The following is a 266,158-nucleotide window of genomic DNA, read 5'->3' as shown; positions in this document are numbered from 1 at the left end:
TGCGTCCGGTCAACCATTTCAGCGAAGCGGTGGTGGTCACCGTCGGACTGCAGCTCATCCAGCTCATCGAAGTGGTAAGCAAGACGCCCCAAAATTTCAGACAATTTTAAGCTGCCGGTTGTGAAAGTAGCAAATCTGATCATTTGCTTTTATGTCTGTTCAGGATGAAGTCAACCAGATTGTGACCAGCAACGTTCGTCTCAGACAAGTAAGCAAGCACATTCTTCTAAACATGGTTGACTTTTGACCAGAATCGCTTTATGGTATCAATTGTTTCATCATTTAACTTGCAAAAATATTTGACAAGGAACTTTAAATTAAGAATTCATTCATATAGCCATGAAAAAAAGAATCCTGTCCTGTCCTATTTGTTACTCGCAAACCTTTTGACCAACATTTTTTTCACTTTGACGCCTAGCAATGGACGGATGTCAACCTGAAATGGAACCCTGATGACTACGGTGGCATCAGGAAGATCCGAATCCCTTCCATGGACATTTGGAAGCCCGACTTGGTGCTTTACAACAAGTAAACACACTTTTTAAATAGAGTCAACCCTGACCTAGTCACTGTTTGCTATTCACATTTTTTTCTTCTATGAAATCTATTTCCTAGCGCCGATGGCGATTTCGCCATCATCCACGAGACCAAAGTGCTGCTGGAGCACACCGGCGACATCACGTGGAACCCGCCCGCCATCTTCAAGAGCTACTGCGAGATCATCGTCCTCCATTTCCCCTTTGACCTGCAGAACTGCAGCATGAAGCTCGGCACGTGGACGTACGACGGTCTGCTTGTCGTCATCAACCCGGTCAGTTGGAAACTTTCCAGGGGGGATTAATTAACCAGTGTTGCTAATAATAAAGCAAAAATGTCAAAAATCGAAGGTTGGCTCGATACAGAACTTAAGTATAGTTGGGTAAAATAGAAAACAGAGTTCAACACAACTCCTTAGTTAGCCATTCTTCGCTGAGGATAAGGAAAATATGCCCAGTAGTTCTGTCATCTACATATAAGTTAAAATATCCATTGTTAGAGGGTCACAATTATACTGCTACATACAATAGATGCTATTATTAGCACAGCTAAGGTGTTTACAAATATTTGTTAGCATTAGCGTTACTCGATAGGGACGTAATGATACACAAAAATAATGATACAATATTATCATGATATGAAGGTCAGAATATGATAATCATCACAATATTGTGCGTGGGTTGGAGATACAAAAAAAGGTAACAATATTGTGTAAAAAAAAAAAAAAAAAAAAAAAAAGCTCATACTTAAAAACAACACACAACATTGTGCTATTGTGCATTACAGAAATTCATATAAACAAGCTAATAGCTCTTCCACATATTGCCTCGCTTCACAAGTATATTACGTTGCACTTCATCTGACCAGTAGTGTGGATTTTAAACATAGAAGGGCCAAAACATGCCTTGTGAAAATTAAACTGCACTTTAAAAAATAATAATAATAATAATAATAAAACAGCTGAAAATGTTGAAAATGAGCCTAGAACTTGAATAAAATGTATTTTGACTTATTTGTAGGACAGCGATCGTCCAGATCTGAGTAACTTCATGGAGTCCGGCGAGTGGGTTCTGAAGGACTACCGGAGCTGGAAGCATTGGGTCTACTACACGTGCTGTCCCGACACGCCCTACCTGGACATCACCTACCACTTCCTGATGCTGCGACTGCCGCTCTACTACATTGTCAACGTCATCATCCCCTGCATGCTCTTCTCATTCCTCACCGGACTCGTCTTCTATCTGCCCACCGACTCTGGTACGTGTAAATGTGACAATATTTGGGGAAAATCAGGGTTTTGATCAAACAGGTCTTGCTTTGGAACCAATTTATTTCATTTACTAGGCTTTCAGCATGTCCGTGGCCATTTTTGGTCACATCAATATTTTGTTGTTGTTTTGAACTACTAATCAGTTCTTGTCAACTAAATACCCATTCATTGTACATTTTCACCCTTCGAATTCCAATTAGTTTGGACAACAACACAAAAAAAGTAAAAAAAAAAAAAAAAAAAAATTCAGAACCACTTTGTTTCTTGCATGCTAATACTACAGTCTTTCTCCAGGAAATACAGTTATGAGGATATACCGGTACGTCTCTTTTTAACCACCAGTAACAAAATAAGAACAATTAACATGATATAAATGCCTTAACTTGTTTTAACTCTGTTGCTAACCAAAACTGCAGCATCTCATAACGAATTTTAACAGTTTCTGTGGTCACTCCGCAATGTTGTGTACGTCCATGGTTGCATTCTAAACACTTATGATGCAACTTATTAGTTTGGCAATTTTTTCAATTTTTACAAAATTGAAATTTAAACCCTCTATCCCATTATTTATGATTTTTCCTCCAAATTGTTATTCAGTTCCGTTTGGGTATAATTCCACTTTTGGCCACTAGATGGTAGCACACTATTTTGTTCTACATTTAAAAGATGAAGAGTGAAAACAGGAAGTGCAGTATTTTGCCTCACCCCGTTTTTTGCTGAATATAATTGAATGAATTAAATCCTCTTTAATCCTGATTTTTACACCTACAAAGTTCATTTAATAATGTTCATCTTTGGACATGATTATTGATCCATACTGTGATATAAGATTATTTTGGACAAAAAGTGGTCAGTACGGTGTAAGACTGCACAATATTTTTCTTATCCATTACTATTGCTCTCTGTGTATTTATATGTGTTATTTTAAATGTGTGTCAAATAAATTGGTGCTGTAAATGCAAGAGAAATATGCCAAGAGAGTATTTAAATAGGCTATTTCTAGATCGTGGATTTCACTTATTGTGGGGAAAATATGCAATGTAACCCCATTGACGAGGGATTATGTAAAATTGCTGACTATTATTTCAAAATGTTTTGAGAAGGCTCACCCCATCCGTAGTGAAGTAAAAGAATGTGGGCGGGGTTCTCTCCAGGCGAGAAGATGACGCTGTCCATCTCTGTCCTGCTGTCTCTCACCGTCTTCCTGCTGGTCATCGTGGAGCTGATCCCGTCCACGTCCAGCGCGGTGCCGCTCATCGGGAAGTACATGCTGTTCACCATGGTGTTCGTCATCGCCTCCATCATCATCACCGTCATCGTCATCAACACGCACCACCGCTCGCCCAGCACGCACACCATGCCCGCCTGGATACGCAAGGTGCGGGCGATGATGCGGTCATGTGATGTGGCCGGATTTCCTCAAACATTTGTGTGAATAGGATTGGAAACGAGGGTAATAAGACAGTGTTGAGTTTCAAATGACCAAGGATAGGGTTTCAAAGTTCAGTTATGGCTTAAAATTGGGGTTTGAAATAAGGTTTCAAGCCTTAATTAGAGTACCAAATTACAGTTAGAAAAAACTACAGTTAGCGTTTGAAGCCAAAGTTGCGGTCCTTCAAATCGAGGTTAGGGTTTCAAATCAGTGTTTAGAGGCAGATTGGAGTTACAAATTACAGTTTGAAATTAGGCTTAGGGTTTCAAGACAAGGTTAGGGCTGGAAATTTGTGTTTGGAGGCAGGGTTACAGTTCCAAATTATGGTTTCATACTAGGGTTAGGGTTTCAAATCCGGTTACCAAATAAGGGTTGTTGTTTTTAGCTAGGATTCCACTTCCGAAGTTTCAAATTAGTTAGGGCTTCAAATTCAGCTTTCGTGTCAGACTTTAGGTTTTGCAAGCATGGGTCCAGACTGGGTTTCAAGCCCGAGTTAGGGTGTCAAATGTGAGTATCAAGGTTAGGTTAGGGTTTCAAAGTAGGGTTTGAAGCCAAGGACAATGTTTCAACATAGGGTTTGAAGCAAACGTACCAGGTTAGGGTTTCAAAATTAGGGTTTGAAGCCAGAATTGTGGTTTCAAGCAAGTCTCAAGAATTTCATACCCGGGTTCGGTTTTTAATTCGGGTTTGTCAGGGTCAGGATTTTAAAATTTGGTTTCAAACCAGAGTTGTAGTCTCAAAATAGACGGTAGGTTTACAAAGGGGGGGTTCAAGTTAGGGTTCAAAATTAAGAGATAGAAGTCAGGGTTATGTTTTGAAGTTAAGAGTTCAATCTGGCAAAGTGCTGTTTGAACAAGTTCTGCTTTTCTTGCAGGTATTTATCGAAACAATCCCCAATATGATGTTCTTCTCCACAATGAAGCGTCCAAGCCAGGAGATTCGGCAGAAGCGACTGTTTCCCACCGACATGGACATCTCCGACATCTCGGGTAAGAACACGGTTGTGTAATGGACTCTCTTCAAACGCTTGTGGTGGAAAAAGAGCTGACACAAAAAATTGTGCGGATCAGGTAACCCCATGCCCACCAGCGTCCCCTACCAGTCGCCTCTCATCAAGAACCCCGACGTCCGCAGCGCCATCGAAGGTGTGAAATACATCGCCGAGACCATGAAGTCGGACGAGGAATCCAACAACGTAAGAACGGAAGGCCTGACACTTTGCGGTACTGTAGGCGCAGCACCATCTGCTGGCTGTGGAGGGTCACTCCCCCCCATGTGGCGACTGAAGTGGATGGTTACACAATAGATTTTTGCACAACCATCCAAAGTTTAAATGGAAAAGTTTTGCGCTTGTTGGAGGTCATAAAAAAAAAATAAAAAATAAAAAATATGTACTTGCTAATAAATAACTAAATTAATAAATAATTAAATCACTTAATTTGGACAATATTTACTGTCATTGCAGGCTGCCGAGGAGTGGAAGTTTGTGGCCATGGTACTGGATCACATCCTCCTGTGCATCTTCATGGCCGTGTGCATCATCGGCACGCTCGGCGTATTCGCCGGCCGACTCATCGAGCTCAACACGTTGTGAACGAGAGCACTCGTAGGACACGTCTTCCTCTCCATGTCTCACATCAAAGTGGACATTTTGAGTTGATTTGGAGGTTGTAAGTTTGAGATGCCAATGTAGGGGTGTCTATACTTTTTACACCGCACACAAAAATCAAAAGATAACACTTGGGTTGTTTTTCGTCTTTTTATCAAACATGGTAAATAAAAGTGGTGCTGCGTGGGCCAAAGAAAAAAATACCACGGTCCGCAAAATGGCCGCCGGTTTAGTTTGGACACCCCAGAGCTAAAGGCTAACGGCTAACGTCGCGTCTTGCGATCTACGCTGGTCATACTTGAAACTGTTCTTGTTCGGGATTTTTCTTTTTTTTTTAAATGATTGTTGACATTTTTATTTTATTCCTGTCATGTCAAAGTTCATTTCAGGAGTTCATTTGTTTTGTGACTGTGACTTTGTATTTCACGAGGAAGTCACATTTACATTCAGAGCGAGGCCATGGGAGATTTTTTCCTGTCTCGAAGTTTTATTGCTTTGTTTTGATCATTGACATTCATGAAGGACATAAAGTTGTGAATATTTTCGTCATGTGCTATAGATGTTTAGGAATATTCAAAATGATAATTCATTTTTTGTATGACCTGTGTAACAATAACATAATAAGTGTCATACTGTAACAATAAAGTATATATATATGGAGTGTCAATAAGGAAATTGTGGCTGCGTTGTTGCTGAATGTTTTTTCAGCAACATGATTGATTGTGCAGCCACAATTGATTTAACTCAGTTTGTCCGTGACGTTCATATTGAGCTCACACTTTTTTTGTTTTTTTTATATATATAAAATTCCAGTTGTGCGTACATGATTAAGTTCGAAATAAACTTATAAATATTGTACCGTTTTGTTTTTTTAATTTCCAATGGTTCAAATAATTACATGGGCCCTCATGCTTTAGCTGAAAAACTTTTATTTTCGCAGCCACAGTGTCTTGAAAACCAGCATGGGAGTGACATAAATGTACCTTTCAAGTCTAGAAGAGCAACAAACAAGTTTGAAGTCATTTAAATATGAACAATTTTTAAATTCATAACCACTGCAGTAATTACGCATAAAGTTGTTCAAGTGAACTTGTCAAAAAAAAAAAAAAAAAATAATCCTAAAATTTCATAAGTTGTTTTAAAGCAGTGATTCACCAACCACTGTGCCACAGTACATTTATGTGCACTGGAAATAATCTTTTTCACTTGGATGCAAACATGGCGATAGAATCGCAGGCAGGAGTGTAAACAAGAAAACAAAAAGGAAGAAAATATTGTACAAGTTAAAGGACAAGTCAGTTCATTACACTGCTACATGGAAGCCAGACAACCTAAAATTAACAGTACCTCATTGTCCGCCATTATCAAAACCAACATTTTAAGGCCAACTTAATACTCGGAAAGTCAGTGCAAATGCGGTCAAGAAGACATTTGGCAAATATGTGGCAAGTGGCAGATAATGTGACAGTTTAAAGTGAACTCTTGTGAGGACCAGGTGAGAGTAGATTATTAGAAAATTCTATTCTGTATGTTTTAATTGGGTGATTGGAAATTCTGCCTGGTAACAAACAACCCAAAAATGTAGAAATTGAACACTGCCTATAGCAACAAGGGGCCTTGCAAACATCACCAGGACCAAAACGACATAGACGAAATTAAAACTATTTGTTGCCTGTGTGGTTTAGCACATTTTGTGTTTGCGTTTAAGAGGAAGCGAATAGAAGCAAGACATTTTTCCATTTGTTTAATGAAGGGGTTGCTGCCCCTCCACTTTGTAGTTCAGGTAAAACTACAACTAGTTGGTTGTCAAATGCTAACATGCTAAAGTGGTGCTAAAGGAAGTTTCCAAATTAAAATACATTTCATTATTTTTCATGTTATTTCATATCATGGTTTCATCAATTAACTTAATTAGATAAAATGTAAATGTAAAATTGTTTATTTGACTGTTTTATTATGTGTATTACATAAAATTATTTCATGAGAAAAAGGACAACATTTTCTTTGTTGGGGGTGGGGCAAATGCAAAAATAATGCAACAAATATAATCACTGCTATATTAACATAGCCATACTTTCGCATATTCCTGTTTTTTGTTTGCCTTCAAAAGGAAGCTCACTCATGAATGACTTAATATAATAAATACAGACACATAAATAATCGTCCATGTGCCGATTAGCATTTAGCATCTACTGTCTGTGGCGGCGAGTGCAAACACCTTTTTTTCCTGCAGCAGCTATGACAGATGAGGTGCATGATTGGGGCTGTCTTCGGCTTGCTCTTCCCTGTCCTCTTCTTCCTTTTCCTCTTCCTGCTCCTGGATCAGCTCTTCACACGCCTCCTCTTGCTCACTCTCCTCCTTGGCGCGGCTCTTGGCTGCCGCAATTTCTGCCTGAGCGCCGTCGCCGTCGCCGTCGCCTCGCTCGTCTGGGGAAAACGCCACAGAGATGTCAGCGAGCTGACAGCAAGTGTGAGGTGATGATAGCGCATCATGCCAAATTTGGAAAAGGTCATCGTTGACAGGATTAAAAATGAAAATGATTTGCTGTTAGATTGCTTGAAAAGTAAAGTGTTGGATTAAAGGCAGATTAATACGTCATTAGACACATTAGGAATACCGTATTTCTATAAATAGTTGCCCATGATCAATACACTTACATTTTTTTGGATGGGTTAAAAATAGAGCTGTCTATTTGAGGTAGTGGTGTAATATTTAAGGTGGCTAATTGGGCCAGTGCGTCTTTCTATTAAATGGATGGCTACTATTTGAGGAAATACAGTATTTCAATCAAAGAGAATCGTAAAACACTGACTTTCTATAATTATAGATTTGACACCCTTTCAGAAAATTCTGATTCCAGGAAGAGGTTTTTCCAACTGCTAATTTCGACTAATTGTGCCCAGTCACTGGTAAAGTCTTGTTTTAATAGAAAAAACAAGTTCAAAATAGTCATCTCATGAGATCCAATATAAAAATTCTATCAAAGATCCTATTTGTAACTAAAGATAATGCTCACTCTTGGAGTTGAGTAGCTACATAAGCCCAAAATTGCCAAGTATGTGTAATCAAATGTAATCTTGTAATGGATATTGTTAGATGGTAGAGGTGTACCTAATAAAGGGGATTTTTGTATAAATGTCAAAAGAAAGCTCCTCCTGAGAATATAATCTTCTCTGAATAGGAACCAAACTATCAGACACACTTTGTGCACAAAGTACAGACATCTGTCCTATGAACTGATCCAGTTGTGTAATTAGAATGTATTTTAGGACTCAACATAATTGGTGCACTCAGTGAGCTGTGTTATTAGTGCCACCATCTTGTTGTTCCATCACAGATCAAATCAGTTGAAGTAATGTGGATGGATGGATGGATGGATGGATGGATGGATGGATAAGAAGGAAGGAAGGAAGAAAGGAAGAAGTGGGGACTGGGGAGGTGGGACCTGGACTCTGCCGAACGCGATTCTGAGGGTTCTGCCGGACGGGGAAACTGTGGATCAAACTCCACGGCGCCGGCGCCTTGGCTAGAGGCAAGATCACAGTGTTAAAAACGCAGCGCTCGGCGACGAAGGTCATATGCGCTTGTTATTAAAGCATGCACGATAAGAAGCAAATGGAGGTTAGAAGATGGAGGGAGGGGAACACAATGCAGCAGCAACTTACAAAAATCCTACTTTTTAATGATACATTTTCATACCTTCAACTGGAGCAAACCACTCCACTGATAATTTATTTATTTATTTATTTATTTTTAATTATTATTGTTTCTGCATGCGTGAGATAGTATTTACCTCCAGACGGGGGCGCGCTCTCCTCCGTGTCAGTGCCAGAACGCGGTGTTGTTCTCGGGGACGGCGACTCACTGCGCAGCTTCCTCTCGTAACTGAACTCCGGAAGCTTGGGAGCCTGCGGACGCGTCTTCCGGGCGGGATTCAGGAAGTAGCAATACGCGCAGCGGAACGCTGACGAGAAAAACAGCAAAAGGGGAAGGTGTCAAGTCAAAGTTACACTTTCCATTTGGACTTGGTTGTTCATACCCAGGTATTGAAACTCTTCTTTTAGGGCCATGCCATTGTGGGAGAAGCACTGCTGACAGATTAAGGCGTATCTGAGGGAGCGGAGAAGAAGAAGAGTTGATTTACGTCAGCTGACGACGACTAAACAGCACCACCATGTGGACAGCATGCAGGTCCGCTGGTGTAGAGAAACTTCTTTCATTCATACCTGTTCTGCGGCCCGTCTCCCACCAGGTACTCAACCACTCGGTCCAAAGCCCCCCTCTCTCTGGGCAGAACGGGTCTCGCCAATGGAGGACCAGGAGGATGCAGGCCTGGGCATCAATATTGACATCATCACACACTTTATATCTCCTTTCTTGGTTTGGACAGTTACTTCATCTTACCTACACCTGGTATAGGGGAGGTGGGGGTCCTGGCTACTCCCCCCTGGTGGATAGCGGCATACAAGACGGCTCTCTCGGGTGGTCCGCCTGGAGCTGAGAGAAGGACAAGTTCTAGAGGGAGAGCAACACCGGATGAAGGCACTACCACGCCTACGTGAAGTGTCAGTGGACTCCCAGTTGCCTGTGACATCACCACTAACAATCTTTCTTTCCACTAGTTAGAATTGAGAGGAAGCACGTTTAAATGAATTTAGTCAATGTTGAAATAAGGCTGAAACCTAGCAACATATGGAAAAGTGTCCGCAACACTTTCCGAACGCAATGTACGTTATACGCCGCTCGACACAAACAATTATCTAAATATAAAAATGCAAGAGCTGCTTGCTGTTCACTCACCCACAGGTGTGGCCCCGGGGACCGGCGAGGGTCGACCTCCAGGTGGGGGAGTCATCATCGCGGCAGCAGGAGTACCCGGGGGTCTAACGGCCACGCCGCGTTGGCGAATGTCTGGAAAGATATAGGGTGATGTATTTGCATGAAAAACTTAGTATTATTTTTTTAACGAGTTTAATTCTTTTACATTACATTTTTGAAGCTTTTTTTTTTGTGTGTTTGACTATGATTTTCTAAATTTCCTTGAAGGAATTTCGAGATTTCCACTGTGATTAAGTTATTGCTATTAAACCATAACATGTAAAATGTGATGCTTCATATGTGTGCAACACACGAGGTCGATACCTTGTCCAGGCCTGGGTGCCATCTGAGGTCGGACTGGGGTTGACTCCAGCTCCTACAGAGTAAAAATCAGAAGATAAATTCACTAACACATTGAAAAGGTAAAGAAAATAGAAACTAAGAAAAAAAAAAAACAAAAAAAAAAACACCCACGGCTTTCTTCTTGGCATCTGGATCAAAGCGTTCCAAGATGAGTTTGGCATTTTTGTACGTCTCGGTTTCCATCACTTCTTCTAACTGCAAACACAAAGCAAGAAAACTTCAATTCCAAACAGTGAAACAATTGAGCAAAATTTTTGCAAGGAAATCTTGACGGAAGATACTTAAAAAAAATCATCCAGATAAAGATAGAAAGGACAATCAAATTGCAAATTGAACTGCTGGCAAAACTTACTAGCTTTTTCTTGGTAACTTTTAATTCTTCCAGAATGTCACCTAAAAAACAATAAGAGGACAAAAATATGTCTTAAAGGAGTCATGTCATTGAAAATTGACTTTTTTTAATGGTTCCCTTACTGTTCCTCTCAGTACGTTTCGAGAAAATTAAAATCAGCAACTTCCGGATGAACCACACCCTAGAAGAGAGACGGATGCTCATTACAGAGGACACACCGGGCGACACGTCATGACGTTTGTCTTTGCGTTTACTCACAGCACCGGATAAACGAAGAAAGGCAGGGCCATCGCTAATCTGTGAAGCCATTGATCAGGTAGGTAGAGGCAGTAGACCACCAGGCATGTCAGCAGGTAGAAGACTGACGAGTAGATGAGCAGCCGGCCCACCCACAACTGCACAAGCAGACGCAGCAATTTGGTCAAAGAAACAAACACATCCATAATTATGACTGGAAGAGTGTAGCAAACCTTTTGGAGTCGCTGGTTTTTGGCTCGAAACTCCTCCAACTCCTTAATCTCCTACACGGAGGAAGAGATGGGGTGGTTAATGTTCATTTTAAGAAACCTACAGAATAGTATAGTTCTCAAAGTTTGGTACACAGGCTCTCTTTTTCATCTAAGAAAATCAGGGTGCGGTCTGGCGATCCGTCAGGCTTCCCATTTCAGCGCCCTCTGTTGGCAATTGCTTTTTATGTCGCTTGGACTGATTCTAACGTTAAGTGAGTTTCGTTAATCCAGACTTGTGACGTGCAAAGAAAATAATTTAAATTCAATTCCATTCAAGGTACAACTTTTATGTGCAATACATTTAAATAGAATCATTATGTATAAAATGCATTTTAATATACATCATTATGGTAGAACTTACTTCGAGAGCCAAGTGTATTTTAGGTGATATTTGGAGTAAGAAACAAAGCCAATGGTGTGTTTGAATCAACACGAATGGCTTTAAGACTAAACAACTCAATATTTAATTGTTTGTCTCGACAGGTATTCATGGTGAGAACTTGAGATGAAAAGCAATAATGAGCAATCACCTTGTCCAGAGTCTCCAGCTGCTCCACTGTGGTTGGTTTGGTCTGCAGGAAATAACACAGAAACAGAAGAAAGCATCAAAAAAGCTCACAATTTTTTTCAATGTTTTCTTTCTCACAGTAGTTCCATGGCCACTCTCCCACACCTTTTGACATTTCTACTATGTCTAAATATAGAAGTCCTTCCAGAGATTCACATCTAAAAATATTGTTGCTGCATGACAACATGGAACAGAATTAGCTTTTTGTATCACTATTTAAGGCTTTTAAGGGGGAACACAGAAGAACGCCGGAAAAGAAGTTGTGCAATTCTAATGTCAGACACAATTTTCTGGGAAATATGACCCTTAAGTCTTTCTGTCAATTTTGTATGATGCCATTAATAAGAGCAACATAAAAGTCAATTAATTAGTCAGTGTCTCACTGATCAGTGATCATGTAACTAAGTTTGAATTCCCATTGAATTTTTTTTGTTTTTCTACAATAGAAATGTAAATTACAGCCATCTCCTTCCAATGAATTTACCTCATACAGAATATTTTCATCATGCACTACATGCATTCAAACTACAGTAGTCGAGACACAGGCCAAGATTCACTAAAAAAAAACGTACCTTCCATCTTGAGATCACGGCCCCCATGGCGCCGCTTCACTGATTCTTTTGGCTCACTGTAGAACAGCAAGAGCAGTGTTTAAGTAACTAGTTCATGTAGAACAGCAGAAGCAGTGTTTAAGTAACTCGTTCAGAGTAATTTCAGCATGTAATCCTCCTAAAACCAGGAGATGCATACTGCTTATGTATTTAACCACCACTAAATGCCTACGACGTCATAGAGGGAAAAGGCTGAGCACAATGGTCTCTTTTGATGAAATACTAGTACAAAACTACGTACATATGCATTACGTGCTAATTACATCAAAGTACACGCGTCTTGATCAGTGATCAATAGCAGATAGCGGTTTTCTTAACGACTCACTCAGTACTCATTGTATGCCAAAACCCTTCAGGCTAGTTAAATCAGACTAGTGCCCATTTAGCACTATCCTAACCCAACATTGTCTGGTTACACAACAGGATGATGTTATGCATAATAAAACAACCATGAAAACATAAAATAGTAACTAGTTGGCTTAAAAAAATGCATCAAACTGTCGCGAACGAACCAAACTGCAGCGGACCTACGTTCAAAACTCTGTTTTGCTAATTTAGCTGCTTAGCTTGTTCCACAATAGTTGTCGATAAGGCGCAACAAGGGCGGAATTTAAAATATATCTTGCATTTAATCAACTTACTTACATTCGGTGAAGTTTCGAGTCTTCAATTATGCAGTCATTCCATTAAAGACACTGTTAAAAAGCAAATAGTATACTTTTTACGTTTCGGTTTTTCGTCAGAGCGAATTGACAGAAGCGGGGTCGGCTGCGCGGTGTGATGACAAAACAGGAAGTGGCGGCGAGAGGTAGACTACAAAGACTCATTTGATTTGTAGTTTTTCTTCCTAAACACGCTTTCAATGCTCAGTCACCGAAATTTTCGTCGATATTATTTCGTTATCTATTTATTTTAATGATAAACCCTGTTTCTAAACATGACATAAAGGTTAGATTTCGGGTTTACGTGACAGACCGAAGCGATGCGGAGTGATGACGACATCAACAATTGGGGGTGTATTGAGTCTCTACCCAAGATCCTTTACGTTGTAGTTTTTCTTCTCAAACACGTTTTTCAACTCCCAGCAGCCGTCGTTGTCGTCAAATGAGAAGCATTCGATGCTTATTTTGCCAATAAATTAAACATAACGTGGTGATTCAAGTACTTTTGTCCATGCTTAGGCAACGCCAAGTTGTAACTGATCACGTATCTCTTATCTATCTATCTATCTATCTATCTATCTATCTATCTATCTATCTATCTACTTATTGACTCATCTGTGTTCAAAATCAATTAATTGGTGGGGAGTGCGACTGCACATACTTTATTTTGGCTACAGTATTTCCAAAGATAAAAACGCCCACCGCTAGCTGGTGCTATTTGACTGTTCCTCCTCGCGCGAGCACATGGGCCAAATGAAAAGGAATAAGCTGCATTCGAGATTCGTCATAATTTAACCGACTGCGCGCCATTTCATACTGTATGTCCATAAGCGTATTTCACACACTAATGGAGGCGTTATAACACACGTTTCATTGTCTTTGGATATTAAAATTCATAGCAGAACCACCTTCTTCCATAAAACCCTAATGGCACGTCCTCCCGGTTGGTTTTTGTGTTAAAGTGACACCGGTTGGCCAGTAAATCGTCCACAAAAGACACTAATTGACGCTATACGCACACGCACTATGGCCCATACGTGCACTGCATGGCGTACATAGTGCGAAAATATGATTAGGAATGAATGAATCAGAATGCATGCGGCCTTCAGCATTTTTAATGGCGGCGTGCATGCCGCCTCACGGTGAAGAGTTATGGATGTCATAAAACAGAAAAGCCTCAAACACTCACGCGCGTTTGTGTTGCATCAAATTCACCTAACATAACCCAAACTTTTTTTTTTTTTTTTTTTTTTCTGACAACCAATTCTAAGACCCAAACACAGACACACACTTGCTTCACTGAGCTTTAATAAAGCAGCAGACCTCAGCCAAGGCTATTTAGTTCTGATGCAAATCAGCATATATTTCCAGCTAACTATTACGCATGTTAAAATATGCGCGCGGATCCTCATTATTTCAGCAAAGACATTAAGGTGCACGCCTCCGTAGCCCCTCTTTATAGCCCTCGTAGTCGGTGAATTAAGAGCAGCCCGCCGTGAAGACATATTTTACATATTTTACACCCTGCAACATGCACGACCACTTTCAACCTCATTTGCATAAACAAGACTGCCTGATGAAAGGCAAAAATATGCAGAAATATGTTTGGAATACTAAATGCGCAGAGCAATCCAGATCTGAAAACAAATCAATACCGCTCCAAAAAAAAAAAAAAAAAAAAAAAAAAAAAAAAAAGAGAGAGAGAAAGAAAAGAAAAATAACAAAAGGGGGGAAAAAAGGATTCCATGTTTCACATATCACCTTCAATGGCATTTTTGTCAAAAAAATAAATAAATAAATAATAATAATATATAAATACATATTTAATCGCATTGTCTGATTAACTATATGTTGTATTTTAACAATAAAAATATGTGAAATTAATTAGGATAAAACGTGGGGGAAAAGGTCTCTTACAGACACTCTCCTATAACATTTTTCGGTAAGAGTATAAATAACTATAAAGATAGATATAATATTAGAGTATAAAATAAAGCAAAATTTAAAAAAAATCACAAACAGCCATGTGTTCTTATAGTTTTCCCGAAAATTTACAATAATATCAATACCTATATTCATGTTTGTGAAGAAATAGCATAATTTCATTGTGTCGGGTTGATCATTTTAAAAATATAAATGTGACAAACGTAGTTTCATATTCCTGTAAGACCTCCAGAATATTTTTTTCCACTTTTAATATGTAATTATACCATCTTATACACGTATCATTATTATTTTTATTATTTTTATTATTATTATTATTATTATTATTATTATTATTATTATTATTATTATTATTATTATTAAGGTTTTGGGAAATTACACAAACCATTTGTACATGCAGCTAAATGTGCAAAAATTAATCCCAACAAATTTGCCTTTTCAATACGGAGAGACATCATATAGTTGTGAACATATACCTTATTGATTAGAATGATTTTATCACATTAACAAAAATATAAGAAAAATAGGTTATCAGAAATACTACATTAAATTTGAATTAATGCTGAATGGCAGCGTTTTTATTGGAAGATTGTAAACGTTCAGTCGTTGTTTTAAATGTAAGAAAAACATCATTCCAATTGAAAATTCTCTCCAAAAAGTACTTCATTTTAGGTTGCATAAAATGTGGTAACTGACATAATTTCCCCCTCTTTTAGGAAAAAAAAAAAAAATCAACTGATGATAGTTCACACATGTTGACTTGTGTGCAAACAATGTTAGAATTAAATCCATTTTTTTCCAGTGTTTTTTTTTTTCAATGTGTGCTATGCTCGCACATGCTGCGTCGAAAAATAAGCATGGTTTTTATATAGGCAAGAATTTGTGTGCATGTTTGTGCGTTCGACGTGTGCAACTGTCCATTGAGGAGACGTTTTACAGTCCACCATTTGCTTGCTTGCATGCATGCGTGCATCCCTTGTAAAGAGTCTGCTGCACAGTTTGTGGCACTTTGGTTCAAAGTCACTTTAGTGCGGAGGGCGACGGCGGGGGTGGGGGGGGGGGTTTGGGGGGCGACGCCGTTTATTGGACTTGGCGGTCTGACTGTGTCAAAATAAAAATAAAAGAAGACAACAGACGCAGCTGTAAGGAGGACAGATGTCCTTACACACGCATACACAAACAAACACACAAACGCAGGCAGGTTGCTGTTGATGGAACTCCAAAGTGCAAGGTGAGTGCAAAATAAGAATAAACAAAACATTATAAATGGAAAAAGAAAAACAAATGTGCACATATGAAAAAATGTGCATTTATTTTCTCGTGAGGCAGCGCTGGAAAAAATAATAGGGATAAAAAAAAAACACTGGATTATTTGATATTTTGATAATTTTTAAGCGAACAAATGCTGTAAGAGACAATATCTAAATTTCATATCAGCGTTTTAAAGAAGAAAACTAAATTCTTTATTTCATTCAAACGAGATTTTTGCAATAGTGTTTTAATATTTTACACAGCTGTGCAACGATGCCCGTTATTTTAGATGAGAAAAATCTCTAATAATAATAATAATAATAATAGTAATAATAATATAAGCATGATTATTGCGATTTAACAAGCAATTTTGATGATGAAAATAATCTCAAAACTGTAGCCAGGGAATCAACAATAAAATAATAAGATTTAGACAACATGCTCATTATTTTGACATTATTTTGAACATGGAAGTTGTGCTGAACGACGACAACTATTGTTCGTTTTTTTACTTTCTATAATAATCTTTTGGAATATTTATTTCTCATAATCAATCAATCCAATCAATCAGATGCATATCACAGAGGCTACTGGAAAAAAAAAAACATTATTAAGAAATGTTGCATTATAGGCTACTTTATGTGCATTATAACGGAAGAATTTTTAGGCGGCTTTAGTTTTAAATTGTGCTGATATTTTTCGTTTCGTTTGGTCGTCACAGTTGCAGCGAATAAATTTTTGTTTTTGTATTACTTATTTTTGCCTCGTTTCTATTTAAATTTTTCTAAATTAAACCGAATTCAAGTCTTTTTTTTTTTTTTTGTCTTGCGTTGCAACATATTCGTACCAAGGCCTTACACATGTTGATTTTTCATATTTGCGGTGCAGGTCACGTGGACGATGAGCGTTTTAACAGTAGAACCCAGATAAGCTTTTGCATCGATTTGGGCCACGTCGCGCTGCAGGGAAGCGAGCAAGAATGCACGCAAAACTATCAACATTAAAAGTATTCTCAGATTTTCTCCATAAAAAAACAGATGAGAGGAATTGTCGGTATTGTTGTGCATGTGCACATTTCCCAGGCATAGGAACAACATCCCATACGAGAAAATCTAAAAAGACAAAAATACATAATGCTCCCTTTTGATTGACACTGTCAAATAAATGTCATTTTGTGTTTGTAGCTGAACTGCATCACATGGAAACATTGAGAACTGTTCCCAAAGTATTTTCTTAGCCTAAAAACAAAAGATAAAGACTTTTTTTTTTTTTTTTTTTTTTTTTTTTTTTTAGTTAAACACATTTTTACAGTGTATGCATAGCCCAAAGCAAACAGCTTAGTGAGGCTTTCCTAAGCGTGTGTGAGCACGCCAGAGGGTTGTTAAAGTTTAACAACAGTGTTACATGCCCAGGTAATGGGCCATTTTAGTACTGTCGCATGTGTAATGACATCAAAAACAGGTGAAGTTGTGAAACTAGTTGACCCTAGCCATGATGTCATACACTTGTGACATTACCCCCTCTCCCTGCACACAAATTTGACGTCATTTGATTGATATAGCAAGCTTGACCTTTCGGAAGGAAGTCATAAATGTGCACAAATAAACCAATATGTGAATTTGTTTAGCTAATGGTTTGATATTATTGTGCTGTTACTGATTTTTGTCTCATTTTAACATTTAAAACACAAACAAACAAAACAATAAACTTTGTGAGTATATTCACAGACGCGTGGCATGTATCTTTCAAGTGTAAAAGGAAGCTTACCACTGTTTAATAGTAAAGCGTAACAACAATAAAACAGTCAGTCGTCACTTAAAAGTCCTTGTAAAGTGAAAATAAAAAAATCTTGTAAATTTGGCACACCACAGAGAAGAGCGTTGTTTCCAACCCTGAAAAATGTGAATAATTAAAAAAAAAAAACATGTAAGTATATAAAAGGACTTAGAATCGTTAAAAGTCAAGCTGTTGTCCCCACTCCCAAATGCTGTGGGCGTGTCCACTGAAATTGTTAAAACACGTCCTGCTACAAAAAAAGAGGGGATGCCACTTCATTTAGCGTCACTCATTTCGTGACACATGCATGCCACAAAAAAAAAATATATATATCTGTCTATGCCACGAAGAAAAGTGTTAGCCATTAGAACGTGAATTGGAATTGCAGGTCTCATTTTTATGACATTCTGCTTGTATCACAGGTACAAAAAAAAAAATAATCCACTACAGGAACAACAATCTTAATTTTGATAACAAGTGAAGACGAGTATGGTAAACGCTGTGTTCATTTGTCTTCTCGACAAAGCCCTTCATTCTATTTGCAGAAAAAGCCAAATAAAAAGCAAAACACAGCTGATTTTTTTGAACTGAGCTCTATAGGCAACCATCCAAAACTGATTAAAAGAGTCAGTTAAAAAGAAAAAAAAAAAATCAGACATGTCTATTTTTCCAGGACTCCTGAAAAAAAATGTCAAGGACTCATGTCTGAAATTAAACAGTCGGCCATTTTGGCTTGACGCACCCATTTGGGGCAAATTCTCAAGGACCCATGACTGAAATTTGAACAGGAAGTCGGTTGTCACTTCTCCCTACCTAAGCCGCATCCATAACTAGAGAATTGTGCGCATTACTCTGTGTGGGTGCCATAAAATCTGTTTAAAAAAAAACAAAAAAAAAGGATATTTAGTAACAGCTTGCGGGTTTCCAATTAGGGCGACATGCTTTCCAGCCAAGATGGCGTGTGACGTGAAAAATCCTCCTCAGACTCATGCAACTAATACTTGCTATAAATCATCGAGAAAAGACAAAGACGTACCTTTTCCCGCTGTCAAATGACCAGGTCAACTAAGCCCGGGATTTATTGCTGGATTTGTGCCTCAGCTGCTTTATTAAACGACTGACCCTCCTTGTATGTAAGGCAGCACCGCTGTTAGCAATTTAACGAGAGACCACATGCCGCTAGCTGTTGTTAGCCACATGCTAATCAGTCAGCTGAGACAACATTACGCTAGTGTGAATGTAATCAATGCTACGATAACAGTTTTTCGTTTTTACCTTTCCTGTTGCACTTTTATGTTTTTGTTTTATGCCGTGTGGTCTTTTTATGTACTTAGGACCACAATGGAATAGGCCCTCGGGCTTCATTGTGTTTTTATCTTCTGTGATACTTGACAGTATTTTGGGCTAATGCACTCTTTTAAGTCGTATCACCACATAAACTAAACCAATTATTTGTTTTGTGTTATTATTCAACCACCCATGAGGTAAACATAATATTGGGAACATCTCCCATAAGATGCAGCACAATAAAATCAACCGCTATTAGCAATAGCTAAAACAAAATGGCATTTGCTGAAAAACAGACAGGCAGCAGATGAGATGGTAAACTTGTCAAGATGATACAAAGAAAAGCCTGGATTGCTATTGGCAGTGGTGGAAGTTTAAAAGCTCATCTGCTGCTAAGGACTAGCTGCTCAAAGTGAACCCCCGCTACGTCGCGTTTTATGGGATTGTTTTTCAAAGTCCTTTCATTGTTTGGTACCGTATCTCTCGCTATATCGGCATTCGCGTTTTAATGCTCCACTGCGGATTTTTTAATCGTACTTATTTGCTATACCAAAACATTGCAAAGTACAACCAGCTTAAGATACACAACTGCATGGCTATGATACACTAAACACCGCTAGCAAATTTAGCATAGCCGACCACCGCTAGTTAGAACAAATCATAATCCCTCCACAGGTGGTTACGAAAAACTGATGATAGACAGTCGCTGTTGCACTTTTCTATCACTTTATTGAACAAACAGGAACAAAACACAGTAAACACAAGCACATACTGTGACGAGCTAGCTATGGTCACTCAACAGCAGTGGCTAACGGTTTAGCCATTTAGCAGCCAGCTAACTCTAGTCTATGACAGACCGGCTTTTTAAAGGCTCACACGCATTCAACGTCACAGATAAGACCACAGCGCAGCCACCCCAGTGTGAATCTGACACCAAATGAAAATATCAAGCGAACTTTTACCAGTCCTTTTGTCTTTAATGTTGACAACAGTAAATTATTTACATTTACTTTATTTGCTAAGGGGGGGATTAAAAAAATATACCCATCCATCATGATCCATCCATTTTCTTAAAACCTCTTACTCCTCACAAGGGTCACGGGAGTGCTGGAGCCTATCCCAGCTGGCTTCAGGCAGTGCAGGGTAAACCCTGAACTGGTTGCCAGCCAATCGCAAGGCACACAGAGACGAACACATGTTTAAATCAAGATTAAATTGAGCATTATTATCATTTACAAAGGCCAAATTTTGAAATCCAAACATCTTTTCCTATATGCAATTGCATATAAATCAACCCAGAGCCAACCGCGCGCAGACGTTTTGGCTGCAGTCGTGATAAGGAAATCTTCCCTTTCGCCCATAAAAAGCATGAGCAGAAGCAGAACCGGGACGTCTCTCAGATTTACTGGACCTTTTTGCCAAGCAAGCGCCGATTGGACGCTTTCTTTTAGGGCCCAAGCTGCTGTTAGACTCATTGGGTGACATTCAAAAGTAGATCTGCTTTGGACATCAGCAATGCTGTCCGTCACAGATTTAGGAAGTTCTGTTCATTCCACAGAACCTGAAGGGCTCAAGGGTGGGTCGCCCCAGATGTCATCAGCATCATTAATTCTAACTCGATGTAGTTATCAAGTACATCATCATAAAGGTGTGATTTTAGCAAATAAAAGGGATGTTTGTTTTTGTATGACGGTATGATATGATTGGTCCCGATTCAGTGAGACCCACTGTGACTTTTATGGAGCAACAGGATCCCGAGGAATGTTTTGCCTTCTTTTTTACACCAAATCAAAATAAAGTTCACATGCATGGAGACACAGTCCACGCAGCCCGGTCATGATCCTAACAGCAAAAACACTCGGTGCCTTTGTTTAATTGTACCCTGCAGACCAAAAAATGTGGGCAGGCTCAAGGTCAAAGTCTTATTATGATTTTTCCAAACGTCTCCCCAATCGCCTGCAGTTTGCCATGTGCAGCTGCACTTTTATATCCTATACTTTTATGTGACGAGAACCTTTTCAACTGGAAATAAAAAAATGTATTTACCAAGCTATAATCATCCCCCGTCCGATTCGGGCTCGATCGGCGCGGGTTTGTGGGGACACAGCGCGGCGGCTGCGGCGGTTCGGTCCGCCGGCTCGGGGTACCGGGGCCTCTGCTTTCAGGAGCCCCGCACGCACGAGCATCCTCCCCCGGAAAGGTGGGCTCTGCATCAAGCGGGGCGTCCTCGCATAACACCGCCGCATTTTTACCACACCTTCCAGGAGACCTGCACAGCGGCGGACCCAAGTCAGGGTTGTTTTCTGTTCGGGGGGACCCAGGAAAAGAATCTCCTCCCTCGGCAAGGAGGAATCGAGGAGAGCCGGTCGACGGTGTTGGATGTCGGGGGAGGCGGAGCTGCGGAGTCGAGCCCGGACGGAAACGAGGTCAGGCCGGGGTGCGAATCACCCCAGGCTGGGAGGAAGGTCGAGGTGGATCCACTTGACTGCGAAGCTGGGTTCGGTCAAGGCCCGAGTGAGTGGACGTTAAATAGAGACTTAAAAAAAAATGCATTTGCCATAAATATAGCTCTCATTGAGGAATCCACCACTTTTGCTTTTCATAAAAAATAATGACATAACTCGTAAATGAGGTTTAAGGGCCACCAGCGCAATTAATAAAGCCTTTAATTAATGTCTAAGTTTATAGTTTGTGATGTTTGGTTTATGCTATTATGGGTTACTTTGGAAGTGTAAAGCAGAAAAAAAGAGAGTTCAGAACAGGATTTTAGCATTTCAAACAAAGGCCATCTTTTAAATAATAGACATAAAGAAGCGTAACACGATTCGAGTAAATTACAAGGTCAACATTAAAGTTGAAATAATACAAATGATTGTAAAAAGCATTAACGACCAAATTCATGATTGTATATTTTAAGATTATTTATGAATGCTGTACAATATTATTTTAGTAAGCTACAATGTCAATATTAAATAAATAAATAAATAAATAAAAAAAGATTATAAGTCTATACTAAAACAATTCAACACAAAAAAATGAGTACTCTGTTTCATAAAATGCGTTAATAAAGAATCTCGTATTATAAATAAGTAATGCAAATTAAATATATATAAATGATTCTGTACGAAAACAATTGATGAAAACGTGCTTGCAACGGTCAAATATTCCAGTTTATGACACAAAAAGTATTAAATACCAAAAAAGGGTTTCTTTTTATATATCGGCTATATAATAAATTATAAATATTTTTTTCATAAGGGCTGAACTACATTTTTAGTCATAAACAATTCAAGAATTAATATTAAATAAAAATATTAAGTGAAGTGTTACCGAGTAGGGCCTAAATTGTATACTCTAGAAATAAATGTTTTTTTTCCCCCCCATGCATGTACAGTATTGCATGCAGTTTGGTTTCAAATTAAGGGCGTATCCTTATTATGAATGCAAAAAAAGTGACCATTTTGCGTTTTCTTTCTAACTTCATCAGCCGTTTCCCGCTTTTAGACGCGACTTTAAGACTCTTCTCTTGTCTATGTGTCATGAATGTGTGACTGTGTCACGTCAGCTGCAGCGAGAAGAAGTAAGAAGCGCTGTCCTTACTCCAAGCAGCAGATCAGAGAGCTGGAGAAGGAATTCCTCTTCAACGTCTACGTCAACAAACAGCGACGTGCTCAGCTCTCTCGTCTCCTGCACCTCACTGACCGGTACGTGTCCATGTGTGTGTGTGTGTGTGTCACTTTGTGCCATGCATGTGTAAAAATAACAACACGTGTGTGTGTGACGTACGCGCTCACATGTCTCATCTCATGCAGCGTTGAAGCTTCTTCCATGACAACTCAAGTTTCCATGCATGGGGGTGTCACGTTTATTTATATGCGAAGCAGTTACATAGCAACAGTGGCTTCAACTATTTGACCACTTTTTTTTTTTTTTTTTTTTGATAAGCATTTTGTTATGTCTAAGCTTAAACTGACTGAGCCATTAAGTTAAGGATCAAAGTAGTCTTGTAAGAACATTCTTGCACTTGTAATGATAATATTACATGATTGTACAATGTTTTTTGTTTTGTTTTGAATCCAACACGTTTGGATCGTTAAACATGCCCTGAGTCGATTTGACCCAGGAACATTATTGTTGTTCCTGAAAGCAACGGAAAAGGAGGGTTAGGTGTTGTCAAAAGATCCATTCGGTTTTTCATTTTCAAGCTATTTTTAGCTCCATTGAATGAATATGATTACCCTTTATAACCCCCATGTACAACAGCAACAAAAAATGTATTTCACTTCACATTTAGTGCGATTTCTATTAATAATATGTAATTTTAATGTTAAGATCTCAATTTGGACTGTTGCTTTGGTGTTAAATTTGTTGTCATATTTGTCCACCAGATGGCACTACGTTTTCCCATTCAAAGCATGCGACACCATTTCTTGTGCAAAAAGCGCCTTGCTACTAGGGATGTAACGATATCCAAACATCACGATACAATAATTAGCTTTCAGTATATTGTGGGGGCGGGGGTGGGGGGTGTCAATATTTAAAAAAAGGTCCCAATATTGTAAAAAAAAAAGGAAAAAAAAAGGAGCTCATACTAAAAAAATGCTGTGTTTTTGTACATAACAGCAATGCATATAAACCACCTAAATTCTCTAAAAACAATATTGAGGCGCTTACTTGTTAATGCACGCACACATTGAGTTCCTCCACACATTGATCGCTTCACAAACAAATTAGGTTCCCCTTCATCTGACATTTAGCACAGATTTTAAACATAGAAGGCCAAAACATCCCTAATGAAAATGAAGTTGCACTAATAAACTAGCCACCAGAGGGTGCTAGAACTGCACAAATTGAAATCATCATGACTTTTTTTTAACAGATGTGTTCCTTTTAAATATTGTGAACTTGACGACGACGATATTGTGGCAGTTTTAATATCATGATATCACGATGTTGCCCTTATCGTTACATCCCTACCTATAAACATCATGTGTCACCTGTGATGATGGATAATAGCATAACATTTTCACTCCGTTTTGGCTGAGTTGAATAAATATTAATATTTTCACAAAATGTTTTGTTACTGTACTGTTTTTGTTAAAACATCTGGCGCTTAAAAGATTATAACACCGCTCCTATGCTATCTGTTAGCCCATCTATGACATTTTACATTGTGTGTTCGCATTAAGTTGCAGACGTTCAAAAGGCAAAATTGTGTGGTTAATTTTAGTTATAAATGATATTATGTGTCATTTGGGTTGAGTTGAGTCTGCTGCCACAAAGTAGCATTTATCATCTCTGAAAGTTGTGCTAGCATGTTTAAGCAGAAAAAAAAAAAAAAAAAGGAAAGAAAACTCTGGCTTATACCTCATATAACTTGTAATATAGGTCCCTTGTAAGTCAACGCACCACTGTACTGTATTTCAATATGGAATAAAGTGAATTTTGAATATAAAAGAGATCCATAATGGTCCACCAGATGGCGCTACTTTTGTCCATTCAAAGCATGCAGCAAATTGGAACAGCAATATAACTATGGATAATAGCTTGAGACATCCTACTTCCTAAATTATATGCTAATGGCTTTCTTTGGTAGCTATCTTTTTTTTTTTTTTTTAATTGTTGGGATTGTCATCTGTTAAATTAGCAAAAACCAAACAAACAAACAAAGCTATACAAAAATAACAAAAACGGACCCATTAAAAATTCCATTTTAAACCAACATTTATATTAATAAAATAATGCAATCTTCCACTTAAAGATTTGTTTTTCCTATATTCAATTTAATGTGTTTAGTAATAGTCCACCAGGTGTCGCTATACTATTCCCCATTCAAAGCATGCAGCATGTCATGTTGGATAACGTTGTGTATAAAGTCTAATTTCATAATGAAGGGTTAAAAATGGGGGAAAAGTGGCCGTTTTTGAAGAATCTCTTAAGGGTTAAAATATTGACACATGAATATTTCACGTACTAACGTTAATAGCATATCCGTATTATTCACACTGCGATGTTTACGATGATACCAGGTGACATCATGGCTCTAAATCCGACCACATGCTGTCATTTGCTTGGCCAGCGAAGAAGCTGACACCCAATATCCACATTAAATCAGATGTCTTGTTTTGAGCCTTCATATTTATTTTTATTTATGATCTTTTTATAAATCATCAGAGTGTGTCTTGATGTTGTTTTTGTGCAGGCAGGTGAAGATCTGGTTCCAGAATAGAAGGATGAAGGAGAAGAAGCTGGGCAGAATGCAGTTCTACTGCAGTGGACTTCAACCTCTCATGGATGTGTGAATTAGGGGCCATTAGATGGAGATTATTGCATTGAATTTACATGACGATTATTCATAATCTTAGAGCCTTCCGTTAAAGCAGAATTTCCTCAAGTGTGGTACGCAAAAGAATCCCTCAATTCAATAAATAAAAATATTAAAAAAAAAAAAAAAAACAGCATGAAATGTAATTGGACAATATCAATGGATGGCTAGAAAATTAAGGGAGATACAAATAAAGACCTTATAAAATGAAAATAAATGAGTAAATTTGACTGACTAACGAGAAGAGCGTTACATGATAAAAAATAAAAAAAAAATCAGCAAGTATATAAAAGGAGGCTTCAAAATCATGAACAAAAAAAATAAATCTCTCTCAGCTCTCAAACGCTGTGCGCATGCCCACCGAATGTGCTGAAGCCACATTCCACTCAGCTGTCGATCAAATACCATTTCTAAAAATGGGAAAAAACTGACACTAATTTATCTAGCATCTTTCTTCTGCTTCTTCTTATATAGTTCACAGCTCCTGAATTTACCAAAAAAAAAGGGAAAAATATGCCTCTGCACCAGCTTGACAGAATATACCTCACCAGACAACAGGACAGCAACCATCAAACGATCAACATTATTTTTCTTTGACTTTTTTTTACAGAGAAGTTGATGGATATATTCAAGAATTTTCATTCTTTTATTGTTTTTACGTGTTATTAACACTTCCTGTTACACTTCTACGAGTGGTAGTAAAATGTTACTTGAAACAACAAGGGGCAGTTAATAAAAAAATTTATGACCAAAAAAGTTAAACACATGTTTCTGTTCTTTTATCCCTATTTTGTAACTTTGAAGCACTTTATGCAACTTTTCTTCACATAAAAGTGACTTTTGATAATAACAGCACAATATGTTTTACTTGTAAGGTGGATGGAGCATCTCATCTTTTTGAACATTCTGAATAAAGGCATGAAACACGAGTGCAATGTATGCAAACATTGGCCCCGATTAGCTTCACCACTACAGTACATATAGGCACACGTCAAAGTTATACACATTACCTCTCATAATAGACAAAATAAATTCCAATCAAAAGACTTCCTCCCTCTGAAAGTCTCAGTCAAATTTGTAAGCTTGCTGTCAGGGTGAACAATTTTGGCTAATGATAGCATTTTATGAGCACATGGTGACATGATTCAGCTAGCAGTGTCCTGTTTCTCAAATGTGTTTTGGATTTCTGAAAGGTCAGCCGATATTTTACTATGACAGAGTGGACATGTTAAGCTTGACGAGATCCAACTGTGCGCATAATATGATGAACATCACAAAATAAGCGTAAATGTTTACTCTGCAGAGGTGTTGTTGTTGTTTTTGAAGTCATTCACTGCCAGCCCAGGTAAAATAACGGACCAATGACATACAGCCACCAATGGCAGTGAATAAGCTGATGACAGGGTGGACAATTTCGGCTAATGATAGCATTTTATGAGCACATGGTGGACTGTCACTTAGCGACATGATTCAGTGAGCAAGCCGAAGGTGTACTGTTTCACAAATATGTTTTGAATTTCTGAAGCATCAGTGGATATTTTATGCTATGACAGAGTGGACATGTTAAGCGTGACGACATCCAACTGCGCACATAATAGGATGAACATCACAAAATAAGTGTAAGTAATTATGCAGTTTTTTTTTTCATAATTCACTGCCAACCCAGGAAAAATATTGAAGCAATGACTTCTACAGCCACCAATGGCAGTGAATAAGTTGATGACAGGGTGGACAGTTTTGGCTAATGATAGTATTTTATGAGCATATGGTGGACCTTAACGTTGTGATTCAGTGAGCAAGCCAAAGGTGTACTGTTTCACAAATATGTTTTGAATTTTCGAAAGGTCAATCGGTATTTGACTATGACATAGTGGACATTTTAAGCTTGACAGCATCCAGCTGTAAAATGACAAAATAAGAGTAAATATTTGTTATGCCGAATGTTTTTTTTTTTTTTTTTTTTCAATCAGCCAAGGTAAAATAACGAACCTTTGACTTCTATAGCTGCGAATGAGTTGATGACAGGGTGGACAGCAATTTCAACCACATGTGCGAAACAAGTAAATAGGATTCTGAAAAGACATTATCAAAATGACTCATTTTATTAAACAAGTTGTTGTGAACAATAAAACCGTATTTTTTAACTTAATATAATTTAATCACTTTATTACACACATATGTGAGACATACCAGCATCAAAACATGGCGCTGATTCCTAAAAATGGAAAAAATGCAAACAAAAAGAGATTCTACTCTTTCCTTTGGTGGGTTTGGGGCGCTTATATTGTGACATGACAAAAATATTCTGTGGGTCCATAAAGAACAGTCAAAATGATGGAGAACAGCTGGCAATATGGGGAACTCTGCTTTGAAAACGGCTGTTAGTGAATGAGGTCATAAATAAATGACATGAGATGGTTTACTGTTCGGTGCATATCGTGGTCCAAAAAGTCAACATGCCCACCAGAATACTAAAGTCCAAATGCACTGCTGTTTTTTTTTCTATGTTTCAAACATCTTAATGCTTCACCAATAAAGTTTTCGACATAACAAATACTCGAGTTTATTTGTTTCAAATACAACTACAAGTGCTATCAAATCGGCTTTAGTTGCCAGGTTACGACACTTACATTTGCGTATCATCCATGTGTGAAGGGTACTACAGGACACAAACTCATCCCTCTGCATGTGTGTGCGTGTGTGCGTCTCAGACGAGTCCAAGTCTGAAACTTGAACCGCGCACATCAACAACCTCCCAGCCCCGCAATTTCCTCCAACTCGGCCGGCCACTTTTATTGGGGGCAATACACTCTCTTCACATTCACTCCACAGCCCGTCTGCCTATGTGCGTGCGTTTTGTGTTCGCTTGTGTGTGTGTGTGGGGATGTGACGTGAACACGCACCCGGACAGACACAGACAGGCACATGAAAGGGAAGATTGTGTTTTAAATGAGCGGCCATAAAGTGCAGCAGCAGCAGCCTGTTCAGCTGTGTGGGCCAACGCTGATGCACTTCCACTTTATTGTGCATTAAAACCTCATTGTCATTTCATCAACCTTTAAAAGTCAAATGGAAAAAATGGAGTGCGCTTTGCCACCTGAAGTGTATGAAAATACTTATTTTGTTTTATTTATTTATTTTTTTAAGAATTTCGTCGGTATCCTTGATATCCATCTTAAGGCCCTTTGTCCTCACTTGCAAGTTGCAAGACAATGAAGCACACTCGTAGAATGACTAACTAGTAAAAAATGTTCACAACCTCTGGAAAGCCACTTGAGCATTTTTTTTTAATGATATCCAGCTTCAGGTCCATGTACTAGTACGCTCTTTTCCGCACTAGTAGAACAAGTCTGACATTTCTGCACAGCGTTACAACAACTTTGGCATCTTAGTAAAATAAATGCAAGGGCTGGACTGGCACAAAAATAATCGGCCCAGCTGGCCTGGCCCGGACCGGCCCAACTTTTGTCTAACATGTACTTCTGCCACTGATATTTATTGATGATGTTTCACTTTGCTAGCTATATTCGAAATGGATTAACAAACTGGTCCCTCTAAATTGTGGGCCAGTCACCTGACGTAAAATTGAGGAAAGTAATAATTAAAAAGCACTGCATCGGCCCCGAAAAAGACCGGCCCACCAGCCATCTGCCCTGTAGGCCAGATGGCCAGTCCAGACCTGCTAATAAGGTAAACACAGTTAGAATTATACTAGTTTACATCTAATGTGCTGAACTTAATTGTCAAGATCAAAGAACATGTCAAAATTAATCGATTAATCGTCAATTAATCGATTATCAAATTAATCGACAACTATTTTAATAATCAAGTAATCGCTTGGAGCCATTTTTTTTTAAATGGTCCAAATCCTCTAATTTCAGCATACCAACAGTCATTGTTGACTGATTTCTGCTGTCCTTCATGAAAGACGACTGATTATCTTCTTTGTTTAACTTTGTTTAATCAAAATATGACATTTGCAGATATCTGTTTTTACTTTAGAAAACAATGACCAAACAGGTAACATAGTACAACATCAATCCCCCATTTTTTTTTAATCACTATACAAATACGAAGTATGAAATAAACACCAATCGCTGGTTAATAAACAGTAATCAAGGGTAAACAATGTTTTTTGTAATACACTTTAATGTAAAATTAAAATCAATCCGATTAGTCGATTAATCAACTAAAAAACGATGTCTTTGGTGTCTTGGAGAAAAGTAAACAGTAGGAAGGGCATAGCTCAAGTGGTAGTGTGGCAGTCACCCAAGCTGAAGGTCGTGAGTTCGTTCCTCAACCCTTGAGTGGCTTTTGTTTTGTTTTTTTCCAATGTTTTTATTTTACTCTTTTCCTAGTGTAAATAAATCTTAGCCTACTCTAAAACTGAGTCTATTTGGTCCCTCTCTAAGTAGCGTCAAATTTACTCCACAGAATTTATTATGTGTAGTTTTGCCATGAAATTATTTGAGCATTTATTCAATCGTTTAGATGAAATAGCTACAGAAGAAAGAAGCAAAGATGAGCTGAGATCCTACAAATGGACTGAATTGTCTTGCTCGTGGGGTCAAAGAGTTTACTATGGAATAAATTCTCAAAGGGCTCGCCACAGAAATGGAGTCCTCTCACTTTCCATGAGATAACGCTGCCATTTACATATGCGATAGCAGCATATGTGATGAAAACACGTCATAATGGAATCCGATGGATTTCTCGGTGTCATTTTGACGACCAGAGTCAACGAGGACTGAGGATACAATTAACATCTCGCTGGAAATGCAATTATGCAAATCAGGTGGGTGGCATCTATGAGCTATTTTATGTGTGAAATGTGCACTGTGGTGATATGACCGATTTCATGATATGTGAGCTTTTATGTAAAAATGTCAACGAGAGCATCGGAATGAAAGAATTACTGGAAGGAGATGAATACAATCAATATAAATGAACAGCCAGCATACTACTACGACCGTACTACGAGTAATACAGAAAATATTTGATATTTCATTTTTTTTTAACTGCAACTGTCACTCATAAAACCTTATTCCTTAAGTCTCATTGTAACAATATTGAGTACTGTACTTAAGTTAACCACAGCTAGCATTAGCACAACTGCAAAACTGAACAATGTTGAATGACAAATTGAGTGGGCGGAGAGTCTCTCACATTTGCAACCACTTTCTTTCTTTATTGCTTTTCATTATTACCGGTTAGGGGACTTCATTCTTGAGAACAGCATTGCTGCTCACAATTGACTTTTGCAAATGGAAAAAGGGGGGAAATATGTAAAAAATAGTGGACATTAAAAGGATTTTTCTTTTTTTCAACAAAGTGCCTTGTGACTGTTAAGGCTCTTTGAAAGCGCTATATAAATAAAGATGGCTTGACTTGACTTGACTTGACTTAAGTGAGTGATTCTTTCACATACCACTAGAAGGAGCCCACCAACCTTTCAGGTATGCATGTTAATTAAACATACGGCCCGTGGGCCAGAATCGGCCCATCAGCGGGTCCAATCTGACCCATGAGCAAAAAAGACTTTCAGTTGAAGTTTTCAGCGGCTTTTCACGAAAATTAACCATTGTTGCTAATTTTTCCCACAAGAGGGCACACTGACAACTACTTAAATGGCATTCTGAAATTTGGCTGTGACTCAAAATTTGATGCAAAAAAAAATTCATTCATTTTTGTTAGGAAATGACGATAATAAATGAGAATATTTTCAGAATGTATACTTGTAATTATTTGCACCAAAAAAAAAATTTGAAAAATTCTGAAATTTGGCTGTTGCTCAAAATTTGGTGCAAAAAAAATTGCATTCATTTTGGTTAGGAAATGACAATAATAAATGAGAATATTTTCAGAATGTATTCTTGTAATTATTTGCACCAAAAAAAAACAAATTGTGAAAAATTCTGAAATTTGGCTGTTCCTCAAAATTTGATGCAAAAAAAATTTGCATTAATTTTTGTTAATGACAATAATAAATGAGAATATTTTCAGAATGTATACTTGTAATTATTTGCACCAAAAAAAAAACAAATTGTGAAAAATTCTGAAATTTGGCTGTTCCTCAAAATTTGATGCAAAAAAAATTTGCATTCATTTTTGTTAAGAAATGACAATAATAAATGAGAATATTTTCAGAATGTATACTTGTAATTATTTGCACCAAAAAAAAAAAAACGGGAAATATTTGGACCTGTCATTATTCAAAGCTGATGCTATTAGGCCCACCTGAGGTCGAATTTGGGTCACCCCTTCACCAGTGCTAGGCTACTAGTACCACAATTTGAGAATCAACACAATTTTTAACACTTCTTCTGTGGTTATGTGGGTGTGAGCTTCGGGCTCTATAAGAGACAGCGACCCCTGGAGGCCTGCACCATGCAACTAACTATATGAGCTAAAAGCTAAATGACATTTTAGGAGCTGATTCATGCCTTTCTCTCTTTAATCCCAGACCTGCTGCCGGGGGTTTATTCTAGGCCGATAAAGCAGCGAGGACATTTTAGGAGGTGAAATATGGCCGCTCTCAAGTATTGGCTGCATGCAAGCTGCTCACTGTTTTTTTTTTTTTTTTTTCCCTCCCAAGTCTGCAGATGGAAAACTTCATGTGGTAGCCTGATTGGTGAAAAGTAGCTGCAGTAGTACTCAATTCCAGGGAGGATGGCTCACATTGAAATGTTTGTTTAAAGTGCCAATACACAATAAATACGCTTATTGAATGAATCCATGGAGGGAAATGTTACCCGAGGACAAATGAAGGCCTCATTCAACGAGTTGAGGAGCGTTTTTAATTCATCCAGCCAATAGGTGGCGCTGTTACAGAAATAGAAATTATTCATAATATATAATGTGTTAAAATATTTACTTTTTATCTTTTATAATAGCAATAATTCTATTATTTTGAGTTGAATGTGCAAAAAAATTAGGAGCATGTAAGTTATGACTTTAATAATTATTAGAATTGATATCTGTAAACCTTTTGTAGAAATTCAAAGTGCATGACTTATACAACAATATGCAATCATTTTGTTTAACTATGGAACGTGAATATTTATTGTAAATTAAAACAAGTGATACAATCTTGCATTTATTGGGTCAAAAATAAACTAATTTTTGTCAAAAAATTGGACCAATATGCTTCTTGGGTCAATCTGGCCCAAATTTTCTCACATAATTTTTTACACAAAACAACCCAAAAATTGGGGTCAATTTAACTCAGGTAGCGTTTTTTTTTGTTTTGTTTTTGTTTTAAACCAAAATTGGGTTATTTGTGATCCAGCATTTTTAAGAGTGTAGTTTGCATGTTCATTTATAGAAATGTATTTGTAAATGGCGAAAATTCACGATTTTGTGTCACTGAGGTAAAGTGCAATTTATTTATTTTTTTTGGAATAAACCCCTTTAAAATGTTATGGTATGAGTACTTGGTGAATATACTGAATTTATTGCTTTTTATATATTCTATTTTTTAGGAGAAAATAATTTGCTTTGCAAAGAAAATATTTTTTTTTCTTGTAAATATGCGCATTAAATAGTGCATAAATGGATTAAGTTGCGTTTGCGGATCTGAATAATGTCAAAGTGTGGTCACTCATGATAGTGGTGCTCGCTCATTCATATTTCTCTTCATAAAAAGTGAGAATGGAAATAGAAGCAACACACACACACACACCCACACGCACGCACGCAGATCCTCGTTACCCTGCTTGTAAACGTCTCTGCCATTTCATTCAGCCTGTAAAAGTAGTTTTTGCGTGCGCGCGTGTGTTTGCGTGTGCGTGCTGCACGCATGCACGTCCATCTGGCATAGCACAGGCCTCCTATCACATTTGCGAGCACAAAAGAATGATTTGATTTATTTGCTCTGCTGGGTAAATACAGTGCGACCATGTGATCCGCGCCATAACCAATAGGCGGCTGAGGAGAAGGTAAGGGCAGGAAAAAAATTACTACCATTTTAGGGGAGGATGGAAGCCACTATACTGACCCATCTAAGGTTTTACAGTCGCCTTTAAGTGTCTTTTTTATTGAAATAATAAAATAAACATGTCGCTAACAAATTATTATTCCATGATGGGGCTGCAGACTGAGGAGCCGTACGGTGCACATTTCCTCCCGGCAGGCTTGCAGGCGTCGACGGCCGGCGGCTGCGCGAAGCCAACCCGCGGCGCGGAGGAGGAGGAGGGGACCCCCGGCTCCCACATTCCGGATTTTGCCCACTTCCCCAACAAGCAAAGCGGCTTGAATGGCTTCTCCCCGTGGACGAACCCCCCCTCGGCGTCGTCGCCCTCGTCCCCGCCGCTGCAGGCCGCCCCGGGCGCGTCCATCACGGGGCTGTTCCACCCGCACCACCTCCTCGGCCACCACCACCACCACCACCACCAACAGCCGCCGCCGCCGCACCTCCAGCCCCAGCAGCCGCCTTACTACGCCGAGCACCTCGCCCCGGCCGCGGAGGGCCGCTTCGTCCGCTGCTGGGAGGGCCCCGGCCCCACCGCCGAGGGCAGCTTCGCCGCCTGCCTGCCCCAACCGCAGGGCTGCCCGTCCAACCCGAGCCCGAGGTTCGAGGCGGTGAAGCCCGACAACTCGCCGCCTCGCTCGCGCGGCAGCCCGGGGGACTCCAGCTTCGCCAGCCCGGGAGAGGTGGTGCTCGAGCGGCTGGGGACGGCCGAGGAGCTCCGCCGGAAGCAGGAGCCCAAGAAGGAGGACGAGGACGAGGACGAGGACGACACGAGGAAAGGCCGAGCGGTGCAGCCTGACCCAGGTAAAGACGCACGTCCGGAACCATATGCTCGAGTGAGTGGGCCCCAAAAGTGTGCATATGCGTGTGTGTGTGCAGGAATGCGGCCATATGTAAGGAAGTGTGTGAGAGAGACTTTTATTGGCCTATAAACGTCCTCCGGGCCTCAACGACGATGTATAAAACTTTATTGTCCATTAAAATAATTAGAGCGACTTTTGCTGTTATTTAGCACGTTTGGCACAGGTGTGTTTAGACGCTGCTGCGGATGCACTCGACGGACAATACATTAGGGACACCTGCACGAGCACAGCAGCATGCACAATTGGGCTTGAAACAAGTTGGAGTTTTTATTGAGTCAAACTGCTGTGCGATCTGTTACTTATCTTGTGGTTACCTTATTTAACCACATGAGAGTGACAGAAAATTAGAAACAGCCCCTATAACTGCACTTGTACTCTATACTGTGACTGTCAATAAATATACGATTAATTCAACACATATCTGAGCAGTACGACCTTTAAAACGCGTGATTTGTGTGTACCCAATGAAGTGTCTATAGGTGCAGGAAATGTGTGGTAAACCGAATAATTAAATACAACTTCCGCCGTGAACGGTGCGTTAACGATAAATTATATACTAAAAATATTTTTGAGGGATAAAAAGAATGTTTGCTAAAACATACACCTAACCCCCCCAAAAAAAGTCTCACAAACAATAAACACAATGTGAATTAATAACAAAAATAATAATAATAAAGTAGTCATCAATACTCATATAAGTTAATTCAATGACTTAAAAATAATACAAATAGCAACAATTTTAATTGTAAGTGAAGAAAAGTAGTTGTGTGCATGTGTAATAAATGGAAATTTGAGTTGGTCAGTGAAGATGCTAGTGCCAACAAATACAATAAAAGCAAATCTGAACGAAAGAAATATGAACAATGCTGCTTAATGTGTGTGGGGGGGGGTGAAGAGCAGAAAGTCAAGCTAGTAAGTGAGAATTTTCTAGAATCGAGGTCATATGAGTATGGAAAAAAAAAAATGTTGCAGGAATTCCATTTAAAAAAAAAACCATGGACATTGGTTGAACACACTCAAATCACGTCTTACTAACATAAATACGAGTTAGTTTTGTGTAATATTCATGTTAGTAAAACTAGATATTAATGCTGGCAACCAATGTGCATACATAAACTATTTTTTTTACAATGTAAACAATAAAGTTACAATAAAAAGATTAATTGAGGGCATGTGCGTGTGTGTGCGTGATCGTGCCAGCAATTCTGTGGGTGAGGATTTTCCATCCAAGAAAATTAATTTAAAAAAAATTGAATTAATACAATTTCGTTGTCATTTAGCTGTTAAGAGTTGGCATCACCGTCACATTTCCAATGCAGATAATGTAAATTGTGTGCATGCGAAAAGAGTTTAGTTGTTCAGTAAAAACAAATAAATTATATATATTATATAAATACATAAATAGATAAATTAGCTGTTATATGCTGTTTATTGTAGAGTATTCCAGTGCATGCAATGTTGTTTGAAAAAAGTAAAAAAAAAAAAGTCAAGTTAGAATTCTCCAGGCCAGCTAAATTTCAAAAGATGATTCAAAACAAACAAACAAAAAAAACGTGAATTTAAAATGTGTTTATATTATGATGGCCTTTAGCTGTGCAAAAAGTGTGAAAATGTGGAAAAAAAAGTTATCCTATAGTGCTCAATAAATAAGTATATAGATAAAAACTCTATACTTAAGTAGTTTCCATAAGCCATGCTGCTCGTATTAAGTATTCCTGTGCATACAAGATTGTGAAAAAAAAGTCAAGTCATTGAGAATTTTCTCGATCATCCCAATGTTGAATCATGAATGGAATTGAATGTCAACAAAAACAAACTGAGTCGATCATGACACAATGCTGTTCAAAAAGATTGAAAAGTCAGACAGGTCAGGGTGAATTTTTCAGGTCATCTTGATGCTGAAAGGGGAAAAAAAAAAAAAAAAAAAATCAAGAGGCTTTAAAAATAGCTGCAAGCTGCTTGATGGCAGAGTGTGAAACACGAGCCTCATATATACTTGTTGCTCTGATGTGCTCCTGGAGGTGCAACACCAGCCGTAATTTTTAACCCCAGCTTCTCCGAGAAGGGAGGCACATAAAACACACAGCTCAGGATAACTCCATTTTTTTTTTTCCTTCTTAACAACCAAGGCCCGCCGAGTGCTGCCAGAATCCGACGAGTTGGGATTTATAAGTGCACTTCTTACAAAACCTGACAAGATGTTTTGGATTGTGGAAGCAGGGAGGGTGAACGGGAATATAAAATGAAATAGATAAAAACATAATCGTGGCCTGATCTCCAGTGAGCCCAAAAGCCAGCGGCTCATAAAACGTCCTCCCGGGGATTGTTTTTGGGCAGAACGTCATTTTAGGAGCGTGAATGAATAGGGTGTGATGGGGAGGGTGGAACATGGTGGACGTCTCAACATTCTTTGGGCGCGTGTCATCAAACCTCCAGGCGCAAGATGGAAAGATTTGTATTAATATTATACCCCAAACACATTCAATTTTTCACATATGCTTGTTACTGTATCGCTTATGTCTATTTACTAACAAACACTTTTACACTGTTGCCCTCCTCAGACTCCTTCTGCTCTGCACACATTGGCCACTAGAGGACAGTCTAATATTTACATACATACTGCATATAAATTCAAATGGTCACAACGGCTCTGTAAGTGGCAGTAATACTATATTAGTTGATTTTCACATGATAAAGAATATATGCCTATATTGTCTGGGGTATAAAATGACATTGATGCTAGCTTTGTTAGCATTACATTTGACATTGCTTGTTAGCATTGAGAAAGTGTACTTTTGTAAATCAGTGATGTGGTTTGGTGAAACAAGCGACATGATTTAACATTACATAAAGCTTTGATAAATGGTTAGTTTTAAAGTAATTTCAATAAATAGTGTGAAGCTTGTAAGTTGGGTCAATCATAAGTGAAGGTGTATTTGCAATTAGCTTTGCGAAATATGCCCAAGTTGCTCTGAAAATGTGGTGAAAAATGTGTGCACATTGGTCTTTTTTTTTTTCTGAATGTATCACAGTTGTAGTAATATAAAATAGATGAAATTTAAGGTTGTTGTGTAATATATTTGGATAATGAATAATTTGGAATTTGCCTTTGTAGCATGTCGGCCATTTTTGTGGAATAAATCATGGCAGACTTTTCCATTCTCATGACAATTTTTGTGTAAAAATTGGTGCGCGCCGACCATTTTTTTTTTTTTTATGGAATGTGTGCTGGCAGGCTATGATCTATTTGTAAACTGTTCATTATATGCCTGAAGTACTCCAAAATATGATAAAATATAAGTATAAACATTACAAACTAAGCTAGTAAACCTCTACATGAACGCAAATGATATTTTTTTCCTCGTCATCCTGTTACAAGATACTGTTCGGCATGTTATTTGTGTAAATTTAGTAGTTTTTTTTTTTATTTTATTTTGTTTTTTTACACTAAAAAATGTATCAAAAAGAAATAATATTTTTGAAGCGGTAGCTTGAGAGGAATGTTCTGAAAAATAACATGATAACCGTTTAGAAATCACGGCTAAATATTAGCGCATAGTATGTCGGCCATTTTAGTGGACTATACCGTGTCAGGTCTCATGTTTGTTTTGAGGAGAAGGTCATACTTTGTGGGCCTATTTTTGATCTCCTTTTTCTCCCCCCCCGGTGCAGCGAACCCCTCGGCCAGCTGGATCCACGCCAAGTCCACCCGCAAGAAGCGCTGCCCCTACACCAAGCACCAGACCTTGGAGCTGGAGAAGGAGTTCCTGTACAACATGTACCTGACCCGGGACCGGCGCCTGGAGGTCGCCAGACTTTTGAATCTGACCGAGCGTCAGGTGAAAATCTGGTTCCAGAACCGACGCATGAAGATGAAGAAGCTGATGATCCGGGAAAGGAGGAGCATCAATGATTAGGATGGGACGAGGGGACGAGGGGAGGGGGGGGGGGGGTGTAACATAAGCTTGTGGACATCTTGTCAATAAACAAAAACGGACATTTTTGGGAGCTTCCCCTCGAAATCTCCAAGCGCGAGATGAATGGACGTCACGGGACGTTGAAGTAACAAAAACATTGCAAAGACGTCCACACTGTGACACACTTCAAGTCCATGTGAATGCAAACTATATTTTTTGCTTCCCTCCCACTTGTCGGCATGTTCTTGTGAGAATTTAGTAGGATTTTGTACAAAAAAAAAAAAAAAAAAAGTACTAAATTAGTAGCAAAGTGTACATTTTTGGAGGGGTGACTTGAAAATGTGTATTAACAGATGTCTTAAATAATGTAATCAATTTGAAATCGTGGTCAAATATTTCTGAGCAGAATATTGGCCACTTTTATGGAATGTTAGCGCTTAGCTTAAGATACACTTTTTGTACTAGAATATTGCAACAATATGCCCAAAGTTGTCTGAAAATATGGCCAATGAAATTTCACGTAATTGAGAACCTATTTGAAAAATGTTGTTGTAAATGCAAGCTACCAAATTATGTCAGAGTGAAGATAAGCAGTTCAGATAATGTATGAATTGAAGTTATTTTACCAATCTTTATGCAGAATTTCAGCCATATTTGTGGAATGTGTCGAAAACATCGCAGACTAAAATGCCTCTGTTGGCATGTTGCAATAATTTAGTAGGATTTTGGTCCCAAGAAAATTGCTGCAAGTTGACAATTTTGGAGGGCTAACTTGAAAATTGCGTCAACCACAGAATGTGGTCTACCCAGAAACAGTGCTGAAATTTCACGTTTTTGAATCAGATTTTGTGCAATTTGGAGAAAATACCAGTGAAAAGTGTACGAAATTACCTGCCATAAGCATGGCAAAATATTGTAAAAAATATCAGTCTGACTTTTAAGCAAACCCGTCACAAACTAAGTAAGACGATGACGCACTAAAATGTGCATTTTGTAACCAAAGGTCCAAGTTTTTTTTTTTTTTTTTGCTTTTATCCCAGCATATTCTTGTGAGAATTTAATAAGATTTTGTACAAAAAAAAAAGCTATTTTATTGAGTGGAGTAACTATGTACATAAATTCTGTGGTTAACTTTGTGTATTATTTATTACTAAATTATCTTCAGAATGGTAGTGAATTATCTTTGTTAAAATAATGCATTGCAATTTGTCGAAGACGCATTTGATAAGTGTTCTGGCTACCAAAGAAAATTAACAGTATTAATTTAGTATTAAACGTACATTTTTTGGTGGGGTAACTGAAAAATGAAAATAACCAAACTACTTAGAAATTGTCATGAAATATTCCCAATCAACACATTGGCCATTTTTGTGGACATTACAGTATGGTGAATGATTTCATCATTTTTGTTGAGCGAAATTGCAATGGTTAGTTGCTTTCCATTTACTAACAAACTTTTTGTAGGATTTCCAATTAAATTATCATGCAAATACGAAAAATAATTTATAAATATGTATAAATGTATATTTGTAAATGAGCAAAAAAAAAAAAAGTCCAAAGTGTTCAGAAAATTATGGAAAATTTATGTATTCTGGTGAGATTTGGGATTTACTACCAGAGCATGTTGGTCATTTTTGTGGAAAACCATTTTCGTTAGTTAGCTAATTAGAGTAGCAGAAACTTTTTGTACAAATTCCAATTAAATTATTTTGAGAACGTGTTGCGGAAGTTTTGCGATGCGTTATAACGACTTTACAAAAAGTTTTACTGGAGCACAAAGTGCTCAGAAAATCTGGCAAAATTTCCAATTTTTTTGTGGCAAAATGTCAGACTTTTTTTTTTTGTGTGAAATGTATCTGGTTTTAAGCGCATTCAGTAATGCTCATGTCCATTTATAAATGGTGTTCCTTTTTTGTACGATTTACAAATAAATGTATAGTTATAAATGCTACGAAATGTGCCCAAAGTGCACAAAAATATTTGAGGGGGGAAATGATTTGCACATAGAGCTGGGAAAAAAATATTCCTTCTATAATTTAGTGGTTAACTTTTTGTCTGATTTATGACTCATTCTGAAATTAAATCTTGTACGTGAAGTGATACATTGTAATTAGTAGATAACAGGAAATATGATATCAAATTAGAATTCTGGTGCAGCATGTCAGCCAAATTTATGGAATGTATTTTGCCACTTTTGCAGAGGAGAACCTCGGGGGGGGAGTATCATGTCCTACTAAATTTTCAATCATGACATGCAAAAACCTGTTTTTTATGTATGTGAAGTATTGTAATTAGTAGAAAACTGAATGTATAATGTTAGGAAATGATACAGCACCATGTTGGAGATCATCGCTTCTTGCACAAAATATTCATCTAGGGCTTCAATTTTCATACAATTTCCTACTAAAATTCTCATTAAGACATGTCAACCCCCAGCGATTTTGTAGTATTGTATTTAGTAGAAAAAGTTGATGTGTTATGTAAAAATGTTCGCAAATAACAGTCCAATGGTGTTTACACGGGCGTAGTGACGCTCGTGTAACTCATCTCTGACATTTCCGTACAATTTTCTACTAAATTGCCCTCCGACACGCCTCACGAGTGATCTCGTGACTTGTCATGACCTGACATGTACAGTAAAGATGATTTATGTAAACATATAAAACCTCACAGAAGTAGCAACCAAAACACACTTAGACCTCACAAAAACAAGCCTGAAAAGATGCAAAACTGTGTCAAATTGAAATGATGGCTTACACGTTTTTCTTGAAATAGTGAAATCTGTAAATATTGACCATTTTAAGTTCAATTATTTGACATTTGGATTGGTGGTTCTTGTTTGGTTTAGAGACCAGAAGGCACATTATCTCCATATTTGGTATCATTTGTTCCTAAAAAGTGAAATTGTTGTCACTACCATTTTAGAACAGTGAAATGACATGTGTACCTAATGATTCAGCAGTTAACATGTGACTAACAAGGCAGCGGTTTTGTCTTCGTCACGCAAGCTAACTGGTGTGTTGTTTTTGTAAACACAATAAGGTACAATTTTATAAACAAGCCCAAAAATACACAATTCAATAGGACGTTGACACAAATGTGAATAGGCAACCGAGATGGAAACCACTTCACTGCGTTTGATTTGATTAGTGTTAGCATGCAGCGGCAGTTAGCATGTGACCCCAACATACATAACGAGGCAGCAAGCTAACTGTTGCCATGTTGTTTTTGTAAAGACAAACGGTACGATTTTATGAACGAGGCCAAAAAAATATAATTTAAATCGGACGTCGATCACAAATGTAAAGAGGCAATCTAGATGGAAAAGCACCTCACTGAGTTTGGTTAGCATTAGCATGTAGCATAGGTTTGGCCTTTTCCTGGCAAACTGCACATTAGCAAGTAGACTAAATGTTCAAATTAAATTATATGAAACTTTAATCCTTAGTTGCTTACAGGTTAAGATTAACTACATGGAGGACGAGAGATAGGACACAACGTGGAATGGTCGCCAGCCAGTCGCAGGGTATATATATATATATATATATATATATATATATATATATATATATATATATATATATATATATATATATATATATATATAGACAAACAACCATTCATCGCACATTTAATTATGCTAGCTGGTTTTAGCTTTTGCTTCAGATGACGCACTTGTCGACTTTAACATGTATTCATTGTGTTTGTGAGAGAAGCTACACACAGGAGATGCAGAACACGCCCTAGACTGGTTGCCAGCCAATCACAGGTCACAATTTAACAGTTACGTCTTCAATGATGCAGAGGCGGGAACTGCGAGGCAGACGTGCAAACCACTAGTACACCATGCTAGCCTAATCTAAATGATATCAAATGCTATTCCTTAGTTGTTGTGTTGACATTGTTACTATTATTTATTGTAAAATAAAAATTTAAAAAAAACATTTTTTTTTCGCACCACTGACTGCGTCTTTGCTTAAGGCCAAACCGCAAGCAAACCAAAGCGTTATTGACAAGCAAACTGTTTGTTTTGAAGCGAGCGCTTGCGGTTGCGCAGTTTCCAATGAGCGAAGGTTTTCCGCCCTCTGACAGTGAAAAAGTTGTGACTATCAATCAAAAGTGTTTGTTTTTTTGTTCTTGTTTTTTTTTTTTTTTTTTATGAACTGCATGTCTAATCCAACAGGGCTTACGTGTTGTCATCATCATTGTATATTTGTTGTTATTCATTTGCACACGCGTGCACACACTGTGGTTGCTAGGTGTCAGCTAACACAACACAAATTTTGAATGTTGCTGCTTCTCTTTTTTTTTTCCTTTTTTTCCCTACTTTTGGACACGCAACTCAATACAACCAACAATGTGCGAGTGTTCGGTGGAATGTCCACCACACAACTGGAGTCCAGATGTCATGTCTGCCCCCAACCCACCATACACACATTTTTTTTTTTTTTTTTATTAAATAAAATGCGCATTACAACCTCAATAGTGCATAGGCATTATTAGTCCCTTTTTTTTTTTCAATTATTTAAGGAATTCTATGTATACAATTCACGATAATTTCATGGGTGCCCTAACAAAGTCTTACCATTCCCCCTTCAGATATACGCCCCTGACTAACATTTTGTTCCAACATCTGCAAAATTAAAGAGGTACAGTACAAGACTCCAGTCATCACTTTATATCAGTTGATTTTTATTTTTTTATTTTATTTTTTTACTATTAACAGTGCTTAACTGTGTTTTGTTTTTGTATTTTACTATTAAAGTGGCTGACTTATTTCCACACTTACATGAAATGTGTAAAAATAAAAATAACAAATGGCAATAAAAATTGCAATTATGCTAAAAATGATAAATGCTATAAAATGACAATGTATAATAAAATCATACCGAGCAATTGGGGTTGTTTAAATTGAGCACATGTTGGACAAAATAATAAATAAATAAACCTATAAATAAATATATAAATAAATATATAAATAAAATAAATAACGTTAAAGTAAAAAAATTACAATGTTGAAAATGACCAAAAAGAAACATTAAAATGAAAATTGATGTTAAAAATGAAAAATAACAATTACAATATATAATTTTTAAAGTAGTAAAAATAACATTTAAAACATGTATAATGTTTGTTTTGACTTGCTACATTTTGTAGTTGCAAGCTTTGTTGCAATTTTTTTTTAATGCATTTAGTGACCTTTTCATTGCATCCTTATTTATTTATTTATAATTCTCTACTGTCGTAACCTTAAAACTTTGCATTGGGTTTTTTATTATGCTCTGGAAAAAAAATAAGAGACTAATGCAAAATAATCAGTTCTCTCTATTCCATCAAGATCAACTAAAGGTTCTAAGTATTTGTAAAAAAAAAAAAAAAAAATCAGATAAAATATAACTCCCAAATTCCAAATTTTGTCATTTAGAATAAATATTTGCAGAAAATGGAGGAGTGGGGGTTTGTCAAATTATAAGTCCAGCGTGTTGTTGTTTTGTCAAAGTGGGTGTGTTACGTGTATAAATTCTAGTATATATTTATATCTATCTATACATGCAATTTTGTCCCTTTGCTTGTTTTGTCAAAATATGTGCAGCAGCCTCCGAGCTCTTCACTGCACGCCTCCCGTTTATGGCCGCCATATAAAGTGCATCCTCCTGCAGGGTCATAAAGCAACAGCATGCATTTGGAGAATAAACGTGACTTTCCCCCCCACCAGCCAACCTACACACACAGAGAGAAAAGACGTGTCTTTTTCTTAAAAAAAAAAAAAAGAAGGAGAGCGACACAGAGACAGAGAAGAAGCCATAAAGCAATTAAGGCCAGACAGTCTCGGTGACTATATGGTTTTATTGGGCATCCTTTTCCTGCCTCGACTGCGCCTCGAAATGTTAAAGTCATTGTCTGAGGTGGGGGGGGGCGACGGCCTCGAACCTCGGTGCAAAGCGCCGCACCACAAAAGGAGCCAGGAAGCCAAGCACAGCAAGCGAAAAGAGAAAGAAACAAAGAACGAAAGAATTTCATGTTTGTTTGCTCGTCAATGAACCGAAACAAGAAAATACGAATTTGAAGACATACAAATATGACTCGCCGACACCTTAATCTCCTTCGACATGTTAATTGCACTTAGATGTATTTGAATACGTTCTTAATTGGACGTCCAATTTGCGTAACCTTGATTGCTTGATTTTATTTGACGATTTTTGTTTTAGAATTTTCCTGCATTTGCTCCATTTTTGACATGCATGTGGAAAAAAAATCCTGCTCGAAATTTTTCCTCTTAATTGCACATTAACGTTTTTTTCTTGTAATTTTCTACATTGTTTTGTTGTTGCAAGTGTAACTTTGGAATTGTTAACTCATGATTTCAAAATATGAGCATTTAATTGCACGTTTAAGTATTTTTCGTTCCCTCTACTATATTTTATGTAGCATATGCAGTTACTTATTTATTTATTCGTTTTCCTCAAATGTGACCTTGCATTTTTGCACATTGATTTTTTTTGTTGTTTGCTTGTTTTTTGTTGTTGCATTTTTTTTTATCGCAACTTTTGCCATTTTTTAACCCATTTCATTTTTTTTTGCGAAATTCTTTTATTGTACTCTTTTTGTCATGTTATTTGATTTTTGTCATTGTGTCATTATTTTCCAATGTATTATTTCTTATTTTACTAGATTGAATACAAGAACACTTTAATAACCACGTTCGAAAAACTAAAACAATTTTGTATACCCTGTAGCCAAAATGACATGTTTCTTTATTTCTTTTTCTGGGCGCCATAATTGTATCATATGTTAAAACTTAAAAAGAAAAAAAACTTGAAAAGAACAATCAAATAATAATAATAATAATAATAATAATAATAATAATAATAAATACATATAATGGTGAGAAAGTACTGCAGTCGCCATATGCAGGAAGTAAAAATGATTGTACTCGTTTATTTAATGCTGGGTGCAGGTAAAATCTAAAATGAAAAATTAAAGGTGCAAAAGCAGCCCATTTTCCGTTTTAGTTGAATCAGAAGGATGAATTACATTTTTAGAGGGTCTCGTAAAAGGGAACACAGACACACACACACACACATACACGGAATGTGCATTAATAGCAAGGCGGCGCGGGAGCAGTTAAAGTGCTGCAGAAATGAAATAGAAAGTATGTAACGTTCAAGTTATTGCTCGTATAATGAAAAGTTGCCCCTGGTTCTACTTTGTGCCATCAGTCACGCACTAAACGACTTATTATGTCACGATTAAGTATAAGCTCTAATATATTACGGTTATTTCCTTAAAAAGAAATGTGAAGTGGAAAATGGATACTTTTAAAAATTGAATTCCCCTTTAAGTTCCCACTAACCATAAAGACAAATAAGATGTCAAATTGGGTTTAACACTCAGCATTAACACTCAGCAGTTGACGTTTTGGAGCCTGGAAATGAGGCATTTGTAGTTACATACTGTTTTCGCTAGGTGGTGCTGTTGTCTTTCATGAGCGATACAAGGTTGCTTGAAGTCACAAATGCATCCAGGAAGTGCAAAATACACGTCACATATCATTATTTATTTATTTATTTATTTACTGTTTATGAACCTAAACTTATTCCAGACTTGTTTTGCATCATTTGTTTTATTTTCCTGTTTTTATTCATTGTGGTACAGTGGTGGGCAATAATCAATATGTATTATGTAGTAATAATAATAATATTAATAATAATAATAATAAGAATAATAATATACAATTCACTGTTTTAGATGTAAGACAGGTCGATATTAGCAGCTGATGGATGGATGGATGGATGATAAACGAGGTTGAACATAGCCTCCAAGTATTGTTTCGTTCTTAAAAAAACAACAACAACAACAAAACTAAAATAAATTAGTCATAATTGGAATTTTCCAGAGTTGGACAATTGGATTGCTTCATATGTAGAAAATATTCGGCCATCTTCTCATCTGATGTCGGAATGTTTATTTCAGCAGAAGGTAAATTGAATGTTTTTGCAGATGAAAAAAAAATCTCACAAAACTGCAGCTGCACCAAAGATCACCAACAGTTCTATTTGTGATTTGCCTAATAGCGATTTATTTATTTATTTATTTATTTATTTACCACCATCTTGTGGCATCTGGCGGCAATTACAAACGTCTGCGGGTGGTGGTCTGCTACCTGTACTGTATATACAGTATAGAAGCTTTCCTTCTTCTCTGTAAAACACTGATTGCGCGTTTTGTGAGACAAACGATGAATCCATTTTGAAAGTATATTTACAATTTTACAAAGTGATGTGTCGTCAATTATGATAAGGATATCGTTGACCTTTTGTGTGCAAAATCATTTGTAAAATAAAACCATAAAGTCCCTTTGCGATCTTATTGCTGCTCTATGTTGTGTTTTGGTGGTTTGTAAGTGAAATGTTTTCAGGTTGTTGATACTTAAGTGCCTGTGTGGTATTTCTGCGGCGGCTGGCAGCAGGCCCACCAAACACCAAACACTTAACAATACAACATCAACCGCTAAAGAAATAAACAAATAATAAACCTTCCTTCATTCACACACAATCCAGAGACGACATTTAAATAACATGCAATGGGGAATTTTAGACTTTCATTTGAATTAAAATAAATAAATAAATAAATTGTGCCCAAACGGAAGTACAACTAATCCACCTGAAAATATCGACGTGGCCTATATTGAAAGTGAAACGTTTTAATATTATATCAAAATAACATCGTAATTAATATATTTCGTTTCTGACTAAAAGGTCTCAAAAATATTTGATATTTAGTGCCACACACTTTGCAACACGACAGAATAAATATTCATGGAATAATTGTTCAGAGGGCGACAAAACAATTAATTAAATTAACGTTGCACGTTTTTGTTTTGGTGCTTTTTTTTTGTTTGTTTTTGTTCTTGTCACGCACTTATTGCACTCCTTGAGGCTCAAATAATTGTGGTTTGGGCAGTAAAAAGAAAAAAGCAATAAACACACACACACACATAAACACGCACACACAAGCTGAGTGTACTATAATGTCATAAAAACGCAAGCAGTAACCATAGCAACGTGCTAAAGAACAAAAGCGAAGGTGCAGTGTAAAAAAACGTAAATAAATAAATAGCTAAAATTGCATGTCGACTGTCAATTCTAACCACGTTATTATTGTTGTTGTTTTGCAAATATTGCACTTCATGAATTAAGAAAGCACATCGATTTTCGAGACAAAAAAAATATACATATAGTCAACGCAAATTATATGACGATAATAAAAAAACTTATAGCGCCATGAACAAAACGTGTCTACCACATTACTCTCCATGTTTTTATTATTTATTAAAATACCATCTGACACTGCATTGCGTATTTTTTTGCAGTGGCCCTCTGCATGAACACCACCGCTGAATACTAATAGACACCTACAAAGAATATGAGAAGCTATATGTGGTAGACGGGAAATAAATAGCACAAAAAAACACACACACACACACACAAAAAAAACGAGGCCAAATGAAGAGCACAACATTGTCGTTAATTGGTTGGCACCTTGCTCTTAACATATCACGGTGATGTGTTTATGATATTTAAACACAAGACAAATGAAATTTCACTTTGTTGCTAAGAAGGTCGTTTTCTTTTAATTGGATGGCAAATGATCATAAATGGCTTCTCAACATATTTTGAATTTTTAGTGGTATGTTTATTTTTTGTGTGTTTTTCGGTATCAAAATCATATTTTATTGTTGTCACGTTTGCCTAATTTTTTTTAAGGTTGCGTTTGGATCAAGCATCGAAAACAAGGTAAAAATTATAATAAATAAATGCTAACCAATGATTAAAAATATACCAAAAAAAGGCAGTAGTAAAAAAAAAAAATAAATAAATCATGCGAGTGGACACGAAAAAGACGCTTTGAAATCGCCTTAAAAAAAATAAAAAAAAAATCCTGCCGATCGACGTTAATAGCGAAATAAAACAAACAAATATCCAGGCAGTAAAAAATAATTACAACATGATAATAATAGTGTATTTTGAATTTCTTTGATCACCTACATAATAAAATATATTTGAACAGCTACAACAAAACGTCCGTCTTAAAACATTAAAAATCGGAGAAACTCGTGCTAATCCACATATTTAGCTTATAATAACGCACATTATGACATTACGAATGTCATACCCGCCCCCACCCAGACTTTCCAAGATGGATGCTCCTCGCTTCCTCGCGAGTGCAGCTGCCACAAATCACAGCCTCAAAAATTCCCCTCACGCCTTCTGCCGCCGCTGTTATTTTTTTACGAGCGCGCGCCGGCCGCCATTGGCCGCTTCCGCTCACGTGACCGATCACGTCCCCGCCAACTCTTGCTTGCGTTCCTTCCCGCCGCGTGTGTAGACGCGCCGCCGCCTCGACGCACGCACGGTAAAAACTGCTCTCTTGTCACACCCACACACCCCCGCACTTCCTTTCCGCTGTTTTTTTTTCTTTTCGTGCATTTCTGCACATTTCGTTCGAGTTTTAACTTTTAGTTTGACAAGCAATTACGTCATATGTCGTGCAACTTGCTGCGAACTGAAATCGTCTGTTTTTTTTTGTTTTAGGATGGCTGACGTGCAACATGCGGGATGATCACATCTGTAGGTAGGCTACTTTTGCAATATTTGCATGATAAATATGTTACACTGTTATTACTGCTTTATTACATAATATTTGAAGGCTCTGCATGATGACCGTTATATTTTTACCAAATAACTTCTCACAGCTTGGAAGCGACTTGGATGTGCATTTAATTGTTTCAATTTACTTTGTGTGTATATTTGACGACCAAAAAACGCACATGTATAAAAATTAATTGCAAAATGTGGTGACGTCACAACGAGGAGGGGCAAAGAGTTGCAAAGAAGTTTCAGTGCAGACTTTTTTTTGCTTTTTTTTTTTCTCTTGACATTTTCTGACACATGCCGATGGTTGCGATGTGGAAACGGGGTGACGTCATCTCACGAGGTGACGTCATCAGTGCATGATGAAAAGCACGAGGGAGAACGACAATAATGACGGCTTCGAATGTTAAAATAATAATTGTAATGCTCATTTAACATGGAATATTTTGTTCTAGCTGATAGTCAAGTGGACCCCCCCCCCCCCCCTCCTTTTTATTTCCTCTATGTGTTTTGTTGTTTTTTTACGAGGGCCCGGGCCCTTTGCTCACACACAGAGTCACAAAGATAGCAGTATTTTATGTTTTTCGTTTTCCTTTTACAATTGTACACTTCCTATAGTTTTAGGGGGGTGGTGGGTGGGGTGGGGGGCGCTGATAGAGGAGAAACAAAGACAGTATTTCACTGGTGATGCTCACTGGAGCTCAGCTGGCACTGGCAGTATTTACAACCTACTGCAATGCGGCAGAGGATCCTTGTGTGAGAGAGTGAGAGAGAGAGAGAGAGAGAGTGTGTGAGTGCAACAAAAGGGACAAAAGGGTGACAGTGACGCCACACAAACCTTGAAAATTTACACCAGGGAGACAGACAGATGGACAGTTGTGTCGCGCTGCTGATTGCGGCTTTGCTCTTTGTGCGTGTGTAGGATGACAAAAACGATGACGTTCACCGAGAAGAAAGTGAAGAAGAAGAGCAGCTGCAAATTTGTCACGTAAGAGCCAAAGTCTCTGATTCATTATGCGTCTCCTAAGCATATGAGGGGGGGAAAAAAATCACTGAAGTGACTTACATGAGAAGCAACATGACTGGCAGCACCTCAAAAGTAATTTAGCTATGAGCCACAAGATGTCCAAAAAAAAAAAAAAAAAAAAAAAAAAAAAAAAAGAGCTGTGTACAAGGTTACCATTATAAAAGTAATCATTCTCAATTCTGATGCATCCAAGTAAGAATCCAAAGAAATGGTGCACCACTGCAGGTTTAAATATGGGCGTTACCTGGGCACATCTGCAGTGATGCCAATATACTATAATTATATATGTATTGTTGAATATTAATATAATTTGGGACTATAGTTGAGTTGTGATCCCAAATGTATTAATTTAACATTTTGTGTATAATATTTTGATTATTTTTTGGTAATATTTTAGTGCAGTCCTGCACCAATGAAAATTACTATACAACTACAAGAATAAACATTTTGTAAAATTAAAACCTTAACAAACCCTTATTAGGCAGAATTTGCGATGCATCTTTGAATTGATCATTAACCCCGCAATGTACCCAATTTGTGAGCCAATTGATATGTTACTCTGATATTTAAATAATAAAATCATTTTTTTTAAAGCAAAATTGTGCATTGAATGAAAAAGGTATATCGTGGCAGCACTGCAGAACTGCAGGTAACGCCCATTTTCCCCAAAGCGCAGTATGCTGTTGCTGATTTTCTCCACTAGAGGGCGATACAAGACAAAGAATAAAACAGTGCGCACTGAGCACTGCAGACAGGGCGACATTTTTAATGTATTCGTTGTCTCCTGGCTGAATCATTTTGAATGATACGTAACATTATGTCATGTTTGCAACATTTATGTCATGTTATACTACAAGAGGATTCAATGACATTATTTAATCTTAACAATCAGATCTTGTTTCAGAAGTGAAAATAATAATAGTCCCATTGTGAACTACTTTAATGGGCTTCACATATCTAATTTTATTATATCGTAGGATTAAATCACTTTGTGGCCTTTGTGATCGCCAGCGACCTTGAACGCACCTCTCGCAGAGGGTGCGTTCACACCCATTGGAAAATTAAGCATTCATATGAGGATGTTTGTTGTTTAAACACCAGAATGTCGATTTAGAACGTTAGCTTAGCATTCATGACGATCGCTAATGACTATTAAATTATGCGTACATATATTTATTTGAATACTTTTGCTCATTTTAAAGGAGGAAAGCGATACTCGACAGAGGCGGTCAGTTATTCGAGCAACCTTGGACAACCTCCACCAGGGTGCGTCGTTTCGCCGTTTTGACGTTACAGACGTTATAAATCATGAAGTAGAGTGAAACATACATCAAAATTGGATTTTTATTAGATGTGTATATGATCAAGGATCATTCTAAATTGAGCGGCAAGTGTTTTGAGGGCATTCTTGGCACATTGGTACATTCATATCATGGGAAAAATGACTTTTAACATGACATCGATCATAAATCCGAAACGCGGTCAGTACTTGACAAACCATTGCATTTAAATGTCGTGTGCAGGATTAAGGATGTAAAATACATTACACATAATCAGACTACTTTGGTCTGAAGGCGATTATTGTGTTTGTTGTTGTTTACACATGCGCACACACCGCCAATTTGTGATATAAATACCATGAACGCTTTGACAAAAGGTGCGTTCAAAACCGTGGGAAAATAGCTTGTTCATATTTCAGACGTCATAAATCACGAAGTGTGGTTTAAAAAAAACATTTGAACTATTCAGATGTGCATGAAAGAGGACATAAGTTATAACTACATAAGATATAGTGAAATTTATAAGGTTTGACGAAGACCGTCTTTGGTGGTATTTCAGCATTTGGGTTGACACGCACGCGCATGCGTGTGTGTGTGTGTTTTCTCAGCGCCTACTTTATGGCTTTATTGCTCTCCTTATACGGAAATCAAAGCAGGAAACAAATGTTCGAGCATTCCAGGGGCATCCGGAAAAGTGCAAAAAGAGTCGTTTGGGGTTGTTTGGACAGGGATCAGTTGACGTCAGAAGGCGTGCGCGCGCATGGAGCTCAGTTTGAAAACAGAAAACAAGACGTGAATGACGCAAATTCAATCACTATTGGGTGTGTTCTGCAACTAGCAATGTATTTTTAATTCATTAAAATGCATCTTTAAAAAACAAAAAAAATAATAAAGTAATACAAAAGATTTGTTTGCCGTTATTTTTCGTATTCCCTCCCAAGACAATTTATAGACTAGCGTGGGAGACGTGAAAAAAAAAAAAAAAAAAAAGAGCCGGGGTTGGGGGGGGTTGGAGAACACGTGATAGCAATAAAGTGTGTTTTATTGCCGTTGGCGTGACATGCCCCAAAATATAACTCAGACGGCAGCCGCCAGGCGACCACATCGCATCTGCGGCCACACGCACCTCGAAAAAAAAAATGGTCCCGGGTTCCACGCGTAAGAGAGGACGACGGGATTTAGCTTCCACGCGAGACCGGGAGCGATGTGAGTTTTCATATTCGCCTGCCATTATGTTATGTTATGAGATATGGAAAGGGGAGGTGCTTTAGGAGCAGTGGGGTCCAATCGATGGTCCGGGGACCTTGCGTTGACCCCGGTGGGATGAGCGAGGGGGTCCAGAGATCCACCTGTGCTCCAAATATGGGATCCAATTAAGTCACTCGATCGGGCTTGTGCCGCAAAGGGGGGACACGCGTGGACGGACACGCACTGTCACGGAGGACAAGCTGACAGGCTGCATGATCGCCGGTAAGAAAACTTGATTTGGTTCACTTGTAAAAATGCTTGTACTCATTTATGATATTGCATCGTCAAAATGAAGGATAATTAGAAAATATTGCATTTTTTTGTGTGACTATTAGATGTTTATGAAATTTTGCAAATTATTTCATAATAGATCATTCCGGTCTGGAAATAAAAAAAATAAAAAATAAAAAAAATAAATCACAACATTTTCCTTATTTTAAATTAAATACTCCAAATATTAGTATATAATTTCGCAGTGTTATAGAACAAAACACAAATGTTAATTATAATCAAGCTTATAGAAATATTTAAGCATTTGATAATTTTGCAGTGATCTAATTTTTTTCAGAGCTGTATTTAAAAATATAGGAAATTATTTTGTATTCTAGTGCATCCACGTATGGGCATTTAAATGAGAAAGATTCACAAAAATCGCAGGAAACAGCTAAAGGTCTTATTTCATCTGATTTGATTTCATAATATTATCGATTAAAATTCTAAATCTCACTGTAGCCACTGATGCATACTTTTTAGAGGTACAAAAAAATAAAAAATAAAAAGAACTCAAAATAAATAAAATCTCAAAATACAAAAAAAAAAAAAAAAAAAAAACTGCTGCTGCACGAGTTTTTTTTTTTTTTTATGTAATTCAATTTGAATAATTTGAAAGAATATTTCGAAATCATGTCATCGCAAAAAAAATGCAGCACTAATTGATGTACGTGCATCTTAAATTAACAAAAATTTTCCGACTGCACGTGGTATATTTCCACAATGTAACATTAAAATTGTTTGAAAAGATTTATAACTTATTGCAAAAAAATAAAATACAAAAATTGTTTGAAAAGTTGTATAACTTATTGCAAAAAAAAATATACAAAAATTGATTGAAAAGATTTATAATTTATTGCAAAAAAAAAAATAAAATACAAAAATTGTTGTATAGGAAATAGATCCATTTGTAATAGCTCGTGCAAAAGCTGGCGTTGTGTTCGTCCGGTGGATGTTTTTGTGGAAGTGTGACACGTTGCGAGTCATCAGATTACGTGCATGTTTTTTCACATGTGCTTGTGTTGGCTGAGCGCCGTAGTCAAGCTAAAGAACAAGGCGAGATCCCTGCATGCGCGCAGTCGTGACGGGGGATTAGACGCCATAAAACTTGTGCATTAAGCACATGAAGTGTCTTTGGCTGCAAGTTTTATTGCAGCTTTAATGTTCTAACATGGTTGCTGCTATTGCAGGGTATTAATCTGAGCGCATTTGCACAACGGTTTATCATTATTTATTTATTTTTTTAACGAAATCTTTATTTTACGAGCATCCTAAATGTGACTGTTTTTTTTTTTTCTCTCTCCAGCAAATGAGCTTCCCACAATGCGAATTTGGGGAGGGGGGGCGAGTGGTCACCCCGAGACGGGGCCGCTGCAGGAGGGGTCGTGCAAGTTAATGTCTAAACCGGCTCAGAGAGCCGCTCTCAGCCCGGCTTTGACCCGGCTGCAGGCCCGGGGGCGGAGGGGTGAGCCGGCGGTCAGCCTGTCTAAGATGAAAAAGTGAAACGACCCCCGAGAGAAAGAAAAGCCACCGTTTGAATGGCTTTTTTTTTTTTTTTTTTTTTGAAAGAGTGGACTGCACATGTGCACACTTTGGCTGCCTGGCGTGAGACCTGCAATAATAATAATCTTAATAATACAATGTAAGAATTGTGGAAAATGAAAATTATGCAAAATAGAAATTTAATCCATTAAAAAAAAATAATAAGTGCACATTGTGTGTTACATTACGCTTCTTTCATGTGTTGCACAATGCAATACAATGCACAACTCGGTAACAATGGCCTATTGCGACTCCTGAACCCTGCGTGCATGGTCGCTCCCGGCCCCCTGTCCTGTCCAGCTCTCGCATAGGACTAATGGTTGGTCCGGTGAAGCCGCGGTCAACGCTTGTGTGTGACCCTGCGGCGACCCGCTCGGCAGCTAGGCTACATTCTCCCACAAGAATGCTCCCTTTTCAGCTCCCGTTGTTGTTGTTGTTGTCTCCTCATGGTAAAAAAAAAAAAAAAGTAGGGAGGGGGGTGCTGCAAAGTTCACAGCTATTGACTCAAAAGGTGTGTGCAGTTGATGACTACCCTTAAAAAAAAAAAAAAAAAAAAAAAAAAAAAAAAGTCGTTTAAGGAAAAGACGGGCTGAAGAATTGTTTTTAAAACATGAAAATGAAGGCATAGATTAATAGTCTCGTGCTGAATGCATTTGTGCTGGCTAATCGTCATTATTCAAACACAGCCATTAGGACACTTTCGTCAATTTGCTTTTGTTTTGGGTGGCATTTCACTTTAAAAATTACTTTTCGTTCATTTTACACAAATTCAGGATGGAGCTGAATATGACTTTTAGTCGTGCAATTGCAGGTTTCATGTAGCCTAGAAGAGCGTGAGGAAGTAGCAGCATATAAACGTAAGAAAAATGAAAATCATTTTAAAAAAAAAGCATATTCACAAGAGTAGGAAATCAGATCGTAAGCAGCAAGAATAATCAGTGATGTCGCAAAAAAATAAATAGGCTCTGAATAAAATCTATAGGGCCCAAAACTTGGGTCGATGCCAATTCTGATATTAGACAGAATAAAATTCAGACTAAACGGTTGATTGATTAAAAAATATATAATCAATATATTTTTAAGTATTTATTCGTTAACACTTGCGACAATAAAGACGTTACTTGGTAATTTTGTATTTAACTTTACAAAAAAAAAAAAAAAATCGGCCGATTTTTTTTTTATGCAGATTTTTTTGGGGGGGAATGATTGAATGTCATTATCTTTGTCAGTCTTATGTTGTAATGCATTATAGCCTATTTAGACAAACAAACAGCTAATATCCGACGATAAAATTGGGCGATTAAAAATGTCTGTTTATAAGGGAGTGAAAAACTGTACATGAATAAACAGATACTAAGTAAACCTGAAGTCAGCTGGGAAAGGCTCCAGCACATTGTGACTCCTAAACAGAATAATCAGGGTTGAAAATGGATGGATGGACCTAAGAGCAGCGAGCGGTCAGCGTTTGTATGTAGGAAGATTATATCTGTATTAATAAATAATCTATATATGTGGACTGAATGGTAAACTGTCCATGAATCTGTAGACATAATATGCGAATATAGAACAAATGGCCAGCAGCAAAAACTGTACTTGTGTCAATAAATCGTCAGTTTGAGGAATTTATCGCATCTACAATCACGTTGCAGTGTCGATACAATATCATTTTGGAATGTTTCACAAAAAGGCAGAAAATGGTCGTTTGTGAAAATTGAGGACGTTCATGTTAAGTGTTCAGTTTCAACAACTTAAAATGATTCACGAGTCTCATGGGTGTAATGACTGTTTTTTTTTTTTTTAAGTGAAAAGAGCAAAGTTGTTTTTGGATATGTTTTGGCAAATATTTGAAAATGACAAACAAAATTGTTTCCAAATGCTGAAAACCAGCAGTTGGTGCACAGAATTTATAAAGTGGCGTCGCCAACTAGTGGCCCGGAATGCATATTACACCATTTTAGTCAATTTCGCAAGTCCGTGTGTGTCATTTTCACAAAGTTGCTGTCTGAATTCCTGGTTAGAGCTCAAAGCAAGACATAAAAGCCACAATATGAGAATATAATTATTGCATTCTAATGAAAACCATGAATCTCCATTTTCTTCTTTTGAAGTTTTCTTTTTTTATTTTAATCTAAAACATGAACAACATATTGTTGTTGTTAATTAAATGTGAAAAAAAAATCTAAAAACATTTTGAGTTCAATATTTGTATGCCAGTTGACAGTAGTTAACATTTGCACACAGGGACAGTTATGAAAGCTCAAGTGTGATAACGTAAGAAAAAAAGTTGTGATCGTTACGAACCACAACTTCAAGCTACCACGTGTTCATGTGTTTATTAGCGCGTTTGCTCTGCGGTTGGACGCTTGTTTGCGTGCCCTCAAACCCTGACAGACGACTTCCTCTGTTTCAAGCAACAAAATGTGATTACAGCAGCAAATGGCCCACAAACGCTCGCGTTATTTACTATTTATTGACGCGTTCTTTGACTCTTTTGAGCGGTTATAGAAAAACACCAAAAGTGGCGCTATTCAACTCAGTCGAAAGCGGTGAATGTGAGATTTTTCAAATGACCTTTAACTCATCCACTCCCAGCCATTTTCACAGAAGCAATCCCGTTCGCTCCCGGCTGTTTTACTGGATTTTGACTGATTTTGAAAGGCCCACAGAATATTGTCTTCAATTGCTATAAAAGCATGGACCCTATCAAAAGAAAGATTAACGTTTCTTCTTTTATCAGGAAAAAAAAGTATGTTTCCGTTTTGCAGCAATTAGCATTAGAGAGAGCTAAGTTTCATCAGTTTTCACAAATCTATTCAAAATTGTAAGTAATTGAGTTTTTTTTCTATATGGCCCTGGTTGATCTCCTTTGTTCTGCTGCCACCTGCTGGCCGTTATGTGTAATAACTACCATTTCTGCAACCGTTCTTTGCAGTTGAGAGGCTGCATCAAAGCCTTCAGTATGCAACAAAAAACGTATAAATACGTCTTTGGGACACATAGAACATTTAAAAAAAACGTATTTACACGTTATTGGGAGCAAATGAGTTAAAGTTAGTGACGAAAAGAACACTACATTTTGTCTTATTTTGATGCTTCAAGGCAAGTAAGCCATACAGGTCAGTTGTTTTGTATGAAATCAAAATCTTCAACCGCCACGAAAGAGGAAAACTGGAAGTGTGGAGCCGTCACCTGGCCGCAGCGCGCGCACGCTTCGCCTATAAATACCCTGTAGAACCGAATGTGTGTGGACTCTGCTCGGTCACAGATTGGGTTCTAGGGGAGTCTATGGGCGGCGACTAACCATCCATCACGCGCACGGGGAAACCCGAAGAGCTTCAGAAGTGCTTCTTTGTGTTTTCAATTTGGCTTGCTTCACTTTCTGCTCGGCGAGAAGATCCAATGACACAACGGACCGTCGAGTCACTTTGAAGCCTATGACGAGTTGCTCAAGTGATCAGTAGAGCAGTTCAAGAAAGAAAAGAAGCAATTTTCCATAAGGTTCCTTATATGCGCTTGTCAGGGGTGGGCAACTTGAATGATGGAGGGGGCCACAATTTTTCATCACAGTGCTATTTTGGGGCCCACATATAGGACCACACACTTCCTAACCAGATGTAGAACTAAAATGCCATTCTAAATATGGACAAAATATGTGCTCTTAATATATAATTTTTCATAATACATTTCTTATTGCATGTTGAAAAGATCCAGCCTTCAACAACAAAGGGTTTGAACAATTTAAAAAAATAACCACATACAGTTTCAGTGGCTCTCTCGTGTAAAAATCATCATTCAAAGACGGCACAAAACTGCTGAACAGAAACCTGACATTAAGTGCAAGAACACATTTTGTATTTTTTTTCCCCCCACAAAAATCAACTCATTCAAAATGTTATTACGTGTGAGGTACGATTGCAAGCCTCCCATGCCTACCATCTAGTGGTGAATTGCGATATGACAACTTAAAATTTTACAGCGGAACACCAACCACACGTTGCTGGCCTGCCAATAGCAAAAATACGTTTATGGCCATTGATTTCTACATTGGCGTATTAGGGTCAGGTACAGATAAATATCTTTTTAGAGGGAGGGGGCAATATTCTGGGGAAAAAATGGGCAAATTTGCAACTTCATAAAGTGTCACATTTGGAAGTATTTGGATTTGAATATAGAGGAGTCTTATTTACACGAGTAGTACTTTCCATCTTTTGGTATCTATAGGTAATTACAAACCTTTGGGTATTGCGTCAATTACTCACAGATTTTTCTTTCCACAAAGCTGTAATTGGTATCAATGAAGTACCGGTACATTGAAAATGATACATCTCGACTGAGAGATTAACATTTTTGTATAGCAAGTTGGGAATAATTATTTAAATACGTTTCCACGGTTTAAAAAAAAAAAAAAATTCTTAGAGGGGCATCAATTACTCACTTTTTGACTATTGGAAGCAGCGCTTTTTCTCTACAAACTGTACTCCAAGAAATGATGGCTAGCAATGACAAAATCAGGATGTGTCGTGATGTTTTGAACCACGTCAGAGACAAACCGCCTGCTAAACCGTTCCAATTTCGTTTTCCATCGAAAATTATTCATACCTACTGTACTGTTTTTGTTTCATGTTTGCATTTGGAGAAAATGTTGATATTGAGAGTGGTAACCTCTGGCTGATTAACTCATTAGCTCCCAAAAACGTATAAATACGTCATATTTTAAATGTTTTAAGTGTCCCAAAGACGTATTTATACATTTTTTTTGTTTGTTTTATGCCAGAGCATAGAGAAGGCTTTGATGCAGTCTCTCTACTGCAGAAAATGGTTGAGTGGCAGCAGAGTATAAGAGATCAACCAGGCCATGTTAAAACAAGCTGATTTCCCCACAGTTCTAAGCAGATTTGTGAATAACGATGAAACTTAGCTATGTTCTATTGCTAATTCCTGCACAGCGGAAACAGATAGGAATATACTTTTTTTTCCTGATAAAATAAGAGACTCTAATCTCTCATTTGGTAGGTTCCATATTTTTATAGCAATAGAACATAATATTCTGCAGGCCTTGCAAAAATCAGTCAAAAAACAGGAAAATACTACAGTGAAAATGGCTGGGAGTGAATGAGTTAATGACATTCCAACGCGATGGATGCATGGAAGCATAAAGGTTCTTATACTGCAAGCACAAATGAGCCTTTCAAGGGTATACTGAACATGACCAGCTACTGCAAAAACATTTTTGTTAAACTGCACGTAAAGACATCAAACTTGTCAAAAATACCTAAATGCTGTAATGTGCATTCCAGGCCTATAGTTGGCGATGTCACCTTTCAAATTTCAACGATCCAGCTCATTCATATTAGAAACTATTTTCAACATTCTAGTAGCCAAATTTCACGCTCTTGATAAGATTTCCAAATTCAGAGGAATTTTGCTCATTTACTTTACCACATTTCTTGACCGATTCAAACCATTCTAAATTCAAACTATTCAACTTATTCAGGCCATATATAACTTGTGATCGCATTCCTCAAATTCCCGAATATTCACAATAAAATCCCCCAAAATAAGAGATGTTTTACACATTTACCTCCTCTTTCCACATTTCTTGACTACATTCAATTCCCAAATCCCCAAATTCATTTACGCCGTCCTTCCACATTTCTTCACTGATTCTACCAACATTCTAAATTCAAACTATTCATATCATTCAAGGAATCTTGGGAACGTCCCCAAATTACCAAATGTTTACAATAAAATGACCAAATTAAAAGACATTTTACTCAGTTACTTGACCAAATTCAAACATTCCGAGTTCTAACCTCAAAATCCTTCAGCTCATCTTGAGAACCATTTTCCACATTCCCTAAATTCCACATACTTTTCATGGCAACATTCCAAAAATTTAAAATGAGACATTTTACACATTTATCGCGCCTTACGACATTTCTTCACAGATTCAAACTATTCCAACTTCAAAATAACTCACTTTAAAGCCATGCTTGTGGACTTTGTGAATCTAACCTTTATATAAAACAATTAAGAATAGATTCTCATTTACAAAGTTGACCAAACTGCAGATTGCAGAGTAAACCAAAACTTGGGCGGGGAAAAAAAAAAAAAAAAAAATCATTGGATTTCAAGCCTTTATAACATTAGCAAAATTTCCACAACAAAATTCCTATATTCAGAAATATTTCACATCAGTTCCCTCCAAATTTCTTGACCCATCCAAACAATTCTAAATCTGACCTTTTCCCAATCAATTCACTTAATTCCACAGGATTTCAATTCAGCTTCACTTAAACCCAACCCAATTTCTACAAAAATTGCATTTTTTTTATTTCCCCTACAAATTCATGAAGGCAACATTTGTTTAACTACTGCTTTGATGAAACGATCATTTAATTTTCTCAAATTAAATGCATCAATTTAGATAAGTGAGTGACACTTTAACCCTAATAAAACCATCAGGAGTGATTAAAACGAGCTACTAAAACAAATGTTTGCCTGTTTGAGCTTATCAGTGACATTCATTAGTATCTGGAAGCCAGATCAAACAGATTTGCTTGGAGGTTCACTTGCATTGGGTCAGATTAAATAAAGCCTCCACTTCTTGAGCCAAAAGCTTGCCAAAACAATATGGTTTAGGGAGCGCCATATGCACAAGTGAATGATTATTTTGGGGTATAGTGGGTGTTTAGAATGGACTGTCATTTATTTTTCCTTCGTGTGAGGGCTCAATTTAGCCACTTTTGGGGTTTCTATGCCAGCGACATCATTTTTTAAGCGCCTTTGCACGATTTTTCTCCCCCCAGCGGCATCATTTTTCCAAAGCGGCTTTTATTCAGAGACGGTGGTGATGACGGTGAGATGGTGAACGGGACACCTCGGGCTGACCCCGGCCCGCAACAAAGCCAACTACTAGTCACTGTCTGGGGGCCTTTTTGTTCCATTCTTGCGTGCGTGCCCTCTACGTTTTGTTGTGCGCCCTTTGACTGCGGCCACAAGGCCAAATATGGCCCCCGCGTCCCCTCAATATGGGCCCGATTAATTTTTCAGCTCGGGGACCCATCTGTGGGGGTAGATCCCAAGTCATAAATCTACTGTGCGTGTTCAATAGGAAAGAGGGGGGTGGGTTAGATGGATGGGTTTATAGAGATAAGATAAATAATGACGTAACAGTTCCAATCCACAAACATCCAATTTTGTATAATTCAGCTCAGCTAGCAAATCTTCATTCGGCTAATTAAGACCATTTAAAAAAAAATAAAAAATTTTACCCTTAAGAGGCAAAAAAAGCGAGGCCTCCCATTGGCTGAGCCGCCGGGTCACGTGGTCCTCGCGGCCGTCCGTCTATTTGACAGCCGCGGGGTGGCTTGATGCCAGAGGGGGGAAAAGGGGGGCACAGGGCGAAAAAGGGGGTAGAGGGAGAGAGAGAGAGACGAAAAAGAAAAATTAGTATTCTCCGACCAGCCTCGCTATAAATCAATCATGGAGTCCTACGCGGTGAGCTGCAAATACGCCGAGCCGCACTTCCCGCCTTGCGATGAAGATTACAGTCATTTCACCGAGCAGGGGGGGTACTACAACAGCCCCCAGGATTGTGGCACGTACGGCGGCGGGCGCTACCAACCTGCATCCGCGGCCCCTCCGCCCGAGCCCGGCTACGCGCCGGCGCCGCAGCCAACCGCCTATGAACATTCCTTGCAGACGCAGCAGCAGCAGCAGCAGCATCACCCGCGGGAGGATGCCGAGCGGCTACCCCAGCCAGGTGCGCAGTTCCCCGGCTACAGCGAGCACGACGACGCCGGTGGCAAGGAGGGCGCCCACCCGGAGATGTGGATGACGTGCGCCAGTAAGCCTGCTCAGGTGCAGAGGAGAATCGCTGGCGGAGGTGTGGGAGGGGGGCATCAGGCCAAAGATAAGCCTCCCATCGTGGTGTACCCCTGGATGAAGAAGGTGCACATCGCCCATGGTGAGGAAGACATCTCCATTCTCATCTCTGTCACACTTTTTTTTTTTTTTTTTTTTGTACACTCCATGTCATTTTGCTTTATTATTTTTATTTTTCCCTCTTGCCCCCCAGCATCTCATCTAACCCCCCCCCCCCCCCCACACACACACACATCCTTGTTGTAGTGTTTTGTCCATTTGGGAGCCCCATTTCTCGTGGTGAGTTATTTATGATCGCAGTGAGAGTCAGGCCGAATTACAGCCGCTATAAACTTTTATGGCTCTGCCGCAGCTTGTGCGTGTGTGAGTGTGTGTATGTGCGCGCGCAAGTGCGAGTATGTATGTGCGTAAAATGCCAGTGAACAAAGAGATGCGCGTTAATAGTCCAAAATGGTTTCTTAACCAGTGTGCTGGCCAACCGCAAAAGGACACACACACACACACATGCGCACACAAGCACGTTCATAGAAAGTATAACGGCAATAAAACAAAATCAAAAACAAAAAACAAACAGAAAAAAAATATATATCCTCTGCAATGGTAATGGAAGTATAGGCTATATAGTTTTTTTCGATTATTTTTAATTTCCTAAAACTGACTTATAATAAAAAATTACATTAAATTAAAGCGATTAGGTATAAATTACATTGAAGTAAAAATAGATAACCGTAAATTAAACATATGCATGTATATATCTTGACAAAGTGCAATCTTGCCATATAGGAGAACAGTAATGGGGCATATAACCTTCATTATTTTAGTTAGTTCTTATGTTAAATATCGCATGTCGGCATGCATTTTCAATATCGCATGTTTTTCCATATAAGCTAAGCAATTTAGCTAAAAACACAATTCATTGACATCTCTAAGAGTTAGCAATTAAATGGATTTACTTTTAAATTGCATATAATATTCACAAGTATAACTGTCACTTTCATTGCTGTTTTTTTTCTTATATTGCACGTTATAGACACCCCATCCGTATCATTACAAACTACGAACTATAACTAACTAACTAACTAACTAACTAACTTTCAGTTACAATTATTATTTTTTCTTATATTGCACGTTATAGACACCCCATCGTCATCATTACAAAAAGTAAACAAATGACGTAACGCTGTCCATTCGTGTCCCCCAGTGAACCCGAACCACCCGGGTCCGGAGCCCAAGCGGCTGCGCACGGCCTACACGCGTCAGCAGGTGCTGGAGCTGGAAAAGGAGTTCCACTTCAGCCGCTACCTGACGCGCCGCCGGCGCGTGGAAGTGGCGCACGCGCTCTGCCTGTCCGAGCGCCAGGTCAAGGTGTGGTTCCAGAACCGGCGCATGCGCTGGAAGAAGGACAACAAGCTGCCCAACACAAAAGGGCGCAGCAAGACCAAGAAAGGCGCGGAGAAGGCGGACATCCCGGTGTGAGATTCGGGGATGGTGGGGGGGCCAGTTCAGACCCACAGAACGACCAAGTGACCATCCAGACCCACATTCCTCAAGCATCCTTATTTAGCCTTATATAGCGTATCCTCATTTTTTGTTCGAATTCTGGAATTGGTGGTTTGTTTTGGAGAGAACAGGGTTATTTTTGTAATTATTATCATTATTATTATTATTTCTACAGGGTAAACAAAAAATACAGGGTTATAAGATTTAGGCAGAATATTACTTGTATATGCACATGACCAAAACGTTTTAAGGACTAAGGCAAAGATGACACAGGCGCAAATGGGCACGCACTGCTGATTTTATGTGCCAAAAGCAATAGCGTGCAGCACACAAATACACACACGCACACGCATACACAAGCTGAGCTCCAAAAGGTGTTTGCATTTTTGTCTCAGGGTTTCCTTACAGGGTCCATCCAGCAACAACATACAAAGAATAATAAAGTTTTTTTTCTTTTTTTTCTTTCCAGTGTAATATGCTAATTTGTATCTGTCAGTACTTTTTTTTATTATTATTATGTGTATGTTTCATATTTTATTCTTGGTAGAAGCAAATGTGTTGTTTTGTATGTGAAAAGTAAAAAAAAAAAAAAAAAAAAAAAACATCCGATCATTCCGATGTACGAATTTTATATGTGAAAAAAAAACGTTTTGATAAAAAAATATCTTGGTTAAGTAAATAAAAGCTTTACACTATACCTATATCATTTTATTGTCTCCAGCTCCCTTGCACATGCACATCATACACACAAGATATTAAAGTTTCAATTATTAAGTATTATTTCATCGAAATATGGATTATAGGCAAAGTAAATACATGCAGAAATATATAGAAAGTTTTACATGAATTTAAAGTCTGTATTACATTTTTTTTTTCTTTTTAATGTGGACAAGGGAAATGAAATAGTCGAATACTTAAACGCAACAGAAAACGCTGCTCATTAAGTTGTATTTTCAAGAAATATGGTGTACGTAAAAGGGAAACAAAGAAATAAATTAGGTCAAAGTCTGTATTTGGTGTGAAAACGCTAAAATAAAGTATTTTCAAGAAATGTAGACTCGGGAAAGAAAGAAAAAAAAAATATAAAATATATATTTAATAACCGTAGATCAGTCAAGTTAAAATCGATGAATTCGTTGCCTTTCACATGTTTATGTTGAAATTCCAAATATAGCACGTCGAATGCAGAATTTGCTTCTGGTGGTGGTTGATGGTGGGAAATGAGCTGCTTTAATTGGAGGCTTCCGTTGGAGACAAATGGGCAGGAAAAGTCACGAGAGATTTGTCAAAAAAAAAAAAAAAAAACTGCTCACTGACTGACATTTGGGACAGATAGATCAAAAATGTGATTTTTAAATAAACAGTGTGGAAACTATCACACGGATCCAATTATCTCAACGGAGTTCAACCAGCAGTAAGTGGACGTCACATACATAATGCATCATCAGCATTTACAAGCTAAACGTGAGCAAAACTACCTCTCGTTCGTTCCTTTGGTCCATCTTGAAACGTTCCGCTTTTTCAGTACATCTCGTGTTGGAACAAGGACGCCCCCTTGTGGTTCAAACGTGAACTGCATCTTAAAATAAAAATGAAGTCAACACGTCATACGCATCGAAATGTTAACCACTCCTATACGTAGTCTCTCAACCATTGATCTCCTTGGCCAGCTTACTTCTAGATCGAAAGAACCACTGACAGGTCGAGGCCAAAAGAGTAAGCAGAGCTGCAGTGTTATGTCTCATTTTCTTTATTTTACCATCATCAGATTGTGGTTCTTCTATGTGGTGATGAACGTTTGCTGGTTTCCACCCTCACCAAAGATAGTAGCAGTCATTTTCGAATTTTAATGGGCGAAAGAGGAAGGGGCTATAATAATTTAATTTTAATTTGAAATGTCCAGGTTCGAAGCGGAACCAATACTTTTCCTAAATGTTTCTCGTCGGACTGACAATTGCTGACGGACCAGTCGGTGACTGCAAAGCTTTGCCCTCGAGCTCCCATGAAGCAGAGTTGATCTAAGCTTTGTTTTAAGTTAATACTTTATCGTAATAGGAATATTTAAAGGGGAGCAATTCAGAGCAAACATGTCTCTTGCAGCGGACGCTTTCGTGTCACAAATGGCCGGTAAAGTGTTGCATTTTTAAGTCAGTGCATGGTGACTTTTGCTAGGCAGTTTGTTCGATAACGCAATTTTCTACAGCGGTGGCAAAGAAAATTAAAAGTTAATCGTAAGATAAGTGTTTCGTTGTAACACTGCAGTATCTGTCAAATTTTTAGCTTCAATTTATGATTGAGGACGGACGCTTTCAGAGTCCTGCAATGCTAAAGAGACATTTACGCCATTAGCAAGGTTTGGACGTAAAGTACACATTTTACGTGATCAAACGTCAAGGGTTTGACGTTAATGCTAATTAGTGAATCTAAAACCTGCGAAACGTGGTTTCTGGTGGATAATCGTACGCTTGTTCCAAGGTTTATTAAAACGTAGTTTAAACCATAACATATAGTTATTACTTACCTTTGTGTTGTAGATAGCTGTTTAAATTTCTTGGCGTTTTTAGTTTACTCAGGTCCTGCTCCCTCTGTGACCCAGAAACACGTCTGAGCTCGCCATTTTGCGGGGCACTTGTAATTTCCGACCGGAGTGAACTCTAACCTCTTCAAATTTAACCTGTTTTAACAGTTAATAAATATACTCTCACTGATCATTGTCTTAGAACATTACGCTGGAGAACTATTAGGCGTACTGTTTAAATTATTTAATAATTTTTGTAATAGTTGTCATCAATGGGGAGTGAACATTTCATTATAGGTACACCAGCAAATCAGTTTCAAGATGAGTGCTAGATTTTGTCACCATTTATGTTTAACAATACAGTATTTGTTTGTGCAGACAGTAAAATATTAATCTATTGCATTTATGACTTGGATAGCTGCTGAGCCTTGGCCTGAGAGTGCAACCTTGTACCAGCCGCTGAAGGGTGAGTGTCCAACTCCATATTATATGGAGGGATAAATACATGAACAAAATAATAACTGTATACATTTTAACTTGTGCAGAAGATCAGATTCTGCTGTCTGACTGCGCCTCATCCCTCGCCGTGCAGGTAATATCATCATTGCGGAGCTCTGTGTATTGGATCTCGCTTATGTGTCTAATGAAGTGTCCGCTTGATCCTGTTTTGTCTGCATTGCAGGCCTACCTGCGGATGTGTGGGCTGCCAGTGCAGGTGGTCTGCAAAGCTAATGCAGAGTACATGTCACCCTCTGGTGAGTTCACGTACAAATGCAGTACATTTTCTTGTCAAAGGCAAATGTAGTCAAAAGTTGTTTTTTTTATATTGTTCCTTCATTAGGCAAGATCCCCTTCATCCATGTGGGAAACCAGGTGGTGTCGGAACTGAGCCCAATAGTGCAGTTCACCAAAGCCAAGGTGGATGAGAATTACTTCCTGTACAAATAATAAGCTTTAAGTCATATTTTGACTTAAAATGTCAAGTGTGGAAAATGTTAACCACTGTTGATATTAAGAAAACCTAAAAGCAATACAGTGTAGTCTTAGCAAGCTATGCTTCTGTGTCTTACTTTATTTTCGTATTTACTGTATTTTGAGGATCTTTTGTTGTCATTTCAGGGTCACTCTCTGAGCGATAGCTTGGATGACGTTCAGAGGGCTGAAATGAAAGCATACATGGAGCTGGTCAACAACATGCTGCTGACGGCTGAGGTACTTTACGCACACATTTGTGGCGCCCCCCACTGGCTTTCCTGTGAATTAGTTTCATATTATCTCCTCCAGCTGTACATCCAGTGGTGTGATGACAGCACAGCTGCCGAGGTGAGTCCTCTCTCTTCTCATAGAGCCTCTTCAAAGTTGAGTCTTCCCCACCCTGACACGTCTCTGTTGGGGTTAGATCACTCGTCCCAGGTACAGCAGCCCCTACTCGTGGCCCCTCAGCACCATCCTGGCCTACCAGAAGCAGTGGGAAGTGCGCCGGAAGATGGACGCCATCGGTTGGGGAGGGAAAAACCTGGAACAGGTTAGCGGTCGCCTCATCTGAGATTATTACTTGTGCGGAAGTCCACATAGCACTTTTAGTGGAGCGGCTACTCTATTTTTGTGTTGCAGGTGTACGAGGACGTGAGTCAGTGCTGTCAGGCTTTGTCGCAGCGCCTCGGAACACAGCCGTTCTTCTTCAATAAACAGTAAGGAGTATATCCTGTGAGACACCATTTTGACCTAACCTCACCTATTGTTTAAATAAAACATAGCATGTGAGTAGTAAGTAGTGTGTAGCTGCGTAGCATGACATATGTCTGTTTTACAAGAAATAAATCTGCAAAAATAGGAAATTGTGTCTTTAGCACCACCCCGTGGCAGAACGATGTCATTACTCATGTTCCCCTCGGGCCTCGATTACTACTAATGTTCTCAATCCAATTGGGTTACATTTAAAAAGAATGAAAGAAAAAGTTTATAATTGTGGTATTTGAATGTATATTATCCTAAAACACTAATATCATTTTAAGTTATTTGACATCATTGGTGATGACTTGATTAAAAATAAAAAATCCATCAAACATGTTTGTCGATGAGAAGACTCTCTTTCACTCCCAGTAAGTGTAATATATTTTGTAGTTCAAGAAGAAATTATGTATTTTTTCAGGCCGACCGAGCTGGACGCTTTGGTGTTCGGTCACCTGTTCACCATCCTGACCACTCGGCTGACCAGCACTGAGCTGGCCGAGCGCGTGCGGAGCTACGGAAACCTGCTGTCCTTCTGCAGGCGCATCGAGCAGACCTACTTTGAGGACAGGACCTCTTGAAGGGGACCTTCCGTCCCCGACCACTACCACACCAAAACATCTGTTTGTAAATAACACAAGAAGCTGGCAAACTGACCATTCACACTATCGCTGCTTATGATTCTTTTTGGACATCATAAAACAACAACTACTGCTGGTCCCTAAAGGATTCCAAAAGACTTATTTATTATTAAGATTATAATTATTATTATTAGCACTAGTGTTTTTCCAATATTCCAAAGTGTCTCTTCTTTACTCTGGACAATTAAAAAAATGAAATGAAATATAATGATGCAGAGTATTAATGTTTTCTTTGTGTGAATGTAAGGTGCCTGTATGAAATGAAAAAAAAAAATACAAATAAAATCTACAAAATATTTTACAGCTCTAACCTTTTTTTATTTGTTTAATTAAATTAATTCAATTTAAATTATTGTATATAGATAATTGTTGTTCTTGCTTATGTTAGCCTGTTTTGAGGGGGTGATCCAGTCTCATACAAGTCAGCAACTCAACCCTGCCCCATATACTGCTGGACCAATGGTGAATATGGATGTCAACAAAACCTGTGGAAAGAGCTAGAATCTTGCTACTAGGCAAGTGGCTTCTATTTAGGGAAGTTCAGCACAATATGTAAATTTTAATGATAATAATGTGTTATAGTTAGAAGCACCATTTTGTTGAGCGTCCCTCCTGTGTGCTGTTTAATTGACACTATCAGAGACGTGTTACCTCTCTATGCCCTTGTCTGGCCTCCTGTCTGTGTTTCTGTCTTGCTGGCTTCCTCTCAGGTCAGCTCGTGACCCTTGAACTTCCCGATGCCTAAGCAGCCTGAGCGATGGTCCCGTCAGGTTCAGAGGTCATCGGTGAGGTAGCAGACGCACAGAGCAGGAAGAAAAATAAACACAGAGACAGAGAAGAAATGAACTTGTCATTGATGATGAGTTTGGATTCTGGAAGCTTCCGCTCCGTTGAAAATGTTGACCTATTGTTGCTTTGAAAGGGGAAACACATGCTTAACATGCTTGTGGCCTTAAGTCTGCAAGGTGACCAAGAACTTTGTAAATTCTGTCTCTGTGGAGAGAGGAGAATCTTCCAGAAGGACAAACACTTCTGCAGCACTCCACAAATCAGACCTGTATTATGGCAGTGGTCGGACGTAAGTCATTTCTTGGGAAATGGCTTATTTATTTTTAATAAATTGTAAAAAAAAAAAAAAAAAATTTTAAACTTTCTCACGTTGCCATTTGTTGTGAACATTTTCAGCGTGTATTTAATAATTTATTTAATCATTCATTCATTCATGCAGTCATCCATCCATCTAAATTTGGGATGAAATTGTTCACAACGAAATGCTGTGTACAGTTATCGGATGCACTGTGTGCAATGCATGTAATGTGAGTTAATTGTAATGACAGTCTTCTTCCACGTGGGGGCAGCATAAGCACAGAACAAGCTTTTGTTGCAGCAGGAACGCAGTAAAGTGGATAACAAGCCGTCAATTAATTAGAGACCGGTTAAAAAGACATATAGTTACATGTAATAAATAAATAAATAAATAAAACAATAACAATACACTTAAAAGCTCACTCAAGTAAAAGGGAAAGGTACAGACATAAAATGTCATAAAACATGAAGAATTCTGTATTTGTATCTCTATTTGTACTTTATTATTCCAACCACCAATTAAAGAACAATAAGCGCTTACTATTAATTTTTGATTCAATCTACTTTTTTGCTTACTGCCTTCTACCTGTTCACAACATAACAGTGAAAACTGCTATCCCTTCAGATTCATATTAATAGCTATTAGGTTATAATTGCGACACGGCACGTGAGCAGCTGCTGATGATCGCTTTCCTGATGCATGCAGCTTCATGATGCAACACAAGGCAAACACGCACACTGAGGAATTATATGGACGTCGTGGAGGTGCAATATTAAAGCAACACGAGTGTCTATTTTCACATTCCTGCCGCGCTTGATCCGAGTTGACGTGTAACACATGTAAACAAGTCTTCGTCTTCCCGGGTTCAGTCTTCAGGGATATGCAAATGAATTCAAGACGGCAGTGGAACCCATGGTAGATCCAAATACTTGGAAAAATGTCATAAAATGTGTGCGAGAATGAAGGCCGTGACATTAATTCGGTCGACGAAAGGTCTCCACGAGGACACGAGTGAGGAAAATGACTTCGCATAAGATGAGGTGGCTGCAGGCTAATTAGCATCACAAGTCTTCATTAACACACCAGACCCGATGTTGACTCAAATAGAGAATATGCAGCTAGTTCAAAAACAACTAGACCAAAGAATTTGACATGATCATTATTGGGTTACATTTTCAGATTTAATTTCTAAAGAAGACCGTTTACACAGAAATTAGTTGACTGCTGTAGAAACTAAAACATGATAAATAATATGAAGCCAACACTTATCTGTTTGTTTTTTATATACAAACGTTTTAATTTTGAAAACAGCCCAAAAAACAATTCAAGTCTGAATATACTGTGCCATTTTCCAGATTAAAAAAACAAAACAAACAAACAAAAAAAAACGAGCCAACAATGATGGCAATAAGTAGGCGTGGCCTTGTTGAATTAAATGCAAATGCTACTCTTTGGTATGCTGCCTGAATAGGTTGCTGTAGCAACTGAAGCAGAAAACAAAATATAAATTTATGATAATGGCAGCATGGACAGCAACATAAGCAATAGCATCACATATCTTCAATATGTAGACAAGACAGAGATGAAACATTAAAACACGTTCTTGATGCCTAAATAGGTTGCAGCAACAAATGAAAGAGCAAATAACCGTCATAACCGTGTTTTGCCTGTGTGTTATTTGGGGCCTGTTTTGAACTAATGTAAACAGCATCTAGTTTCAACTGGTAATACGCCATGTGATGTCAAGAGCTATGTGATGTCAGGAATCTTTAATCTCTTTATCTAGTCAACAGCCAATCAGATAATTGCATGTCAGTCCTATTACCCACATGTCTGGTGAAGTGAAACAAATTCAGACCAGTCTAGTTTGTGGCATAAGTGGCTTGCTGCAATAACTGAAACAGATACGGCGGTAAATAAATCAATCAATCAATCAATAAATAAATAAATAAATAAATAAATAAAGCCAATCAATTCAAAGGGCAACTTGGCTGTTTTGTCAGTCAGCTAGTCGGGTCTGAATTCACTGCTTCATTCCCACGTCTCTTAATTACCAATCTAATAGTGAAACATTAGAAGACTGACAAAGAACACAAAAGGTAGTAACAGGACATTGGAGAAACATATCATGCATTCTTTGATGTAACTTCTGCATCTTTTTTGTTTGTGTGCATCCAGCACGCAAATGATTGTGAACATCGGTGTGTATGTGCATCAACATGTGTGCGTCAATGTGCGTGGAAGTATGTTTTCAGTCTGGAGGGAAGATGTACTGTAGATTTGAGTGGAATAAAGAGATTAGCTGGGTGTGGATAATCCCCCCCTACTCTTTCTCTCTCTCACACACACACACATACCCACACACGTTTCTACCCATCTAGTCAATCACATCCTTCTTCACAGTTGACGGCCATAAACTAAAAATTCTTTACCGCAGCAAACGTCACGTTGAAGGCGCCTGAATGGGAAAACTGTGCGTCAGTCTTAAATCTTTCAAGGTTATTCTGCCAATTTGTTCAGAGCAACTCGTTTTGTATCCATCTGCTGGCTTTGTGCGTGTAAGTGTGCGCGTATGTGTGGCTGCTAGGTGACATCCATTCAAAAAGCCTCCAAGAAGGCCCTCGAGTAGCTCCAAAATGCCCTCCAGCACAGGAGAATGACGCACTTAGCGATGGCTAATTGCGACATAACATTGATTTTGAATACGATACTGCAACAGACTGGCAGAAAGACTATCAAGTAGTATCTTGTTCTACTACTATCACAATTTGGTGCCCATCCAGTCAATCATCCATTTTGGGTATGTTACAGCACACTTGCATTGCGGCATGTGTAGGTACTCATCCCATCACTGTTGTTGGCTTTCTATTCGCTAAATTTGAACTGACTACTTTGTTGCCTAAATGGTTTGCTGCGATGATGTAAAATCTAAATCTGAAAAAGCACAGATAATATTAATGAAAAGCCAACCACTCATCCAATTGCTTATTTTGAATGTTTGGCTTGGTTTGCTATTCGCTAAATTTGAAATTTAACTACTTTGCTGCCTAGATGGGTTGCTGTTTTGGGGAGAGCTAATGTGCTGGTTCCTTGAGTTGGCGGTCACCAGGGGGCATCGGTAAGAATGCGAGGAGATGATTCAGTTCTCTTTTTATTAGTCCAACTATGGGTGTATGGCTACTTTGTACAAGTTATTGTGTATGTGTGTGTGTGGTTCTGTAACACAAGTAAAATAAAGACATATCAGACACAACACTTTGTAAGGTACACAAATAATCAAAAAACGCCTCAGTCGAGAGTATCTTATAAATGAACTTAGTATGACTGGGCCATCAGCACGCTAGCTATTAGCATATGTAAACAATGGTAAACGGCCCACGGATATAACAATATTCTTTGCTACACGAATCGTGCATTAATCATTATATCGGGCTATTAACACAATACTCACTTTTATGACGCACACTCTGTAATTGGCACACACTGACCCAACTGCGATGTCTGCACATCAACGTGTATAACTTAACGAGCCTTAACAAGCGGTGCGCTCTCAACCAAACTCAGCCCACTTCTGATTGGCTACAGCGACTGTCAATCACACGGCAAAGTCTCGACGGCCCCGTCCTTCGTCACAGTTGCTGTAAAAAATCCAAACAAAAACACCAGAAACAATATCAATAAAAAAAAAGTATCACTTGTTCCATTGCTCTACTAAAACCCAAGAACGTCTCCTTCTTAAAGCCAAGTCCTTATCTACTTTGCTGCCTAAACGGGCTGCAAACTGCTTAAACAGGATGCTATGTAGGTTGTCTAAATAAAAGATAAAATACATCAAATATCATTCATACTGTCAACAATATTTTGTCATCAATGGTCTTGAACCAAAGACTTTCTGGTCCTTAAATCCAAGCTCAACTTTTAACGACTTTGATGCATAAATGGGTTGTTGGCAGATTGAAAATATCACAGAAACATAAATAACAGTTATAGAATAGAATAAAGAGATACCCACTTGACCCATCGCTGGATTTGAACTAGACACTTTTTGGTCCTTAAGTGCAAACCCTTGAATGATTTAACTGCCTAAATAGGTTGCTGTTAAATATAAATCAGATCTTGACCTATCGGCTTTGAACCTGAGATTTTCAGGTCATTAAATCCAAACAGTGAATTATTTACTGCCGAACTGGGTTGCTGTAAAAATAAAAAAATAAATAATAGAAACAGAAATAATCTGAATAAAAATATAACCACTTGACCCATCAATGGCTTTGAACCAGAGACGTTCATGTCCTTACAACACAGGCAAACTCTTAAATAGGTATGCTGCCTGAGCGGGTTATTAGAAAAATAAAGACATACATAAGAAATATGAAGAGAACCACTTGAACCATCACTGGCCTTGAACATGAGACTCTCTTCTCCTTAAAACCAAGCACTGAACTACATTCCCGTTTAAACAGGTTGTAAAAAATCCAAATATAAAAGCAACATAAATAATCAAAAATTAAAAAAAAAGACTCAACCTGGTTCAATGCATAGTAATTAATCTCTTAATGGTTTCCTAATGTAACTGTAGCTTCCCGATGACAGGCGTCATGTTAAGCGTGGCCTCTTCAACCCTCCGCGCTGCGACCAGTCGGCGGTCTCGCGCGTGTAAACCGAGCGGTCCCAATGAAAGAGAGCTTATGCGGCAAAGTGGATTAAGGCGCATTAGAGGGTTTTTCACGCTGACTTCACTGTGAAAACACGGCCGAGCTGACATGATCTCAGCGCCGTCGTTCTGTACAAGAAACTTTATTGATCTTGAAGGGTATACCAGACCAGATGGCCCAGATAGCGCACGTGACCGCATCTATTGATCTTTATCGGGCCAGGAAGTGGATCTGGTAACTTCAAGGTGGACCCCACAGGCTTCACTAATTCATTTCAATAAATTCAATGAAAATCTTTTTTTTTTTTTTTTTTTTGTTCATGGCAATGGTTAGAAGTGTAAATTTGTTGCAGATTTTTGCTTTTGGTGGTCAGGTTTGATACCTATATCCATGAATAGGACTCATGAAAACATTGATCTCAGTTCTAGAGTGACAGCGATTTAAGAGCATTTTGACTGTTTTTTTCATGACCAACAGAAAAACACGCTTCCAGCCTGTTAAGTTAATTGACATTAATCAAGTCAAGTCAAAATGGCAATGCCCTATCATGAGCCTGTTTAGGCATTTGGCTAACATGACAGCCAAGTTAATTTATGCTAGCTAGCTTTGCCCTTTAGCGAACAGGCAGATTTTAACCATTTTACTTCAAGTTTTTTCATTTTATACTTCAGATTTTCTTGGAGTTAAAGGGTTCAAGCTTTATTGTATTGTTTCAGCTTCTAATTCATTATTGTAAGGAACTTATGTTTTCTTTCGCCCCAGTTATCATTCGCTTATTTAGCATGTTAGCAATGTAACGGGTACACGTTTTGATAGCTTAAAAAAAAAAAAACGGTGCCAACGTGAGCTAGCCCGTTTTGTTGTTGTTGTGTCAAGTTATCAAAAAGGGTACTGTATATACAGGTAATTGAAAAATTACTTTTGTTAACCGTCAATCAGAAATGTAGCATGGCTACGTGCTACAGTTGGATTTATTATTTGTTTGAGCTGTTTTATTTTTCTTTTTTGGCCTAATTAGAACAGCAGAGAGTAACTATTCTGAGTCTAAATAAAAGATGCAATACATCAAATATCATACTGTAAACAACATTTTGTCAGGAAAATAAAATTTTTTTTTGGATTTTTTGTTTTCACAAGGACTGGTTCTGTGAATTTGCATATGCTGAACCGTGACATGTGCTGGTCCAATGTACTTCTATTTTTACCAGATTTTCTTAACGCAAGTAGCTGTACTTTTACTTAAGTACAGAGTGTGAGTACTTTCCCCTCTTCTGTTTCAACAGTAGAAGAAAGAGACTCCGAAATCCAGCTGAGTTGAGAAAGTCCAGTTTGTTTTCACACTGGCCTCTTGTGTTTTGAGAGCGGAGGGAAAGGTTTCAATCAGCGCAGGCCAGAAAGCCAGTCGTGATGTAAAAATGTGAAAAAGCGCACGTTAAACACGTTAGCCATCCTTGTTTAGCTGTAATCTGAGGTGTGTTTCATTTCCTGGACCTGTCACTCGCTCACGTATGACCTCACTCTCCACGCGTTTGCGTGTGTGTGGCCGCAATCACACACACATAACATGGGCGGTGAAATTTAATGATCATGTGAAACATAATGATCGTGTGTGTTTGTGTGCAAGTGTAGACTAAACTCAGCTAGTGTGGCTTTACTGATTAGAGGAGGGGTGGGCAATGGCCACTCAGATTTTTGAGATGAACAGATGAGTGAATTTACTTATTCACTTAAATGACTCTTTTAGCCCACCAAAAATACAATTGTGCTTTTTCGCAGCGTACTTGTGTACGTCCACGCTGCCTCACTTGAACAGAGCTGAATGGAACGTGGCTAGAAGACTAACAAGCAACCTTTTCTTTGAAGTTTATCTTGCATTTGAATTTTTCATTTGTTTCACACATCAACAACATCACAAGGAACGTCCAACTTGGACTTGCCATGCACACACGTTATAATTCAACATTAATGAGCTGGACACACAAGGAAGTGGGGATGCTTCCATCCATTGTGAGTCTGTAGTGTGGAATGTGTGTTTTTATCTTGAAACACAGCTGGAACAACAATGAGTTTGTGTATGCATGCGTGTGCGCATAGGTGTGTGCGTGTAATGTGTTTCTCATGTTTATATTTAAACAGCCGAGAAATATAATGTCTTCCATGACTTATTCGCTTGACTTCCAAGTTATTCAAATTTTTATGTTTCTTATTGGAAAACGTGAACATTAAGAGTCAAATGATTATACAAAGTATATATTTGGCATTTTTATAATTTGATAACGTTTATGTAGTGTGATTTATTGTAGGACCCATAATCATGATTATTTTTTACATTTACTAAATTCTTTATAACCCCTCAGGTAATAGATTTTCAAAGATTTACGTTAATTTTATTTAACTATAAATGAATGAATTACATATTTCATTCAACATTATATTTGAGTAACTATTATTTACTTTAATTTTAATTAAAACATAAATTAAAGTGATGTAAAATAATAATGTAATACAATTATTTAACAAATAATTTATATTAATTTTATTTCATTAACATTTCAACTTCAACAGAAATGTAAAAAATAAATAAAAATAAAAATCTAGTTAACCATTGTTAAATAAAACTAAAATATTTTTGTCACGTCTTCCCTTCTCCTACAACTTGTATCAGCACACAAAAAATAAAATTAAATAAAAAAAAAAAAGCCAAAGGGTAAAAAAAGCAATTCTGAAAATGGTTATTGAGCTGAAGTCTGCATAGCTACATTTTCTTCGCTTCTTGTAGGTGGAGTCTGTCCTAATATAATCCTTTTGCCGACAGAGGGTATTGTTGTTCATTCAAATCAACTTTTAGGAACTTTTCTCATGCACGCGCACGACACGTGCGCACACACATGAACGTGGGCAGCTAAGTGATGCTAACCACGGAGATCCTCTTAATGATGCTAATGTCATTATTGCTATGGAAGATTAATGAGGGTTATTTATAGGCCATTAATCCATATTGAGTGGGACTGAAGCGTCCCGTGTCACAGTTTTTCCTCAAACGTTTAAACACATTTCACAAACCTTTTCTCCATTTTCCCCAATGTTTTAAAGAAAAAAATGTATATTTTTATTAAGTCCACTAAAACACATTTTTGTGTGTGTATGCCTACAAAATTAAAGGAATACAAATATTTAAAAAGTACTACAAAATGATTGGACCTATGGCTTGGATTTCTATGTGTTGTAATAGGAACAGAAGCGATTAGTTGACGTTACCACTCTGCATCGTTTTTGGCATCTCAACCTCCCATTCACAGAGCAATTTTGACAATATTATTTGAATATTTACCAAAAAAAAATGAGACCTGTAGCAAGTCTGTCCTCAAATACAATTAAAGCGAAATAGACAGTGTCAATTACTCAACTAAGTCAACTAAAAATAAAGTCTAATCGTTCAAGCCCAATGTACTGTATTTTTCGCACTATAAGGTGCACCTCATTATAAGGCGCACCTTCAATGAATGACATATTTGAAAACTTTTTTCATATATAAGGCGCTACAGTAGAGGCTGGGGTTACGTTATGCATCCATTAGATGGTGCTGCGCTAAAGGGAGTGTCAACAAAACTCTGAGGTAAAGTATTAGTATTAGCTAACGATCCAAGATGGCGGGATCTTCTGCGCATGCGCTTCACCGATCGTGCAGGGTTACCGATAGTGTCTTGACAGCGAGACCTGTTGCGGCTCAATATTGATCCATATATAACGCGCACTGGATTATAAGGCGCATGGTCACCTTTTGAAAAAATTGAAGGCTTTTAGGTGCGCCTTATAGTGCGGAAAATATGGTAGTCATACTCAAACTGATTTTCTTTCAGATTCTAACACTTTCACAATCAATAGATGCTGAATAAAAAGATGATAAAAATAGGCTTTAGTGATCTGGCAGCACTTTGTGGTAATCCTTCTGGATGGTAGAGCTTCCTCTTAACAATCAACTTTGTGTGCATGTTGTTATTGTGTAGCTTTCAGGGTCGTGAGGGCCGCATGTACACTGCACAACATTCCAAAATCCACCGTCGGGTGTGCGAGAGACAATCAGTGGCAGAGAGGGATTTCCCATCTCCCAGGATCTGACCCGAGCTTCTAATAACAAGCTTACAGCCCCCAACGCACCGCCCCCGCCATCCCAAAACACACACACACAAAATTCACATGGCGCATCCCTCATTCATATTGTTGAATTCCGCCTGTTTTGTTTTTTTCTTATGTGACTGTCATGATGGCTCAAATAGGGAGAAAAGTCACTGTGATATCCTAGGTAGCTTTTCAACCCTACCAAGACAAGTGAGGTTCTAAATTCCGACTGGCCTTGAATGGAACATGGTCTGAGCTAATAACCTTCAACCTACACATAAAGGCACACTTTTTTTTAATTTTTTTTATATAAATTACTGAGACAATTGCAACATTTGTTCTCACTTTCACTTTTAGAATTTAACATCTGCAAAAAAATACACCCTCAGGTCACAGGAGGTTTTTTTTTCTCTTATTTTTTGTATAGCTGTTTTTAGTTGATTTGATTTGATTTCAACACCAGATGTTGTGAGGGGGAAGAAGTTACTGGAACATCTTGTGGGACCTTTAGAAGAACACCCACACAAAGTCTAGTTTGTAAATTTGAATCCCTAACCCAGGCTTGAAGCCCATTGAAGCACTAACCCAAACTTGAAAATCCTGATTTGAAATCCCAAAACAGGCTCAGACACCTAATTTGAAACCTCAGGTTTAAACTGTAATTTGAAACCCTAACCCAGGCTTGAAAACCCTATTTTGATACCTACCCCAAGCAAGCATTTAAACCCTGATTTGAAACACTATCACAGGCTTGATAGTCTAATTTGAAAGCATAAACAAGGCTTTAAACCTAATTTGTAACCCTAATGTTGTTTGAAACCCTAACCCATACAGGCTTGAAACCCGAACGTAAAATCCTAACCTTTGTTTGAAATTTTAGATCTGGAAAGAAACCCCAATTAAAAAGTCTAAACCACACTTGAAACTTTAACCCAGTCTTCAAGTCTTAATTCAAAATCCTGACTCAGACTTAAAACCCTACCATTTGTTTAAGACCTTTAAGCCTGAAGCCCTAAACCCCTCTTGAAGGATTCATCTTGAACACATATTTTGAACTCCTAAATTCTGTTTGACATCTGATTCAAGGTTAGCTTTGGATTGAAACCCTGTTTTCAAATACTATCCCTAGTTTGAAACCCCAAACATGTCTTGAAACGCTAGGTTGAAAACCCGTCGCCTGAAACCAAACTTGAATCGCTAATTCTGGTTTGAAGAAAATTTCTGTTGTTTATGGTCAACCCCTCTCCATAGATCCACAAGGCTCACTGCTAGGCACCTTCTCTTTTCAATATTGTACTAGATTTCCATAAGACTTTTAAATTAATACACACCCCAATTCAACTTTCCCATTGTACTGCATTGAATTGAACTATAGAGGCACCTTCATTTACTTTTATTCATATTTTACAGTATTCATGAATACTGTACTACTTGATATAAAAAACATAAATAGTAGTTCCCTTGTGTATTGTCAAGGCTGCACTCATGTAAAGCTTTTCTAAAGCATTAACATGAGGACACAGAGAGGATTTGGTGGACGTGGAGGGAGAGAAAGAGGATTTGGGACTTGTTAAAATGTCAAATAGAGGCTTGAAAGCACTTTGGAAAAAAAGAAAAAAGATCTTGTTCTAATAAGACAAGAGCCTCCTTGAGCCACATCAGCTCACATAAGCTACACGCTGTTAACTTCCTGTCTCAATCATTCCGCAGTATTTTCTTACGTGCTTCGCAGAACATTCTATTGATTGAAACAAGACTTCATTGATTTTGCCGAAGTGACAGCATATCAATAGGCTATCACAATTTTCTTGAAACCCTAATTTGAAACAATAAACACGTGATTGAAGCCCTACTTTGAAACCCCAGCAACTTATTTGAAGCCATAACCCAGTCTTTCAAACCCTACCTCCCCCTTGCTTAAAACACTCATTTCAAACATTGTCAGGCTTGAAACACTCACTTCTAACTCGACTCCTTTATCGTTTGAAACCTTAATCCTGTCTTGAAACTTTGACCTGAAACCCTAACCATTGCTTCAAACTCCTATTTCAAACCTTACCCAATCTCTAAAAATGTATTTCAAACCACAACCCCTTGCTTTAAACGTCTTTGAAACCCTTATTTCCAACTCTACCCCTTGTTTAAAACCGTAACCCAGTCTTGCGCACCTAATTGGGAACCCCAGTCCCCTGTTGAAACCTTAAAGTCTTAAAAACCAAAATTGAAACCCAACTCATTGTTTAAAACCCTAATTCCAAACCATAACCAAGGCTTGAAACCCCAATTTGAAACCCCAACCCTCTCATCCTAATTGTAAACCCTAATTATAGCTTCAAACCCAACTCTGAAACCCTAACCTTAGTTTCAAACTCTACTTTGAAACTCGAACCGTAGTTTGGAACCCTAATTTGAAACCCTACTCTAAACGCTGAATCCTAGATGAAAACCCTTCTTTGAAACCCGAACCATCTAGTTTAAAACGAGACTTCTGTGCTGTTAAGCACCGCCTCTGGCGATCAGTGAGGGACGAAGAAGAACCCTCATTTGAAACACTAACTATAGTTTAAAACGCTACTAACACTAACATTCACCCTTGTTTGAAACCTTAACCAAGTCTTTTAGCACCGTAACTCAAATTTCCTTCCCCTAAAGGATATCCGAGGCTATGAGTCTGTTCAAGCATGTGAGTGAGTGTGAGCAATTGTGTGTGTGTTGCTAACGTTTGAATGGCAGGAAGCGTCGTGTAACTCAGGTCAGTAGCACAGCTGCAAAACGTTTTACCGCCAGCCAAGCCATTTTTTTTAATTATTATTATTTTTTTTGGTCAATGTTCCCACATCACAATGTGGCTCTCGTGTTTATTTTTTTCATCCCTGAGGTCAGCGGAGGTCATTCGCTGATTCATGTGAGCAGACACACCAGGTGACTCATTACAATGGATTACAGGTGAGAAGCTGTCCTGTCCTGTCGCGTCCTGTCCCGTCACAGGGCAACGGTCACAAACAGGCTGACGATGAAGCTGCTGCTGATGACGTGCAGGACACAACAAGCTCAACAAAACTGGCTGCAAATTCCACATGTAAATCTAAATTTGAAAACTTGAACCACAAATTCAGGCTTCAAAGCTTCATTTAAAACCCTAAAACAGTTACGACGCCCTAATTCCAAACCTTAATAATAACTTGAAACTCTAAACCTGGCTTGAAGCCTTTATGACAAACCCCAACTTTGGCCTCAAAGTCATTTCAAACTTAAACCGATTTTCACAAACCAAATTTGACACCCTAATCCAGGCTTGAAAACCTCCAATCTTCAAACTCTGGTTTGGAACCCTATTTTAAAATCTGGATCCATGTCTGAAAACCCAAACCTGGCTTGAAAAGCTTAATAATTTCAAACCTTAACTGTATACAATCATCCTTGTTTAAAACCATAATCTGGGTTTAAAACCCTAATGTTTAACTGAAACTCAGGCTGGAACCCCTAGTTTGAAATCCTAACATTGTCTTCAAATTTTAATTTAAAACCTTAACCCAGATTGAAACCGTAACCCTTTTTTTTTGAAACCATAACTCTAAATAGACAGACAATTCTGGTTTAAAGCCCTAAACCCGGTTTGAAACTCTTCCTGTTTGAAACCCTAACCCAGTCCTATAACTGTAATATTAAATTGTAACCCAGGATTGAAAACCAAACAACACTGCTCGGAAACCTTAATCCAAACTGACACCCTCATTTGAAATCCTCACACTCTCTTGAAAGACAATTTAAACCCCAATTTGGAACCTTAATCCCATTTTGAACGTCTAATTTAAAATTCTAACCCAGAATAGAAACCCTAAACCAAAACTGAAACCCCAAATTAAAAGCTTAAAACTCTCTTCAAATTCAAATGTAAAATCGTAACTGTAATTTTAAACCCCTTAACGCTTAACCCTGTTTTCAAACCAACTTTGCATTTCTAAACTTTGCTTGGAATGTCAATTTAAAATCTTAAACCTTGTTTGAAAGCTTAACTTGAAGGTGAACTTGAATTTTGTACATTTAGTGCTTTTTTTTTGTTTTGTTTTGCATTTTTGTCAGTCCAAACAATGCCAGCTGGCACTCGTATGACGTATTTGAGCTTTTAAGCGAGCACGTAAACATAATGCGGACACTCCCCGGCCGGAGGACACTTGCAGGAAGTCAGAGCTTGTTGCCATGGAGATGGTAGGAAGCTCTGGTGGGACCTGATTTGGGATTGGCCCGATAAGACCAAACGAAGTCTCTGACATTGTTTGTTTGTACTCCACATTATCTTGGTCAGCACATTGACCGGTAAAACCCCCGTTTGGGTCTTGTAATAGAAAAAATCCACAAAAACTATGTTGGTAATAAGCAGAGTAACCAAACACAAATACTTTTTTGAAATTAATCTGATTTTTCAGTCAGCTGTACTTTGCTTGAGTCTTGTCTGTTACTTTTACCCAGGGAAGATGGTACTGCCAATTTGGAGCGAACGTTTTTTGTCTGGCAAATACGTTGAGTAAATCCTTATAAGGGAAAGATTGGAGTCAGTTTCCTTGACTTCATGTTGATTGTGTGACTCGACTCTTCAAGATGTTTGAAACAGTCCGCGTCAGCTTCCTTTAGTACACAACAATGAGGTGAGCTCACTCGTTTGAAAGAAAACTTCCTTTAACCCCGGGTTTTCACCGGTTGCGGTTGCGGTGCGGTTGCGGTGCGGTTCGGCGACGCAAGCAATTAGATTCCATTCATTCGAATGGTGCAGTTTACACCGCTTGCGGGTGCGTTGCGTGTCGACTGCGGAAGGCCTGCGGCGTGCCGCAAGCCTTCCGCAAGGATAGACCTATTTTCTATTTTTGCCGGACGCCGCAGCGGTAGGCCTCCGGCAAATGGCAAGCTAGCACAAAACACATCGAGCGGGACAGGAAGACCGAGGCAGTTTCAAAATAAATTTCCGGTTACCTTTCAGAATAAAACACTCGCCAGCTCCTATTTCGCAAGTTTTTCAGCAAAACGTGACGTGGGCGTCGCCGGGCCATGTGCTCATTCACGGTTTAGACACCAGCGAACATGGACGAGGAGAGGTTTATATTGGAGGTGGAAAACCACAAAATAATATATGACACGGCACATCCTTTTTATAAGGACTGTAATGTATTGTGAGTTTGATGTTCGCGATTGCTTGTTGTGCCCGTCTCGCTTGCCGTACTGAGCGGCAGCCGGACGCGGAACACAGAAATAAAGAGTGGACCCGCACTGACCCGACTCTCGTTATTAATATACTTTACAAGGACAACAAAAAAAGGATGCTGCATGGAATCTCATAGCAGAAGAAGAAGAAAAGGTTAAATCAAAAGAAGTCCACCTCTCTTTCTGCTTCTCTGTTGAGCACAGACTTTCTGTATGTTTGTCGTTGTGAAATGCCACATGATCGCGCGCGCGCGGTCCCTCGAGACACGTTGGGAAGTGGGCGGCGACGGAGCTGCCGGACCGCAGCTGTGCGGAGCCGGTGTGGATTGACAAAAAAATTGACCCGTCCGGAGCACGCAATCAAGACGCACCGCACCGCAACCGCACCGCAACCGCATCCGCATCCGGTGAAAACCCGGGGTTAGATGTGACGCGAGGCCGCCTTGAAGATGACAAAGACTTTTGAATGCCTTTGACTAACTTAAATGTTTTTTTGTTTTTTGTTTTGGTATTACAGCATTTTTTTTTATCAATAAGTTAGACACACCAGGTGAAAATTTCTTTCTTTCTTTTTTTTTTTTTTTTTTAATCACATGACTTCAGTAGTTAACACATGATTAATCACCAATTTTAAATCTGTTCAAAATCTCCAGTAAAATGTACAATAATTTTTCATACTCTTGTTTACATAAAAGTGGAGAAAAATGTGAAATAGAAATATGGCTGCATCTTTTTGTCACTGATATTGTCATTTCATAATAAATCATAAAATTACGTTACAATTACTGCAATTGGCTGGCAACCAGTCCAGGGTGTACCCCGCCTACTGCCCAGAGCCAGTTGAGATAGGGTCCAGCACCCACCGCAACCCTTGTGAGGAATAAGCGGTCAAGAAAATGGATGGATAGATGGAAGTTAAAATTAAAAGATGCACTGTACTGTAAAAAACAAATGTAATATTGATTTGTGTTGAGGTCTTTTTCTGCCACTAGATGGCATAATTGCATTTGTGAGACGCTGGTGACAGCTCAGCGCATTTTTCTTTTCACATTATGAGCCAGCTAATCTTTAACTTGTGAAATTCCGCACATTTTTCAAATTGTAAAATACAACTTGACCCGAGTCGCCACAAATTATATGCATTATTATCACATTTATTACTGCTAAATTTAGATGTCTGGAATTTCCCCAGTACAGGCTTTTCAAGTATGGGACGATTTAAACCTCTTTTTACATTTTAAAAACAAAAACCTTATTCATATTCCTGCATATCTTCCACATGAAGATCATAGAGACTTTTCCCCAATGTGCAAGGAACTCATATTCAAAAAAATCCTTCCGTTTTGCTATCGTGCGGCCGCATGTTAGCAAGCGCTAAACAGCGAGTGTTTGCACACGTCTGCATGTTTAGCAGCGAGAGCCGAGATTGGGCTTTCATGATGAAATTCTGCCGCAATTTGACGTCGTAGCGGAGCTGGAAGGAAGAAGGGGGACGAGCGGTGGGGGGGTTAGGTGTGAAAGCGGGAGGGATGGAAGGGAAAGCGATAAGGCAAAATGGCGGAAAACAAAACAAGATGGGGCGAGGGGAGCGAGAGAGGACATGAAAGTGATGACTGTGTGTGTATTTGCTTTTTTTTTTTTTTCCCACTGATTGTGTATGTGTGTGTAATTACACTCTCCGCAGCGCGTACAGCTGCCGTTGTTGGCATCCTTGCAGCCTGCAAACCCTTCGAGGAGGCCGCTTGGATCACCTTCAGGCCATTAAAACAAGAGGAGATTGGAGGGGGGCTAGTTTGGCAAGCTGTAAGGAAGGGTTGCATCATCAGTGAGGTTTTTTTTTTTGGGGGGGGGGCACCCCTGCCCCCTACTGATAAACATGAAAAGTGTTTAACCTTGATGCTCCGTGTGGAGCAGCTGCACGGACGAGCCTCAAAGAAAACCTCCAGTGAGCTGACCTTGACTTATTTATTTTTTTTGGGTGAGTGTGTGTGTGTGTGTGTGTGTGTGTTTTGGGGGGGTTTAAACATTTATACATGCATGTATTCATGTATGTGGGCAGGACTGGACGCATTTTAATTCAGGTAATCAGGGACTGGCTGAGGGGATTGCATTGCGTATAGAAGGTTGTGGATTGAGTTCAACATGTTCATTCATTTCAACTATGGCCTCAACAGCAATACAATTAAAAAAAACACACACACACAAACGGGTTGCAGGAAGGTCTCTAATTGCTCACGTCACATGCTCAGCTAACTTCATCATCTGGAAGTGGACTTCCTTTTAAATATACTTTGCGAGTGCCAATCTGCTGCATATTCATGCCATATAGACTTGCGGCTCTTTGCAATGAATAACTCATTCAAACCCAAAAAACGTATAAATACGTTTTTAATACTTTGTCCTTCATTCCCCAAAACATATTTATACGTTTGTTTGTTTTTTATGCTAGAGCATACAGAAGGCTTTGATATAGCTTCTGACACAAAATGTTACGTAAAGCAATGGTAGCTATTACAAAAAGCGGCCAACAGGTGGCAGCAGAGTATAAGAGATCAGCCAAGCCCATGTTGTAACAAGCTCTTTTTGCCAGTGTTTTCAACAGATTTGTGGACAATGATGAAACTAAGCTATATTCCAATGCTAATTGCTACAAAATGGAAACAGATACAAATATACTTTTGTTTCCTGATGAAAGAAGAAACTCTAATCTAAACTAAACTAATCTAATCTAATCTAATCTAATCAGGTTCTATGTTTTTATAACAATAGAACAGAATATTCTGTGGCCCTTGCAAAATCAGTCAAAATTCACTAAAACAGCTGGGAGTGAAGGGGATTGCTTCTGTGAAAATGGCTGGGAGTGAATGAGTTTTAAAAGGAATAAGGTGAGCCTCTTTGATTGGCTGGAAATCGGCTGCGGCCCCTCCCACAACGGCCTAAATTCACACATCTACCTAGCAAAATACCATAAGAAATAAAACTCCACACATGTGCACAGGTAGATGAAATTAGGGCCTGGTGTATACATTCGCCTCCATTGTATCATCTGTTTGTCCATTCACATAGACATCATGTTAATATCTGTCTGTCCATTCATATCCACAAACTGTAAACAACTTTGTTTTTCTGTTCACGTCCACACATGACACAACGATGAGCAGACTTGACGTATGGAGTAGCTTCAACCCGCCGTGCATGCTTACATGAAGCCTTCACGTCAACGAAGGCCATCGCATGAATAAGTTGAAAGAACGGTCGCCGAGTTCCCCCGAAGAGGCCCGGGGAGGAGCAGGCAGCGACGAGAAAACAAAGTGTGCGGCGCATGTTTATTTGGCGCGCTCCGCCTCGGGCTCACTCTCTGTTTGCTGCGTGCCTTCATTTCAATTCAGTCATTTGAGAAGATAAAGCCGCCATTTCGTTCTTTCTTTTCTAAACGGGGAGCTTGTCTTTCCTCACCTTGTTTGCCGAGCCGGGCGACCAATCAGAGGGGAATGCTTTCACGCCGTCGGCATTTTAATACTCCGCTTGCTACATCGTGAGCTGCTTTTTTATTGCCTCATTTTGGCTATGCTGGCCTGTGTCAACATGAAACACCAACATGTATTTTCTTACCACAATCAATTAAAAACCGAATCGCGGTGAAACAGACTATATCATGGCTCACCGTTATATATAACAGATTTTTAAGTGGTTTACATTATACAATAAAGTATGAATTTAGAGTTCTATGGTATGTTTGTATTTGTTGCTGCTTCATATGTAAGCGTTTCTAATTCCCGTATAAAGCATGCTAATCCATGCTAATTTCCGTTAGCCTGTTTCATATGTTAATATTATGCTAGTGGACTTGGTAAGAACGAATGATTTGGTGCAATTGTAAATGTGTTTAAAATTCAATGTTTAATTCTCTTTTGCTTGAAACTTTTGTTTATATGTTGTTAGGATAACTGCATAGTTGCCTAAGTCATATTAAAATAATTTCAGAAAACAAGAAAATTACAACAACAACAAAACAAACAAGAAAAGCCTCAACTGATTATTATAACCTGGATGACTAACAACCTTCAACAGACATAGGAAATAAGAACGAAAATAATACATTGGCAATCAAATTGAAGTTTCAAAGTTACCATTACATCCATGCTAATTTTATTAGCCTATCTATGATGTTTCACATATTATGTTAGCATTAAGCTAGTGGACTTATTTGATACAATGATATGATTGTGACATTTTGATGTTTAAATATAATATGATTAATTATTTTTTGTTTTATGTCAGTTTTTCCAGTAACATCAACCTGGGCGATGGAAAAATAAAAAGTTTGAAGCAAGCAAGCTTTGCATCTTATTTGGAAAACTGCGCGCTCTTTTCGCTTGCTGAAAGTGTTGTTACACGATCGTCTCCCAATTCCTGACAGCGAGAGGGAACAGGCACTAAGAAATACTTGAAAAAGTGTGCCAAAATGGGAAAACGAACCATCTCTGCCCACCCGAGCCAGAATGTTGGAACCAACACAAAATGCATTTTTTTTTTTTTTTTAATCATCTGATTCAAACATGTTGATAGAATCAGTGGATTCCCAAACATAAACAATGCCAATCAGGACAAGCATGCTGCGTGAAGGAGTGGAAAAGCTGCCTCCAATCAGCAAGGCTGCCAAAAACAACCCACTTGTACTCCACAAGCACACACCGACACACAAATATACACACTGGGAGCGTTTGCATTCACCAAATCAAGTCTTAAAACAATAGTTTGTTTTCCCGGGAGAGCCGCTGATTGCCGACTGTGATCTTTGCTCTTGTACAAACATACAAACTGCTAGAAAAAGATGTAAAAACGTGATACATTGGGGGGAGGTTGGTTGGCTGAAGACCCCCAGACATTTTGACCATGCAGGAATTTCCTTTTCAGTCACTACAGCTGCATAAATGGAGGAAAATTGACTAAAATTGGATTTTTTGATGCCACTGGCCTAAAATATGAATCAAATATCCAATTTTAATATAGTAATTGTAACTGACCATGAGCCAAAAATAAAGATTTGTTGACTGGAACAGGATCCAAAGACATTTTTTTTTTTTGACTAGAGTTCCTCAGGGAAGGGGTTGAAGTAAATTCATTTTCTGTCAGTATTCTTCCACTTCCTGTAGGTGGACTATTTTCTTCATAAGTTTGCCCATATATTTAAACTTTATAGTGTCATATACAGATCCAAAACAGGGCCTAACAAGTAACCAGTAGCAAGATACATTTTGAAAAGGACTTAGGGCTTTGCAATTAATTGAAATTTAATCCTAATTTAAATTATTACACTCCACAATTACAAAATCAGCATAATCGTCAAAAAAGATTATTAAGACTAATTTTGGGTTGTTTTGAGTAGTTTAAATTGATACATTTGCACATTTAAAAAAAAAAAAAAAAACAAACAAACCCTAATCAAATACATTTGGTTTCGTCCAAAGGGAACTTTTATAACTTGCGTTTGTGTTAATAATTTTTACATTTAAACATTTTCTTGTTATGTACCAAAATAAATGATCGTCCTAATCATGATTTAAATTGTTACCAAAATAATCGTGATTAATAATTTCTTCATAATTGAGTAGCCCTACTTAAAGTATATCCAAATTAGGGTTGTCAAAATTATTGCATTAATTTTAAGTTAATTTAAAGTTCCTTTAACACCACAAATGTTTTGAACGCGCGATTAATGACCGCCCCTTACTTGGAAAGCCTGTACTGGGGGAATTTCAGGCACAGCGCAGCAGACCCGTCCACCTCAAAATTTAGCAGTAAAAAAAAAAAATAATAATGCATATATTTGTGGAGACTGGGATCAAGGTTTTTTTTTGTTTTGTTTTGTTTTACAATTTTAAGTTACTTCAAGTTAAAGATTAGATAGCTCTCAATATGAACATAAAAAAAAGCACTGAGCTGTCACCAATGTCTTACAAATGCAATTATGCCATCAAGTGGTAGAAAAATTACCTCAACAAAAATCAATATCGCACTCACTTTTTACAGTACAGTACATCTTTATAACTCAATTTCATTAATTATTATGAAATTACTGTACCAATGACAAAAAGATGCAGTCATATTTCTATTAATTTAATTTTTTTTTCCACATTTATGTTAAGAAGGGTATGAAAAATTTCATTGTGCATTTTATTGTTCATTTAGAATAGATATAAAATTTGCGATTAATCGTGAGTTAACTGTTGAAGTCATGCGATTAATTACGATTAAAAAGTTTAATCACCTGACACCCCTAATCCAAATATAAATATTTTATAAGTGTGTGATGTCATGTAAAGCCCTCTCAATTAGTGGCATGACACATTTCTGAATGGAGTTCCTCAGGGAAACGTTTGAGGTCCGTTCATTTTCAGTACAATTGAAAAAAAGCTTTCGGTTTTCTTCACTTCCTGCTGGTTGAAAGGGTCCCAATACTTTTACCCGTGCAGCATACACAGACATTCATTTTCGAAAGCCTTCCATTAGCCTCATTAGTCGCATGAAAGCAACCAATCCCACTGTAAATGTCACGAAAGAGACATGAGTGGAGATGACAGACTAATAAATGATAAACAAGTGTTCGGCTGACCTAGTGTGTGTGTGTGTGCGTGTGTGTGCCTTCGACATGTCTGCCGCTTGCTGACGAGAACGAGGAGCGACACCAGTGTTTAAAGCGCAAATATTTTCAAAGCCCGCGTCGCTCGTCAAGGATGTTGTCAGGGAGGAGAGGCGCTTGCATTATTTAGCGGCCGTCGCAGACAAACACATTTGGTTCAACCCTTTTTGGACTCCATTACATACTGTTCATTTTCCATGCACACACAGTCAATCTTGACCTGGGCCAGGAATATCCTCAAAAAAACTGTCCGTATCAAATTATGAAGCCCTCTGACCTTCTGTTTTGTACGATCATTCATTTTCAAGGAAATATAGCACTATAGTATTGTACTAGAAACTGTGATAACATATTTAAAGTAGAATATAAAGAACTAAATATGAAAAATTATTTCACGACTTGTGGGTAGTAGAAAATAAACATACCCAGGAGACGGTCACAACAGCTCAGTAAACTTGTCATGTTTCAAAAAAATAAAATGAAATGGGTCACTTCAGGACGAGTCAAGAAAGAAGAAAGATAAATCAAATTTCAGTTTGAAAAAGACATTTATGTTATTTTTATGGCTGTCAAACGCCAAAACAAGTCAAATTTGACCCGAACTTAACCGACCCCGAAAATGCACACGATCACCTTCAGATTCCGCTTGGTGAGGCAAACGGGTGATGAAAGACAAGTGCAACGCCAGGTCGATAGGTGGGAAATGAGACAGACATTTGGAGGACGTAAGCGGCTGATTTTTTTTTTAAACATTGTGTGGGCGTTAAAAGCACTCTTTGTCTTAAACCCCCCCCCCCCCCCCCCCCCACCTCCTCCTCTTCACTTCTTCAGTCTCACAGAAGAAACTTCTAACAGCATTTGTAACGTCGCGTTTATTCGCCTCCATTTACATATGCATCAATACAAAAGGAAATGCGGCTTTTAAAAGAGATGAAATGATTTAGAATCAAATGGGATATGAATGAAATTATTTTCTACCAGGTCTGCTAAAGGTAACATCATCAATAAAAGATAAAGTCGTATTTTTATTCTTGCTAAAGGTTGTATATTAAAAAAAAAAAGCCATATTTTTTAAAGAAAAACAAAACAATTCTAAATTATTTTTAGTCTTGTACTACCACTTGCTGTTAACTGAAAATGACATCATAGAGCCTATAGGGCTCAGTTTGTGAACGTCACATGACCAAACCTAGATAACAGGTGAGCCGTGATGGAGTCTGTTTTTTTCAAGATAAAGTTTTATCAAAAAATATTTCATGTTTTTTCGACAAAAGGGTGAAAGGATTTGAGGTGAAAGGTTTAAACTTAGGAGGAAAAAAAAGTGCCAATATTACAAGAATAATTCTCTTTTGTGAACATCTTCAAAAAAAAACCTCCTCCTCCTCCTTCGCATTGCTCACCGTCACCCAGCAGCAACTTCAAACGGCATCAGTAACGCTGCGTTTATTGGCCTCCGTTTAGAGATAAACACGCTTTTCAAATGTGGAGCAACACAGCTGAGCGCAGACTTGCAAATATACCAGGAAGTGTAGCTTTTTTAAAACAGATAAAACCGAATTACAAACTACTAGCCAACAACTGAGGAGTGAATTCTCAAAATTATTTCCAACATTTTTTGCTACTTCTGAGGGCGATCGCATCAACACAAGAAAACCCGCAAAAAAACGATTTATTTGCTAAATTTTGAAACAGATTAAAACAGGATGTTGCCTATATGCACATGAAAATCTCCAAATGACTTTTTTTTTATGCCAAATATGCACACGCTTTCATTCACACTTCCCAGTACTCTCCCCCATAGACTTCCAAGCACCCTCCCCCCACCTTGTAACCCTAACCCCATTTATCCCTCCTACTCAACAACTCCATCATCCCTCCGGCAGTATTTCACATTAATGTGGTTGTCAGTTTTTGGAGTTGCGAGTACGCACGCACACGCACATATGCACGCGTTATGTAGCACTCAGTCATGCGGGCCGACACATCCTAATAGTTGTTACTTTGTGCCATACTTAAGTCAGACAAGTACAGTAGACAAGCATGTATGCACACACGCGCACGAGTCTAAAGGCAAACAATGCGGACAGCGAGCCTGCTATTTTTAAAGGGCACACTTCACAAGATATCATCTCCTCATCATTGGTCCTCAGGGATTTTTGGCTATTTACACAATATGCACACAGACGCACACACACACCCCACACACAGAGTCACTATCATGATACCAATAGAATTAAATGCAACTTCCCAATGCGTTTTTCCGACATGATACAGATGTTTTTTTTTGTTTTTTTTAATTAATAAAACAAAAGAAAAGTCTATTATTTTATTTTTGTGTGAAAAAGTCTCCGATATAGTCAAATAAAGTTTTGTTTTGTTTTGTTTTTTTCCAGAAAAGTAAAAACAAAATAATGGAAATAAGTTGATTTTTCTGGGGTTTTTTTCAAGAAAAAAAAAAATCACAATATTAAGAAATAAAGTCATTATATATTTTTTGGAGATAAGAGGACACGATTTTTACATTATAAAAAAAATAGTTTAGATTTAAAGTTTTTTATTTATATTGGAAAAAAACATGAGAAAGTAGTAGTTTTTTTTAGTTTTTAAAAAAAAAAGCAATGTTAAAGAGATGCTTGACTCATTGAGCCATTTTCAGCAGTAAAAAGTTAATATTTTGTCTGTAAATAATGTAGTAACTATTATTCTTCATGTACAATTAATAGCTTTAAAAAGTATATATTTTTTTTTTACTTGCTGTCGACTGATGATGACATCACCTGTGCTGAGGAAGTAGATAACGACCAATCATGGCTTAGTTTACTGACCAATCCCAGAAAACAGGTGAGCCATGATTGCCCGTTACGTACTTCCTCAGCAAGGTGATGTCATCATCAGTTGACAGCAAGTAAACAAATTACTTTTTAAAGGTATTAATTGTACATGAAAAATAATGAAGGTACCAAATTCATTCTGGACAAAATATGAACTTTTCACTGCTGAAAATTGTTCAATGAGAAAAGTATCCCTTTAAAGTATATTCTGTAAATAAACTGTCCTATATTTTGAGGAATAAAAAGAAAAATATTCGGATAATAAAGTCACTTTTTTATGTGAGGAAGCAAATATTAGATTAAAAGGGGAATACAGTAATTAAAAAGAACATTTTAGATGAAAAGTTGAATCTTCTCAGAAAAAAAACAAAACAATAATTATCGGAATGAAACAGTATATTTTAGGCATAAAAAGTTGTTTTACAATATTATAGTCCAAATTTTCAATGAAAAGTAGTCGTACGTTTCAAGGGGAAAAAAAAGTCATAGTATTAGGAGAATAAAGATATTTTTTTCCACACGCACGCACAGAGCCTTGACCACTGCTTCAACATTGATATTCTCAAACATAATAGACATGTTGTAACGCTAAAACGTGTTAGCCATGTGGACGCTAAAGGGCAACTTATATGTCACCCTCCCCCTCATCTTATTCTTTTCCTTCTTCGGTATTCCCTGTTTCACGTCTGCCGGCCGGCCAGCCAGCCAGCCAGCACGTGATGATGCAAGCGACGGCCAAGCGGCGGCAAGAATCAGCTCGGAATCATCTCAGCCCGCAGTTGTGAGCTTAATCCTGCTTACCAGATCACACTGGGAGCAACATGAATATTCAATATACCGCGGCTGGAAGGTTTTTGGTTGGCTGTGGCAGTAATTCCTGACACAACACTGCAGTCTGTTGCTTTATATTGTGCAAAGTGGAAGTTGGCATGAAAAACTGCCCATGTGTACAGACCAATCATTGCCTAAGGAGGGGACGTGTCCCAAGCAGTGGTTTAAAATCAAACTGGTCTCACTCATGTCTTTTGGTGTCCCCCAGGGATCCATTCTGGGTCCAATGATTTTTTTACCAACAGAAAATTCAATATTTCCTTTTCATTTGCAACTCCATCCAGTTGTTCTATAAATAAACTTCACTCACTAGAGGAAATGTAGCGACCAATCACAGTGGGCTATAGTCCAGCGCGAAGAGGAGAAGAAGTGTACAAACCAATTGTGTTGGGCCATAGCCCACCACTTTTAAGTTTGGATTTCACAGCTGTTGGGCTAATCAGGGAATACGGATGTTTCGCAGAGTAGAAACCACTCAGGGACTGTTGGTCCTGTTCTTCCGTGCTTGAGGTACAACATTGTGTTTTGATTAGAAGGAGTGAAGCGCTGTCAGGTTTGGCAATGAAAGCAGTTCCTTCAGGCTGGGTGGCAAAAAATAATAATAATAATAATAATAAGTGTCGCATTCGACATTCTCCTCGTTTGCCTCGTTCCTGTCGCGTCTGGCTGCCGGTCCTTGATGTCGGCCTCCCGGTGGTCCTCCTGCCGTCCCGCCGCCATCCGGGAGAACATCAACCGCTTTCTTACATGTCAGCCAGCCAGGACACCGTTTGGAGTTTTTTCTTTTCTTTTTTTTTTTTGAGGAAAGTAGGCCAAGTGCGCAACGAGCTGTAGAGCGAACGCAGCGGAGGCAAAGCAGCGGGTAAACAAGAGATTTTCCATCATGTTTGCCATGTCGCGTTTGATCGACGCGAGGACGGACGTCATTCTTCGCAGAGACAGCTGACACACGCGGCGCTCGGCTCGTCACCGCCTTGGTTTTCCTCCAGGAATTGTTCAAAAACGTCTCTATTATTTAAACCTATCTGCTATTAATGTCCAATTCAAGAGGTTTTGATGCTCAAAAGTGACATACGTCTATCAGATAGTCACTTTTCCCCAGCTTGTCTGTCTGAAATGACACTTTAAGGCACACAAATACTTGGCGGGATTTAAGAAATTCCCAAAGACTGATGGAAAGTAAACAAAGAGATGACAAAAAGTGAACCATGCCGTGGAGATCTGAATTTGAGTAATCGGAAATGAAAAGATTAACTGTTAACTGATAGCATACTTAAGATATCCATACTGAGTTGAAGAAAAAAAATGGCTACAGCCCACCACTTTTAAGCTTGCCAGATTCATTGAAGAAATTGTGGGCGCTGAAAGTTGACCCGCCAGGCTTGCCGTTCTGTCTCCCTCTGTTGTTTTATTTTTTTCTCGGATGGGTTGTGACTGGGGGAATTGCAATTAGGGATCAATAAGTAATCTGAATCTGAATCAGAGGGGAAGTGTTCCAACCAATAACGCTGGGTCATAGGCCACAGGTTGCGTAACAAATTAACTTTTATGAAAAATGTCTCTTGATTTTTAATGCCACCAATCGTATATTGGAACCATACTATAAAGATCAGAATTTGAACCACTAATCATTAACTGACAACACATTTTGGATGTCTACATATCCACTGGAAGAAGAAATAAACATAGCCTACCCTTAAGAATGCCAGAGTAGAGGAAGTATACCGACCAACCACTTCGCTCTTCTATCATCCCTCTATGTGACATGCATGTACCGACTGCTGACAATGAGGCACTCTAAATCAGCCATGCCACCACAAAGCCTGCACTTTGGCTGTCAAGTCAAATTAAAAAAATATATATAAACAAATCCCCAGTCTTCTCTATTCCGCCTTTCCCAGGTGACGGAGGCACTTATGGCGAACAACGAGGCACTCTGACCAAAGGGAAGCTTTGGGGTAAAGTCACAGCTCACTAACTGTGTCACTATAACCACGTGATGTGAATGAAGGTACTCTAACATGTAGCCTACAATGTATTCAGAAACGAACTTCTGAATTCACTTTACCGGGACATTAAAACGTGAGGAACTTGCAGATATGTGACCCACCTCTGTGATTGGACATTCAGAATTAACACGTTTCAGACCGCCGGCATGTGCGACCTCCGGGGAAAAGGGCTGATGAAAAGTCTGTTGTTTTTGTACGATCCAACCACTCCTCTCACTTTGCTCCAAGCGGAACAACTATCTCGCTCGGTACGTGTGCGTGTGCGAGTGTGAAAGTTGATGCCTCGGGGGTTCGCTCCGGAGTTAATTGCCTGCTCGTTGCACCTCCCACAGCGTCAGTGATTTTCACCGAGCTTCTCAAAACCTCATCATGGTGACTTTGTGGGATGACAAGCAGATTACTTAATCAGTCTCTTAATCCCGCCCACCCGCAGGCTCTGATTGGGCGAGGGTCGCTAATTCCGTCAAACTCCCAGAACCAATGCATCGTGACACTTATTTTTTTTTGGTAAAGTCAATTAAAAGACAGAAGCAGCAAGAAGGGTTTGCAGCAGGACTTTGAAGTGTCACGAGAAACTCAAAAGAAGATGCTAAGCTAATGTAGCATATATGAGTGAAGAGACTTTGAGAGTATTCAAAAGCAAAAAGTGATAGACCTAGCATGTTGCTACCCCAGTTATCTTAGCATAATATTAGCAATTTGAGCTAACAAGAGCAGTTAATATAAGGCAGTATGGCTTAATCATCCATAATAATGTCAGCATTAGAATAATTGAAAATACAGGTTTTAGCACAGTGCTAGCATAGCATGACATTAGCATTTTGAGCTAACACGTTGGTTATTTTATGTAATCCTGTTAGCATGCTATTTACTATTACAGACAAATGTGTGCATTTTGTTTGGTAAGTACCATATTTGAAATTAAAACAACCAAAGGTCAGATTGCCATTCAGCGCTGCACTGTGATTGGCCACTCAGTATTTTGTATCCAACGATCAAAGCCAACTAACTAAAGATGGGTCAAATGTCACTCACTCACTCTTTGAAAACCACTTTCGATAAGAAAACGTGTTTTGTATTATGAGAAGATTTAAGGAAAACAACATCGAGGCATGCATTTATCCACTCTGGGAATTTCAAAGTCAATATTTGTTTTCCCCTTTTTCCTTTTTTTTTTTTTTTTATTTTTTTTAACCGACGACACACAAGGCGGCAATTTGAGCAAAAAAAAAAAAAAATTAGTCTGAGGGGGAAAAGGCGGAGTGAGACAGCATAATATTTTACTTGAAAAATGTGTTCACACACGCACACCCCTGCAAACACTTTCACACAAACACTGACTTCTGAGTGTGCGCGTGTGTGAGTGATATTATTATAACTGTGTGTGCGGTAGGGCGTCGCTCTCATCTCATTTACCGGCTTAGACAAGATCTCTGTCTCACACACACACACACGCGCGCACACGTCCGCCTCATGTGGTGAAATCTCTGTGGATTATCCCCAATAACCTGTTTAACTTAATCCTTATCGCAAACACATGAATAATAAATCCACTCCTCCTCTCCCCTCCCTTCTTCCACTATCTCACCTTGCGCTCCATCACCCTCCCTCCTTTCTTTCTTGCATCCCTCCCTCCCTCTGTCTCTCTCTCTCTCCCTCACACACTCGCTCCATCATTTCTACCAAGCGCACCCCCTCCCCAAAAAAAAGCGCACTGTTACTGTGTCTGCTGCTTGGTGATGGTGGTCTTTCCTTCCAGGACAGGAAAAGGAACAGTAGCACAGGACTGGACACAATAACAGGAAGAGGAAGTGGGCAGTGACCTTTCTTTCTTTTCTTTTTCTTAAAAAACCCCCCCCAAAAAAACACGTAGGGTAGAGAACAATCTAAGGAGAGGAGGAGAAGGAGGAAGAGTAAGAGGAGAACCTGTTGGTGCTCCCAAAATATTCCCCAGTTGCGCTCTGGAAGTGCGTTTGGCTTCTTGTCATCACTTCACTTGGAGGATTCGGAGTCTTGGAAAGAAGGTTGGGGAGAAATAAATTCTACTGACATTTGCGGAGAGGAACCATACGGGATCGGGAAGGATTCACAAAGGATTCTCAGACTCTCCAGCACAGAGAGGTGAGTCAAGTCAAGTCATCTTTATTTATATAGTGTTTTCAAACAGACTTAGCAGCCACAAAGTGCTTTAGAGAAACACATTAAACAAACATAACAGCAATACAACCACATTTTTCATTCCTACATATGCTTGGATGTTTGAATCAGCTATAGATGAAAGGGGACACTTCATTAGGTACTCTGTTGGCACCCAATGCCAAAATTCTGCCCTTGATGTTGTATAGTTAAAAAAAAAAAAAAAAAAAAAGTACAACTGCAAGACAGAGATTTTGTGATAATTACACTCACAGGACACTTTATTAGCTACAGCCGTAAAAGAAATGAATTTCCTGGTTTCTCATAAAGAGCCAAAAATCTCAATTTTTGTGACACATCTCACAATATTTTTGCTTGTCATGTACTATCACTCCAGTATTATTAATAATAATATTACATGACAATCTTCTGATTGCACTGTGTGAATCCCATGAAAAGCCAAAAAAGTTGCCATATTGTGATATCTTCACAATGTTTGGCCATGATTCAGCAATTATGTGACAGCTGCATTCACAGGACACTTCATTAGGTACACCTGAGCCAGCTACTGACTAACAAAAGGATTTCATTTCTGTGATACCATAAAAATAACACAAATCTGAACTTTTGCTACCCAGTGTCGATATGATTTCCTCGCGATATAATGAGAATAGCACAATTACAGCGATTATGTGATGATCAAGACATTGTAAGGAAATCACCTTCAATATCAATGTACAAATGAGACAAAATTTTTAAATACCAATAATATCCAATAGGGGCAACTATACGGTTACATTAACATTAACAGCAATACAATCATAATAAACTATCTTTTTTTTTTTTCCATTCCTACATACGCTTTAATATTTGAAGCAGTTATAGATGAATGAGGAGAGAATCAGTCTCCTTTCAGCAGTTGATCAAAGACGTGATCACAACCTGCATGACGTCACACACGTCTGCTACAAGCTAAGTTTGCTACAAGCTAGGTCGTAAACGAGCAGCTGCCGTGTCACATGCTCATATACAACAACACAAAAAGCGTTTGATACGATATTGTCATGCCATTTACCAACAATAATATCACAATTATGAGATAATATGATTTGTTACCTGCACATGTCAGGCATCACAAAAATTCAGCTTTTTAGCTCATAAGAGCCAAAAATGTCCACGCTATTTCGACAACATTGGTGACAATGTGTGGCTCTTTTTGGTTTACACACTTTGTCCACCAGGGGGCAATATACTTTATAGAGACATAGTGAATATAGATTGTATTGCAGATTGTATATGGCAACGGTGTATGCCAGTGAATATAGTTACTTTGCATGTATTGATGCCATTTGTGTTGAAATATCAGATGTTTAAATGTTCTTAAACCACATTGCCACAATGTCAATGCTAGTTTCATTTGCTGGTTTATAGTGTTTCCCATTATGTATTTGCATTAAGCTAGCAGACGTAAATGCAAAATTATGTGGTTTGGTTAAATACATACATGATTCCCTTTGTGGAGCGTAAACTACAACTAGGAGTAGCAAGAAACAGCTTGAAGCCCCTTTTTTGAAAGATTGTTCACTACCAGCTATTTGCAGCAACCATCGGGCGCTCGTAACTTCGGCATAACTTTACATTTTTGCCCACAACTCAAAACAAGAAAATAAACCTTGGGTGTTTCATATTTCGAAAATATTATCTTGTAAGTTGGGTTACTCATAAGTGGAGGTACCATTGTAGTTCCATGGACCCCAAGATACCACAAGAGGGCGCCACATCAAACTGTTCCTGTTAGACATGGCTTTAGCCGGAACAAATAGATGAATGAGTGTTTTAGGGACGAAAGATATGGTTCAAAAATATTGAACTGGCTAATTTTTGAATGCCAAACCTCAAATATGCGTGGTTCAAGTCAAGTCAAGTCAAGTCAAGTCAAGTCAAGTCATGTCATCTTTATGTATAACTGTCAGCAAATCACTAGAAAGGAAATTTTAAAAGCATCTTCCAATTGCATTATTTGCACAATTTATCCCCCCCCCCCTGTGCCCGGCATCTATGGATTTGCGTCCTGGAGGGAGAAGGAGGTGATTTGATTTGTTGTTCCGCTGCGTCGGAAGCCATCCATACAACTAAAGCCACTGGTCTAATTCCTGGAGAGGCAAAGCGGGGGAGAAAAAAAAAATCTGGGAAAATCCTTTGGGTGCCATCTGGGAGACTTGGTTGTCCCGCCGATACACGCACGCACACGCGCACATGCACACCCATGGACAGACACGCGGGCATGATTAGAGGCATTCATTCATTCATTCAGATGGATGTCAGAGTGCTCGACAAGCTGTCCAGCTGTGACGACGGCGGCTCGGCCCAAGTCGCTCGCTGATTGCTTCAGGAAAACTCAGTTTTGATTTGGACTGACATTTTGTATACATAATAATTATATATATATATATATTTTTATTTTTTTATTTTTATTTTTTTTTTAAAGTCACATTGTTCCATATGGAGGGTTATTGTATCCCGGGAGACCTGGCAAACATGACACGTATAATAAGTGTGGAATTTGACAGGGATCAAGGAGCATTTACTCTAAATTGCTCCAAACTTCTACAAGTTGTCAATAATGATGTCCATTCAATGGCCGAATGTCGCTCTAAAGATGGATTGCTATTATTTTCGCCACCATTCAGCACACCAAAAATTGTCAGTTCCATTCATGCGCCATAATTGGCCTCCATTAAAACCTGACCGAGACCGTCAATTATGCCCGGACCCTGATGACGGGCAGCTATTAGTGTCAGACCAAATGACGCCGACATTGCCGCGGAGGCGCGGACAACCTCCATGCACTCGTCTGACATGACAGAACGCAATCTATGCGTGTGTGTGTGTGTGTGTGGTTGCACATGCTGGTGGGACTTGCAAGCAGACAGATTGTTAGAAGCTGCTATGTGATTAAACCTGTTTTAATCACAGCACACGCACACACACACACACACACATACAGTTGAGAAGGTTAAAAGTGGAGCTGTGTCAAAAAGCAGCTTTTACAACCAAAAAACAACAACAATGACAAGAAAAACATCCCATTTGATTGATTTGCTTTTGGAGTAGTGGCAGCCAAAACTGTCAAAACTCAATTTAGGCTATAAAAAGTGCACAAAACATTCAGGATCAAACTGAGTTAGTTGCATTTGGATTGAGATTACTTTATTGATCCCTAAAGGATCAATTCCAGTAACAACCTGTTCAAGAAAATTGAAAACAACAATGACCAACAGGGGGAGCCTGTTGGGTCATCTTGCAGCGCCCAGAGTTTCTTAGCTATGACAAAAAAAAAAAAAAAAAAGCATAAGGAAGGGGGAGGGGAAAAACAAGGCTCAAGATCTGCCTCTTTAAAAGGGGGGCACAGCGTGAACCTGGAAAAAAAAACTCAGCACATTGCTAGCATATGAGTAGATGAACAACGATAGATAGATAAATAAGGACAGAAATAAGTGAAACGGAATATGATCTCTCAAGGCCACGACAGTTGAGTAAATAACCATTCATCGTTAATATAAACAGCCTCTACTGCGATGAAGAGGATGCGAGACGACAAAGTTTTGTCTGGTTTGTTTGCTGGTGTTAGAAAAAGTAGGTCAGCGCCGTCTGCCACTCACTGGCAGCGAGGACTGAAAACGGGCTGTCGTCGATGTCTGCTCGCACGCGCGCGTGCTTACGCACCCGCCGCGGCGGCAGCCTGCGGACAACGCTCAGATGTAATTACAGATATTCCTGGAACTTGTTTATTCTTTCTGCACCTCTATGGTAAAGAAAAGTTGAGGAGGATTTATTTTTGTTTGAAATTAATGAGACCGTAATCACCACACAACACAGAAAGTGTGAAACGCAGCTGGCGCAACAGCACAGGTGCAAAATATCACAGCACGTTACCATAGATACGTACTTTATATTCTACTAATGATGTTCATATTATTATCACTGCAGCGTGTTTAAATTGCACTATTAATACTGTAACTACACAGTATGTGGATATTAACTCATTTGCTCCCAAAGACGTATTTATTCGTTTTTTTTGTTTTTGTTTTGTTTTTTAATGTTTTTTTTTATGCTAGAGCATACAGAAGGCTTTGATGCAGCCTCTGAACTGAATAAAACGCTTGAAGCAGTGGTCGTTATTACAAAAACAGACAGCAGGTGGCAGCAGAGTATAAGAGATCAAACAGAGCCAATGTTACAAAAAACACTTTTCCCCACTGTTTTAAACAGATTTGTGATGAAACCTAGCTATTATTCTAATGCCAATTGTTGCAAAACGGAAATAGATAGAAATATTCTTATTTTCCCTGATGAAAGAAGAGATGCAAATTTTTCTTTTGGTAGATTCCATGTTTTATAGCAATAGAACACAATACTCTGTGGGCCTCGCAAAAGCAGTCAAAATCCAGTAAAGGGGTTGCTTCAATGAAAATGGGTGGGAGTGAATGAGTTAACATGTTCAACATTTGTAAATTTAATTTGCAGATTTCTTTGTTGGATCAATAATTTGTTATTCTCTGAAAAAAAAATTCACTGTTTATTTGCCCAGACTGCGAAACTATTTTGAAGTGAGTTGAGGAGCTTCATTTGGACAAAAAAAAAAATAAAAAAAATTGCTTTGCTGCCATTTAGCAGCATCTTGGTGCCAAAGACTTGAATCTGTTGAAACAAATATTGTGTGATCTAACATTAATTTCCATTATAATCATTTGCAAATAACCTCAAATATGCACATTTTAAAAACATTCCAATTACTGTACTAAGAAATTCTACTATAATGTGAGACAGTTTCATTCCAAACTGCCAGATGAGGTTAACCACTGTATACGTCAACGGAATAAAAGTAAATAACGAGCTTCGCTATGAACAAGAACAGAGGAAGAAGATGAGTGATGGGAAGATGACGAACTTGAGACAAGACAGATGACATGCAGGCAGGAAAGCGGGAGAATGAAGGAACGAGGAGGATGAGAAGAAGCACGCACACGTCCACAGCTGGAAAAGCAGGAAGGGAAGGGAGTGTCCTCCTGCGCTAATGACCGGCCTTCATTAAGCACGCTTTCCCAGAAGGCTTTGTGTTTACACTTCCTGTGGCTGATTAAAGGGAATGGCGAACACCCCTGGAAAAAAAGGCCTTTTATGGAAAACATTAAAAATGGCCTCATATGCAGTAACAAATCAGAGTCAAGAATTACATTATTACATTATTTTTAACCTAAAACCCACATTATCTTATAAGCATAGTACTGTATATAAATAAGAATATATGCCTTAACGTTTGCATATTCATATGAAACCCCTTTTTCAAAGTGTTTTTGGTCAGGGTATGAATATTTTAGCCAAATTTGATGTCCTTCATCAATGGTCTATTAGCAGTGAAAGAAACCATTGTGATTTCAGGCACTTCACTGACAAAAAAAAGAGTAGACCTTGAACGCAGCACCGTGTTATATTCCAGCGTTTTGAAAAATCCAATGAATAGAAGTCTTCACGCTGCAGTAAATGAGATGAATACATTTTGGAGGAAAACTATTTAGCTGTCTCCAATTTCACTCGGCAAATAATTCAAGAAAAACCCCATCACATTTCCACTTTAATTAATTTAGCAGTGAAAGGATACAAAAGGCTGTCAGACAAAAAAAAAAGAAAAAAAAAAAAAAAAGAGGACAAATGAAAAGTGGTGGCCGGCGTCTTTGTTTGAGCTGATTTACGGGCGAGGGGTCATTGCGGGTCTCCGCAATATGAGATTAGGCCATTAGAGGGAGGCAGCCCGGTAATCCCCGCAACCTAATCCTGCCTTCTCCCCACACGCCGCTAATGGCTGACAGACAATAAGACGCCATAATCTATCCAGCGGGATGCGCTGGAGATAGACGGGGACACGGTAAAACACTCGGATAGGTCGCTAATGTTGACACACAAAGAGGGAGACGGAAGGGAAACAGTGGGGAGATGGTGGGGGAGAGAGTGGGGAGAGTTATTGTTATTAAAATATTCCATACAAACACCTCCATCAGAATAAAAAAGATGAATCCCAATTGAATTGCATTGGGATTCACAGGGGTGGTATATTCTGTCTTTTGCTAAACCGAAAAAATGATATGCATACGGTTCAATCAGAATAGTGTAATGTAAACACAAATATACGTAGGTTGAAATTTCCAAACTTGTTACCAGAGCTTGTCTGCAATGGGAGAACTTGTTTGAAACTACCGTATTTTCACGACTATAAGGCGCACCTAAAAGCCTTCAATTTTTTCAAAAGCTGACCATGCACCTTATAATCCAGTGCGCCTTATATATGGATCAATATTGAGCCGCAACAGGTCTCGCTGTCAAGACGCTATCGGTTACCCTGCATGATCGGTGACGCGCATGCGCAGAAGATCCCGCCATCTTGGATCGTTAGCTAATACTAATACTTTACCTCAGATTAAATCATAAAACAGCTGTTTATTCATTTTGGGAGTGAATTGAGTTGTCAGAAAGCTGGTTTGTAGTCTATTAATAAAGTTTGACTGACCTATCTGACTGTTTTGTTGACATTCCCCTTTAGCGCAGCACCATCTAATGGATGCATTACGTAACCCCAGCCTCTACTGTAGCACCTTACATTTGGAAAAAGTTTTAAAATATGTCATTCATTGAAGGTGCGCCTTATAATGAGGTGCGCCTTATAGTGCGGAAAATACGGTACTTGGAACTTGTTTTCAACATGCTTTTATTTTAATAAAACAAGTGTAAAAACAATCACAAATTCTGAGCTTGATAAATCACGATGTTTACATCCATCTGTACACGTCACACGGCTCCTCTAATTAATGTAATGGCACATATAAACCGCAAATTGGACTAGACCAGGACACATGTGAACATTTGACCAGAGATCTTCAGTCACTTATCTTCACTAAAAGTGAGGATTAGTGAGAGAAATTGCTGGGAAGACAGAGTGGGACAGAGCGCGATACTAAGGGGGATTGATGGTTTACCTGATCTCGAGAGTCAACCTAAGGAGGAAATTGGGGGTGACAAAGGGAGAGAGAGGGGGTAATAATGGGTGACACTGAGCGTAAGACTGACAGGAATATTGACGGTGACAATGATGGGTAAGATGAGGGGTGACGGTGGGAGGGATATAACTGTAAATCTCAGTGTCATCCTCGGGCAACCCGTTAGTTTCCCCCCTAATTCTCACCTTACTCTCACCCTCATCCACTTGTCTCCTACTGGGTTGTAACTCCAAGTCCCCTCTCAATATCCCTCTTATTGTCAGTGTACCCCCTCAAACTACCCCCTCAGTGTCATCCTCGGGCAAGTCATCAGTTTCTCGCCAATCCTCACCCTACTCTGTCCCCTTTAGTCTTGCTCAGGGGTAACTCTCAGTGTCACTTCAGGCAACCAATAAACCTCCCTTTAATCTCGCTTCCAGTCTCTCTGACAACTTGCAATCATCTCCCCCCACGTGTCTGAATATTCTCATATATCAGGTCATTTCATTCTCAGGCATCAAATCCTTCGCAACTGGACTGGTCTGGTTGTCTTAAAAAAATGTTACCTCTTATCTGAGCAGGCTTCATCAGCAAAAAGGCTTACTTTTTTTTTCTTTTTTTTTTTACTCTGTATTCATTATCAGTATTGAGGGTGTTTCAGAATCAGGGCGTTCCCACCATGAAGTCAAACATCAGGAATGTTCACTTTGTGTACTTTTTTTTTTTTTTTTTTTTTTTTTTATCACCGACGTTGTTGCCAGATGACGTCAACCCCGTTGAACTTTTCCCCGACATGGTGTACATGCTTCACCACGTCCTTTTAGCACTTCTTCCAGTTATCTTCCCAAGCGAGAACAAGAATCGTCGTAAAATGTCAACCCGTCGCTTGCTTAGTGTCCGATAAAGACGACCGCGTCCTGAGTGCTCGGTTTAAAAGTGGGCCGGCGTGTTTAATAAATCCCCCCGCGGCCTCCGCAGTGAAATGCTTTCAGCACCGGGGTTCTAAACGTTCCACCGGGTCCCATTTCTGAGGAGCTTTAAGAGTCCTGGTCGTCCACGATAGGCCGCCACGATAGGACTCTCGGGTAGTGTGTGCACAGCTGATAAGTGGTTTTAATGTCACACTCTTCTTCCTCCTCATCCTCACTTCTTCACCCCCTCTGCACAGATCATGGCTTTGCAGATCTGGACCGTGGGGCTTATTCTGGCCGTCGCGGCCTGGTCCGTCTCGCCTGGCGTTTCCGAGGACTCGCCGGTGGGATCGGAGAGGCGGCAAGGAGTTGCCGAGGAGAAGATTGTGAGGAAGGAGAGCCATCCCGGACTATCACGGAAGAAGCGGGAGTGGATTTGGAATTCGCTCTATGTGGAGGAGGAGAAACCGGCGCCTATTCCCTATAAGATTGGTCAGGTAAACCAAAAATGACCGGAATCACATTGCAACTGTTTAAAATAAAAATAAAAAGTTATATTTACTTGAAAAAAACCTAGTAAAGATTTTCACTCAGAAATTCTAAGTAACTTTTACAGTGAAAGTTTTGAGTCCATTTTACAAGTTTTAAAAGCTATGTACGGGTTGAGGAATGACCTTCAGCTTGGGTGACAGCCACTCTACCACCTGAGCCATGCCACTCCTTGTTAGTATATTGCTGGAGTCAGGTGGAGTCCTTGTACCTCCAAGAGCGGTTTTGGTCTCATTTTGGACACACGAGTAATGCAGTATAGTGGCAAACATCAAGACTGGCATGGCTCAGGTGGTAGCATGTCTATATCCCAAACTGAAGGTCATGAACTTGTCCCTCAGCACTTACATAGCTTCTTTTTTTCTTTTTCTTTTTTAAATAAAACTAGTCAAATGTACTCAAAACTCACTGTAAAATTTACTTAGAATTTTTGAGTGGAAAAAAAAGTTTCTTAATTTTTTTTCCAAGTAAGTTTTACTCCCCATCTTGTACAGTGTGCATTCTGTGTTTGTTAGCAGCAAAAGGAATTCCAAATGAAAATATAATCAATGTTGGTCAGTACAGGAGTTATAAAACATAGCCAAATTTCACCAAACTTGGTAGAAGGGTTTCACATGGGAAAATAAATTAAAATTTGGTGTTTAACTGGCAAGAAATGCAAGAAATGTCATTTTTCTACATTGACTATGGTGGCAGAGATTGAATAATTTTTTTGTTGTAGTTTATTTTGTGAACATTACTAGCTTTGTTTAGTACATTTTCATTAATTACCTGAAGCATAACACATTTCAGGTATATTACAGTTAATCGGCATAAATGAGCACAATATGTTGCTTATGCACAATGCAGGTTTCATAACATGGCTGAATTTTGCTGAACTTGGTTAATATGCACATATGCACAAAGGAATGCTTCCAAGAAATATGGCACTGATTGGATCAAACTTTAAAAAATTATTATTATTTTTTTTAATTTGGTAGGTACGAGTGAATTCCTACAAATTTGGCACTGTTTGGTTGAAGACTTTTTTTCTTTTACATTGAGTTTGGTGGAGGAGTTTTTGTCAACTGTATCGAGACTACAACATTGTTTCCTTTTCCCAGCTCAAATCCAGTCAGAGAGTGGAGGTGAAACGTTTTAAAATTGAGGGCGAAGGCGCTGACGGCATCTTTAGTGTGGACCACAAGGGAGACCTGTTTGTCAGCAAGTCTCTGGACCGTGAGGAGAAGAGCGCGTACCACCTGACCGCCAGGATGTACGACGGCAACAACAAACTCATCGAGGACTCGGGAGATTTTGTGGTCCAGGTGACCGACATCAACGACAACAGCCCCGTCTTCCTCAAAACTTACAATGGATCCATCATGGAGAGGTCCACCATAGGTACGAACATGAATGAATTACTTGTACTACTCTCCTACTAATAAAAATTACTACTTCAGTACATCCATTTAACATAGTGCATTATACTGGCATTGTTCGGAAAAAATAAATTTAGCTTCCAACAATAATGTCAGAATTTTACAAGAATGTTACAATTTTCCAAGAAAACGGTAATAATAATAATAAATGTATTCCAGATAAAGTTTCACTTTTAGAGGATGTCACTTTCTTGATGAAAATTTCAAAATATTTAATAAACTGAGACTTTACAAAAGAGTTGCACTATTCCGAAAATTAAGTCAAATCTTTTCGCGAAAAAAGTAACTATCTTTCGAAAAATAACTGCTTTTTTTCCCAAGAAAATAGTCAAATTAAAAAAGATGAATTTTTGTTTTTTTTTGTTTTTTGTTTTTTATGAAAAGTCGCAATAATAATAAAGGAATAGTCTTATTTTTCACAAAAAAATTTCAACATCTCAAGAATGGCATATTTTTATTTTTATTAGAACAACATCATATTCTATTAAGACAAATGCTAAAGTCTTAAAGGACTGTCACATTTTTCTGAGAAAAAAAAGTAGCAACATTACAAAAGCAATGATGTATTTAAAAAAAATCCCAGCTATGTACTTTTTTGTTAAATTTTTTTTAACAATTTTTATTTTTTTTTTATTTATTTTTTTTTAGAGGAAGAAAATTGTATTTGTATGAAGTTGAACTAATTAGAAAATTTCTATTATATCTCCACAGGAACCAAAGTGATCGAAGTGAGGGCGACGGACGCCGACGACCCCACCACCGCTAACGGAGAGCTGCGCTACTCTCTGATGCCCGACGGCGACCTGTCTGCCTTTGAAATCGACAGCATCACAGGTTTGTACTTTTCTTCAAGTCCAAATGGATTTTCAAATAGGCCTCCATGATGTCGCAAAAGGCGGAGCTTTCTGCGATGGCACCACAAATCAACAAACAGTTCTGCGTCATTTGACCAAGGCAGAAAAAAAGATGACAAAAAACGAATCGGACGAAAACAATGGTTTACAAAAACCCAGCTTCCACTGTTAAATTGGGGAGGCTAATCAGAGGTAGTCAATCAACCCTGCTTTCTACTGTTTACAAACGTCTATAGAATAGTTAGCATTGTGGCGCGTGTTAACGAAACCGATGTGTGTGCTCAGGTATGATCAGCTGCAAGGGGGACACTCTGGATCGCGAGACCAAGAGTCGGTACGTGGTGGTGGTCCGGGCTCAGGACATGAGAGGAATGGCGTCCGGCAGCACAGCCACGACCTCCGTCACCATCAGTGTCACCGACACCAACGACAACTTCGCCTCCTTCACCAGACGTAAGGACCGCACAGGGATAAAAGTGCATTTCTTTAAGGGATATTTTGAGATTACATTCTAATCTTATATTACATGAATATTGTTTTATGTTTTTCTAAAATAAAATTTAAAAAAAAGAAAGAAAGAAAAAATACTTTAATATGACTTTTTTTTGGTAAAAAAAACAACAACAAAAAACAATACTTTGCTACTACTATTTTCCTTTTTTGCAACTTCATTCTTGGTGTTTTTTTTCTTTCAAGTTTGGCCTTAATCCATTTTAGTACTTTCTAGAGCAAAGTGTTGCATATGGGAACAAAACAACAGCTAACAGGCCTTCTGGGAATTAAATAATTGCTCGTTTTTGTGCATTTGTGTAAAGTAAACAAGACGGTTTGGCACAAAATGGACTTTTAAGTATGCCGACAGTGCGTTGCTGTGTTTAACTAGACTTGAATAACAACTAATAGCATTTTGTTTGTTCCATAGGGGCTTATGAGCTGCAGGTTCCGGAGGACCACAAACTAAACACGAGGATCGGCACTTTAGAGTTGGAAGATCGAGATCAGATCCAAAACAAAGAGCCCATCTTCTCTCTGCCGCTCGACAACAAAATGTTCTACGTGGAGCTCGGTCCCAGCAAGGATGGCAACCTCATGCTTAGACAGGTAAAAGGCATCTTGAGATTGTGAATTTGGAATACATTTAACTGATGTTCAACTCTCAATTTCTTTCTTTTGATTTGTATTTGCCTAATGTATGAAATTTGAAACACATGAGTAAGTTTCGGCTCTGTGCCACTAGATGGCTTCTCTTGTGTTTCATATTTCCAGTTTCCATTGTGTGCACCAAATTTCTTTTGTTCGAACTGGTGTTTAATTTTCATTATAGTTATTTTTTTTTTAATTTTGTTTATTGTTTTTTAAATTTAGTTAGTTAGTTTTAATTAAGTTTCAGAGTGGGTTTGTTAGTTATTTTTAGTAGTTTTAGGACTTTTTGACCCCCCCAAAAATATTTTGTTTTAGATTATTTTTTCTTTATTTTAGTATTAGTTTTAGTTTTTTTTCAACTTTATTTTAATCGTGTATTTCTTGTGTGCAAGTCACCCAAAAATAAATAAATAAATAAATAAATAAATCTCGGTAAGTATTGTGTGTAGTAAAAAAAATAACAAAAATATTGCTTATTGTTGTATTTTATTTTTCAAAAATGACCATTCACAAATCAGGTACTGTATAACAGTCCACAGGACATTTTTGTTATACTGTAATTATAGCTTTATAAACGTAAAACATAATTCAACAGCTAGTTTTTATTGTTTTTAATAAGCATTTTTGTTGTTTATTTTGTTAACATCTGTTTTCCATTTTCAGTTTTTGTTGTTTCGTTAACTAAAATAACATTGTTCCTAACCATGGGTCCTAACAAAGTGTCTGTCCGTCACTAGTCCAGACGTTTATTCAAAACACTTATAAAGGGGAATGGGGTCTACTATATTTGTATTTGGTCCCAAAACCCCCTGCGAACCATGAGGCTCATCTATGTTCCAGCTGCACCGGTTTGTGGTTTGATGTGACATTTAAGCGTCTTTTTATCCTTGGCTGACTCCAGGCGCATAAATAGAACGCGGCATCCGAGCATTACAAAACATCCACGAGCAAAAAAAGAACATAAGCATCCGAGGCAAAAGCCACACTTTTAAATGCCCTCGCACACATTTACGCAGGCGGTTTGATAAATAACAATGCGCGGCATTGCCCGTCTGCTGAGTGGAGATATTTCACGCTCGCGAGGTTTCAGATAAAGTATTTAAGAGACATCACAGAGCACATAATGTATTCCAACGGCGTGGAAGGGAAGCCCAATCCTCTGGCTCCGCAGCCCGTCTAGTCGACGATGGGCCGCACGCTCGTTAGAGGTGTTTACCGGTCGCCTTTGGAAGCCCTCGTTAGCGAGAATAATCCAGTTAGTGGCACGCTCTCGTCTACCTGTCCGCTGATTAAAAAAAAAAAAAAAAAAAAAAAATGGAACGCAAAAAAGTGAACAGTAAGCTGCCTCTAATACCCGCGGAACAGGAATGGGAAAGTGGGGAATGGCGCTGCTTAGCGTTGGATGTTTGTTCACATCAAAGTTCACACCGGAACACAAGCATGGATGGAATACATTTGGAAAAGTAAACTGTATGGACAAAAGTATTGGAACTATTTCCACAGCTTTCAAAATTCCCAAAAGATTGTAAAAAAAAAATCCCCCTCTAAAGTATTTTCCTCTAAACAATAATAAAAATCTAACTTTTTAAAAATGACTCTAATAATCTTGCAATATTGTTCGTTTTATAGCATTTTAAAAATTCTCCCAAAAAATACCATTATCATCTTGTGATATTGTCAATTTTTAAATGATTAATTTAATCTTATAAATTAGATATTTTTCAAAAACAATGCTACGACTCCTCCCAAAAATATGCATTACTGTGTTTTTTTCTACACAAAATACAATTTAAATCTTGTAGCATGACTGTTTAATCCTTGAAAAAATACTTCATGTTGTAATATTAAAGATTCCTATTATTATTTTAATCTTGCAAAGTGCAACATCCATCCATCCATCCATTTTCTTGACCGCTTATTGCTCACAAGGTTCGCGGGGTGGTGCTGGAGCCTATCTCAGCTGGCTTTGGGGCAGTAGGCGGGGTACACCTTGGACTAGTTTCCAGCCAATCGCAGCAAAGTGCAACAAAAAAACATCACTTTAAACTTGTAATATTAAAAATTATATACATAGTATATTACTGAATATTTTCATGTTTTTATGCCTATATGTTGTATGTTGACTTTTTCTTGTTTTTTTTTGTTGTTTTTTGTTGTTGTTTTTTTTACTCTTCTTAAACTATTTTTTTGAACTGTCGCTTGGGTGATTTTCAGGCTCTGGACTACGAGACAAGAAACAGCTATTCGTTCAGCGTGCAGGTGCGGGAAAACCTGCGATACTTGCGCTTTCCCGCTGACAACGTGGCCACTGCCGTCACCACAGCACAGGTAAATTACAACAATAGTTTACGACCAAATCAATAACGCCATGCACCATCTTTATTAGTATCTTAGTCGATCTGTAATATATTTTCTTTCTCGCATGCGCAAATCAGCACCCAAACATTAGTTATTCACCATATAATTCTTTTAGTTTTCAAGCTTTGGATATGCCAAAGTGGTCTAGGACCATGTTCAAAAAGCAATACAATGAAAACAACAAGGGCCTCAAAATTGAACCCTGTGGAACACCATACGAGAGTGAACATATGCTCATATGATCAAGCCATCATCTAAAAAGTGTGTGCTTTTGTCGGCATATGCAGGTGAATATCAAGGTGCTGGATGTGGACGAGCCGCCCGTATTTTCACAGCCAACGTACACCTTCAACGTGCCAGAAGAAAGACTAGTGAACAACATTGGCACCGTCAGTGCCAGAGATCCGGACAAAGCCGGCAAGAGTATCCGGTAAGAATTTATTGTGACACAAGCATCAAATATGCAATTGTGGTTTTATGACACTATTGAGAATATGGAGGAAAATATGGTGATAGGGAGGAATGAATGCTGTCAGGAAAATGAGTTGCTACTCTGCGCCTGCCCTCAGGTACTCTATCTTGGACAAGGATTGTCCAATCGCTATCAATCCAATCACAGGGCAGATGTCCACCCTGAGGACGCTGGACCGCGAGCTGGAGGCCACGCACATGTTCCAAGTTAAAGCCCAAGAGGAGCCAAGTGGTGCGTCATACGCACACACACACCCTCTTTCGCACACACACACTTTTATGAATTCAAAACAAAAGCCCCTCACAGGCAAATGGAAGCCATGTGTCGGATAACATGCACTCAGGGAGAGAATTACAGAGGCCAAACTCACAGTTTCTCCCGCATGTGTTGGAAACGCAGCATGTAGTCAATCACCAAGGAGAAATACGCAGCAGACACCTTGCCAACGCACCTGGCCGAGCCTCAGTGCGAGCAGAAAATCACATTACGGCGTCTCTTTGTTCGTCTGCAGCCTTCCCAAAGCAAAGTCTGTATTTTTAGACGGGCAGCCAACCGCATCCAAAGATCTATTTTAGTGGTTTGTCATCATGTTTAGGGAGCACAATGGTCCCCCGAGCCCCGCTCGACAAGGTCTCCGATATAGTGAACCGCACGCAAAAAGGCACTAAAGATAGTCGCTACATTAAATGGCAGACATTAAAAGAGGCAACAAACGATGAGGCTGCTTTAATGTGACAAATAAACAGCTTGCAAATAGAAAGCCTTTTGTCCACTGGCCTTAATCATCTCAGCCGATGACAACAACATCTGTAAAAAGCTTTGGTATGAATAAAAGTGAAACTAAAGCTGCAAGTAGTGATGAACGGGGCCTTGCACCCCCACAAAAGTTGGGAGGTGCGCCAGGAAAACGACTTAAGAGTCTTTGCAGTTTGACAGAGTTTTGTGGGTCAAATTTGGTCGCAGTCAAACAAAATCTGCAAAACAAAATCTTCTTTGAAGGACCCCAAATGGCTACCATGGACTAGTGGTATATCGCTGACATAAGGAGGAATCCTTGTACCTCAAAAATCATAATTATTCTGTTTGTTCAGCATCGTCAAACAGAACAAGCCATTTTCAACACTTAGAATGGTCAACTTTTTATTTTTTTTTTAAATCATGTGGAAAATGTCCAAAAAAAATGTCCAAAATAGCCCTAAAATGGCTGCTCACACCCAAAATGGCTGCCTTGGGCTGTATTTTACGAACATGTTTGTGTATCTGCTCACGATAGACATGCCGACCAAACTTCATAGTGCTAAATGAAACATCCTCCAAGGTCTGAATGTTGAAAAGCCCTCAAATTGCCATTTATTTTAAGTCAATAAAAGGAGGCATCTTGAAAACCAGTCAAGAAAAATCAATACGTTTGAGCGAAGGCCATGTGACACATCCTGACGGCTTTGTGCGATCATGATGGGATTATTGCACACCGGCTACAGTTGATTTCTTTTCAGCTGGCAGCGCAGTCAAAAGCAACGCCTGCAGGCAGCTCAATGTGGCGCTCAGCGATTGTTTGTTGCTTGATTGCAGGTTTGGAGTCGTTTGTCAAAGTCAACATCGTCGTGGAGGACGTCAATGACAACAAGCCCGAATTGGATGTGGACGAGATCTTTGTGTGTGAGAATGACGCCGCAAATACAGTAAGTTGTGTTTATGATCGAAACTTTTACCATTAAATCAACTACAACATCTGAACTTTATTTTAAATGCATTAGAGGCACTTTCTTCTTCTTCTTTTTATTATTATTATTATTATTATTATTATTATTTTCCGATTTAGTTGTACAAATTATAAGACATTGTTATGATGTTTGGGAGCACAGCGGTGAGCTGGTTTGGGTTATGAAAAGTGCACAATGAACTCACTTTTTCTCATTTCCTTGTTTTACATTTGTATTTCCTTTTGCTGAATATTTTTCATGATAAGATTATTCAGGAGTAAGATTGTTTTAAGATTATTTCCAATATTGGTGTATTTATTTACGACTAAATTTTTTCACATTTTTATCTCTGAATTATTTTAGTTTCAAATATTTGTATTATTCACATTAATATTTTTCCTAATATTTTTGAATATTTGTTTTTTTTTAAATCAAATATTAAGTCTTTTCCCAATAATTCTCTATTTTCCAACCCTTTTTTAGTGGATTTTTCATAATTTAACATTTTGCCTTTGTTTTTTCCTGTGTATTTTTACCTAATATTTGTATATTAAAACCATTTTAATCTTATATCTCGAATTTGTTTTCCATTTATTTCATATTTTTTGGTAAAAATTTATCTACTTGACATCTACATTTTTCATATTTTTTTTTAATCTCAGTTCGTATTATTTTATATTTTTGTCTACTATTTTTGTGTTTTTTTCTGTTCCTCTTCTGATATTTCTTTTGATACAGATCTTGTATTCTTCTGTCTGTCAAGTCTAGTATATTGGTTAATTTGGTTTAAAAAAAAAAAAAATGCCAATTTGCACTTTGTTCCCTCAGGTCGTTGGGACGTTGAGGGCCACCGATAAGGATGACCAGCCGGCCTCATTCACCTTTATCCTGGCCTCTCCCAGTTCCAACTTCTCCATCAGAGACTTTGGCAGTAAGTTGTCATTGTTTGCTTTCTTCTAAATGCTGACAGGGAAATCCGTTCAGATGGCTAAACTTTGCTTTGGGTACTCACTTGAGGGCTTTGAAGTCTGTTGTGGTGTCTGGATAGGGAGTCAGCAAATATTGGATGTAATGTACAGAAGTCCTGATACAACAAACAACTGTGGGATTCTGGTGGAAAAACTGCGTCAATGTTTGTACCAATCAGGCACGATGGTCATCAAGACAGGACGCACGGACATCCAAACAGAACCTGTTGTGAAATGCACAGGTAGTCAGCCATTTTTTTAAATTTTTTTTTTGTTCGAAGGTGTCATTTTGGAGTGGGATTTGGCCCATTTCCCGGAGTTGCTCCAGAACACTTCCTAGGGAATTTGCACAACAGACACTAAATTTGAACTCAGTATAGAAGACAGATGGAAGATGTTTAATCGCACTTGTGATTCATCATCAGCTGGAAACGTTGGATATTTGTCGAGAAACACCAGACTCACTGCAATGGGAAATGTCTGTCTAAAAATGACAGTTGTTATGTGTTAACCCTCTCTTCATGGGAACTATTGGATCTCTTTCACTTTCAATAAATCATAGACAGATGGGTGATGTTAAATTGCAAAGCAAGCTTTCATCATTTGCGGCTTTGCCGTTTGCTCTTGAACATCACACTGTAACTTGAGAATGCAATTTGTGTAGAAATTGCGTGTGAATGCTAAGGAGCTGACACTGAACTGAATTTTGGGGAATTAGGGAATTGTGAAAATATGGAAAATAGCCCTCAATGTGTTCTGAATGAGCTGAACAGTTTGAATAATGTAATGGAAAAACAGCCAACTTTTGTTTTTGTCTCATTCACTTGAATGGAACTTGCTCTTCAGCATTCACTCACTATCCATCCATCCATCCATTTTCTTGACCGCTTATTCCTCACAAGGGTCGCGGGGGGTGCTGGCGCCTATCTCAGCTGGCTCTGGGCAGTAGGCAGGGGACACCCTGGACTGGTTGCTAGCCAAACGCAGGTCACACAGAGACGAACAACCATCCACACTCACAAGCACACCTAGGGACAATTCAGAGCACCCAATTAACCTGCCATGCATGTCTTTGGAATGTGGGAGGAGACCGGAGTACCCGGAGAAGACCCACGCAGGCACGGGGAGAACATGCAAACTCCACCCAGGAAGGCCGGAGCCTGGACTCGAACCGGAGTCCTCAGAACTGGGAGGCGGACGTGCTAACCACTCGACCACCGTGCCGCCCATTCACTCACTAATTTCAGAAAAGATGATGTCATCTTCAAAAGCCTGAACATGAATAGTGATCCTCCCACCATTTGGTTGGGAAATGGGTGTTCCAGCTATTAGTCAAATTGTAAAATTTGATTCCTGGTTGCATCAGATCTCTATCTTTGGACACAAAACGTCTCGAGCCCAAATCTCTTTTTTGATCATACTGAAAAAAAAAAAAAAAAAAAAAAAAAAAAGAAAGATGACAGCAAAGCGTAACCAGTTGTTCTTATCAAATATTAAAGGTGCGAGCAGACGAAAGCTGCAGGTCGTCACACGAGACTCTCAGGTGAAGCGCTGCCGTTTAATCCGAGTCAAACCTGAAATAACACGCCGCACGCCAGAAAGATAAACAGGAAGGTTGGGAGTGGCCTCATCCATTTCCTGCGCGCTGGTGCCCGAGGGGGGGCCGACATGCGCTAGCGATGACGGCGGGAAGACAGATGAGGATGATTTGGAAGTAAAAAGATGAAAGGAAGCCAGGGGGAGGATGATGAGGATTAGAAGAGATGGATCACTGGATCGAGGATGACGAATAATAACGACGACGACACTCAGTAGTCCTTCGCCAAGGCTTATTTAGAAAAATACATAAAAAAAATATATAAACAAAAAAGGAAGTGAACTATAAAAAGTGGAAATTTTTAAGCTAAAATCTCTATTTTGACATTTTAGTGTGAAAATCAGGAGATTTTAGGAGTGGAGATAAAAATAAAGGCGGTAAAAGTAAAGGTCCTCTCAGACATTTTAGAAGATGTTGCAGAGGATGGATGGATGGATTTAAAAGAGGTGGAAACATGAGCGATGAGTGCATTTCACAACATGTCATGCATCGTCTCCTCGCACCACTTAACACTCGCTTTACACACACAAGAGCTGCAAAGTGTCGGCCCTGTCAAATATTGATGCAGTACAAGGCCGCTTTCACCACCTCACCCCGGTCCGAGTCGCCACCTAACCTCCGATAGCACCACCGCTCCCCCCTCTCTCTCTCGTCACTTTCCCTGATGGCGGGGAAGTGACAGCCACCGGTGTCGACATGGATTTCGCTGCATTAGACTGCCAAGCAAACACAAAAGTGCGACGAGACGGGATAATGAGATTCAACAAAGAGAGCGAAGAAAAAGACTGCGAGAGGATGCGGGACAATCTGGAGAGACAGCGGAGACTTTCCCCGTCAAACAAAGACGAGCGAGATGGGGAGGTGCAGGACAGAAGATGTTTAGATCTTTTATTGACACACCCTTCGAGACGCTACATGTTTTAAATTGGACAGTAGCAACATAAAGTGGAGGCTGTCTAGCGGGCGATGTATTGCGTTGTGTTCTGAAGTGTGTTGTGAGTGGCTAGGGACTGCGAGTGTGAGATGCACAACGGTGCGTTACTGCAACTTTCATGACTTTGTGGATTGTTTTGGAGTCAGAGTTGTCACACTAGTCAAAGGAACCAGACTGTGATCAAGCATGCATGGGATGAATAACCTCAACCCTTACATGCTGTTCAATTTCCTTCCATTGACATATAACTCTTGAAGTTGACTAACCACGCATCTTTGGCATCTTGTTCTTAATCGGTAATTCGTCTTCTGCACGGGTCCGCAAATATGAAAATATGCTGGTTGTGAATGAGATTAACGGTTAGCCTCATTAGCTTTTGCTATTTTGATCGCCATCTTAAAAGATTTATACCAGCAGTAGGCTACCTCAGGAGTGGCGGTGAGGAACGAGGGCAGCAGCGTAAAATAAAATTTGGTCTTCGTCGTCAATAATCTGTGCTATGATGCATGGACAACAACTACAACTAATGAGAACTTCATTCAGCTTAGAAGCTGTATGATTTATTTATTTATTTTTGCCTGTCTCTGATATCCTGCCATCAAGACTCAATGCTACGGAACACAAGGTGAAACCTGCCACCCCAGAAACATACGCAGGACTCTCGTTAAGTATAATAACTACAATTAGCACATTATTGTCTTCAAAATTTTAAATGTCAACAAGATCGTTTTAACCTTAGTTCTGTGTTTCTTTGAGACGACGAGGCTCCTGTTTTCCTGCCATTGTCAGCTCTAGAATTCCTCAAGCCATTTGTGGAGAGAAGAAAAAAAAAAAGTACTGCAGGAAGCTTTGACTGCTTGACTAATGGCTTCATTGTTGGGTGGAAGTTTTACATTGGATGCTTAGCTTGGTTGTTTCTGCTTTTTTTTTTTTTTTTCCATTGACTATAGCAGGAAGTAAAAAAAAGTTGTCATCTATTTGTTTCCAGACAACACTGCATACGTCCTGGTCAAACAGGGACCGTTCAACCTGGACGACCCCACAGATTACAGCGTGGACGTGAGCATCAGCGATGGAGGACGACCCATCCAGACCAGCATCACCAAACTGGCCATCAAGGTCTGTATTTGTGTGTCTATCAATTCCATACATAACTTAAGCCTATGATTCTCTAAATTTACTTAATATCGCCTTTTGTAGGCGTGCCGCTGTGACGCCAGACGCATCCCGACACAGTGCAAGGCCGTAGCTCAGAAGATGGGAGTGAGCGTCCACGTCCTCATCGCTATTCTGCTCTGCATACTCACCATACTCGGTCAGTTCTAAGTACTGAATAGCAACTTTAAAGCCCTTAAAACCTGAGACTTTTGATTTACTATCAAAATTAGATGGTGAGCTGTGACTCTAAGGTGTTCAACTACATACCCCCGGTCCCAGCTTTACACTCTCTGTTGAAGTAGATTAACGTTGCCTTTCAAGCAAAACTTCAACCAGAAAATGGGTAACTGGGGCCCCTTTCATGCAGTCAGTCAAACTCGCAAATCAATACTTGTCAGACAATGATGTTTGTTTGGAAGCTGCTGAGCCAGGAGAAGTTAGTGTCGAATGTTAAACATCACAGCATGGTCCCTGCTTTCAGATATTTCTTTTCCCATAGAACAACAATGCAGGCAAAGGTTTAAAATAGGAAGTGTAGAAGGGGCTAGAAGGGGATAGAAGTTGACCCATGAATTTGCCATCTTCTGAGGTAGTATCAGAAGCCCCTATCAGAAGTCTTAAACTGTCGAGTGTTAAACTTGCCTTTCACACAGACCAATGACCCTGGAAAAGGTCAGACAATAGGCAGCCACTTTCACACCAAGTTTACGGTAAATTGTTTCCAAGAAATAAATGTCGGGTTTGCACGCACTTCACACCCCTGTTACATCTCTAATACCATCTAAACCTACAGAGCCTGAGAATTTGTCAGTCAATTTCTACTATCCCTATTTCTGAGATGTATCAGAAGCCCCTTTTACGCAGAGTTTCTGGATAATCGTTGGATCAATACTAGTTAGATGACAAAAGTTGCTTTCAACCCAGCATGGGATGGGAGTATTGAGTGTTGGGGGTTGAACTTTACACCCCTGTTGTGGCTTCCACTCTCCCATTTCACACAGTCAACAGCCCGCTCTGATTGTAGCTATAAAACCAGGTGGAAAACGGACAGTGTGAAAGGGTCTACAAGGGTGATGTGAGGAAGTCAATATCTGGTATTTCACCACAGGACCCCCTTCACACTGCTGCCATTATACCTAACAATCCTGAATTTAGTGTTGACTTTAACCCCTTCAATTTCATGTCGTGTTCCCGCCCTTGCTTTGCCATCGACAAGGTTTCATGCGGTAGAACTTTCCCGCCTCCTGGTGTTGTTGGTTTAATGAATAATGCAGGGACAGATGCGGAAAACAACGCCCGTGGTTTCCAACACACTGCTATTCTCTTTGATACCTTCGCCCCCACCTCCCTGCCGTTCCGCCTTGTACTTTGACTCAATCAACACACTTGTCACGGCGGGGGGTAGAGTACTATTAACTTTGTTGCTGTACTTGTGTAGATCTGTCTGATATCGTCATGTAAACTGAGCATTCACTTTTCCTGAAACTGAATTGAACAGATATTTGTACTTTCTACTCCTTACTTTGTTATGGTTGACGACACGGCATAAAAAAATAAAATAAAATAAAAAGACAGTTAACTGTGGTTGAAATTTTGATTGATTGAGATCTTGGTGCCTTACAAAGCGTAACGATGGGTGGGGGAGTTTGGGAATGAAGAGATGCAGGATGGAATGAAAGAAAAAAGTGTGGGAAAAGCGTGTGAAGAATAGCAGCGTTAATGAGGAGTTTATCAGCACTTTAGGTACCGTCTGCTTATCAAACAGTGGCAAACATTATGTGGATGAACTATTAATATGCACCACGTCTTTTTCTTCTCCAGTCCCACTCCTTCTCTTTATCAAACCCTCTCACCACAGGCCAGATTAACTATTTAACGCTCTTGTCATTATCTGCCGCGCCCCGAAGCAATTTAGCGGCGTCGCGCTAGCTCCCCGTTCGCCACAAGTCGCATTTGACCCCCTGAAAAAATAGGAACATTTTCTCACTGGTTTTGCTCGTCTTTCTTCTCCTTTTTCTTCTTGCGAGTCGGCTATCTGTCAGGCTTAATAAAGTGCGGAGCATGTGTTGTAAAAGATTAATCTGTTGCTTTCCCAAGCATACTGGAATGAGGCGCGCTCGCCCGCCCGGCGCTAAAAGGCAAGGCTAATGTCGAACGTCCAGAAAGAGAGTGAGGGAGAGAGGAGTTCATATCAGGACCCCAGAGCTTGTGGACTTAATCTAATGGCAGAACCGTCCTTCACTTTCCCCTCTTTTTTGCCCTTCACTCTGTCTTCTTGCATTGTCATTCACTTCATCATCCTTCCTTTCTCAACTCGAATTTTTACTCGCAACAAAAAGAGTTTTTTTCCTGATTTGTTCTCTGCCTTCGTTAGTCTTCTTGCCACTCCCATGTCTTTCTTCTGTTACTGTTTGTCCTTCACTTTCTGCCTCCTCCCCCTCTGCCTTCTCATTCCTTTGTCTTGCATCTCTTGGCTTCTCTTCACAAACTACTTCTTCTCTTCACCTTTTCCTTCCTTTATTCCTTTTCCTGATTTGGTGTTCACTCTGTGCCTTCATTTCACTTTCTTTCGTCTACATACTACATCACCACCCTTCACTTACTTCTTCATTGCTTACTATCCTTCACTTCCTACCTTCTTCCCTGCCTTCTCTCGCTTTTTGTCCATCACTTCATCCATCTTTCCTTCCTCACCTGTCCTCACATGCTTGCCATCCTTCATTTCCTGCCTCATTTTGCTTTTTGTCCTTCACTTCCTCCCTACTTCTCGCCTTTTTGTGTTCCCACACTGTATGTCCTTCATTTCCTCATTTTGTTTTCTTACTTTGTTTCTTCCTCTTGCTTTCTTTCCTTCACATTCCCCTCTCCATATCTTTCTTCTCTTGTTTTCTGTATTTAACACTCTCCGTTCATAGCTTTTCTCACTTTGTCCTTCACTTCTTTTCTCTTCCGTTCCTCCTTCCTTGCCGCCTCTTCCTCATTGATATTCCCTCCATCCGCCTTCCCGTCCTTGCCGAGTCGACGCTGTGTGTTTTTTAGAGCTTCTCGCGCTGGAGGCAAACTTCGCAGACACCTAAAACCGTTCGGCTGCTCATTTTCCCGTCTGTTTTCCAGGCTCACTCCCTCGTTAGCGCACCGCCTTCCTTCCACTTCCTTCATGCTTGCTTCCTTCATGGCCCCATTCTCATTCCTGCCCTAATTTCCCCACATCTTTACAGAAAAGCCTTGGCTGACCGCTTTAATCTTGCCAGCCCAAGTTTTCACGCACTCGCTAATCGCGTCTGTCTGTCAAACATCTAAAAATTGCAGGGACAACTTTTCCTCGTGTTTCCAGAACGAACCGGGCGTTGTTCCCCCCCCCCCAAAAAAAAAAAAAAACTGACAAAGTGCATCTTGTGTCTTGCAGTGATCGTCATCCTATTTGTAATGAAGAAGCGCTACCACAAAGACTCACTGGCCGGCATGAAGAATAGCGGTGAAATCCATGAGCAGCTTGTTACATACGACGAAGAGGGTGGAGGCGAGATGGACACCAACGGGTATGTGGACGCAAAAACTGGACAACTGTTCTTGGGACATAGTATCTGTATACACAAGACATTTTTACATAATTTCATTTTTGTACATTTTGAGAAATTTTGGGAAAATATATCGAATTTCAGGGTAACAGAATTACATTCAAGGTATTTTTATTACTGTCAAATATCAAAACAGCGTTAAAGCGTTGCCACTCTTTGTGATATTTGATCCCACTTTTCAATATTTATTTGCCGACTTAGTCACGCGAGACACTTTGTACTTGAAGAAAAGCCACATGGCGTATTAATCCTCCTCCGTTTGCAATATTTATCCCCTCTGCCGCGTCCTATCATTTAGTGACCCAGTTTAGCTGAAAGGAATCATTAAAGTTTTATGTAATCTGAATCTAATCTAATGTGAAGCCTATTAAGGGGCGCCTGCTTAATGCATTGCTCATGTTTAATGCTCAAATAGCATCACCATCACTAACCTTATTGGCCAATTATGTTCAGTTTATTTCAGTTTTGCCAAGGCTGTCATTGGGTGGGTTTTCAGTTCACTCACTCTGGACTGTTGGCTGTTCTACCTAGGTCGCCAGATTTCCTCTTTCGCTAGGCTATGTGCACTTTTGAGGAAAAGGTACAATGTAAAGCAAACTTGTATCAAAAGAAAGGAAGAAAACATACATTAAATAAACATGTTTAAGTTAGCCAAGGCATACAAGGAGCTTCTTTGTTACCATAGCTTGCAATTTCAACTTATGCATTGATTCTTTTACCTCAATGACCAAATATCCTCTTTTCTTAAGATATATCCACTTTTTGGAAACCTCAAAACCTGGATTACTGATTTTTATTATTGAAACTGCATCTGTCAAGCAAAGATAGCACGTTAATTGTTTTACTGGTGTGACCAAATGTCCTCCATTTTCTGAAAATGGCCATTATTTGACACCAGTGATTGATTTATCTGTGTGGCTGTTTAACCTGTATGACTACATGTCCCCTTTTACACAACTATGTCCAGTTTTGGTACCAACAAAAAATATGAATATGAATGCCCATATTTGTCTATTTTTTGGGGGACTGTTGATTGCCTTTACATTGTGACAAAATGTCCTCTTTCGACCAGAAGTCCTCTTTGTGTTGTTTTACTTCAGTGACCAAAATGTCTCCTTGTGACACGACATTCCGTCTTTGTTGGTTGTTATTCACTACACAGCAACATGCCCAGTTCAAACCTTGTTAGCTTACGTTATTTCTTCCCCTTACACAAACACTAACTTGCTCTCTCCCTCTCTCCTCCAGCTACGACGTCTCCATCCTGACGTCAGCATTCCACGACGGCTCCCTCCTCCGCCATCCCGATTGCCTCCCCCACCCGTCTCTCTACGCCATGGTCCAGAAATCCCAGCCACACCACCACCAGCACCAAGTGCAACCTGCCTCCGCCTGCAAGGGCGACATGGCGGCCATGATCGAGGTGAAGAAACATGATGCGGACCACGACCGCGAAGGCTTCCCGTACGACACGCTGCACATCTACGGCTACGAGGGCCCCGAGTCCATAGCGGGGAGCCTCAGCTCGCTGGGAAGCTCCTCCAGTGGCGGCTCAGACTCGGACTACGACTTCCTGAGTGACTGGGGCCCCAGGTTCAGGACCCTGGCTGAGCTGTATGGCGTGGACGAGTCGGACTACTACCACTAGTTGACCTTTTCATCATGACGCCACACGTACTTCCGGGTGGCAAAACCTCAGATGGCACCGTTAGTAAAACAGCCATTTGACCAAGGCAGAGCGATTGAGAAACCAGTAAATGGCTTGAATTATAATTTCAGCTTTCTTCATGTATCGCTCTAGTTTGAATGTGTGAAGTGTCAGTATAAAAGATGATGTTACATAAGGTAAACTGTTTGAAAGGCAGACGAAACGCTGGCTGTAATTTACATTTCAACAGTTGATTAAAAATAGACGTGGTGGAAACTCGGGCTTAGTTAACAGGATCTTCCAGGAGGAACTGGCTAATTAAGTGACTTTTCTGTTGCTCTGATTAATGGCAGAGAGTTTTTCATTTGATGGTAAAATGCATTGTAGAGCTGGCGTTAGCTAGCAGGCAAGCTATTATGTTTAGCTAAATAACTCAACAGCTCAACATAAAATTTTAGAAATCCCTGCAAGAAAATGAAGGTTCGGTTTCTCGTCTCCTTTAGAAGTGGCGACTACGCGACAAATGCAATGTTCTCTGTATGACTATTTACAACATCCACTCAATTTATCCTCCTCTCCCACCGCTTCTGCGAGATTAATCTGTCTGCACAATCCCGAAACACAATTTTTGTCATAGTTTCAGTTCACATCAGAGGTAGTCAATCACTGTACTGCCACCCGGAAGTACCCTGGCGCCTACTGTTTACAAATATTAGGGAAAGGTCTACAGTCTACAACAACAGCCATAAAAACCACCAACGCAACAAGACACTTGAACAGGAACTGGAACAACAGCCAACTTTGGCAGTCATTTTGTTTCTGGACACAGAGCTTGGAGAGTCTCATTTTTCTCATCCAATCAGATGGAAGGATGTTTCATTGGAGGGAGTGGCTGCATGAGCACAAAGTTGCGATTGAAGGACGCAATGAGAGCCAATCAGAGTTGACATCTGAGCGCGTTATATATGGCGCATTTTCTTCTCTTTATGTTGGACTTTTATGTATTCATACACACTCACGTATGCACATACACACAAAAACAATTTTTTTTTTTTTTACTTTATTCGGGACAGCAGTGGGACCCCATATGAAGTCAATCATGCACAGTTTTGATCAAAGCTAGCTTTTGTGCTGGATCATGCAGGTGTGCCGAATAAGGTGGTAGCAGCTCTTGATGCGTGATCCATATATAGTGAAAGAGAGTAAGGATTTGCTTTTGTCTATGAATGCCACAAGATAGCTGCAAATGACTTTTGTTTAAACGAAGATCCTCAATTCACCTCAACATTGTTTGTTGGCACCATGATACCCCCAGGTTGCTTCAGATTGAGACTGTTATTGCCTAGGTTACCCATAAAATTTTTTTTAAAAAAATCTGAGGATAGCCGAATTTGCTAATGCTGAACTATGACCTTTCAAATTGATTTGATTTGTAACTAACTATAAATGCAAATTTAAGAGTTTGGCCCGGTGTTATTTTAACAATACTTCAAATGCACAAGAAAATAATTTTTATATTAAGTTTTAGCTCAAATAAAGTTACATTCGGAAGTTAAGTGTATCACACTACAAGCAGAGAGAAAAAAATGGTCAAAATCAAGTGATGGGAAAACCTCCAGCAAAATTACTTACACGGCTTTCCCGTGCTTTTTTTGTTTGACACCAGCCGTCATCGCGCTCATTGTTTGGTGAGGAAAGCTCAACTCTCAGAGGCCTCCTCGCTATGCACCACTCAGGAAGCGCACAGCAGCTCGGAGGTGCTTTAACTACTTTAACCTCTCATCCCTCTGGCTACCGGCAGCTGCTGGAAGCACATCCATAATAAAAAAAAAAAAAAGACAACGGCTGAATGGTGTGGGAACAAAAGGCTAGCGTACTGATTCCAAAAAGTATGAATTGGGAAGGTTTAAGGTTAAATTTTAAGATTAGGTCATCCAAGTTGTTGAGGTTTAACTATAGTGAAAATATAACATATATATTTTTTGTAAAAATGACCAGTGCAACTTGTGTCTTTGACTAGTGCGACTTATACTTATAGTCAGAAAAAAACTTTAGGCCTTGGTGGAGGCCTGCAATCTCAAATGTAAAGAATGTCTTTTTGTTTATTGCTGTTCTTGCTTGGAAGGCCGCCGTCACAATAGCCGGAAGTCACTTTTGCGTTTTCCCGTCGGCATTCACGTGTGAACTTGGTCTTCCCTCCTCCAACCTCCCTCTAATCAGAGCTAAGCTAAACAGCGCTAAGCTCAACTTCCTGTCCATCTGGGGGAGGGTTCGAAGGAGGCAAGGGTGGGGGTTATCTCCTCCGGTGGGCCAACACATTGTCCCAGCTTCCTGTTCAGTGGGCTTGATAAACAGTTTTGGAGCGGAAGGCTGAAGGGTTGAAGGTTAAGAAGGAACATGACAAGAACAATACCCATTTGATAAGTTTTCAATCACGCTCGCGCAATAAGAAAGCTTCAGCATCACAAGATTTACAATTTTATTATTTATTATTATTATTATTATTATTATTATTATTATTATTATTATTATTATTATTATTATTATTATTATTATTATTATTATTGTGGCCTCTTGGTGCCGAGGAACTATGTTAAAGTCGAAGTCAGTTGAGGAGCTACATGTAGTGCTTTGCTGGAATGTTGTGGCATCTCAAGCTAATTTTAAACTATTTAAGAGGTAGTCATGTCAAATTTATTCAAATACGCCTGAATCACAAAAGCACTCAACAGTTTCCAAGATGAGACCACAAACAGAGAAAGTGTTGCTTGTATAGCATCAAAAAAGATTTCAGACTATTTGAACTAAGTCGCTAACCAAAACAGCAGCACCTGTCTAGTCAGTAAACAGTCTCTTGAATGAATTACAGTCTGAAATCTTACTAAATGAGTTTCTTCTGCTTTATCAAATATGACCTTGCATAACTCAAGAAGATCCGAGCCCATTTTAACGCAGTTACTCAACGAAACAGCATCTTGTGAGGCACGTACTCAGATCTCTGAGATGAATTTAGTCAATTAAACATTGCATGTTTACACATAAAAATGTTCTAGCAAACCATATCATTTCATGTAACACAGTAAGCTAGCTTAACCCCTGGGCGTTATCTTATTTTGAAATGACTTGGTCAGAACCATCAAAAAGCCCAAAACGGGTCACAATAATGCCTAACGGTTTTAACACTAATATATAATGGGAAATGCCATTGACGGGAAACAGAAATTGGCATACATTCGAAACTTGCAACCTGCTAGTTTAAACACACACGGAGCAACGCTACATGCAACAAGAGAACGAAACATTATCCATTTAAACACCAAAATATTTTACCAAAACTTGTGATTTTATCTAACTTATGTTCGCTATCTTAAAATGCTAACATATAATACCATACGTTGGGAATCATAAACCTTCAAATAACTGCTACTTTTCACTCGGAACAGCAACAGATACAAAAAAAAAAAAGAGAGAGAACTAAACATCATACAGGCTCAGACAATTCAAAAGTTCTTCGTTTGCAGTCATAGCAAAAGGTGGCCACTGGCAAGAAAGTAATTCATTCATTTTGCCTTTTGTCCACGTCTCCCATTAAGGTATTTATTTGGGGGGGGGGGGGGAAATGGCCAAATGTTGAATTTGCTGGAAAACCTAGCGCATGGAACTTTGTGTGCTATCTCTCGGATTGAGAAAATGATTTGTTTTTCATCCAATTTAAGCACAGAAGAGGCAAGTGTAGACGGACAAATTGGCCAGCCATTTTCTCTCGCTGGCACTGAATAAAATGTGCAAAGAAAAAAAAAAAAAGGTCGACCTGAAAAAAACAAAAACAAGACAAGTACATACAATGAAATGTTTGTTTTTTCTGACATTTTCAGACATGTTTACACATCTTCACTCCTCGAGTGTTATTGACCAGTGAAGTCGTCTCTGGGGGTTGTCATGGCAACAGTTGATATGACAGGCCTGTGTAGTATTGAAATTATTGGCAAGCTTTAATTTCAAGGTATATTTTTTTGCTTTACGTTCAAACAATCAAGGTTGTCATGATGACTTTGGCCAAAACATTGAATACGTTTGATTAATTAAGTCATTGTCTCAGGTTGGAATACAAAAATTAACTTGAGCGTGTGTTTGTGTGTGTGAGTTTGTGCACAGCTTTTAAAAAATATGACTTCTTCTCAGTATTTATCTCGTGTTATTGACAGACTTTGACATGTAAAACATACAAAAAATGTGCCTCTCCTTATGTTTTTTTATTTGTTATTTCTAAAATACTGTATTTAGTCGATTATGAATTCAACACAATCACTATTTTTTCGGGCTGTAAAAAGGGTCAATCATTGGACGCATGGTGACAATGTATGATGGTGCAAAGTATTCTCGATAAATTGAGATTTAGTTCGAATTTGTACAAAAAAAAAGTGCTACACGTGTATAGTAATTCCCCAGCAACAGCAAATGCTTCGATTTTCCTCTTAACTACCTTTTAATTCAAAATTGTCAATTACAATAGCATTTGATTTAATTGTTCCATCCAAATAATTTCAAAATGGTTGACATTTTTTTAATGCGTTGGTTTCATTCTAACATGCAATTTTGTACAACGTCCCACTAAATTCTAAGGTGATCACATGATCTTCACCAACATTTGAAAAAATATATATATCGTGTATATTCTTTGCTGTGTAAATAGAGAAGCTTTGTGCCTTCATTATGTCAAGAAAATAATACTGGATTTTTGTTTTGTTTTTCTATTATATTATTGTTTTTACGGTGTGTGTATACAAACTACTTTTTATTACCTGACCTTTTGTAAGTGTACAATAAATAATAAACTTTGGAAATGTTTTCATCTGTTGAGTGATGCGTGAAATGTTAAAAAAAAAAAAAAAAAAGTTCTTATAGATTAAATGTGACTTTACTAAATGTATAGTACTCAAAAGTCAGATTCTTTTTTTTTTTTAGATTTCTGGAGAGAACCTATGGTCGACTGACCTGAGGTCTCACTATTGACAAGCAAAAGACTACTCTCAACCAATCGGATGTTTTCCCTTCAACGTTGTATGTAATGTATCATATGACATGGCGTGAATATCATCTGGCTTCCTGTGAGCCTTAAGCAGCAACAAACCACCGCAGGGTCGCTTTTTTTTTTACCTTCGCTAAATTTCATGTTTGGTTTTCACCCCGAAAATCCCCAGCGGGGATTTGAACTACGTGAACTTTCATGACACACTTTTGACTTTTTCAACAGCATTCAGTTACTGCAAGCTAATGAGGTTCTGTGTGTGTGCGTGTGTCGGGGTGCGTGCGTGTCTGTGTGTGTTTGTGTACCTGTCTGTTTATTTGTGTGTATGTTTTGGTCTGTGTGTGGGAGGGTGCGTGGTGGTATTCGGTGAATGTCCATGAAAATCTTTTCATAAACTTTTTCAACAACATTCAATTACTGCAAGATAGTGTGTGGGCATGTGTGTGTGCCAAAAAAATATATAAGCTAGCGTGTAAATAAAGGCGTTTAAGGGGACAACCACATTGTTGTTGTTATTATTATTATTATTATTATTATTATTATTATTATTATTATTATTATTATTATGCCCTGCGATTGGCTGGCAACTAGTCCAGGGTGTCCCCCGCCTACTGCCCAGAGCCAGCTGAGATAGGCGCCAGCACCCCCCGTGACCCTTGTGAGGAATAAGTGGTCAAGAAAATGGATGGATGGATGGATGGATTATTATTATTTTTATTTCATTTGTTTATATATATTTATATTTTTTATTTTATTTTATTTGTTTATATATATATTTTTTTCATGCCCTGTATAACCAAAAACAGGGAGCCATTCGGGCCACAAGCACGGCTGTCGTCTCAAAGCAACGTAATCTGGTGGCACTTTTTTATTGGCTGTCGCTAGATGATGTCACATTTACGCGACGCATGGACCATAAATCCCAGACGATTGTTCAAGCTCCCTTCCTATTTAAAGGACTCTTGATAATCCTCCGTGGACCAACTATAAATGTCCAGTCTTGTCCAAGTTGTTTGTATCATCAAAAGCAAGCATGTTATTGATTTTCATGCTGTTGTTGCGTCATCATCAATCATCATCCAATCTGTGGCATCCCAATGCTATCATGCAGCACGTCTTGTGAGTGGATTACACGCTGCGGTCATGTCAACATCCCGCCTCGTATTCCCGACCGCCTTTGATTCCCGGCCTTCACGGGATTATTTACAGGGTAATCGTGTCGGAGGAGAAACGATGCCTTTTATAGCGGTTAGCAGCCACAGCGCCATGTTTACCAAATGTGCCTTTTTCCCCCCTCTTTCCTTCTCCTTCTTGCAGACATCTGTCACGTGTTCCTAGCGAGCTCCTCGCCTTGAATAAATGATGACAGGGATGATTTGGCGCCTGTGGAGCCCCCCCCCCCCCAAAAAAAAGCATCCCAGTTCCTTATTAGCTGATTTTGGAGCGTGTTAAGATGAAGGCCCGCTCAAGCTAAAGTTGATTCCAAAATAGACGGTGGAAATTCTGATATAGTGAACATGATCACTGAGGGACTGGCTCGTTTTTCTGGTTAATGGTGCAGATGTGCTATTTTTTGCAATCAATTTAATCAAAACTGAAATAAAGCATTCTTTCACTTAAAACAACTATAAATGATTTAGTTCTAGCACATCAAAATGCTTCATCTAGCATACATATTTTGGCAAATTAGTTTTTTTTGCAAACCATGGGTCTTAACAAAGTGAATGCCGAGAAGAAGTTGAGGATGAAGTCCATTGAATTGAAGTTTGAAATATGAGAAAAAAAATAAGTGGGGTGTGTGTAGAGGACTTGGCAAAGCAGTGCGAGTCGATCGATGAAGGCTGTAACGCCAGCCCAGGGCGTTAAAATCATTTCTAAACTGCGGACCTCTGTCCATGAAATGATGGAGAAGCTACTGAGAGAGGGGGGAGTATAGCAAAAAGAAAACTAACACAGTGAAGAAGATTAAGTTCAGTAAAGGTGGAAAGAACGACAGAATGGAAAACATTTATTTATTTATTTACACTATTTTGTATTACTGAAGTGTGCTTTTCAAAAGTACACACAGAAATACATAATGCTATTTTTCTGGTTAAAATAATATATGGTAAAAAAAAATGATGGTGTTTTGGGTTAGGGTTAAATTTGCGATAAAGAGTAAATTAAAGGCACGGTCTTCCGTTTTCACTCAGGAAAATACCCTGTATGAATACAAGATTTTTACCCATGAACTCCGTCCCAATCTACACCTTTGGGCTTCAGTTAATGTGTGGTGGTGATTTTTTTTCCTAAACCCCCACACCCCCAGCGTGTATTTTGCCATTTTTTTTGTTTGTTTTGTCAACAGCGGGACGTTTTTGTGGACAGACAGTTGTTTACCCCTCCAGCCAATCACAGAGCGGAGAGTGGCTTCTGCATCTCATGGAAGAGAATGTAATTGTTGATTGTCAGTAAAAATTGATGACAAAGATAGATGAACAAAGATACTTTACATTGAACAGAGACACGGACCAAACCCTGCTCTAAATAGCAAAAACTGGCGAGTAATTGACATACACCCAATAAGGTTTTTAATTGCCTATAGATGCCACAAGATGGTGTGAGCATTTTCCGGCTAGACAAAGCTATGGCCTGACTAAATGAAGACTTCAATAGTTCCTGGGTTTGAAGATGCCACAAGTTGGCACCAAAGCAAAGCATAACTAATCATTTTTTTTATAAAAATGAAAGGGAAAATAAATTGTGGCCTCTCACAATAAATTGGTTGGGAATCAGTGTCCTAAATAACACACACAAAAATGTGTCTATGGTGTTTTTAGGTCAAACACTGCAAGTACTACCCCGCGTCCCATTTGGCCATCTTTTTGTTTGGTGTCCTAGTTGGCCTCGTACCACAGATGTGTTTTGTCTGCGGCTAACCAGGTATACAAAATGTCATCCCTACGTTTATGCACAGGATTACACACCAGCGCTGCCACTTGGACCCGTGCCCGCCGCCTCATTGCCGTGCAGGCGTAACGCTGCAGTCAACCATCACAAAAAAAGGCCAAATAAACCCCAAAGTTGAACATAAGTTAACACCCTGCGGTCCTGCCCGTTAGACGTTGCGGGGAACGTGATCAGATGTCCGACTTTCCACTGTACGCACGCACAAAGACGAGGCAGTCGACAATGGCTGCCGCTAGCTGTTTGGCTAAGATGATGTTAGCGTATGGCGACTAACACGACAAAACGCACTGAAAAGGAGGATATCCCCTTTGTCGTCCTCTCATCCTCTTTGTTTGCCGCCTTTTGTTGGTGCCAAACAAACACGCCATCAGTGGGAACTAATGCCAAAAACATTTGCTTGTGTGTATACGAGATAGTGTAGACAGTGGTGTCTTGAATGTATCCATTTACTGTACCGCTTATGACATAATTTAACCGTATGTCAACAATTGAAACGTCTTTCCCCTATTTTTTCACTTTAATTTAATGGACATTGTGCACGTCTGGGCGTAGGAGACTTGCTGACTAAGAAATGTTTCCCAAGTAGCCTATCTCAGTACGCGGCAGTAATATTAGCCAATTTTAACAAAGGATAAAGAATGTATGCCTGTGAGTATGGTAACAGTAGCCGTCTACATGGGTCGTGCCACTGTTTGTGTTCAAAGATCTGTTCTTTAAAAGGTTACAGAACAGTGATACATGCTATTCTTTAGCGTTGTTTGCTAACATTATTTAAAGCAACTTTATATGAGATTGTTTTAAAAGCACAATGTCGCCCTCTACAACATCGCGTGGACATCGGGGACAGTGCTTCTGGATTGGCAGACCGGGGTGGTGGTCCCCCTTTTTGTGACGGAAAGAACAAGATCCCAGATATATGCGGCCGAAATGAGTTTCCTCCGCAGGGTGTCCCGGCTTTTCCTTAGAGATAGAGTGAGAAGCTCGGTCATCTGGGATGGACTCAGAGTCAAGCCGTTGACTCCTCCACGTTAAGAGGAGCAAGCATCCGAGGAGCATCCGAACCAGATACCCGAGCCACCTCAGCTGGCTCGGGCATCTGGTTCAGATTCCTCCTGGATGCCTCCCTAGGGAGGTGTTATGGGCACGTACCACCGGCGGGATGCCCCGGGGATGACCCAGGACACGCTTGAGAGACTGTTTCTCGGCTGGCCTGGGAACGCCTTAGGATATCGCCGGATGAGCTGAATGAAGAGGCTGGGGATATGGAAGTCTGGGTTTCCCTCCTAAAGCTGCTGCCCCCGTGACCCGACCTGGGATATGCAGTAGAAGATGGATGGATGGATGGATGGATGGATGGATGGATGGATGGATGGATGGATGGATGGATGGATGGATGTCGACTGTACTACATGAAATTACGGCTTGGCTGTACTTTGTAAAAATCCCTAAAGTAAATGTTCACTTAAAATTTCACTGCATGTGTGCGTGAGAGGAAATGTGCTGCATGAGAACTGGCTGAGAAAAGAATGCGTGTGACTTTGTCGCCACACTGTGGTCAATTGAGACATTGTGTTCATTCAAGACTAAACTGATCATACTGAATCATGAAATAGCAATAACTCATGCATAATACAGCAAGGCAGACAAGCAATGTATATATTTTTTCTAATTGAAATCTAATCTTAATACTCATATAGTGATTGCTTATTTGTTTAATCCATATGTTTAGGATATAGGTAAGCGCCCAACAAACAAGTACAAGTATGTATTTTTCTAATGTTTCCATGAGTGTGTTATGGAAAATAATTATTTAACATGTATTAACATAAGTTTGTACTGTATTGTATTACGGACACCTGGAGTTTGTTTCACTATGGACTGCTCATTTTTTGTACATGAAGGAATAACAAAGTGACGTTCACTGATAAGCTTGCTCGGAAGAGACTGCACGTTTCCCTGCCCAGTTGACCCTCCCTTCGCCTCCCAAATTCCTAAAAGAATCTTGCTTTCGTCTTTCTGCGCACTCTCTCACAGACCACTATCTTGTACACTGCTCTGTTAGACTTGTGTATATTTGAAGCTTCAAATATAAAGAAACCCAAAAGACAAATTGTTTTCCAGACTATTTTATTCATCTCGCCTAACTGCTGAAAATTCCACAACAATTTGGTGTCAGAAGTGGGATGACTGAAGATCCGTCGGTGAACCTCAGGGACGTCGGTGGGTGGCCTCCGGGGTCTAATTCAGACTCCCCTCTACCTCAACAAAAATTCTCGAGACGAGAGGACCGACTCCTTGGGTGGATCCGGTCGACTTCACGTCTATCCAACGAACTCAAAATTTTCACCAGTAGTCGGTGAGATGTACATTTTCTAATTTTGTTTTAGTTCAAAATATTTGGAATTTGATTTTGTTCTAATTCAATTGGGTAAGTGAGAATATATATGAATATATTCTAAATTCGTGACCACCAAGTCCTGTCGTCAACGTCTTGGCCAGAGTAGGGTTTTTCCGGGAAACCTGAGGTTCGTAGAGTTGGTCTTAGGATTTTAAGCAGGGATTTTGCTTATTAACAACTTGAGGTTGATTCAACTACTGCACTGCAAGAGTGAACTATTTTTGCAGTGTTGGTGGTTATCAACGGGTTTTTTTTCTTTGTGCCTGTAAACAAAGTGATTCACAGAGACGTCTGTGTCTTATTTAATTGTTGATCTCTTGAGATTGCGAAACTCATTTATCTCTTGAGAAAGATACAATTTTGACGGCTGTTCTTATATTGGAAGGAAACTAGAATACTTCTAATGTGAGAAAGCAACTGTAGGGAGGTTTGACTTCCCGAGGGGGGCCAGTTGACGACATGGTGAGGAAATATGGTCTAAATTCTTTTGCGAGGTTAAATGTCTAGGATGTCTGAATTTGGGTTTCTAGAAGGGGTATTTAAGTTTGAAACAAGTGTCAGAATTGAAAGAAAATTGTAGGACAGAGACTGAAGTGAAAAGTGAAAATGTCGGACCTGAAAGAAATGGAATGTCATATGGAATGTTTGTGTTTGCGGGAAAGGGAAACACAATTCTGCTTGAAAAAGCATGTTCTCGGTCAAATGTCTGAGTTGACAGTGGAAGGGAAAAAGAAAGTTGACAATGGGAAAGGAAATGGAAGCAATGACACAGAACACCATGCTGGTCACTCCCTTTGCCCTTATTTTACAGGCACGTGGGACCCTCTCCTCAACTGCGCACCTCCTTTTCCTCCGCCGCAGCAAGTTCCAACTTCGCCTCCGTTCCTGCCGCAGCAAGTTCCAGTCCCACCACCCCTTTCACTGACTCAACCTGCTCCAACCCCACCATGCTTCCCTCAACCCCCTCATGCATACGTGGGGCTAATGCCCACATATGGACCTCACCATGTTCCTGATGCCGCTCCTGGGCCTTCCCCGGCATCCTGGTTGAGTGAAAGCTTGCCTGCCTCCCCTTCCGCACCAGCGGTGACCTCGACCCCTGTTGGCCTTCGCACCCGCTCTCACCAACAGCTCGGCACTCTACAACAGCCCATTAAGGATGAGCCAGAGAGCAAAATTCTCACTGCTCCCATGGTCCAAGTCATGGGTCCCACGGGTGAGGCAGCCTTTGTGTTTCGGCCCTGGACTTATCAAGATATGAAAGACAATCTCCATCATCTCCCTGATATCGCTGATGGAGGGACATTTGCCGCAGCACTTCTCACCTTTTGCCAGCAGTTTACGCCCACTGTGCCTGAACTGAATCGCCTCCTCATGATGAAATTGGGCCCAACTGATCACATGAAAATCGCCAATTTTGTGACCAGCAATCATCGCCCCGTCAATCCCAGAATGGACCGCCGGCAAAATGCGGACGAGACTGTCGCTGACTATTTCAGTCGCCTGTACAAGGTTTTCAAGGACAACAGTGGACTCACAGAACCAACTGTCATGGAAGCGACACCCAGCCCATGGGAGGTTCACCTCAGTAATGCTTTCCGCAATGGCCTCCTACCTCGACTGGCAGATGCTGTCAACAAATCATGTGTCTGTGTCAATGAGGCTCGCCTCGAAGACATACGCCGCCATGCCCTTCATGCCCAAGATTGCATGGCCAGAAACAAGGAGAAGGAGGGAAAAACATCACAAAGATGTCACCTACAAGGCCCAACTCACAATGATGAATGCGCTGACACCGCAAATTCAGCCAGCTCAAGCATGGACCATTGGGCCAAGAAATGCCCCAAGAGGACCCGAGACAAGCGGCGTGGTGGACGAGGTGGATGGGGGTCCCAAGAGCATGGTCAACCCCAGTACTGTCAGCAGTCTGAACGGCAGTCCCAGTCCGACTGAGGGCGCGAGGGAGAGGGGGAGGTGCGGTCGATGGAGACGGAACCTCTGCCTACAGCAGCTGAAAAGGGAAGTGACAAGTGACACACATACACTTATCACAGAGACAATCCAGAGACTTGAACAACAAACTATGCTACCGATAGAGACTTATCTTAATTATAATCCGGAAGCCTTTAAAAAATGTCCATCGATGGTTTTGAATGTTTTGGGAAAAGATATTACATTCCTTGTGGACTCAGGTGCCACACATTCAGTTGTTAAAGAATCCGACCTGCCTGGCTGTCAAATGTCCGGCCGATTTGTGTACTTTGTTGGTGCTGCGGGGATTACAGTGAAGGAAAGGTTCACAAAACCACTAAGGGTAATTGACCAAGGGGACGTTGACAACCCAATTTGTTCCTCTTTAAAACATAGTTTTTTGCTATCTATGGTCTGTCCAGTGAACCTGTTGGGAAGAGATTTGATGCTCGCTCTGGGCCTCAATCTAATCTCAACATCGGATGGCCTGAAGGTTACTAGGTCTGCGTGTTCCCTAGTTTCCTTCCCAAATTCTGCCACGAGCTCATTGTATGTTTATCAATGGCTCATTCCACAATCTACTGCGTCTAAATTGCTGGCCCGAGCGCGAACAGTGGTATCGTCACGGGCTGATTTTATGCCGATTCATTCCCTTCACTGTACTGCCCATGTGGTTCGGGGCCCCGATTGTGATTATGAGCAGGAGTTTTTTTCTGCTGTTGATGATCATCTTATGTTGTGTATCTTTTATTGGAATTCCATGCGCAGCGCTATCTCTGTCTCTCTTACACACCCACACAACTCAAATTTTAGTTGGAGCCAGGCCACACATTTCACTCTCAAAGGCATATATAAGTGATTGATAAGTGGGGGGGATCTGGGTCCTTGGATTAAACACTGTGAAGCCATCACAGATTGGACACACACACACACACACACACACACACACACACACACACACACACACACACACACACACACACACACACACACACACACACACACACACACACACACTCCTTTGATTATGCATTTATGATGTTTTCAAAGTGACACATACCATGTATACACCTGCTGTCAGGTCTCCCTATCTAATAGAGGATGCTGACGGCTTAAACATTAACACTTTTTTTTTAATGTTTTTGTTTGTTTGTTTGTTTTTTGCACTCACACCCTACACAGATTTGTCCCAACTCCCTCCTCCTTTGGCTGAAGTACCTGTTAATCTCTGAGCCTCTTAGAAATATGTTGGATTAAAAAAAAAAAAGAGGCTGAACCCATTTAGATTAAGCCCAAGTCTGATTTTTGACCGAAATTTGGTGAAACTGAAGCCATTGGAGGAATCCTATTTATTCTTATTTTATATATTTATTTTTTTTGCCCTGCGATTGGCTGGCAACCAGTTCAGGGTGTATCCCGCCTACTGCCCAAAGCCAGCTGAGATAGGCTCCAGCACCCCCCGCAACCATTGTGTGAATGAGCGGTCAACAAAATGGATGGATGATTTTTTTTTGTTTTTCTCTTGCTGGAAACAGGAGTTTATCGTTTTGTGTCCTGATTTTCGGTTGTGGACACCCATGTTTTTTGTAAAGCAAATTTGTGACGTGCCCGCCCCCCAGCGAACAGTGATTGATTTAAGGTTTCCGCGTTGTTAGTGTTGCGGTTTATATAGATTATTTATAGTGTTGAATCCTATAAATTATTTATTTAGGCCGTTAATGAGTGTAGGGGCTGTATGACCTTTGTCCTATTTGTAAGAATATGGTGATAAGCTTATATTTTTGTATATATATATTTTTTTAATCAAAATTGGACCCAGTGGCTGCGGGTCCTCCAAAATTTTTGTGAGCTGTCGCTGTTGCCGAAAAAGTATTAACTGTATCCAGGGATATAGTAGGCTATTTACCTCTTATATTTTTGATATTATATGTAGTTTTATTTATTCTTATGGAGCAGAAAACCTCCCATTTGTCTGCCTCCGGGTATCTTAGGTACCACATATGCCATTTGGACATGCCAAATTTTGAAGTAAAACGGTGCACCAATCTAAATCCTGCCTCTCTTTTGCCCTTGCCTGACAACTGTGAACGACATGACTGCTTGGCTGAATTTTATTTATTTATTTATTTTTTGTAGGCCTATTTATCTGACTTGACAGAAATATTATTTGCTAACCCTGACTTAAGTTTGTATGTTGATAGCTCTGCTTTTCGTGATGCTTTCGGCACTAACCGTGTTGGTTTTTCTGTTGTTTTTGATTTTGCTGTGGAGCGGTCTGGCCCTCTTCCATGTCACCTCTCAGCACAGGCAGCGGAGCTCATCGCACTGACTGAGGCTTGTCGTTTGGCTAAAGACAAGTCTGTTACTATTTATACAGATTCCAGGTATGCATTTGGTGTGGTACACGATTTCGGGGCTCTATCCTCAACCACTCTCTGATTGCTGAGCTCCTTGAGGCCATTTTATTGCCATCCTCCATTGCGGTTTGCAAATGTACTGCACATACTAATCGTTTTGACCCTGTTTCATTGGGAAATGCCTCTGCTGATGTGGCTGCCAAAAGTGCTGCATCTAAACCATCTACCTATACCTATCCTGTTTTGTTGGCATCCCCTGTTATATCTGATTCGGTCGCATCACTGCATGACATGCAACAGTTTGCTATACCAAGTGAAAAGAATCTGTGGAAATCTTTAGGGGCACATTTTGAAGTCGCTACTAAAATTTGGCTGGGCCCAAATGGCAATCCTTGCCTTCCGAAGCATTTTTTCCCTTATTTTGCTAAATTGACACATGGTTTGGATCATGCGTCGAAAGGGGGGATGTTATCTGCTGTTGATACATATTGGTTTACAAAGGGTTTTATCACTGTTGCGCAAAAATATTGTGAAGCCTGTCTGATTTGTGCTACGCAAAATGTAGGTCGAGGGGTTAAACTTCCACAGTTAGCTGCACATCCACCACCTACACGGCCATTTGAACATCTTATGATGGACTTCATTGAGCTCACACCATCAGAGGGGAAAAGACACTGTTTGGTGATGGTTGACATGTGGTCCAAATGGGTTGAGGCCTTTCCTACATCGGCACAAACTGCGAACGCAGTGGCAAAAGCCTTGTTAAGAGAAATCATTCCCAGATGGGGAATTCCCACAAAAATTTTTAGTGATAGTGGCACTCATTTTGCAAACGAGGCCATTAAGCAGGTGGGAGATTATCTGGGTGACAAAACACTGTTCATATCACCCAGCCAGCGGGGGCGCTGTTGAGAGAGAAAATGGCACACTTAAAAATGAACTAGCAAAGTGCTGTGAGGAAACAGGCCTTCCATGGACGAAGGCTCTGCCTATTGTGTTGATATACATGCGAACGAGGAAGCGGACCCGCTCCAAGCTCAGCCCTTTTGAAGTGCTCTTCGCCACCCCGCCTCATGTTGGTCTGGAACCGCCGAATAAACCTCCGCCGTCTACAACATTGTGCGAAGATGCCATGTTGTCATATTGTACTAATCTGTCCTCTGCTTTGTTTAATGTCAGACACCAGGTGGCAGCTGCACTCCCGACTCCGGCATTGGGCCCGCTGCACACCTTCCAACCCGGGGACTACGTGTTGGTGAAGGATTTCCGTAGAAAGAATTGTCAGTCCAGAAGGTGGCAAGGTCCCTACCAGGTCCTCCTCACGACACAGACAGCGGTGAAGGTTGCTGTGAGGGCCACCTGGGTCCACGTAAGCCACTGCAAACTGGTTTCATCCGTGCCGACGTTGGCTTAGCCTGACATCGGCTAGGGGAGTCATCTCCAGTGGCTGTCCAGCGCTCTCAAAGAAGGCGTGGCGTGCCAAGCCACCACCCTACGTTGTAGACAAGGTGTTCTCAACGGGCCCGAGGCTACATGTCGCAAATCACGTTTCAGCTCCTTTCAGGGATTCACCACCTGACAGCAAAAGACACCTCAGCGTGCATTACATCTACAGCTGCTAGTCAAGTGTGTGTAAAGTCATTGGTGAGACTTGTTGTACATTTGTTCCTGACCATACTGGCTCTGGCCATACTATTCAGTTAGCGCTTCAGAATTTGACTTCTCTTCAACAGTATGTCCGTCGGAAGACCCCAGGTGCCTCTCCTTCTTTTGACCCTTTTAGTTGGCTTACATCTGGCCCCTGGTATGCTATTATGTTGAAGGTGTTGGCTCCGCTCCTTGCCATTGGGATTGTGCTCTGTCTCCAATTCTATTGCAACTACTATGGCTGTGAATCAAGTTGTGTTCCCCAGTGTTGTGGTCTATGATTTTCCGTTTCCGCTCCCTGATGACCTTTCCGATGATGATTCTGTTTGCTAAGCTTGGGTGGCCGTCGTTGCCGTCCCGGTATCGGTGGCCTTGCTTCGCCCTCTCAAGTATTTTCTTTGTTTTATTGTGTATCTATTTTGTTTTGTTTTTTTATCTTGTTTTGTTTCGTTTTGCCGGTTATTATTGTGCTTTTGTTTTATGGTTTTGTTTTGTTGGCTTGTATCCTTTGTTCCACCCCCCCTGTTTTTTTTTTGCCGTATTATTCAGGTGGATCTGTCCTCCGAAAAAATAGCATTTTTCTAGAGGTGGTTGATGAAGGTTTCCCTTAATCCGTGACTGGGGTGGGAAGCTGGATAGTTTTTTTTCGCCTTGTCTTTCCTGTCTTCTTATTTTAATGGATCAATGAATGATCCAAAGGGGGGAATGTTATGGAAAATAATTATTTAACATGTATTAACATAAGTTTGTACTGTATTGTATTACGGACACCTGGAGTTTGTTTCACTATGGACTGCTCATTTTTTGTACATGAAGGAATAACAAAGTGACGTTCACTGATAAGCTTGCTCGGAAGAGACTGCACGTTTCCCTGCCCAGTTGACCCTCCCTTCGCCTCCCAAATTCCTAAAAGAATCTTGCTTTCGTCTTTCTGCGCACTCTCTCACAGACCACTATCTTGTACACTGCTCTGTTAGACTTGTGTATATTTGAAGCTTCAAATATAAAGAAACCCAAAAGACAAATTGTTTTCCAGACTATTTTATTCATCTCGCCTAACTGCTGAAAATTCCACAACAAGTGTTTGCAGATATCCGTTCACGTCACAAAAGCTGCTATGATAAAGTATTCAGAAACTTTCTCAATAAAAACATTATGAATTTCCGGCCATTGTGCCAAGCTATTAAAATTGGCATTGTAAATAGCTGACTTTTCAATATTATTTATTTATTTACTAATTTATTTATTTATGTATTTAATTCGTCCTGCTATAGTTGGGGGGAAAGCATATTGGCTCAGTTCTGGATGCATGTGTGAAGTTCGATAGGAGGAACTTAGAAATCTAATTTATATGATTATATTAATACCACACATTAAGTGTAATGCGGTTCCTGTGTAATGAAACTTTGTGGCCACAAAGAGGTGCTGTTGTACTTTTCAATAATGGCTATCTGTGGCTGGATCAGGGGAACTAATAATCGGCACCCAAACCATTGATGAATGAGATAACGGTTTGAACCTATAGAACACCGTAAAAAAAATAAAATTTATTTCACATGCCCCCCTGAAAGTCTCACTTTAAAAAATGTGATCTTAGATATTGCCTAAGAAGGCCAACACTGATGAGGCTCGAGTGAAGGTGGTTGGTTTGTGTTGAATAATATTGATTTTCGCTATTCGCGGCAGGGCTCGGGTCACTATGCCTTAAAAAAATAAATAAAATAAAATAAAAATAAAATAAAAAATCACCTTAACTACAGTACCACCTCTGACCACAAGAGGGTGTTAATGGCACAATTGATGTTGAAACTGGTTGACACAGTATATCACCTTCTCCATTCTGGAGTAACTGAAGATCTGACAAAAACCCGAGTACGTTTAATCTGTGTAAAATAGACCATGCTTTAACTCGTTAGATCTGATACCAAGGTGGGGGAAATGGGGTGACATTTCCTGCGAGCGTCTGACCCGGAGGGCCGATCTTAGCTGCTATCCTGAGATGCGGAGACAGCTGCAGAGCAGAGCTGCCAAAGGGAGCAGCTATCATTGGTCACCTCCAGCACAGCGTTCATATTAACCGCACTGCTGGGGAATCCAGCTCTATACTATATAAAACACTTTAAAGGCCAGTCCATGCCCCAAAGGAAAATACAGCATAATTTAGCCATGTTTACATGCGCCTACTCTCTGTTGTCCGGGATACTGTATATGCTATGGATACTGCTTTGTTTTTAGAGTAGGAAACGTCATAACTGTCAAATTAAAAAACATACAAACAAAAGGTTTTTTCTTTGTCCTTTGGATTATAGCGTCAAAAACACAAAAATGGGAGATAACAAGCTGTTACCAAAAAAAATAAAAAAGTTTACGCGTACAGTCTTTCCAAATTATGTTTCTTATATAAAAAAAAGGATCAATTTCCATAGTTTCATGTTTTTAATACATGAACTGTATCTCCAAATTAATTTTTTTATATCATGTATTTCATTGTTTTTTATTAATATGTGAAAAGCATGAATCTCCAAATTATGTCATTTGTCATTTTTATATGAAAAATAAAAAGCTTTCTTTGTGATTGGGGGGTGCAAATTTGGAGACACTATTTATTGACAGTGACAATATCGAAACAAACCAAGTTTTTTTCATCACACATATCTCCAAAATATATATATTTTTATTTTTAGCGAAAAAGACAAAATATATCTCAGTAATTTTATGATCACATTCAACTAAAAAACGACATGTAATGTATTTATGAAGTTTGACGTTGTCTAAACAAAAGCATGTTTTATTTATCTATTTATTTGTTTTTGAAAATATCTCCAACTTTAGTGAATTTCCTGTATCTAGTGATACCCATTTGTATTTCATTCAGTAGTTATACTGGAGACACATTTCAGTGAAGCTATGCTGGCTCGTCATTCCTTCATTTATCCCAAAAGCTCAATGATGACAGCCTTGAACGTCTTCTTTCCCAGAGGAGCTGAACGGATGCCACAGTAGCCTCACAACAATCAACGAAAAAATAACCCATCCCGTACGATAAACATAGTAGATGTTAGAAGTTACAGTAGAGATGGGCTTGAAATATTTCAGCTAGTGGTGGGCAACGTGTGATCTCACACATGATCCAAAGATGTGTTTCGGTTTAAAGATAATTACTGAAAATGTGCAAAGACTGAGGACTATGTAGTACTCGGTTGTGGAGAGAGTTGCTAACTTCCGTCAATTGTCAATTCCAGTCGATAACGATGCGCACCTTTTGCCGAGTGCTTGCTCAATTTCGGAGAACGCTTTGTGACGTGAAGCCTTGCAAAAAAACACGGAATGAAAGGACTGTCTGTACTCATGCCGTGTGTCGGACGTAGACGTGTATTTTTTCAAGAGTTCGCGTCATTACTCGCCAAAAGTGGGCATCATTATGGGGTATATGCCACAGAAGAGGCGGGACTTCCGACTTCTGTGATTTTGCACGAATTTGGTTCCCGTCTGGGTTGCGAACGCGCAATCGAGGGGCACAAAGTCGGAAGCACAAGTATTTTGACGCAGCCCACACGTCGCAAACCGAACCGGAACCAAAGCTGATGTGCAAAAACAGTCCCGCCTCTTCCGTGGCATATACCCCATTGATGGGAATTGACGACTGATGGATGTGCTCACCTCTGCTAACTTGTGAGGACAACCGTGCCACTCTCTACCCCGTTAATTACCCCACAATGCCCCAATAAATTATCATAAATCTGCATAAATTTCATTAATTATAATTTATTGATTTATTTTCCTAGTCATTTTATATTTAATATTTTATAATTAAATCCATCCATTTTCTTGACCGCATATTCCTCACAAGGGTCAGGGGGTGCTGGAGCCTATCTCAGCTGGCTTTGGGCAGTAGGCGGGGTACACCCTGGACCGGTTGCCAGCCAATCGCAGATTTTATAATTTATTTTGTTTATTTGTTCTTTTTTTTTTTTTTTTACTATTGTTATTTGGATTTTCCTGAGCACTCGCTTTTTTTTCCCCTTTGGTCTGCAAGAGGAGCTGGCGGAGCAGCAGAGGTAGCGAAGAGCTATTTTCGGAGGGGCTATCAGCAGCTCAGTGGCATACTGCTGGTCTGAGCGACAGGACAAGTGTTGCGCTCGAGCCGTCCCTCATTCATTTGGGGAAAGGCATTCCTCAGTGTAAGCGGACCTCCATCCCATCATACCCTTAGCCAGGGTGGTGGGGGGCGGGGAGCACACCAGTGTGTGTGTGTGTGCTTTTACGTTCAGGTATGAGCTTGGTCCTCGGGGATGGACTTAGAAAAACGTCAGAGCCCGGACAGCGTGGCAGGCAAAACGTAGGTTGGAGTGTTTGAGGGGGGCCCTTACTGCTCACCATGGGGCCAAGGCATTGAGGGCCCCCACCCAGGCAAGAATAAAAGACAAACAAAAAACAAAGAACAGGGGCAGATCCAGGAAAAAGAAGACAAAAACAAAAGCCAGAAAAAAGGTGAAAAGGAGAGCGTCAGAATGGTTGCAGAGGAAGTTTTGATTACATTGTCCGGTGGAGCGCCGTGGGGCTTCCGTCTGCAGGGTGGTGTGGAACACCAGAAACCACTACAGGTGGCCAAGGTAAGATGAGGCACTCATTCGGACGATTGGCATTTTTTAGCACTGATATTTTAGATTTTATGAGTGAAAATTTGGTATTGTGTAGGTTTAAAGGACATAAAATATTATCTTCCATCACAGACTCATTTGAAGCAGTATGAGCTATGCACCCATGCTTAACACTCAACATTTTTCTTCAACTTCAAATGGAAAGATTGGACACGTCGTCAACTAAGCCATGTCAATAGACCTACACAAAAATTAGATAAAATATGACCTTGGTGATCCACCAATGGTGGATATGTACTAATGACTTTGTCCACATTTAATTGGTAATGTCATGGTTTTATGATTCAGGTTCAGATTCACCGCGTACCAAACTGTTAATGTGTTTTCATTGTATGCCATTGGCACTATAATCACTCGCTCAAGTTCAGGCTGTCACGTTATTTGAGATTTATATGGAAACACATGCATCACTGCGGTAAAGTCGGGATTAAGATGCCGCATGGTGTGATGATTCCAGGAAGATGGAAGCCTTGTGATCTTTTGCGTCCTTAAATTTGACATTTTTGGATGTTTTTTTTTTTTTTTTTTTTAGATTCAAATACATATTTATCTACATTTTATAACAGAATGCACAAAAATAAAATGTAAACGTCTATCACTTGTTTTTGTTTTTGTTTACGAGTACTCCATCCTTGACATCATCCGTCACATGAGCTGGATGACATCTATTAAGGCTTTTATGCCCACAAATGATTCAACGGGAACATGATTTTTATTAAGTGTTGACTGAGCAGGTTTCTATTTTTGGTTGAGAAGCGGTGGGTCATACGGTTAGAAGGTGTGCGTTTCAGCTCAAGTGCTTTAAAAAAAAAAAAAAAACACCCCTGTGCACCCTCTACTTGTGATAATCTTAGGTTCGGTCTATGGATCAATATGTGACATGGAGATTTTGGGTGAAAGTCAGCCCAACTCAGTGCTGGTCCCAAGCACGGATAAATAGGGAAGGTTGGGGTTAGGAACTGTATCCACCTGTAAAACCTGTCAAAAATTACAAGGAAAGGGGCATTGAAACTGAATATTGATTGTATCATACAAATCTGCGACCCTAACTTGGGAAAAGCTGTAGGGATGAAAAAAAATAGATGGTATTTAAATAGTGGTCTTCTTCATGTTTATATTTGATATTGTGAGACCAAGATATCACATAACAATTGATCAACAGACAGCAGTATTTAACCATTGTATATGGTTGCGACTAAAATTTGAAAACACACAAGTAAATTGTTTATCGATTCGTGCATGTGTGACCAGAAAACTTGCCGAAATAAGCAAGAGGTGATTTGCCAACCCACATTTTAATCAACATAACTGTGTGCTACCCACACTTTAATCAACACAACCATGTGCTCTTCAGTTGCAGCCGTTTGCTCGTGCATGGCCGTTGCAAGACCAATTCAGCCTGGTTACGTTACATTCAACATATACATAACCTGTGTGTGATAAAACTAGATTGCAGACATGACGGCCCCTACATCAGAAATGATATCAGACATTAGCCACAAGTTTTAGACTCTGTTGCTAACACTGCCGCAATGCTTCTGTTTACATTAGATGACCCGGATTACCACTACTGCGCATGTGCATCACAGACAACCAGACGGCCAGCAAGAGCAGCGGGAGATGAGGCCGTTTTGAGAGGAAAACCAAAACTGCAAAAATAATAATGATGCCGTTGATTTTGACGGATTTGGTCATTGCGTAGTCGTGACTATTAAAAAGTTCATCATCAGTAGGTTCCAACAGAATACATACAAGCCATGGGCTGAGATGGAGCAGAACACGTGGGTACTGGTCGATTCACAGGTCAAATACGCCATTCGGTTACTTGTTAGTGAACAGCAAAACTCTGAGCAGTTAATCGTGTGCGTTCAAAAGTTTAGAGGTCACATTAAGTTCACCTACAAAGGTCCACCCTGAAATTTCAAAGCCCAACATCCCTGATTAAACAATGCACTTTTGTAACCTTAGTCTCTCGCTTGATGACTTAGTTGTAGTGTTTACACCGAGTGACGGGGACACCAAATCACCTTTACGGCAAAAGACAGCTGTTGCTGTTCCTAAATTGGTGTTCTTCTTCACCCCTGAGAGCAGGGAAGGCATGATCACGTCAGACGTCATCTACGCCAACAGGTGTAAGAGCTCTGACCGTTTGGAGTTTTGGGAGCACTGGGTTTGCGCCTGTGGACCGGTGCCTGTGCGCGTTTGTGTGCTTATTTATGAGTGAATGTGTATTTTTGTACCAGTGGTGTGCTCCCGTGTATGCGTGTTTGTCGGCTTGTAAGGGAACTGTTACGCTTTTTGACCGCAAGGTGAATGAATGAATCATTGATATGCTGCACCACAAGAAGGCCACTTTGAAAAAAAGCTTTGCTAAATGAGGATGTGGGATTGCCTTACGTGTCAACTAGAATAGCCGAGGAGAAAATTAATTAAGTTGACTCAGGCGATTCTTTTTTTAAGTCTAATGGTACAGTTGGGACAGTAGCTAATACTGTGCGAGCGACACTGCACTGACTTTATTCATTATTACTGGTGGTGGGGGCCAGTCCAATCAGATGACTTCACGTGACTTGACTCAAGTCAGACTTAAGTCAGCAATATTATGACTTGACTTGATTTAGACTTCAACTAACGTACATTGACTCAACATGTTATTTGTGTAATGCACGCAAAAGTGGCAACCCATACGCTCAAACTCAATTCAACTCAACTCAACTCAACTCAACTCAACTCAACTTAACTTTATTTATAAAGCACTTCGTATTTTATGGCTAAGGAAGACTATGTGACTTTAACTACGACTAGCTTAAAAGTAATGACTTGACTCCACTTGCTTGAAATTTAGTTGGGACTTGACCTCACTTGTTTTGCCACAATAACTTGAAACTTGCTTGAAACATGAAGGTTAAGACTTGAGACTTGTGTTCATTATGGGGCTCACTGACATGATTGGTATTGGACCTGAGGCACTTTTGGATAGGCACACTGCCACGGTCCTGACAGACCCTGGGCACAAATAGCAAAGCTTCAAATGTTAAGTGTCTATGAGTGTCCCACTTGAGCGGCAACATGTGGCATATGTTCACAGTAAGGCAAAGCTGTCAGAGGAATAAGCCCTACCTCAGACACGAGACACAAACATTGCCATGCACATTTGAAATCCACCGACTCGCTCGATAAGCCAAACCACTGACTTGTGAAGCCAGTAAAACATTAATTTGCTTGTTACAACAGCACCTCTCAGTGGGTTGGTTTTATTAGGATGCATGTAATGCTGTATATGTGAAGCATACCCTTGCAGTGTTGTAGTGTTTCTAATAAAGCCTGCTCTATTATATTATTTTTAGAACATATCAACTTGCCTGTTGCTGACATGTCTGCTCTATTGTGAAAATCAATGGAATGTGACCATGATTGTTTTGTTTTGTTTTTAATGGATTTTTACATTAATGTACAGTGCATTATTCTGGCAAAACCATGTCATGAATAGCAAAAATCCACAAGTAATTGAAGCACCTCGAAAAAGCTTCTAATTGCCTCCAACTCACAGTTCCTTGGCCCAAAGGTGCCAACAATGGTGGTTCACTGTACATGTATTCTAGACCTTGGGCATAAGAGACCCGATTTTGATTGTTGCGAGTGACTGCAGTTCTTTCTATCTATGCTGACGTAGGTGCGTAAACGTAGCAAGGCGTGCAGAGCCGGATTGAAAGAGACGGACGAGCTGGTGTCCATCAATGATCATCCATGTGATATGATATCCCATGCCCAGGCTATGCTCATCATAGATGCCTCTCCAGGGATATTACACATCCGTGTTAAAAGGTAAGAACAAAAGGATTATGTTGGTTCACTTTTGTTGGAAGTTTGTAGTGTATATAGTGTAGTCTCTTTCAACTGCAAATCTTGCATGTTCTCATTGTCTTTTCCCCAACCTTCCAAATTACAGAGCACCTGCTGGGTTTCAGTCTGTGGTGCTTGTGACCCGTGCCCCATCCCCTCGCATTGACAAGGAGTACCGTGCATCCCTGCAGACCCTGTCACCCACTGACCTCCACCAAGCGCCCATCCGTGAGGTCCACCGTAGCCGATCTTCCCTAACCAGCGGTCTGACTTCGCCGCCTGGTAGTGAGGCCTACTATGGCGAGACTGATAGCGATGCAGACGTAGCAGGCTACGAGAGGCAGCGGCGTCAGAAACGACGCAGCCCCAATTCCAACACGGGTAAACCGACAGGACGGACCTCCCCTGAGGGAGGGGAGACTTCGGAGATGAGTGGCTATGACAGCGCCCCAGATGCACACGCTTATCCAAATATGACAGAAGGACATGGGGGAGGTGGAAACGGCGGGATGCCTGGGGTAGCACGAAGGGAAGTGGTTTACCAGCCCCCTCCTCCAGGAATATGGTCCTCCCAGACATCAACTGAGACATCTTCCATCATCTCGTCTGCAGACGACCAGGGGCCACGGGATGGAGAGCAGGAGGAGGACTTCCTAGAGATTGCTAACGTGCCATTGGTATCCCCCGAGAGGGCAAAGGAGGCAATGATGCTGAGCTCTCGTAGCCAGCTAGTGCCCATGGTGGGCCCTGTGAGTAACCCAGTTGATGAGGAACTTACAACAACCTACATGGAAAAGGCCAAGCAAGCTAGTAAGTACAGCAACTTATGAACATTCTCATTGGTATGCCACGGAACAGAACATGTGTTTCCATTTTTAACCAGCAGTTTCGAGCACAAAATTCAGTGATCAGTCTTAGGTCTTAGAATTTTTCAAATCCTACAAGGCTGTTTATCTGGTACAGACCGTACACATGAAGATAAAAAAAATAAAATAAAAAAAATAACAAATCTTACATTTACCAGTTTCGAACACCATACACAAAGATTCGGCTCCGTCACACTCATGGAGAAACAAGTCCTCCAAAGCACATTTTTATTTGTGTGCTGTACTCAAGGTATCAAGTAAAGAAAGCACAACAAAATAATACTCATGTTGTACCTTGTAGAGTGCATACTTAGGACGTAATAAAGTCCCCTTCCAGCCACCTACACAGCAGCTTTGCAACTTTTCACCAGCTTGCACATACATGAACTTACTCACAGATTTACCCTTGACTTCAGTTAATGTGAGAAGATTAAGGCTTGCCTGGAATTTTTCCAGAATGTGCTACTGAAGCAGATGAGGTGATTGATGGCTGTTAAACCCTGTCATTCAAGACAGGTTTGTATGATGACCACAGAAAGAATTCAGAGATGTCTGACCATACTCGACAGGATACATTAATTGATTGTGTAGTTATTCAATGCAATCAAAAAGAATAATGAAATATATTTTACCTTCTACAGAGCTTAATCGAGGAGATACACCACAGGACAAGCAGGTAAAGGAAGCCAGAAGCAAGTGTAGAACAATTGCATCCCTACTGACGGATGCACCCAACCCTCACTCCAAAGGCGTGCTGATGTTCAAGAAAAGGCGGCAGCGCTCCAAGAAGTATACCCTCACGAGCTTTGGCAGTGTGGATGAGGATCAGTACCTGGACTCACAAGAAGAAGATGGGGTGTTACCTGGCAGCGAGTCCGAATTTGAGGAAGAGGGATTTTCGACTGCCCCTGACCCAACTTGGGATAGTGACTACTTGGATATGCTTGAGAAAAGGGCAACTGCGGGTGTCGAGGGCCGTGGGGACAGGGAGGAAGATGGTCCAAGTCCGGGCTTGAATGCCACCACAGGGAAGGGTGCCCAGTTGTTTGAACAGCAGAGGAAAAGAGCTGCTGAGCATGCCAAGAAGGTGGAGGCGACACAATCGCAGGCGGCCCAACAGGCAATAAATGAGCAAGCCCAGATGTTTTACCCTGACAATCAAGGGAATACAGCCATACATCCAGATGTATACCAAGCCCAAGCAACCTTTAACATGTCGAATGGAGATCCATCCTCGGTCACAGGTGGAACTGCTAGAATGGGTACACAAGGGGGACCCAGGCCAGCCATCGCCTCTGTGGATATGGTCATTGGCAATACACCACCAGTAGAGACATCCATACAAGAACCACCTGCCAGTAATGTTCTCAACAGAACTGCACGTCCTTTCACACCTGGCTTCATTACTATCCGAGCTGCAACAGCTCCCGTAGCATTCAAACCATCTGCCACAAAGACAATCCAGCGACCTACCTCAGCAGCTGCTGTGCCACCACCATTTTCCGCTGTCCCAGAGCAGGCTATTAATGCTACATCAGTCATGTTACAGCTGTCTCCCGGCCCTCCAGTCTCTTCTAAACCTTCTGGTCCCGTAACTCGCACAGCAGAGGCTTCTGTCATTCTAAATCCTTCAACCAGTTCCTCTTTTGTAGAGACAACACACAAAGCTCAACAGATGACTGCTGCTTATCCAGTCCAATATGTAAATGTGCCTCCAATGCCACCAGCTCAACCACAGCCCACATTTTCCACTCCATCCCAGCCCATAGTTTTGGCTTCACCACAGCATATGGTACCAGGTCCACCACAGCCCGTGGTGTCTGCGACACCACAGTTCATGGTTTCAGCTACTATTCCTCCTATAGCTCAAATTCCCAGTTCAATTCACCGGGTTGCACTGGGCCCTCCAGTTGTGCCAGTAGCTCCTCCATGCCCAACTCAAATTCCCATGACACCTGTAGCACCAGTGTCCATGGTCTCCGATCCAGAAACATCAGATCAAACCCCTCTATCTAGTCCAGGAGGCCGTACAGGAATCTTACTTGAGGCTCGACGTCGTGGCGGAAAACCCAAGCCTATGTTCAATGTGCCAGAAGTCAAGAAGAATTCACCGAATCCTGAGCTCTTGTCCATGGTGCAGAATTTTGATGAGAGGGCCGCGCATCACAAGCATGGCCAACCATTCTCTGAAGATTTTTATGATGGTGGACAGGAAGGAAGCGGCATGGCAAAAATGCCTCCTCCTGTGGCACCCAAGCCTCGGGTTCTGCAGGAGGCCCCACAGATCATTCAAGAAGGTGGCAAGGGGGCTCAGCTCTTTGCTCGCAGACAGAACCGCATGGGTATGTATGTAGTGGATGCCCCTCCACAGACCCACTACCAACAGGAAGTGTCCTTGCACGGCACTGCACAACACCCTGACTCCTCATCCAACCCCTCTCTTCCCTCTCAATGGAAATACTCCTCCAATGTGCGTGCCCCTCCGCCCATAGGGTATAACCCACTCCTCACCCCCTCTATCCCCACAGGGCCACAGAGGAACATGGTCAAGTCAGTTAGTAAGAGTAGAGGTGGCTCCCAGCGAGAGGGCATCCAAGCTCTGGATTTCATAAGAAGGCAGCCTTACCAGCTCAACTCTGCTATGTTTAACTACAGTGGTAGTGCTGCAAATCTCTCAGCCAGCCCTTCTCGCCAGGACCAGAGGCAGGGACACTATACGGCAATGGTGGGCAGCTCATTAACTTCACCGAAGCAGATACCCATAAAAACAGCTCGCACCTATGAGATCAGGAGATTTTCAACACCAACACCCATGTCTGCTCCCACTCTAGTTCCTAAAGTCCTTGCACCGCGTTCAGCCACCAGTCTTGGAGAGCGTATAGATCACTCTGACATGACCTCTCCATCTCGTGGTCCGACTGCTCCAACCCCCGACACCAACTTGGCACGAGCCCCATTCAGAGAGTCAGCTTCATTTTCCTCCCAAATAGGTGGATTGCCCAGCCTTCCAAAATTATCTGCCATGCCTCCTCCGAAGGATGCGCCTGGTGTGGCAACACCTTACAGTCCGGTGTCTTACAACACAGGCTTCCAGGCAGCCAAGCAGTTCAAGAGTGCTCCTGAGCTCAGTGTGCTTTCTTCGCTGCCCCCTCTCAAGTCCAACGCAATTCAGGCACCCAAACCGCGTTTTGTGGCCACTAAGGGGGGTGTACAGCCTCATGTGTGGAGACCTGGGGCATTTTAAATAAGTGAAAAGTAAGCGTTACCACACTAAAAGTCCAGGTGCGCTGTTCACAGTCTCGTCATTGTAATTACCTTTGCTGCTAGTGTTGGTTTGCTTATTTTGCCAAAGAATTAGGCAAACATCACATGGTATAGTTTCATAGCTTTTTGGTTACTTGGTTTTGGAAAGGGTTGTCTTCTCCCTCCACCTAAACGCAAAAAGAGATCAAGCTTCCAGAAATAAAACGTTTATCATTTTAATGTTGCTGCTTACTTACATGCATCCGTACTAACACTGTACACTAGCAAAAATAGGGTTATGCAAACACATTCATTCTAATTTGAAATGCACAAAATATGTTAAATATAAATTAATATTTATAAAACTACTATGGAATTATTAAACTGATTACTGTTGTGGCACTCTGGTATTAAAATTCCTCTGATAATCCTGGTAGACAATGTGCACTTATGTCACATTACAGCATATTAGTTGTGTACAGCTTCTGTAACTGATGCAAATTATTTTATTAAATAAATAACACAGATGAACAAGTGTGTATTTTGTTGATTTTATATGTTGTGCAAGGGAAGGTTGACTTATTGTATTAATAAAAGGGTTTTATGATATGAGAGAGGCTTTGGAGAGGTGGAATTGATCGCTAGGACAATAACAGGACAGACAATTGAATGTGGTCAGTGATCAAAAATACACATGAAAGATTTGATCATATTTTTGTTTGTAGGCAAGATTCAAAGTTAAAGTGTTTAAGTCGTGAACACCCACAGCCTGAAGCTGTTACAAGAATATGATTAGGGGGGATCAGGACGAGAGATTAGATGGTAAAGATGGCAAAAAAGTTGATGCACTGAGATGTGTGCGCTTTATTTTTAATAATAATGCTTGCAATAAAAAAAAAATAGAGTTACGATTAGAGGTTATTCTTTGGTTATTTTCTACAGTATGGATGATGTCAATTCTGCAAAAGTTTTTTTGTGGATAAAACACTGTAAAGTATGATAACTACAAATATGTCTGGCTATTGACATGTGTGAAGATGTTTATATTTACAATAAAATGACAAAATTGTAGATGAATAAAATTAGATCTGAAATGCACCACTTGTCTGACGTGTCTGGTTTTATACTGCCCCCAGTTGTTCATTAATGCAACCATACGACTCTACTGTATTTTAATCTAATATAAGGTACATGTCCAACACTCATACATTATTATCTCACAAAACTGAGTCCAGCCCTCACATTTCTGAGGATATTTATTATATCTTTTCTTGGGACAACACTAAAGAAATGACACTTTGACACACAGAAATGTAGTGTACAGTTTATACAACAGTGTAAATTTATTGTTCCCTCAAAATAAAGCTACTAATAGCCAAACACCCCAAAGTGAAAATGTTGAAATAGAGCACAGGTAGTTTTATTTTTTTCCTCCCCAGTTATATACGGGGTTTCAGGTGTGATTAAGGAGCAGGTGTGTTAAATTTAGTATTATAGCTCTGACGCTCTCATTTTTTTTTTTTTCACTCACTCACACAAACATGCACACATACAAATATAGTCTCCCAGGCGGGGAAGCAAGCCCACGCCGCCTGCACCTCAGGTAAGTGACGGTACCCCTCCGCCACCTGGAGCCCGCTCTCACACTCTAATACTGGTCACTGAAAATCTGAGGAACAAAAAGTTGCTCTACATAAAGATCGCCAACACCCTGAAACTGAGCTGCAGCACAGTGGCCAAGACCATCCAGCGGTTCCACCCAGATAATGAATATCTGAATAAATGTGAGCGTGTACTCACTTTTATGAGATAAAATAGTCAAAATAAAATAGCAATGGATTTTAAAAGCTTAAATTATTATTATTATTATTATTAGTAGTAGTAGTAGTAGTAGTAGTAGTAGTAGTAGTATTGTTATTTTTTATTATTATTTTTTTTTTATACAAAATACAGAGTACAAATAATAATAAAAACACAGGAGTAATCAAAAAATGGTATTTCCTATGCACATACAGTTATGACAATTTTGTGATGCGATTCTGATTTAGACATGCATTAATTTAGAAAATATGTTCATAGTTTGTTTTAATTTTCATTTGATCTGATACAGTGTGGTGTTTTTTCTGTCACTAGGTGGCAGTAGAGTATTGCAGTCTGTAGTCTAGGGCATATACGGGTGGGTACTTACAGTCTCAAGGTATGCCTACATGAGATTAATATCACACAGTTTTTCTTTAATTTCATATGAAATAATGTAACTCTGTACTGGACTGGTTGCCAGCCAATCACAGGGCACACTAGTATCTAAGACAAAGCAAAACAGCCGTATGAATGATTACTCGTATCTCAAGTAACAACAGTATTTATTACAATTGGAAAAAAAAAAAAAAAACACGTCACGAATAATTTATTTTATGAATGAATTAATCAATTATTTAATGAGATAAAATAAAATTTTAAAAAATCATTTTAGTAATCTAATTTTAGTTAAGAAAATGCAGGGCTCTTGATCATGTAAATGCTCGTTGGGCCAGATTAAAGAATAATACATGCCATACTTTTCCCACTCTTGCTCAAGAGTGATGTAAGGTGTAGTGTGGCTGACCCTCACTTTGTATCCCAAACCGCCCTGGAGTGACTTAAAACACACATATGCTTATCCTCACACATGCACTGTGTACACTATGTGCGCATTTACACTTGCCTTGCCTTTCCTCTCACACGGTGTGTAGTCTAAACACGCCCTGTGGTCTCCTGGGGTTATCTTGTAACTGATGTGGCTTCCCTGCGTTCCTGCTGCTAAATATACGCTCCACAACCATCTGGGAGAATCATTTTGTTCCCTTAATATCCCCATCAGCACTTTAAGCTGGCCAAATGACTGACCCCCAAATCCCACCCGCCCCTCCATGCCTTAGCAGCTCCTGCATCCCTATTCATACTCCTCAAAATCCACCTCCACCACACCGCTGCCACCCGCAGCCCCAGCCTGGAAGAGACGACCTGCCATCTGAGAGTAGGGTGGGTGTCGTACTGACCCCCGAACCGGGATTCGACTAGTTGTACGCTTTTGTGGGATCTGTCAACTCGGGATCTTGGGTCTCTTACTTCTCTGCCCGCAACAGGATTATAAAAAACGAAGAAAAAAAAACAGGTAAGTTTTAGTCAGCTGACAGCTTTGATTAAAATTTGCTAAACAAGTAAGGTAAACATGTGAGGCATGTTCCAAATGATGCTTTCTGAAGGTATTAGGAAATAGTGACTATGCTTCATTACGGCAATACTGCATTATTTTTTAATGAGCATGCTTTTAAATAATTGAATTTGATGCCACTTGGATGAGCTGCTTGCATCTTCAAAAGAGCCAATGTGCTGATCCTCCCACTCTGGGCACTGCATAGATGTAATATGCCGTCACCAATCCCAGAAAAGGGGGTGGGGGGTGTTAAACCTGAGAGGCTGATCCAGATCATCTTCGAGGATTTTAAACTGTACCGGTGAATTTATTTGACCAACGCTACATTGAGTAACAGTGATGTTCCATAACAGATTCAAAATAAGGATTACATTGCAGGTGTGTTTTTGTGTGCTGATGGATTGTATCAGACACGCTGATGGTCAAATGACGCCTTTACTCTTCGCTCAATGTCTTGGCTAGGGATGGATATTTTAAATATAGCCATGTGGGTTGTGTTACAGTCACTCGATGTGATGTTTTTCCTTTTAACTAGAGGGGTGCTCAACATGTTTAGGAACTTTGGAGGTGCTTATGGCCATCTCACAAGAAAGAAAAAAAAAAGAGGGGGGGGACAAAATACAAAACAAAACACAAGTGACCAGAACATAATGGTAGGAAGCACCCTAAATTTTGAACCAGACACAAAATATAACCGAACCTCCAACACTGAACAAAATCGTTTTTGTAACGCTGGTTGACTTCTAAGTTACTCTGATTGTTTCAAAAACAAATTTTGAATGAACCTTTATTAACTGAACTGCTGATGTTTAAAGTTACATTTAAAAACACTTAACTGCCACACCAGTGAAAAACAAGTTTAACAATGGAGAAAAAAAAAAAAAAGAAAAAGTTTTGTTTTCACCACAGTTCTTGTTGTGTTACTATCACTGGCAGACTTTTGTGGTAGCATTGCTAAATAACAAACAAAAGAAAATCTAAAGAAGAAGTTAAATAGAATTGTGAAATTATCCTTCAATAACCTAAAGAAGTGGTTTTACTCCCGAAAATGCATAATTCAAAGTTATTGTAAGCCACTATAAAATGTACAGTTTGAACAAAAACATTTTGGACTTTGGCCTTCAAATATAGAAATTTAATTAAAAAAAAAAAAACAGTACTTAATTAAATCTAAATTGTACTTAACAAATGTACTGGACTGTACTAGATTAAAAAAAAAAATGTTGAAGCAACTGTAACATAATTCACAGTTAAGACATTTAATTCAATGATTCCTCACACACCACTAGAGGGAGCCCATGTAGCACAATTTAGGAATAATTAAGATTCAACGTATTCCCTGAGCTGAAGTCTCATGAGATTGGCTGATATCCTGCTTGAATTTGCAAATAATCGGGGTTTGGGCTCAAAGTTGGACTTTTGATCTTGTTATTTTTTGGGTATTCAATTTGGAGGTTTCACTGTACTGTGTACGGTAATGATGTGATCGGCCTTGAACTTGACAAATGAGTAGTAACTGCCTATGTGAGGTGTTCGAATTGAGCGGAATGACTTTATGGCACGTCGACAGTAAACAGTGAACTATGGGTGTTGTTGTTGATATGGATCTCATATCCTAAGACCTATAGTGCCCCTCGGAATTGTTGGGAAATTCAGGCCCCAAATCCATGAACTTCGGTGTGCATGTCTACTATGAGTAGACTCGCAAAAAAAGTATCAAGAAACAATGCCTGAAAAGACTCATGCCATCAAGGTTTGAATCTGTCATGATGGCATAGAGCTGCAATTTCTTCAAAGAAAAGATTTTGCCCGATCAGTACCAAATTTGAAAGTTGCATATAGTACGTACTGGACAGAAGGGTGACGCTACACCGAAAACAAACTTGAGCTTCCATCTTTGAATACGGACACCATAACACCATTAAACACAAAACTCTGATAATGCCAGTCCACAGGGTCCGAGCCAGTTGACGATCCCAACATTAAGAGACTCATTGGTTCCCCTACTGGCCTAATAAAATGTCACTTCTCACCCCCAACAGCCATGCCTGCAAGAACACCCACCCCAATAAACAGGAGGAGAAAGCCCACCAAAGTCATAATTGACTTATCAAAAATCTCTCAGGATGGTAAGTCTGATAGTTTGTAGCATCACCAACCGAACTTGACAAGAGCACGATAACGTACAGTCGGGTGAGTTAATGTGCTAAATGAACTTCTCCAGAGTACGAGCCCGTGGTGAAGATATCCGAGTTTGACTTGGGAAGAAAGATTGGCACGCCAAAGGACATCATGCTGGAGGAGTTGGCGCTGCTGAAGAACAAAGGCTCCAAGATGTTCAAGATGAGGCAGCAGCGGGTGGACAAGTTCATCTACGAGAACAACCCTGACATTTTCATTGGCGACTCCATGGTAGCCTGCAGCAAAATGTTCCAACTTGGATCAGGTTTATCAGCAAATAACAGTGGTTACTTTGATCTGGCTTCCTTTTAGGACGAATTGCAGAAGTATGTCCCAGGGGTGGGCGGTCATACGGGCAGCCAGACGATACATCTGGGCGGGTATCTCCTCAGCAAGGATGCCAGTCGACTGCATTATGGAGGGATGGTGTTTGGGGGAGGGGCCCCCATGCCTCCACCAAAGCCTGGGAGCAAGGGCGGAGAAGCTGGAGGAGCGGGCGGAGTCGGAGGCGGAGCCGGAGGAAGTGCGGGGGGACGAGGCGGAAATCAGCATGGGAAAGATGGACTACATGGAGGATCGGGTGAGGGATCCACAAAAAAAGGTTGGTATGCAGGATTGTTGAAATCGCACTGATTTGTTACAAGTTCTACTTTTCCAAGTGTCTATTGTCCCTTTCAGGCCAATTTAATACATAAAGATAATCATTTATATGATTGGATTGCATTCTCTGTTGACCTGTAAAATCAATTATTTCCCTTCTATTTTTGGATTTGGGAGTATTGACAGTGCATAGATTATTTACACTAGGGATGTCAGATGATTAAATTTTTTAATCGTAATTAATCGCATGACTTCAATAGTTAATTCACGATTAATCTCAAATTTCATATCTATTCTAAATGTACAATAAAATGTGTTTCCAAGTTTTCATCCTCTTGTTATAAAAGTGGAAAAAAAATAGAAATATGGCTGCATCTTTTAGTATGATACAGTAATTTCATAATTCATAAAACTGAGTTAAAATTAAAAAGATGTACTGTACTGTAAAAAAAAACAAAAAAAAAAAAACGAGTGTGATATTTATTTGTGTTGAGCTCATTTTTCTGCCACTTGATGGCATAATTGCATTTGTTAGACATTGGTGACATTATTATTTTCACATTAAGAGTTATCTAATCTTGAACATGAAGTAGCGCCTAAATCTGCACATTTTAAAATTGTCAAATACAACTTGACCCCAGTCTCCACAAATATATTCATTATTATTAAATTTATTACTGCTAAATTTTGACGTGGACGAGTCGGATGCGTTGCGACTGGAATTCTCCCAGTACAGACTTTCCATGTAAGGGGCAGTCATGAATCGTGTGTTAAAAAAAATAAATAAATAAAATAAAATAGTGACAAAATTAACACACTAATTCTGACACCCTTAATTTACACTATATCTGGCTGTACAATGACTTTGTCTACACTAGAGAACCATCTATCCAGCGCCCGCCCTACAGAAAACTCAGCCACTGCTACTGTAAGACTTTCCAGTGTGTCTCATTTTCCAGCCAATGAAATTTTTGTTCGTAGATGGCGGAAAAGATGACGCAGCTAAGAAAATGCACCTGAAGGCCTACATATCACCTTGGGAGAAGGCCATGAAGGGCGACGAAACTTTGCTCGCCACCCTGAAAGGGATCATGCCTGGCCCTATTCATCACATTGAACTGCGCAAGTACAAATGCTTCAACAGGTATTCGCCTTTATTATAAAATATAGATTACGTCTGTGTTTTGTGACGTTTGGCTAAAATGATTCACTAGTGATTTTATTAAAGATTGGTTCAGCATCTGAATCTGCTGTTGAAAAAAAAAATGGAGTACCTCAGGTTTCTAATCTTGGACCACACCTGTTTATATTAATATGTCCATGAATTATCCTAAAAGAGTCATCTGAAACTTTCAGATTTTAGCAGCCAATGTTGTTTATGCAAAACCCAGCAAAGCGGGTTATAAAACTGATCAAACTGACAATCGTCTCACATTGCCAGGAGTGCCATGCCCTACGGTGGATTTGAAAAGGCCTTACAGTTCATGAAATTCCAAATGCCCGACACCGAGAAGACCAGAGTGGTAGCTGAGCCCACGGTGGTGTACGGTCACGACATCAACCTGCGACCTTCCTTCAACCGCACACCCATCGGCTGGGTGTGCACCGGCGGGCCCAGCAGCATCCACGTGGAGCTGGACAGCGTGCCTTACGACGGCGAGACCGAGGAGCTCTGAAGAAGCTTTTGTTGACGCCCTCTGAGCGCACGCAGGCAAACACATAACATGCAAATACATGCTGGCATGCACACTCGCGCTAGATGAGCTTGCAAATGTCGCTTTATCTTGATGGCCCACGTGTGGTAATGTTCACGCTCGGAAAGGCAAAAGAACAAAATGTACATGGTCTAGATAGAATAAACAACGGTGACGTTTTTGACAACGTCACACATGAATTGTGTCTGCATGCCAACATGTTGAAATGGTTGTTACAGCAAAGCACCTCCTTGTATTTAAGTTCCTATGACCTCATCATAGGCTTGTCAAAGTGAAGTTGCATTGCATCCACTGTTGACCTGAAATAAACCCCTTTTTAAAAGTGCAGCTTTTTTTCATTCTCTAACTCTTAAGCATCTGAAAAGAGATCTTACAAAGGACTATATAAAAATAGAGACCAAATGGCTTTTCATCACTCCACCAACAATGATCTATCTTCGTTTTAGCTGCACCAGTTTGATACACACTTCTTATGTGAGGACAGCATTAGGATATGAGATAAACATAATATGCACCACTTTTTGATTATTGCTACAACATTCCCAGGAAATCACAACGTCCTATCAGCGATCAACTATTTTTACACAGAGGTAGCAAATCCAGGTCCAAAATGTAAGACCCTAACACTGCTTTAGCCACAGGTGTTGCTCCACAATTAGTCCAGTAGTCGTCCTTTACCTGACGGTTGAGTAGAAGCACCTGGCGCTAAAACCGAACTGTGGAAGGGTTACTTTCTGGACTTGGATTTGCTGTCACTGTTTTTAGAAAAACAGGCCCATGTGGCCCACTCATGTGGTCTTTGGGGGATGCGGGCACCACCATGATAGCCACTGAGTATTGGACAAGAAATAAACGTATTACTTAATTAAATTATCAACTTTACGTTCATATACAGTACTGTATCAACTATTGTACTGTTTCCTCTAAAACTCGAAGACAAAATTAATACAAGTACTTACTGTAGTGTAGACTTTCAAGCGAGGAGCCATCCCTGCCAGGAGGCGGCGACCATTCTAAGGAAAGTTAAAGGGTAAACATTAAACACATGGGAAGAAGAACAGAAGGCGGAAGTGAACATGTGTTTTTCTGTTTCACTTTTTTATGTGCTCTAAAGTTGAATTTCCACCATATACTTGCTGTCGGTTAGCGCAGACTGGCTTGAGAACAACAAAATGGACCATCACTTGACATGTTCAGGTAACACGCCAAATAAACGTGACGCTAATTTAGCTGATGGGACATTATTATGGAATTTCACTGTAATGACACGGCTGGGGTGAAATAGCCTCACACTCTCTTACATACGTCAAATTTTACCAGCTATTTTTTTTAAACAATACGCTCACAATCATGTATATCAGCTTACTTTGTCCACTCCGTTGTAGACTAGCTAGCTAGTTTGCCTCGAACGTGACTGTCGTAAAGCGTTTGGGGTTACCTAGCAACAGACAACACCGTCCCCATTTCCGTAAGTGAGGTAATTATTAAAAACAATTAGCATAAATTAAGGATATTTTTCTTCATGTACCTAAATAAGATGATGTGAGGGCTGTTAAACTTCGTGCAGCACTGTTCTTGATGCGTTCTTTCTTTATGTTATTGTTGAGGGGTAAAACTATAAGAAACTCAGTATGCCACTAAACGTGTTTTACAATTATTGTATTTTCATAATAGGCCTACTATAGCACAGAGATTTTGACCAGATGACATCGGTCCGGTCGGCGCCACTTCCACGGACGGAGCTCCTTGTCTACTGGCTGTTGTCCTTTGGCTCCCATTTGTACTCTTTTTATGAACTTCACAGGTTCTCAAAAGGTAGGAAAATAATTGTAGTTGCCGTAGCCTGTTGACAAAGCTTGGGGAATACAGTGTTTTTCTGGCTCTTGTGTTTCAGAGCATGAAGCGGGACTATATAGAGAATTTCAGCTGGAAAGAGGCATTTTTAAGGGGTTCAAAAAGGTATGTTTTGAAAATGTTAACCACAACCTTGAAAGTTCCTTAACTTGCAGTGTTTGCAGTCACAGAGGTCAAAAATAGCAACATTGTTTATATCACAAAACTGTGGCATTTAAAAGGAATTTAAATCCCTGTTAGATCCCACAGTTTTGTGATATAAAAAAAATGAGACCAAAATAAACAAATTCAAAACATTTTCCGCAATTGATGTGACCAATAACCTGTACAAAATAGTATGAAATAAACAAATGTTTCTACCATATTCAAACTTATTAATATGCATAAAACTGTATATGTATAAAACTTATACATGCTCTCCGACTTTTTTTCCAATGTGATTTAAAGGCTTTTGATAGTACTGTATATTGTTCTTGTTTTTTGGTCAGGATGTATCAGACTTTGAGTGGAACTTCTGGACCGAGTGGGCTAAGAAGTCTTTGCTGTGGACTCTTGCTGGACATGCGATCATATCTAGATTGTGCAGCATCTTTTACCCACAGGTTGGAATCAACCCACATCACACAAAACCTCTCATGAGTGATTAAAGAGGACATAATAGGTGACTTTTTAGTACGAATAATTGGATGTCTTGATTCCCTTCCCACCCAGAAAGTGTGAAATTACATAATGAACTATTCTGTGAGGTGCCAATTTCTGAAAATATGTATGTAAGTGAGCTGTACATTTTTTTATTTATTTTTTTGTAATTTATGTAAAAGCACCAAACAAAAACAGCATTTTTTTAAGAAGAAAAGAAGCACTTTAAAATATTGTACTTGATGACATAATTTGTAAAGAATTGAACAGTTTGTGCCATGTTTTTGCTTCAGTTGTATGGGATTTAAATTGTGAACAAATGTTCATTAAGTCATATTTTTGGACCTTGTGTCAACAGTTTCGGGTTGCGGCGCTCACAGTTTACGGCCTCGCTGCAGCCTGCAGCGTGTTGGGACTCAGAGGCGTCGCCGTGTTACTTCTCTATGTGGCTTTGTCTTTCTCCGTGGCACAGCTCGGAAAGCCCGCTCTGTGTTGGACTTGCCACCTTTTGCTCCTCTGCACTCTTCATGTCCGACCACTTCAGGACATTCAGGTGAGGTGACCTCCTAAATGCAAACACAATGTATATATTTGGATGTATGGTATGACTGTGTTTAGCGTCTACTGGGGAAACTGATGGGGAAACTACATTTAATGGCCACAAGAGGGTGCAAGAGACCAAGGCAAAATTGGCTCTTCTACTTTACGATTCCTTGAATGGTTTATGCATGAAAATATATAATAATAAAAAAAACAAAGTGGGGAAAAAAAAATCCAATATAATGTCTATATCTTAAATAACACATTTTACATGGATTATTTAAATAATCGAATAAAACATAATTTAATATATTTTAACAAACGAGAAATGATCCAACTTTATAAGCTGTAATTGACAAAGAGGATATCTATCCCCCCCTGAATTTCCCGCAGAGAGGCTGGTACGAGGACGAAGAAGAGCACTACCTGCTCCTCTTCAGCGTGGCCGTGAGCACTCTTCGACTCATCAGCTTCAGTTTGGAGCACTGCAGGCGTCCAGCGATCCATGGCGGCGCCGTCCTGCAACTGTGCTGGCTGTTGTCATACACGTTCTACCATCCCTTCTTCTACAACGGGCCTGTTGTCACATATGATGACTACGTGGAGCAGGTGAGGAACAGAAAGTCTTTTGCCTGCAAGAATTTGTAGTGTGTTCGCCTCATGGATGTTGAGGGGTCGCCTTGCAGATGCAGAAGGCCGCAGAGGAGGGCGACCGGAACAAACCGAGCGCTCGTTACCTGTTGCTTCGTTCGGCACGAATCCTGATGTGGTGGTGTATCGCCGAGTATATGATTCACGTCATGTACATGCATGCCATCCAGTCCAATGAGACCTATCTGGAGATTCTGCCACCATGGGCCTTGGGTAAGTAAGTGCACGTGTTCTCACTTGAGCTAAAGGAGAGCTTTAGGGGCTACATGAAAATGAGAAAATGATTTGTAAATGTATTTTAAAATATCAAATGAAATGTTGGACGAGATTAACTGGAGCTACACAAATTTGTGAAGGGGTTATAGCGCCCCCTAGCTCCAGTTTAACAACATCGCTTCTTGAGCATGTTTTGACAAAGGAAGTTAATGAAATTCAAGGTTAAAAAAAAAAAAATCACAGACTTGCTGTCACTGACCTTGTTCCATTATTCATATGTGATGGTTTGCATTTTAATTAGGATTGCAGTTTAAATTTTGACTTTGCCCATCAGATGTTTTCCTGATTTGCGTTTGCAAGTTCATACAGACAATTTTCCATATAGGCATTGCTTGTTTAAAAAAAAATGTTTAAATGTATTAGTTCATTGATTTATAATAGTAATAATAATCATAAGAAAAAGAAGCATTATCTGATTAAAAAGAAATAAATTCTGTGCCTATAAAATCATGTATCGTCACCCTCTTAAAATAATCACCTATATATATATTTTTTTTTGTCTCCTCATGATGCAAATAGTTAATTTTTTTGTGTTTCTTGAAAAATCAGAAAAAAATTACTGGTCATTGTAGTTCAATGTTGCAGGAGTCATTTTCATTGATATTAATAATCATACCCATGCGTTACTATTGATTCCTTTGTTGGGCAGGTGGTCTGGCTCTGGCCCTGGTGCAGTTTTTCTTCGTCAAGTATCTGGTCCTGTTCGGCCTTCCATCCATGTTGGCCACGTTGGACCAGCTGGTTCCTCCTGGTCTGCCTCGCTGCGTCAGCATCATGTACAGCTTCACCGGCATGTGGCGGTAAGTCGCATCGACTCAGTGTCCACTCGGCGTCGCCCGCATTTCTTGTCCGGCATGTGTGCTATATATCCTTGAAGAGAAAATACTTGCATTTAATGTCAAGTGCTTTTTAAAGTGTGTCTGCGCATTGGAAATCACAGCCCCCGCGCTAAATTGTCTGGCCTGCCATTACTTGCAATCACCACAACGGGTCACCTCCATATGACATCTGCGCTGCTTCTCAAGGACTCATGTTACAGCTCTCTCTCTCTCTGTCTTTTTTTTAAATAAGAGCTAAAGGGTGAGATGTTAATGTAGCAAAACACACACAGACATGCACACACAAATTACACAGCAATCAATTCCATCAAGATCTCTATTAAAGATATTGCACATGTCAGAGAAGTGGATATTTAGTAGTTGCCTTTGAGTCTTCCCAGCACATGACAATTCTGACTTTACACTGTGGGGGGCGCTGTTGATCAAAGATGTCACACAAGATCAACGCTCCTGACTTGGTGGAAGGGAATTGTGAGGTTACAATAAAATTTCCATGTGGAAGAAAACATTCCTAATACTTCAGAAGCCGAACGTCTCAAAGTGGTGCAACCCAACTTGTGCAAATTTGGTCTTGCTTTTTTATGAGCAACATTTTTGCTATATTTAGCGACTTAGTACGTCTTGTGTCTGCAGTTTTGCCAACTTAACAATGTTTTTATGTTTTTGTTTTTGTTTTTTCTTTAGCAATATTTTTTTTCCAAATACAGATGAGCAAAAATGACAGCAGTGGTCCTAAAGTTAGCATCATTTTTATTTCTTGCATGGTGGAGGAAAGAGAGGCAAGATTTAAACTGATAATGCTTTGTGCAAATGTGCAGTTTCATATAGGCTACTGTATATATCATCACAAGTCATCACTGTATCATTAATCATTGTCAATAATATTGCACTTCACACTTCTATATATTTGGGCGTCCTGACGAGGAATGGCTAACGTGAGATGGCGGTTGGTGCACCAAATTGTTATTGTTAATTGTGAAAATTTGTATTTTCTATATTATAACAATACATATCACATCTACACAAGTAGCGATTTATTGAAGCAAGACAAAAAGCTATTTCTAAATAGATTTAAAATAATAATAATAATAATAATAATAATAATAATAATAATAATAATAATAATATAGACAAAGTTGTGGTTAGCATGTTGGCTTTCATTCCAGTTTTACATGTGGCCCATTTGCAAAATTAATTACCCACAAAACAACAAAAATAAGACTATGAGAAAAGGCTTTTTATTGCAAAATACTAATTTATTTACAGATATACAATTAAGAAATGCACAGTGACCATCGTTAACTCACATCATTGAAAAATGTACATGACGAATATATTCGTCTGTGGCAGTAAACGGTTGAATTCCAGCTAACGAACGTAAACGACCACAACCGTGAATGAGTTGCCCTAAGGAGTATGATTTTGAAATGAGGGTGGAAGCCTCCCACCGTACCGCTGGCTGGATGTTATAAAATAAATAATAAACAAAAAAATAAAATATTATGTAGGTTGATTAATTTGCCATGGGGAAAAAAACTGTTAAATGTGAACAAAATGTGCTGAGATAGAACTCGTGAAAGCAGACTCGGCACTGGCCATCTATTTTAAATCCAGGACATTTTTAGACGGGCGAACGTAACGCTGAGACGGACGGCTACGATGTGCGCAACTCTCTCAAGACAAGTTTGCCCAATAGTGCTGACCAGTGACGCATGCCAGTCCCGCGTGCGCTGAGCTGGCTCGTGTGGACAACATTGATGGAATGCATAAAACTGTCAGCCGACGTCATGGACAAAACAGGCGGCGTTTTATGGATGCAACAACTTTGGAAGACATGCTTCTTCTAATCTCTTTAATGATGAAAGAAAGCGGGAGGGAAACAGCGTCTGGCATACAAACAGTCGACTCCTCAACATCCCTGCGTTTATTTAGTATACTGCATAATGAAGCCGGTGGAGCTCAGGTGTTCCTGGCTCATGGTATTATCATGTAAATGTGTGAATCCAATTAACGTTCTCCCCTCTCTCGCTCTGTCTCGACACTCTTATAGGCATTTTGACAAGGGCCTGTATCGATGGCTTCTCAGGTAAGAGACCCTTCACATGATGTGCACACATTGCTTCTTATCTTTTCACTCTGTTGGGTCTATTTATTAATTCATTCATTCATACACACAAACATCTGTGCGTTTCGCTACCAGTCTAACCATGAGCAGTATACAAAAAAGGAAAATGTCTTCTCATTAAAATATTCACAGCACGTAGGGCTGTGCAATTAATCGAAATTCAATTACAATTTCAATTATTACACTCCACAGTTACAAAATCAGCAAAATCGTAAAAAAAAAAAATTAATACAAATTTTTGAGTTAAATTTATACATCTGTACCTTTTTTAAACTTTAAAATAACTAATTTAATACATTTTGTGTCATTCAAAAGGAACTTGCATAATAATAGTGTTTCAAGGAATGTTGTCTTAATATTTTTTATTTGTTTTTTTTTATGTTTAAATAGTTTCTTGTTTTGTACCAGGAAAAAAAAAAACAACAACTTCCAACTTAAAAGTTTTTGCCATAAATAAATATTATAAATAAATGTTATCATAAATTCTGTTTGGTCCAAAGGGAACTTACATAATTATAGTGTTTATATTTTATTTTTTTGTCTTAATATTTTTAAATGTGTCAACATTTTCTTGTTTTGTACCAAAAAATAAATGATCATCCTATTGCACGGTGCACAAGCTGCACTCCACCTCAAGTTTTTGACAACATAAATAAATAAATAAATAAATATTATAAATATGTGTTATTATAAATTATTTGGTCCAAAAGGAATTTACTTAATGATAGTGTTTCTATATATTTTTTTTTAAATTGGTCTTAATATTTGTAAATGCTTAAACGTTTTCTTGTTTTGTACCAAAAAAAAAATAAAATCATTTTAATAATTTAGATTATTATTTTTTTCCATAATTGAGCAGCCTTAACAGCACAGTTAATTAAATATCTAACTACACAAATTAAGGTGCAGGGTACATGCTGCTCGTTAATTTGACCAATATAGTAGCTATAAAATGCCACCAGGTGACAGTCTTGCTCCGCATTCCCGTTCCCTCCCCACTATGCCAAGTGATTAGTTTTACTTTTTTTTTTGTCCATTTATCTAGCTACATTGTATTTATTCCCCACTTAAGCACACGTTCATTTTGGCAGCTTTTTGAACTCATCAATATTTAACTGTGTAAAAAAAAGAAAAAAAGCCTTTCAAAATAGGTGGGGGTCCCATTCTGCAGCTGCCTTGCACAGTTGGTCATAAATAGACAAGGATGCTGCATTTGCATGGAGGCTTTCTCATGATTATGAGCTTGCATGATGTCGTTGTTGGCGAATAATAGCAAGCGCGTGTCTTGTTGTTGTTTCCACCCGTCGAACCCTGGAGAAATGTCTCCTTTGTTGAATATGTGCATATGGAGCAGCCGGCTCATGCCTCGGACGGCTCACATTTTTATTATTAGTTTGCCTGCCTCCTAATGAAACAAACCCAACTGAATGTGCTGCTGCAGCCTGTCGGGAGTTTGCGATCCGCTCGGTGGAGGCACATTGCTCCGTGAAGGAAGAGATGCTGCTGTGCCACGCTTGTCTGAGAAAACACTCCCTTGTCTCTTATTCTTTTCTCTTTTTTTTTTTTTTTTGTTATTTATCAGGATGCTACTAATCAGTACTAATTAGTGGGGGTGTCTGCTTTGTTTTGACATGCACAAATCCATCCATTTTCCATGGTGTTTCAGCTCATTGCATTCGGATTACAGGTACACTAGAGATTATACCTGTTGACTTTGAGAGAAATGGGTTATACCATGGACAGGTTGCCAGCCAATCACAGAGGTGCTACTGATAAACAAGCATTCACACCTAAGTAGTGTTGTCTCTATATATTTATAGATATTTCTAGAATCGATTAATCTTTTGGTTACTCAATTGATTCATCGACTAATCAGATCCATCAGGACAGTAACAGTACTAAAAATCTTGTGGTCTGATTCACGCATTAGACTATCAGTCCATTTTAATACACCTACCATGCCACTTAAAGAAAATAACCCGTGCATATCACATAATTGCATATCATAAACAAACACTTCTGATTAGTTTGTGCCTCTTTTTCCGTTTTGCGCAATATGAAATCTGGTGGATTAGACTCTTGAAGGGGCTTTAAGTAATTAGGGATTTAAATTGCAAATGAAAGTTTCCATTTCACCCCGTGCCCGTTGGAAACTGACCCCCCTTCCACCAGCCTTACGCTTAATGGCATCGCTCACAATTATCCCGCTGCAGACGCAAAAACGATAAGCGGCACACAATGCGCCGCACGTCCGCTCCTCGTCAAAAGTGCTTTTAAACAGGCTTTAATGCGGTGCTGAGATTGAGCCCAAACGGTCCGAGGAGGATGGCGTAGGTGTGAAACCCATGACTCACTGATAGCCGTCTCCCCGGGCTGCTAAGTGGCTCCTTCTTTGTCATTCCATTACCTGCTGCAGGTACAGCTATCGAAGCCAGCTGGAGGGTCCTCGACGGCTGCCAAATGAGAGTTTTTGCAGCTGAAGTGCACATGAGAAGGAGCGTTTGATCCCAAATCCAGCCAAATGCGCATCTTAGATGAACACGTTGGGCATTTACACTCTCATTTACTTAAAGTGAGTGAGAAAATCCATATTACATGTGTCACTCTATAGTCGACCATCTGCCTCATTCTACGTAGTAGTAAAGGTACAATGCTGCCCTTCTGTCTGCTGGTCGCCATCCATCTGCTTACACACCTGCTGTCACTCGCCAATGCGGCCAAGCTGGCCGCTCTTTTCAAAGCTCCCGGAAACCTGGCTCGTCTTTCAGGAACTTTTGATTAACCACGGGGTAGCTGAAATAATGAGTCTGCAGCTCTGCAGCACCAGAAAGGCAGAGAGCCCCTTTCACACGGAGAGACTGCTGAATTGACGCGTCAGTAACACAAAAAGCATATGAATTCTCCTTTGACCGAGGCAAAATGGGATATAGCCAAGGATGGGGATCGAAATTCCGCTTATCAATTCTTCTTTTGTTGCAAATGAGTGATGGCGTCACATGCAAGAAGTCTATTTTAGTTCTGAACGTTTCCTGCATTGTCTAAAGTAACAATATTCCTCCAAGTCTGACCTATTTTGTATGTCACACGCTAACACTATGTCTATGGAAGAACAAAAACTGCCAAAATTAAAAATAAACAAGTGAATAAATGAGTAAATAAACAAGAAAACGTATCTAAAAAATATAATTCCAAAATTAAATACAAAAAATCAATATAAATTGAAATAAAAACAACAAAAAATATATATTCATAAATAAAAGTAAAACATAAAAAATAAATAAATACACAAAAATAAATATAAACATAAAAACGCTCCACGCTCGCATTTATTTATTCATGTGCACACACTCTGACAAAATGTTATTCAAATGAGGGGGTGGTCCTAAGCGTGTCTTGGGTTGGACTTGCAACTTGAGTTGCTCAACAACAAGTCGTGGTGACAGTGGACAAGATAGTCGTCCATTGCTGGAGCTCTCCATGCAAGCCGGCAACACTTCCTTGTTCGCCGACCCGCTCACTCGACCATTGAAAGGCACTCTGCAACGGCGGAGTCCAACCAAAGACACGCTTAGGACCGCCCCCTCATTTAAATAACATTTTGTACTGTCAGTGTGTGTGCAACATGAAATAAAATAAAAAAAAGTGAGAGCAGAGCATTTTTATTGGTTGATTGATATTTAATTCTTTTATTTATCTCGACATTTATTTTTAATTTTTTAATCTTATTTTTTTTGTATTTATTTTATTTTTTTGTTTATTTATAGGTATGTATTTAATAAATATATTTTGTTTTTATTTCAATTTAAATATACTTTTTTATTTAATTTTTGAATTATATGTTTTTACTTTTATTTATTTATTTAGTTTTGTTTTTTTGTTTTGTTTAAATGTTGGTAGTTTGGTCCTCCATACATGTTAACCTCCTTTCACCATATGAATTCTCCCCATTTCTCGGGAATAAATTTTATATGATGATGGCTGCCAGAGTCATCCGAGCTCTTACGCTGGCTCAGAGGCTGCAGTGGGTAGCTCCTGTGCATCTTTAGCAAACCTTTTATCAAGGGCAGTGAAGAGGCAAGGATTAGTAAAATAACTTCGAGCAGTGAACAGATTTGTGGTAAAAGGTTTACACTGTTTTGCCAAAGTGGATGCCATGAAAACTTTGTGCAGATGTTTTAGTTCTCTTTTGACTATTAGTATTTTATGCCCAAAAAAAGACTGCATTATTGTTGATATCCGACAGTCGATCTGGGAATTTTCCATCTTCTGAGGAAGTATCAGAGTGAGAGGTGGTACTTTGCATGCATGTAAGGAGATTCTATAAAGGGTTTACAATTTAACAGTTGCTCCTACACTGTTGTGTTGAAAGCAATGTCACTACATGTGTGGTGAGGTTCATGACTGATGAGGCGCTGACTCATCTGGAGTTGGATATTAAAAAGAAAAGAATCCAAAATAGAAGATTAGCCTGTATTTTAATTAAACTTTAATTGAACGAGTTGTTTTCAAAGATTTTAATTATGCTTATCTCAATACCACACTGTTCAATATTGTTAAAAATGTGAGAAAAGCAAAGGATTTTGAATATGAGGTCAAGATCATTGTTTTTAAAAATTGAAAAACATTTTATATTATGAATGACCCAATTATAAAATTAGCCACGTGTCTGGTATCATGACTGCATGTCTGATGCCTCTAACAAACCAATCCATGTCAAAATCTGTAAAGAATTTGACGAGTTGTGATTAATTTATCGAAGCCTTTCTTGGCTCACTGTGCACTTTGAGTCACTTTTTTTTGTCCGATCATAAAAACTAAATATATATTAATATGTCAGACCGGAGACAAACTGCTGCACTAAATTATCAGAAGATATTACACTGTCAGTTGAGATATTTGTATCACTTCAGCATACCTCCTTGACACCAATTACTATTACGCAAATTACAGCTTATCAAACAATGCACTATTGTACAGCAGAAACTTCAATTATTCACATCAGTGGTCCAGAAAATGTGTGATCACATATGAACAATTACAACATACCCAAGACCAACAGTAGACTTTGAACCTTGTCTGCCCACAGCATGTCGTGATGGAAGATGTTTGTATGACTCACAGGGAACAAAACAAACAATTTGTTCCATCCGGTAGCATCATTAATAACACCGGGGCCACAATTGTTATTCTGGGGAGCGTCTATTTTTATTTATTTATTTTTTGCTTCAGGCGTCAGAGCTAACTTTATCTGATTAAAAATCTATGAACATGACATGACACATGGCGGACATTTTTAACCCCACTTTGTTTTGCACCCTCACTAGTCATTAGCTACGTACTGAGAAATGCTAATTAAATTGTCTCTGTGTTTGTTTGTTTGTTTGTTTGTTTTTTTTTACAAATATAATTGCCTGTTTAAATCTTTCCTTTCCCGCTCGTGTTGCAGATACATCTACGTGCCTCTGGGAGGTTCACATCACGGAGTGATGTACAAAATGTTATCCACAGCGCTGGCGTTCGGCTTCGTCTGCCTTTGGCACGGTGGCCATGACTACCTTCGGTGCTGGGCCCTGATGAATTGGCTGGGCGTTCTGGTGGAAACCAGCCTGAAGGCGCTCTTTGGCTCAGCGCTCGTTTGCTCCTTTTTTGTGAGTTGCAAACACTAGTCCACACACATTCTGTGTAAACAAGTGAAACAGCCGCATAGACCTCCACCAAGGCTTTTCGTTAAACCCTTTTTCTACAATCTTGCTATGTTAATACAATGAGGAGGAATTTGACCAACAATTTTGGGGGAAATTACATAATCGGGGCATTTGACAAGACTTCATTGAAGGATTAACTGTGCATGTGAATTCATTCGTCACAATTAAGAATGTTGTTAAGAATGAAGTCAAATTAAATTTTAGAATAATTGAAGTAAAGACGCTTCACGTATGTCTAATAGTGATGCACTTGTTTTTATACCAAACAATAACAAACCAAACAAACAAACAAACCATGGTAGAGGTTCCTAAAAGGACATCTAGATTTATTACATTTTCGAGTTTATTTCTGTTACGACATCTACACAGTGAAACTTCATTTTAAGTAAAACATTCTACTTAATTCAATCTGTATCAAATTTAGATTAAACTCAGTCTATGATCCTGCATACATGTTGGATCCTACAGGCATATTGGACGTTTAACAGCATTTCAGAATTTAGAAAAATCCCCTTCCCAAATAGATATTAAGTATAAAAAAAAAATTCTGCCAAATGCATCCTGGATCAGATGTGGATACAATTTGGTTTCTGATCCTGCCTACGCTTCGGGTCTTGCAAACAAAATGGGAGTCTAGCAACATTCCAAAATGTATATTGAGTGGAAAATCAAATAGCATGGTAACATAAAATCTCAAAAGAGAATCTGGATCAGATCCAGATCAAATCATCTCTGCTAATGCACGTAGCTGTCGAGAGCAAGTTGTATGAAAACAGGCCAACCTTTTAAAAAGATTTCTACTACATTTCCCTTTAATTGCTCGTTTGCTTAAAAGGGTTGCATACAATTTGATTTAATAAAAAGCAAATGCTTGGAGAACGTTACCCACATTGGTTCGATGCTGTCACATCTAATTGCCGTGTACAGTCAGAGTGAGTAAAAGTGTTTGTAATACATTAGCCGCAGCGGGGTACCTTCTCCTCCATCTTCCCTTCGCTCTCAGGAGTGGCTTGGCCTCCTCAAAGCGACACGCTTTTGTTATTGCCGCTCGTGACGTCTTCGTCACGGCATTGCCCCGCTTCTCCTGGCACTTCTCTTATTTGCGCGCTGATTTCCCAGGAGCGGCATTCCTCCGCGGCGACCAGGAGGCGCTGCGCCGCGCTGCTCTCCGCCTTCTCCACGGCCATGCTCATCCTCTCTAATCTGCTCTTCCTCGGGGGCATTCACGTCGGCAGGATCTTCTGGAAGCGCGTCTTCCTTCAAGGTAACGCCGGCATTCCATGCCGACGCGCCGTTGCTTGAGTGAGGTATGAAAAAGAAATGGTGCAGTTCTCCAGGATTCAACCAGGCCACTTAAAATTGACATGGCCGCTGAAAATGGCCCAAAAGTGCATCTTTTGTTTCAGATCAAAAGATTCACCGACACCGGTGAAAGGCAATTAATTATAATGTTGTAAAGAGCCAATGCTGATAGCGGTTCTTTTGAAAAAAAAAAAAAAAAAAAAAAAAAAGTCTTTGAATCCTTGAAATATCAACTTTAAAAAATATATAACTTAAAATGACAATGACAAAATTAAACAATAAGAAAGTGAAATAAGAATAAACTAAAATAACAGCAAGTAAGAACAAATACTGACTGTTCCTATGTGTTTTGACCTCTTGGGGGCAGTGTGGTGCCGTGCATCCATGGCGTACACACTTAAAGTGAGTACAGAAGTCAAGTTGCGATTGAATTCTATTAAAATCGATCATTTTTCACACATTGGGAAGAATTTGTGCCTTTGCGTAGTGTTATCTCAACTCTTGGTAAATTTTCCCACAACATGTGTGTCAATATTCGTTATTTGAAGAAAAAACACTCCCAAAGCCCATGCTAACTTCCTGTTAGCATTTGAAAGAGATCCTCCCTTCGCTTTTAACATTAGCGCTAGGCTAGCGATGTTTTAAAAACAAAGCATGATTTGTTTTTAAATATACAGTGGATGTAATTCTAAACGTATATTTAGTTTTACAGTTAACTCCAACTGAGGTGTCATTAAACAGATGAAAGGATGCTTAGAGACAACAGAATAACCAGACTAACACGCTACACACTTGCTAGTTGCTAATGCTACGCAAGCAAAATGGCGCATTGTGGGTAATTTCACAAAGTCGGAAACTTAGGATTTCTTCGATAACATCAATTGGCCGATTGTTTTGGCAGATGTTAGAAGGGCAATAATCGGCCAATTATAATCGGCGGCCGATTAATCGGTCAGGCCCTACTGTAGTCACATTTCAGCCAGTTGGAAAAGGCATCTGTCTGGTATTTTTGTTCCTCCAGATCCTCTTCCAGTAAGACTTGCTGCTGTTCCACAGTGTGCATTTGGCTGCGTTATTTTATTTTTTTTGTGCCTCCCAAATAGAGAGACATCTGCCTGAAACCCGCCTCATTTGCTCGCCAAAGTCACAGCGTCATCAGTCTTCATTCAGCAGGGAGCTCGCCTCGCCGCCGCCGTTATCCTTCAACTCATTACTGGCGCGTGGACCCACAGCCACCTTTCTTTCTGTTCCCAAGATCCGCTCGTATTTTATTTTTTTTTCGGGCCTCCACGGGACCGTAGCAAGCGCTTTCAGGCAGGGAGCTTCTAATCGGTTGAGAAACACTTTTTGAGCTGCGTTTTCGGCTGAGAGCCAATTAAAAAAAACAACTTCTCAGTTGTTTGTTTCAGCTCCAATAAGCACCTTTTAATAATCCACAAAATAGCTTTTTGGTCATAACAACACAAATCACTTTTTATGAGCTAAAAGTATTTGAATAGTGTGCGGGGTGTTAATCCTACAGAATTATGTTTAAAAATATGACTGCTGATTTCACATTTACGTGGATTGTGGAGAAAATAACATTATTTTATTCCCCAAATTAATTTTTTTCACAAGATAAAAAAAAAAATATAGTGAAATGTGTGGGGGGGGGGGTTTTTTTTAAAGAAAAAAAGAATAATCGATATCGAATTGATTTCTTTTTTTTTATTTGATTTTTGAAAATTTTCTTACAATTATGAAAGACCTGACAATGTACTTTAACACAATTCAGAATATTTTTAATTCATATTTACGATTATTAACTTGTGAAAATATTTTCATCTCATTCTTGCCGATGCCAGTTTTTGTGTAACCTTTAAGTGATTATAAGACATAATCATTTAACCAGTTACTTCCTCCACAAAATTGAATTTATAATGTAATGTTTATGGAGTTTTTGTTATGCCCTTGATATTTAAGACATGATGTTCCATTATTAATCAATATTGGATTGAAGTGAAGTGAATCAAATCAAAAACTGAACTCTTGTGAATCGAAATCGAATCGATTGAAAAAATTTGAATCGATACCCCGCCCTACAAATGTGTATGTCTCCCTGGTATTTAAAATATCTTGCTAAAATGGAAAATAAGATTGAGGGAGAAATTATTGTTCCCCAAACTTTTTCATGACAGGCAATTTCACGTAACAACAACAACTATGTTTAATGTATTCCAACAGGATCTTGTGGACTTAAACATCTGAAGCTGAATTTCTCATTTTAGTGTTATAGAAAACGTGGAGCAGACATTGCAACATTACCAAAAAAAAAAAAAAAAAAAAGTGTTTTAATTGCTCTGGGCCAGCTGCAGGTGATTAAAAAGTAATAACGCACTCGCTCAGTTCCACGTCTTGTAAAAAAAAAAAAAGGCCTTAAAGGTTATTAGATTACAAGTATAAATGTCTTCAATATATGTGATTGTGCTCCGTTCAGACCTGAGGCGAGAAAAAATCCACATGAGAGGCACATTAATTTTCTGCTTATTATTACTGTACTGTCCTTTACATAAAGGCAGAAAAAATTGAACATGTATTAAATTGTATGGCACACACGTTTGTAGTCTATATGGTAGTAAATTTATGCCGACGAAACACACGGACCAATCCTGCGCGTTGACCCTTCCCACGTGACTGGTCGGCCAATCAAATCCGCAGCTTTGCGGGTGGGCGTGTACAAAGCAGGCAAGTCTTCAAAATAAATCAATAATTCTTTCACATTTTTTTTTTTTAAAGGGTGTTTGATGACCTGTTTTCAGCTACAATTATTACTAAATAGTTGCTGTGGTGTCATTTACTATTTTGTCCGAAATGCTGTTTCTTCACTATGAGGTCCATATTTCACTCCGTATTTGGCAGCATGCATCTCTGCTGGCCTTCTTCGCGCGCACCTAACTGTCATCCGGCTGTAAATAAGTGAAGAGGAACCTACAAAAAGAAACACTCGCGTGTTTAAAAATGCCATTTCTCCGGCGTGAATTATTCACGCCTGAGAACTAGAATCTCAATCTGCGACTCTCACTTGGCCAAGTGGTTCATTTGAGGCGCTAATAATAGAAGCGAGCGTCGTTAGGACACGGTTGCGCTTCATCAGCGGCGGATCAATGCTTTGAAATCAGGCCCGGCCCCAGTGGGACGCACCTCTGACCTCCGGTCAGCTACATCCCATAATTGTTGAGTCAGTAATCATGTGGAATCGGAACAATAAGATATTATAGAAGTGATGGGGTGAGGCGTCTATTTGTACAAATTCATTCTTTATATATTTTTAATTTATTTATTATGACACCCCAATAATAGCGTTTCTGACTGCTACCTGTAAAAATAATGGAACTTGTTTGCAATACGTTAAAAGGAATGTTTATGTGTTTAGATGCTTCTGTTTTGGTTAGCAATAGTATTCAAATTGGTGCTTGTGTATGAGCGAAAGTGTCGACAAACCAACCTCAGTACTGGCTGACAACATACCGGTCGTTGGTCATGACGTCCTTCCGGTGAGTTAGCCTGCGTGGAAGAAGAGTTAATCAAGCGGCAGAAGAGGGGAAAAAAAAAAAAAAGCTGTGGCGCAATTAAGCAACCACTTGATTAAAGCCACAAGAGCAATCAGCAGCGGGAAATTGGATATTTATTGTCTCTGACCTATTGTGTGTCGGTTGTGTGGAAGCCTGCCAGCTCATAGACCACAATCGCAAGGCATGACTTTTGCATGTGATATTATACTCACGTTTGACACATGGCCTCAACGTTTAAGGCTAATGGGAGTGGCCAGTGGAGATTATTTACTCAATGGCAAAGAGGACAAGGCATCTGTTTGGGGTGAGGAGTAATATGATGGAAAAAAAAAAAATGAATACAAATGAAAATATGTTCATAATAATGATAATCATGACAGTTAAAAGTGTAAAAAAAATAAAAAATATGACATAAAAATTAATAGTTACAATAATATGATATATATTTTTTAAATAATTTCCCCAAAAATAAAATTATCATGATTTGGATGAATGTTTTAATATAAAGTAATATATTAAAATACATGCATATAATATGTATGTATTATAATTATGTGATACAAAATGTAATTTAAAAAATATGGTTAATTTTAAAATAAATATTAATGAATGACTATTTGAAATGTTATATTTGAAAATGAAGATACTGAAAATCATGCTTGATGAAAATATAATGCCACGAAATAATGTTCGTGTAGAATCAAATCTTATAATTAAATGACAATAATTGTAAAAAAAAAAAAAAAAAAAAAAATTAAAACCATGACAATAATAATAAAAAACGTTTTTTTTCAAATTATTGATGAATATTTGAAATTTTATATTAGATATTTTCTAAACACATTTGAAAGAAAATTTTAAATCGTTCCTCTTAACTTGAAAATAAAATTAAATATTGAAAAAATAATGCTTAATTAAAATATAATAAATGCGATGAAAAATGTTAATTGGTGTAGATTAAAATATAATTAAATGAGAATAATTGTAAAAAAAAATTAAAATTCATTTAAAAAAAAAAAAATTATACTTAAAAGAAAACAGCATGAATTGTAAACAATAATTATGATGCTGTATATATCAAGGAATATTATTTGAATATTTTTTCCAATAATTCAAAAGAATCCTGATGATTAATTTAAAAAACATTAAAAAAAAAAAAAAAAAACACATAATCCATGTTCCATTAAGCATTGACTAATACTTGCGTGCATCTATCGTTAGAAATCTCATATTCAAGCTTTATAAATAGCACCATGCAAGCTGGGTGTGCTGTAAGGACTGTTTAGCATCGACCGTTGTAAAGGTCATAACAAGCAATTCAACTTTATATTGAGGCAAATCGAATGCATTTTATTGAAGGAGGCATCTACTGAGGTTGTCTAAGCTTGTTGTTGTTTTTGCAACTTACATACGTGTGAAGACAAAACGGCGGGTCGTCTTCGCACCACAGCGGGGCTCCATTTGAGGGTCACGCAGGGTCCGGCGGTGTCTCGTTTGCAATTCCAAAACATTTGCCAAGTGTCAGCAAATGCAAACCAAAATCCCAAAAAAAAGCATTGTTGCTGCAGGTGCACGTTCTTGGAGGGAAGCCAGCCAGCTCTGGAGGAGCTGCAGACAGCTGCCGCTCGTTACCTGTTCGCACCGCTATAAATAGAACACAAACACAACACGCGGGCTCATTAGCCGCACCGATATTCAAAAGGCAAAAACGATTGAAATGGGCTTCTTACGCTTCTTTCTCGTACCAGGCTGGTCCACGGTGGCGCCGCCCATGCTGGCCTTCCTCTACTGTTTGGCTCAGGTGGGACTGGCGTGGACTCCTCACCCGCCGTGAGTCACCTTGACTTTGCTACGCAGCAGGAAAAAACGCAAAAATCATCCGCGCCAGGGCCGCGCTTGGAACCTGGCCCGCCCGCCCGCCCGCCATGGAACCCGATTGAAATGCTGGCTGAAGTGAAGTCAAGCGGTAAGCGGGGCTGTTTTTGTTTGGGAAAGTTAACACCACACGCACTGTCAATGCATAGTGCACATTTAAAAACACAAGTGGGATGTGAACAGTTAAAAAATAATAATAATAATCAAGTAGCAAAATGGTCATGTTTTGAGTAGATTACATAATTTGAAAATGTCAAATGAAACTCCATGTATCTCTAGTTTTTATTTTTTATTTTATGCAAGCTAAAAACTAAATTGGAGATAGAGTACAGTAATGATTAATCTGCCACAAGATGGCTCCAAAGCCCTGTCTAAATAGGAAAGTAGTAATTAGTAGTGAAAGTCACTGGGAGTTTTCAAACATCAAATCATCTTTTAGCCATTTAATTTTAAACGGAAGTCAAACTTTTAACATTTCTTGACAGCAATATGTTATATGTGACCTCACTAGTCTAAAGATGACATTCTGATTAATATTACGTTTGTGGAATATGAGTTATGAAGCATAATCCAGCCGTTTTTATCCATCTCAGGGGGCGAGATTGTAGTTTGTTGTATAACTACAGTTGAAAACTATCAATAAGTCTTCGTCTCCACAATTGGTGACCCCGACGTGATTCAACACTTTCTGTTTACATAGCAAGAAAGTAGCTACTACCCTTGTGGATGTTTTGGAGTGGCTCATTTTTTTTTTCTCTTCTCAATTTCTAACCACAAAATGTGAAGTGACGCAATAAAAGCAGAAAACGGCTGCCGGTCTGTGGCGACGGCAGCGTTGCCATAATGAGCGTCGTTATTGCCCCTCCACATGTAATTTGGCTGACGCTAATATCACGAGATGTATTACTGAAGAGTTTCAGCCGGGCGGCCGCCGGGCACTTTTTAATGGACGACATTTATCCTCTGGAATGCGCACGCTAATTGCTTTTGGGAGGCTCGTTGAGGAAAGCCAAAATTTGCCCAGCCAAAATCACACACTCCAAGGAAGCCAATTGTTATGTTTGTCATTGTGGAAAACGATATACCTCCATGATTGGATGTCGCACACAATCGTTAACAGACAACTGATAATAATAAAACTGCTTTTTCGAGATATGTCGACGTTGGTCTCATCTCGTTTTTGCAGTGTAAGCGATCCAACGTAAAATGTGATCATCTCCATGATTCGCCATGAAAAAGGGGTTGCACATTTTTGCCGTCTGTCAACTGTACTTCAACTCGACAGGGTAACAAAATGAAATTTAGGTGCTGTCAGTAGCTGGTTAAAAAAAAAAGCTTTGTTGTAATCCAAAGGGACGAGCGCTGCCTTTAAGTTTCCATTAGTTGATGCGCGCCGTCGGGGATGATCGCGTCTGCGACACTGAGCCGGGATCAGCGTCCAATCCTCTTAAAAGGAGCAGCAAAGTGTGAGCTTTATCTCCGGTAAGGAGATCGTCGGGGGAGAATGAAATGCTGCTGAGTTACACTTTGGAGTCACGCTGCGCCCGCACAGAACCGCAGTCATCATGTATCCTGTCGTTCATTTTGTGACGGTGGCCAGCTCAAGCGGACGCGTGACAAAAGTGCAAATACTTGTGATTACTTGTTTACTTTTCACTTCATATACTGTACATGTTGATTTTTCAAATTTGGCAGGGTCATTAACAACACTTTATGGTGGGTCAAATTTACAAAACATTCATTTTAATTTTTAAGTACATTTCAGTACGGAAGCATATTGCGGTCACTTGAAAAAATTATTTTTTCATGTTTTTTATTTTTCTGTTTTTCTGAACATTTTCTTTCCTGTGTTGTGGCACTTAAAAAAATCCGAAAAAGTGGGGAAATTACTCTGAAAAACAGAAAAAAAAATCTTCAGAAAAACAGAAAAAATATTCAGAAAAACTGAAAATTTAAAAAAATATACATAAAAAAAACAAATTAATAAATAAATTACTCAAAAAAACAGAGCACCAGCTTCTGTTTTTCTGAGTAATATTTTTCAGTTTTTTGAATAATTTTTTTTACCCGTTTTTCTGAATTTTTTTTCCTGTTTTTTAGAGTAAGTTTTCCTCGTGTTTTCCCTTAATGTACCCCCCACCCCGTTTTTTGGAATATTTTGTAATAAGAGAACAAAAAATATTAATTAAAACAGTAAAATTATCAAAATTTTTATCAACTAATTTGATAATTAGTTATTAACTGATTAATAGTTGTCCAATTAACTGTATGAGTACTAAAAAACAAAATGAATGAATTAAAAAGGTCGCCGCAATCCATTTTGTCACATGGCCACTTGGCAAGTTGTGTTCTTGTGTCATCGTGTGACATTCAGAGGTTGCACGTAAATGAGATTAGCCGCACGTTAATCCGCAGTTTACACCCACAAGTAATCAATTCATTTCATATAGGCATGATGAAATTCACGATGTCCTGCATTAATGTTACAAGCCAAATAAAAGCTTTTAGAAAAATGAGTATTCGGAGAGGGCGAATAGAGTTCCTCGTTTGTGTGCTCCTGCATTATAAACTAAATGATTTATTTATCAATTTATTGAGGGTATTTTCCTCATGTGGCCACAAATGAGTTCGCCCCTGACAACAGGCCAGCTCTTTATTTTTAGTCAGCTGAATTTTTGATGGGAAAAAAAAAGGAAGTAAAATGTGTTATTTCCTCTTTGCTGCATCCTTTCCTGATAAAAGACAAGTCATGTAAAAAAACATAAATTATCCATAGGAATATAATGAATAATATAAGAACGGTGCTTCTCCTTTGACGCGGAAAAAGGAGAAAGTGAGTGCAGAGTGGACCGGTGTTACAGCAGCAATTCTGCAAATTAAAAACATTCATTGGGTTTAGGAATACAAATACTATAGTAACTGTTAATATACATTACTTATATGCATAATTACTGTTTGACTCCAGGCTTTACATTATTGAAGGAAAATGGTCATAAATGTTCAAAAAGTGTTTCCTCTGAGTTCTGCTTCACTAGTGTTTATTAGACTTAAAATGAAAATAAAATATAAATTGGTACTTAAAAGAGAGCACAAATGCGAGTTTATTTGTAGACATGATTTTTATTTGTGGACAGTCGCTGTCTGAATAAAATACCATCCGTTACAGGGACATTTTTTATTATTAATGATAAAATCCTCATAAAAAATAATCTGCATTTTCATATACAGTAGTTATAAATATTTTGGGGATTTCAAAAAAATACATTGCGTGGAGATGATTTGCCGATGATTTGCATCATCCCCCATCGTAAATGATTGGCAACCTGATTGCTCACTGTCCAACATTCCAAGAGAACATATGCAAACATATTTGGTATTAACCTCTGGAATAATGCAACTTATCCCACAGAAAGATTTTTTTTCTTTTTCTTTTTACACAATAAAGCCTGCATGCAAACCAGTGGCACAAAATATAAATATTATGTTCCTCCCACAAAATGCACCTACCCCCACCGTCCAACTTGGAACATTTGGATCCTGCACTAAGATTAATAGTGGAAATGATATATAATAATATAGAAATCTGTCTATTGATGCATGGTTTCATGCTATGTGAAGGCGTGTACTGTATGCATGTGGTTGTTGTCGTATTTCAGTGGAAGATGACCAACACGGGATATAAACGCCCACTACACTATTAGAACTGCATTCCATTTGTCATTTGGCATTCCCCCCCCCCCCCCAAAACTGTTAATCACAATAACTGCTGGTCGCCGGCAAGCCTGCCGCTATATCATTCATACCGATCCTCGACGCCGCCGTAATAAAATGTGTACATCACTCGGGAGGGCGCAACTCTCAACTGTCCTCTTATAACGCAAATAACCTCGCTTAATCAAACCTGTCCAGGTATTTATAGTAAGTACCTTTTTAAACTGTTTGTAAACAATACCAGTACCAGGATATGATTAGCTGCTGACCTGAATGCAAAATGATGACAAAAGTGTTTTGTGTTTGGGGTTGCGGCACCACAATACATTGCAAACATTTTATTTTTTTTTTTTAATAATTGAAATTGATCGAGCCAAATCAGTTGTTAAGGTAGCCAATTCTAAAATAATTCTTGACTGGAACATTTCTCACGGGTATGTAGAACATGTTTGGTTGTGTTGTCTTTCTTTGCTTAATTTAGCTAAATGGCTAATTTAGCAAAGTGGCTAACCTGGCTGCAAGTAACTTACTGTAAAAATATCCCGTTTATATATATATTATTATTATTTTATTTTTATTTTTTGCAAAAAGAGGGTATTATATGTAGGATTTAATAGGAAATGGAAATTTTTGGACACTGTTTAGACATTTAATAAAAGTAGTAAGTACCGAAGTGTTGCAAAAAAAATATATTAAAAATTTATATGATTTCAAATATACTTTGAAGATCATAGTTATGGGAAACCAGCACATTTTTTTTTAACCTGGATTTAAACTTTATTGATATGTTTTGAATCTTTATTCATCCATATTATTCACTCGGATAATAAAGGATACCAGCAAACCGAGGGACCAAATTACAGTTAAAGACAAATGTTATTTTGGGGTTACACGTTATTTACGGAATTTTACGGTAACTCGTTCGCTGCCAGTGACGGCTATAGACGTCCAAGATCCATTTCTGATTTTCCATCACGTCTATTTCTGAATGAAAATGTAAATTATGTCCGGCGTTCTATCTCCCTTCCAGGTAATTTACCTCACACATCATATTTTCCACTGACAATCTCCACATCCAAACTCTACTGCGTTAGGCTAAAATCATCATCCAAGCCAGTTACCCTGTTTTCGCCATCTCTTTAGTCAAATGTTTACTTTGAGAATACTTGCGTCGCTTTTTGCCACCCGCTAGTAAATCATGTGACCTCGTGGTGAAAAGGTTGATACGTGTGACATGCAAGGAATCGTACAGCGTACAACGTTTGGTCATGCCGTTTTACTTCAAAGCTCTCAGACACTTTGAGCGCCGTGCTTGGTATCTACAGATAAAAGGCCGTTGGGGGCTAACCCGTGCCAGGTTTCCGCCTTGGCGTCTCGACCGTGGCGTCCCTGCGACGGAGGCCTGCGCGTCTTGAAAAAGACTACGCCCGGTTGCCTAATCTAAAAGGCGACCCCGCCCCACCCCACGCCGGTGTGGCCTCAAGCGAGCCCATTACCGTTAGCAGATTGCAGCCGAGTTGACGGGAAAACGTCCCTCGATCGCTCAAGAGAAGATGTCCTCCTTGTTGGCTTCCGGCGAAGCGGGTCTGGAAATGTCAAAGAGAGCCTGCGGCGAGGCGGTGGCGGCGGGCGTCCGGGCTTTCAGGAGCTGCAGGGCTTCGGCCAGCTGCGCCTCCAGGCCCGACATTCGGACGTTGAGGTTCTTCAGGTCGTCCTTGAGCTCCAGCTTGAGTTCCTGAAGCGAGGCCTGGAGGGTCTGCTCGGGGATGGGGTAGAAGGAGCGGCGGGTCTCGGGCGGCTGCACGGGACTGCGGTCCTGCGGCGTCAGGCGGAAGTCGCTGACTTTGTCCAGGCGCAGGTCGCTTTTGGTGATGCCGCTGTCGCACGAGTCCGTCTTCTTCAAGGACAACTGCGATTCGTGGCCCTTGGTCCGCTCGGGCAGCGTCTCCATGGATTCCGACTTGGACACCGTTTTCCAGTTGTCCGGCTTGGCCATGGACTCCTTGAAGCGGCCCCAGCCTTTGACCTTGCCTGGCTCGGCGGCGGCGGCGGCCCGACCTCCCACCAAGGACGCGGGAGGCGGCACCTGGAGCTTCACCTTGTCCAAAGGAGCGCAGGCGGGAGGCGAGTGCGACGACACGGGTGCCGACGACGACGGCGTCGCCGGGCTCTCTGTCACCGTCACGATGCTGGTGGTGGTGATGATGGCGGTCTTCGGGACTTCCACGTAGACCGGCCCCTTCTCCACGTCGTTCTCTTCACTCGGCTTGTCCGTCGCCGTGCGAGCTTCCCGCTGCTGCCGGAAACGCTGGAAGAGTTTCCGCACCGGGTGGTCGGGCGGCAAGTTGAGAGGGGCCTCGTTTTTCCGCCTCTGGCGCTCCTCTTCCTCTCGTTTCACGTCGCTGATTTTTCGGAAGACCATCTAAAAGAGAATGTAGCGCGCTATTGATTTGGAATAATTTTCAATACAGACACAAAACAAGGAAAGTTGCCGCATCAGAGGCATAATGTTGAAGTCCGCATTTATTCTTTTTTTTTTAAGAAAATATTTACTAAATATTTATTAATAAAATATTTACAAAATATTTATTTATCAAATATTTGCTAAATATTTATTTACAAATATTTACTAAATATTTATTTATAAAATATTTTCAAAATATTCTTTTAGAAAATATTTACTAAATATTTAGAAAAGATTTTTTTTTCTAAAATATTTTATAAATATTTATTCATAAAATATTTACTAAGTCTTTATAAAATATTTACTAAATCTTTATTTATAAAATATTTTCTAAATAAATATATTTTTTTAATATTTTCAGGCTGCGACTTGCTGTACTTTAAAACCAGTTCATGAATGTCTCAGTATCACATGTGACATGTGAAATCAGCCTGTTTTAAGGGGGTTGTCTATTCTCATGCTAATAAGAGACTGGGCATGGGCTAATATTAGATTCTGATGGTATGATTATCGTGAGCAAAAATATCACGGTATTAAAATTGCAGCTGTAAATGACCTTTTATGAAATATTGAGGTAAATGATTGTATTATTTTTAAACAAAATATAGAACAATTGGTAGAGAAGAAACGTGTACCATGTGAATTTTAAATATATACACTCTTTTAATTCTTCTTAGTAAGTCACAGTGTGCCATCACTGGTGAGCTATTTTTAGAACAGACAGGCTACTACTTGGGGTTAACGAGTAACCGTTAGCACCAATTTTTCAAGATTTTATTTTGTTTATTTTTTTAAGACAATGCACATAAATCAAAATAATCATAATTACAGCAAAAAAGCATAATTGTTTGCAGTGTCTTTTTGGTCTTACTCCATGGTAAATCGTATTCGGCCCATGCCTATAATAGACTCATCCCTATCTACTTTGCGGCCAGCATAATGATCAGAGGTGGAGCTAGGGGGTTGTGATGAGGCAAGCAGCTTCTACTAACCTAACGTGTAAGGGGCCAGCGACTCAACTATCTGTATACAAAGAGATTATAAATACCCTTTTCCCTAATATAATCCATTCCTTACAGCATGTAGGACCTTGTTTTCCTTGAGGTCAGTTGGCTGCAAGCACAGAAAGCTCGGGCAAGGTTCCAACACTTTTGACAGTGCTGAAGGTTCCTGCGTGTGTGACAACATCATGCTGAACATGAAGCCGAATGGGCCGAAAGCAGTGAACCGCAACCATTTTTCTTGTCAAGTCTCACTTGACTAACAAGCGTATCGGGCTCAGGATTTCATCAGTGACCAATACAACCTCGGTGAGCAGTTATTCAATCCACCTCAGGATTTCCCAGCAGGGCGTGTCGAGGTGTAGCGCAAAAAAAAAAAAAAAAAACTCCTACACCCCCGCCCCACCCCGCTGCCGGCCAAGCAGTGGCGCAGATGAGATTGCCTCTTCATAGGCCGGCAATTCAATCTCAGTCTGGCTCTCTCTTGGGTAGGGTGACCTTAATATGAATGAGGTAATGATTGGTCGCAACTGTGCTTGTTCAATTCAGACTTGAAGGATAGGGAGGAGGGAGCGGCTTTAATATATGGAACCAATTTACCGTCGCTGTCTGTCTGCACGCGGCGGAAGTCGTCTGGCTGCGCGGACGGCCGGCGATCCCGCGGGGGGCTCATTACGGACGGCTCGTGGTTTTTTTTTGGTGCGCGCGGGCGACGTCACTCACCCTCTTGCGCAGGTTGTAAGTGAGCAGCAGATTGCGGGAGAAGTGATTGGAGAAGGCCGTGTAGAACTCGAGCACCTTCTGCAGGGCGTCGCGCTTGATGACGTGGAGGTCGCAGTACGTCAGGGCGCGGACGTTGGCGCAGGCCTGAGCCAGCGTTACCTCCTTCCAGAAGACGTCCCCGAAGACGTCCCCCTTGCCTGCGCGGTAACAGGAGAACAACGTTAAAGCCGGCTATTTTCTCCCCCTAGACGCGCACTTATGGGATTTATTCTCTCGGTGCGGGAGCCACTGTCTAATTGCTTTACACGGCCCGTAGGATTATGCTCTGGACTGTCCTCTTATTTGCACTCAGATTCTTTACAAGAGTGTTTGGCTCTGTGCAGACAATTCCATCACACTGCCTGGATCACTACCCCTGTGTCCTATCCTCACCTGGCCTATTCTATGTCATACTGTCCTGTCCTCAGCTGTCCTGTTCCATGTCATACTGTCCTGTCCTTAACTGTCCTGTGTCATACTGTCCTATCCTCATCGTTCCTGTTATGTGTGATACTGTCCTGTCCTCACCTGTCCTATTGTGTGCCGTACTGTCCTGTCCTTACCTGTTCTGTGTGCTACTGTTCTGTCCTCACCTTTCCTGTTCTGTGTGATACTGTTCTGTCCTCACCTTTCCTGTTCTGTGTCATACTGTCCTGTCCTCAGCCGTCCTGTTCCATGTCATACTGTCCTGTCCTTACCTGTCCTGTGTCATACTGTCCTGTCCTCATCTGTCCTGTCCTGTCATACTGTCTTGTACTCACCTTACCTTTTCTGTGTGATACTGTCCTGTCCTCACCTGTCCTGTTCTGCCTTATTTCCAACTTGTCGCGTCCCGTTCTGTGCTACCTATTAATGTTGTTTTGTTTATATATTTATTTAGTTAACCTTTGTTTATACCGTTAAGGCAGTTGAGAGCAGATTCCCATTTACAATGATGACCTAGCAACAGACAGCACAGTAAAAAAGAGCAAAATAAAAGAAAATGCAAAAACATACACAACAAACTGTACAGTGAGGTAGTTCCATATTTATTTACATAACACATTACCTTCCTTCAATAGCTCATGGTGAATAAAATTAGCATTGTACTAAAAACAGGTTTCGCCATTTTTAATGTTGCTTTTTAAATGCTAACATTGGGACAGAATAGGTGCATTTTAGTATTTCTAGTGTGGGCTTGAGGAACAAAGAGGTTCATCAAATCGTTGGAAGAGAGTGCAGGTGGTGGTATGTGAAGGTAAGGTGCGGTCTTGCCAATGAGTGCCGCTGTCTTGTGTTGATCTGTGCAATGAGTCTGGTGGGCCTGTCCTGCCCCATCTGTCCTGCCCCTTCCTCACAGGGTGTAGCACTAACTTGCTTGTTGTCATTGTTGCCATATGCCATTGTTGTGCTGTTCTTGTTTTCTGTTCTCTTTTCTCTGCCTCTCTCCTTTCAACCCTCATTCTGTCCCACTGCATTTCATCCATCTCAATACAAATCGCAACAGAGGGAGCGTGCCACCCTGCATGAGTAAGCAGACAAACAGGAGGTCTTTTTTTTTTTTTCTTTTTTTTTTCCCCTCGCATAAGGTTGGCAGGTCGGGTCTGGTCTGCATCTTTTTTCCCCCCATCCCTAGGGACGAGATCTTGCCCACCTCCTTGCGGGGCTTCATTATCCTCTGCGTTGTGTGTGTTCTGCAGCACCATTAGGCTAATGAGATTTTGATCCACGGTAGTAACTTGTTTATCACTGGAGGCTGGGCCCCTGGCCTGACAGCGTATTGACTTTTTCAAGACCTTGGAGGGGCTTGTTGGAGGCACACGGCGGCGGGACGGTTTGCGCTGATCCACGTACCGAAACGGCCGAATCAATCATGTGGTGAAATAATTGATGACGTTGTAAGCTGCTAACATACTACCGGGATTGGAAGGAGTAAAACGTAATGCATTTCCTACGCAATTCCAAACAGTTCCTATGGGTCTTGCTAACATGGCCGTGACATGCTTTGGTCCAGGAAAACAAATTAGAGCGCACTTTTCACCCTCTTATAATAGCCTTGCTGTCTCATGCGTGTACGTCACAGAGTCTAAAAAAGTGCACACGAGCCCCCATAAAGGCAGTAAAAGAATCCATTTGCTCTTCATCACCAAAGCCAAGTCGTTATACAAGAAGTGTGTGGATCCTTGTACGTGGCTCATTCTGCAGGGGCATCTCCAAACACGCGTACCCCACCCCCTACTTTATTTGAACAATTAGTGGCTATCCGAACAACACCGCAAGGATCGAGAACAAAAGTAGGAAGTGTCTTAAAAACTGCCGCCAAGCGTGTGTGCTGAGTATATATTCGAGTGAAGTGCAAGTTTATGACTTAGAAAACAACAAGCTGCTGGCCTTTCAAAGCAGTCGGGAAACGTTTCAAAAAGCGCTGGTAGGCAGAAGTTCTGGAAATGCGACTAAATGGCTTCTCGTGCTCTTGCAGATAATAGATTCAGTTGCTTTAAGATAAGATAACCTTTTGAGTCCCACAGCGGGGAGATTTGCAATTTATCTGAGTACAGAGCAACGTTTGAACATTTGTGACAGGTTGAACCTCACGTTCTCTTAAAAGTTTCTGATTTGGTCCTAATTGGAGACCGATTATGCATTTATTTAACAAGTTAAAACGGTTTCCATCTTCTATTTTTCTAAGCCTGTTTTTAGGGGGCTGTCCTGTTTCATACAACTGGGGCCCTAATCACTATGCATGTAGATTGTATTTTCACTCATGGATGCAGCATTTCATCACCAAGCCACCCAATTACACTTACATCACACTATGTCATGTAAATGAACCACTACTGCTATTAGCCTCATTTTGACATCACAATCTGGCATGATTCAGAACAGCTTTCTTTCAGGCACATTTTCCAGCTCAGCCACAAATGTCAAGCAACAAAAGTGAGTACACCCCTAAGTGAAAATGTCCAAATTGAAAAAGTGAATTTTCAATTCACAAGTCCACTTTAAAAAGCCAAACTCACCGAGGATGGCCACGACCTCGTCATCCTGGATGACCTCCAGCGACCCCGACACCACAAAGCACAGGCTGTCCACGCTCTCGCCCGCGTGGTAGATGAGGTCGCCGGGTGCGCAGTGGATGGTCTGGAATTCCATGGCCAGGGCCCGCAAACAGCCGTCGCTGGCCAGTCGGAAGGCCGGGTGTTCTTTGAACACCTTCCGGTTGAGATGGACGCAAATGTCCGCCCGCATGTCTTTCGGACAAATCTGCAGCACCTGGATGGCAAAAATGTTATTTTACTATATTATTACAGCTAGGCGACAATATTGATTTTCAAAATGATATTATCCATTGTGTGTCATTTTCATAGCACACAAAAGCAGATTATCTTGCCGGCCGATAACAACAATAACAACAGTAAATTCCGCGATAGGACTGAAAACACCTGGCGGGCGTGTTGTTAAATCGGCGCTCTGCCTTTCAAACTAATCTCTTTGAAGATGAAATGTCACAGACGGATTAGGGGCCATTTTTAGAGCCTGTCGTCGTGGCATCCTCGTGGGCGCACACAAATATGGCATACGTTTCTTTTGGGTGGCATTAAACCATACAAACCACCCATTTTTATCGTTCCTTTCATCCTACGTCATCAAAAACTAAAACGGCATTCATTCCCTCTCTAATAACTAAGGTACTTCCTAAATCGTGATTATTATTTTTTTTTTTTTAATTTAGCGGACATATTTACACAGTGGCGTACCTTTTCCGTGTCAATGCCCCGCGACATGGACCAGGTGGAGGCGATGTAGTCCATCACCCGTTCGCTCAAGCCCTTGGGCACCTGGTAGAGCTTGAGGAAGTCGCGCACGCTGTTGAGCATCTCGTGGTAGCGGTTAGTGTTGGCGTACATCTGCTGGAAGATGGTGGTCACGTTACCGAAGATGGTGGCGTAAAGGAGAGCTGCAGGAAAGAAGGAGAACTTGTATCAAGACACTTTTTTTTTTTTTTTTTTTTTTTTTTAAATGGGTCAGTTTGACATAACAGAAGGGTTAAACATTTTGACGTTTCCGCCAGAATTCATTTTTCCGCCATGGGGTCAGAGAAACAAAATGAAGACGTGAGCGCACGTCTCTTGGGCAGCCGGGTTGTTGAAACCATCTCAAACAGCTGGCTGGCATCTGCGCGCGGATCAAAGTGTGCGCGCGTGTGTGCGTGGAGGCCTAATTAGCCCTTCTCCGGCAAGGGTCGGCGAAGAGACATGCCAGCCTCACATTTCAATTATCCTCTGATGCTGATGACAGTAACCTGTGTTGTGTTTGTTGGCGCTGCGGCGCGCAATCAAAAGTGCGATCAACACAATATTGCTAATTAAAAAGTATTCCAAACTCCCCCGAGGAGGACCTCAGACGCTCATCCGTGTTATCTGACATCGCGTATCCTACTTCTGGAAGACAAAGGGAAGCAAAAAGTAGGCTTTTATAACCCTTTTGCGGGTCAAAGTGATTTTTTTTTTCCAAGTAAGAAAGATACAACTTTTGCTGTTGTTCTTTTCTTTTCATATTATTCATATATTTTTATTAAAAAATATATATATTTGACATATTTTGACTGAGTAAAAATGTCTTTTCTAACTATTTTTTGCAAATATAGAGGCATCGTAAAAATCCACAATGTCCACCAAAAAAAATATCAATATTTGTCAGCTGTGGGCCTGCAAACCCCTTTTAAAGATCTTACATTCTAAATCTGACTCCACTTGAAATATGTTGCTAACTGAGCATATAAACTAGTTTATAGCACACCATTTTTAACCTCAAAATGTCAACAACGTCATAAACCAAGGCCCCTCTGTCTGTATTTGTTGTCATGGTTTAACACGGACATTCACCCACCAGCATTTCCGGCATAGCCACGCAACAAAGAAAACGAGATGTTTACATCTTGGCAAGGTGGCGGTAACAATGCGGATCTATGGAGACGTTTGACGGTACTTAAAAGACAGTTAGTTGTCAGCCCCAAGCCAAGAGTTGCTATGGCAACAAGACATATGCATAAGCACTCCCCCCTCCCTCTCTCCCTCGTCTTCCCCCCCAATCACCCCCCCCCCCAACCCAATCCCTTCCTCGCACTGTGATCTTCTGCTGGCAGCACCGGTATCCAGAGCTGACGTTAAAAATAGAACAGTATCAGGGCATCCATATTTCATAGCCAAGCGCAAACGGACGACAAGTAAAATTGCATCTACGCGCGCATCCTCCCGGGGCTGGGGGGCTTTTTTATTCTAATGACGCTTTAATGGCATGATTTCTGTTGAAACAGCAGTGGAACATTTAAGTTTTTCTGGTTCGTCTCCTCTGCTGCTGAGATGGTGAAAAGAAGGCAGAAGAAAAAAAAAAAAGGGTAGAGAGGGAGGTGAGGACTGAGGATGGGGGGGATAATCGGCCTCTGGTCGGCGGAGGTGTGATGACTTGATGGGCTAACGCGGTCACGCGTAAATGGCATCGCGACACTGCGGCATGCTGGGGAAAAAAATTTGCCATGCTCCTGGCTGTTAAGGCCTTTAACATAAGTTAACGTCTCAAGGAAAGCTGTCGAGACGATTGAGGTCTCAAGCAGAAGATGGAATTCTTCTGAAGTTCCCAATATGAAAGGACTCATCCAAACTTTTTACATCATGGACCACCATCACGATTGACATTAAAATACTGCAGCTACGTAAGACCAGGTCTTTATTGTAAATGAGACAAATGTAATTTAAAAAAAAATTGTTTTAACATCACAGAAAGCACTGTTGTATTAATAATTAAAAGAAATCAAGATTATCTTTTGGTGGATTATCTTTTTTGATGTGCAATTACGATTTTAATTATATTTTTCATTATGCTAAATTATAGGGGTGTTAAAAAAAAATCGATTCGGCAATATATCGCGATACTACATCGCGCGATTCTCGAATCGATTCAATAGGCGGCTGAATCGATTATTCTTTTTTTTTTTTTTTTTTTTTTTTTTTTAACCCTTGTGCCTTGGAATCAGTGACACCCTCTAAGAGTACATTTTAGCCAAATAAGTAATTCTACTTTGAGGTGTGATAACTAAGTCAATTTTTAACATTTTTTTTTATTTCAACCACTCAAAATGTTCATTGGCATCAGAACTATCCATACATATGAAGTTTTTTTTTTTTTTATGTATTCCCCCCTCTTAGGACAATACAAGCCCAAAGAATGGACTATGAAGAAAACGAACTGTGCTGTATACATGTATAAAAAATAAATAAAAAAATAATACTTCATATGACATAATTAGAGCTTCGAATAAGGCAATAAGTTATAACAACAATTTTTTCAATGCATGCCAAATTTTTTGACAATGGCAATTTAACTCAGAACACCCTCTAAGAGTACATTTTAGCCAAATAAGTAATTCTACTTTGAGGTGTGATAACTAAGTCAATTTTTAACATTTTTTTTTATTTCAACCACTCAAAATGTTCATTGGCATCAGAACTATCCATACATATGAAGTTTTTTTTTTTTTTTATGTATTCCCCCCTCTTAGGACAATACAAGCCCAAAGAATGGACTATGAAGAAAACGAACTGTGCTGTATACATGTATAAAAAATAAATAAAAAATTAATACTTCATATGACATAATTAGAGCTTCGAATAAGGCAATAAGTTATAACAACAATTTTTTCAATGCATGCCAAATTTTTTGACAATGGCAATTTAACTCAGAACACCCTCTAAGAGTACATTTTAGCCAAATAAGTAATTCTACTTTGAGGTGTGATAACTAAGTCAATTTTTAACATTTTTTTTATTTCAACCACTCAAAATGTTCATTGGCATCAGAACTATCCATACATATGAAGTTTTTTTTTTTTTTATGTATTCCCCCCTCTTAGGACAATACAAGCCCAAAGAATGGACTATGAAGAAAACGAACTGTGCTGTATACATGTATAAAAAATAAATAAAAAATTAATACTTCATATGACATAATTAGAGCTTCAAATAAGGCAATAAGTTATAACAACAATTTTTTCAATGCATGCCAAATTTTTTGACAATGGCAATTTAACTCAGAACACCCTCGAAGAGTACATTTTAGCCAAATAAGTAATTCTACTTTGAGGTGTGATAACTAAGTCATTTTTTAACATTTTTTTTTCTTTCAACCACCCAAAATGTTCATTGGCATCAAAACTATGCATAAATATAGTATATTTATTTATTATTATTATTTCCCCCCGCCATAGGACAACAGAAGCCAAATAATAGATTATGAAGAAAATTAACTGTGTTGTATATATGTATAATAAAGAAATAAATTTGAATCTTTCATATGACATAGTTAGAGCATCAGGCAACACGGTAGCTTTGATAGAAAACTTTGGGGAAAAAAGTACTTTTTGTGGGGCTCCGGAGCGGCACCGGGACCCTCCGTGACTTTAGCCGCAAATTGTGTTTGATTTTCGGGTACAGGAAGGCCCGATTTACACCCCCGTATCCGGCGTCGCACTTCAACGAGCCACGTATCTCTTGTGCTCACGGTTCCAGATATGTGTCAGATATGTGTCATTTTCCCCGTAGGACGTACGGTTCCGGACAAATAACGGAAAGAAAAAGCTCCATTACACCGATCCGTCCGTTTACTTTACCCGGAAATCGTGCGTGTTTTTCGGATAAATTTACACCGCCTGTATCCAATTGTATCCGGCGAACGGAAGTCAACACAGCGACGAGCTACATACCGTTGGGAAGCTACACGGCCCCCGCGGCATTCCAGGACGTGCTCATATGTTCGTTTATGTTTATTTTGTAGAAGTACTTACTTGCCAACTTGCATTTGCAGCTTTTTGTGTCTCCGATCGCCGTTCTTTTCCTTAGATCCAGGAAGCTCATGTCTCGTGCACGTTAGCCTCTTAGCACGTTAGCACGTTGTTGTGAATACAAACTAGCCGAATAAAAATCGAAGCTTAGCACTTTCACACGTAGAAATGCAACGGCCAGATAAGATAACCGACGAGGAATTCATCTCGACAACCGTTACATGTTACACTTCATAAGTTGCAAAAAAAAAACGTTTTTTTTGTTTTGTCTTATCCCTTCTGCTTATTGTTTTCACCGATCCATGCTCCTTGCCATGTTTTGAAGAATGCACGAAGGGAAATACGTCACCTCCACGTTGCACGCACGTTTGGCCACAATGGCACGCCTGCCCCCTGCAGCCTTGGCAGAGCAAATGTCAATGCTCGGCTGTTCAAAATGGATGATCGAACTGTGCATGCGTGTGGAATATGCACGCTATTAATTCTGAAGTTCTGAAGTGAAGAAAGAGAAAAAAAATATTAAATAACAGCCTTCACACACTGAGGAAAACCGCTGTATTGCAACGACGCCCACCTCTAACAGTGGCTCATTTTGGGGACATAACAACGGCAAAGAGCATTGCCATTCGACCCCTCCCACTAGGGAACGTGCTTCCCACGTCCATGCAGACAAACAAACAGCATATCCCAACACGAAACATAAGTCAATAGCTCGCAATACCTTTTTCTGCACAAAAATATAAGTGGCGCGCGTGTACGCGCATCCACGAACACGCACGCGCGCCCACTAACGTGCACGCGCATCCACTAACATCCTGTCGAATGCACAATCAGTAAAAAGCACGAAGAAATAAGTCTGTGTGGAATATGGCGTGCTGGAATCAGTGCGGCGTTTGCAAGGAAAATCATTAATTGGCCTCTACCGCCACCTGGTGGATTTGGGGTGCGAAATCTTTCTCATGGCCATGGCACCGTCGAGGAATGTCCATAGAAGGATTTCATGCAGAAATCACGGAAATTGCAATAAAATACATGCAGTGTCCAATCGGTCCAAAAATGTCACTTATAATGTACATTAATGTTACGCGGTTGGCTAACGCCGATTCCAGGGATATTATAATAGTTATCTCCCTCATGCAATGGCTGAGAAATGTTGGCACACTCGCATTTTGACGGTCCCCCAGTTTTCCAAAGCCGTGGCTCATTTTTTTTTTGTTTTTTGTTTTTTTTTGTTTTCCCCCTGCACAATCAACTCCTAATTTACATATTTGGCTAAGCAAATGGCACAAGGGTTTTAAAGAGCTCAGAATTGTTTATTCGGTAGTCTTACCGATTCAACGTCTTAGCATCATTGCCTTTTTTTTTTCTTTTTTTTTTGTGTGTGTGTGAATTTCAGATAAATAAATAATACATTTTCATATAAATCTTACACTCTACAAGCTTACTGATTAGTATTTTCTAAATTTGAATGAAAAAAAATCGCAACAATCGACTTATAAATTCGTATCGGGATTAATCGGTATCGAATCGAATCGTGACCTGTGAATCGTGATACGAATCGAATCGTCAGGTACTAGGCAATTCACACCCCTACGATGTGAATATTTTCTAAGCAGAAATATGAAGATTACATTTTTGTCCGATTATATTTGATTTGTTGAATTTTTTTTTTCCCCTCACCATTGTGCAAAATGATGCGACTTGTAACTTGAATATACAATATAATACAATTATACCTGATTTGTTTATTTTATTTTATTTTTATTTTTTTATTATTATGGCAAAATTGTTACGAGTGAATATTTGACAATATTTTTTGTGTGTGAATATATATGTATATATATATATTTATAAAATATCTTTATTATTATTTATTTATTTATTTATTTATTTATTTATTTTACTATATGTTTTGGGACCGGTTTCCTCAAAATCAGTTTGGCATGAAAACTTTTTACTTGTTCAAAACCCATTTTTTTTTCCGATATGTAACGATGCCTGGAATCGGTACTCGCCCATCTACTTTTTTACCAATGACAAACTTTACCATAAAGCCTCAACTAAAGAATGTTATAATGTTTTGCTGCATACTTTCTTCATTTAATTTTCAGTTATGATTCCAGACATTTCAACACATCAATCAGTCATCTTCACGACAACTTTCAAGCATATGAGGAAGGTTTTCCATCCAAATTAAGATTGTTCGTCCTTGGTGGCTCTATTGCACTCTACTGAGAGCCGTAATAATTTTACAGTGTTTTTTTTTTCGTATCCTATCGAAGGCATTTGTCTGGATTTATCCCCCTTCAGCGCAGCTTTGCTCAGCGTAAAACCCTCCATATTATCTAAAAACGCTCCTCACCAGCCTGCACTCTGCCTTCTTGCGGGTATTATTTTTTACGAGACGTTTTTATGAGAGGCGGCGTGAGAAGCGAGCCATGCATCACGCTCGGCACATCTTAATAATTCAGCAGCGGGGCCGAATGGAGCTAATGAGCCCGATGAAGGCAAAGAATAACACAGACGCTAAAGGCCAACTGTCACATGTCGACAGACACCAGGCTGGATTCAAAGCATCGCTGCTTGTTTGCAGTGGTGGCAAGTCACCAAGTGCAAACTGTTACTGTACTTGAGGACATTTTTCACTTGTGAAAACTTCATTTCAGATCCTAACTTGAATGCCTAGCCTTGTTTTGGGAAAAAAAAATGAGTAAAAGTGTGGAAAAGGCTACTTTCCTGGTTCACGGCGGTGAACAGAAAACATAAAAGTCCCTGTAAAGTCAAAATAAATGTCTTCTACATTTGACAACCACTCAGCCAACTGTCAATCAAATACCACTTTTATCACCAGGAAAATTGGATGCTACTTCATCGAGCATCTTCCTTGTGCCTGCCTACATGTAACTACGTATAAATCCTGACTGGGTCATCGTGGGGTTTTTCAAAACAACAACGAGGCACTCTAAAGCAGACATTCCAGCCCAAAGCCTTGGTCCACATGCTGGCTGTCAAATCAGACTTTTAAAAAAAAGTCCTACCACCACACCCTTCCACCTTTCTTTTGTGATGCTGGCACTCATGGCATACAACGAGGCACTCTAAAGCAGCACATCAGCATGAAGGCCAAGTCACATTTTTTTTTTAACTCTCTCACTCCTTTCCCCTCCTCATTCTTTTACAGCTTTCTCACCACAACATACGCAGTTACAGTCACTCACGGCCAACAATGAGTGCGTTCTTCACTCATTTGATCCCAAAAATGTTCCATGTTAAGTATTGCCATGGTCCCAAAAACGTATTTATACGGTTATGTTTTTTAAGCTAGCGCATACAGAAGGCTTTAATGCAGCCTCTGACCTGAAGAGGTCACTTAAAGCAGTGGTAGTTATTACAAAAACGGCCAGCAGGTGGCAGCAGAGTATAAGAGATCAGCGAGGGCCATGTTGCAACAAACTTTTGCTCATTGTTTTCAACAGATTTGTGAATAATGATGAAACTTAGCTATATTCTAATGCCAATTTCTGAAAAACGGATATAGATAGAAATCAACTTGTTTTTTCCTGATAAAAGAAGAGACTCTAATCTTTATTTTGGTAGGTTCCATGTTTTTATAACAATAGAACACAATATTCTGTGGGCTTTGCAAAATGAGTCAAAATCCAGGAAGGCAGCTGGGAGCAAAGGGGGTTGCTTCAATGAAAATGGCTGGGAGTGAATGAGTTAAGGGGACATGTCAGCAAACTATCCAAACGGAAGATGAATTTTCAGGGTGTAGCCTAAGCTAGCTAGCTACAGCACTTTGCAATTGCGCACTGATGCTAACAAAGGCGTGCAACTTCTTTTAAAGAGGGTGAGTAGCTACTCATGCCAGACTCTAAAAGGCGCCTGAAAAACGGATAACTGAAATGAAATGACGTGAAAAACAGAAAGGAAAAAAAAAGTATCCGACCAACACTAAACCAGCAACCAAAACATCGCACTTACATCCGATCATCATCATGGCCACGGCAAATATCTTCTCTCCATCCGTGGTGGGCGCGATGTTGCCGAAGCCGATGCTGGTCAGGCTGGTCATGGTGAAGTAGAGCGAGGTGATGTAGACCGAGTCCTTGTTGGGGCCGCCCTCCCACTTGCCCGAGCCGCTGGCGTTGAAGCGGTACGGCGTGCCCACCGTCTCGGCCAGGATGTACAGCCAGCTGTCCATGCGCACGATGTTGGTCTCCTCGTCGATCACCTCGTAGTCACCGATGCTGTACCTGGAGTCGGCGATGATCGCAAAAGTCGGGTTGAATGTTAGTTGGTGGCGCAGTGGAGCAAGCTTTGTGTGTCGGGGAGGAGCTAATAGTTGTTAGTGCAAGTTGAGAAGGAGTCTTCATCACGTGCGTGTGCATGCACACTGGCAGTTAATAATAATTTCGATGATCTGTAAGTTGAGAAAGATAGACAGCCAGGAAGTGATGATGCAGCACTTCTACAAACTCTTCTTTTTATTGTAGATTTTTTTCCCCTCTCTCAGCACACTGACAAAACTCGAGGATCCACCACAAAAAAAAAACAAAAAACAGTCAAAATGAAAGAGATTTCAAGTGACAGCATCGCTGTCATCTTAGGTAAAGGCAGTTAACCTTTTTTTTTTTCTTCTTTAGCTTGCGGTGCGACCATAGCAACCGCCGACACCGCACTGTGGGAATCCGCGCAGCAGCTATTTTTACCGGCGCTGGGATTCATGCGTTGTGACATTTTATTAGGTACACCCAGACCAAAGGAATGCGTGTAAAGCCAAGGGTATACAAAGTATGGCCCGTTCTTTAATCCGTCCCACCCAACATTGTAATTATCAATTTGTTGCAATTTAATTTCCTCAAACTGATTAATTCAGATATATTGCTTTATTTAGCTTATTCCGGAATTATTGACTGATGCAATAAACTGTGACAGCAACCTATAGTGACAGGCAGGACAAATAAATGTTCCTCCACTAGATGGCAGAAGGTCCAATTAACTCATTCACTGCCTTTGACAAGTATACTTGTCAATTGTATTTTTTAGAGCGGTGCTAAATGGGGGCGAATCTGAGCATGCTCCACTGTAAATATCAAACTTGGAAACAACTTTACTGATGCCCAACCACCGGTAGATGACATCATTGCCCCATTTTATAGGAAATAAACACAGTTTCAGAGTCCATGGGAGAAATGGCTGTATTTTGGCAAACCTACATTTTTCTGCTGTCAATTATAAAAGAACGGGACGGGACAAAAAGTAGGGAGTCTATTCTGTTATTTGGTAGATTCGGTTTATATATAATTATTGAATGGAATATCACGTGAGTATTGGAAATGTAAACATTTTCTATAATGACTGGCAGTGAATGAGTTTAACCTGGTGTCATTCCTAAGTCAAAATAATAGCACAGTGTTGAATTACAGCCCACATTTCACACCGTATATGTACAATTGTGAGTGAAATGAAACACGTTCATCATTATTCTAGTATACATACTCTTTATGACATTCTTTTTTCATGATGTGTATCAATTTTTCTAATGTAAAATATGGAACTTGGCTCAATAAAGTTTTGGCAGCACTTGTCTCACGTACCACCCATAGAAATGATTAGACTTCAGAGGCAGTGCACATTTGCATGCTAAAAATTGAAAAAATAAAAATAAAAATAAAACCTACATAAGGTACTAAAACGTACATTTTACTAATTCTATGCATGGGCGGGACAATGCGATACATACCAAATGCAGGCCAACCAGTGAGCGGCCAGGCCGAACACGCACACCAGCAGAACCAGTACGGCGGCGCCGTACTCGATGTAGTGGTCCAGTTTGCGAGCCACTCGGCCCAAACGTAGGAGCCGGACCACCTTCAGCGAGCTGAACAGGCTGCTGATGCCCTGTGGCGGGGGACACACGGGAGGAAGACATTAGTTCAAGTAGAAAAGTTGTAATACAAGCACACAAACACGCTTTGGTTGGAGCAGCATACTAAGCTAAGCTAACTATCTACATGGCTAGCTACAGTTAAGCCACTGAAAAAGAATGATAAGCTAAGCTAACCATAGTCCGTCTATAGTATTATAGTATATCTAAAGTTAAAGTTGAGCAAGTGGGAATTCGAACAAAACAGTGGCAGGAAGTATGACTCAGAAGTAGCAAACAAATACAAACTCTTAAAATCGTGCTAAGCTAAGCTAACCATCTAAAGGGAAACCACTAAATTCAAATAATCGTTCCCTATTGAACTGAGTGTGAATGCCATTATTTCAGCCTCCCCCCCAAAAATAGAAAAAAAATATATTTGTAATGTGTTATTAATAAAGAAAATAACACTCTAACATTGTATTGTATAAAAAGATATAATAAACTAATGTTTTGTTAGCCCGTCAATGGTGTTTGTCTTGTGTTAGCATTAAGCTAGCAGGCATTCATAAGTTATGTAGTTTGATTAAATACAAAATAAATTCTCTTTATGTGATACTTAAACTTTAACTGGGAATGGCAATAAACATCTTCAAGCAAGCAATTGGCCTCTTTTTTGAAGAATTGTTCACTATCGGCTGCTTGTTATGAAGTTTGTTGCCCCCATCTAGTGCCCGGAAGTCCAAGAAAAAATATTACTTTCCATTTTTTCTGTGGAAGTTAATGCAAGTTAATGCTGGGGGGAAACTGTTTAAAAGCTTGTTTGGTATCAGGAGAAATAAGGCAAATCCCAGAAGGGGAACAAAACAAAAGCAATACTCGTTTTGAATGTCAATATGATTTATTTTTCTATACATTAGAGGGGAAAAAAATGGATGAAGATTACAGTTTTGTGAAAAGAGATTTTAAGACCGTATTGCCAAGCCCTAATAGGATGGTTTATAAAGCTTCTTTGATTTACTTTGTTGATTTGATAGAGGTTCATCATTATATTCCACCATCTTCATCCTGCCACATAAATTATTATTATATCACATTCAATCCAAATGACAGGCTTTGACACTTCACACGCTAATACACATGTCACATTGTGTTAATAGATAACCGCAAACATGAATGGGTATGCAAATGAGTAGATGGCCACGCGCACACTCACAACGCTGTCTGTGTGTGTTACGAAAGTGATTCGATTAAAAAACGCGCGGAAAATTTACAGCTTGGCCGCAATGTCGACTCAGCGCTTTATCCAAACACCCACCACCGGTGATTCCAACCAACACGCACAATCCCTGTGCGGCTTCAGAGACTCATTGCCCACACTTGACTATCTGAGTGTGTGTGTGAGAGGCGTTATTGATTGAGCTAATGCTTGGCGGTGTGCAGCCCGTACGACTGCTGCGCTGGCCGTCACCTGATCCCATCTATGTGGCGTCTGACGGACACATCGCCCTCTCGGAAAGAAAATCACTCGCAGGAGCAAATATTCAATTGTAAGAGATGAGAGAACTGATTTGGAAAACATTTCCCCAAAGCAAATAATGGAAATAATATGGGTTGGCAGCACGGTGAAATAGATACTTCTTAATAACACAGCAAACCTCTTTGATAATAAGCGGTGTACGACATATGCAAGCGTTTGTTGGCGATTTCAGTAGATTTTGTCATTGTGAAGTTTTGTAGATGAAAATGCGCTTTATTAAGCATTTGCTTAATGGCTGGGATAATCACGAGCGCGCTGCAGTGTGAAGCTGATGTAATGTTTGCTTTAAAGCTTCAGTGTCCTGCTGCTCTGGGACACCACGCAGCCGTTTGAGAATGAGAAAGTGTCTTATTTGTTTTGGAGCATCGACATCGTCAGCAGGGACCCCGGCCAGCTCCGGGCTGCTGGATGAGACATCTGTTTACTTCTTCATGGCTTTTTTTAATCTCGTTTTTGGAACAAAGCATTGTTTTCAGGTGTGGGCAGCTTTTATTTTTTTTAGCAATGTGACTTTTTTTCTTCACAAAAAAAGTAAATCTACTTTAATCTGGTATTAATGACTCTTTTGTCCTTGAAAACACTACTTTAACCTCAAACACTGTTATTTCTCAAAACAAAACAATACAAAAAAAAAAAACTACCGTACTAAAAAAAAAAAAAAAAAAAGACCTCATAATTCTTTTTTTTAATGTAAAATTGTAATATCTTTGTATATATATCTACAGTATTCTGCATAATTTATCCCCGCCCCACCCCAAAATAATAAATAAAATAAAAATAAATTGGAACTTTAGTCAAATTTTTACAATATATATTTTATAAATTTATTCAGTAAAGTACAGTTTCATCATATTAAGACTTTTTTTCCCTAAAAAAATAATAATAATAATTTCAAAATGTTGCAGTTTTTTCATTTTTTTAAAAACTTTGTGTCATATTACATTTTATCTTGAAAAAAATTGCGATATTTAGATTTTGTATATTACAAAAAAAATTGTGATATTTAGATTTTGTATTTAAAAAAAACTAATTAACATTCAACTCTTTTTCTCGAAATAATACAACTTTAATATTATTTCACATTTAATCTTTTTTTCCTACAAACAGGTCCATTTTAATCACATATTTATTATTATTAGTATTTATTTATCTTTTAATGGTATGACTGTAGTCCTTAAAAAATACAACATTATTCTGATCATATTCCATTTTTTTTAGCACAATTTTAATCTTGTAATATAAGATTTCACTTAAAGGGATTCTTCACTTATTTAGCCTATTATAACAATAAAAAGTTAATATTTTGTTTATAATTAATTTGATACTTTTACTATTTTTCACATAAAAATAGTACCTTTTAAAACACATTTTGCAACTTGCTGTCGACTGAAAATGACATCGCAAGGCCTCAGGTAACCAATCACAGCTCAGCTTATGAATGTCACATGATCAAACCTTGATAACAGGTGAGCTGTGATTGGTTACCTGAGCCCTTGTGATGTCATTTTCAGTCGACAGCAAGTTTCAAAATGTGTTTTTAAAGGTACTAATTGTACGTGAAACATAATGAAAGTATCAAATTAATTATAGACAAAATATTAACTTTTTATTGCTATAATAGGCTAAATAAGTGAAGAATCCCTTTAAAAATTAAATTGTAAGCTTTCTGTACCTTTTTTTTCTCACCAAATACACCTTTAATCTCATATGGCTGTTTTTTTTTCTTTGAAAGACATACTTTAATCACTGAAAATGACAATTTCAACCTCACATCTTAATTGATTTTTATTATTGATCGGTGATTTTTTTTCACAACACTGTTTCTTCCAAAAACTAATATTTTTCTTCAAAAAGTACTACTTTAATCCCATAAAATGACACTTTTTCTCTTCTCGAAAATGGACAAGTTTAATGTTGTTTGCTAAATCCTGCTCATAAATATAAAGTATCATGTAAATGTGGTGGCTTCCTGCCTTTTTAAGTTGTTTTTTTTTCACAGAAAAACTAAGCAGTGCAATCCAGTGATTGGAATTCAAAACTGATGCACACTTTGGCGACTGACATTGGAAGGTCAACAGCGTGCCCGTGTGCGTGTGTATGCAAGACAGGAAAAACACCAACTTGTTCATTATCATATTCTCATCAAAGTGAAGCCTACTTGAGTGACAGCTCGCCGGTTCCAATTCTTCCCACGTCACGTCCCGTGCATGCAAACAGGCCAACGGCAAATTGGGGGAGGGAGGGGGTGTGGGGGTCATGCAAACAACAAAAAAGGGAGGTGGGGAGGTGAAAAAAGAACACAAAGAAAAATGAATACACAATCAAGTGATGAATAAAAACATGACTCAAAAAAAAAAAACATCATTAGAAAAACAACACAATGACAAGGCCAAGAATAATCAAATTGCTCATCAAGGCCGCCTCCACTCCCTGTTCGGAGGCCATCACACTTTTTCATGTGGCTCATTAAGGTCCCTGACTGGACGTCAGATGGCCGACCAACTCCGGAGCAATTTGGGAGAAAATTGGAAGCGTAGCGCAAAACGACCCCTCAGAGATTGTGAAGAAGCTGACCCGCTATTGCCGCGGAAACAGGAAGTTCATCATAGGGATGGTTTGAAATTGCAATTGTGACCGGTCAGGAAGTCCAGCACAATGTTTGGCAGGTCATCAAAGATTGCTGTGATTTTAAAAATGAGGAACATCATCATTTTTTATAACTACACTGTGGGATTGATTGCTTTAACCATAAGCTTCTCATTCTTCATGATTAAGTATATATATATATATATATATATATATATATATATATATATATATATATATATATATATATATATATATATATATATATATATATATATATATATATATATATATATTTATATATATGTTAAATTTGTGATTTTGGTGTATTTTTTATGGCAAAGCAAACATATATTTTTTCTATTTAATTTTTATCTTTTCCTTTTGTAATACTTGTGTCCTTAATGAAGTTAATTGAGTTGGGTTCATCTAATATTTGTGTAGATATTTTATCTAACTGTTTCAAATTATTTTCTTATTTTTTAGGTATATTTTGTCTAATATTTTGTATTATTTCTAATATTTTAGTCATTTTCTTTCATTTAAAAACAATGTTTTTTGTAGAATCTTTTTCTAACCTTATGTTACAATATTTGAGTATTTATTGTGTAATATTTTATTATGTTTTTGTTCTAATATTTTTGTCCATTTTTTTAATTGTTGTATAATACTTTTGTATCCTTGTATCTATTTTTTTTATTATTTGTCTAACATTTTTACATATTTTTTTTATTTGTATGTTTTGCCCAAGTGCAACAACATACAGCATAACCTATTTGTTTTCAATAGTGTTTTTTTATGGTATTATTTTAGCTGTTTCGCAAAAATGTGATCCTGTATACGAAGCGTAGCGTGTCCAGTTAAGTGTCGACGACCGCCAAGTGACCGCTCGCGTTCTCCTGATGCCTGAGCTCGTCAGCATCCGTGATGCTGAAGCCCGGAAACACGAGACCGACCGACGACTCAAAATGCCGCACGCGCATTCACACGCACGGAGCTGCCGTTACGGTGTCTGATAACACCTCGCGCCACCCTGAGAGCCCGCACACATACAGCGACACTAAATGCTAACACTGCATTTTACGCCACACGCACTCACACAAGCCTGAAACATATAAGCACACACGGCATGGAAATACACACAGCTGATGCATTGATATAATGAAAAGTGCAGGGACCCTCTAGCTCAATTCAATCACTGTGCGTGTGTATGTGTGTGATGATGTGTCACCCAGAAACATTACATACAAAAGCTGTATCAACAATTACGCCTCCATTACAAAGGATTACCACAAATGGTAGCCGACCCCTTTGTATCCCAACAGGCATCATCCAATTGGTAGTACCTTCACTTACTAATTAATTTTGTTTTGCGAAACAAGCTCGTAATAATCATAAGTCAAGGTAAAACTGTTGTGCTTTTGTAGCACAAAAGTTGTTCACGAAAGCAATCACGTACCACAAAAGCAGATGAAGACATCATTTAATGGTCCGAAAAAGCTCAAGTTTGCTATTGTCCTTACCCACAATGCATTGCTTCCGTCAGCCGCTGTGAGGTTTTAATGGTTGGACGCCACGGATGACACAGCAGTGTTTGTGTGCGTGTGTGTCTGTTGAATAATGGAAAAGCTCCTTCTCCCCAATTATAATGTGCCAATTATCTATAAATCCGAAAGCGAGAGCTCCAGAAAAAGCTTTGTGGACAGTCACAAACAAGCAAAACAAGAAAAAGAAGAAGAAGTGGAAGGCTTATTAAATATATTAATGTGATCGAGTGTCTCATTTGACGCTGAATGAAAATCTATTTAGAGGACAATGTACAGTATAGGTTTGAAATGGATACCCAAGCCCAAAAGCCCCAACCATAACCCAAACTTGACCCTAACATAAATCTAACCATAAGCATATTACCACACATTAACTAACTCAACACGAGCCTTAAACCAAACCGAGTCTAATATTAGCATTTACCAAAGTCCAAAAGTCCCTCACCTTAACACAAACCCCCAACTATTGCCTCAAACTCGAATCTCATCCTCATCTCATCACAAACCTGAATCTTGACCCGAACTACAGCCTAACTCTAAACCAAGGCTAGCATAAACAATTACTTGACCTAACCCCTAACTCAAGCACCCAAACTGCGCCCTCATCAATAACACGAGTTTTAACCCTAACTCTAAATATTTTACATTTATTATACAGTGGACCCCCACATATTTGCGGTACGGCATTCACAAATGTACCCATTCATATTTTTCGGGGAACCAATCCCCATTACTCATGTGAACCCTCTGTTATTTAGACTTTTATTTTAATCATAATTATTGTAATTACTCACACATTTTTCGGCAAGTGCACAAAGACATGAAACCTCAGAAAAATACACGTAATGAGCACTGACTGAAGCAGTTTTACGTCCGTCGATTGGGGTGAGTTCAGAAGGTCCTTCTCATTCCGTGTATTTTTGGGTTAAAGCATTCGCCGAAAATGTGTAAGCACTCGACGAAAGGTGGGCATCATCACTGAAGGGAATTGACGATTAACGAAAAACCCTATTACTCTTTTTAGTGATTTCATATTTTGTGTTCTTCTGTCTGCGCCACAGAGGTACAGTCCGACATTTGTGGCAGAAAAGAAGATACCCAACAATGGTCTGTCCATCATGGACAATCCACAGCATCTGTACACAACAACATCAGTGACAAGCTGCTGTCACTGTCCTGCTGCACTGACAGACTGAAGAAATCTTCCCTCCCCCATGCCTTGCTGCTTTGTTATTCCACCCTGGGAGGGCTAATGGCAAGATCACATTCTTTCAACTATGTACTGTCAATATTTGGTGCACTGGAACTTACTAAATTAACACTATTTTATTAGTATTAAAAAAAAAAAACATTAGCTAAGATGATATGCCGAATATTTTTCATGTGTTGCAACACACTCACCTCATCAACGTTCTCAAAGGCGTTGATGACGTCATAGGGCAGGCAGGAGAGCAGGTCTATGACGAACCACGTCTTCAGGTAGTTCATGCGGATGAGTTTGGGGTCCGAGATGACCTCGCCGGCCGGCCCCACGAAGGTGGTGTGGAAGTTGAGCACGATGTCCACCAGGAAGATGACGTCCACGATGCTGTCCACCACCAGCCACGTCACGTTGTTCTGCTTGGTCTTGAAGGACACGTTGTAGGGCACCATGATGGCCGTGTAGAAGGTGAGGATGAGGATGACCCAGTCCCACGTGGTTTTGAAGAGGCAGTAGTGCAGGATGATGTGCGGGGGCGTCTTGGGGGTCTCCTGCTTGTATTGGGGTAGGATGTCGGAGCCTAGCTGTAGCACCTGTCCACAAAAATCCAATTAATCTGTAACAATACTCACAAAAAAAAAAAACAGACCTCTGTGCACTGTAGGGGTGTGCTCAAAAAATCGATACGGCAATATATCGTTGCGGGCCTCATTACAATACACGTATCGATACGCAGGCGTCAGAATCGATATTGCTCGTTAACTTTAAATAGGCAGTTAACATTTGCCTTTGCAGCTAGCATTGTACCTAAAAAATAAAAACCAGCAGCGTCTTTGAAGTTAATTGCTTTCAATTAATGCTAAAAAATAGCTCACCAGTGATTGGACACTGTGTCTTGCTAAGAAAAATGAAAGCAGAGGAAGAATATCAACATTTATTTACTTATAAACTTAACATGGCACGTTTCTTAATGTACCAATTTTTGTATATTTTGTTTAAAAACCAAATAGAATGTGTTACATGAAAAAAAATGCTGTTTTTATTTCCCCAAATATTTCAAATAAGCACATTTAATTTTAACTCTTTGACTGCCAAAAATGTTTAATAACGATTCTTAAAATCACGACGTATGCCGCCATAAACGTTAAATAACGTCAACTATGTTTTTTGTTTTTTGTTTTTTTAATCATTGGGCAGTGCAACATCTAAATGCAGCACTGCCTGGTCAATAGGTTGTGGAATCAAAAACACTAACTATGGCTAGCAGATGGCAGCATTTCATCTCTTTACAATGGGGATGCCGGCGCATGAAATTACAATGAAACATGACTTTTTCAAGGATGATATGAATGATCAAAATGCCTTTGTCATATTATTATTATTTTTTGATAACGTGTGGCAGTAAAAGAGTTAATACTTTGATATTTTTGCTTATATCGGCTCATGCCTATTAATAAATGTTCCCGGTGTGTCTGTGAACGCTGCTCCTTGCTCTGCAGTGCGTGCACATTTTGCCGCTAGGTGGTATAACAAAGCATAACAAACATATAAAATGCAAGAAAATTAATGTAATCTATCATGATACGTATCGTCTTGAAGATCAAGTATTGGGATACATATGTATCGCGATACGTATCGTATCGTGACCCCTGTATCGTGATACGCATCGTATCGTGAGGTTGGCGGCAATACCCAGCCCGAGTGCGCTGCACAGCAAAAGTATACAGAAAAAATTTAACTGGTTCAAATCTGACTTTTTCCTGAATTAATATTACCTCAGCCAGGCGTGAGTGCTTGTGTACGTTCTCTCCTTTGTGGACGGTGGGCTGCAGCTGCTGCAGGACGCCTCGGCTGCTGGTCAGAGCTCGGGTCAGTCGGGCAAATTTACCCCAGCCTGCAAGACACCATGTCACAGCAATAATTCCCATGATTTGAATTCAAAACTGCATGTGAAATTCGACCTCAAACCCAAAACGCCTGCCAAATCTCTATCCCAACTTGAACCCCCTAAACCCAAATCTCCCCCTAATCCTTTAACCCTTAAACCTGTAACTCTTTCAAGCCAACCTTAACACCGAAACCACTTCATTACTATGCCAGGTCTTCAACCACATCAATTTTCTGTTTGTCTGTTTCGACCACCATGCAACCAAAGTCATATTGAATCCTACCCAGATAACTCGTATTCGTCTCACTTTTCTCGCACTCGTCTCTCCCTGCGGATTCGTGTTTTTTTACATTTTATTTCATCATTTGAAAGTGCGTCAGTATCTCCCGTACACGGGTAAACACGCTTTGATGCAAGAAACAAAAGAATTTTCTGCCCGTATGATAGCATACAGTATGTTCCTCCGTGGCTGGTAGCAGCTATAAAAAGAGCATAACAGTATTTTTAGTGATTTATATAAACCTGTGTATGACTTAAGGAAGGCGGTGTTCGGGAAAAAAAAACAAAAAAAAAACATGTACTGGTGCAGTCTGCTTGGAGGATTTCAACTATTAACTTTTGTCTCTCATAGCGATATATTTTTAAAGTTTTCTTCTATGGCCTCTTGGATTTTCTACCTATTGCAGTGATAAAAAAGAAAGAAAGAAAAAGTACACTCTATAATATTTGACCGAATAACAAAACATACTAATGACACAATTACATAGAATGTAAAGAAATAAACCAGTTTTTGCCATAATGTTTTGCTTCAGTTTAATAGACAAAGTGCATAGGGAAATGTAATACAGTACAGATTTGAGCATGCTCCTCAGTATGCCTCAGTAATATTTGTCATTCTTCACAGAGGATAAAGAAGATATGTCTGTGAATATTATTATACTGTCTTTCTTTATGTGTAGCTGTACTGTTTGTGTTCAAATTAGTTATTAACACCCATGCAAGTTAGCATGTCTATGGTGCATTGCATTGTTTGTTACAGTTAAGCTAAGCGGACTTCTCTCAGGCAAAGTTACATGGTTGTTTCAAGTGCACAATGTGAACTTTGTTCTACTGCTTAGTGTGACTGAAACAAGTTCTCGGTCTGTCTGCAGTCTCCGTGCTACCAACCTTTGGACGAGTCGTCCTCGATGGGCTGCTTGAAGGCGGTGATGTCACTGAAGGTGCACAGAAAAAGGACCACCTTCTCTTGCTCGTTTCGAATGGGCGCGATCTTCACAAAGAACCACACAGGTGTTCCTAGAAGCACAAAAATCGTCTAAAAGGTCACAATAATTCCGCATTGACGACACAGGTGGAAACAAACGTCGGCTATTGGGCATTGACTGGCGACGCAATGTTCAGGAGCCCACTTTGAAGTCGGCCGCGTACATTCCGGAATGCATTTGCATGATGAGGGGAATGCGGCGTACTTACTGTTCTTCTTGTACATGAGGATTTCAAATGAGTTCATCTCGTAGTTCTCGAACGTCAGTCGCACTTTTTCTGTCGTGTCTTTGTCAGTGAGCTCGCCGTACATGAAGCTGCAAGAACAAAAAAAGAGAGATTTAAATATTTTATCGGTAGACATTAGTGAATGTGTAAATATTTTAGAACCATACTTAGATAATTGTGTTAAATATTCCCTAGCTGAATATTTTATATACTTTTTAAATAAAAGCTGTCTAAAAAAATAACATTTTTTTTTTGTTTTTCTCTTCCACTTATTTAAATCTGAGAAGAAATTAAAATTTCTACAAAAATGGCAAAAAATTCTGCTATTTAATTTTATTTGAGGAAAAAGACAATGTACTTCATTATGTTAATTTATGTAGTTTTTTAAAGTTAAAATCTGAAAACTTGTTAAAAAATAATAATAATAAAATATAAATGGGATTAAAATGATAAATCTTTTTGTTTTGTTTTTTCAGACAATAGAGGAGTTTTTTCAAAAATGTTTGTACTTTTTTTTAAGAATCTTTGTTTTACATATGGTAACATTTTAAACTAATTGCTACACTACACTAATTTTAATCTAAAATTCTTAATCTAAAAATAAAAAATACCGTTCTTTATTTTTCAGTCTAGTTAGACAAGACACAAGATTTATTTTTAAGATGAAAGGACATTACAATGTCTACAAAATCCTTAAATGTCACACTTATTTTAGTTTGAAAAAAAAAAAAAAAAAAAAAAACTTTTTCATGTACTTAATATATATGTTAATCAATGTTATTTTGTTATTTAGTATATATATATTTTATCAGGAAAAAAAATGTTTCAAAATAACAAAAGATATTTTACAGATTCAAATTCAAATTTTCAAAATGACCCAAAGAATGACCACTCTGTTTTCAGATCACCAGACAAAACCACATGTTAAGATTACCGTATTTTAAATCCAAAAAATAACAAATATGTCCAGTTTTTGGTTTTCAGATACGGGGGAGGACACATTTTTTTCAGATGATAAGAAACACATATTTTTTTCTAAATGTAAAAAATAACAAACCATCCAATTCCATCTGCATCCATACTTATTGTAGGACTTTGTTTTTCCTCCTCAAATTCTTCCTGAGAAAAGCCTAAAATGACACACTATTCATCAATGTACACCCGCCGCAGGTACTGAGCCTGATTGCCGCATGAAAAATTGAGCAGGAGCAGATGAGCATTTATGGTCTTTGTCAGAGTGAAAAAGCGAAGATTATTACCTGTTGTAATGAATACATTATCTGGAGGAAGGGTCACCGTGCGCGCGCTTTTGCGCCGTCAGCCCCGATCTAAATATACCGCGCGGTGGCTTTGTTATGAAATACAAACGGAAAGCTAAATTTAATTAACAAGGCTACATTTCGACGCCGCGGGCCGACTTCTCAGACGAGCGCCTGATGTTTTTCTAAATGTCCTCTCTCTTTCTGAGGCCACTTTCTTCAAAGAAATTCAATTAAAAATTCCACAAGCGACTCGCTTGTCGCGTGTCGGGAATTCCCGCAGGGTTTGTCCTGGGAGACTCCGGACCCAAATCTTTGATCCACAGCAAAGCAGGCTCAGATGTTGGAAATGAGTATGCATTTTATGTTAGGAGTCGTCTTGTCAAAACATCAAAAACTAGCTGCACACACTGTGAATGTTTTATAACCTCATCGTCAAGCGTCCGTCCACGCGATCCTGCATCAAATGCTTGGAACGTGTTGAGAAGAAGTGGGAAAACAGACTAATCATACCTCTGCTTGTATTACTTTGACCAATATCGGTTTTCTAAATCCTTCAACTTCAAGACCTAAAAACACAATTTAACGAAGTAGAGTCACTTTGTATAGATTGAACAACCCATGAATTGGGTCGGTTTGTGCAAAACAATCCAGAAAAGTTGGGTCAAAGTGACCCAAGTAGTGGATCGTCTACTTTTGACAAATTCAGGTTATTTTTAACCCACTTGTTTTTAGAATGTAGCAACCAGACTCGGCTCTTCGGCCCGCCCAAATCCAAACTTCAACCCAATCTGCTGGGTCAATAATTCACCAAACCTTGGGTAAAAGCAACCCAAATTACTCAAAAAATAATTTGACCGCCAAATACTGCAGTTTTATGAAAAACAACCCAAAAGGATGGATCAAATTGATCCATTGGGTTGTTTTGACACAAAACAAGTTACCCAATGTTGGGTCAAATTGACCCAAGTAGTGGATCGTCTACTTTTGACAAATTCAGGTTATTTTTGACCCACTTGTTTTTAGAATGTGGCAACCAGACTTGGCTCTTTAGCCCACCCAAATCCAATCTTCAACCCAATTTGCTGGGTCAATAATTCACCAATTCTTGGGTAAAAGCAACCAATCTACTGAAAATCCACTCAAAAAATAATAATTTGACCACCAAATGTTGGGAGTTTTATGTAAAACAACCCAAAAAGTTGGGTCAAATTGATCCATTGGGTTGTTTTGACACAAAACAAGTTACCCAATGTTGGGTCAAATTGACCCAAGTAGTGGATCGGTCTACTTTTGACAAATTCAGGTTATTTTTGACCCACTTGTTTTTAGAATGTGGCGACCAGACTCGGCTCTTCAGCCCGCCCAAAATCCGATCGCATTCGTCAACGCAATTTGCTGGGTCAATAATTCACCCAACCTTGGGTAAAAGTAACCCAATGTACTCAAAATCCACAGCTACCCAGCAAGTTGGTTCGAGAAACAACACCCACCTTAAAACTGCTCTGCCAAAAAAATAATCTGACCACCAAATTTTGGGAGTTTATACAAAACAACCCAGAAAGTCGGGTCAAAGTGACCCATTGGGTTGTTTTGACACAAAACAAGTTACAAAATGTTAGTTCAAATTGACCCAAGTAGCGGCTCGATCCATTTTTGGACCACAATTGGGTTATTTTTGACCAAGCAGTTTTAAGAGCATTATTTTAAACTGCAACAGCGACAGTAAAAATCCACTCACTGATTGTGTAATACCTTACCTAAACATGTGAAATACAGTGCGGTGATTTTAGGTCTGTTTCCTCCTTACAAAAAAAAAAAAAAAAAGATTTCTGCCTAAAAATAAACTTATAACGAATCGGAGCACACACACTCTCGGTCACACACTATTGAGTGTGTTCAGTGTTGGTCCTGGCAAGTGTTCTGAAGCTTATGCCGGAGCCCCCGAGGGTCCAAATCAGCAGTGCTGGCTGTGGCAAAACACAAGAAACCTCACACCATTTGCAAATCTGGCAGCGGCGCGCCATCGTGATGTGATCCTATTAATTTACTGCTCACTGGCACACTCGTTAAACGCTACAGTCAACACGCGGCGCGTCTACGCCAAGACTTAAGAGACGCTGTCATTTGCAATATTTCCATTGGATCACTCTAACGACTTGCCCCGCCTCTCCCGTCACAGAGGAGACGTAAAACGATGCACGATGTCGTCAGCAAGCCGTGGGGGGCTTTCACTCGGCCCCCCGCATCTTTCATCAGCAGGTTCCACCTCATTGCCGCACTTTGATTTTTTTCTTCTTTTTTTTTCAAATGAAAATCTATACATTGAGCGGCTTCTTTCTTTAGCTGCACATATGGAAAGCTGCTAGAGAATGTATTCAATATCCTTGATACAGGCTTAAAGTACGCTCTTTGTCTTCACTAGTAAGACAATGAGCGCACTAGTCGAATGACTCGATTTTTCCATTACTGTGTGACATTTTTGCACACGAGCAGAACTTGGGTATACTAGTAGGACAACGACATGCTACGAGGGAGGCAAAACTGTGCACTAGCTGACTTCTGCATACTGATAGGACAATTAGTGAAATGCTTTATGTATCTAGTTGAATTGTGGAACATCACTAGGAGTACTAGCAACATGCAAATGTCAACGAGCGCACAGTTTTGCCTCACTAGTTGACGTGCTACTAGTATGTGAAACTTGTCTCAGGACAAATAGTCTCCTAGTACGTAGATATTAAGCAAGATATCAAGGGTATCAAGCATTTGCCATTCGACAGTAAAATTAATACTTTTATTGATTCTTTTTTTCCACTGGTAACCGATCCTCCCATTGTCCCACTAAGGAATCTCGAGACTTGTGCATAATTGGCACATAGTGCCACTGAGGGAGTGCAGAAATGATGACGTATGGCCTCCATTTTGTCGATCAACAACAGCAGGATCTATTATTCATTTGAAAAGCGCTCTCTAATTGGGGCTGCTGTATCATGCTCAGATCAAATGAACACCACCAGATGAGATGCCAGAAGATGACGAGCGCTCAGATGAGGAAATAACTGACAGTTCGGCTGACCAATGACGGCAACAAAAACAGTGACCACAAAAAAAAAAACAGCTAATTACCATGAATAATGATTGACCAAAACAAAATGGCCACCATTAATGTGGCCGATAACCTTTACAACTCAATTAACTCATTCACTCTCAGCCATTTCACTGAAGCAACCCCCTTCGCTCCCGGCTATTTTACTGGATTTTGACTGATTTTGCAAGGCCCACAGAATATTGTGTTCTATTAGTATAAAAACATAGAACCTACCAAAAGAAATATAAGAGTCTCTTCTTTCATCAGGAAAAAAAGATATTTCTATCTTTTTCCGTTTTACAGCAATTAGCATTAGAATATAGTTAAGTTTTATCATTATTCACAAATCTGTTTAAAACACTGGCGAAAGGAGCTTGCTGCAACATGCCCTTGGTTGATCTCTTATTCTCTGCTGCCACCTGCAGGCCGTTTTTCTTATAACTTCTATTGCTTCAAGCATTCTCTTCAGTTCAGAGGCTGCATCAAAGCCTTCTGTATGCACAAGCATGAAAAAAACAACAACATATAAATACATCTTTGGCAACATGGTAATATTTAAAATAGAACGTATTTATACGTTGTGGGGAGCAAATGAGTAAAGGAAAATAAATTATCGCAAGCAACTGAAATAATGTGGTTGCATAAGTCTGCACACCCTCTTTTACCTGGAGATGTGTTTAGAATTAACCAGATTCATGTTAAATGGGAGGCAGCACACAACTGCCACCGTTTAAAGTAGCTCATGATTAATGTAAAATAAATAAATAAATAATAATATTTTAAACAATTTTTGGGGGGATTTGTTTTACAAACCCCCAAAATTAATCAAAAAACATTGATAAACATTCAATATACTGTACATTTTACAAGGAAAAATGGAAGTAACGAGGGAAATGCAGTGTTTGGATTTTTAAGTTGTAATATCGTCATTCGCCACTAGATGGCAGACAAAGCTTAGTTAGGCTTACACCAGGTCTTCTACGGCCCTATACTAAAACATGAGTAGGCCTAATATTTTTTCACTACTGATGAACGAGCATGCGCTCGCCTTGGCTGCTCCCCTGGTGGGGTGGGCCTGTTGGGGGCGTCCGGTGACCGATTTACCAATTCCAAATGACTATGCCTAACCGCAACTTACACACGCACTTTCAATCAAGATGAACTGAGACAGGAGTGTGCAGACATAAGTCTGGGATTGATGGATCAGGATATGAATCAATGATTATCATGTGTGCAAAATGAAAAAAAATGAATAAAACAAAAATAAAACTTTTTTTTTTTTGCATATCATTTGGAATGATATGCATGACAAATGTAATACCTCGATAATGTTACAATTTTGAGTGATTTGTGTGAAAAAAATCTTGGGCTCATGTTTTTTTATAATATAAAAACCTGCCTTTTTATTAGGGGTGTCTAGGCTTTTCATATAAAATGTACTGTACTGTACAACAGTGACTGAGTATAATGATTGACATATAGACCAACCAATGGCTGTGGCCTACCTGCAGGTGCTGCTCTTTTGCATGACCTCCGCCCTGTGGTACCCCGACAGTTTGCAGAATCCGTCGTTGCTGTAGACGATGGGCCAGTCCACGATTTGTGCGTTGCCCAGGACAAAGTTGGTGTCTGTTTGGCCCAGAGGGACAAAAAGCACAAGGAAGCAACCGCTTGAGGGGTTAACGCCGGCATCGACTCAACAAGCAGAGAAACTGAGGGCGTTGGAAATATTTGCCTTTGATCAGAATCAAAAGCAAATATTGGGGGAAATTATAAGGGAAAGTTACTGGAAGACATGAAAGGACACAACCAAAAAAAAAAGGCCAAAAGGATGTTAAGCAGCAGTTCAGTGTAAAATACTGGATACAAACTTTTACCTCCACCAAGGAAGATTTTATTGTCATTTGTTTGTTTGCAGGAATTTAGGAGTATGCAGTTTTTCATTTTCAACTAGGGATCGGTATAAACGAAATCTGATCAATTATCGGGAAAATGACAATCAATCGATGCTTTCTTTGAATGTTCTCCTGATGAACTCTAATTATTGTCATTTACCATCTGCAGTAATAAACGGCAATAGCATTTGTAGCTAACTCGAAGCTACCTTGCTGTGCTTCCCATATCGCATGTAGCATGTTAGGCTTCTTATGACAATAACTGACCCACAGCGCCTCTAATGGTTGCAATCAGGTAGTGAACACCATTTTGATTAGCGCAAAAAATCATTTTCTCTCTCTGAATAATTTCAACTCTAGTTTCAATACCAGTCTTCATACTGATTGGAATAAGTGAGTTGTGCTCCGTATTGGGTGTCTCTGAGAGTAACTTATCCTACTGATATGAAGAACTGTCGACTTAAATGCTCCATTACTTCAAAACATGATGAATCGAACTAATTCTTGCAGTCGTTTATTTTGCCTATTTCCACTTTTCTTCTAAAACTGTTTTCGTAGTTTTTATTAGTGTTTTTTTCCGCTTAGTGTCCTTTATCTTGACTATACAGTACTTATTAATACTACAAGGGCAGATTTGTAACCTTTGCTTTCAGAGCTCCCAACGCACTTGATCAATGTTCATTAGCGTCCATGATGCTTCATTACACGCGAGGAGGTACAACCGACAAACTACGTACGTGCACATACACACACACACACACTGACACAAATACCCCAGTGGAGTTCATTTTAACAGAGGCTTGTGTGAGTTTTTTCATGGCTAAATGGAGAAGGATCACCATGGATAATCGTCGCAATCGCTCATTTGTCTGTAAATATCAATAATTGCTGTCATTAGTTTTAAAGGTCATAAAAAAAAAAAGGCAGCGGTTTTAACGTGGCCTATTTTGCATATTAAAAAGGTGAGCAGCACCTCGGAGCTACACTTACTCAATTAGTGTCGCTATGCTACTTGTTTAACGGTCTGTTTGCCAGTACTGCGTGATCTTCGAATATTAGAGATGTAAAAAATAAAAATAAAAAAAATAAAAATAAAAATCTGTCATCATTGAGAATCCCGTAGCGTTCTTAGTGTTGACACTTACCGGTACTCCTGCCTCTAAATGGTCATTATTGATTACTAGCGTTTATTAAAATTCGTGGCTAAAAAAATCAAAAACACGTAAATGTGCTGTAAGTGTCCTCTGGACCGTTTTTTCAATAGTATAGTTAGTTATAAGAGTTTCTTTCTTTTTTTTTTTTCTTTTTTTTTTATATTGTTGATTTTTTTTTAAATTAACAGTCCATCATTGATTATTATGCCAATCCCTGAAATAATGACAAGAAGTTGTTTACATTTTTAAAAGGTTTGTATTTGACACGTTATCATGTGATTCAAGTCCCTATTAAAAAAAAAATGTTGTTTTATAAATAAACACTTGACAGGATAAGCACTAAAGTTGCCAGGAAACTATTCAAAATAGTATACGAAGTTTGTGACCAAAAATGTCACTTTGTGCTAATAAAGTGTAAAAATAATATACATGTGTTACATCAAATAACGAAAAGAAAAAAAATCTATGTATGCACACAAATTACACTGGGGAGAAGGACAGGGAAGGAAAATTTAAATTTCATACCACATGTGAATACAAATATACACACACTCACACACGCACACACACAAACACGTTTCTTTAATCATGTCCAACTAAATTCATGACAACACAATAGAATGCACAAGATGTTCCATGCCAACGTGTTATTTTACAATGATCAGATGGATGTTACTCTTGGGAAATCCAAATCTCTTACCCTTATTTGAAATTATGACTACAGCTCAGTGGTTAGTGAGCACTTTGTAAATTAACAACATTTGGTATAGAACATTTTAATGATACACTGCAATGAGAAGGAGAGGGCGGCGGGGGTAAAGTAAGGTAGATAGTGTCAACAAAACATAAGAATCTAGTTTAGATCATAGTACCTGTCTGTTTATGTGACAGTGTCCAAACTGAAATTTGTGAAAAGAAAAACAAGAGTTAACAGATTTTATATGACAAACATCAGGTTGAACGTGTGACCAAAATAAAAAGGAAAGGATATAATGTGCCAACAAACCAAAAAGAGAAAATGGTGGACTGACAATTGTGCTCAAATTGTGATCAACAAAAAACTATTTTACTAACTAGTTCTAGAACTAGAATAAACTAGTCTAATTTAAATTCATCCCAAAACAAGTTGTCTATGTTGCAGCTAACACCTTAGCATAACATCCACCTGATGCTAAAAAAAAAAAAATGTCCATTTGCTTAATCCAACATTCACAACATCAAAAAATGGATGCATGCCATTTGTACATGTAAGAGATGGCTTTCTGAACCTTCTGTATAACCACAACATATTCAAATCAATTTAATTCAATAAAATGTTGATTTGTGAGATAGACTGAAGACCAGTGTGGACAAAAAAAAAAAACTTTCTTTCTGTGTATAGAAAGAATGAAATCAATTTACAACAAATTGAACCATTAATCACCTCAAATATGTCCCACTTGTGGCTAACATAACATCCAGCTGACATCCAGAATTGATAGTGTGAGCTTGCTTGCCAGAAGAAAAGAATAAAAAAAGCCCACAGCTCAAAAAATGGCCTACTTAGGTAAATATAGAAGGATTTGAATTGTATCAACTAAAATGTTGATTTGCTACAGTAGATGGTAAAAGGTAAATTCGGTAAACAACATTGTTTCAACTCATTTGAAGAGACCATCAAAATATTTAAAATGAATAAAGTGAAATATTAATCACCTCTCGGTTGTTGTGGCTAGCATGTTAACATAACACCCATCTGACATCCAAATATGTTAATAATCAATTGTTGGCTAGTATGGAAAAAATAAATGTCTGCCTATAGATAAAGAGCTTAAATAGCTTACTTAAAATTTAAAGAAATGAAAAGCCTGAAATGGATATGCCGTGTTGAAAATGGATGGATAATTATTGAATTAAATTGGATTCATTGTTTTTTATGAGATTGTGTCATGATCCACAGCTAACTGGCCAGAACGCTGGATCTGATAGCTGATTTAAAAGCAAATATTAATAAGCTAAAACTGTTTCAGATGTTTCTCTTTTAGTCGAGTATGGACTCACCAATATGGGTCAGGACAAGTTTATGAAATGAAATATTGATTTGTATGAGCCAAAGTGACGTGATGAAATGTGGCTAGCTAGCTGGTTAGCATGGTAAATTGCACATTAGACCAACATTTAGACAAACAAAAAGAAATATCTATAAGTTAAAATGCTTAGATGGCTAACGCGGCAATGCCATGTTCTGTTTAAATATGGAGTAATTGATATCAACATTACTCAATAAAATAGTTGATAAGTGGAATACAAGGTAGTAGGAATGACGGCTAGCTGGTTAGCAAGCGGGCTAAATTTGGCAGCCATCGTTGAAACAAATTGTTACTATATTCTTGTTTTTAAAAAAGATTGTCATATTTTGTTAATAACTATCGGTAGATAGAAATGTTTTAAACAATGTCGTTGGCCCTATTTTAAGTTAACGGCACAAGGGAATTCAAGTCAAGTCAAGACTCATAGACCAAGATTGAAGAAAAAAAACAATCTGGCTCATGAATATGGAATGTTACAAAAGACAACATAAAATGAAACGCTGAACGACTTTGTAACATCCGTCCGCCCAAGCAGCTAGCGCTCTTTTCAGATTAGCACTCTTGGCTCCCGTTAGATCCAGATTTAGCGTCGGCTAATCCGCGGACCGCCCAAGGTCGCATTGGCTTTTGTCTTGAAGGGGTGGATTTTCATCCTCTTTTTTGTGAATTTTGCCAATCCCCCATTTCACGGCTCCACGCGTAGGCAGAGTACACACATACCAATTGGGATGACACTTGAGCATCAAAGGTTAGCGAAAGCCAGATTATCAAATGTTGCTAATATTTCTGCGACCAATTATCCAGTGATTTGGGACAATTTCACCTGTTTAATATTCGTTCGAGTCAAGAAACGCCCGATAGTCCTGTGGAGTTGGGTGTGTTGAGTAATATTTCCTTCCTGATCTCTTTTTTAACCGTGTGGTATATGTGGGGCCCCCTCAGTCTGGCCCCGGTTTTAACAACTACCACAGACTACCTCAGAGTACAGTTATTAGCACTTTTCTGCACATATGGTTTAACGCCGTGCAGCATGTATGCATTACTGGCCATATAAGAGACACCAGAGACTTGTGTTGCTCTTGTGTAATTATGCAGGAAATTAAAAATGCATTGCTTTAATAGGAGAGAGTAAAGGAACACTCTCTCTTCCTGAGAGAATTCCAAGAGCTTCTCATATAAAAGTTGCTCTAATTAATTTTTTCAAGAGGCGATATTCTTTTTTTTTTTTTCTGGTCCATCAAATTCTTTCTGTCCAAATCAATCCTGCGGGAGGTTTTTATGTCATCACAAGTTAGAAAGCCTGCAGTTGATTGATTGGTTATTGCGCATGTTAACTGAAATCCCACACTGTTATATTATTACTCTTTGTTTTACAGTTTTTTTTTTTCAATTGACATTATTCAAATGACTTAATTTTAAGTGTCAATTATGTAAAATTTAGCGATATGCCTACTCCACATTATGAACAACAACTGTTTTCATATTGGATGAATTCATCAACATGTTATCACCAATTATGTTGGTACTTGTCACTTTGCATAAATAGTACAAAAAACTGTAGCATCATTAGATTAGATTTTATATGTACTTGCCATAAAACATCTAAACCTGTTTAAATTTAAATTTCTTTTAAATAAGTATAACAACTTTGCTTCTATGGCAATTTAATTTCATTAATCTCCCCTCTCGAGATGAATCATCTATCTATCTATCGATCTATCTATCTATCTATCTATCTATCTATCTATCTGGAATAAATATGATCCATAATGACAGGGTGTGGTGGTTGTTTTTTGGGGGGGGTTGTTCCCAATTTGTAGCATCATTTAAACCGAAACTTTACTCAACAAACCCCCTCAAAAATGAGTCCCTAATTAGTCAATGGCAGTGGATGAGTTGGGACTCAATGGATCAATCCAGTCATAACACGCACACAAGCACGTACACGCACACTAACACACACACGGAGAAAGAGGACAAGCTGGTCTTACCGTTTGAGCGCCTGACAATATTCTCCAAAAAAGTATTCTGAGGGGCCACAAGTCCTCGGCGGCCCCCCGCCATCCTGCCGCTTCACTCAGCCTCCTCCGGGCGAGGCGCCGCGCGGTGCTCCGGCGTCATGGTACCGCGATGCGGGTGAGCGTATGCTGCTTTTGCGGCGGCTGCTGGCTGCTGGCTCCTCAGCCCGCTGGTGCGGCGGCTCCTCATCATCCTCATCCAAGAGGAGGAGGAGGGAGGAGAACGCCTGAGATGCTGACTTGGATGCGGGGAGGGGGGGGGGCTTCCTCCGCCTCCTCCTTCTCATCCTCATCCTTCCCTCGTCTTACGGAGGAGGAGGAGGTGCCACAGTGACACCTGCAGGATGAATAGATGCGTAGATGCACACAAAATTTCATTTGGTAGCAAAAATACACTGGTGTCTCGACATACGAGCGTATGTTCGGGCCGAGCTTTTTCTTTAACTTGTGAGCAAAAACTTGATAGAAGTCCTCTATGGTGGCAAGAACTCAATTCAACATAAGTCAACTAGCTTAATTCTAACTTTTTCGACGGGTTAATGACGTGATGATGTTACAACGCCTCAAACAATATTAAAACATAAAATGTGCGACAGATAATATAACAATGCTCACTCGCTTACACATCATTATTCAGCCGTTTTTAAAATACTTTTATTAAATTTTGCCTCTACAAAAAAAAGTAAGACGGTTATGTGACTCTTCTTCGATTGTCTACATGAACGTATTATACTGCCCCCAGTGGCCAAGAAGCACACATCGGAAGGAACCACAATAAATAAGCACAAAGTGTTTAATTCTTTGCATTCAGTTGAATTATGGTATTACTGTATGTTTGTTGTATAAAGAAATACTCATCATAAAAGTGGTCATCATGATGTGGGATTTACAAATAATTTAAGAATAATCTGCAATTTTAAGTATTTGGGATTTTAAAAAGACAAAAAACAAAAACATTATCTTCATATCGTCTCACACATTTTAGTATGGCCCTCAGACTATATTAAGGTGTGAAGAGTGGACTGTGGTGGTTGCTATGGAAACCTCCAAGGCTCAGTGCACCGAAAAGGTGATAAACTCATTAAAAATGAAGCCCTTCCAGCGAGAAAGATAAACTCGGGGTTTGGAAATGTGCTGGACAGGAAGCAGAACAACAGTTATTAATAATTCAAGAAACAAACTTTAGTCTACTCTGAAGATGTTCACACGTCTACCTCGTAGCGGTAGTCAGAGTCTGCTGTTCCAACATAGCACATTCAGTTATATATCTATAGATATGCTCAGAAGTATTTGGACAAGAGTAAGATATTTATTTGAAATATAACAATCAAGACTTTTTGAATGAAACTGCAACAAACACCTGGCAAAGCATCTCCATGAGGATATCTATAGGCCCAAACATATTTAAAAAATAATAAATCATAATTACATTGAAATACTTTGAAGCTCCCATTTAGATGGTTACAACGTAAAAGATTAAGAATTGCAATACACTGAACCCCCGCTATTGACGGAAGTTGGAGACCGAGTCCGACTGCGAATAATTGCCACCCACCTCAAAGGGAAAATTCCAACAAGATGGCAAGAGGACCACATCAACATTTGTACACAATCAGGAACCCCTGAGAACAACTAATAGCTCAAATAATAACTGTAAATTAAGAAGTATCTAAATTAGATCAAGCTATTTAACTTGTCATGTATCCCTGTATTCTGCGCTTTTTCCTTCCATTTGCAGTCACGCCTTTTTTTTTTTTTTTTTTTTTATCTGAGAAGTGAATGTGATTTTCTTTGTTAATTTTACAGTGAACGATGCAGCAGCAGCAGTCATTGGTGGCGAAAGTGTGTGGGCGGCATTATGTAAATTATCTCCACTGTTAAATAAAAGTATCCAGAAAGCTGGACGGCTTAAAAAAACAGAACTCACAAACCCAGTTTCATTTTTCCCAAATGATTTTTATATACAACAATAATTCATATGTGGCGTACATACATTTCAAATAAAAAAATTTGAAATATTGAACCACATCTATGCTTCACATGATGTTTTCAGCTCAGCTTCCCAACACAAAGACATGTTGAAAAGTATTTCCGTGTCCAAGCCAAAGCATTACGATGACCAGTTCTTGGAGATGCCGAGGTGAGAGAGGTGATCTGTGACGGTTTTGTGCTTGGGGAAATTATTGGACTTGGTCTCCTTGATGTTGAGCCAGTTTATTGCCCGGCGCTCAGCGGCGTGTCCGGGCTCCTGCTCCACCGTCATGTAGGGTCGGCTGATCCAGTACTCGTTCTCAGCTTCGCGCTCCAGGTGCTTCAGCATGTTGCGCTTCATCTGCCACGTGACGGGCCGCGGGCGTCGGTATTTGCCGATCCACTGTTTGCCCGGGATGCCCTTACGCAGCAGAGCCAGGGTGAGGAACATGGTGGTCACTCACTTTTCTGATGGAACACACACAGAAAAAGTACAACGCATGTTTAGTTGTTTTTTGTTGTTGTTGTTTTAATTTTAAGTTCAGTGGGACCTTGAACCGCCTCAGTTGCACAGTTTGATCTCAAATAGTCAATGGTATAACCAGTACAATTGTTGATTCTAAAAAAATACTACTAAATTCTATGCATACAATCGTTTGAAATTTAACAATCAAATATTTATTTTATGTGCAGCTGTAACAATGCACTGTCATCATCCACAACTCACGCGCAGTCGTTCCACTCACTTACTGCCTTACTGGATTCAACGTTACGTGACCCTGGCACATTCAGCGGCAATGTTCATTTGTTCTATAATCTTTAAAGAAATAACAGCAACAATCATAACAGGGGCAACGTTTATCTTGTGTCACTACAACTATTTACAATGAGCGCTGCAAAGCACGCTTGGGAGCTGCGTAAACAAAATGTACATAATCCTTCATGTGAGGCATTGCATTCCTGTCGTTCTTTGTTCCCTCTTATCTAAATGCATACATCTCACTCGAACTTTATGAGCCAAAGGGAACTGGAAACAAAACAACACGATTCAATTAAGTTGAGTGACACGATAAAACGTTGTTGTTAAAGAACGCTAACTGGCTAGCAAGCACAATTGTAGGTCAGATAACAAGATGAATTTATTTGATAACATCCAACGAGCAGTATGTTCCCCTTACCTCACTTCTTAGTAAGCGGAATTAGTTCAATAACCGACAACAAACTAGAAAGGGCCAAATTGAAATTGTTTCAAAACTCCAAATGCGCAAATATGAACTGTAGTGGTCAAAGGGCCAACATCCACTTCCGGGTGGTTCTACGGTACGGTAGAAAGCTCAAACTTAAATGTAAGCATTTTTTATTATTTTATTTCCGTGACGATTGGAAATGACACAATGTGACTACAGACAATGTTTCAAAGTTTTATTTTATGAAAATACATTTAAGTGTGGTGTTTTTACGGACTGCAATCCCTGATATAATCATTAGTGGAACCTGCTTGTGCGTTCAGATGAAGGTTTCAACGGTTCACGTACACCCCCTTGTTTTGACATTCGGACTAGATTCATAGGTCCAACGTTGGCAACTAACCTAATTAGTCGATGAGAGAATCAGTTCAAGGTCAAAAAAAAGAAAGAAAAGAAAAAGCGACACTCAGTTTGAAGACAGTTTGAAGCGCTTCCACAAAACACGGCAAACGTGCGCCACAGTGATAGGTACGGCGAGTCAGAGTGCTCAAACCTCATCGATACGGCGTTTGTGTATATTTATTTTATATATAAAATTACAGCTACAAAATTCTTGGTAAATGAAAGATTTTTTTTATTTTAGATAAATTGAATATAGTGGGTAAGTGCAAAATATTTAATTTATTTTGGTTTAATTTAACGGATGTCATTGTTCAGTGACGTCATCTGATCCTTGGACCTGCCTGCGCGTTTTGAAGAGAGGATCAAGGGTTCGTTACACTTCCTTGTTTAGGCATTTAAGTTAGATTCTTCAACGAGTACAATGTTCTCCTTTGAGTTTTTTTCGGCCACAACTTTGACTTTAGTAGTTCTGTTTTTCGCTTTGCTTCTGTTGTGAGTATGCTCGTATTTATTTTTTTTAATTACATTTTTAAAAGTTTTGTTTGTTTTTATTCATCTGTATTGAGTGATATATGTGTTTGGGGGGCTGTGTAGGTATGGTGTGTGGCCCTATGGACACTTCAAAAAGTTGGGAATATCAGGACCGCGGCCACTTCCCTTCGCAGGCACAATGTGGATTTTTAAAAAGGTGGGGAATAAATGCAGCAAATTTTACGATTCACTGCTTTTTTCTTACCCATATAATCTCTTCATCTGGTGACATCTTTCCTGGCGGAATTCCAAGTAGGGCTTAATTGCTGCTGACTGGGAGTGTCACACCAAGTATGGAGACGTGTGGAGGTAAGTGATGTTACACAACTACTCTGACGCAATATATGCTACTAGATAAATAATCACACTAACTAATTGGATATACAGTACTGTAATCACTGAAATATGATGTTATGTTTCCGTGTAGGTTGTTTGATGGCAGAACTCCGGTGTTGATGGTGACGGATCCCGAAATCATCAAGGCGGTGCTGGTGAAAGATTGCTACACTGCGTTCACCAACCGCAGGGTGAGCCACGTCTGGACGAAAGAAACATCACCACCACAACAACAACAAAATAAAAAGAGCTTAAGAGTTGGCTCAAGGCAGAAAGGCAACTAAACACCAGTTTATGCCCCGAAGCCCAAAAGCGATTTCAGTCAAAAGTAGTATTTTTTCTTTAACTTATTTAGTCATAGACTAGTAGTGTATAAAAACAATATAAAAACAAATTAAAACATTTGGATTTATATTGACTAGTTGGATTAAAAAAAAAAAAGTTAATTATAATAACTAATTTCAGGAACTGCTCATTTACATCATTATCTATTTGCCTTTCGTGTTTAAGTACTCCCATTTTTTACATTTAATGTATTTTTTGTGTGTTTTTTTTACATCTAATTGATTTGATTTGTTTTTGCACTTTTTTGTGTCACTCATTTGCTTTTTCTTATGATTTTTCATTGCAATAATAATGTTTGAATTAACTACATATGTGAGGAATGTTGACGGTGTTACATTTCCCTCATAGGACGACTTTGTGTTCGGATCGTTGGCTGATGCAATCACGGCCGTGAAAGATGATAGGTGGAAAAGGATCCGAAGCTCCGTCTCACCATGCTTCACCAGTGGGAGACTGAAGCAGGTACCGATGATGTCATACTGGATACAAAATTTTACTACTCCATTTTTGTGCATCAACAAAACATTTGGAGACAAAAATATGTAATGTTGTAAGAATCAGGATCAGGTTGCGATGTTACAAGAATACTGCCAGAGTGTTACAAGAAAGGCAATGTAAAGTTAACTTTGTAATAAATATTGCTGGGGGGAAATTCATAATGTTATTTGACTAAAAGGCACAGTACTACCCTGCAAAAAATATAAAGCGAGAGAGACTAAAGCCATAGTGATACCAGGAAGATATTATAAAGTTGCCTGAATTTAGTAACTGTTACAAGAACAAACTCAAAAGTTGCACGACTAATCATATGTATAATATATAAAAATGTAATGTAACAATTTGTCATAGCATTTCAAGGGAAAACTTCTAAAAATTTACATTGTATTGTTATGAGAGGCAAAATTACGACGACACATTACTAAAATTCTGATGATAAAGCTATAGTTTGTAAATTAAAGCTATACATCTTCAGGTATTAAGATGTAAAAAAAACATATTTTTCTTAACTGTAATTAACAAGGATGTCTTTTTATTTTTTATTTTTTTATTTTTTTGAAGGTGTTCTCCCTGGTCACTCGTTGCACGGAGCGACTGGTCGACAGTCTGGCCAAAAAGGACCTGAATGAATCTGTGGACATCAAACAGTGTGTATCAAAGACCCATTGTTTGATTTGACCTACTTTACAACTTGATTGTCCTGACATAGTTTTCTTTCTCTCTTTTTCAAAGACTGTTTCTGTAACAACTGTTCTCACAACTTAACCATTTTACCCACGCATTTTTTATTAATTTTATGAACATTGACTCTTTTTTTTTTTTTTTTTTGGCCAAAATAGAACACTTTTCTCAAACTTTACAACTTAGCTTTACAAATTCATTGTTGTACCATTACAGCTTTTTCTCTGAATGTTACATTTTTTTTTTCTGTCAAATTGTTACCTGATCACCAAACAAATAAACGTGTTTTTGTGCGCTGCAGATTCTTCGGCCCATACAGTTTGGACGTGGTGACCAGCGCCTCCTTCAGCGTGGACACCGACTCCATCAACCGGCCGGACGAACCCCTCGTTCTTCACCTGAAGAAAATTATGAACTTCAAATTTTGGCCCATAATGTTACTGCGTATGTAGAGTACACAATGCTAGTGATGAACTTTCTAGTGTATGAACATGTCATATACCCATGCTCTCCTTTTGCAGTGCTTTTTCCTGTTTTTAGCAAGCTGTGCAAGTTGCTGAACGTGGACTTTATGCCCAAAGCCAGCACCAACTTTTTCTTTGGCATCATTAAGAGGTTTAAGGACCAGCATCACACAGAGCAAACGGTAAACAACTTTTTTTTTTTTTTTTTTTTATCACAACATTCTGACTTCCTTGTAAGTGTGGTGGTATCGTGAGTCACATAGCTGGGCACCAGTGACATAACGCCCTACCCTATGATTGATAAATTATATTATACAAAATGATTAAAAACTGAACTTTTGATCTTTCTGATACTGGCTCTACCAATACATTGACGTAGTTTGCCAGATAGATATTGGGAAATAATAAATATGTTTCTGCAGAGTCACGCAGACTTCCTGCAAGTGATGATCCAGCACGAAATACCAGACTCGGCCGTAAAGAACGAACTCGAGCAGCCGAGTAAAGGTACGAATCATCCACAAATTCACGTTGAGGTTTGAATGAGTTTCACATGGGCGTGACTTTTGTTTGCTGTAGGTTTGACGGAAAAGGAGATCCTGTCGCAAGCGTTCATTTTCATCTTTGGGGGCTTTGAGACCACCGCCACCACTCTCACGTATATCCTGTACAACGTCGTCACCCACCCGGAAGCCATGAGGACCCTGCAAGAGGAAATTGACGCTAACGTTCCCAAAGATGTACGGTACACTAATTATTTTCAAAATTTGAAAATGTAATTCTCGCAGCATAAAGATTAATCTAGTTTCTCGTTGATTTATGATTTTTAGTCTCCTAATTTTTCACAAATGAACAACTTCATTTTTGAACTATATGACCTTATTCTAATCTTTATTTTTTGGGGGAAAATTTTATGACTAACATTATTATTTTACATATTACTATATTATTCTGATAACATTTTGTGTTATTCCTGTAATGTTATTAATTTCTTAAACCATAATTTTATTATTATTTATTTTTAGGGATGTCAGGCAATTTTTAAAATTTTTAATCATAATTAATTGCATGACTTCAATAGTATGTTCCAAACGTACAATAGAATATGTCTTTCTAAGTTTCCATACCAGGCGGGATAATTTTTATAATAATTCATAAAATTGAATTAAAATGAAAAAAGATGTACTTTAAAGTATAAGTGATATTGGTTTGTGTTGGTCATTTTACTGCCACCTGATGGCATAATTGCATTTGTAAGACGGTGACAGCTCTGTGCATTTTTCTTTTCTCATTAAGACCTATCTAATCTTCAACATAAAGTAACTTGTGAAATTCTGCACATTTGTAAAATTGTAAACTTAACCCCAGTCTCCACAAAGATATGCATTATTGTTATATTACTGCTAAATTTTGACATGGACGTGTCTTCTGCCTTGCGACTAGAATTCCCCCAGTACAAGACTTTCCACATAAGGGGCGGTCATTAATCGCGCATTAAGAAAATTTGTGGCAAAGGAACCTTAAATTAACTCAAAATTAACACAGAGTTTGACACCCTTAATTTTAATTAAAAGCACCTTTTTTTGGAGGCTAACTAAGTGTTCATTGTCAGAAAAATAATGCCATCTCAAAGTGTCCAAACAGGCTATTGTGGTGTATGTTGCAATGTAACAACTGAGGACATGGATGCATGAATCATCACGTGTGTGTTCTTTACCTCCCCCAAGGGTTCCATTTCATACGAGACACTGCAGGGTATGGAGTACCTGGACAACGTGATTAACGAGTCATTGCGCATCATTCCGCCGGCGCCTCGGCTGGAGCGCATGTGCAAAAAGACCATCGAGGTCGGCGGTCTCACCATTCCGGAGGGGACCCTGGTCACCATTCCCGTGTCGGTGATCCACAAGGACCCCCGCTATTGGAAGGACCCCAATAACTTCCGACCAGAGAGGTAAACCACACGGTCATTAGATCTGTATAGTACTTGTTATAAGATAGTAACTCATTTACTCCCAATAACGTATAAATACATTTTTTTTAATGTTCTATGTGTCCCAAAGACGGATTTATACGTTTTTGTTGTTGTTTTTTTATGCTAGAGCATACAGAAGGCTTTGATGCAGCCTCTCATCTGCAAAGAACGGTTGCAGAAATGGTAGTTATTACACAAACGGCCAGCAGGTGGCAGCAGAGTAAAGGCGATGAACCAGGGCCATGTAGAAAAAAAGCTTTTTCAATTACTTACAATTTTAAATAATTTGTGAAAATTGATGAAACTTAGCTCTCTTCTAATGCTAATTGATGCAAAACGGAAACAGATAGAAACATACCTTTTTTCCTGATGAAAGAAGAGACTTTAATCTTTCTTTTGGTAGGTTCCATGCTTTTATAGCAATAGAACACAATATTCTGTGGGCCTTGCAATATCAGTCAAAATCCAGTAAAACAGCCGGAAGCGAACGGGATTGCTTCTGTAAAAATGGTTGGGAGTGAATGAGTTAAAAAAAAAAAAACACACACACAATCCTAACGAGGTCTATAATCAAAATGTTTCTACTAAGGGAAAAAAAATCACCATGTAGCAAACCATAGTGTCATACCTCAAATTAAATTGCTCAATGAAGGCTTTCCAGATCTGTAATTACTTTGGCACATAATTGGACAATTGCCTTTTATGTCTTGAAAACATATTTCCATCTCTCGGCTTGACATTGCAGGTTCAGCAAAGACAGTGGCGAAGAGGTGAACCCCTACGCCTACATGCCCTTCGGTCTGGGCCCTCGCAACTGTGTGGGGATGCGCTACGCTCTCCTCACCGTGAAGATGGTCCTGGTTCGCCTGCTTCAGAAATACAACGTGGAGACGTGCAAGGACACCATCGTAAGACACGGAGACTCATGTCAGTCGCATTGCTTTTCATGCATCTAATGCCCATCTTTTTTTTTTTTTCTTTTTTTTCTTAGCTTCCTCTGGAGTTTGACTGGAAGTTCCAGCCAACCAAGCCAGTCAAATTAAAGTTTGTGCCCAGAGAATAGGAGGCCAGAAAGGTGTGTCTGAATCTATTTGGTTGTCACTATTTTTTTTACCCTATTAAAATCATCAAATCAATCTGTAGGCTATGTGGTGTATGATTACAGAAGAGGGAAATGACACATGCTGCAGTATATGTACCAGCCAATGGAGGGCGCTGACAGCTGCATAACTATTTTGCTTGTTGCCTTTCCTTTATCCAATTTATATATGCAAATTTAAAATAAACATACTGTTATAATCTTTCATGTCACGTTAATGCAGTCATGTGTTCTTTACAGCAGGGGTGTACTGGCCATAAGGATTTTATGCAACCGTCAGACCATTCCAGGCTGAAATTGTGCGTATCAGGCACACCATGGCTCCACAATATAAACCTTCACAGAACCTACTAAGGTGCACTAGCAGAATAAGTGTCTTGCTAGTAATGTTTAACCACTACTAAAACTCATAAGATTAATATCAAACAAGAAAACAGCACTCACTTTTGTAAACAAAAGCTGTAATGTCTTTCATTTTCATACAAAACAGCCACCATGTGTTCCTTGGCAGCGTAGGCGCTGAAAAGCAACAAACCCGATTTTTGTGTGTTTGCTTAAAAATAATGACCAAAACCTTTTCATGGTCCTGAGTATATCAAAGAAAACAGAAACCAAGTCTCATTCAAGTCTGACAATTAAATCAGACACTAGTAAAACATCAGGAGGCGTCACTGGGTTTGGTGCTTAAAAAATAAACAAAAATCCACAAAAATTGGGTTGCTCTTCCTGGCGAGCCAGCTAGAAGGCACCACGGCAGGTTGTTGCTACTAAAACAAGTCATTCTCCTTCGGCCTCGAAACAATAAAACGGACCCGAGGAAGGTTACAAGTCTTTCCAAAAAAAATAAAATAAAAAAATGACAAGGTCCACATGGGGACGTTTGGCTCGGATTACCTGCAACAGGCAGAAGCACCATTCAACCTACTTGGTCGAGTCCTTAACGCGGCTGGTGAAGGTTAAAACCGGAAATAGACCGTTTCATGTTTGTAAACGATAGGCGACGGGGTACTTCCGGGTGGCAGAAAAGAGCAACCATGACAAACTTGTGTTTGGGGTCCCACTGCCAGATACAAACATTTCCTAAAAATAAGAGAGAATCCAGCAGGACCTGTGTGTGTGAAAGGATAAATCAAGCAGGTGTCGCAAACAATTGTGACAAACGTGATTGCCGTGGACGCCTGGCCACATCAGTCTCAGTGCAGATGAGAAAAAATGAGTGGGAAGCAAGGATATTACTCCAGCAAGTTTTGTCACATTCTGCCGCATTTGTCCAAAATCCCACAGCGCACTACATTTCGAACAAAATGGCCGCCGTCGAGTAAACATTACTCGCGGTGGCATCAAAAAAACGCAAAGGTTTCTGCCACCCAGAAGTGCGTGCGACATCACGGTGAAATGTCTCAAGGTCGGGCCCGGTTCTCTACCGCCGCGGTTGGTGGCGGGTGGAGGCTGAAGACGAGGACGAGGATGGCGCCACGGCCGCCAGCGAGGCGGAGGCGACGGCATCCTCGGCCTCCTCCGGCTCGCTGCCGGCGTGCAGCTCCTGGCTGACGCTGGACTGCAGGGCGGCCGGCGTCAGCCACTCTTTGGGCAGGCAGCTCTGTAGGAAGGGCACGCAGGAGCTGAAGTAGGCCAGGCGGTTCACCCAGCGCGGGATCTCGCGACCACACAGGATCTGGATGATGACAAGAATGTGCAGCGGAACAACAATATGATCGTGTTTAATTTGTGACATTTTTTATTAGAATTATTATTACCATAGCAATCTTCACTATTAGTTTCATTGGAATTAATCGCATTAGTTCAATAGTTAAATGCCAACTAATTGCAAATTGTATCTGTTCTCCATGTACAATCAAATGTACAATAAGATTTTTTTTCTAACTTTTCATACTCTTGTTCACATAAAAGTGGAAAAAAATGTTAAACTAATAGAAATATCTCTACAAAAAATAGAATGTGATGATTACACATCAACATGTACATGATAATTTAGTGGGCATTGAGCTTCTTTCTGGTCATTGCACCTTGGCCACCAGGGGGCGGAATAATACGTACGTATGACTTCTGTACTGTATATGTGACTTTTTTTAAAGTGCTATTTTTTGGCCTGTGACTTTTTAAGGTAACGCATTGAATTCCAAATCCAAATAGTGCAACTGTCACAGAATTGACATTTGTATTATTTTTTTTCTAAGTGCATTTAAAGAAAACACGACAGGTCCAGTCACATCACCTTACGTCAAGGCGCTTTCAAAGAATATTGGAAAAGGGGCTCCAGGTGGAGGAGTGGAACCGTCACTTGCCTTTGGTGCCAGTTGGCGTGGGTTCGATCCTCCGCCTGGGAGAGGCCCATGTATGTGTGGCCTACAAGAAGTAGGCCGCGTGTGTGAGTGTGTATATAAAATAAAATAAAAAAAAAAAAAATAAAATAAAAAAAAAAAAAAAAAAAGAATATTGGAAAAAAGGCCAACGATTGCCTCACTTCTCCATTACGACAACGGAAGCGTCCGAGCGTGTACGTACGTGTGTGTTTGGGTGTGTGTGTATGCCAGCTGGCTGTGCATGCCTGGTCTCGTATCGTTACACTTTAATCCCCATCTCAGTGTTGGGACTAACTGTAAGACTCCCTTGCTCATTAGTCAGAGCAGGATAAGCCGATTTAGCCCTCGCACACTTGCACACGCGTGCACACACAGTGAACACTTCAGTGGCTGTATTGGAGAAGTGAGGCAATCATTTGCATTTCCCCCCCAATAATCTTTAAAAGCAACACAATACATGGATGTTTTGTCGTGTTACCTTTAGGGGGTGAGTGAGAACGGAGTTCTACTATATTTCCATTGGATTTAAATCTATAAACTAAGGATTATGTTGAACCTCCACCAAACAAGCGGCGCTTGCAGTCCCTTGTTTTCCTGCAGTGTACTAATTACATGGAATGGAAAGAAAGTGTGAACACAGCGTACCTCTGACAACGCCGAGGAGAAGTGGTTACAGTTCTTGTGCATGAGGTGGTAAGCGTTGCCTTTGTACTCCTTGCCCATTTCCTCCATGATACGCTCCACGTCGTCCTCGGTGAAGTCGGTGCTTCCCAGGACGATGGCTTCTCTGCACACACATCATCATGCACGCTCAAAACGATCCTCGGACAGTAAAACATACCAGGGTGAACCAAAGCACAATTTATCCCATTGTAAAAAAACAAAAGGCATTACTAATCCTTTAGCGCAAGTTTAACTAAGAGCTCATTAGACATGCAGGTTTTAAAACTTGGACATTTTGTATGATTTCAACAGCAAATTTTCCCCTAGAAGTGTCAGTCCCACACTGTATTTATTTGATTACTGCGGCTCTGTCTGTCAAACACCGCAGGGAACATCAATTAGAGCAGAAGTAATGGGACACGCATGCATGCACACACAATGTGGGCTGATAATGAGAACGGGGAAAGGCATTTTAAACGACTTACTTGAATTTAAAGGTGTCGCCCAGCTCGGTGGCGTCGCCTGGCGTGATCTCAAAGATCCCTGAGAAGGGGTATGGGTGTCCCCCATAGGCAAACTCTAATAGAACACACACACACACACACGTTGAGAAAGGCTTTCAGTGGCGAGGCATGACGTGATGAGATGAGCTCACCTCGGCCGTAGATCTCGATCCCTGAGTGGAAGACACCAATGCCGAGTGTGCTGGTAAATTCGTTGATCCAATACTGAGGGAGCACACACACACAGATTAGACAAAATCCCACTGTTATGTTGTGGTTTGCTAATACAAAAAAAAATAAAAAAATTCAAGTAGATAAGTACTACAAGTATTTGTTTTTCCTGTATGGATTCAGAGGTGTACAACAATTAGGTTTCCATAATATTGACACTCTTCTTTAATTACTACAAAAATCACAAATGAAAAATAAAGCAAAAAAAACAACTAAAAAACAAGCTTAATTCATGACTGTACTTCATATGGTGACTGGTGATCATATTTTTCAATGTTGGCCCAATAACTGCTACTTCATATAACCCCACCCCACTTCGCAGGAATCTATTAAGTTGACGGCACCAATAAAAGGGATTGTAATAGCGTACGGATGCCACAAGATGGAGGCAAAGCACTTAAAAGGTCCTAACATGGCATTCTGAATAATATTGCTTTTGTAGAATAAAAGGCAAACAACTTCAGGCGGAAGTATCAGCTAGCTGGCTGCAGTGCGTCGGTTAGCGCTCTACAGGGCGCCGCGCAGTGATACGAACGAACAGAAAAGTAGTGGCTGGCGGTAATGGCGTCTGACTTTATTCAGGAAAGAGTATTGTGATGGAAACGTATCACGCTTTTGAAAACAAATAGTTTTTAGAAGAAAAACGCTTTATTTCCGAGACCCCAGCCAGTTTGCTGGACTATTTTCCTCTCGTCCAACGCCGGACCAGAACTGGTGTCACCGAACGCTGTCAGGGGTAAGTCAGTGCTGATCGCACACACGGGAGGTGAGGATGAAATTGAGATTCATGTTAAAAAAGCCGAACGATCCCTTTAAGCATCAAAATTAACCAGTATTTTATGTTTCCACTTGCTGTGGCTCAGCCCTGATTGGTCATTACCTGGGCAATGACGTCATTTTCAGCAAGTGTCAAAATGGCCGCCATTGAGATAGATAAAAGCGGGTGTATTTTGCTGTTTAACTCATATACCACAAATGCAATATTTATCAGAATACCGTGTTTAGATTAGCTACATAGAACATATTCTTGGAAAGATTTTTTGGGGGTTGACTGCATAAACACCATAACTCCTATCTTCACATGAGGCTAAGCAAAAGTATTATACAGCATACGAGCCGAAATAAGATGCTAGCACAAACTGGAGTGACATCACACATTGGCAAACAAATATGCACAAGAGTAATTTACATAAACAGTATAACCGTTAAGTCAGTAAAGTCACCTTTTATCATTTACGCAATAAGAAATGTTCGGAGGCAAATTGTAATAGCAAAGTCTATCTACCACATTATCAATTTTCGTATCTTCATCTTTAGAGAAGCAGAAATAAACGTTCACTATTCATTTCACAAGGTGGATTTACATGTTTTAATCTCAAACACAGATGAAAAGTACAATCAGTGAGTCTACCAGAACAACAAAAAATATTTCACAGATGGCGCCAAAGTATACGTGTATTGCAATAGCACAAAAAAAGTGACTAGACAAGAATGTCAGCAAATAACGGCTGATAGGTTCACGTAAAAACACAATATAAACAAAAGTGATTGTGAGAGTATTTTTCATAGCTGCATCCCACCATTAAATTTGTAGTCTTGAGAATATTCACGAGTTCAGCTGCAGTCATATGAAAATGCTTTGAATGAAAATTTTAAAAAGCGCAACGTGACATCTTGTCTATGCGGTTCAAACATAATGGAAAAATTACTTTGATGTCAAATTACATAAACGCTCATGCTTATGCCACGCTTTAACTGTGAAGTATTTGAATATGTAGCCATCTGTAGGAAGCACATTTGTAGCCCTGGCGACACGACGTGACGACAAAAGAAATGCTGCTTGTATCCACCTCGCACTTGTGATGACATAAGAGTCTTATCTCGGAGCTTGTTAAAACCTGCTGCCTGCGTGGCACAATGTGTGTGTGCGTCTTTTTTTTTTTTTTTTGCAACGGAAAATGTGGAAATGTCATTTTACATTAAAAAGTAAATATTTGGAATTTAATGTACATAATACACATACATGCTCATAAATCAAGCTCCCACTGTATTTACGTTTTTTTTGTTTTTTATTTTTTATTTTATTTTTAATTTTTTTTTACATTTGTGTCATGTTCTGTGGCACTTTTGCAATATAAAATATGTTCCCTGGCTCAATAAAGGATAAGAGACGCTGCACTACAGCACTCACAGAGCCAAACAGGAAATGCACTTAACCGAGACAGGCAGGCCGGCGGCGGCAGCGGGGGATGGACGCGCTTTTTCGGTGGGCTTCTCTCTTGGTGTGATGATCCTGAAAGTCATGTGACACTATTGATCCTTCAATGGATAGATGAATGAGCCATTTTGAGGAGATACTTCTCCTGGAAGCGCCACAGTGCACTGCAAGATGCACCGTCTCATCTGAAGTGTATTCCTGAGACTAAATATTGTATAAAATTCCATATCATTAAATTGTAAACAACAGCAATGTCAATGAAAAGCAATTGTACTAGAAAGTATTTTCGAGTACATAGACCGACTATCAACTTCAAGGACAACAAATAAAAGCGGTTTGAGCATTTATTTACAGTTTACGTTCATAATTCTGCATACTACTAGGATATTGAATATCAGGAGCTTTTAGAAATGTTTAAACTGTGGTGCTCACACTGTATATCATGTGGCCTTTCACCAACTATTTGAGTCAAATTGCTTTGGCCACGTAGTGTTAGCCTGATATGGACACAAAGTGTGGATAAATGGTTTGTTGTCCTTAATGCCACATTCCTCATTCCCGCACTAGTAGCAAACATTCGCACATGACAGACCAAGAGGAAGTGAAAGGAGGGGCGAGGGTGGCGTTTGAAGTCTTCTTCTTTTTTTTTTTCTTTTTTTTAAGCAAAGTGCAAACTTGATAGTGTCTTTTTTTTCAAGAAAAAGGAAGCAGGCTGCAGTGAAAGTAACTGAACATTGAATTATTGTGCTTTAAAAATATGAATACATGATATTTGCAATTGTTTTTCTACCATCTGTAGATCCCATTTAAAAGACACTGAACGTTGTTTCAGACTGCCTTGATATTCACATTGGTTAGATACCATTACAAATACGTGTTTTGCTTTGTGTGTAGCGTGCCAAAATTTAGATACACTGCTGCTTGAGCGAAATAGGGAAAAAAAAAATGTAGGTGAACTTAACGTAAGGTTAACGACCAACCTGAGCTATACAGTCAGTACCTGTTTTGTTTTGTTTTTTGTTTTTTTACACATTCGTTTTTAGTGTTTTATGATGATTTTATATTTTATGGCAACGCGCTATTGATAACACGAAACAAAAACAAAAAAATTAACCCATGTGAGAGCGGCTGTGTGCCTCTATACTGTACTGAAAAATCCAAATATGAATCCAGGTACACTACACGCGAGACTCGAGTGTGTGACTGTGACACCAACAACCTTGTTAGCAAGTGAAATAGCAGGCATAAGGGCCATTCTGAAGCCTCTCAACAAAGGCCTCCTGCGGAAGAGTCCACCGATGTGTCAATCAATGATTCATCAATACTTGAGTCTGACTCACCCCCTGCCTCCTTTGTATGATGACAACGGGGTGACTCTGCCAGTGTCACCCGGTCGTAAAGACGCTTCTGCTATGAGGAAACACTGGTGGCTTACTAAAACTTTGAGGTCACTGTGTGTCGAAAGCACCATTCACACATTTTCACAATTTTTGTTTCTTCCTCGGGATCCGGACTAACCCTTATACGATGAATACTGTAATATCCATTATTCCCACAGAGCAAGCAGAATATTATGCCTTAATTGTTGTATGCTCTGCTTGTATGTGTTATTCGTATGTGACAGTGTTCAAGAAGGTGACTGAAACAGTCCCCAGAACTGTCAACGTTTCCACCACATTTTCCACAAGTTCCAGCATGCAGAAACATTTAGTTGTTGGGCTTTAAAGGGTCATCATAGGGAATCTCAAAGGAGTAACAGAAGCGATCACTGTCTGTGTCCCACCAGTCACATCTGCACAGGTTTCTTAAGAACAGTATCTTTGTTGGCCTTTGAAGGGTGATGCGTGACTCTTGAACAACAGGATAAGAACGGTTGAACTAATTAATTTACTGATATTTGTTTTCACCTCAAAAGGCGTGGTGTAAAACGTGAAAAATACACGTCAGGGCCACTCACCAAATTATTAATCAGACAGAGGATTATTGTACTGTAATATATTTAGAAAATATCTGTAGTTCATAATACTTTTTCGTGCAAATTAGTTAACCTACCATATCGTAGACATTTAGGATGATCGGCTCGTTTGCCATCACACTAGTAGCGTTCTCCTCCACTAGGCAACCCGGTGGTGGTGCTTCTTCGGCGGGGTCCTCGACCTCCTCCTCCTCCACTCACCCCCGACTTCTTCCTCCTTCCTCCCAGCGCGAGAGGCTCCAAAAATAACCGTGAACCCCCACTCGTCAAACTTCAACACTTTTGCCACAAACGATCGGGAGAGGGAAACGCTTCATCGGCTGCGTGGCGTCCACCATCTGACAGCCAGGCTTTTGTCAAGCCCGGTGTTCATCAAAACCACGAGAAAGCAGCTCCGATAACGTAAATTCGCCGACAAAGGGCTTAACTTTAAACCTCCTTTAGCTCGGGGGAAAATGAGTTTTCGCGAGGTAATTAAACGACATATAAAACGCTTCGTAAAATGACGTAATGTCTCACCGAAGCGAAAGCTACTCCAGCTAGCATAGGGGAGACGAAGAACGAAACAGGAAAGGAAGAGGAGTCTGTGGGAAGGGAAAATTTGGACCTTGAGTGAGAGTGGGCGAGGAGAGCTCACGATCGAGCGTGACGAGCGATGAGCGCCGCAATCGATTAGTCGTCTTTGGGACGTTGCGGGGAATTCTGGGTACTGTAGTTGATTAACTAAAGCAACTATTCCACAACAAACACATCGACGAACGCTTTATGAAAGAAAAGGAGACCTCCCCAAACCATACCACCCTCCACCCCCTCCCCGTTTGTTTATTTCACGAACTAATTTGGCTTGGTAGGTGTTTGTTGCCAAACGTGGACAAATAAAATGCAAAATGTGAAAGAAAAAAAATCGCAATTTACCACACTACACAAGGAAAATGTATTTTGAATCGTTTTTTGCATTAAAAAAATAATAAAATGGAGACACTGAATATGCTTTTATTAGACAGCAATGTAATATACGGTAATTTGAGTTGGCTTAACTATATTTCTTACTTGTCTTTCCATTGTCATTTGAATGATTTCTCGGCTGAAATTGACATTATTTCCAGAGCAAAATGGAAAAGGCCCTTTTAGGAATGCACCAAAGTCACATACTGATATATACTGATATCCTAAAATAAGCTTGAGTAGCTAATAAGACCCTTTTTCCCCAGTAGGTTCCAGAATGAAATTTTTGGAATGGTCAATATGCTGCAGCTTACCAATGTCACTAACTTTCAGGGCTTGAAAACAGTAAATTCACACAGTTGAACTCCAATGTAGCATTAAAATTGCTTATAGATGAGTGTAGGAGCAGAACATTAATACCCGCAGCTTTAAAAGTGAAGTTGAAGCACTGATTTCAGAAAGACAATTGTTCCAAATACATGATCATCCTTCCTCAAAGCCGTTTTGCTCCAGCAGTTCGATGAGCTCCTCCTGGTTTGAGAATTCCTGTAGGGAGGTGTTCAACTTATCCAGCAGATCCTCTCCAAGCAGAAACGTCTTGACATCGTGCAGCGTCATACCGATTCGGTGGTCCGTGATGCGATCTTGGGCAAAGTTGTACGTTCGGATTTTCTCGGACCTGCCTTTGGTGCCGATCTGTGGGAAAGACATGGAGAAGATGAGTGCATCTGAATACTGTAGAAAAGTTAATTGCTTATATCCATTTTTTTTTCATTAGCTGCCAGCTAAAATCGCCAAAATAATACATGATTCAAGTTCTTTTGAGTAAACTGCTGAAATCCAAATTAGTCCAGCTTTAGTTTGTTTGTCATACTTCAGGCATAATATGTACCTGCACTTTGCGCTGATTGTAGCGCTTACTAGTCTCCTCCTCCAGCTTCATCTTGTAGAGTTTTGCCCGCAGAAGTTTCATGGCCTTCTCCTTGTTCTTTATCTGAGACCGCTCCTGCTGGCACTCGGCCACAACACCTTGGAAACGCAAAAAGAAGCACTACGGTTGGGATGGATAATTCATATCTTGTCAAGGGCCAAAGCTGCAGGGTGCGTTACTGTACCAGTGGGCAGATGTACAATTCTGACAGCGCTGTCCGTGGTGTTGACGTGTTGACCCCCGGCGCCGCTTGCCCGCTTCGTTTCGATCCTTAGGTCCCTTGGGTTTATCGTGAAGGAGATCTGAAGAGAAACACAACAGAGAGCCAGGTTGATGACATACAAATGAAGCCACAGTCAAACACTAATTGTTAAATTACATTAATAATTTAAGTATTTTAAAACAATACTTTCAATATTTTATGCATAACCTAAAATTTGTGTCTAAAAATAAATACTATAATCTTCCTGTTTGACACACAACAGGCTTCTACCTCAGTGGGTTGCGGTAGCACGACCACAGTCATGGTGCTGGTGTGCATGCGGCCCTGCTTTTCCGTCTTGGGAACCCGCTGGACACGGTGAACGCCGCCTTCGAACTTCATCCTTTTGTAGCTCTGACGGCCGCTGATGCTCGCCGAGGCATGACGTAATCCACCTGGTGACGAACACAATGATCAATTATTTTGTGAGCCTTCTTTCATTTATGTGTCCACTGACTCACCTATGTCACTATTCATGTGTTCCAAGACATCAAAGGACCAGCCATTGTGCACCGCAAAGCCCTCATACATGTCAAACAGCTTTGATTGGGGGGAAAAAAAATGTTAGTATTATGAAACTTGATCCCATAATCATCATACTTAGCCATTAAACTCTATTTGCACATATGCATGGACAATTAGACATTAGCTGTTGTTGTTTTTTTTTTCCAACCAGACTTCACAGCCATGTTATCATAATCTGCCCAGGGCATTCAGAATAATGCTGCATAGGCCCTATGTATACAATATACAATACAATATGTATTATATACCTCAGCAGTGAACAACATGGCCTCCTGTCCGCCAACTCCTGCTGTTACTTCCAGCACGACATCGCTCAGATCATCCTCTTCCTCCGTAATCAAAAGATCTAATATCTGAAAAGGTGGGGGGAAAGTGAATTAAAACGCAACCAAACAGCACTCATGCATGGGGGTTACGTTCCAGAACCCCTAAATCATAAAAAGTAGAAATGAAGTTGCAAATAAACAAAATAAATAACTAAGGAATCAAAAACAGGTTTTTATGCTTAAAAAAAAAAAAAAAGTGTTGACTGCTACCTTCTGCCTCAGGTCATGGATGTTTTGCAAACAGGCTTCCCTCTCCTGCTCAGCCAGTTCTCGTAGCTCTTCATCTGTGGGAACACCCATAATCAAACAATGGCTTCCTTACTTCCAGAAAAGTTGGTCTCACCGTTGAGAAGCACCTCCGATTCGATCATCTCCTTCTGTCTGATGTCCAATTCCCTGATTGTCTGAATGAGGGGAGCAAGAAGGGACACTTTGGTCCTCTTGGTCCTTATTTCCTCAGCACTGTTCTGCTCCTGCTCATTGCTGTTGATTGCTCTCAAACAGTCCCTATATTCAGAGTCCATCTTTTTCAGGTAGTCCAACAGGGACCTCTTGGAGAACAGTTCATCGAGGGATAATAACTTGGCCACCTTCAGATGCCAGGCAGTGTGAAAAGTCCTTGTGGTTCTGACACAGTGATTGTTAAACCTAACATCTTTAATTAAACTTGAATAATTTGTAAAACTACAAATGAGCAAGTTAAAGGCAGACTCCTTTCTAGGTAGAAGGTGAATAGCTCTTCTGAAAAACATGATTGAATTCTTTATTTCATACCAGAAACAGTCCATAGGCTACCATCAGGATTCTGTGCATTCTTTGCAAGGTAGAATAACGTCGGGTCATTCAAAAATGACCTGAAATCGGTTTTCGAAAAAAGCTGCAAATTAATCTGAGAACTAAAGAGAGATTAGAGAAGTCAATGGCGTGCTGCGACTGTCACACTTAACGTATAACAAATTGTGAAGATAAACAAGTAATCTAGAAAAAACCGAATGTTGAATTTACTTTAATAAATTACCGGAGGTTATGATAATTTATAACGATAATGCAAATTTCCGTCAGACGAAACCAAAGACTGACCAGCTTCGTTCTAAAATTCAAAACACCACCTTGTAGAAGGGCGCAGCCATGTTGAATATTAAGCGCATGCGCAAAAGAGCAAAATAAAAAAACGGCAGTTTTTTTTTATTTATTTTTTTTGGCTTAATAATTATGTGTCGCCGAGAACGAATAATTTGTATCTACAAAAGTAAATGAATGAATAAATTATGTGTTCTTGTCGCTGTTATAGTTCAGTTGCCCTCGGTCATCAACAAATAGTCATTAGAAAAAAACAAATAGAACCAGAGATAACTCCAAGTCGGCCGTTAATCGAACAGTTTCGGTTTGCCAACCAAAACAGCATGTGACCGTTGGGTGACGTCACGGTGACCAAGGCAGACTGGTTTCATCCAAAGAGGCTCTTATCACATGCCAAGGCTTGAAATAACCAATTGTTGCGTAAATACAACATATGGTAAGCTAAATATTTAGAGTTTAACTTTAGACTTTATTGTTGTTTTAGTTAGTAGTTGAATATACAAAATTTCTATAAGGGTTCTTGGTTTGTATTTAATGAAGTGATGGAAAGTTAAAAAAAAAACTGCTTAAATTTCATTTTAATGTAAATGTATTCAAATGTGCATGGAAGGTGAAAAACATGTCGGTAAATGGTACACATTAGTTGACAGGTCAGATTTATAGTTATTAATGTTGAGTGTTTTTTTGTTTTTGTTTTTAATATTCCAGTTTGAATCCTCTAATATTGTGATGTCTTCTGTCTCTTGTTTTTTTGAGTGTAACAGCAGAACTAACGGAGGCATATCAGAGTCAAATCCTGAAGCAGGTTAACTGCAGCTCACTATCATTCTCCTTTCTCCTATCATTTTTTTTCTTAATCCCCCCCCCCCCCCCCCCTGTCTTCGCTTTATTTGTTAGTCTTTGTTTCGAATGACATGACCGTTATATTTGTTTAATATTCAAAGAAGTCATCATATCGAAAGATTTAAAAAATAATAATAATAAAAAAATAAAATAAAAAAGGTAACAACAGGTCACTCTGTTCACGGCAAAATTTTGCCTGCTGACGTAGCTCGCTTCCACAACGTAGTTTTGGATTGGCCGCCGGTTGAACTCGCTTCACCGCGCATGCGTGCATTTTCCTCCCCTCTACTATTTCCGCCCCCGCGCACTGTCTCTGCTGCTGATTGGTCGGAGGTTTAAAAGGTGAACTGCCCGCTTCTCTTTGAATGCTTTTGCGCCTTCTCGCCGCCGAATTCGAAATAGAGAGGCGATGAGTGGACGACTTTTATAAACGTTTGCTGTCTCCTTTCTTTTTATACCCCCCAAAAAACATAGCTGCTCACCTAATTGAGCAACAAAGAAGACGGAAGCGATACAGAAACTGGGAAAAAAAAAACATTCTGGTGAGTCTTTTTAATTCGTACTGTACTGCCACCGAGTTGTCAAGAGAATGCAACGTAAATATAGAGTATCAATACGTTTGAGTGTATTCCACGCTAATGTGTAACCAGTTTGTGGTGGATTTTGCCCATGTAGAATGTATTTATTAGGGCGTTATGGTATTTTTAACCACTTATCTGTGAGTAACGGATGAGTCAGTCATTCTAGCGCCGAAATGGCTGAGCCCCGCCAAATTTATTTCGCGTCAAATGGTCTCAATTCGGTCGAAACCGGAACGAAACGATGTCCGACTACTTTCCATGCCTGTTGCCACAATAGCATAGTATTGATGCGCTGTTGTTTGCCTATTAATCCACGTTTGGGGTAGCTAATGTTAGCTTGCATGCAGCCAATGCTAGGGGTGAACTTTTTCCTCTGAGGCCTGCATACAGAAAAATTGAATGATTTGTCAACTTTCGTTTACACCCTAAAAATATGCAACATACTATGACGTGTTTTGATATATTGTAGTTATTTTGGGGTGTTAAAGGCGGCAAATAGTTGAGGAGTCATATAGCCCTTGCACTGAGTTGCAGCACACTCGCAGAAAGTGAAGCAAAAGTGAATCTTCCTTATTAACCAGAGCATTATAAAGTGGCATTATGTGCGATGATAAAACATGAAATTAAACCCTCTCTCTTGTGCCTGCAGTATGAGTGTGTGTTTGACTGTTAGGAAGCCAACATGAAGTGCCCACAATACGACATAGCCAAGGCCAAGAAAAACGCGGAAAGAGGCTCTCCGGAGAAGTCTTTGGGCCTCCTTGGAAAATATTCACCCATCAAGGACCCCGACACCCTCAAACCCCCCACTGATAAGGTGTCCAAAGTGTTGTTCCCCCATAACTCCCTCGGCGCGACCCATGACAAAGAGAACAAGACTGTTGAGGCGAGGGAGGACAGTGGCTACTTCTCCTTGTATAACAGTCGTACTGATGAAGGTGAAGACCACATTTGGGGAAATCCTCTGAAAACCCTGTTTCCCCTGCCACCTCCTACTGTGACACCAAAACAATCCCCTCAATGTGATGATGAGGTTGTTTCTGGCTGCCCAGCGAACTTGGGGGCCCCTTCCACGCCCACGCGGAAACCACTCAATTATTCCTGGTCTTCCACCCCCTGTGAACAGTACGACAATTCCAACCTGCCCATCATCAAGTTCGAGCAGTCAGTGTGTCAAGAGCTCGCCAAGAGTTACAGCTTGAATAAGAGGTAGGGGACTGAATTGGTAGCAAATCATTTGTGCATCAAAGGCTTCATCTGGACAACTGGGACAGTTGATATCTTTGTTATGCCACTTAAAGTCTACATATACAATAGCGTCAACCCCGTTAATAAAAAAAGTAAACACGCAAGCTAATGGCAATAGTATCAATGTAGGCAAATAGTGGAGGTTGTTAAAAAAAGAAAAAAAATGTATGAGCACTGTAATTCTAAGTTTAATAGTTTTTGTTGTCATCCCAGGTACGACTGGAGCGTCGTCTCCAAGGTGGCCAAGGATCATCAGCTGCACCTGGTGATAGGCCGCGGCATGGGCCTCGAGTTCGTGGATGTGTTCGCATCTCTCCTGTCCAAGAATATGAGACACATCCTCGCCAACATCCTGTCCCTGCTGGGGGACATGGACCTCATCAGGTAAATGCACATAAATGATTTCTGGCGCATTGTTTCTGTGAGATAATCAACAGTTGGTTTGACCTTCCGCAGTTGCAAGAAGGTGAGCAGAACGTGGAGGAAGATCATACGTGAAGATAGGGCTGCTCAGAAAAGGTGCCGGCAGGCTAAAAAGATGCTTCAGGTTAGCTTACGCACAAATACTTCTGTGTGTTAGTCGTAACAGTTTTTTCCAGCTAAAATACTAACCCTAGATTTGTTTTAGGACTCAATACGGTGTAATTACAAAGATAAACTGATGATGTATCTTTTTTTGTTTTTTACTGAAATCCAATTATAAAAGTTACTATTATTCAGTTTTGTTAGTCATATTTCCGATTTAGTTTTAGTTTTTATTTATGTTTATTTTATTTAATTTTTTTCATACATGGCTCAAATACATACTTATTGGTGAAAGAGATGTTAAAATTGGACTCTTTTTATAGTACGTGTTAATTTATATAACAGACTTATTTAGTTCAGCTTTATATTTCACAATTTAATCAATGAATTGCCATTTTACTGTAATATTAACTATTTAATTCCACACAAAACAAAAGATTGTCAACTGTATGGAGTTCAATTTTTTTTTGTGTGTGTGTGACAAAAAAGAATTTCTGTAAAACTCCTACCTGCCTTTCTCTCTTTAGGAGTCATTAAGCTCTATGAAGCTAAAGAGTTGCAATCTTACGAGGAACATGGTTGCGTCCCGGGGGGTTCTATCCTGCATTCAGAAAATGGCATCTCCACACCCTCCATCAGCATCATCATCCTCTTTGAGTGCTGCTGTGAACAGACGGAATACCTCCGAACAGAAAAAGAGCCAATCTACCTCGCAGTGTTCACGCTTCAACGAGTACATTAAGGTCAGTCTCTTGCAATGGATTTGAAATAAGACAATCAAGAAGTATTGACATGAAAAGTTTACTGTTTCGGACTAAGTGACCTAATTGCGCATTGCGCGCCATGCCACGACTGTCACGAATAGTTCACGAACAGCTCATATCCCAGTTCGTGCCCCAAATGGCACGGCAAACTTGTGGCCAAAAATCATGCATGTGTCAGCCTTGCATTAGTGACATAACAATTAGTGATAGACCGATTTTTTTTTTTTTTTTTTTTTTTCAAAAGGCCGGTACCGATACAGATTATTAGTAGTCAAAGAGGCTTTTTTTTTTTTTTTTTTAACTACTGTATATTAACAGTTTAGTAAAAAAAAAAATAGAACAAAAACTGCAGTGAGCTTCCAGGGTGATTAGCATGTGTTAGGCTAAATAAACAAAAAAATAAAATAAAAATGAAAAAGCAAGTAAATAGATTTCTACTGTCAATATATATTTTTTTTTTATAAATATAACATTTCAATATAATTTCTTGATTTATTTATTGTTTAAATTTAAAAAGTGTAGGGAGTTCTTATTTTGTTTTGTAAGGATTCGTAAACGTTTCAAAAGATTTTCACAGTGAAAAATTGTCTGAATATGTTCCGAATCTGTTTAACAAAAAACTGTCTGTGAACATCTCACAATTCCTGATGAAAACCCCAAAATCGCTAACCAGATAATCTGGCCTTCAGGTTAAAACAAAAATCGTCCTCTGCCGCGTCCGGCCGAGAATCGGTCTATCCCAAATAACAACAATACACTGAATCCAAGCTGTGCAGCGACTAGTGAAAATCTACCAGGAATTAACACCCACACAGCCGGTTTGTAATTGCTTATAGATGTAACAAAATGGCCACAGTGAAATGTTTCTCCCATCATTTCACAAGTAAATACATTACAAGAACAAATACTGAATCCATAATTAACAATAATGGTTACAGAGTAATGATTGTGTTGTGCAATTGAACAGTATGCGAATCTTTTTATTCTATTACATCATGCATTGCAATAACCGGCCTGTGGATCTTGACAAAATGTAAAAAATACGGATTTCAGATGACATGGAAGTGAATTTCTGTAGATTGGCGGCTCTGAGTAAATCTGAAAGTCAATTTTTCATTGTTCCATCCCTCTCCTTAGGCCGCCAGCACACTGAAGCAAGACGAGTTTTTGGAAAAGTGCGTGCACTGCGGCTCGCCCGCCAAGTGCTCGCCCGGAGCCCAGCGAGCCACGTGCATGCGGCCCGCCTGCCACTTTGACTTCTGCACGCGCTGCCGAGAGGCCTTCCACGGCGGCGCGCCGTGCCGCTCCCGCGTCCCCACCTCGGGCAGTGCCTACTCCGTCCTACCACGTAGTGCGCAGAGCAAGAGGAACATCCGGAGGTTGTGACGTAAGGTGGATCGCCTTTCGTCTGCTGTAGCCAAAGTGGAGGGATTTCAAAGGGGTTGTTAGTGTGGGTTTCTGAATGTGTTCGTTATTTAAAATGATGCTTTAGAAGCACACCTTCACTGTTGGCGTGACTGAATTAGCTGAAGCACTTGAAAAGCATTCTGGACAATCAGCCAGTTGATATTGTTACTCAGGCTCACGTTGTTGTTGAGCACAAAATATATTGACCAAAACCACGGCGAAAGAAAATGTTGACACTTTAAAGTTGGATGTTTTACTGTAGTTTTAGCCGTTGTAAATATTTACCTGTTTTATATATGGTCCAAGTTTGTTTTAAATAAATGTTCATTTCAGAATGTTGTACATATTTACTGTATTGTTTGTATTGACATTTCCTTATAAATGTTTTTATAAAACTTCAGGTTTGCCTCAGTGTATCATTGTGCTTGAAGTTTGTGTGAAACCTGGCATGTTAGAGTCAAGCATATTGGCAAAATTCAAACTACTATACATACTGGGCTTCAACTACATTAAAATTTGGTATGTAGAGGTAAACAAAAGGGTTTTAGTTTAGGTAAGAGTCAAATAACGTTCAATTTTATAGGTGGAGTAAAAAATCTTCACTTCCATTTGGGGTGCATCATGAAAAGGTGGTAAGTAATTTTATTTATTTTTTTAGAGTAGCCTATTTATAAAGTTATTTAAACCTATGTAAAGAAACAAAGTAAGAAGTGAGGAAATGTTTGTTACGTTTTGAGCATTTGTGGTGTTTACATATTGTTTTAAGAACAATGAGCCATCGACTTCCAACCAAAACAAGTCTTACTGTAAGTATACTGTAAACAGATTGAAGTAGTTTAATTTCTGATAGTTGACCTGCTGTACTGCACTTAACCGTCAATAAATGTCTTTTTAACTTCTTTCCACTAGATGGTAGTGTTCCCTTGCAACCGTCAATATTAAACAGTATCAAAGTTGTTCCTTGAGGTTCACGTGGAAAATTAACATTTAAAAAAAAAAAGCATGTACATAAAACAAATGCTAAACATAGTACTATTTTTATTCCACTGTAAAGTTGAGGTAACGTGGATGTGATGAGCACGTTCTGCCTCACAGTTCTAATTTTCTGGGTTTGAATCTCAGCTCAGGTCCTGCTCCAGCTCAGCTAAATGTAGCTATAGAAAATTGATGGGTGGTATTCTTTTCATTAAAAAAAATATATATATATATATAATAATTAAAAAAAAAAGCTGATAGAGGAGTGAAACATACATAATTATCATTAGGTAATTAATGCCAATTGTTTTTCCCATGTTATTCAGAACTATGTATTAATAGTTTATTTGTTTTTTAAACCCTTTATTCTGTTGTAAAGTATACTTATTTATCCAATATTATGTTTTTAAAATGTAAATACATTTTATTAGGGCCCATTTGAGATCTTATAAAGTCCTGCCAAGAAGACTAAGTGAATGAAAAAAAAAAAAAAAAAATCTTCATATATTATGAGTATTTGGTCTGGGAGGATTTTACTTCTTGTCTTGTACTTCTAAAGTTACTTTTGTTTTTTAACTTCAAAAACGTCAGCATTGTTAATCTCAGAGCGGAGGCTGCTGATGAATTGCCAGTGTGGCCTTTTAGTCCCTCTGCAACTCGGGATCATTTATCTGCCCGTGCTATTGATCGTCTGCTGCGCTGACACACAGCAACTGACCCATGTGTGTGCTAATAAATAGGCCCGCCCCCAAACATTCTGCACTCAATCTCCACAAGCCAAGTAGCAGACTCGTCGACAGTTGCAGTAATTGTAATTTTTTTTTAAACAACTTGCAACACATGCAGACAGAGGTTATGATACTCACAGGCATGTATTCTTTATCCTCTGTGTAAAACAAATATTACTCCAGCATAGTATTCCTCTGTGTTTCATCATCAAATCCATGTGTAGCACATCTGTATTTTTATACTGCCCCCTGGTGGTCAAGTTGTACACACCATAAGGAGCGGCACAATGCCCATTGAATATTTATGATGCAGAAACTGTTTACATATTCTTTAATAATGTGATGATGTCATTGAGTAGAATACTGTAGAGATACTATTTTTCTTATTTAAAAATGCGTTAAAAGTTTTTTGTTTTTGTTTTTATGGCGCTGAAACTGACACACACGCACACACAGTATTGAAAGGCTGAAGCCTACCCTCTGTTGTCTATTTTTACCCTGTTTGGTCCATTAAGATCATCAGTGATGAGATTTAATGAGTAAAGCCTCTCCACAAAGCAGACAGTAATCACATATGTCGGAGAGCTCACACACATACACATACAACATATAGATACTTTGCCTAACTGACAAAATGGAAGACATGTATTGTACGCAGCACACAGTGAATTACGAAAGACGCGTTGATTTCAAAAAGCAGACACCATCAACAATTTTGACTCTATGCTTGGAAATGAACATGTCAAATAGTGTGACATTATGACTTTTTTCGAAATGCAGTTACAAATTGTAATGGTTATATAACGGGCATTTTATTGTCAACATCACATTAAGGTGTTTTTTTTTCTTCACACAATTAAAAAGAAATTATTTAAATTTTTCTATGATTGTGCCGAGTCAGCAAAAATCAATCGTGCATCAATTATAAGAGGAATGCCTCAGCTTGAGCAATTATCAAGACAAGTCACTAGCGTCCGGCCCTGCAGAACATTCCTTGTTGACATTTATGAGTCAAATATCCGCTTCCATGTGGCACTTGTAAACAAAGTGACTCACAACAACACTGAGAAGGAATCATTTGGCTCGTCTCGCACCAAACGGAAAAGTTGGCGCTCATTATTACCTTATTCGGATACGTAGGATGGAGGAAAATATGGCAAAAATAGAGATATTGTTAAAGCAACACAATTTTTTGATTATATCCGATTTATTGTTTCAGATTAATTATGTAATATTATATTTGTTAAAAGCGGTGTAGGTTGTTTATTGAACAAACAAGAAGTGATTACAATCCAAGTAATATTATGTCTTTATTCCAGTATTAATTTTACTGATTCGCTCTACTATTTTTATGACTTTTATAGAATATTACAGCTATTTTCTAGTTATAATTTTACTTTATTCTCATGATTTCAAGACTTAAATTTCTGACGTTTTTTGTGTAGTATTGTGACTAGTTTCACAACTTATTTTTTTCTCATAATAAATAGGTATTTTATCTAAATCTCTTCACCACGGAAAAGCTTTATCTCGTACAACACTATCCTCATAATATTACACATTTTGTCTTCTGAATTATGACCTTTTTTTCCACAGTAACTTTTTGTGAGGGTGAAACAATGACGCAGACCAAAGGACTCGGTGTTGAAAAATAAAAGGGACATCTTTTATTTGGTGAGTGGCGCACGTACATACATACATACATTATAGGACATGGTGGTCGTCATTGCCACTACAAGTTTAATGTGCTATAGGCAGCTCCATGCGCAGTTTAGGACTGTACGCTCTACAAGTCAAGTACAGTAGTAGAAAGTGATTAAATGCATCTGGGGTCCATTGAAAAAAATACACTTTGCTTCTCCTCCTCGTCAGCGTCAGTCCATTAGCCAGTCGGATATTGTGGAATTGGATAAAGTATTCCCATTCGTAATGTGAACAAAATGGTTGATCAATATGCTCCAACAAAGAAATTCTGAAGAGCTCTTAAAAATCCAATATATAATGGTATTTCAAATTCTACAGTATTATATACCTGTAGTTTTGAAACATACTGTACAAAGGTGAATGCCACATTCTTGTTGAAAAGTGCATAAGTGGGTAGGGCCCAAATTGTTTAATTTAAAGTAAATATTTGATCCTTTGATATTGATTGGTGAAAAAAAATCCAAAAAATTCCTAGTTATATCTATTTGGAAAAGAGGCTCTATGGCTATAGAATGTTCAATTGTTATTTGAAAGAAAAAAAACTTGGCCAATTTTGCGTTGATATTCATGTGCAAAAGAGTTAAAAGAAAATAACTGTAAACATATTTACAGTGCTTAACAAATGTATTAGACCACCACCACCACGATGAACAGCATTGGTAAAAAAAAAATAAAAAAAAAAATTTTTTTTTAGGTTTCTGTAATGTGCTACTCATCAGTACAGTAGATGTACCAAAAAAAAGAGAGACCAAGATGAATAATCTTCAAAACCTTTTACATCCTTAATGTGGCCTACAACCTATACAAAGCAATTGGAAAGAAAATAGATATTTTGTGCAAGTATGGATACCTTTTTGTGACTGGAATGTGGCCATTATCACACTTAACCAATCACATTCAAAATTGTGTTAAATTGGAGCCACCATTTAAAGTGCCTCGAATTAACCATAAATAAAGATCAGCAATTGCACATGAAAGATTTTCTTGTTCTGATTTTTTAATGTCTGGTGGTCTAATACGTTTGTTAAGTGGTGGAAAACTTGATTAGAACCGCACTGGATGTGTGTCAGCCTCGATGGGATCTTTGGGCGAATGCTGTTGTTTTTGTTGTCATTGTTGTTGCTGGAACGGATGTTTTCATTTTCACCACGATGACTCCGGATGTCGGGAATTCTCCTCAAAGCGGCTGGCTCAGCGAAAACAGCGTTAAATGTTAAACAGCAGTTGACCCTTGAAGAAGCGGCAGTTGATTTACGTATCGTGTGTTGCATACCAGCTGGAAGTTGTTGAGCAGGTGGTCGACGTTGATGTCGTCGTAGCTTTCCTGGAAGGCGTCGGGGTCGTCCCGGGACTCTTCCTGGTCACTCGTGCCCGCATTTTCTAGACTGTAGAGGGTTAGGGAAAAAAAATTACATTAAATGACTAATATGTAATCAATTATCAAAGTGAGGTACCACTATTGATGTGAGGGTTCCCTCTAGTGGTATGTGAAAGAATCACAGCCTTTGTACAGTTCACATGTATGATGTATCTAATGTTTCAGTACAACATTTTTGCAGTTAACCTTTCAGAACTGTAGAAAAGGACAAAAACAGTCATGATGACACATTGTTAGCCTTATAGCAGTCATTGCACACACTGTGTTGATATTGCCACCTACTGGCCTGGCATGCATACTACAGTATTTTAAGGCATGAACATGAATGGTTGTGACAATGTTGTCTTTTGTATGAGAAAGTTTCAGTTTTTCCTAGTTTGCTGTAGCGGTAAAGCAGTTTGTGTTTCTTAAATGGTATCTAGATTTTAAGATTAAAACCAACTATGAAAATTTCCATTTGTATTTGGTGTTTGTGTGCTGCACAATATTTTCTTGACCAAAGGAGCAGGACTAGTACGTCTGTTACTTAAAATGCACTAAAAATATAAAATGTTTAAAATGAGACTTTTGGAATTTTATTTCCATTTTTTATAAGGATCCCCTGTGATAGCTTTTCCATGTTTACTGCCCTCTAATGGTTTGGAGGATCTAGTATGAGATGAGGAAACCATCATAAAGTATTTAGAATATTGTCTGTGATGCTCAACTGCTTTTTGTGCTCCACAATCCATGAAGACATCCAAGCATGCTCCACCATGACATATAATAAAGTGCTCCCCCACTTTACCTCCTCTTTCCAGTTAAGACCGAGTTGAGGTACTTCTTGACGGCCATCTGTTTGCGGAAGCGGCTGTAGTTGTCTGTGAAGATGGCGTCCGAGTGACGCTTGACCGGCTCGTCCATCAGCTCGTCACTATAGACGCACGAAACATTGTAAAATTAAAGTAAGACAAGAAAGGACATAAATGAGATGCTATTATCCCTCCCGCAATTCTCCTCCTCATATCCGTCCGCCAACCCTGCTGGCTGCGCAACAACGTGCATGCAAGCAAGCACTCGTGGCATCACTTAACCTTTAACAATATGCATCATCAGGCAAGTCAGCTCTTATCATTGCAAATGTCACTGGACCCACACACGTACAAGTATTCGTTTAAAAAAAAAATCACAAAATTTTTAGATGCATGTTTTACATTGGACAGAAACAACTTGTATTACTAATTTAACTACAGATGCACATTAGTAGATGACCCCCACGTGTCCCACCAGACATCCTCCATTTGTCACATATTGTAGCCAAATTGTTGACTGTGCCTATTTAAATTCCTACTGACTAAATTGGGACATTTTAGTTTTATGGGTCTTAGCAAAAAAGACGGAAACTTATTTTTTATTTTATTTTTTATTATTAGTATTATTTTTAATTGTGATTCAGTTTAAACTTTAACTTGACCACAACCTACAATTGGCAGGTGCTCTTTATTTATTTATTTATTTATTTATTTATTTATTTATTTATTTATTTATTTATTTTTAGCCAAACTGTTCAGTACATATATTAAAAAGGTGGGGCAAGTTAAAAATAAAACCAAATTTCTAAGCTACAAATCCAAAATGATCAACAAGCAATTTTCCAGTTATGTCCAGCTAAACAACTCCAAATACTACTTGCAAGAGATTTTCTTTTCAACATTATTGACATATTCCTTGACGAACGCAATGCCATGCACATTTTTATTTATTTATTTTGCAAAAATGTATGTAGCAATATTGTTGAGCATGCACTTACATTTTAAAAGACCCATTAATTACATTGGGACAATTTACATGAAGTGATCTTCGCAAAAAGACTTAAAAAGATTAATAATAATAAAATAACTTATCTGCTAAACAAATCCAAACTTCCAAAATCCTTATTGAAGCATTTATGACTTTTTTTTTTTTCCCTAAAAAAAAATACTGATCCTGGAGCATCCGCCTACCTGACTCGCTTCCCAATCAGAGACTCCAAATATCTCCTGGCTGAGAGCTGGCCCAGAAGTTTGCTGTAGCCGCTGGTGAAAAGACCGTCTGCGTGTCTCGTTGGTCTGCATAAGACAATCATTGCAATGCATTAAAATCAAATGACTCCAATAATCCAATCAAGAAATACCAAGCATCACTCAGAATTATAATGCCTCTGTCAACTATATATATTTAACCATTATCATGACTTGAAAATAGAAAAGACAACAATGATAAATGATGCCGACAGAATAGCAACTTGCAGTTGACCTCATTGATGTGTAGGGCAGACTGAGGGTCCTGGAATAGAGCACACTGAAGAGGGCAAAAAGGAGAAGAAGCTGGGGGCCGCTCCGTTGTGACATCGTTTTACACCTGAGAAAAAAGGGATTACTTCATTCTCTTACACTTAATTCACAGCATTTCTTTTAGGCTAAAATGACATGACAGTCGTTCAACTGTAATGTCTAACTTAAATAATAAAAGTCATGAATGTGTCAAAGGTTTCTTTTTTTTTTTTCTTTTTCTTTTTCTTGCACAAGAAAAATTCAAAGTAGATTTGGACACGGATGTACCCCAAAACTATGCAATGAAATTGAGGTTTCAACATCATTATGCATATACCAAATATTGATTCAGTGGGTTTTTTTCCCTCCTCTGTCTTGCAACCAAATGTGAACCACAGCCAATGGATAATTATCCTGACAACGTCACTAAACCAATGCGTAATTACGCTCAGGACAAAATTCAAATGCGAGTACAGGCAACGCTTGAATCAAATGTTTTAAATCAATTTTTTAGCTTTCGAATATTAGCTACTTTTCCTCGTTTCTTCCCAACGTGACGAGTGCTCACATTAAATAGTAAGCAAGACTATTTTGAGTTGCGTCCGACGACTGTGGCGCCACTGTTCAACCAAAAATGACAATTAACTAAACACTTTTTAGCCAGAGGAGAAAATAAACATATTGTGATTTTAAAGCATCTTAAAAGCTGATCAATATCGAAAAAAAAAGAGCGAAAACACGGCGAAACCAATATGCGTAATTACGCACGGAGACGACGTGCATGCGTTAATTTTAAAGTGTTAAAGTACTGCGTAAAGCTGTCAAATATTTTGAAAAGGAACGTGTAATTATGCAGCATGCAGCCAAATTCGGGAATTAGGGGGGAAAAAAGCAAAAAGTCTTACATGTGCCGTAGAAATAAAGTGTAGTAAATGTGAAAGAATCCTGGTTTGCTTTGCTGTCGTCCTCTCTGTTGTTGTCTTTCTGTGTTGTCTCTTGTGATGTGTTGCCTCTTTTATATACCTGCGTGCCTCTGTACACCCCCAAAGAGGTCGAAATGAGATTTGATGATGGGGCTGAGAAGTAGACGTAGTAGGTCACTGCTGACGTCACCGCCGCTGCACAAGCCTATGGTCAAATTCGTGTTTGTTTTTTTTTCTCTCTCTCTCTAATTAATCATCAGGCTTGCAATTGAGTGACCCGTAGCTGCACGAGTTCAGTGTATGGTCAACTTGAATATGATGCCATTTAAAAGTATGTAGTTTGTTAAAAACGAGATTTTAAGGACAAGACAATAAGGTAAGCGTTTGTTGTTAATGGATGCAACTGTTTTGGGAGTCACTGTGCTTTGAATTTACTGTAAATTTAATTTCAAATTCTGAAATCATATTTTCCCCTTGAAATAAATGGAAATGACATTAACCCCTAGACTCTCCTTTTTTTTTTTTTTTTTAAACGTAAAAAAAGTGTACATGATATCTGTTTTGGACCCCAAAAGTGGTTTTACTTGAATAATTGTGTGAATTTTTAGTACAGCATTTATTGTTTCCACCATCTTCCAGCACGGATTTGTGATGTTAGCTTGCGGATTACAGCAAGTAAGATCTTGCCTGTGGCGTTACCCTTCTGCTATGAAGTGTGTCCTTTTGTGTTCTATGTTGTTCTCAATCCAGACACACACGCATGCACACAATCTTGGATGTTGCAGATTATCATTTGAAGTAAGCATAATGCTCCATTTTCTATTTCAGGATGTGTTGCACAAAAGATTGAAGAATGCCATAAAAGTGTTGCAGAATCTGCCACCCACAGTGTTTCAAATGACGTTAAACATGCGCTGCATACAGCCAATCATCACTGCATCCATCCATCGATACAGCCAGTCACCTTTCCATGTGTAGTGATTTAAAATAGCCACTTAGTATCTCAATGAATTTCAACACACCAAAACACAGGTTTGTTCCGAATAACCAGAACTTGAGGCTTGTATAGGAAGTACAGTCTTTTATTACAAAATTAATTACCAACCCATCCATCCATCCATCCATCCATCCATCCATCCATCCATCCATCCATCCATCCATCCATCCATCCATCCATCCATCCATCCATCCATCCATCCATCCACCCACTGTGGGATCATTGCACTCGAAGTATTTAATCACTGTGGGAAAAACACGATTGGAGGCTTTCACGCATCTTCAAACGATAATGAGAATGAAACAAAGACCAATATAGACAGTATGACAGCTGATCAATTTGTCATTGTCCTATGATAACATCAATTCACTTATACTCAATAGGGTCGTTGAAGCCTAATCTTCTCCATCTAATTTTGTACTGGACTGGCCCAGTTGCAGGGCACATATCGTCAACGTCAGTTTTCCCCCAACTAATGGATACTATTGGTTTGCTCACATTGATGGTGTAATATTAATTGTTCTCCTTTTTTTTTTTGTTCCTGTTTCCTGAAGAGGGATGTGAGGAGATGTCAGGATTCCATTCGACACCAGAAATGCACTGTACAGGTGATCCAACTCATTCCAAAAAGTACTTTTTCTTGCAACTGTATACATTTCCAATGTGGTCATCATTTATGAAAATGGCAAGGGTAACAGGTATTCCGTTGGCAAGTCCAATCTGACATCAGCCCACGTCAAATATTCGTCAGGCCGACCGGACCCCTGCATCCCCCACTACATCCCCCACCGCCCCATTCTCCCCACCATGATGCCACCATGTGAAATGTAATGTGATCAGGCCGCAGGGAAAGTAGATTAGGGGCCAAGTCGGTCGTAATTGACAGCAGTGACTGGAGACAGAGCCCGCCAGGAAGGGGAAGCAAGCATTATTGTGTTGATGTTGATGGAATGTTTAGATGGGAGGGGAAACGTTCCTTTGGACCAGGACGGCTGCTGTCAAGTGTGTGTGTCTGTCTGTGTGTGTCTTGAGTCCTGGCTTTGTAACATTACGTCTTCATTTCAAAACGAGAGCTCCATTCATCTGAAATGCCGTCCAACAATCCCCTCCAATTTTTTTTGACAACAATATGTTCTCTGCAGCACCACTAGTGTAAATATGGAATTGCGTGAATATGAGTTAAGCAGCAAAATCCAGACGTTTTTATCTATCTCAGGGATCGGCCATTTTGCCACTTGTTGTCGAATGAAGATGACATCAATGTTGCTCAGGTCTCTGGGAACAACCAATCGCATGACAGCTTCAGAAAAGAATTGAAATGTGATTGGTCGTTGCCTGAGCCCTGATCAACTGTGATGTCATCTTCAGTCGACAGCAAGTGGCAAAATGGCCGCCCCTGAGATGCCCAAAAAAATGGCTGAATTTTGCTGCTTAACTCATATTCCACAAATGTAATATTAATCAGAATGTCTTGCATAGACTGTTGTGGTCACATGTAACATATTATTGTCAAGAAATGTTTAAGGTTGACTTCTACTTCAAGTACATCTTGTCAAAAGGTTCATGGGCTGTTGTTTTAGGAAACAAAATCAACAATATGTTATATTAGCGTGAATCTTACAGCACATCTGACAATTGCTTCATTAGCCTAATACAAAGTAGAATAGTTGCCCAAATCATTTATTCCCTTTTTAATATATACTGTAATCTAAAGAGTTCCAAAAATAACACAACTTGCGTAACACATTTTTTTTAGTCGTTATTTTTTATTTGTTATTTGCCTACTATCCAATGAAAAGTATCGTTCTCCAAACGTTTATTTGTAACAAAAAAAAAAAAGAGATACACCTTTTTTGGCCTATGTTGGTATCACAGCCTTCCACATATTATTACTACCTTGAAGGTCATCTTCATTCCTAAATTTAGGCCAAGGTGGAGACTGGACTGAGTTGGAGGTCCGTGTGATGATGAGGGGAATCCCCCGGCGAGTTGAGTGCCTCCTGTGCAGTGCCTCATCCAATTAGCCGAGCCCAGAGTGCCGATTCCGTGATGGTGGTTGATTGCTGACATCATGACGGCGGTGTGGGGCGTGTGTGTGTGGAGGGGGTGCGTCTCGGTGCAGACAAGACACAGATGATACATGTGGCGTTTTTAAACAGAACAAAGCAGGGCCTGAGGGAGAAAGATGATATGATGGACAATCACGATGTATGAGCAGTTTAGCGGAACTATAAAGGTCAATGTCGATAAAGACATGGAGCCGCTGTCTAATGAAAAGCATGGATCGACAAAATTGGTGATTTTTCTTGTTGTTTTTCCAGAAAAACAAACATGTCCCGCCTTTTTACCCATAAATTAGAGAGATACATGCTTTTCATTGGAGGGCAATAACAACAGAATAAAACATTCTGTATAACAGGAGAGTACCAGTAATATGTGGCATAAATGCAATGTTAATGTTTAGAGTCAGACATTTAAAAAAAAAAAAAAAAATAAAAGAACAAAGTATGTTTTTACTCATGCACTGCCTTTGACAAGTATACCTGTCAATTATATATTTTTTAGGGCGGGGATAATGGGGGAGAATCTGATTATGCTCCACTGTTTTTTATTTATTTTATTTTATTTTTTTAATGTTTTCTTTTCTTTTTTTTTTTTTTTTAAATAAATGTTAATGTCAAACTTGGAAACAACTTTACTGATGCCCAACCACCGGTAGATGACATCATTGACCCATTTTATATTAATTAAATACAGTTTCAGAGTCCATGGGAGCAATGCTGTATTTTGGCAAACCTATATTTTTCTACTGTCAATTATAAAAGAACGGGACAAGGCAAAAAGTAGGGAGCATATGCTGTCATTTGGTAGATTTGGCTTATATATAATTATTGAGCGTAATATCGCGTTGATATTGAAAATGTTGAAATTTTCTCAAATGGCTGGCAGCGAATGAGTTTAATAATCAAACACTCACAAATACAATAGTACACAATATTAAGTAGAGCTGGGCGAACAGTTATCTGGTATCGGTATCGGGCTGATACCAGCCTTATTTTTGGTTATCGACTCTTGGAGTATTACCATGGCATTTTTTTTTTATATCTTGAAAAGAAAACACTAATAATAATCATAAATAAACAAATACTATATTAAAAAAGCACCTTTAAAAAACAAAAGTTTATTACAATAATATAAACACAGAAAACATCAACTGGTGCAACATCTGTTGTAGCTTTCAAGTTAAGGGTTAAAAAAAAAAAACGTGACAAATGTAAGCAATAACTGTAATCCTATGGATTACTTCAATTTTTTCGTATTGATTTAATCATCCAAATATGAGCCAGTATACAGTAAATAGCATAATATTACACTTGTGCTCCCATGGCCATTTGCTCTCTGTAAATCAAATTTTGTTGTCTCCTGTAAATAATGTGTTAACTGCTTCTTTATTGTTTTTGCAGTTAAAAAAGGCATCTGATTGTCTTTGTAAAGAAATAATTGTTTCGTTGGAACGTCTCACACATGTAATAGACTTTCACCCGCAACCAAAAGACATTAGAGATCAATTCTAAAGAAATTCCCCTGATAATGAAGCAGCTCACAATGGATCTGGAGGAAAGTTGGGAAATGAGCCACATTAAAGCGGAGACAAAGATGACACGCTTTCCCAGAACACATGCAAAAGTGTCTCATATACGAGCTCATGGTCAGGGTTCCCTGGAGGATTTGCTAATAGGGGGTCTTGTTTTGGGCCTGTGTACATCAATTAGATGTCCAGAGCTCGTGATTGCATCCTGAAGAAGTAAGCGCATAAATACATTTGGCCGACATTACGCATCGACATGCCAGCCATCTTTAATTAACTCGCTCGTTAACCGGACCAAAAACCTTTCCAGAATGCATTTGGGTCTGTGCCAATCTAATTACTTGCCAATCTCTATCTATCTATCTATCTATCTATCTATCTATCTATCTATCTATCTATCTATCTATCTATCTATCCATCCATCCATCCATCCATCCATCCATCCATCCATCCATCCATCCATCCATCCATCCATCTATCTATCTATCTATCTATCTATCTATCTATCTATCTATCTATCTATCTATCTATCTATCTATCTATCTATCTATCTATCTATCTATCCATCCATCCATCCATCCATCCATCCATCCATCCATCCATCCATCCATCCATCCATCCATCCATCCATCCATCTATCTATCTATCTATCTATCTATCTATCTATCTATCTATCTATCTATCTATCTATCTATCCATCCATCCATCCATCCATCCATCCATCCATCCATCCATCCATCCATCCATCCATCCATCCATCCATCTATCCATCTATCCATCTATCCATCTATCCATCTATCCATCTATCCATCTATCCATCTATCTATCTATCTATCTATCTATCTATCTATCTATCTATCTATCTATCTATCCATCCATCCATCCATCCATCCATCCATCCATCCATCCATCGAGGTGCGGTCTCACTCAGGCGCAGTGAAAATCTTTCAGTAATAACATAATGGTAGCGGCCCTCATTCCATCCGGTTGATTCCCGCCGCTCGCTATTGTGTGGTAGCAGGTATCATTAACGTTGTTAGCAACGTTAGCGCCGCCGCTGCCTTTTCTGCGGTGACATGTCAAAATGTCTTCAGAGGACTCATAACAGTGCAGAAATGCTTGGGGGAGAGTAAGAAAATAAGCATAGAAAAGTTTTTGGGGATTTGCTTTTTGTGGGGCTTGTCAGCTTGTTTACAATCAACCATCATGCATATGAAATACTAGATAATGACATCTTTGTCTTGAGACATGATTGGTGACGCAGCATTTGGTTATCCAAGGCTTTGCTTTTTATATATCATACGTGCAGCTTCTTTGAGTGTTTTTCTGGCTCACAGATATCAAAGCAGCCTCGCAATACTGGAATCCAAAGTATTTGAGCGTTATGGCAGGATGACCTCACCTTCTAGCAGGAATCAGCAAGCGAATGATGAATGAATGATGAATGAGTCCATTTCCATGTTTTCAGTGAGAGACATGTGAAAGAACCTGTTTTGCTTTTTTTGTGTGAAGGATGTCAGTGTGAGGTAGATTCAGGCGCATCCGTGTTTTCAAATGTTATGCAACAGTGTTTATGTGGAAGCCAGTGGCGCTATCACAAAGAGGCCTCATTTTAAAAGTTGCTCAATGCGTCAATGTGTAAGAACAACAGATTAAAAAAAAAGAGTCTATTTTGTCTTTTCATGTGCTTTATAAACAATAGAAAAATATGTTCACCATGGTGTAACAATTCAGATGTGTGTGTCTTTTTCTTTTTATCACTAATGTATTTATTTAAAATCTAGTACAGTAGTTCTTTTTTTTTTTATACTGTACTATGTTTCCCATCTAAAGTTTTGTCAAATATTCCCCCCCCCATATCTTTGGATTTTTGTGGAATGTTTTTGTGGGTTTTGGTGTAATTGTTTTTATATTTATTCAAATCTTTGCTGTTTTTTGTAAAATATCCATCCAGCCATCATCTACCGCTCATCCGGGGCCGGGTCGCGGGGGCATCAGCTTTCGCAGGGTGTTTGTTTTTGTAAAATATTTGGGTATATAATAAGTTTACCTAATAATTTTGCATTTTTTTTGTCCATTTTTATTTTTTTAATTTGTTATTTGTCTGATTGTTTTTTTTCCCAGCTAACTTCTATTTTTTTCAAACTTTTTTTTTTCATTTTTGTCTAAATTGTGATTGTTTCAGAGTACATTATGTATAAAACCCTATTTGCTGGTAGCCTAAATGTAGTTGCTATTACCTTGAACACACATCTTACTACATCTGCCAACTTCCTACCTACCTAACTATGTACCATACCCCCACCTACTGTACTTACCACCTACAGTATTAACTACCATATGTAACTAGCTGGTTGCTAGCTACCTAACTACCTACCAACCCACTACCTGTCATCTACTTACCAACTAGTTACCTACTGTACCCACCAAACACCTACAGTAGCCTACCTACAGGTCACCAACCTGAAGTTGCGTGTTTGTTCCTCAACCCTTGAGTGACTTACCGACCTACCTACCTACCTACCTACTGATTATTTATTATATACTGTATAAAACTGTTCATGTTAGAATATCAAAAGGAGTTGATCAATGAGCTGTGACTGGTACTGCATCCTGCTTGGTGCAGATGTCAACTTTCGCCTGTGGCAAAATCCTTCTGAAGCGAAGGGGGAAATGCGGGAAGCGTGAGTCAGAGCAGAATTAAGATCGCCTGCAATATTGGGGACAAACAGTGACAAAAAAAAAGGACTCGTCTTCTTGACCATATATAGTCGCAACTGTAAAGACATACATATTGTATATACATATAATGTTATCGGTTAGATTCTGCAGACATCTTGCAATCTTTTATTGTTATGTGCACCCACCCACACAAATATACACGCATATACAGGGAGCTCAGCTGATATTGTGCAGATTACATGGCTTTGTTCTGTCATATCTATCACATTCAGTAGCAGGCCTGAGAGCAGCCTAAGTCATTTTTTCTCCTAAGCGCCTTAATGCTCAACAAAGTTTATTCACATGCTGCCTTGGACTGTAGATCCAGTTGCATAAGAGTCACTGACTGTCAACAATCTGATAGTGCCGCAATAATAATAATAATAATAATAATAATAATAATAATAATAATAATAATAAACAGCATACGTATAAACAATAA

At 39.3% G+C, this 266,158-nt stretch overlaps 17 protein-coding genes and 3 long non-coding RNA genes across 33 annotated transcripts in view; 12 read left to right on the top strand and 8 right to left on the bottom strand.

The window, feature by feature from the left end:
* LOC144000936 (acetylcholine receptor subunit alpha-like) overlaps window positions 1–5,648 on the top strand; it is an 11,391-nt gene extending 5,743 nt beyond the window's left edge. The window contains exons 2-10 of the mRNA XM_077494750.1: window positions 1–74; window positions 164–208; window positions 419–528; window positions 616–811; window positions 1,557–1,794; window positions 2,962–3,185; window positions 4,114–4,228; window positions 4,310–4,434; window positions 4,705–5,648. The exon at window positions 1–74 is cut by the window's left edge and continues 69 nt beyond it. Of these exons, the coding sequence (XP_077350876.1) occupies window positions 1–74; window positions 164–208; window positions 419–528; window positions 616–811; window positions 1,557–1,794; window positions 2,962–3,185; window positions 4,114–4,228; window positions 4,310–4,434; window positions 4,705–4,833 (1,256 nt within the window). The 3' untranslated portion in view covers window positions 4,834–5,648. The remainder of the gene's footprint in view (window positions 75–163; window positions 209–418; window positions 529–615; window positions 812–1,556; window positions 1,795–2,961; window positions 3,186–4,113; window positions 4,229–4,309; window positions 4,435–4,704) is intronic.
* A 112-nt stretch (window positions 5,649–5,760) lies between these two features.
* Window positions 5,761–13,036, bottom strand: lnpk (lunapark, ER junction formation factor). Of its 4 annotated transcripts, none has more exons than XM_077494752.1 (16): window positions 12,712–13,036; window positions 12,032–12,087; window positions 11,422–11,463; window positions 10,853–10,903; window positions 10,641–10,777; window positions 10,505–10,563; window positions 10,383–10,423; window positions 10,142–10,225; window positions 9,992–10,043; window positions 9,650–9,760; window positions 9,254–9,346; window positions 9,076–9,181; window positions 8,889–8,959; window positions 8,643–8,813; window positions 8,295–8,375; window positions 5,761–7,275 (listed from the first exon to the last, which is right to left on the bottom strand). In XM_077494752.1, exons 2-16 carry the CDS (start codon window positions 12,056–12,058, stop codon window positions 7,085–7,087), a joined length of 1,317 nt encoding a protein of 438 aa, XP_077350878.1. In that variant the 5' UTR covers window positions 12,059–12,087; window positions 12,712–13,036; the 3' UTR covers window positions 5,761–7,084. The 4 variants fall into 4 exon arrangements, with proteins under 4 accessions (XP_077350878.1, XP_077350877.1, XP_077350879.1 ...); XM_077494751.1 differs by having other exon boundaries at window positions 12,716–13,034; XM_077494753.1 differs by lacking the exon at window positions 12,712–13,036 and adding an exon at window positions 12,396–12,455.
* Window positions 13,037–21,026: 7,990 nt separating this feature from the next.
* Window positions 21,027–25,394, top strand: LOC144001596 (homeobox protein Hox-C11a-like). Its single transcript, XM_077496069.1, has 3 exons — window positions 21,027–21,504; window positions 22,556–22,694; window positions 25,193–25,394. The coding sequence occupies exons 1-3, from the start codon at window positions 21,027–21,029 to the stop codon at window positions 25,290–25,292; spliced, it is 717 nt and encodes a 238-aa protein (XP_077352195.1). The 3' UTR covers window positions 25,293–25,394.
* Window positions 25,395–33,299: 7,905 nt separating this feature from the next.
* LOC144000938 (homeobox protein Hox-D9b-like) lies at window positions 33,300–38,064 on the top strand. Its single transcript, XM_077494755.1, has 2 exons — window positions 33,300–34,088; window positions 37,820–38,064. Exons 1-2 carry the CDS (start codon window positions 33,371–33,373, stop codon window positions 38,062–38,064), a joined length of 963 nt encoding a protein of 320 aa, XP_077350881.1. The 5' UTR covers window positions 33,300–33,370.
* Window positions 38,065–60,206: 22,142 nt separating this feature from the next.
* Window positions 60,207–66,748, bottom strand: LOC144000941 (uncharacterized). Its single transcript, XR_013278336.1, has 3 exons — window positions 65,995–66,748; window positions 64,952–65,052; window positions 60,207–62,026 (listed from the first exon to the last, which is right to left on the bottom strand). It is a non-coding gene; the product is annotated as an uncharacterized LOC144000941 (long non-coding RNA).
* Window positions 61,492–64,170, top strand: LOC144000940 (homeobox protein Hox-D4b-like). The gene is made up of 2 exons (XM_077494759.1): window positions 61,492–62,055; window positions 63,175–64,170. The coding sequence occupies exons 1-2, from the start codon at window positions 61,572–61,574 to the stop codon at window positions 63,447–63,449; spliced, it is 759 nt and encodes a 252-aa protein (XP_077350885.1). The 5' UTR covers window positions 61,492–61,571; the 3' UTR covers window positions 63,450–64,170.
* On the top strand, window positions 65,406–68,571 carry mtx2 (metaxin 2). 2 transcript variants are annotated; one of them, XM_077494757.1, is made up of 10 exons: window positions 65,406–65,600; window positions 66,410–66,457; window positions 66,537–66,583; window positions 66,674–66,746; window positions 66,833–66,909; window positions 67,111–67,203; window positions 67,276–67,314; window positions 67,391–67,516; window positions 67,606–67,682; window positions 68,144–68,571. In XM_077494757.1, the coding sequence occupies exons 1-10, from the start codon at window positions 65,561–65,563 to the stop codon at window positions 68,301–68,303; spliced, it is 780 nt and encodes a 259-aa protein (XP_077350883.1). In that variant the 5' UTR covers window positions 65,406–65,560; the 3' UTR covers window positions 68,304–68,571. The 2 variants fall into 2 exon arrangements, with proteins under 2 accessions (XP_077350883.1, XP_077350884.1); XM_077494758.1 differs by lacking the exon at window positions 65,406–65,600 and adding an exon at window positions 65,634–66,288.
* Window positions 68,572–72,810: 4,239 nt separating this feature from the next.
* On the bottom strand, window positions 72,811–162,271 carry LOC144000943 (uncharacterized). The gene is made up of 3 exons (XR_013278339.1): window positions 162,218–162,271; window positions 161,811–161,864; window positions 72,811–73,088 (listed from the first exon to the last, which is right to left on the bottom strand). It is a non-coding gene; the product is annotated as an uncharacterized LOC144000943 (long non-coding RNA).
* On the top strand, window positions 97,462–125,554 carry cdh5 (cadherin 5). Its single transcript, XM_077494747.1, has 15 exons — window positions 97,462–97,855; window positions 106,070–106,309; window positions 107,465–107,744; window positions 108,494–108,616; window positions 108,922–109,089; window positions 109,559–109,737; window positions 111,994–112,107; window positions 112,425–112,567; window positions 112,707–112,840; window positions 114,182–114,291; window positions 115,141–115,243; window positions 118,800–118,930; window positions 119,012–119,126; window positions 122,376–122,508; window positions 123,796–125,554. Exons 2-15 carry the CDS (start codon window positions 106,073–106,075, stop codon window positions 124,193–124,195), a joined length of 2,370 nt encoding a protein of 789 aa, XP_077350873.1. The 5' UTR covers window positions 97,462–97,855; window positions 106,070–106,072; the 3' UTR covers window positions 124,196–125,554.
* LOC144001288 (uncharacterized) lies at window positions 133,978–141,571 on the top strand. Its single transcript, XR_013278429.1, has 2 exons — window positions 133,978–134,529; window positions 140,079–141,571. It is a non-coding gene; the product is annotated as an uncharacterized LOC144001288 (long non-coding RNA).
* synpo2la (synaptopodin 2-like a) lies at window positions 145,021–154,167 on the top strand. Its single transcript, XM_077495678.1, has 4 exons — window positions 145,021–145,159; window positions 148,881–149,032; window positions 149,157–149,860; window positions 150,558–154,167. Exons 1-4 carry the CDS (start codon window positions 145,058–145,060, stop codon window positions 153,158–153,160), a joined length of 3,561 nt encoding a protein of 1,186 aa, XP_077351804.1. The 5' UTR covers window positions 145,021–145,057; the 3' UTR covers window positions 153,161–154,167.
* On the top strand, window positions 156,127–161,178 carry myoz1a (myozenin 1a). Its single transcript, XM_077495537.1, has 6 exons — window positions 156,127–156,313; window positions 158,398–158,484; window positions 158,580–158,767; window positions 158,849–159,137; window positions 160,118–160,280; window positions 160,578–161,178. The coding sequence occupies exons 2-6, from the start codon at window positions 158,400–158,402 to the stop codon at window positions 160,810–160,812; spliced, it is 960 nt and encodes a 319-aa protein (XP_077351663.1). The 5' UTR covers window positions 156,127–156,313; window positions 158,398–158,399; the 3' UTR covers window positions 160,813–161,178.
* hhat (hedgehog acyltransferase) lies at window positions 161,639–212,178 on the top strand. 3 transcript variants are annotated; one of them, XR_013278335.1, is made up of 13 exons: window positions 161,639–162,048; window positions 162,526–162,666; window positions 162,746–162,810; window positions 163,194–163,307; window positions 163,703–163,897; window positions 164,278–164,493; window positions 164,571–164,748; window positions 165,461–165,611; window positions 167,701–167,736; window positions 173,222–173,423; window positions 174,600–174,744; window positions 180,082–180,299; window positions 211,745–212,178. XR_013278335.1 is itself a non-coding variant. In XM_077494749.1 (12 exons), exons 2-12 carry the CDS (start codon window positions 162,555–162,557, stop codon window positions 180,165–180,167), a joined length of 1,500 nt encoding a protein of 499 aa, XP_077350875.1. In that variant the 5' UTR covers window positions 161,639–162,048; window positions 162,526–162,554; the 3' UTR covers window positions 180,168–181,318. The 3 variants fall into 3 exon arrangements, 1 of the variants encoding a protein (XP_077350875.1); XR_013278334.1 differs by lacking the exon at window positions 211,745–212,178 and adding an exon at window positions 208,566–209,194; XM_077494749.1 differs by lacking the exon at window positions 211,745–212,178 and having other exon boundaries at window positions 180,082–181,318.
* Window positions 183,320–223,811, bottom strand: LOC144000932 (voltage-gated delayed rectifier potassium channel KCNH1-like). 4 transcript variants are annotated; one of them, XM_077494741.1, is made up of 14 exons: window positions 223,544–223,811; window positions 220,356–220,382; window positions 217,940–218,063; window positions 212,067–212,173; window positions 211,761–211,889; window positions 210,481–210,599; window positions 208,906–209,298; window positions 205,530–205,556; window positions 201,709–201,866; window positions 199,947–200,218; window positions 191,884–192,083; window positions 191,146–191,398; window positions 188,108–188,304; window positions 183,320–186,341 (listed from the first exon to the last, which is right to left on the bottom strand). In XM_077494741.1, exons 1-14 carry the CDS (start codon window positions 223,614–223,616, stop codon window positions 185,463–185,465), a joined length of 2,958 nt encoding a protein of 985 aa, XP_077350867.1. In that variant the 5' UTR covers window positions 223,617–223,811; the 3' UTR covers window positions 183,320–185,462. The 4 variants fall into 4 exon arrangements, with proteins under 4 accessions (XP_077350867.1, XP_077350868.1, XP_077350869.1 ...); XM_077494742.1 differs by lacking the exon at window positions 205,530–205,556; XM_077494743.1 differs by lacking the exon at window positions 220,356–220,382.
* A 1,694-nt stretch (window positions 223,812–225,505) lies between these two features.
* Window positions 225,506–227,998, bottom strand: mrpl57 (mitochondrial ribosomal protein L57). Of its 3 annotated transcripts, none has more exons than XM_077495194.1 (2): window positions 227,867–227,998; window positions 225,506–226,009 (listed from the first exon to the last, which is right to left on the bottom strand). In XM_077495194.1, the coding sequence occupies exon 2, from the start codon at window positions 225,990–225,992 to the stop codon at window positions 225,681–225,683; it is 312 nt and encodes a 103-aa protein (XP_077351320.1). In that variant the 5' UTR covers window positions 225,993–226,009; window positions 227,867–227,998; the 3' UTR covers window positions 225,506–225,680. The 3 variants fall into 3 exon arrangements, with proteins under 3 accessions (XP_077351320.1, XP_077351319.1, XP_077351318.1); XM_077495193.1 differs by lacking the exon at window positions 227,867–227,998 and adding an exon at window positions 227,132–227,279; XM_077495192.1 differs by lacking the exon at window positions 227,867–227,998 and adding an exon at window positions 226,720–226,861.
* LOC144001139 (cytochrome P450 3A56-like) lies at window positions 227,444–233,264 on the top strand. Of its 2 annotated transcripts, none has more exons than XM_077495190.1 (13): window positions 227,444–227,498; window positions 227,725–227,818; window positions 227,918–227,970; window positions 228,089–228,188; window positions 228,691–228,804; window positions 229,402–229,487; window positions 229,823–229,965; window positions 230,043–230,167; window positions 230,408–230,492; window positions 230,565–230,725; window positions 231,713–231,939; window positions 232,706–232,868; window positions 232,952–233,264. In XM_077495190.1, exons 2-13 carry the CDS (start codon window positions 227,801–227,803, stop codon window positions 233,021–233,023), a joined length of 1,347 nt encoding a protein of 448 aa, XP_077351316.1. In that variant the 5' UTR covers window positions 227,444–227,498; window positions 227,725–227,800; the 3' UTR covers window positions 233,024–233,264. The 2 variants fall into 2 exon arrangements, with proteins under 2 accessions (XP_077351316.1, XP_077351315.1); XM_077495189.1 differs by having other exon boundaries at window positions 227,475–227,622.
* Window positions 233,265–233,499: 235 nt separating this feature from the next.
* desi2 (desumoylating isopeptidase 2) lies at window positions 233,500–241,631 on the bottom strand. The gene is made up of 5 exons (XM_077495191.1): window positions 241,051–241,631; window positions 236,702–236,774; window positions 236,532–236,625; window positions 236,029–236,170; window positions 233,500–234,734 (listed from the first exon to the last, which is right to left on the bottom strand). Exons 1-5 carry the CDS (start codon window positions 241,087–241,089, stop codon window positions 234,480–234,482), a joined length of 603 nt encoding a protein of 200 aa, XP_077351317.1. The 5' UTR covers window positions 241,090–241,631; the 3' UTR covers window positions 233,500–234,479.
* A 319-nt stretch (window positions 241,632–241,950) lies between these two features.
* Window positions 241,951–245,382, bottom strand: mtrf1l (mitochondrial translational release factor 1-like). 2 transcript variants are annotated; one of them, XM_077495562.1, is made up of 9 exons: window positions 244,306–245,378; window positions 244,173–244,246; window positions 243,885–243,989; window positions 243,573–243,651; window positions 243,343–243,506; window positions 243,034–243,151; window positions 242,811–242,947; window positions 242,539–242,614; window positions 241,951–242,464 (listed from the first exon to the last, which is right to left on the bottom strand). In XM_077495562.1, exons 1-9 carry the CDS (start codon window positions 244,748–244,750, stop codon window positions 242,412–242,414), a joined length of 1,251 nt encoding a protein of 416 aa, XP_077351688.1. In that variant the 5' UTR covers window positions 244,751–245,378; the 3' UTR covers window positions 241,951–242,411. The 2 variants fall into 2 exon arrangements, with proteins under 2 accessions (XP_077351688.1, XP_077351687.1); XM_077495561.1 differs by having other exon boundaries at window positions 241,951–242,614; window positions 244,306–245,382.
* A 6-nt stretch (window positions 245,383–245,388) lies between these two features.
* On the top strand, window positions 245,389–250,810 carry fbxo5 (F-box protein 5). The gene is made up of 8 exons (XM_077495563.1): window positions 245,389–245,478; window positions 245,807–245,847; window positions 246,360–246,427; window positions 247,116–247,675; window positions 247,928–248,098; window positions 248,171–248,261; window positions 248,767–248,982; window positions 250,141–250,810. The coding sequence occupies exons 4-8, from the start codon at window positions 247,149–247,151 to the stop codon at window positions 250,387–250,389; spliced, it is 1,254 nt and encodes a 417-aa protein (XP_077351689.1). The 5' UTR covers window positions 245,389–245,478; window positions 245,807–245,847; window positions 246,360–246,427; window positions 247,116–247,148; the 3' UTR covers window positions 250,390–250,810.
* Window positions 250,811–253,757: 2,947 nt separating this feature from the next.
* Window positions 253,758–258,534, bottom strand: vip (vasoactive intestinal peptide). The gene is made up of 6 exons (XM_077495564.1): window positions 258,392–258,534; window positions 257,470–257,574; window positions 257,178–257,282; window positions 255,983–256,108; window positions 255,091–255,202; window positions 253,758–255,003 (listed from the first exon to the last, which is right to left on the bottom strand). Coding segments are annotated over exons 1-6 (459 nt in total). The 5' UTR covers window positions 258,394–258,534; the 3' UTR covers window positions 253,758–254,994.
* Window positions 258,535–266,158: the final 7,624 nt, after the last annotated feature.

Source organism: Festucalex cinctus, chromosome 14 (assembly GCF_051991245.1).
Source record: "Festucalex cinctus isolate MCC-2025b chromosome 14, RoL_Fcin_1.0, whole genome shotgun sequence".
In the NCBI taxonomy this organism is placed as follows: domain Eukaryota; kingdom Metazoa; phylum Chordata; class Actinopteri; order Syngnathiformes; family Syngnathidae; genus Festucalex; species Festucalex cinctus.
The sequence above is the reverse complement of the archived record's forward strand: the minus strand, read 5'-3'. Positions and strand labels throughout refer to the sequence as shown.

Bases quoted from the DNA above. Each gene is read 5' to 3' on its own strand.
- mtrf1l (XM_077495561.1), bottom strand. From the start codon at position 244,750: ATGGACTGTTTCTGGTATGAAATAAAGAATTCAATCATGTTTTTCAGA. The intron at 243,652-243,884 runs GTATATAATACA...CCCCAATCAAAG, and splicing joins CCATGTTGTTCACTGCTGAG to CTGTTTGACATGTATGAGGG. The intron at 243,507-243,572 runs GTGAGTCAGTGG...GTTCGTCACCAG, and splicing joins ACACATGAATAGTGACATAG to GTGGATTACGTCATGCCTCG.
- mtx2 (XM_077494757.1), top strand. From the start codon at position 65,561: ATGTCTCTTGCAGCGGACGCTTTCGTGTCACAAATGGCCG. The intron at 67,315-67,390 runs GTGAGTCCTCTC...TGTTGGGGTTAG, and splicing joins ATGACAGCACAGCTGCCGAG to ATCACTCGTCCCAGGTACAG. The intron at 67,683-68,143 runs GTAAGGAGTATA...GTATTTTTTCAG, and splicing joins CCGTTCTTCTTCAATAAACA to GCCGACCGAGCTGGACGCTT.
- LOC144000940 (XM_077494759.1), top strand. From the start codon at position 61,572: ATGGAGTCCTACGCGGTGAGCTGCAAATACGCCGAGCCGCACTTCCCG. The intron at 62,056-63,174 runs GTGAGGAAGACA...CGTGTCCCCCAG, and splicing joins GAAGGTGCACATCGCCCATG to TGAACCCGAACCACCCGGGT.
- myoz1a (XM_077495537.1), top strand. From the start codon at position 158,400: ATGCCTGCAAGAACACCCACCCCAATAAACAGGAGGAGAAAGCCCACC. The intron at 159,138-160,117 runs GTTGGTATGCAG...TTTTGTTCGTAG, and splicing joins TGAGGGATCCACAAAAAAAG to ATGGCGGAAAAGATGACGCA. The intron at 160,281-160,577 runs GTATTCGCCTTT...TCACATTGCCAG, and splicing joins AAGTACAAATGCTTCAACAG to GAGTGCCATGCCCTACGGTG.
- mrpl57 (XM_077495194.1), bottom strand. From the start codon at position 225,992: ATGTTCCTCACCCTGGCTCTGCTGCGTAAGGGCATCCCGGGCAAACAG.
- vip (XM_077495564.1), bottom strand. The intron at 257,283-257,469 runs GTCAACTGCAAG...TGTCTTATGCAG, and splicing joins CTGCCCTACACATCAATGAG to ACCAACGAGACACGCAGACG. The intron at 256,109-257,177 runs GTAGGCGGATGC...GTGCGTCTATAG, and splicing joins CTGATTGGGAAGCGAGTCAG to TGACGAGCTGATGGACGAGC.
- fbxo5 (XM_077495563.1), top strand. From the start codon at position 247,149: ATGAAGTGCCCACAATACGACATAGCCAAGGCCAAGAAAAACGCGGAA. The intron at 248,262-248,766 runs GTTAGCTTACGC...TTCTCTCTTTAG, and splicing joins AGGCTAAAAAGATGCTTCAG to GAGTCATTAAGCTCTATGAA. The intron at 248,983-250,140 runs GTCAGTCTCTTG...CCCTCTCCTTAG, and splicing joins GCTTCAACGAGTACATTAAG to GCCGCCAGCACACTGAAGCA.
- lnpk (XM_077494752.1), bottom strand. From the start codon at position 12,058: ATGGGGGCCGTGATCTCAAGATGGAAG. The intron at 10,564-10,640 runs GTGAGTAAACGC...TCTCTCTTCTAG, and splicing joins TTCTTCGTTTATCCGGTGCT to GGTGTGGTTCATCCGGAAGT. The intron at 9,761-9,991 runs GTATCGACCTCG...ATATCTTTCCAG, and splicing joins GGCACCCAGGCCTGGACAAG to ACATTCGCCAACGCGGCGTG.
- desi2 (XM_077495191.1), bottom strand. From the start codon at position 241,089: ATGGCAAACGAGCCGATCATCCTAAATGTCTACGATATG. The intron at 236,626-236,701 runs GTGAGCTCATCT...GTGTTCTATTAG, and splicing joins GATCGAGATCTACGGCCGAG to AGTTTGCCTATGGGGGACAC. The intron at 236,171-236,531 runs GTAAGTCGTTTA...ATGTGTGTGCAG, and splicing joins GGCGACACCTTTAAATTCAA to AGAAGCCATCGTCCTGGGAA.
- LOC144001596 (XM_077496069.1), top strand. From the start codon at position 21,027: ATGTATTTACCAAGCTATAATCATCCCCCGTCCGATTCGGGCTCGATC. The intron at 21,505-22,555 runs GTGAGTGGACGT...GTGTCACGTCAG, and splicing joins TGGGTTCGGTCAAGGCCCGA to CTGCAGCGAGAAGAAGTAAG. The intron at 22,695-25,192 runs GTACGTGTCCAT...GTTTTTGTGCAG, and splicing joins CTCCTGCACCTCACTGACCG to GCAGGTGAAGATCTGGTTCC.
- hhat (XM_077494749.1), top strand. From the start codon at position 162,555: ATGACATCGGTCCGGTCGGCGCCACTTCCACGGACGGAGCTCCTTGTC. The intron at 164,494-164,570 runs GTGAGGAACAGA...GTCGCCTTGCAG, and splicing joins ATGATGACTACGTGGAGCAG to ATGCAGAAGGCCGCAGAGGA. The intron at 165,612-167,700 runs GTAAGTCGCATC...ACACTCTTATAG, and splicing joins AGCTTCACCGGCATGTGGCG to GCATTTTGACAAGGGCCTGT.
- cdh5 (XM_077494747.1), top strand. From the start codon at position 106,073: ATGGCTTTGCAGATCTGGACCGTGGGGCTTATTCTGGCCGTCGCGGCC. The intron at 106,310-107,464 runs GTAAACCAAAAA...TCCTTTTCCCAG, and splicing joins TTCCCTATAAGATTGGTCAG to CTCAAATCCAGTCAGAGAGT. The intron at 112,108-112,424 runs GTAAATTACAAC...CGGCATATGCAG, and splicing joins CTGCCGTCACCACAGCACAG to GTGAATATCAAGGTGCTGGA.
- LOC144001139 (XM_077495189.1), top strand. From the start codon at position 227,552: ATGTTCTCCTTTGAGTTTTTTTCGGCCACAACTTTGACTTTAGTAGTT. The intron at 227,623-227,724 runs GTGAGTATGCTC...GGGGCTGTGTAG, and splicing joins TTTTTCGCTTTGCTTCTGTT to GTATGGTGTGTGGCCCTATG. The intron at 232,869-232,951 runs GTAAGACACGGA...TTTTTTTCTTAG, and splicing joins AGACGTGCAAGGACACCATC to CTTCCTCTGGAGTTTGACTG.
- synpo2la (XM_077495678.1), top strand. From the start codon at position 145,058: ATGGTTGCAGAGGAAGTTTTGATTACATTGTCCGGTGGAGCGCCGTGG. The intron at 145,160-148,880 runs GTAAGATGAGGC...ATGCTGACGTAG, and splicing joins AACCACTACAGGTGGCCAAG to GTGCGTAAACGTAGCAAGGC. The intron at 149,861-150,557 runs GTAAGTACAGCA...TACCTTCTACAG, and splicing joins GGAAAAGGCCAAGCAAGCTA to AGCTTAATCGAGGAGATACA.
- LOC144000932 (XM_077494741.1), bottom strand. From the start codon at position 223,616: ATGGCGGGGGGCCGCCGAGGACTTGTGGCCCCTCAGAATACTTTTTTG. The intron at 218,064-220,355 runs GTACTATGATCT...TGGGCCAAACAG, and splicing joins ACTGTCACATAAACAGACAG to ACACCAACTTTGTCCTGGGC. The intron at 201,867-205,529 runs GTAGGCTTCACT...CCCCCGCCACAG, and splicing joins ACCGGCGAGCTGTCACTCAA to GGCATCAGCAGCCTGTTCAG.
- LOC144000938 (XM_077494755.1), top strand. From the start codon at position 33,371: ATGTCGCTAACAAATTATTATTCCATGATGGGGCTGCAGACTGAGGAG. The intron at 34,089-37,819 runs GTAAAGACGCAC...CCCCCGGTGCAG, and splicing joins AGCGGTGCAGCCTGACCCAG to CGAACCCCTCGGCCAGCTGG.